A 288358-nucleotide genomic window follows, 5' to 3' on the forward strand; every position below is an offset into this window, starting at 1 on the left:
TCTATGATGTGCTTTTCTGGATCTGCTCAAAGTCATTATCATAAAAAGATACCAAGAATCCTAAGCAATCTCCCGAGATCGTTATCTCTGTAATGGCGTCTTCTAAGAAATAATGTAGCTCATTTTATTGCCTTTTGAATGTTATTGAGTTGACTCTGTTTACCATAAGTCCACTTTCGTCAGATAGTCTCGAGCAGTAATATCCGTTGTTCATGTACAACCCGTGCAGTTATATATTCGCATTGAAGTTATCATTATAACGGCATCCATGAATTGCCCAATTATGCTCTGAATTAAGGTACATCCTCTCTAGTAACTATCAATAGTTCATTTTCGACAATACCATTGGCGTAGGTCAAGAAATGTTCGATTCATTTATATTTGTTAAGGACCCTTATACTTAGAACAATCAGACCAGTATGAACCAATTACGATTCTTGTTAATTTTTCGTTTCCTGTTAACCATGTTAACCAAGGATATCGATCATGAATCCTCGATATAAGCAGTATTTTTAGATGCATTCAATAAATTAAGATGCATTCAGTATTTTGAGATGCATTTAACATTTTGGGAAGCTTTCAATACTTGGGAAGCATTCAATATATTGAGATGCATTCAATTTTTGGGGACGCACTCAATATGTTGAGATACTTTCAATATTTTGAGATGCTTTCAATATTTTGAGATGTTTTCAAAAGTCCGTAAACATACTCCTTCATCATCCTCCAGTTTAGTTAAGTCAATTGTGTTAGATAATATTCTATGAATGAACACTAGCATTATATTGCTTCCACAATCATCATTTTGCTTGTTTTGTTTCTGTCACTATACAGCCATTTTCCTTTCCATGCTTATTTAACGCACATGTTTTTATTCATTTTGATCGACAACATTTTGAACTGATAAACCTATTTTTGTATTAACAATATTAACTTAACATGACTATGATACCACTTAGAAAAGACAGAAACATTTCCATCATAGAGATTATCACAACTATTGGAGGCGTTATGGTGTAGTTGTTCTTACTTCTGAGTTGTTCTTACTACTTAATCAGAGGGTCATGGATTCGAATCCTTCTCTTTGCTGCATTCATAGTAGGAATATATTCCATGATACGCAGGAGCGCGTAACAGCTGATCTGCTAAAAGCGCTTGGACTTTTTATAAGCGAGATTTTTTCCTCTCGATATTGTATTTTGTAATGCCCTCAATATACGAGTACCTTTAATTTGTAATTGATATTTGGCTCATATTTTTTAAATTGAATAATGATGCATGTAATATTCATAAGAGAGTAGCGCCTTTGTTTTCAATTTCCTTTCGTCATTCTTGATCTATTAAAATCTAGAACCAGTGTGATACGTGCATGTGAATAAACTCTATACCTTCTGTCATGGGAAATTATGATTTTTCATATCGGGTAAATTAGTTGATGGGAGATTAAGCAGAAAAGTCAATCAGGGAACAAAGCGATTTAAAAATCACCGTAATTTTGGTAGGAAGGGCCCTGCTTGATCGCCTGTGGGCGACACTCGCTTGAGATGACGTGTAAACATTATCGAGGGAATTATTTTTTCATATTTTGAGGATTCGGGGCTATGATGAACTTTATACCAATACGCATCCCATGTGATGTGAGGGTGGAACGCAAAGGTTCCGCTCTGACAAAAAAATAATCTCAAGAGGCAACTTAATATTTAGTAATTATGCTTATTATTTCCATAAGATAGACCTTTTTATTGACTTCAACTTCAGAGAAGAGATTGTCAGACTTGTCTTTGACCGCAGGAGAACTTACGATTCCGTTCCCCGTTGATACATGGACACCAAAACACTTGTAATCAAAATAATTGAATAAGTTATAACTTTTATTTCATTTCCTGATCAAACGAATTATCATAAATGAGTTACTTGCAGCTATCTGTTGTTGTTTTTGTTTGGTCATAAATAGGATCAATGATTGTTGAATAAGTGAATATTTACCCAGTACTGATTCGATAGCTCTGCTGGGATATATTCACTCTGTTATACAACAACCGTCTCCCCGGTGACGCAATCTCCTTTTGACCAATCGGCTCAATGAAAGTCGTGCGAGGGTGATGAAATAAGCAAACCAGAGCAGCGAAAACAATTGATTTCCCATTGGATTCATATCTCAGGCTTCAGTGAATATGCCTACAGGCAATAACGATGGGCTATCCCGAGGGGAAACTTAAGACTTTGCTCATCGGTTTGGCTTGCAATACTCTGCCAGAGAATGTGGCGTACGTGTATAACACCACTAAAATAATTAGTGTCATTTTGGTATTAAAATATCAAGAGTAAGTATTTGAGGTAGGCGTATTTCTGATAACAGATTCTTCCATGTCATATAGAAAAAAAACTTTCGAATTGAATAAATGGGAAAAAAATGTTGGTTAATATATGCTATCTTCTATGAGATATCGATAGAAGAATATGGAATGTATTTCCCTCCAAAAATAATTAGGACAGGATCAAAGATATAATCATTAACATGATTATTGGATGGATGTATCTTTGCGATATCTTTGATAGCTCACGATGGCTAAGTCAGTTTGGCGAAAATATGTTGAAATGTCATTACGTACTAACTAGAAAAAAAAATGAAGATAAGAAATTGCTGGTTAATTACCTGTCTGGATAAACCAAAGCAGTCCAGATATTTTATAAAAAATATATTTCAAACGGATTCGACAGAATATCTCTTGAATTCAAGTCATTCAGGATTTAGTCGTATGAATCTTAGATACATTATCCCATCATAATAAGACATCTACCTGAGAAAAGGCCCATACAATAAAAGCATCTTTCAAATAATTATAGAATGCTAAACTTTGAAAAACAAGCCATAAAAATACCTTTGATTTTCTCTCATATGTTGTCCCGTGTGGGTATGTATATAGATAAGATATAATACAATGAAGACTTTTTTTAATCTCTGTCATTATACAATTAATGTCACGTCAATTGCACATTCCAGTAATTAATGTGATTGGTATACTCATCAATCTCGTCATGACGTGTGCAAGGTTTTCATCGGGTTTATAAACACTATCTATTTTGCATCAGAGATATAAGTCTAACCCATGTTGCCTCTTCAATGTGAACGATATAAATAGAAAATAACATTTCAGTGAGAAACGTGAGAAAACTCACGAACCCATCCCATTCAGAAACAGTATCCAAGTATACATGGACATAATATAAAGATAACCAAGTATTGATTTCATATGAGCCAACAAAATTCGAAATGACACAATTTATGAGAAAAATAACACACCAAAAAAGCCCACTTTAGTTTAGTTTAGTTTATAGTATCTGTCGATTAAGGAGTCAGTTTCATCATTATTTTCCCTCCAACTTGGACTAGAGATGTTTTTACATAGGTAACAAATCAAATCACATTCTTTTCAAACTGGATACACCGTAAGGCATCACTATTTTGATCAAGCTTTAAAACGCTCTTTAAATATAATTCATAAGCAATTCTAATTAGAATTTATCATTAATCGCCTGTGAGTGATATTTGAAATTTTCGTTTTATGTCTATGTAAACTTAAACATGTTTAGACTAACGCTCTCACGCTGAATATGAATATTTTGTGCAACTGACATCGAAACACACATCTCAACGAATCCCAAAATATGTTATGTCCAAGTCTTAATTGAGTGTTACAAAATGTTTATAAAGTCCTTCTTAAAGTACAGAATGGGTAATTTCAATCTGATTACAATATTAGCAGTATATATAAACATATTCAAAAACGGTTCCAGAATAATTTTAGGCATATCTAAAAAAAAAAAAGTGCATAACTTGTACATAATGTTTGTACTGTGCAATCTTAGGTGGGTCCGATGTCTTGATTTTAACCCGTTCAAGCTCGCTTGAGAAAGCAATAAGGAAGCCATCAAACTCGTGATTTTTTCTTGAATTTTTTTTACAAGTAATGTCTGTACAATTCAACAGAACCTTTCATCCAGCCTGAAAAGCATATTCTTTTTAAACGGTAAGAAAACATATTCTCCACCACCATCAATTTACAATTTTCATGGATATTATACCAATGATATTTTATTTATTGAGTTTAGTGGCACAAGTTATGAGGGACAGATTTCTCTTGGGATGGTGAAAATTTTATCAAGGAATTGATTAAATCTTTCCTTATTGGTCCATTGTAATGGATCAGATTCTTTTGTATTTATGTCAATTATATGAATCAAACAAAAAATTGTATACTCTTTCTCCATCGGGAATTCAGTGATAATGCAACTTCTCCTCAAAGGGAATACAGCTTTAGTCAGGGGCGCCGATCCTCGGGGCACATTGCCCCCCACTTTTTGTAGCACTGAAAAAATGCCCTTTTTTACGCCAGAAAAATGCTCCCTCATGAACGTGTACTGTGCCCCTTTCACCTGAGGAGGACCCGTTTTAGGTGTCACCAAGTGCCCTTTCTCGCATAAGTGTCATTTTTTAAAGCAAAAATGCTCCCTCTCGAACGTGTTATGTGCCCATTTCACCCGAGAAGGCCCCGAGTTATGTGTTAGAAAGAACCCCTTGCCTTCTTGTAAGTGCCCTATCTCGTATCAGTCATCATTTTTTACCCAAGAAAAGTGCCCCTTACGAACGTGTTCTGTGCCCCTTTCACCTGAGAAGAACCCATTTCACGTGTTAACGAGTGGCCCTTTGAAACAAGAAAACAATATTCCCATTTTTATATGTTACTACAAAACTTGTAAAGATAATCCTACCTGCCTTAAGCTTCATGAGTCATGTGAGTGGGGGTAGATAAGCAGTGGTGTGCAGATGGGGTCTCTTGCCCCTCCCCAATATTTCACGAGCAAGAAAAAAAAGAAAAGGAAAGAGAGAAGGTTGAAATATGATATCCTTTTTTATTTTAAAGTCAAAATCTATCACAAAATTGGATTTTCGTTATAAAAATGTCAAAATTTTTGGTCGCCCGCGAATCTTTTAAATTTATGTGACACGACATATTTAGCCCCATCAAGAGTTTTGCCCCATTACGCCACTGTAGATAAGTAATTTTCTTTGTTTTAAGATAGTGCCCTTTTTAAAAGAAAAGGTGCCATTTTTCCTCCCCCCCCCCACTTTCAACTTCGCTCCGCTGCCCCTGGCTTTAGTATTCAATGAATACGATTATGAATGTAGGCGAATTTAACAAAATGCTATCTAAAAAAATAGAATTAGTTAATTTAACTATCTACCTCTGGTGAATACTTAACCCAAGCCAGTGTCGGACAGTCAAAGTTTCAAATATCTCTGCTCAGTTACTGATATACTTCATTGCTCCGCCCTACCCACCAAAACGTTATAAATCTACGCACGCCAGACACATCCACTTTTCTCCAAGGGGTACGATCCATAAAAATCATAGCATCACTCCCCGCGGATGACTGACACAATTAATGGAGAGGGAGAGAGACAGAGGAAGGAAGAGAGACAGAGAAAGAGAGGTGGGCAATGAGGGAAGGGGTGGATATAATCTTGTCATATTGATACGTCAAAGGGGTGAGATGAAATACCGCTATCTATTCTAGTCCAAGTTGAAGTATACTCGTCTACGACTTCCTTCTCATTCGTCAAAAGAATCGAAAGGTTCATCATTCGTATCCATTCTCCATCTCACTATTATCTACAGACTCATCTCTGTCATCAGTTGGTTTTCTACTTTTTGGCTGATCAGTTGGATAATCGCATATCCCCATCATCGCTTCGCAACAAACATTACCTGTCTTTTTTATTATTTTCTGCATCATCAATTCTGGCTTTTACCTGCGATCCTGGAATCTCCGGAGAAGATTTCTTCCAGTAAGAGGTTAGTTCCAGGTTTCTTTATAGTTATTGTAACTGAATTTGGTTTTTCTTGTTTATTTGATTGAAACAGCTGACTTTAATCCTCATTTTATTTATTCATCTATTGTAATGAAAATAACATTAATTGACATGTCATGATAAACTTCATTTAAATAATAATCATTTTTACATTATCAGTATTCCGTTACTAATGATTCCTAAAGTTCTTGAGGATTTTTTTTATGATACGTGGACGATTATAGGTTAGAAGAAATATTGTTACCATGTCTACATAATCATGATTATTCAAAGATTTCCTTGCTTTACAAGGTCTATATACATTTTATGTTTAGCATTATTTTGTCCATTTAATGAAATAAAATTGCATTCGTTTGAACTTAAAATTAACCAAGATGTAATCTGTAGTAAGTTCCATATGATAACACCATTCGAGATTGGAAAAGATTGTATATGCAATTACTGAGCGCAGATATCATTTTTTGATACCAGAATATATTACCACCACCATATAGCAACGAAAACTGCCACCCATAACACTTTCAACAACAGCCAGGAAAACCACAATCTTTACCACCAACAATACCATCTCATCAACCACCGCCATCATCCTCACCAGCATCACCACCACCTCCACCACCTCAAAATTCATAATTTTTGCCCGTTCTCCGTTCATTTTTGCATGATTTTTTTTTTCCAAGTAATATCCCTATAAACATCTCATTCTATTTGACCTTCTTAATTTCAACACTGAAGATCTCTAAAAATTCATATGCATTGACAATTTCAATTGATATCTTCAGAAGTGTTATGATTTTATCCAATGAGGTAATTTGTGATTGATAAATCTGCCACATCTATATCAATATAAGTGTCGATGGAATGTATATAAGACCAAATAAGATAGGCAAGTAACGACTAAATTTCTTAAAACAGCAACGATTTTTTAAAGGAAATTAGGATTAAGGTTTATCATTTTCGTTATAAACATGAATCATCAGTGTAATAGTGTACACACCAACAACCATTTCGAGGAAGGATTCTAACCACCTTTGATAACCATTAATTTTGATCGCCTCGTATAGTGGGTTATGAGCGTCAGTTAAAACGAAATGGGAGGGGTTTAAAAATTTAAGTTTTATACCACTGATATAATTTTTTTCTATAAGTTTATGAATTATAACATTTTGAATGAGATAATAAAACCAAATGACCTGGATTGTAACCCTTCAGCAAATTAAAGGTTCCTACAAAATTGAAGGGCGAATCGTTTGCATGGGTGAAGATTTAAAAAATAATTAATATTCGGACTTCAGATTCGTTTTGGTTTCAAATTTCTACGTTTTATCACAATTTCGTTGAAATGTGTATATTAATAGTGAACTCGGGGTGGGTGAAAGAAAACTTGACTTCCTACCATGCCTTTATTGTTACTTCATGACATTTAAGAGTGAAATCAAAATATTTCAAAAGCATTTTAGATGATATAAATTTAGAACTTCAATTGTTTATTAATTTGCGACAAGTCGTTGGTAAATCAATACGTCGATCTGACCGGTTATTCATATTATGACCTATACATAAGAGGAGCCAATATGATACCAGTGGTGATTTCTTGAGTGCTAAATTTTCTTTGACTAAATTATTTTCCTCTTGGATCGTGTGACAACTGATACAATATCACGCTCCGAGGTATTACAATCCTACGCAGTTTAATTTTGTCCATCATGCGAAGAGTGTTTATTTTCCTCACTCGCATGTTGCTTTGTTTGTTTTAGAAAGGGCCATGATGTTTAGATTTTAAATATTCTAGAAATGACTAAAAAGAATTTTACTTGAAAACAGAAGTTCAGGCCAATACAGCTCACAGGAGATATATATATTAGACATTTTGCCAATCGTCAAGAATTAGGCGGAAACTCTTTCCTCGTTTTAAGGTGGACGTGTGTGGAGTATGTTGAGGTGGAATGTGTGCGTGTGTGCGCGCGCGAAGATGTGTGGTTGTGTGTTTGCGTCTAGTGCGCTTAACTGTACAATTAAGTGTATCTTTTACTTTTCCTTTTCGCATATTCACAACGGTACTTTATCACATTCGCCCTCTGTATGAGTCTTCAACTAACTTTTCCCTTTTCTCCTTTTTCTATTTAAAAAACACGTTTTTAAGTATTAAGTTTTATGCACTAATTGTGAATCTTTCAAAATTTTATTTTGTTCAATTTATGTCCATTATGATTATCATATTATTCTAACTATTTTTAACATTTAATTCATTTTACAATACCTGATCGCCATACGATTTGTTATATAAGATTATTAAATCAGGAAAAGCGAACATGACAATAAGAATGCATAATTTAATTAGGCTTAGTGGCTCATCCTTTTTTCTGACATCAATTATGCACAATAAATTTTCGATCGTGACATAATGTAGATTACCTTCCCATTTATTCATTATTTCTACCCCCTGACAATATTAAATTGTTAACTCTTTTCTATCAACCACAATCATGTGAATCGAGTTGAGAGAGAGAGAGAGTGGAAGAGAGTCTGTGAATGAGGGGGTGAGATAGCACTAATAATGCGTAAGGCGTAACGCTTGGGTGACGTTACACACGATATAAAGCAGCGTGACTTCTCTTCTCGCAGCAGGTACAAAATCAACCTTTCAAAACAAAAAGCGTCAAGCATAATGATTACCTTTCATAATTTATAATTACATGCATTTGAAAATGGAGATGACGGTGATGTTGATAAATATAGAAGTTTACTACTCCATCCCTAAGAAGGAATGTATGATAATTACTAAAGTGATGATGTTTATTCAAAATCACTTATTTTTCCTCATGTTGAAATTATATTTTCACATTATATTTGAATCAATTAGAGTGGTGTTTTTTTCATTTGGAAACGTTTCCTATTTCAATGATGCAGAATCGGTTTCAAGGAAATAGCAGATCAGATAGTCACATAATGATTAGTATTTTCTCATGAATATAGAGAGTTCTAGGCTATTTATGATAGCTATGGACGTGTAATTACCATCATGTATCTCCGATGGTGTTTAAATATGTTTGAATTTAGACAATTTTTTTAAATAGAAAAGTAGTAAAACCCATAGTAGTCGTGTCGTCGAATTTCAAACATTTTATTACAAATTCGCCGGCCGGATAATTTGGTCAGGGTAGTATGGCAAGGCCCCTCTTACCTGGTTACAACATTTTGTAATGGGTAATGTCTTTATCTTTCCACTCCACACACACACACACCGGCATGCTCACTCACACAAAATCCCACACACTCTTTACCCACACATTTCAGCTCCATCTTCTTAATTATCACGCCACCTATCGTGTGAAAACAGAATTAAGCGTATACACCGCCGCACAGGTTTATTTTAGAGCATAATTATCATAACTAGCCTTGACATTAAATGGAGTGTGATGATAAGCATAGCTTTTAGGATGATGATTAAGTCATAATTAAGCTTTCTCATGGTTCAGTGAATATTCAGCCATAAAAATAAGCAGACCTCATTTTCAATTGGGTTTAGATTGCCATTTCAGGTTGCAGGATCCATATTAATATCCAAAACAGTAATATACAAACTTGTATTGACTCACATCACAGCTGACTAGGAGATCTTTAAACAGGTTTTATGTCTTAATTTTCCGTTATGCTTAAAAATTGTGATTTAACAAAATATATCGCATTTTTCACAATGATCCAGATAGAGATTATGATAACGGATTTATTTAAACTTAAACTGTCGTGTGACACTCTATTTTTATGATTTGCCACAGGGCCACGCCACAAAATTTCCCGGGGGGGGGGCAAGAGTAATGGTGACTTCATCATTCTGAATGAAACTGAAAACTAAAGGATACTATGATTATATATTATGATTATTATTTAACTCTATATTTACAATTCGCTGCTTTGTTCTGTTTTAAATTTCCACTTAATATACCATTCTCTCTTCATTAGTGATATCACTTCAAAATGTTGGGCCTTCCATGTAGGCATGAAATAAGACAACATGAAATATTACATTACTACAAAGTAAATCGTTTGAAAGAAATTATAGGATTTTTAGAATTTCATTTCTTGCTTGACATTATAATGTATCTTTAGAAGGTATGAAAGTTGCATAATGGCAATTGCTTCAGAGAAACAGACAACTGAAGATATGTTTGTTCTTTTTTTTCATGCAGGTTTTGCCGTGGGTGGTTCCCGATGGAGAGTAAACTGTACCCGTCTTCATGCCCTTTATACCTTATGATTGTCGTCGTCGTCATCTCGATCGGTCCACACTGCGTCATCGCCGACTTCCAATGCATCCGATCACAGTGTTTTAATGGTGCACCTACCTTCGAAAATGCCTTACGACTCAAGATGGACACGGTTGAATCTGCGCTTCGTCAGTGCTTCCCATCGTTTAGCTTCACGCCAGGCGTAAGCGACGCTCAAATCGCCGACGCCATTGGTCACCTCAGGAAATGCAACCGGCATGCAGCAACCAACCTGTCTAGATTGGTACAGTCATATCACACGGACTTAGTCTCTGGCTGGCAGAGTTGCTGCAACACCCAATTTTTAGGGAGAAGACGGCGACGACGAAGCCAGGTTGTTGACGGCGACGCTGAAATTATTTTGCAGGAGGGTCGTGAAAAGAGGAGAGCGAGCCTTTTCAGACGGCTTGCAGACCTGGTGGCGAATCAGTCACGAAGATTGCTTGATGATTGAACAATATACGGATGGACTAGAACGATTAAACCTTGTCGTATTGTGATTGTGAATATTTTTTTGAAAAGAGAGGCTATACCATAGATACACTATATACATTTTGTGTTGAACTGTGATTGTTTACAAAGTCAATTTTCAGGTTTTTGTCGATATTTTTCCGTCATTGGTTTCAACATAAAACCTTGATGCTAATGTCAATGAGAAATAGTTCTACACGCTTTTCCTCGTGTCAGGCAGGCTGCCATTTTGGTCACAAAAAGCCACGATATCCATCACTGAGCATCTTTGTATATTTTGTTTCCTTGATAGTAAGACTTACCATTGAGGCTTAATGCATTACAGGCAAAGGTTTCTGCTCAGCGTAGCTTAATAATGATATTATGTCTAACTAAAAACAAGACAATGCGTCATTATTGTGATTTTGATTACTGATGGTTGGTTCATAGAAGGGATTTAACGTATTGTTCAAGCCTCTCCCCTTCCCTACAAAAAGGGAAATGATGATCATGTGCAATTCAGACTTGATAACGAGTCAAAACTGTTCCAAAGTATAAAGTCAGTGAAAACACTTTAGGATAGAAAATGACAATTCTTCTCTCTATTTCTCCACCCTGACACGTACGCTGCTCTTGCTCATGAAAGGATATTCAAGATAGTTTTCCATACCAATCACCAAATCTCCTTGTTTTTCCCCCTTCATTTTAATGACTGAATTATGATATGTGAAATATATATATATACAGCAATGAACAATGATATTCCTAATGGATGGATGTCAAAATATTCAAATACATCTTTGGTTCATATGAAAATAGGTGAAACCTCCGTTTTATATCACATGCTAATAGGAAATCGGTCACGAATTGCCACCAATAAAACCAGACATGACAAAGGTGTGACAGAAACGATTTGCAAACAAACCAAACTCGAATTAGAATCTGCACAGCTTATCAATGTCGCCGTCATCCCAACGAGACCCACTCCACATCAGCTAATGCCATATACAAGTGAAAATAATGTATTAGTTTTGTAATTAGTAATTAGTATAAATTCCGTTCAATTATGCGCAGAAGATATGGCTAATTTCAAAACATCTTTTATCTCATCCATTCAGGCCTGCACCTAGTGTTATGAAGGTTGATTATCTGTTGTGTCAAATTCCAAATAGTTTCACTCTTAAACATGTTAAATGCTGTACAAGCACATCGACGAAATCGACTCAAGATTGACCAATAGAATCACGTTATTTCCATTGACGTCATCTTGGTGTCCGTTTCGTTGGTGCGACTATAACATAAGTTAGAACATATCGTGTTGACATTTTAGTAGTTAGGTCTACTGCATCTTAGACATCATCACTGATTATAACCTTTGATAATAAACTGTGTCAACTTATTATTAAAATAAAATTTGAATCTGTCAACTATCGATGCTTTAAAAATATTAGATTTAACTCAACCTCCATAACGCGACATTTATATTAAGTTTTCTTGTGCATGGCGTCTCACAGACTACTGACACTTTGTCTTTGCCAGCTGTCTTCGGATATCGATTTCTTACACTAAATAAGTCTCATTCAAAAATGAAAAATCCATTCATATTGTTCTCCATTATGATTATATTAGCACACTATTTCGTAGAATATTTAGACGCTTTTATGCCCCAAGTTGTCTTGGAAAGCGTGAGAGTACATAACGATGTCGCATGTACGTAATGGGATATGCTATAAACCAAGGCGTGTTAGGCATCAAAAGCACACGATTTGTGTCAAGCAAACTGACAATCACAACAGAATGTTGATTCGGCTATCTTGTCTTGCTTCAATTACGGCGGAAAAATGGATTCATTTTCATCAGATTTAAATCGGGGAGGAATAAAATTGATGAATTTTCATGTGCATGCATGCTCGTGATATTTTCGGTTTAGACATTATGATATTCTGACATTTGAATAATTATGTCTGTTTCTGATGTCCCGCCACGCCCACCCCAATCATCTTCCCTGCTCATTTGTTATAGACATTCGTGTAATGTTCATGGAAATGAATTCATTGTAGTTTCTTTAAACGGTAGTGTTGTTAATTCAATAAAAAGGATTACTATAATTAAATAAAAAAAAGTGATATATTATATAAAATGTGCTATGTATATATCAGGGATATAATGTATAAAACATGAATATTAAAGTTAATATTGATATTCCTGTGTATTTTATATTCGTATCCATGTAGTTGATGCTTCTACAGAGCGCCTATCAGACTTTCGTCCTCAGTAGCAAAAAATAATGATGGTGCTCATCAGGGCTCCGTAACACAAATATTTTGAGACGGATTCCAAATATGGAACAATACCTCTGATTGGTTCCTGGTCAGTGTTTTGAACAAAATCGCATGTCAAAATAAACCTGATTGGCTATTTCTGTTTAGCGAGCGACTGCATACATTAGAACCCTGTGATGTGTGTGTTTCATGAAACTCTTTGTTCGTGGTTTTCATTGACAAATTTAAAGGACAAGTCCACCCCCCCAACCCAAAAAAAATGATTTGAATAAAACGAGAAAAATATCAACAAGCATAACACTGAAAATTTCATCAAAATCGGATGTAAAATAAGAAAGTTATGGCATTTTAAAGTTTCACTTCATTTCACAAAACAATTATATGCACATCTCGGTCGGTATGCAAATGAGGAACTGATGACATCACTCACTCACCATTTCTTTTATTATATGAAATATGACATATTGTTATTTTCTCGTCATTTTCATGTGAAATGAAGTTTCATTCCTCCCTGAACACGTGGAATTCCATTATTTTAACATTTTGCGCTTCAGGCAAGGAGGTCCTAATCGTCAAATTCGTAAAAATTGAAATATTGTATAATTCAAACAATAAAAAACAAAAGAAATAGTGAGTGAGTGACATCATCGACTCTCTCATTTGGATGTAACTGGTTCGTTCATATAACTATTTGTTAAAAATAAGCGAAACTTTGAAATGTCATAACTTTCTTATTTTACATCCGATTTTTATGAAATTTTCAGCATTGTGCTTGTCTGATTTTTCTCTTTTGATTCAAATCAACATTTTTCTGAGGTGGACTTGACCTTTAATGATATAATCGGCTGGAAATCATGTAAATCTGATTGACTGGGAGCAAATTAGTCAGTAAAGAGCTCACCAAACAAACTCATAATGAAACGCTAACCTGATGTCATGGGTATGTTTGTATGGTGTGTGTTTTCTGTTACATCTTCATTGGAATCTCACTTTTCTGACTTAAGTTTAAAAAAAATTGGGGCTGTAATTTCGTATCTTAAACTGAGGATATTCATATTTAAGAAAAATCAGAAGCATCCTTATAAAAATTCATCTTTTCCAGATCCACATTCACCAAATAGTTCATATTTTCAAAAGACCATATTCACGATGCCCTTGTTCGAAGCCCCCCCCCCCCTGTTTCACAAGTAGAATGTACCTCCCACTTTTAGGCCGACCCCATTTTACTCCACTTGGACATTCGTACATTATTCTCCATCTTTTGTCATCTTATGTGATTGATTAAGTATGCAGTCTATCTGTCCTTTATGTACAGCTTGAATGTGATAGTGCAAATACAATAAGAGTGTGGTATTTTCGAAGATAGAACTAGAAGAGAGGGAGCAAGAGGAAGAGAGAGAAGGGGAGGGGTGGAGTGAAAGGGCGAAGTATCAGAAATAGTTAAAATTTAGAAAAGATTTAGTATCGGACCCAACTCGCATACATGGCCATGGCACCCCTCCTCATAGTGGTGTACCGTGGGTAACGTCATTACGGGGGCACGATCAAAGAAGCGCGCTCAATATTTTTTTTCAGTATCCTTACAATAAAAAGGGAACATTTTAAGAAAAGTTAGTGGAAATTTTACAAAGAGCAATAGGGCCTACGTATTCAACTAATGAAATGAAGCGAGCGCGAAGCGCAAGCTGGAAATTTTTTCATTCAGATCTAAAAATACTTTATTCTCCGTACTATTTTATGTGATCATGTCACATATTTCACAAAATAAGCAATGCGAGCGTGAAGCGCGAGCAGATATATATATATATATATATATGAACTTGATACATATCTAAATGATTATAATATTGCGTGCAAGCTCCTTTTATCAGTTTGAGACCTGAAACAAAAATAATAAGCAATTCTTAGCATTGTAATAATGAACGAAAGAAGTATCTCACTAATCGAGTATTGCGAGCGCGAAGCGCGAGTTGGACTTTTTGCATTCATAATTGGTAATCATAAATAAAAAAGAGAGGTATCTAACTGATCATATATTGCGAGCGCGAAGCTCAAGCTGATTTTTCTTTAGTTTGAGACATTACAAAAGGAAAATTATAAGCACTGTAATCATTAACTGGAGAGGTATCTCACTAATCAAATATTTCCAGTTTCCAGTTTGTGCGCTCGCGAAGCACAAACTGGAATTTTTATTATTTTCAGAATTGAAAAAGGGACAAATTTATTGACTGTGTGTATGAATTCATGAGGTGTATTTTATATTACTAATCAAATAACTTTAGCGCGATTCTGAAAATTGACACTTTATGGATTATTTTTTTAGGAATTCATTAAGAGCATACGTAACTTATCATTGAACAAAAGCAGCAAAGCAACAAGAGCACAAAGTTTATATTGAGACATAAAATGGAGATTGTTTAAGCCCCTTTAGTAATCATGAAAAAATATGTATTTTCTTGAATTTGTTATACATTGAGTTGGAAAGGGAATGTTTGAACAGCTACCTAATCATCTTGGACGGTGATTATATGTCGCATTAAAAAGTCAATGCTTACACCGGGAATAGTGAACACATATACGCTCTAAGCCAATTATGTTTCATCAAATTTTGAAAATAAATATAGTATTCCCTTTTCCAACTACGATTCTCTTGCTTCACCCTCTTTCTCTCCCTTTCCCCTGTTTTTTTTTTGCCAACCAATGGGGGGGGGGTACGTGCCCCTCCCCCGAAGTTGTACCAATGGCTTATGACATGTCTTACGCACACGCAGCTTTCCCCCTATACCAAGAATCCTTCGGAAAATATTAATGATTTTTTTTGACAGACAAATCATATCGTCGGCTTCCCGCAGGGTGATATATTTATATGGGTCAATAATCAGAATTTAATGCAAATTGTGCTTTGTAACCTCCTCGAATATTATCATTTTCTTCATATTCTACCGCTTGATCACCGATCGACCTCTCGTTTCCTATTTATGAGCAATTACCGAGCATTTTAGCCTAATAAAGCATGCAAGGCTTGGAGACCAGGGTGCTCAAGAGCCCCCCCCCCCCCGATCACTTGCAAGCAAGTGATCGCTATAAAAGACAATCTAAATGGAATATTCCTTTGAAATGACCTTTAAATCCCCACCTCAAGCCTATCTCTGAAAGTGTTTGTTTCATCTCCAACTACAACATAATTCACAAAATAATGATCAATTTTGACCGGACGAAAGATAAGATGTCTCCAGTAAGCACATTTTATATAGATAAGTCTGCAAAACTTAAAAGCAGGAAAGCTTAAGTTGCAAAATTATTTTACAGAAATCGAGTTATCCACTTAAAATTATTTACTTTATTTTTATCCATACAGGATCAAAAATAGCTTCAAAGGACATAGATTGAAGCTCTTTGGCTCAAACAAAAAAGAACATCTGGTCAGGAACTTATTTTTTCCATTACACTTAAATTTTCAAAAGAAGTTGACAGATTATGATTGCTTGATGATGGTCTCATGATTACTGCTCTAAATGCTTTAGATTCAGTATTTACTTGAGATGCTAGAATGATAAAAACCCGTTTGATCCACACTTTGGTTCCTTTGAAAAGATAAATAGTCAGAATTTTTTTCTTATACACACAGTTTGTGTGCGGATTTAGAGTTTATTTCGTGAATTTATTATTTTTTAGAAGCACTACATTAGCACCCGTAATATCCTTTTTCTCTTTGACTTTTGTGATGAACTAATTCATTTTAATTTTCACTTCGTGTATTTCCATTTCAACCATTACAATGTCTTTTGGCTTCGTACATCTTCATAAAAGCAATGAACATACATCCGAAATTATACGTACAAAAGTATATCATGCAAACACGATGGTAATTAAGGCGACTGCAAGCAATAAAAGGCCGAGTTTGTAGAATTCAGCCTTAATAAATACATTCTCATAAATAGGGTATAAACCATGTACACATTAAACTGTAAAACGAAAAAATAGTGATTTCGGCGTAAAACCAGTTCAATGGACAGTGTAAAATAATATGAAATAGGAAAGAGGAAAAGAGAAAGAGATATATAAATCTCCAGGATCTTTCATAGGCACTTTCCCCCAAAAACATGAAAAAAATCACTGATAACGAATACATACTTCATTCTAAATTGTATGATTTAAGGATTTACCGTTATTACACCAACATACACCTCTCCAAAAACAACATACACCCCTCCAAAAACAACATACACCCCTCCAAAAACAACATACACCCCTCCAAAAACAACATACGCCCCTCCAAACACAACATACACCCCTCCAAAAACAACATACACCCCTCCAAAAACAACATACACCCCTCCAAAAACAACATACACCCTCCAAAAACAACATACACCACTCCAAAAACAACATACACCCCTCCAAAAACAACATACACCCCTCCGAAAACAACATACACCCCTAAAAAAAATCATTATGACTAATAGCTATCTTATCGTCAAGTTGAATGCACTTAAAGGTATTATCAATTTCATTCATTTATATTCAAATCATAGATTAAAAATACATTTACAAACATGTTGATATAAAGACACATTCAAACACACATATATATCATGAAGGAGGAGATAGCTTAAAATGCAGAAGAGCCTTATTGGTGCTGCCATAAAAAAGCAAATACAAATTATATGGAAAAAATTTTACAAAAGTATTTATATGCACCACCTAAAACCTAAAGAATGCAAGGTAAAAAGCCTGAAATGTAGGGGGAAAGGTATTGTGGCTATTAAGTAAAATTAGTTAATCTCCTTTTTTGAAAATGGAAAGGCCAGGGCTATCTTAGCAAGCCTACCGTTACAAACCATTAATGATTCAATAAGCCTCCCATTAAATATCAAATTATAGAAGATACATGTATTTGGAAAGCTTCGTATCAAACTATCAAACTATCCCAAAGTTTGTATGAAATACTTTACATTGGATTACAATTACAAACAAAAATGCTCGGTGGTACGTCCCCAGCACAGACATGCGAAGGAACCACTTTTTTGAAATAAAAGTAATTCGTTAGACTTCTCTCCATCTTTCTCCATACATAGACTGTGAACACTTTGCAGGGGGTGGTCCAGCTTTCACCGAAGGGGGATATTTTCGTCCAAATTTTCCCCGATCAGTCGCTGAAAGCAGATTGCTGTTGTATTTTTTTTTTTGAGGGGGGTAGTCATAAATAAACACCATCTTTGGTATTTCATGCATTTAGAACTAAAACCTGAACTTTCTGAGCATTATTTGTGTGTATTACTATGATACGTATCTAACCCCTAAAATAATGCAAGCGCGAAGCGCAAGATGAATAATATTCTGATTTGGAAAGAGACCCAATAAGAAAATAAGGATTCATATCTCACCATCAAATAATGCGATTGCAAAGCACTTGGTGGAATAGCTATCTTATCGTCAAGTTGAATGCACTTAAAGGTATTATCAATTTCATTCATTTATATTCAAATCATAGATTAAAAATACATTTACAAACATGTTGATATAAAGACACATTCAAACATACATATATATCATGAAGGAGGAGATAGCTAATGCAGAAGAGCCTTATTGGTGCTGCCATAAAAAAAGCAAATACAAATTATATGAAAAAAAATTACAAAAGTATTTATATGCACCACCTAAAACCTAAAGAATGCAAGGTAAAAAGCCTGAAATGTAGGGGGGGGGGAAGTATTGTGGCTATTAAGTAAAATAAGTTAATCTCCTTTTTTGAAAATGGAAAGGCCAGGGCTATCTTAGTAAGCCTACCGTTACAAACCATTAATGATTCAATAAGCCTCCCATTAAATATCAAATTATAGAAGATACATGTATTTGGAAAGCTTCGTATCAAACTATCAAACTATCCCAAAGTTTGTATGAAATACTTTACATTGGATTACAATTACAAACAAAAATGCTCGGTGGTACGTCCCCAGCACAGACATGCGAAGGAACCACTTTTTTTGAAATAAAAGTAATTCGTTAGACTTCTCTCCATCTTTCTCCATACATAGACTGTGAATACTTTGCAGGGGGTGGTCCAGCTTTCACCGAAGGGGGATATTTTCGTCCAAATTTTCCCCGATCAGTCGCTGAAAGCAGATTGCTGTTGTATTTTTTTTGAGGGGGGTAGTCATAAATAAACACCATCTTTGGTATTTCATGCATTTAGAACTAAAACCTGAACTTTCTGAGCATTATTTGTGTGTATTACTATGATACGTATCTAACCCCTAAAATAATGCAAGCGCGAAGCGCAAGATGAATAATATTCTGATTTGGAAAGAGACCCAATAAGAAAATAAGGATTCATATCTCACCATCAAATAATGCGATTGCAAAGCACTTGGTGGAAATGTTTGTTATTCCGATCTGTAGAAAACTATACAATTTAATCAGGTTTTGTGATCATGGACAGGATAGTTATCAAACTAAACAAGTGACGCCGGTGCGAAGCCCGAGCTGAACATTGTCTTCTGGTATCCAGATATGAACGTGAATAGTTAAAGTTATTAATTTCTTTTTAATAAAGAACAATGAAAACGAGCTCGAAGCGCGAGTTCAATTTAAAGACTTGGCTACGAATTAGACCTAAAAAAAATGGGACATTCTAAGCATTGTATCCATGAACAGGATGGATATAAACGCTACTTGGTGGTACCATTGATACACTTCTCAAAGGCGTGTGCTATTTGCAAGAGTCTAAGTTCGTCAAATTTCTTTCCAGTCAGCAGAAGCCCGACCGGTAGTCCCCCGACTGTCCCTGCGTTGATGGTGATAGACGGATGACCAGTCAAATTCCCAGATTTAAGGTTTCCTCCAATGTTGGAGCCAATTCTGACTATTTCTGTAGACATATCACAAAAGGTAACAGTATAGGTATTACTAGAACAACTCTGCAACCGTCACATCCTCACACGCAATGTTACGCATTTACACTGACAAGGTATATTACGTTAAAAGTCCGTGAAAATACATTGATTGGTTTGAAGTCTATTCAGTTGTTATGACTGTACTAGTAGTCTGGGGCGGATCGAAGATTTTCCAAAAGGAAACATTTACAAGCAAAGAGAGAGAGAGAGAGAGGGGGGGGGGGGTTACCAAAAATTAACGGTATTTCGTCCACTAAAAAAATGGAAAGCAAAAAAAAAGGTCTTTACTTTCAAGGGGGAGGGGGCACACTTGTTTTCGCGGCGTTTTTACATTACAAATTTTAATTGTGCCTTTCAAAAGGGGGGGAGGCACGGGTCAGCTTTGAACCCCCCCCCATCCCCTGGAACCGCCGGTGCCTTAACCTTACCAAAAAATGAGAACAGAGGGTGATCCGATTGTTGAGGGGTAAAAAATGGCGGAGGAATAAGAAATAATGGGACATTATGGGGGCACCAAAAAGTATCCATCAAGTTCATTCTGCGTGGGATAGGTTCGCCCCTTCCATGTTGGGGATGCCTTGCCCCTGTAGTGCCCTACCAGAAAATGATCGAACAAGCCCATTTTGGCTTCGAACTGTATTACCGTTTATTTTAATAGGCTGACTGAATATTCAATAAAGGGAAGAAGTCTACGGGAAAACACATCCTATTCAAATAATTTACTTTGTGAACTCTTTTTTAAAACAAGCGTACATGTATGATTTGTTCTCAGTATGTTTTATTTTGTTTTTACTTTCCAAACATTCCTCGTGAAGCTTATAGTCACGTTGTAAAGAGACTTACCCTTAGGATGGAATACCCCCACCCCCCCCCCGCACACACAAAGAAAGAACGAAAAATAATTTAAAATGTCTTTACGACTGATAAATATAATTACGAACATTATCATAATATGACGAACATCTTTATTTTTTGTTGCTGTTGTTGTAATGAAAAGTCTGATCTCACCTTTGATTGACGCATCACTTTTCACCATTGGTGGAGCTGTGAAGGGAACTGTTGGCATGGCAACCACGTCGTATTCTGCCAAGACATGGTCAAAATCCCATTCAAGCTGTCTCATCAGATTCTGAGCCTTGCCGTACATATAGCAGTATTTCTTTTTTAAAAATGCACCATGCAGCAGCTGTGCCTGTTTGATTTGTGAGAGAAGGAAAATCATAATTATTATCATAATTAGTACAGTAGTAGTGGTGGTGGTGGTGGTAGTAGTAGTAGTAGTAGTTGTAGTAGTAGTCGTAGTAGTAGCTGCGGCAACAGTAGCAGTAGCAGCAGTAATAGTAGTAGTAGTAGTAGTAGTAGTAGTAGTAGTAGTAGTAGTAGTAGTAGTAGTAGTAGTAGTAGTAGTAGTAGTAGTAGTAGTAGTAGAAGTAGTAGTAGTAGTAGTAGTAGTAGTAGTAGTAGTCGTCGTCGTCGTCGTCGTCGTCGTAGTAGTAGTTTGTTATCATGATCATCCTTAATATCATTCGCGTCTAATATTTTTATTGTGCCTAAATTATTCATGTTTGTAGTAATTCCATATGAGAAGATTGAGAGGGGGAGAGAGAGAGAGAAGGGGGGAAGGAGTGGAAACAAGATTTGCAAAAGGAATGGCCACAAAATGTTGTTTGTTTCCATAAAATGTTGTTCTTTTAATGCATTTCTTCATACCTTGTTATAAGGATGAAGGTCTTTTGCGTTCTTTTTGAGTCGGGCTCCAACATCCCTCATCATATTTGACGGATAGTATCCGGTGTGGCTTAGTCCAGAACCTGAAAACAGAAAATAACACTCAAATAATAATTGGGAACAAAGAAGCAATGTAATGACATTGTTGCTGCCCATACCATTTATTTGTCAAAAAAATCAACAACAAAAAAAAAAAAAAAAAACTACCTGAGTTAGCACAGTAGATGAGAAGTGATACCGAGGTTTGAAAGTATAAGGAAACCCGACTTGACTAGTAATGACACTTTTATGAATGTAGCCATATCAATTTATTTTGTTTAAAGAGCAATATCTATGTCATTCTATAACCAGACTTTAGTCAATGTCATTGTGTTCACTGTGATCCCATAGTCCATAGTTAGATTGCACGGCATGAAATGGTCATACAATATTGTAACCCCAAACGTGACCACATTGTCCAAACTTGTAAACAAATTTCTAATAAATCATGAATAGTGATTAGGTCCATTTTAACACCCCTGGTGGGTATTTCATAAAGCTGTTCGTATGTTAAGAGCGACTTTAAGAACGACTGGTGATCCCTTCTTGCGGTAAGTTGTATATTGAATTGGCGATGGTAGCGCGTAAGAAAGGTTCACCAGTCGTTCTCAAAGTCGCTCTTAACTTACGAACAGCTTTATGAAACGGTCCCCAGGTAATATTTTACTTCAACTTGACTCATATTTCCTTTACTCTTCTTCCAGAGAGAACCTGAATTGTTAGAGTGTCCATGACGTACCAGCAGTGTTTAAGACTGTGTCCACCTCACCAATGCGTCCAATCACACTGCCAAAGGACGTACCTGCAATACAAAGACATATCTCATTGAGTATATACGTACGACTAAAACTCTAAGGGACTTTTAAATACATTTATGCTTATTTACAGAATGGTAAATATATCAAGAAAAATGGAGTATTCAACAAATGGAAGCTATCTTAAAAGGCCCAGGATATTGAATGTAGGCAAACAGTTTTTTTTTCTTTCAATTAAGCAGCAAGAAAAATGCAGAGGTATCTACTTAAGATAAATGATGGTTATTTCTTGGGATTCTTACCTATAATCCAGCAGGTATGTAAATATATATAAATGCTTTATCATGCATAAGTTTTAAAATATGAAATACTATTTTTTTATTTCATTTCGTAACGATTTAGGTCTGGGTTTGATTTAAATATCTTTCCCAACAATCTTGAAATTTATTGGGGTATTTTGCAAACTTTCTTTTTAGACCAAATGCGATGAGGGATGTTATCCATATCATTATATTGAGTCCGGAGTTACCTTTTAAGTTACGATCAATACAACATTATTTCCAAATGTAAAAGCATAAATACATTTTCTAAAAAGATACAACAAACTGGAAGTAGCAACTCAGAAGAAAAGCTTGTGACGAGTGCACCGTGAAAAAAATAGATATATCTTCGATTTAAATTCATTGAGGATATGAGACAAACAGTGACAGATTGTATCACTTTCCTTCAATCAAGCAATGGTAATGAATAGAATATTACTTGATTTGTGCAAAGGAATCGAAACTTCTTGAACATGGGCTTCAGCTGATGATGCAAATCCACTGATGGTTTCATGAATTAGGTTGTCAACTTCCGGATCGGATACGGGATGATCAAAACCTTCTTTTAAGACGGCTATTCGGATCGATGCAAGATCTATATCCTCCAGCTGAACATGGAGATGTGGAAAAGTTACAACTTAATTGAGTATGGAATTGTATTTATTCTTTCATATCCGATATGTACACTAGTCAATTACATATCTAGCCATATCAGCCTTCTCATATGCACGGTAAATTATGACTTCATATTAATTGCATCCTACCACCGACTATTCCCGAACAAATAGTTATAAGATAACAGTTATAAAATAACAAATATCAGATTGCTAAACACAGGGGCAATTTTTTTTTCATTTCATGAGTAAAATACCCCCTTTAAGCTCATGTTGTTAAAGAAAATACTCCCATTATTCATGTTGCTTCCTCTCATTTCTTTATACTATTAAGAGTTGTCTGAAAATATAAAACAATTTGTGAATCAAAATATCATTTTTACCTTTAAAGAATAAGATTGTATCTTCAGATCACGTGGTTGTCTAGCATCGTTCCCATTATCATATCCAGATATTACCTGTGAGAGAAGTGAAGGTGATGATTACCGTTAGAATAAAATAAATAAATGTTTTTTTCTTTACCTCTATCACTTTCTATGCCCTCAAAACGATAGATAGACGTAGAGAGAAAGAGAGACCTTATTTGAACTATAAACATGATATTTTTGTGGCCGCCATCAATTTCCAGCTTAACTGCTCAAGAGCGATGACGGTCTCCTCCTCTCCTGCGTTCATTACTGTACATGTATAGTTAGATTTCAATGCTGACGACAACGTCGCCGCATTCGCTGGTCCATGTCTGATTTAAGGTTATGATAGCAACAAAAGCTAGAAATGTAATTTTGAATCTGAGATGAATTTACTGCTATTTTTTTTATGTAGGCCTATCAAATAAGGTATATGATATAATACACAGATAACAATGATTAAAAAAAACTGACTTCCTAAGATTTGAATTGCGCGTTTGCCTATACTTCCAAACGTTTTCAAGTAAACTTTAAAAATTGTCAACATCAGAACATAGATGACATATAAAACACAGTCAAAACGAAATCAAACATAATACATTTATAATACGTTGTAACAGAGAAAAAAAATCATTTTTTTTCATTACCTGAAAGCTTTAAATGGGATTAAAACATAAAGATTCGATATTCCAACAACGACATAAAAAATAACATGATGACGATGATGATCGTGGTACGGACCTCTCGATAGCCATCATGACAACTTGTCATCTGATCAACACGATGTGTCATTTTCTTTCTTGAACGACCTTTCAAGATCAGAACTAAACTAATTAATGAAATTAAGTAAAAAGGAAGTTCATATCAGAAGTTCATCTACTCATTAAACAAAAAGAGGGTCATTATTCGTAATACCAGAATGGTCCTTGTTCACAAGGACTGCTTTATATTAGGCTTAATCCGAAATCGGTATCGTTATTTAAATCAACCGAAGAAGCGTCGGTAAATACACTAAGCCTATTCATTCAGTGTCATTATTGATAATGCGAATGAATGAGGGATACTAGATATATCATAAGAGAAGAAGGTGAGCAGTAGTAATAAAGGGGAAATGGTCTCTGGTGTATTGTCATAATCGGAGTAAAGAGTTACTAATCATGACGTAATAAGGAGGTCATCTATATCTCATTTTGTATCATGAATAACGACCCTCCAATGGCCAGGCTTATTAATGTTGAACCTTATGAATAATGAATTTTTTTCTTATCATTATGACAAGTGGTCCTCTTGATCCGCAGGTATATCCCTACGATGGTATAGTTAAACGTACCTCCAAAAGAAGAGCACAGTCTTTCACCGTCTTAGCCATGGGTCCCAGGTGATCGAAGACAAACTCCCCGGATACTGCACCTGTGTAGGGTACTAAGCCATAAGTCGGTTTGAGACCGACCAATCCACACCAGCTACAAGGTATCCGAACCGATCCACCTTGGTCACCCCCGATCGCCATATCTACTTCATTAATTGCAACCTCCAAAGAGATAAGGGGAAAAAAAGGTATACTGTACATGCATGATAGGCCTAAACACAAATCATCTGATTGCAATTTGCATTATTAACCATGCGTAATTATGATAATATAATCAATATTAGTCGCTTACTCCCATACAGCCGCCTTTTGACATGTATTCTTATATTCTGATCGTTACAATCGTCATGTTTCTTTGTAATTTCAAGATTTGACCGAATTACGATTCACTAACTTTCAAATTAAAATATTGCTGATTTGAGGAAACCGAAAAGTTATGAAAATAGATATATGTATTTCTTTCATAACTAGTAACCACCACCCCTTCCCGCTTTTGATTTTCAAACGCAGCTTGTGTTTATATAATATGATCGACATCAGATGATAACGTGAGGGTAAAAACAAATTCCACAATCCTCCTCTTCCTTTTCCACCTTATTTTTATCCTCATACCAGGGGTATTCATTTTCGTATAAATTGTCAAATGCCGTGGCCAAATGGAGGAAGATGCATGGAGGAATGGAAAAGCGATGAAAGAAGAATAAGAAAGAAAAGGCGAAAGAAAAAAGGAAATGTTGTTTTTTTCCTCTTCTTCATTCTTTGCCTGTATGTATAGATGGCTGGTTGATAAAGAAGCAAACGATTAGCAAGGTAACAAAAGATGATATTTTAAAGGCCCATTGTGTATCTGGATAAGGAATTACATTTCTACCACAAAAAGCCTATTTTTCTTCGCGTGCTGCTCTTTCTTGCATAGATGGGCCTACAGGATGCTCATGGGATAAAATGACTTCTTTGTAATTTTTATTTGCTCGCTCCTATATAGGCATCTTGAACACCCTTACGACCAGCCCTCGTATAAAGATATGAGCCGTATAATGCTACTTACTAACACTGCCGATCCTGAGCTAGATCCACCGGCGCAATGACCTGGTTTAATAGGGTTGGTAACGAGGCCTGTTCCACTTGTATGGCTGTTCGCTGAACAGCATAATTCCTCACATGTTGATTTTCCAAGTATGGTCCCTCCTATTAAAACAAGGAAACAAACACCAAAGCATCCTAAATATAAATACTGTTATTTCTTATCTATATGACTAATGTGATAATACCACTCTATGATAGTTTACCATCTACCTAAGATCGGGAGGGGTCATTTATGCGATAACAGGTACTTGGCGCTCTGATTGTTTTTATTTTGACATCTTACTTTAACACCAATAGAGATAATATTTGTATGAACCTTAAACAAGGCTCCATATTGATGAATTCGGAACAAAGTTTTATTGTTTAAGGTAGATTACTCTGTTGCTTATCATCGTATTATTTCCTGTTTTGTTACTAAAGAGTACATTCTAGGTGCTAATTTTAATGAGAGTCCACTGAAGTTGGTAACCTAATGTAGAATGACTGCTTCTGATCAGTGGTACGTCAAAAAGAGATCTCGACGCCTCATCGAATCTTCTAAGTGGCCTCTTTAAATTCGAGTATTGTGGAAATTTAAAGCGGTGACCAAATCTATTGTGGTAAATCTTGGAAGTTTGAAAAATGTATTCATGTTAGCCATGACTTCATTAAACGGTGGGTAGCCTGGTTCAGATAAAAAATATGAATATACCGGAGCAATCCACATGGTATACAGATACAAGTAATCATTACTAACCAAACGTGAAAACTCGAACGGGGTAGACAAATAATAAGCGATTAAAAATAGGAAAATTCAAACGGGTTAGCCACACTAAGTGATGATCACGATGGGGAAACTCTAACGGGTTAGCCACATTAAGTGAACACGATGGGGATACTCTAACTGGTTAGCCACATTAAGTGATCACGATAGGGAAACTCTAACTAATCAAACATTAAGTGATCACTCAAAATAATCAAATATTAAGTGATCGCGATGGGGAAACTCCAACTGGTTAGCCACATTAAGTGATGACGATGGGGAAAGTCAAACTGGTTAGCCACATTAAGTGATCACGACGGGGGAAGTCTAACTGGTTAGCCACATTACGATGGGGAAACTCCAACTGGTTAGCCACATTAAGTGATCACGATGGGGAAACTCCAACTGGTTAGCCACATTAAGTGATCACGATAGGGAAACTCTAACTGGTTAGCCACATTAAGTGATCACGATGGGAAAACTCAGACTGGTTAGCCACATTAAGTGATCACGATGGGAAAACTCGAACTGGTTAGCCACATTAAGTGATCATGATGGGGAAAACTCAAACTGGTTAGCCACATTAAGTGATCACGATAGAGAAACTCCAACTGGTTAGCCACATTACGATGGGGAAACTCCAACTGGTTAGCCACATTAAGTGATCACGATAGGGAAACTCTAACTGGTTAGCCACATTAAGTGATCACGATGGGAAAACTCAGACTGGTTAGCCACATTAAGTGAACACGATGGGAATACTCAAACTGGTTAGCCACATTAAGTGATCACGATGGGGAAAACTCAAACTGGTTAGCCACATTAAGTGATCACGACGGGGAACTCAAACTGGTTAGCCACATTAAGTGATCACGATTGGGAAACTCAAACTGGTTAGCCACATTAAGTGATCACGATGGGGAAAATCAAACTGGTTAGCCACATTAAGTGATCACGATGGGGAAACACAAATTGGTTAGCCACATTAAGTGATCACGATGGGGAAACACAAATTGGTTAGCCACATTAAGTGATCACGATGGGGAAACTCAAACTGGTTATAGCCAGATCGTGGTAAAGCTTGAACCGGTTGGAAAAATCTAATAATGAAATTTGGAATTGCCTTGGTAGGCCTTATAAGCGGCTACGATGTAAACTCGAACTGGATGGCAAAATCGGGTAATGTTCATGCACTTTTAAAGCAAATCAGTCAAATTGACTAGATCGGTATATCAGCTGGATACTACTGATATGTCTATGACGTATATCAGTCAGAAATAATTCTGTTCTGGTAAAATACGACTAGAAAATAGTCAAATATGGCTAGAATAACCGTTGCGCCCAGCTGACTCGATTAACTGGTAATTTTGTCTGATATTTTTTGGCGATACTTCGACCAGGACATTACCTTCATCCAATACCCACGTGACTACGGTAGCGTCAAAATCTGGAACAAAACCCTCAAGACCATTGAATCCAACCGTCATGGGAATTCCTGCTATAGCAATAGAATCCTTGATCGCGATACGCTTTCCTGATAGCTTCCCTTCATCGGTTCCTTTGATATTGCACCTGTAACACCTTTTAAAGGAAGTAAATGGATGAAATATAAAAACGAATTAAACGAGAATAATAATAAGGAACGCACCGACGATGGTCCGTTGGAAGAAGTTGCGTTTAGAAGTAAAAAAAAAAACATATACAAGTACAAATATGCAGTTCTGAATGGTTTGAAAATAAAACGAATTGATTATTGTTGATATTGGGTTGTGTTTGACATATTTGATTGAAAATCTTTCGGCAAGAAACCCATCATGATGAATGCCACTAACAATGATAGTGGACACAATGCTAGTAAAAGAGGTCAACTTTCACCTGATTATGATAAAGAATCAATGCACACGTGTTTATTATATTTTGAGTGAGACTATGAGAAAGAATGGTAATTTAACTTCAAGTTGATTTTGATTTTCTGATTTTGAAAGTCTATCTACGAACATGGTATTCGCCTTTCAATGGCGGCACAAAGAGCGTGTGGACATGTATATATTCTTTTTAAATTAGAATAGGTTCCTGTACACCCTTGTTCCCAGCATTTCCTCCCCCTTTAAAAATCCTGGAACTGCCCTCATACCGTCTAATGACAGTGACTGGCCCCTCCTTATATCTTTATCAGTCCAAGATTTTGATCGTATTACCATGCATTATGTGGGTTATCTTCCTTCCTGGGTCGATATCCTTGAGTTCGCGGGTACTTCACCGGTAGACTGGGTTCGGCTAGGTCATTGAGTTGGTTCATCGACTTGACAGAGTCATTGAGGATGGACTGGTATTCTTCGAGTAAGGCATCGTCCGCTTCCAACCCGAGGTTGAGCTCGATTGAGATGTCCGCTAGCTCTTTCAATGTCGGTCCCACGGCCATCGGCGAAACGTACACTGACCCCCCTGAAATATAATTGAAAACACACATCCAGATCGACAGACCCATACCAGGTCAAATGCTAAAATTAAGGTCTTGTTGAAATAGGATAATGATGATAACAGATAAAAGTTATATCGAGCGAATAACAAAATGGAGTAGTTGTTTTTGTGCTTTGCAATATACAAGACAAAATATAAATACACTCTTAAAAAGTATTATTCAAAAAAAAATTGTAGGTGAATATGATTGCGTTCGACTAAGAACAATTTGGTCAATAACTCAATATCTCAAAATGTCGGTTAGAATCTACTTCAGTTCATTTTGACCAATATTTTCGGTCGGACACAGATTTGCCGCAGCCAATTCAACTTATCCCATTTGATAGTATTTCATCATAATGAAGCATAATTGATATGACAAGAAAGTAGTTATCACTAGGACTAGTATTACACAATAGGACAGAATTTCAGAATAAATATTTGAAAATGTGAATGTCTGAGAATAGCATTTTGAATTATCATCGTTTCCATAGGTTTTCATTAATTTCATAGGTTCATATATAGGTTAGAGAGGGTCCCTTCTGTAAAACAGAGTTGATATTGTCATCAACGCTGATTAAGACAATCCATCCGTCATTTTACTGATCAGTAAATTTCTTTGTTATTGTAAATACATAGTATATCGTTATTATTTTTAATTGACAGAAAATAAATACAACACAATTATGACATTTGCGAAAATTGTTCCGATGGAAATTCTGCGCATTAAGCCAATCACAAAGCCTTATCTCCCATACTTAATAAACCCGCAAAATCTAAACTTTCCATTATTCTGAACCAATAACTCTATTACAATCCTATAACTCTAACCATATTCCCTCTGAGATATTAAGACCGGAGTAATTGTCGCTGGAGTAAATGTCGTGTAACCTTTTCATAAGCTTAGATACAAAGTTGCATGCAGGAGGGGGGGGGGGGGGGGTTATAGAGGCTGAATGGTAGAGTTTACGTAAATGGGTACATACATTTTCTACAGTGGGTTTTATTGTTAGAATGTTACAGAAATTTCTCGTTAAATATAAAACAAGCATTGTAATATTAATACCTTTGAGCCTTGTACACTTGTTGTCTATAGCAAAAAGCATCATATGGGCACTTGCGCTGAATCGTATATCACTTCTAACATTCTACCATTTTAGTTCCTCACGATGTGTCCTTTTCCTTCCCGCGCGTTCTCTTTATCTTTTTTAAGTTGTACCCAGAACACCTAGCCCCGTAACTCTCAAACCCACCCACTGGCCTTGTATTCGCCAACATGGACATGGGACAAACATGATATAAATACAATCATGAATGATGGAGGCGTCCGTTTGTCGTTGCCAAAATACTATCCGGCTAGAAATTGTCATATTTTACTATGTTAACAACGGCAAATAAGTAGCACATGTTGATTTTAGTTACGTTTTCCTTTGACACAAATTAGATTTTACATCACAATGAATTCTCACATCCATGTACATGTAAATGGTATCACATTCTTTATCATATATTTATCATATTCATTTGGAGAAGTATACTCTCTCAGGGCCAGTGGTGTACCGTGGGTCACGGCATGGGGGGGGGGCACCAGCAAACGATTTGAGTCACTTAGTGGGCGCGTGAAGCGCGCTCAATTGCCAAGCCTATTAACCATTTTAAGGACTGTGCCATTTAACATGTTTAATGTGTATCTCACTGACAAAATGATGCGAGCGCAAGCTGAAAATTCTTGATACTCATACCTAAAAAAGGGACATTGAAAACAGAATTTTGTAATGGCATGATACATACCTGCCTCAATAAAAAAAACAGTGCGAGCACCAATGTTAAAAAACTTTCTCTTTCTTTCTTCCTCTTTTTCTCTTTCCCCTTTTTGCCCCCCCCCCGCAGTTAAGCCCCTGCTCAGAACAAAAAATTGATGTTCATGACATGTTTTTTCATTAAATTTGAATTTTTACGATGTTGAGGTTTCTCTCTCACTCGTTACACATCCCTATTCAAAACATATACAGCTACAGTACATGTACTACGGTACTTTATAGACCTACCTCTGTCACTTGCATTAGCCATCCCGAACGAGCTGTGCTTTGGACTTCAATCTGTTTGCTTAATGCAGCTTAATTCCAAAAGTGTGCAGCGATTGGAACAAAAAAAAATGCTGATCCTTTTTCGGTATGTCTATTGAAGAAACCCCGTATGTTCCTTTTAACAGGCAGAAGGACTCCAAATCACATTTTCGATATTATAAATTGCTTTTGAAAATGTTCAGTGATGTCAGACAATGCTGGTAGCTCCTTGGTTTAGACTGTGGGTTTGTTTCTCACTGCACAAAACGAACATTGTAATTCAACACGTTCTTGCCCTCCGTTATAAAAGATTTCCGTTTCATTTGACCTCGTTTTGTAAGACCACATGCAATCATACTAATTTGAGCCTCTCTCGGTCACTTGCTTGCACTTTAGACCAGAGAAATTTTTGTCAAAATCGACGCGAGAATGAATGGAAATCTCTTTTACTGTTTTTCACTACTTTTTAAAAGTGAAATTTGGTAGTTCCGTACAAATAGTACAGAAAAGTGCTTTTCAAACGTCGGACACGTTTAACGCATTACACAGGACTATCCTTCAAAGGAGAAGCTTCTTGTTATTATTTTTTTTATTATCATTAATACCATTGCTTTTTTTTCGCCCAGTTTCGTCAAAATATTACCCGATTTACAAATATATGCCATCAATTTGAAACGATTTTGAATGACCTATGACTGTGAGATCAACATTAAAGAGCCAAATAGTTCATTCAATTTGATTTAATTGGCATTTGATTTCATAATTTTCTGTAAAATTAGTAAAAAAATCAAATTAAACAAGAAGTGTTTTTGAATTCGCAACTGACATTCAAATTCAAGAATATGCAAACATTTACAGCATCTGGGCAGTGCTTTTTGTTGTTGCTTACTGTCGTCGTACTAAGTATGTTTTGAAATTTTAATATGCTAATTTGATTTACTTGGAAATAGGATCTTCACCACATAAATTATCATAATTTTTCATTCCTCTTACAAACCGTCACAAAGCAACAGCTCGTTTTTGATCCACTTTCATAACTGATGATTATACGCGACTATGGCTCTCAGACAGAGTAGATAAACATTTCAAATACGGGTAGAGCGTTTGATAACTATCAACTACTGAAAGAATGATGATCTAGAACCACATACTGTAGGTGACATTACAACAGTTATGGGACAAAATAAATCTAACCGAATCGACAAGAAAAAAGATGAAATAGAATTTTAAAAACATTGAAAATTGTATTAAGAAGTTGAACAACAGTTCCGGAGGCGCGAAATTAAAGAACAATTTGGGTGGTAAATTTGAACAAATTTATCTCAAAACTGAATTTCTAATACAATAGAGGAATGATATAAAACGAAATTAAAGTAAAAATAAACGAAACGGACAATGGGTGCCGAGAGTTGAATGAAAATGGTTTGAACACTAATTCATTGATATAAACAAAATGGACAGGAAATCCAATATTTTTATATATTTATCAATTCTTATGTATGTATTAATTGATTTTTCATTCCATTTTCATTTATATTTCCTTTTGTTTATTTCATTACTATTATTGATTTTTTTTCTTCAAATCTTAAATCTATTTTTCTTTTTACATACTTTTTTTTATGGGGGGGGGGGGCATGGGGTACCTTTCATCAACAAATTCACCATGTGTTTTGACGATTATAATCTCCCCTCTACCATGCCTAGGTTTACATCTTAAAAATATATTGTCCTGAACTAATCTGAAATGTGCCAAAATACCTTTGTCAACATATATGTATGTATCATATAAAAAATAATGTAAAACTGTGCAGTTTACATTATAGGGATCAGTGGATGAAAGTAAGGCCTATAAAGTCAATAGCTTTCTGATCAAGTTGACAATAAAACTAGTTTGTATTCAAATGCATAATTTTCAATTGATATATTGTTCCTTTTGATAATCAGGAAGTAATCTGTGATCAATCCAGCATAAAATGGTGCATGCCAAATCACAATGAGGTTTGTGAGATAAAATAATATACCATACCAAAAAGTGGCAACTGTCTATTGTTACAGCATAGCAATGATTTTAAAGATAAAATCCTTACACAAGGCGTGTATTAGTAGGTTATAACCCAGGGATTGTATTGTGAGAAACCATGGCAACTGGACACACTTGGGCTGTATGAAAACTCATACATTTAAAAGCATTTGCAATTGAGACAAGGTGATTCACGAACCATAAGTCTCGCCTGATATCGCAATATGCAATATGATATTTTGACCTTATCATCCTCATGAACACACGTGTGGTATTACCAATGGTTATTTGTACCAAGTGTGAACACTGTCGATAAAGAAATAAGAGCAATATACACAAAAACTGAACTTTTGACCCCTAGATGACCTTTGACCCCATCACCCTCATAAGCACACATGTTGCATTATCCAAGAACCATTTGTCCCAAGTGTCAACATTTCTGATGCAGAAATAAAGAAATGAGGGCAAGTTGAACAAAAACTGAAATATTTTTGTAACAAACATGACCTCATATTATTTGACCTTTTGACCACTATATGACCTATAGCCCCATCACCCTCATGGACACACATGTGATATTACATAAGGATCATATGTATTAACATAATTGATGCAGAAATAAAGAAATGAGAGCAAGTTGAACAAAGACAAACATTTTTGTAACAGACCAACAGAAAAAGTGATTACTAGGTCTCCTCCAAGCTTTGTTCAGGCGAGACAAAAAATGGCTGTAACATCATTTTCGTACGATTTCAGAACAACTTATGAAAAGAATCAATTGGATAAAAGCACTTTGTAAGTTTTGGATTAGATTTATCATGAATCATCACACATAACCAGGAGCCAAAATGGGCATACAGACTGCATTACATAAAAATACAATCAAATGGAGTACAGGAGTGTTCTTTTTTATATCCTTCATTTATTCACAAAAGCATGTACATGATATATCTTTTAAGGAATATCTCAACATCATTATCTGCCCCAATTCTATATGATATATTGTATTAAAGACAATGAACTGAACATTTTCAAATAGAATCTTGTTCATTTCACATACATTGCTCAATGTTCAATTCCGCATTCACAAGAATATACAAATCATATGGCATTTTCTTTTTATCCCTCTAAGATATAAAGTGTTTATCACATAGTATACTTTTCCATTCATAATATATCCCAATATGTATACATACTGCTTATCATCTTTTAAGTACATATTAAATCAAACCTTTCTATCAATGCTACATTATAGGACAAAAACTGTAAAACTAGGTATAATGTGAAGTATAAAATGAGCAGCATGATTTAGCTATTACTAGAAGACAATCTACCTTTAAAGAAAAATTCAGACAGGTTTAAATAGGAACACATAAATAATTGCTATTTATATTATGAGTTGTAAGCTTTATCCCACTCACCTTTACTTTTCAATATCAAGCAAACGTTATTGAGATGTAGTCCCACCAAGTGACTGAGTTGATATGACCCCAAAGTCTAAGGGAAATTGTATGATCTACACACAAATGCAGTGTTTGTGCTGTTTCATAGCAAACACAGGGAAAAACAATTGCATATAATTTTGATTTAAGAACATGAATATCTGTCAAAAGAAATGATAAAAACATGTAAACTTTAAAATAAAGCAAAATATAAATCATTGATGTTGAAAGATCTTGAACATACCATCACATGTGAAGTAGAGGGTGAAGAGTCACTGCAATAATAATAGCTAAGAAGAAGATACAGATAAGAGGAATAAATAAGTCATTTCTGTTACATGTTTTCATTTCTTTTCCTTTTTAATCTCTTCCCATTTGCATTTTGTATCGATAGTGATATGGGGGGGGGCATCTTTTACATCATAATATTTTCACACAGCTTGAAGGTAAATTGCTGTGAGCCCTTGTGTATTCTCTTCTGAAGCATGAGACAGATATAACAATCATAAAAGGAAGTCAATATTATTTTCTCTCAATCTAATTTTTCTGAAGTGTTTCAGGAAACTCAAAGAGACATAGACACTAGCAATCCATGCATTTCACTTTCCTTACTCAAAAGATATAACATTGATTTAAAGAAGGGAATATAATACCTTTCTACTTGGGCTAAGTAGAATATAGTATATTAATTACTAATAAGTAACTCTACAAAAATATCATTACGAATATTCTATAAAAAAAACATACAACTTTACATACATGTACTTAAATACAAACATACAAATAGTAATTTCATAAGAAAAATGACTTGACCAGCAATGTTATTCAAATATATTGTGAAATATAAAACATTGGAGCGGCACAGCCACCACAGATTTAGAATAATATAACAAACAAGTCACTAATACATATATATATACTCATATCATTATGACAGGAGTAGAATCAGGGAAAGAAAGATAGCACAAAAGTGATGTATGGGTAAATTCACCCAATATCAAATCACAGAAAATAACAATAATTTTACTCTAATTCTAATATACAAATTTGAAAGCACTTATATCAAAATGTCTTTAACAGATTTTATTGGATTCAGCACCATAAATAACATAGTCATAAGCATATGTATATGAGAATATAATAACTGAAAAAGTGAAATATAAAGGCATTTATCAATAATTTATGAAGATAATTGTGACAATATTGAAGTCAATTACTTGACTGCAAATCGGATCTAACCAAGGAGACAACAAATAATGATCCCATTTTTGGTTACTACATCAGATTAGTTCATAAGACATTTCACAAATTAAGACAATTTCTGTCAAATATTAAAACTTTGGCTCTGAAATTTGTTCATATACACAAAGTCATTTTCATGGAATTTATATTGGAACTTACAGCCTGATCATCAATTTTAAAGATCTACTTTTCTAAAAACAAATTTTACATCTATATCTGGTAATCTAACCGGGTTATTTGACAAAATAAATCATTCATTTCTTTTATGATTTCTGTCTTTTGTAATATGAAGAATTAATCAAGAGATTGAATAAAGGTCCCATTACATGCAATTTAATGGTTTTTACATTTAATTTGTAATGATGCAGTTGCTAGAAAGGTGGAGGCAGAAGTTTACCGAACATGAACAGTGGTTCTAAAGACAATCTTCATGGTGTCTTGTACATGTACTTTGCATTCAAGATGGAGATATATACACGTACTCATATTCAGTTTTGCCATATTTTTAATATCTGTACTTTTGCTGCCCTTAAAAGCGATCCTGATGCGAAAGGAGAAGAGAGTATACAGTATGCAAAAATATCTTGAGAAAAGTGAAATATTTCTAGAAAAATGAACAAAAAAATAAAAATATAAATGATTTAAGGAGAATATCAACATTTCTACAAAAAAGGAAGAAAATATGATTCAAGGTTTTTACATGATTTCATAGATTGGAAGATAACTTGTAATGAAGAAATTATATCCCTAGTAAGTATGACTTTTGTTTACATAGCCTGTAATACCTGTATAGAGTTACAGTATAAAACCACTTCAGCTGACAACACATTACAGATCTTAACAGGACCCTAAATCAAAGTATGTATTTTCCTGAAAATGATATAACAGCATTTTCAAGCTTTAATTTATAGTGAAAATTAAGATTAAACAAGTGGAATGCCTCTGGCCGTCTCACCTGCATCACGCGGTTCAATATAGCAGCAGTGCTGACTATGAATACTACTCTAACTCGCACAAGATGTTCAGTGATACATGGTTACTCCTATGTCCAAGTTTAATGAACTAGACCACTTTTTATGAACTAGACCAATAAACTTACAGAGATATGATGGTTATTCAACAAAAAACCCCAACATGGCCAAAGTTCATTGACCTTACATGACCTTTGACCTTGATCATGTGACCTGAAACTCGAACAGGATGTTCAGTGATACTTGATTACTCTTATGTACAAGTTTCATGAATCAGATCCATAAACATTCAAAGTTATGATGGTAATTCAACAGATACACCCAATTCGGCCAAAGTTCATTGACCTTTGACCTTGGTCATGTGACCTGAAATGAGCACAGGATGTTCAGTGATACTTGATTACTCTAATGTCCAAGTTCAATGAACTAGACCAATAAACTTTCAAAGTTATGATGGTAATTCAACAGATACCCCCGATTCGGCCAAAGTTCATTGACCCGAAATGACCTTTGACCTTAATCATGAGACCTGAAACTTGCACAAAATTTTCAGTGATGCTTGATTACTATTATGTCCAAGTTTCATGAATCAGATCCATAAACTTTCAAAGTTATGATGGGAATTCAACAGATATCCCCAATTCGGCCAAAGTTCATTGACCCTAAATGACCTTTGACCTTGGTCATGTGACCTGAAACTCATGCAGGATGTTCAGTGATACTTGATTAACCTTATGTCCAAGTTTCATGAACTAGGTCCATATATTTTCTAAGTTATGATGACATTTCAAAAACTTAACCTCAGGTTAAGATTTCGATGTTGATTCCTCCAACATGGTCTAAGTTCATTGACCCTAAATGACCTTTGACCTTGGTCATGTGACATGAAACTCTAATAGGATGTTCAGTAATACTTGATTAACCTTATAGCCAAGTTTTATTAACTAGGTCCATATACTTTCTAAGTTATGACATCATTTCAAAAACTTAACCTCAGGTTAAGATTTGATGTTGACGCCGCCGCCGTCGCCGTCGGAAAAGCGGCGCCTATACTATTATGTCCAAGTTTCATGAATCAGATCCATAAACTTTCAAAGTTATGATGGGAATTCAACAGATATCCCCAATTCGGCCAAAGTTCATTGACCCTAAATGACCTTTGACCTTGGTCATGTGACCTGAAACTCATGCAGGATGTTCAGTGATACTTGATTAACCTTATGTCCAAGTTTCATGAACTAGGTCCATATATTTTCTAAGTTATGATGACATTTCAAAAACTTAACCTCAGGTTAAGATTTCGATGTTGATTCCTCCAACATGGTCTAAGTTCATTGACCCTAAATGACCTTTGACCTTGGTCATGTGACATGAAACTCTAATAGGATGTTCAGTAATACTTGATTAACCTTATGGCCAAGTTTCATGAACTAGGTCCATATACTTTCTAAGTTATGATGTCATTTCAAAAACTTAACCTCAGGTTAAGATTTGATGTTGACGCCGCCGCCGCCGCCGCCGTCGGAAAAGCGGCGCCTATAGTCTCACTTTGCTTCGCAGGTGAGACAAAAATGAACATTGGCCTACCTGATTAATATGAAATGGCTTTGGTCATTGAAACCAGATCTTGCTTAAGCACAAAACATTTAAAAACTCTTCATCATGTTAAAGGTATTCCAACATTGCTAATGGACAGAAAAATGTGACATGAAAAAAAGAAAATCAGGAAAGCAACTGTTAAAATAAAATCAGACAAGGAATAAATAAAATCATGAATGACTGTTAAATGAATTCTTTATTTACTTTTTTCTTTCTTTCTCTATTCATTCATTTATTTATGACTTTATTTGTCATTAGCTTTTGTAGATTATCAGATGTGGTATACTGCTGAAATGTTTAAAACTAGTTTAGTTCTTGAATGACCAAGGTGACTTTTCCAAAACAATAGCACAGAAAAACCTCTTGACAAGTGCATCTTGAAGTAATATGTCAATGATATCCACTGACATCCCATCCTTGCATCTGATTGGTTGAAATCAAATTCATCGGTGAGAATCATCGAGGAGAGCCTTCATGAAACATTCTCCTGGATTTCACTATTATTACATCATTTTAATTCAACACATTAACTATTGTATTCTGTGATTCCATTAGACTTTGTACAGAGGGTGCCAAGTTCCAGTATAGTCCATGGTTAAACAGCAAACGATGGGATGAAGGAGCTCATAAACGAACCTGATGAGCACTTGTGATTCCCCAGCTGCTTGGTGGCGATCTTGGGCGCTTTGGGTTGCCTATTCTTTTGGGGAAACCTGATGGGGTGCAAAATGAGTAGATATAACATAGATGACGATTAAAACTACATACTTTGAGTAGTCAATTAATTAGCATTTCAGAGGTTAGGATCACGGATGTTAATCAAAACATAAGTTCAGATAGCTTACCAAAAAATACAAGAGCATATGGCACATCGGAGCATGAAAAGAAAAGTAATCTTCAGATCCACAGAGGTATGCAAAGATATTAACACATGAACACACATAGTACTGTATGCAAACTCATAAACTATGCAATGTAAGTACTTGAGCACAGCTCTCATCACTGGCGGATCTAGGGGGAGGGGTACAGCCAGCCTGTGCCCCCCCTTTTAAGAAGCAAAATTAAGATTTGTAATGTAACAAGTGGAATGCCTCTGGCCGTCTCACCTGCATCACGCGGTTCAATATAGCAGCAGTGCTGACTTTGAATACTACTCTAACTCGCACAAGATGTTCAGTGATACATGGTCACTCTTATGTCCACTTTTTATGAACTAGACCAATAAACTTACAGAGATATGATGGTTATTCAACAAAAAACCCCAACATGGCCAAAGTTCATTGACCTTACATGACCTTTAACCTTGATCATGTGACCTGAAACTCACACAGGATATTCAGTGATACTTGATTACTCTTAAGTACAAGTTTCATGAATCAGATCCATAAACTTTCAAAGTTTTGATGGTAATTCAACAGATACACCCAATTCGGCCAAAGTTCATTGACCTTTGACCTTGGTCATGTGACCTGAAACGCGCACAGGATGTTCAGTGATATTTGATTACTCATATGTCCAAGTTTAATGAACTAGACTAATAAACTTTCAAAGTTATGATGGTAATTCAACAGATACCCCGATTCTGCCAAAGTTCATTGACCCTAAATGACCTTTGACCTCAATCATGAGACCTGAAACTTGCACAAAATATTCAGTGATGCTTGATTACTATTATGTCCAAGTTTCATGAATCAGATCCATAAACTTTCAAAGTTATGATGGGAATTCAACAGATATCCCCAATTCGCCAAAGTTCATTGACCCTAAATGACCTTTGACCTTGGTCATGTGACGTGAAACTCATGCAGGATGTTCAGTGATACTTGATTAACCTTATGTCCAAGTTTCATGAACTAGGTACATATATTTTCTAAGTTATGATGACATTTCAAAAACTTAACCTCAGGTTAAGATTTCAATGTTGATTCCTCCAACATGGTCTAAGTTCATTGACCCTAAATGACCTTTGACCTTGGTCATGTGACATGAAACTTTAATAGGATGTTCAGTAATACTTGATTAACCTTATGGCCAAGTTTCATGAACTAGGTCCATATACTTTCTAAGTTATGATGTCATTTCAAAAACTTAACCTCAGGTTAAGATTTGATGTTGACGCCGCCGCCGCCGCCGTCGGAAAAGCGGCGCCTATAGTCTCACTCTGCTTCGCAGGCGAGACAAAAATGCAGTTGAAACAGAAGTGTGACCCCCCCCTTGAAAGTGAAGGCCTTTTTTTTTCTTTGCTTGTCAATTTTTTTCTGGAACAATATATCCTAAATTTTTGGATGATAACCTTTTATTTTCTTTTTTTTTAGCTTGTCAAAATTTTCCTCTGAGAAATGTGCCCCCCCTCCCCCTTTTGGAAAATCCTAGATCCGCCCCTGGCTCTCACAAAGTATTCTTGATATATTTACTCTGTTTCTTTCCCAATTTACTCAGTTAATTGACCACAATTCAATATCAATTTATTCAATTTTTGTATAATTGCTTGAAAAAAAGTGAAATACATGGTCTGAACATTAACATTAATAGCAGCACACTTTGAAACCTTTGGTTGGCTTGTTTGTGTGAATGCTTTGAAAGCATGCAAATACACATAGGGAACCAACAAGCTTATAAGTCCACCAGGGATCTATGTAATGGGTATTAATGAGTATCAATGTCTTAACAAAAGATTACTAATGAACTGACTTGATTATTGAACACAGAAAGCTCAAGATAAAGGTTTCTTTGGATAATTAACAGCTTAGTGAAAGATGAAAATGTGAAAAAAAAACATCCCACAGAGCTACCAAATCCAGCATTCTCAATCTATGTCACCAAAATTTATGCAGGTATTTAGAAGTACTGCCAATCATCCTTCTTTTAGTGAAACAGATTTCAAAACAGTCTAGGATCTTAAATGAAAATTGCAGCATCTAACCCACTTGCAGCACTTTTGAACCCTGCAAAAGTTTGTTAAAAGTTTTGGAACCAAATCCATTTTTTTAAACAGCATTCTCGATATAAACAAAAATGACTTAAAACAAAAAATCAGAGGTGGAGCAAGTATTTAATTAAAAATGAGGCATAAGAAATGTCTCTCATTTTCTCTCAAGCAATGCAAAAAAGTGGTTATGATATCATGAAATGGGTGAGGGTGCCCTTCTCAGCTTAGTAGAAGCACAATGAAATTTTGTTGGTGAAATGGTCCCACATCCTTCATCGGTTGCAATATACTTACCAATCTCTTGGTCTTTATAGCTTACAGGGCCTTCTTTATATGCAGGTTTGTAATCTAACAGTGTTTTCTCTGTGAAACAAAAATTTGTTTGTGAAAGAGCAAGAGAAAAAAAAATAATTGTGCAATTAAGCAAAATTGGAGCAAAATCATAAACTGCATTTCAAGAATCAGTCAATATGATTGTGAATGAAAGCAATGAGTTAAAGGTTCAACATGAGAAGTGCATTGTCACAGATTGCCCAATCACTAAATCTGACCAATATACACATTACATTACAGCATCATCTCAAACTTGGACGGGTAAAATCTCAAAACCTTGGCAGAGTCCATTTCGCTACACTTGCTGCATACCCACACACGCAAAATGGTGTGGTAAAGGCCAAGACTTGATGATCGCTGATAGAACCACGTACGACTGTCTTTTTTTGCTTTCATTCCAACCACACAAATGAAATGGATTTCATATTTTACATAATCTCTTGAGTTTAGAGCACCATTACTTATAGACAACGACAGGTAAGATTTTTAAAATTAAAGTCAGTTATAGCAACTGGATTGTAAAGTGATAAAGGTTTGCACAATCATGATATTGACAAAGCAAAAGAGAGACAAAAAAGTTGTTCCATACTCCAAATGTTATAAGCTGTTGGTTAAGGAGACAGATAAGAAGCAATCATTGTATCCTATAAATAAAAAAAAAAAAAAAAAAAAAAAAATATATATATATATATATAGGAAGAATGTCATTGAAAACTAGGCAACTGAACATTCTTTAAGCACCCTAACATTATATGACTGATAAACCATCCAGCTGTAATAGACCGCTCTGGCATTTGTATGTGGTCCCCATACCTAAGATTCTATTCGCAGTACAGGTGATCCTCTGTAGAATTGGGCCTATTTACCATTATTTCAGTGATTCCATTAGTTTACAGTAAATGTCAACCCAAAGGTGTATTGTGAACAATCTTTCCCAATCATGTTGTGTCAATATCTTCTTTAATTCACTCTCACAATCAGAATTTGATCTAAAAAGCTACTTTCATACAAATTATCATTTTCATGTCCATTTAGTATTGACTTATGTTCATATGAAAGCTTTACAGGTTTTGTTAAGCACGATAACAATCTGTGCCAGCCACACAGAAACGTTGTTAGCCTAACAGAGGGCTAACAGTAAGCCCAGTCATATCTTTGAAGTCAAAATATTTATTTCAATGTGTAAGTAATGTATTGTAAGATTTGGCATCACTGACACATTACCGGTTGTAACTGGGCCACTGTTAGCGCATTGTTAGTGAAAACGTTTCTGTGCAGTCAGTAAAGATGAATTTATTAACAAAGGTAAAAATATGTACATCAAGTAAAATTCCATTAATTAGATTCTTGGTGAACTGAATATAGCATAAATACTCATATAACAAAAGACAAAAAATAGATATATATCTTTTCATGAATTTGGTGAAATTATGAAGGTTAGAAATATGGAATAAGCTACTACCAACACAAAAACAAAAACAATAGGCCTACATGTGAAAACATTTTCATTCAAGTGTTCTTAATAAATGGTGTGAAGTGGTATGAAAATGGTGAAAATATATTTGAAAATAAGAAACACCTCACTTTCGAGCCTGCGGGTATTGGTAACATGACTTTTTATCGCACGACATATGGATATGACCTTCATTGTTCCTAAATGCTCTTTATATGACTTACTATGAATGGATGAGGGTTATTTCCTTCAATTATCCTATATTTTGAAGTATGACCTATAACAAGCATTTAGATGCAAAGAAGTCCACTATTCATACATCATATGATACGAGCGTTGTGTCATTCAGAAACGCTCAGACTCATCTGAGGAGGGAGAGTCCTTACCTAATAAATCATTGATATTTGATGGTTTTGCTGAATCTGTTTCAGGGGATGGAGCAGTATGGCTCAGCTCTGGCTTCAAAGCACCTCCAAGCTAAACAAAAATAATAAAGACCAAACAAAAATTAGATCAGGCTGCACAAGAAAAGCATTTCATAATGATAACAATTGGGTTAACCATCATTATCATTAAATTTCCCCGTCATTTTGCACACCATCACCACAAGTACTACCATCATCACAATCACCATGATCATGAGCACAGTCATTATTACTACAATTTTCAACACCGTCCGCATCAGCACTATTACCAATACCACCACCACCATCATCATCATCATCATCATCATCACCATCACCATCATCATCATCATCATCATCACCATCATCATCGCCATCACCATCATCATCATCATCATCACCACCACCACCACCACCACCACCATCACCACCACCATCATCATCATCATCATCATCCTCACCACCACCACCACCACCATCATCATTCCAACATAAATTATCATTAATCTTTCCAGAAACTATTTCATTCTCTATTTTTTTCCTGAAACATATCTTTCATTTAAAGAAATAACAAATAAATGATACGGAATGACATCTTAAATAATAACAATTAACTTACTCTTTTGAAGAGTCCTTTGGTATTGTTGACTATCTTGCCTTTGTTTTCCCCAATGATATCTCTTGAGTTTGCAAATCTGGCTTTCATTTTGTTCATTTTACTATTAGTGAATACAGAATGATACAACAAAGAAAAGTCACAGAACTGAAATCAAATCAAATAATGAGAGGTTTCGTTGACCCATGCTACACATATGACATAGTCAAAACAATAAAAAAGAAGAGATATTGCTATTTTTTGTCATTTTATAACATGGAGATTGAAGAACCCTGCCAGAGACAGTGGTGGTGCCAATTTATTTTTTATTTCATCCATTCATTCACTGGGGATGGAAATGACCCCACATACTATTGGTTTATACCTGAAAATTACATATAAACTACAAATGTCCCTCCTCCATCATTTCTACATTTTTGTTTATATATTTGTTTCTTGAATTCACTGCATGTGTATTTTGTACATGGTTAGCATTTTATCCAGTATCAAGTTTCAGAAGGTCAAAAATTGCATGATTGCTCTGACATCACTACGCTACAGAACCAATAAGGTCTTTCAAAAAAGCCAATGACACCTTAAAAAAATCATGAACTTTACTTTCTTTCTGCAACTTTTCAGAACCTAATAACCATGTCGTAGGGGTATCTGAATACCACTTGTAGATCTATTGAAAACAACAATTTAACAACTTGCTTGGCAAGAAGTAGGCCTTATAAACACAACACTCACCCCGAACCTCCTGAGGTCTTTTCTTCTTTTTCCTCCTCTGAAATTAAACCAAAATCGGAACAAGAAATTAGAACAAATGTAAGTATAATTTCAAAAGCATTTCTACAAAAAAATTGGGAGTAGTTCGTTAATCAGCAATATTCCAGACTTACATGCATACTATTTAATGCACTGTTCTCATAGCAACAAAAGACATCATATCTTGCACATCATCATTACATTCAAAACGTGTGTGCCAAATTTCATGGGCTTTTCAAAACAAAACAATATCAGTACTCTGGTTTAATAACAATATTCCCTGATTTTTTCAAATGCAAGACCGACAGCAGACTACAACTACCTCATCTTAGAGATCACTTTTTTTTCATCTGAAGAAGCATCCAATTGGACAGATAAGCATTCTAGATGATGGTGTTCCATAGTTAAGATGGAATAGATCAATCATAACTCTTTGTAGCATAGGCCCTAGTTTAACTTATGAGAGTGAGCAGTAACATTTTACAAGGAACTATTTCACATACCTTAATATCTCTTCTTTGTTATAGGTTAAGAAATTTTGTCACAATTATCAAACTTTAGTGAAATTAGATCTACTAGAGAGCATTGTTTCTTGGCTAGCATTATGAGCATCCAAGGGAACACTGTATGCTCCAATATCAAGGAGCTTTTCATGAGGCAAATTGAAAGTGACTTACACTCTCAGCTGTTAATAAGCTACGCAATCCTTGCATCTGATTGGCTTCAGCAAAAAATCACTGACAAGATGTTTCATGAAACAGGTTTCTTTAGGTAACTTTAATTCTGATAATTACTCCTCCACTCACCATCTACTAACTGATATGACTGTGCTGTCCTAGCTGGTACCACTGGAATGTCATCATCCATATCTATGCTTTCGCCTGATTCAAGATAGTAAAAACAAAATAAAATACAATTTCATGAAATAGGAAGAGGCTGCAGCACCCATATAGTTGTGCTTACAAGTATTCATAACCCTAGGGTGAATTGCAGTTTAGTGAGTTTTTCATTATAACAGACGAACTGGACTTACTTGCACATCATCTTTTTACATCAAGTTGTCTTCTACAAGTAATTACAGTCCATGGATTTAGCACATTTGCACAGCAAGAGAAAACAGGCAATACCGGCATCCAAATTTGGTGATGTTCAAAGAGTAGTCACAACCCTGGTCATTTATTGATTATGTCCGGACTTAATCAACTATTGTGAATGAGATATTTGTTATAAATGCTTCTTTATAAGTCACAAGACTTCTGGGGAGCATTTCATGAAGGGACTTGTCGGACGTTTTATCTGACAAGTCAAGTTTTATCCCAAAATTACCATAGAAACTGTGCTTCTCAGCCAATCAAAATTAGGGAAAGATGTTAGATCTGACAACTTGTTGGATGAAAATATCAATAAAACACTCTCCTGTAGAACATTGTTAAGATATTCAGCAAAGGTCAATTTTGAGTGTGTAAGAGACCAAATGGCCTCTCAATCAAATTGATGATGTTGCCCAGACAAGGTTTCATGTTCCAAACCGCAGTATCAACACTTTATTGGTATTTGAGCCAATGCAATGTCAAGATCAGTTTATGCACAAATCAAGAGGGGGGGGGGGTATTAACTTATTACACATTATGGAACTCCTGAGAATGTTCTGTAATCTAATTGGTCCAAATCGGATCACATGATATTCAGCGAATTGCACTATTGCATCCAAAATGCACTATTCTGCACTCTGATGTCATACCAAATGTACTATCCTGCACTCTGACGTCAGAGTGCAGGATAGTGCAAGGTCTGGAATTGTCTAAAATTATCTAGAATTTAGATCAAATATAGCATTCGGGGCAACTCAGTAACATGGGAGGGGGGTGTATAAAACAAACAATGCATGCATTCTTGTGCATAGAGGACCTAAATAATGAATTTTGTGCTCGACTCGCCAAATGGATATACCGCACTCGGTCCTGCGGACCTCAGTGCAGTATATCCATTGGCTCTTCTCGCACATCTATCATTATTTGGCCCTGCATGCATGCAGTTCCGTGCATTATTTGTATAATAAATAACCTGTTTACCTGTCGGTGAGTATAAGCTGTCAGAATCCATGAAGGAATCAAAGGTACTGTCATTACTGGGAATTCCTACAAGATCATAGGCTCCGTCGCCGTTGCCACCAGACACACTCTCCCCACGTTTGGGTTTCTCCGGAGGTATGATCTTACTGGTATCCACATAGCTATACTCTTTTGAAGAAGTGGACATTCTCTGACCAGGCTTGACAGGTGAGTTGGGTACTTCTGAGTATGCCTCTGCGTACATGCTCCCTGCTGGCTTTGGACTTGCTGCTGCTTCTTCGCTCTTTAAAAGCTTATCAATTATGCTCGTCGGTTGCTGCACATAAGCATACTCCTCGGAGTTCTTGCGAGAGGATCTGCTGTCAGATCCAATTGAACCACTTGAAAGCTTTCTAGAAGATGAATCTGTCTTTCTCCTTACGATGCCACTATCCTTTGCATCAAAAGAGTCCATCTGCTGCGTGGGCGAACCCCGGAGGTTCTTGCTGCTTGTTAACTCTGTAGTTTCCTTACCCTTATCTGCTGGAGGACTTATATGCACTTCTTCATAATCATGTCTACCCTTCCCACTCGGCTTATCTTCACCATTTGCTCTTTGTAAAGGTGGTTTTGAGCTTGCTGTAGGTGGTTTAGGAGGTGGTTGTGCTGGACGATCTCCTTTAGCCCCTTTCAAGAAAGGCTTCCCGAGGCCTTGTCTTACCCCTGGCGACCCCATTCCATCACCTTCTGATTTACTCTTTTCTAAAAGCCTTGCTGGCTTCACAGGTAGTTTCAGTGCGTCCCTCTTAGCTGCTGAATGAGAGGCATCCTTAACATGTGCTGGCTTTCCTACGGGATTGGAATTTTGCCTGGTGGCAACTGTTTTCACAAACTCGCCATTCCCTAGTTTCTCAGACCCTGGCTTTGTATTGACATCCACTGAGCTTGGTTTGACAGGTGGGCTAGGTTTGGTCTTGGGTTTCCCAGCTATCTGTGGCTTACCCTGAGCAGCAGGCTTGATTGCCTGTGTGGGTTTGGGTTTGCTTTGTGATGATGGGGGAGTCGGTGATGGTGGGGACGTCTGAGGTGGTCCAACGTCCAACTCAAAGTCCTTAAAGGCAGAGAGTGTTGCCTTGAAGTTGTTTTTGTAGCGATCATCGGGACTAGGTCGAGACTTTGGCTGTGATGTTTGTTTGCCGCTACTAGCTTGTGAAGCATCTTGTGTTTGCTTGCCCGAGTCTCCTGACCCAGCACGCACATCACAGTTGGCATAGATGGTACCATCTGGGCTGTCTGAGCCTTTAGAGGATTTGGTTGGTCCAGATGGTAATCTGGGCATTGGTATCTCTGGTGACTCTATTGCTGTAGAAAGAAGGATGCAAAAAAAGGATGAATCACCATATTGTCTCAACATTTTCACCCTTTACCAAAACTCAACATTGTTTTAATGACCACTGGTGAAGATTTTCAGACCAACTCTTCTATCCCACAAAACTCAATAATTAAACACAATTGGAAAAATTGTGGGAGTATGTGAAAATTAGATGCTAGAGTCCTAAAATGAGTTTGTCATGATTTCAATACTGTGTTTGAATTTCAGTCAAGCAATAATCAATGAACGAATTAGTTCCAATGATAATCACATCAATATTTATTCAATATGATTGTTCTCCCACTTGGAACACTAAATAATTCCTGTCAAGTAATGACGCAGGGATTTGCTTTGGCATTGATCACTTCCAGATCACTCTGTCTGGAAGGAGAGGGTATAACTAAATATTTTTTTATCAGCTGCATCCTCTCGATACTTGACAGCAGTTTGTCAATAGCCCCATATCTACAAAAGAATTAAATTCCTTGGATAATAATCTATAAATATTCAAACTAACATCATCACCTCCCGGGCAAGTCCATAAAATAATAAACTCTGTCATGTCCAACCCCATTTTCTACAGCATTAAATCAATTAATGAATTGTTCAAAATTCACGACATGACTATTTCAGAGCATTGTGAATTTCCATATGAACTGATAGATGGAGACAATCATTTTAGAAAGGTCCCAAACATAAGGGTCAGACCTAGATATTTGATGGAATTGGCCTCCTATGTTCATTTTCTACTTAGGTGATATCAAAGATAAATGGTTTTACCCCCTGTGGATGAGACATTAATGTTGACGTAATTATGGCTTGCTGAGTCTCTCTTCTCTGCTCCTCCGGTCTGTCCGGGTACCCTGGGTGGCATTCTTGGCTAAAGCAACAAGACAGAAGAAAGATTTAAAGTCTGTAAATTATCTTACTACAAGTCTTTAGTGTCTGATGCTTCTTAACTTTCTCCTTATTTATAAGAAAAAAAAGGGATTGGCAAAAAATATTGATTAATACCCTCCTCTAGAGTTTAGGACTTTAATAGGATTCAAAGCTTTTATCTTGTGATTGAAATCAAAATCTTGCATGTACAAATGGCAAGGTACACCAAAAAAGTATTATCTCTATGAATTCAATATATGGCTCTATTTTGTTTTCATCTTCATGTATTTAATTGATCATTGGTACTTTAAAGAAATGTAATGATTAACCAACAGTAAAAAATAAATTACAAATTTGACATGAAATTCATTTATTATTCATGATGTGATACGATGATCAATATTAATGATAAATTCATAGATAATATTCACATTAACTAATTTACTACTAAAGCTGTAAAACCACTAGGTGTTGTACAATGATCACTAGTAGCCAATGGGTTAACTAACCTGTTCGACATGGTCAAAACGTTCATGCTTGAGTTGAACATTTTCATAGTTGTGACCAAAATCCTCTGGTTTAATACCAAGATGCGACTGAAACATGTCAACCACTGCTCTGTGCACCAGCTCGTATTGATTCTACAATGAATGATTGCACAAAAAGCACATGTCAATATTTTGAAAAGAAATTATAAGTTAATATCACAATGACTCTTACATGGAGTGCCCCATAACAAATCAATAACAAATTTCAAATCATTCTGCCTGATTTATGCATGTCATAATACATGAGTGCCAGTTTCACTCTTTTTGTGTCGGCACACATTCATGTTAATTCTGACAGAGTGTCTGACAATTTGGTATTAAAACAGGTGCATTAATCACAGTTTATTAATAAAAGTGACTACAAACCTCATTAAAAACACTATTATTTTCCTGGGAAACCTCACATAAAATTTCTTGCAATCACTTGTAATATAATGAAATTATGACATTTTTTAAGTTTTGCTTATTTGCACAATATGGAAATTAGAGAACCGATTATTCACATACTATTCTATTTCGTGAATCATTTCAATTTTCCTTGAATAATGCAGAACTTAGTTAAATTCATCATAATGTAAACTCATCTTTATTACTAATCATTGTGCTTTGGTGGAGATCCTCAACAAATCTACAAACATCTATAACAATTGAAATTTTTAAATTCACAGAATAAAGTCCAATGTGTAGAACATCACAGGCTCCCCCATTTTCATACTGAACACTACTGCGTAATACTCATTAAATTTTATTTACGTCACATTTTGGCAAAGTTTTTACTGCTATGTTTGTCTGACAAGTTCTGTTTTTGTTCAAATCAACTAGTTGTTTGGGGAGAGATCAGCCTTTTAAGGTTAGATTACCCTTGTTTGGACGATGGCATGTCTTTGTTTCCTCATCTCCACAATGATGTCATAAAGGCTGAAATTCTGGTCTATTTTCTGCAAAAAAAAAGAAGGAAGTCTGAATCACTGATAAAGGAAGACATAAAATACTGTTAAATACACAATATCTACAATCAGAAATATATGAATTCACCTACTAAATTAATTGGCACAAGTTAAGTGGGTGTTGGTAAATACTCATTTAAAAAATACTCCAACAAAACATATTTTAAAAAATACTTCAACAAAATATACTCAGGCACAAGAAATAATGCAATTCATTGCTGTCAAGAGTTAAATTCATTGTATGAAGTAGTAATCGATCTTGAATTTCATTAATGAAAAGAATAAACAATCCAAGGTAAATATCACTATTCAACTCTATATATCTCTATATATCATTTCACGTAAAACTGAACAAATAGGGTCAATAAAATAAATCAATATGCATTCAGGTGCAACACCTTAATTCTTCCCATTAACAGTTCTAAGGAACATTTATGATCCTATATTTTTTTAGTAGGAAATAGCATTTGATGATAAAATCTGTGCAATAGTTATAAACCAGCTGTATCAAAACAAAATAAGGTGTTAAATGGGTACCCGGTAGGATGCAAAAGCCTATGTAGTATGCCTAGTAATTGAGTCTTGGAACTCTTGTTGGAATGCTCCCCAGGGAGTGGAGAAGGTGCATACATTGTATGCGGGCATGCAAGGATCCGATGACCGGGTAGTAATATATCTGTAAAGCGCTTAGAGACGTTCCGATGTGTTAAACGCTATATAAATGCGGAATATTATTATCATTGTGAGAATCAAGCGTGCGATCAATCGCTAACCTTTGTGTTATGGCCCCTGGTGTCAAGTTAGTGACTTTTTTTAAAAGGCCGCCAAAATATACAAATGTCATTGAAGGCTTGAGGGGAATCCAATAGCTCTCCAATATGTCATTTGATATGAATTCAATAAAATACAATTTTCTCAGAAGATTGAAAATGGCATTTTAGCTGGGCCATTATATCATTAAACACATTACCAGGTATTTCAAATATTTCTATGAGAGAAATATTTTCAATTACTAGTATCAAGAACTATAGAAAGTGGGATTCTGTAGCATGGTGGAGCTGCTCTGACATAATATCAAAAGATTAAAATTTGAAGAAAAAATCTTAACTATTTACATTTTTTAAAGGATATTCACCAACCTTTATTGATATATTTCTTTTAAGTTTCTGTTTTCATCAAAACATACCTGATTTCAGGATAGAGTTCCCCTTTTAAAGTATAGAGAAGAAGCATAAACAAAACTTCAAACTTCCATCTTGGGAGTTTTCAGAATTTAATCATGCTATTTTGGGAAAGATTCTCGCAAGTCTTGCTTAGAACAAATTTAAATAAATTTAAAATTTCTTGACTAATAGCACTGACATATTCATCATCCAGAAAAAATACTTGAACTGATACTTCTAAATTCTTTTTAGGCATTCTTAAAAAGTTGTTATAGAACCAAAATCATTATAAGTTCTTTCTTGGGATAGGACAAAATTATAAATTTCTTCCTCTTCATAAGTCTGATTATTACCACAATACACAGGCCACAGTGCACATGTAGGTGATTACTAGACATAATAAGGTTTTATGAATATGGGTCCAGGACCCCAGGTCTTTAATATTTCAATTACATTTGAAAACCTGAAACCAGAAATGTGATTCTCAGATGATCATGAGAGTTGATATTGACTCACTATAAACATATGGACTTTGGAATCAAATGTTTTCCTTGTGAATACCAGCATTAAATGCTGAGTATGAATGTGAAAGCAGTTGAAGAGTTTAAGGTTTCCACATTGCAATAGTGGACTGCTATAGTCAATGCACAGTGCATAAGTTATTTTAGAATACAGAAGTCCGTCTGCAGTCAGCCCCATCTTAAAAACTGCAGTCAAATCATATAAATCTTAACTATAGAAAGCCAGCAACACCACATTTCATAATCTAGAAACATGTCCAAGCATATTGATCTTTAGCCTCTTCTCAAGGCCCTGGCTTCTGCTTCCTGAGCGAACCGAGCCAGGTCCTCTTGACATCTGAGCCGAATTTCACAGACTTTCTTGTTTTTTTATTGTTTTTACCAATATTCCGACCAAAAATTGGTCAGTGAAAATCATCCAATGAGAGCGCGGTCTGCTATGACGTCATATTGAATATTCATGAGCTTATCTTGAATGGCAACCCATGATTTCTTGACGAAGAGTGACGACGAAATATCAGAGCATTGAATATGTCTCTAAAATGCTGAATAATGACCGATTTAAGGATTTGCAAGTTGATGCAATTGAATCTGCACTGAAAGGATGAGATGTGTTTTTAAATCTACCCACAGGATATGAAAAAGTGTTATCTTTCATGCAATTCCACCCCGGGATTCCACTTTGCATTGATTATCTCCGTGGTGAGAAAATGCTGGAGTCAAGATATTCAGTTGGTGCTTCCCCTTGTGGACCAGGCCGATCTCCCGGGAAGTCTCTGGGCAGTGCACCGGCCTGTTACAGCTAGTACTAGTAGTAGTAGTACCACTACTTGTAGCATTTTGCTGGTTATATCCCCTCGCTTTGCTCGGGAAGCAGCCGCCAGGGCCTCGACAAGAGGCTAATTGATCTTGAGACATGACGAACACTTATATGCATCATTATGTAAGCATTGCTCCTTTATGTTTACAGAGAGAAAGTATGTGCACATGTACAACTTCTAGATAACTTGCTATGATGTCGAAGGCTTTTTATAGTAGATAGTGATAGTTTAAAATTTGAATTAAAAGGGCACTCAACAGTCAAACATACACATCAATCAAAACAGAATGGTCGTGAGAGGTTGCATCACTCGCATAAGTTTTAGCTGAACATTAGTTCAACATTTCAGAAATCAAAAATTACTTTTTGCACTGAGGTCCACCTTTTAAATAAAGTTTGTTCTTACAGAAAAACAACAGAATTAGTCAGGAAAATATGAATTAAGTCTGATGTAACATTTATTTGTTTATTCATAATAAAAATATCCATAATAAATCATAAATGAATGCCCATAATGAGTGTCACATATTTAAAGAGTCAAATTATGCTTTCCATTACTGGAGGATTTAAAAAAATGACATTTGTGTTCTGAGGTCCTGGTGATATATGCTGCCCATCTTTATGCATATTAAATTTTTGTGTTATATAGCTATCATCAACATGCCGTAGCTTTAATTTACATGAAGTAAATTTTCTGAAGTGTTTTTGTTACTATGCTTGGATGATATTCTCCTTATCTATTTCAAATAACCTCATTGTTACGATGGACTTCGCCTTTAAACATCCTTTCTTGACGTAAACATACCTCTAATTGAAGAGCATTCCTGACGTAGTCTATGACGCATATTGTTCCTGTTCTTCCACAGCCAGCACTGTAAAAAAGGAAGAGAAGAGATAGTATCCAGATGAAATGCAAAGTTTTAAAATCATTAGAAATGAATAAACAGATAATATGGATAAAGTGGGAAAGGAAGAAGAAAAGAGAAGGATTTTTTTTCTATCAGCAGCAATCTTGCATTATACAGCATACACACCAATATAGGCTGAGGTGCCTCTGGTTAGATCATGATACTCAGACATAGTAATGAAATCTGATTGATAAGTCTCTAGTAAAATCAACTAAACTGTAAGGTAACAAAATAGTCAATTTCGTAATCAATTTGTTGAGAATATATTATTTGTTCCTATTCCTACAGGTTCCAAGATGGTGACTAAAAAAACATTTATAGATATGCCAATAAATATACAGGGAGAAAATTAGTACAATGTTGAGGCATTCAAACTTGCAAACCAAGTGAAACTAAATTTGATATTACGCAGAAGTCAATTTAAATGCAATTCGAGATTTCCCTGCCTATGATCAGTACTGTCTTTCCATGATACATGTGACTTCTGATCAGAGATTAATTAAGTTGTTTAATGAGGAAGTTGATGTTATATTCAGTTGTGTGATAATTAAGGTAATACAAAATACAACAGAAACTAAAATTAACAAAGAAAACTGTATATACTGAGAATGCTTGACTATTAACAATAAGCTATTTGTATCAATGAAGTATAATAATTTCAATTCAATTATACTCCATACTTCAAGTAATAAACTTATTGAAAATATACTACATAATACAAAAACAGTATGGAATTTCCTGACAAAGACAGCAGAATCTATTTCCATGTGTGGAAGATTCATCTTGAATCTTAGGAAAGGTGTTCACCTATATATACCAATTGGTAAACATTTTCAGATTATAGAACAGCTATTTTGAAATTATACTTGAAAATTGTATTATAATTTTATTTGCCGAGTAACAATTTTTGAAGTCTCATACTCTATTAACCATGGGAAAATTTTGTCTAAATGGTGGAAAATCTGAGCCAATATTTGAAAACAATATCATAATTCAATATCCAGTTCTTGCAAGTAGTTTTGATTTTCTTGTGATATTTTGAAACAGAATAAATCTTGTTACTCAAGAATGGTGCAAATTAAGGAGCTATACAATAACAAATACTGTCAAAACATGGTTCAAATTATGATATTATACTTACATGTATGCTCTAATTTTGTTAACTTTAATCTAGTTTAATGAAACTTTTGTTGTTTTATGTAAAATCTACCTTCCAACTAGATTCAGATCAATTTCAGGCTCATGTACCCACAAAGATTTAAAGGGATGATCCAGGCTGAAAATGTTTATATCTGAATAGAGTAAAATTCACAAAGCAAAGAGCTGAAAGTTTCATCAAAATCGGATTTTAAAAAATAACGAATTTTAATCTTAAAGTTTGTCAATATCAATATTTTGTGAAAACATTTATATACACATCGTCATGAATATTCATCAGGTAGGCTGATATGTCATATCCCACTTTCCTTTTTCTTATGTAATTACATGAATTCATAAATGGGTGATTTCAAGTCCAGTGTTGGCATTTTTTATGTTCAAATGATGTGTCACCATTATGATGAAATAAGTTGTGGCAATAAATAACTAATGCACTTAATCAGTTGTCAATCCAATCGTTGTAGTTCTTGGTAGAAATTTTTTGAATAAACCTAATTTCATATAATAATAAATACAAAAGAACAAGTGGGGATATGACATCATCAGCCCACCTAATGAATATCATGAAGACATGCCTAGAACTGTTTCACCGGAAAAAAGCAAATCTTTAAAATTCAATAACTTTGTTATCCAATTTTGATCCAATTTTCAGCATTTTGCTCTGTGAATTTTTACTCTGGAGGTATAAATATCTCCAGCCTGGACCATCCTCTTAAAACTGGAGGCCGTTTGAGAGTTCTTTTGTTTACTGTTAAGCACCCAACAGTATAACTTTTCAGAAAGCAAGGAAATAAAAAGTATCAAAGCATCTGAATATATTGAGGAGAAAATAGCCCCGTGTGAGAGATTCATGATTTGAGGGATGCAAAATGATGCAGGCTCAGGGGCACGGCGTTTCACATCATAATTGGCTTGATCTCAGGGATGGAGACGCATTGTCGAACACGCGCCAGATTAAGCACCAAACCGAGTGCAATTACCTCGGTGATGATGGCATGGTTGAGATGTATTAGTCATGGACGGCCCAAGGCAGACGATGGAGTGAGCAAGTGAGCTTTCACACAAGTGTTTAGAGTTCCATAAAATACAGTAATTGGTAATTTAGAGAGTACATGATAGAAAAGCTGAAAAGAATATTGCGTACTTTATTCAAACTTTTATGTACTTCATTTATATCATTTTTCCTTTATTCATTATACAATCATTATATGTACATTAATTCATTTATAATTTATTCATCTATCAATCTACATTATCACTCCCCTTATTTATTCACTCAATCTTTTAATCATGCATCATTAATTTGATTGAAAAATATTAAAAGAAAAACAAATTATAGAAACATGGTCTTTCTTAAAGGTATTGTTTAACTTTGTGAGCAGACAATTTAAAAAATTCTCAAACCAAGATGAAACATGTGTACAAGTGCAACATTAGAACTAATAAACCCTGAAAACAACCATTATTGAGAATGAAAAGCTAAAACTACAGGGTAAACCCCGATTTTGTAAATAGGCGTCTTATAGATGCCTAAATAGTACACATAAGCGTATGGGATGAAATTAAGATGGTGTTTCCGATCATTTTATATTTCAATTATTGAAGCACTAAATAATTATTTTCGAATGCAATTTTTTCTTGGCTTCATTTTTGTAACATATCACAGACACAGGTGACAAGAGTGACCTTCTAGCTCAGATTTTTTAAAAGTCAATCCAATGTTAACCAATCACTTTAGGCTAAGGAACCAATGAACAGAAATGTTAACATGAAAAAGGCAACATTTAGCTCTAACCCCTTCCCCGCAAATTAAGAAAAAAAAATCATTTTAACATAAACCCAAAATAGTAAAAAGACAATTAAACAATGGACCATTCACAACAACATTTTGAATAGCAAATCTTATTAGATTGTTATTTTATTGGATTGTCATGTTATACTGTCATTAAAAAACCCAAAACACCCGTCTGAAAAGACGCGGGCTGTAGCATCATGGTGAAGTGGCCTGAGGCTAACAGGACACTCAGTCAATGATCTCTCATTTTTTTGTTTCAATCGAAATTTACTTGTCATAGCACCATTATTTTGAATCATTAATATCAAAAGGAAAAACATTGAACCTTTTCCAGGAATCGATTCCAATTACAGACCTGTCGCCTGTAAATGAATGTCATATCAGGAATGCTATGTTTTATTGGATTTCAACATCCTTGTAGCATGTTCTTCTACTGAATGAAATGTCTCAGTCAAAAGGTATTCCATAAAACTGAATTACTAAATCTTGATTCTTCATATCAATATTAGGAAAGAACTGAATGCAAAAAAAATCCCATTAAACCCATTGATAACTACTAGCTTTGTTATTGGGGAAGTCCACACCCACACAATGAAAGCAAGACACAGAGAGAAAATTAAAGGAAAAGTCCACCATAACATTGGTTGGTTTTAATTAAAAGAGCATCAATATGTTTGAATAAATTTGCGCCAAACGTTCATTTAGACGTCTCTCTTTATATTTTCCTCTCTGTATAAGTGATCAAGATTGACTTCACTACTTAATTCTTATTAAGAGAGTGCCTTAAGCCATCTGTCCCTATACAAGTATTCATATTTTCTTAGAGGTTGGGTTTAACAAACAACCAAGCTTGTTCACTCACTAACTGTCCAGAATTTGTTCAAAAACTTGTAATTCATTTTCAGGTAAAACATATAATGTAATGTGTAACCCATCCCAAAAACCTTGATAATAAGAATCGGGAATTGGATACCAAAATCAACATTAGGCTTAGGTCACTTAAAATTCGGATGGCTTGGACTGAATCATTTTACCATATAAAAATAAATTCATACTTCCTTCTCTGTTAGACAAGGTATGCCTTACATGTACAAAGTCAGAAAATAAACAAATTCCTGTTATTCCAGTCTAGGAATGACAAATTGTTAAAGCTATCATATGACCATAGAGCTATTAACAGATATGACAGACAATTTACATTGAATGCTGTTCAACAAGGACTTGGGACCCAAATCTATGACACTGTTCTCATTAGCACATGAAGCATGTTGATGGTCAGACGGTGCTTTTAGGCCTACAGCCTATGCAGTTTGCATTCAGTTTCCTTGTGGTGGATTCCAATCACATACACAAAGGAAGAATAACCTGAACTAGAAGATATATTTAATTGTCCATCACTTGCACATTTATAAGAAGAAGTGGATGTGACAAAAAAAAGTGTTAGAAGATCATCATGCTTAGGAAACAAGATAGGTGCTAATGGCTGTCCTTTGGGTTCACCAGGGGTCATAGGACAACAGCAAGATCCTTGCAAATGAGAACAGGGCTCCGTAACACAAAGAATAATGATGAATTGCAAATATGAAAGAACCGTACTGATTGGTCCCTAATCAGTATTTTAAACTTAATGCGCGTGTAACATTAATATTGATTGCATGATTGCATATCATTAAGTTCATTTAGCGATTGATCGCTAATCTTTGTGTTACGGAGCCCTGGTCTGAGGTTGATTTGAAATCAAGTAATAATATCCTCAATGACATGACCACAAAGTCAAGAACTTGGAAATACACATATTCATAGGAGCTTGGAATGGTATACAGCATGGAGGGGTAGGAGTAGAATGACATTACCTACTTGAATGATAATGAGATAAATACATGTACATTCTTAATGGAAATAGTCCCCCCTTGAGAATTTCTACCTCTGGAATGGAGATGTTGATATTGTGGGAGATCGGACTCTGCTTAGACGATGAATAACAATTTTGTGTTTTGATAGCCTTGTGTGACACATTATTCCAGTGATCAAATGACATGAATTAACATTAAATGATATATGACATTGTATCCTCCTCTTTCGCCTAGCCTGGTATATTTTATAATAGCTATGATTTTATAGTTAGTGTAATTAGGTAATTAACACAATAATATTGATAAAATATTGATGCATGCAGTATGTCACATCAATCCTTAAGACAGAATTCACAAGGGGAGAAGCAAAGAAAATAGCAAAAGTAAAATATTCACAATTCATTTACAGTTGAGTGGGTCTTGTTTTAAATAAATTATAATTTTTTTTTCAATAAAATGCATTCTGATGTTTCTTCTTTAATGTGACAGTGAATGATGATGAATGCAAAACTTCTTGAATCAATCTTCAATAACATACTATGTACATCACTATACAGTGCGTATCAAAAAAAAAGTTTACACTTAGAAAAACCCCTGTAAAATTATACATTTGTAATGTTCTGAAGATTTTTCCACATTTTAACATTGGTACAGATCCATTTAAAGGACAAGTCCACCTCAACAAAAACTTGATTTGAATAAAAAGAGAAAAATTCAATAAGCATAACACTGAAAATTTCATCAAAATCGGATGTAAAATAAGAAAGTTATGGCATTTTAAAGTTTTGCTTATTTTCAACAAAATAGTTATATGAACGAGCCAGTTAACATCCAAATGAGAGAGTTGATGACATCACTCACTCACTATTTCTTTTGTATTTTATTGTATGAAATATGAAATATTTTTATTTTCTCGTCATTGTCATGTGATATGAAGTTTCATTCCTCCCTGAACACGTGGAATTCCATTATTTTAACATTTTGTGCTTCAGGCAAGGAGGTCCTAATTGTAAAATTCGTAAAAATTGAAATATTGTATAATTCAAACAATAAAAAACAAAAGAAATAGTGAGTGAGTGACATCATCGACTCTCTCATTTGGATGTAACTGGCTCGTTCATATAACTATTTCGTTGAAAATAAGCGAAACTTTGAAAGGTCATAACTTTCTTATTTTACATCCGATTTTGATGAAATTTTCAGCATTGTGCTTGTCTGATTTTTCTCTATTGATTCAAATCAACATTTTTCTGAGGTGGACTTGACCTTTAAGCAAATGATATAACTGTCAAAAAATATTTCCGCTTGAGTGAGCACCACTTACTTTTAAAAAGTTAGTGAAAATGATTTGCGCAGAACTTTGAAATCGTTATGTGAATAAAAGTAGACCTTAATCATGAAAGAACACATTAAATTTAGCTAGTAAAATTGATTTGAAGATATCTTTTACCTTTTTAACTTGTTTCCTTGCCCAAAACACTTTGAAGAGTGCATTGCACCCCATCCCACTCCCCCACACACCGAGGCCATCTTGACGATATTTGCTTTACACTGAGCTGTGATTTACATGAAATGGCTTAGGCTTGATTTTCATTTTGTTAACCATTGTCAAGCTTGGAAAAGGTGTGGAGAAACAAGTATTAAATAAAAAATGAAATGTCAACCCACTTTAAATGATAAAAAAATGCTGGCACAAAAAAGGTAAAGGTTGTGCTTACTAAGTGTTGAAATTTCAGTTTGGGTGGCAAAATTGTTACAAAATGCTTGAATGTATCTGTTTTATTTCAGTTGACTAAAAGTGCAAGGGAAATGTTTCAAAGGGTAAATTTGATTTCGCCCTTTCCCCTTGACACAGCGTGAAAACGAGCATTTCTGCGCAAACAGATTTCTGCGAGCTTTACAAAAATGGACAGTGCTCACTCAAGTGTAACATCCTGTAAAAACTTTAACTTTCATTGGATAGATGATACCCAAACCTAAGATTATATGTGAAAAAATTACCCACATGTTGTATATTTTTTAATTCCCAGGGCTTTTTCAAAGTGTAAACTTTTTTTTGATACGCACTGTATATACCAGAATACAACTTGAATATTTTTGTATGCTAGATGTATAGCTGTCAACCAAGGTCAATAAATGTCATCAATGATAACAATGAAATAATAAGAGATGAGGTGACTGCTATAACTGCTTTTTCAATAGAAATTTCCTTTCCATGGAATGAGTATCAAGACAGATAATCCAAAATAGATTTAAAATGAGCAACGTCTGTTAATACAGGAAAGAGCCACACTTGAGGGTCTTCTTTTAACAAGTTCTCATCCCCCAACAACACCTAACCTCCACAATATAACACCATGGAGATTACCAATGAAAGTAGATCACTGGATGATTCCTTCAATTGTATTAAATCAGAGACAGTCAGACATAATCTATCTATATCCCTCCAAAACAAAGCCCCCTTTTGCACAAACCATGAAGTCATTTTGGCATGACTCAGCTTATTGTCAGACGTCAGTCAACCCAACCGATTCAAGCTCCCCGACGACATGCCAGCTAAAATTAGCACCAAGGGATGACGGTTATAAATATAGATGTTATGTGACTTCGAACTTGCGCAGTTTGCAACAAAGTATGTTTAAAATTGAAATAATGAAAACAAAATACTGCAAATGATTCAGCGCATATCATCACACAAAATTAAATAAATTTGTTGTCAATTTTCTCAATACAGAGCTCCTATGGCATTTTAGTACGAATATTGGAAAACTAAGAATTACTAATACTAAACTTATTTTCTTTTTAATCTAAGAAAAATTTAGGATCATGTATTTGAGAGAAACATTCTAGAAATGGAAGGGAAAAAGGAAGGGAGGAAGAGGAACTAAAAAGGACGGTTTTGAGGAGGTGAAGAGAGAAAGGAGGGGGAACTGACAGAAGTGGTTGGCCGAGGTAAAGGGACAAGGGGGAACTGAAAGAGATGGTGGGCTGAGGTAAAGAAAGAACTGTTTGGAGGGGGAACTGTAAGGGATGGTGGGAGGAGGTAAAGGAGAAGGGGTGGAGAGTAGGCCAGGAGCTAGGGGGAACTGAAAGAGAAGTTTGGAGAAGGGAAAGGGTTGGTGGAAGGAAGTGAAGGGATAGTGGGCTGAGGTATAAAGGATAGGGTGGGAGGAGAAAGAACTGAAAAAGATGGTGGGAGGAGGGGAACTAAAAGAGATGGTGAAAGGAGGCCAAGATGGGGAACTAAAAGAGGTTGGAGAGGTGAAGGGTTGGGAGGAGACTAGGAGGGGAAACTGAAAGAAATGGTGGGAGGAGCTAAAGATAAAAGGGTGGGGCAAGGGTATATATCGAGGGAGATGAGGGAGAAGGGGAAAAGGATGGAATGGGAGAAGGAGTACCTGCATCAGGAGGTGATACCACATAAAAATTGAAGAAAAAAAATTGATACAAAAATAAAGTTTGATCAACAATGGTTAAAAATGGAAATCACAAGACAACATTTAATGTGTCACTTTAATCCATATACCTGTTGCAACTAATCACCTAGAGTTTAATTTCCACGACAGTATCTAAAAAAAAAGAACGAAAAAGCATTCAGAAATAAACAAATTCTTTAATGGAGGATTGTTCTAGCAACCTTGCTTCTTCTCTGAATAACTCATGAAAGAACTGAATTCATACATCAGTAATATGACAGCTTTCAAACTACTGCATAATCAAGAGTTTGGCAATACACTATTTGGTGTGCCCAAAAAGAAATGGCTGGCAGTGAACCAAGAACAAAGGATTGCAAGAAAATTTGTACAAATATGGATCGAGAGAGAGTGTTGGGGAAGGAGGCATTGTAGAGATGGGTTCAGTCCTAAAATTTACATAAACAACTGTATAGAAATTTTATCATCAATAGTAGGTGAATATTAATGACATCAAAAGCTTATACCCCTTTCATAAACCTATCCTCCAATTAGCAGCCTAATAGTAATGCGGATAGTTCAATAAAAATTGCGTTCACAAACTCCGAAAATAATCCGCATTTTTTTTGAGCGCCCGTCCTGAAAAGGAGGATAATCGTCATGACAACTGGACACGCCCCCTCCGATGCGGTTGTGTTGGAAAAGGGTGACCTTGTGACTGCACCATGGCAATTATCCGCATTATTTGGAAATGCATTCATAAACTCAAAATCTTGTCCCGATGCTGCTATTATGCGGATAATAGCAGCATCAAAATAATGCAGATAACTCTGGTCCTCCTCCAATTTTACGACCAAATTATGCTGCTATTAGCCGCATAATTGGGTTTATGAAAGGGGTATTATTTGAAGTTTTGGTAAACACCCTACAAGGCCAAAAGCAAGCGGATTATATAAAATGAAAATGATTTCCACTGGATAAATCTTTGAGTTTTTGCAGAATTTTATTTTTATTAGGTGCATGATATATGAAAGCACTTTTCAAGTTTTCAAGCATGGAATGGGTTGAAGTTTTCAGGATATACATGTAATCATGTCTGTGGCTTTAAGTAAATACTGGTATTTCTATTTTTATAAGAAGAAAATATTCCACAAGAATAATTAAGTGAGAGAGACAAAAATAGAGAGAGAATCGGTGCTATTGAACAACGTAGGCAGCTCAAGTATGAATAAAGAGAGAGGGGGGATGCAGGTAATTCAAAGCATTAGTTGGGGCGGACCTGTGGATCCGATCTGTCAAGATTGCAGTGTGGGTCAATGCTAACAGGTAGATTAGAGGGTAGTATAAAACCCCCTCTGAAAGTGTTATTAATAGCATCATAAGGGGTTAGAATTGGGGCATGATGAGCAGTGGCAGATGGTATTGATGTACCTTGAAGAGATAACTCCATTGTATTTGACATGCCTTGTCATACTTCATTATCAATCCATGCATCATGCTAGTAAGTACTGACGATCAGTGTATAAATATTGGTATGTACAGTCTTGATCTTTTGCTATGTATTCAAATTATGAACAAAAATGGTCATAAATTACATATATTTAAATGATCTGCACTAGTATCCTGTAATTCAACACTGTAGATGGGAGATGGAAGTTCAAAATAATTAACATTTCAACCTTTACCAAAGTTTATACAGGATTAAAAAAAAAAATAATGGTAATTAGTCTTTTCAATCCTTTTTTTCATTTTGGTATAGAAGTAAAACAAATTTCTCATCATGGGTTGGATTGTTGTTTAACTTTATCTGAACCACAGATTAACTTCTACACGGCCATGGAAGCATACCTATTTAGTAAGAGGAATTTTGAAAGGTCACATTTCACAAGAAATTAGTAGAAATCTGTGTAGGGATATTGGATATTTCCCCAAGAATGTCATTTTTTGTTTCACTCTTAAGGCCAAACTAGTTCAATCTAATAATGATACTGGAGATTCAAATTAAATGTTTAAAGGTAAAGTTCAGTGTTAGTAAAGGGGTTAAAGAAAAAGAAAAGAAAAGTTTCATAGGAAATTGTGGAAAAATTATATGCACTACATCCATAAAAGGGAACTCCTGTTGTGGAAAAGGCCAAACTAATAACTGTTACATTGACAGTAAAAAAATACTGTTGTAAATACTTATGCAATAATATTTACTACATATGAACTTAACAGTCATATAAACAAGGATTTGAAATAAACAACAATTAAAAAATAATATTTACATGTAATCTTCAATAAATTAAGCAGGATGTTTGTTCACACTACTGTGAAGTTCATATAACAGAATTGTATAAAATTTGAAAGTGTTTTTACTGTGTAGTTTTCAAGTACTTGCCATAGCATAGTCATATTGAGGGAGAGGATTATGGTAAGTGGAGCGCCTCTGGCAGCCTCACCTACATAACGCGATTCTAATGGCCAAAGTTCATTGAGCTTAAATGACCTTTGACTTTGATCATGTGACCTGAAACTTGCATGAGATGTTCAGTGATACTTGAAGTTTTATGAACTAGATCCATACCCTTTCAGAGTTATGATGGTTATTCAACAATTCCCCAACATGGCAAAAGTTCATTGACCTTAAATGACCTTTGACCTTGGTCATGTGACCTTATGTCCAAGTTTCATGAATTAGGTCCATATACTTTCTATTAATGCTGTCATTTAATAAACTGAACCTTCTGTTAAAAAAGATTTGATGTTGACGCTGCCGCAGTCTGAAAAGCAGCACCTACATGTATAGTCTCACTCTGCTATGCAGGTGAGACAAAAAGATATATTACAATGGACTGCTCTTTAGATTGCTTACAATGTACTTTAAAAATATGCTACGACACTTGTTTTTTCGTAGTCCCAAATGCTCATTTCTGTGTTCAGTGCATGTGACTCACAGCGAAATAGAGTAATAAAGGTCTTACCAAATTGCTGATACAATAATTTTACCTTCCACAATCCCAAGACTAGAAAATATATTTATCTTGAAGGAGAAACATGAGTTAATTACAAGAAATTTCAGAATTTTTTTTTCAGTCAGTGGAATATATTGACAAACTTGAAAATGCCCAGGGATAGCAGGAAAAAATTTAAATGCAAGTTCCAAAGTGTATGCTTCTCATTAATTGTGAATTCAGAGAAAATAATGATTCAAACATAATTCAAGTAATGGCATAGTTCATGTAAGAAAATGCTGTAAAATGATGGAATCTAGACAGAATTGCAGTACATGTATATACGGTTATTGTCAGGTAACAGTCCTGTCAACCCACCAGAATGGAAAGCTTGGAAAAGGGCACTCTAAGCTTTGCCTTGTTTTCTGTATTTTTCTAAAATATTAAAGTAGCTTCAATTTCCATACACATTACAGTAGTTTCTGGAGTATTACTTTGCATCCTTTAGGAATACAATCTAGTCATGATATTGGTTTGTGGTAGAAAATGTACATACAAAGATTGAGAAACTTTATTATGAGGAAATGGTGTATGAGATATTTAGTGTTCATTTCTCAATTTAAATGAAGATTATTTTCATCACAACAGGAGTTCCTCCTTTCTAATGGAAAATCTTATTTTCAAGATTTTATTTTCAATCCATACAATTTCATCATTGAATTTGTCTAGATTAATATGAACAGAATATTTGTCTCCCATGTTTCTGGCAACAGCCTTTCTGCTCAGGATTTCATCTCTGAATATTAAAGGAAAAATCACAAATAGAACAAATGTTTATCTATAACTCAATCATACACACTTTAGATTGCCACAGAAAACATAGAGCCTTATTCATTATTACATCATCTGTGCAGAAATAAAAACATTTAATAAAAACCACAATAAATTGAAGCTGGATTTTATTTGACGAAAATTAATCAACAAAAAGCATGTGAAAGGAGCCGGAGGTGGTGTAACTCAATTTTAACAATTTTTCTGATGATTTTAGAGTGTGTGCATACAATATCCAATCAGATGAGATCACCTGACCTAGATAGTCACACCTCCAATGCCCAAGGCACCAATCCTGTAACATGAATCATCCTCATTAAGTGTGTTCATACCAACCCAATCATATACTTGTATACATACCTCTAAATTACAAGAACACAAATTTCTTGAATTTTATAAAGTTCCTGAAGATACAAGTATGACCTAACAAGACTCCTTTATTCCTGCAAACAGGATGCATATTCTTTTTGTCTTACATCTAAAATCCTCATAGTTTTCTTTCACACTGAAAAGAAAATCCCAACAGAAGTTCAGAGAATTTTTAAATGTATAAACTAATGCATTTAACTGGTAACTTCTGGGTCTAGAATTTCAGGGATATTGCTTTACTTAATAAACACCGGCAAATAACCAATACTTCCCGATCTGGGTAGAATACCTGATGAAAACAATCCAGGTATTCTCTGTGATTGGTTGGTATGAATCTGTGTCTACTGGATTTCTTGATAGTCATCTACACTCGGTCCTCTCACAAAATTATTTTTTTCTTACAAAATTTCATTTCACACCATACAAGGGATTCTACATTACTTATTATTCTAATCAGTACACTTTGGAATGTACCAGCACAAAGATCACAAGCACATACATTATACACAATTTACGCATAATGATATGCATTGATTAGAAATAAGAGGTGGAAGAGGTGGATGTGGATTGGTTGTGTGTGAGTCTCTTTATATTGGGAAGGTGGGGGGGGGGCTGCTGTTGTTCATCAAAACCATTTATTGTAGTAATTATATGTTGATCAGATTATAATGACACAAAAAAAATTAACACAAAAATCTTGAAGGATAAAATTATATTATCATAAAATGTGTTGTTAAAGGGGAATACTAAATTATAAGGTAACTTTTTATTTGGCAATAAAAGAAGAATTCACATGAATATTTAATGATTACGGTTGCATCCCTTTGAATTAACATTAGGACATATTTCCATATGAGACAACTTAAGGTTATTAAAGCATTTAAAGGCATTCATTTGAAAAAGACATTAAATGATTGAATTTCTGAGTGCAAAGTGCAAAGCTGAAATCTTTAATATACTGACCAGAAAAGTAACTTGTTATAGGATACATACACATGTATATCACCAATCGAATAAATGCGACCACGAAGCGCGAGCTGAAAATTTCTGATATTCCAACCTGAAAACAGGGGTGGTATTCTGAGGTCATTTTATCTTTAAAATATTTTATTTTATCTCTTAAAACGGAATTGGTATTCTGAGATGACATTTTATCTCTCAGATAAAATTCAAAATTTTATCTTGCGTATAAATTTTATCTTGTGTATCTATGATGATACGCAACAGAACAGTGGCTGCATAGACTGGACATTGCAACGCGGGTGATGTGATTGCGCCCAAGTTACTTAGAAGAAAAAACAAATAAACTTAAAAGAGGGTAGGGGCTATTTTATCTCTGCGATGTTGATTTCGTCAATATTTCAAGGTGAATGAACTCCAAATGTTGACAAGAAAATGAAGAAAAACTATATATTCATTGAGAACAACACCTTAAAGTAATCCTTGTACAATCAGGAAGTATTTCATAATAATTTTCTTGACTAATATTGTCTATGAAATGATGCTTGAAAAGATGCAAAATAGACTTCGAAAAAAAGAAAAGATTATTGTCATTTTAGTTAAAAAGAAAACTCTGAAAGACGCGCAAGCGTATTTGGAGTCAATAAATTGACGCAATCTGACTTCTTTGCCACATCTCCTAGCGGAATGGATTTCCATTGGTTGAGTGATATGAGAGAGCTATAAAAGCACATTTCTAATTGGATATTGATTTAAAAATAGGTGGACCTTACAGAGATAAAATGAAGATAAAATTGTTCTCAGAATACCAATTCGGAGAGATTTTAAGGGTATTTTATCTCACTGATTTTAACGGAGATAAAATATTTTATTTTATCTGAGATAAAATGGATCTCAGAATACCACCCTTCGGGCCAGATGAGCTAAAAAATTTAACATTTCATGTATGCATTTTAATTTTACAAAGGATAGAAACTCTGTTCAATACCACCATGGTTTGAACTAATGAACTAAGTTTTGTTTCTAGGATTAAAGAAAAACTGTTGGTTGAACAGAGCCACAGAGAAAGCTCTGTGTGTTCAGAGATCACCAATTAGGTTCTGGTGACAGGCTTGCTCCATCAGGGCATATAATCACATGAGCAGGGAAACAGACATGCATGGTTAGTTTGTTTTTTAGGAGCCACCCAAATTCACCGACTTCACATCTCATGAAGCAAACAGCATGGTGGATACCCCATCTCAAACAGTGAATGACAGTCTGTGTTCCTTTAAAGGCAACTTAATCCAATTGAGGAACATATGGAGAGTTTGATTTTCCTGACTTTACAATGAGGAAGAAGAGATAGAGGTTGTCTTACTAGAAAAACAAAGAAGGAGATGTATTTTTCAAATCTACTCTCCAATCCATTATTCATTTGGGAAACAGATATGGGGTTTGATTTTTCAGTATTATTCTGAATGACGTAATATTTAAGGAAAAAACAATTGAGATAGATGTTGTTGTCTCACTCTTAACTCTTCATAGTCAGCAGTGGTAACAAAAGTAGAAATTGTGCAGATGAAGACATGGAGGACCAAAAGTATGCTCATAAGTTTGGGGAAGCATTCAACCAATGCTTTTCACTGCTTGAGTTCAAAGGGAAAGAAATGCTACAACAGTGCTATAAAGCAAGACACAGATAGTTCATCTCAAAGATTAAACAACAAAAGAGAATCTGTACTCTTTGATAAAAAAATCAAATCAGAAATCATACAAGCTTAGGAAAAAAAAATTACTACTTGCATATATAATCTTATGAAACAATGAAGCTGTAGAAACTGAAACAGACAGATACAGATGGAAAATCTAGATTCTAGAACAAGGGAAGAAAGCAGATTCCCGTCATTCAAAGGAAAAAAAATCCACCCTTATATCAATCACTGTGGAATGTCATACAGTTCGGACATGCAAAGCCATTTTGGAAGCACCTCTCCCAATTCACTAACTTCACATCTAATGAAGAAATGCAAAGAATGCCCCAGTAGAACAGCAAATTGAGGTTGGGAGTTCTTGAAAGGTATAATTATAAATGGATAGAGACATTATGAATAGATTCTCCCCTCCCTCTTGTTAATTCTGTTTTTACTTTATCAATATCCATTAAATAATGCCTAGGATTGGTCTTATATCTTTAAGTCATTGAGACATTAATCATATTAAAAGAACAAGAAAATTTGAATGACAATAAAACTGGTTTATTCACATTAACAGAAAAAAAGTGAAACCAAAAGTAGCCTGTTTCAGAAAACATGTATCTCAACGTATTTTCTCTTAACAGAAAAACAACTCTGTTAATAATATCAGCATGAAAAAAGAAACAGCCTAACCTGCCTAATACTAGCATTACTTAAATGACATCCAACTTCTGTCATCGTTACCTGTAATGATGACAGAAATTTCACAGAATATCATTTCGGAAATGATTAATGCTGAAATAAAGTCATTTGAATTTACATAATCATGTGATATTTCAGTATGGATGCATGTCATACTATACTGCTTTACATAAAAAAATCCTATGTAGACTATGGTTGATTAGTTTTACGGCATTAAGCCAAAACTATAAATAAAATACAAGCACTTTGGAGGAAGAATGATATTTAGGGATTAATGTTGCAATAACAAGGCAATTAATGGAAATGAGAGGGGTACACAGCCTTCAATACAGGGTATCTTAATCATTCTCTTTACCTAATACAACATTCAAAAGGAAAACAAAACTGATATCAAACCACAATACTTTGGAGTCAGTTGTTGTTTTTGTTGTTTAACCATTTTTCAGAATTAGCTCTAGGTAAAATAGATACATTTTTTTTAAAATGAACATTGGCAAAAGTGATTCAAGTGATCATGAATTGATGTAAAATTTGTAAATTATCCATAGAAAATGAATACAATTACCATTTTGTAGTATTCCAGAATGAATATATGACTAGAATTCATGGGTTCAACTTTCTGGTTTAAATTAATGGAAATGTATGCAGGTGCCCTGTACTTGGAACAGTGGGTGGAAGGTTGAATTGCTTTGGTCTCAGGATCACTCCCTTCCAAAGAGCAATTCCTGTCAGAACCACCAAGAGGATATTACTTCTTACCATGGGATTCATATTTTCTTGATAGACTAGAAACATTTGTTGGAGGCACCATCATGCCAGATGTCATTCCATAAGTCACATGGCAATAGTGCAAATTAATACCATAAAAAATATTGTTTTGTTTTATTGCATGTTGTTTTCAGTGTTTGGTATTACTTCACATTATTTAGTATGAAGAAAGATGCTCCAAAGATTTGGAGCCTACCCCAACTGAAAAGTCAGCAAAAGATCATATCAAATTGTCCTTTTACTTGCTGAAAGGTGATAATTTCACCTGATATACCTTGTGAGTCCAGAACTGAAGATCACAAAATAGGATATGCATAGTAGAAGATGGCAACATGTTCAACAATATTTTACTAGTTATAACCAAGCATTTTTTCTCATCAAAACTAATTCTCCCTTATTTCAAGCCAACCCACTGCGAGTTTGACCCAGGGAAGTATAGGTCAACTTAGATTTTATGCAATGCAAATCAGAAATGGGACAAAGCCACCAGTTATAGATTCAAGAACAAGATCTTTGTTGTTAGAGCTTGATCAACATATACATAGATATCCTTTGTCCTACATTATATGATTCTGATTCATTTTGGTTTATTAAAAAAAAACTTCCTTATCAAAACAGTAATTTTTCAGTGTTTTGTGTTTGCTATTTTGTAAGATTTTTATTTTCAGCCAAACAAAACTTAGCATCTTTGAAAAACATGTTTGTAGTAAAAAAAGTTGATTGAACACAACCCAAGAAGTCCACGCAAGAAGCCTGAAGATGAGAGAAATTTGTCTTCACTATCTCTCTAAATATAACTCATCCCTGCATTAGGTTTCACAGCATACTTCCTTCTAGAGGAAATCTTAACATAGGAGTCCACAATGTTCATGTAGAAGCAATATCCCCCTCCTGAGATCAACTAAGTGTTGATCATATAATCTTCAAGGGCTCTAAACGTTTCCTTAGTTGTCTCTTTTCTGTAAGAAAGCCAAGGAGGTGAAGACAGTATGATTCCAGTTTGAATTGGATAGAGCTAAGCTATGCTGAATCAGTGTCTTCTAAATATAACCTTATTGGATAATCTTGCAGGTGTGAGGACTTGAACAACAACAAGAAAAGAGTATTTAGTTCATAATGAACAGACTTCAATTGTTTTGTGATTTTTTTTATGAACATCATATCAAGGAAATAGTAAATGCAATAAACAGTCATCTGTGAGACAATTTTCTAATTACTCACAGAGAACTTAATTGTTTCTGTTGAATGACTGTGATGAAAATGATGATGAAGAGGAGGAAAAAATCTTTATTATGGAATTTATGTTTAATTGTATTGATGATGATTGTAATGGTAGTAATGATGATGGTAATGATGATTAACATGGTAATAATGATGAATGATGGATCACATAATGTAACTGCCTGTTTGGATCATCAATTTCTGGTGATCTTGTTATTCATACTAGAAGAGATACACATAACATCTTCTTTTACTTGAAAACATCCCATTTCAAATACCAAACCTTACAGGTTTGTTTGGAGTGTTTTATTTTTATTTTCAATATGATGTACCAGGGGAACATTCACAGGAACTTAATTGTTCTTAGAAAAATAAACTTTAATATAAATCTTTACAAATAATACTCTTTTATTGTAGTTCCCCAAAGCTGGATGAGTTTTAAAAAAAAAAAAGGTTATGACACAGCTACCCAAAAGGCAAGTGATCAATGAAAACTTTGAAATTTTTTCACCAATCGTATTGGCCGACTAACCTGCAATGGACAAGTATAGGAGGATCCTCTGCTTGCTGATACTCTCTGACTAGTTTGATCATATCTAAGATAGGTTTGACTGATGTAGGGACTCCGTGGTCCGGCCAGGCTGTGTAATGGAACTGGTTGAATATTTTCGATTCTTTGTCCTGTACAGGAAGAAAAAGTAGATGAATAAGCTATTATTTTGTAAGTTTGAATAGAACTTTATAATAACAATATAGGATTTGTATAGCGCACGTATCCACCTTGCTAGGTGCTCAAAGCGCTCCTATATTACCTCGGCTAAGCTAGTCTACAAATAGTAGACTAGTGTTTGTAGTATTAGTGCATTATGTAACAAAAACAAGGTTTCAGAATAGACAAAATATGTTGGTATCTTGTGTTTTATTCCCACTTACACCTGTCTTTTACATGTATCTCTCCTTCTCTTTCTTCGTATTATTTAATCTATCAACAACATCTTCATTAGACACATGGGTGTGTCATTCAAACATCACCTTCTCAGTGGACAATTGATATCATGTATAGGTAGCAGTACTTGCATCTTGAGCATGCATTTCAAAAATAATCTTTGATTACGATGGTTCATGTATTCATGGAGCTATCTGGGTTGTTTAGCTCCATGGTGTATTTCACCGACTAATAGTGATAAAATCATAACCTGCCAAAGTTTATGGAGTTAGTTTTGCAGTACATTTAATTAGTGCATAAATTTCATCAGTTAATACATGTTCATGCTTTTATTCATATAAACAATTAGACTGCATACAATAAATGTAAACCAGTTTACTGATGGTAAGTATTTTGAGAAACACGTATTTGTTTAACACATGCACCTTATGAATAAAAAAGTTTAAACCAAGAAACACTTTCATGTCCCTTGATATTCACGGATGCATGGTGGTAAAAAAAAATAACACACCAAATCATCTGGATGCAAGATGTGGAACATTATTCAGTCTTCATTTTTCTTTGTCATGCTCCAACATTTCCCACTAGGCTAGACGAGAAACTCAACTCACGGGGCATGCAACATTGAAATAAGTATTACCATGACATTCTTGTCCGATCCATGATCAATCCTTGTCCAATCTGTTTCCTGATAAAAATTGTTTGAATTTGGAATGTAAAAGATATAGCAGGAAACTAAAAACATTCTCATCCAAATAACCTTATTTCCCCAAAGCGGATATCAGTTTGGTATTTGTTGTCTAGATCAGGATATTTATTTCAAATTTTTTCTTGGTAATGGGTATAAAATCTTTATCAGAGATATAGACAATGGCGTACGGAAAGTACTTGAGCAATTTCCTCAATGTTTCAACTATGTTGATTTTCAAGTAATATCGAGTCTCAGGATGGCAAATGAAATTACAACTCTTGCATAAAAGATGAGCTTATGCACCGGAGTGAGTGCCTGGAAGCTCTGGTTTACTATATGCTCTCTGGTGAAATTTTAGCTTTATTTTGCAGAAGTTGAATGTTTAAGAAATATAACAGTTACATGTACCATTATTTTAACAAGAACATTACAGAAACCTTTTAAATGCATTTTTTACACCATACCCCCTAAAAGTAAAGGTGGGTTTGGGGCCATTTTGCAGGAGCCTTATGATGGAATCATGATGGTTTGTATCTCTGCAGTGTATAGCACCTACTCATTCCTGATATCTTACTGTAGTTTTTTCATATTCCTTCAAAATAAGATACATGAAACAAGCATACAGTATCACACACTATTTTTTTGGATGTCTGTTTTCTTTTTGTTATTTATTTCAAAGTGCTCTCTCTTTCTCGTTCTCTTTCTGTGTATCTGTCTCTTCTATTCACTAACTAATCTCTTGCTCTTTGTCCTTCTTTTTCTCTTAACATTTCTCCCATAATAAAAAAATTTCCACCTTTAAATCTTATTCATCTCTCTATCCAATCAAATCATACTTCTTCTGTTCATAAAGGATTTTACTGTTAAATTGTTTTCATCATAATTTCAGCCATTGCTTGTGTTGGTTTGGAATCAGATTATTGATTTTGAGATGTAGACATCGCCAACCTATGCAAAACTTGGTGAAAATATCTTAATCTAGGTGATCAGTTGAGCAGTTGGAACTTGGAATTGATTCCATGGAAATCTTGGGTTTGATTGACTGTACAGAGAGATGATACATTCATTCATGGTGGTAGTCACCCGTGCTGGTAGATACCGTGAGCGGGAGGGAGGTTTTATGCAATGGGGCCAAGATCACTGGGGTATAAAATCTTCTGAAGATATTAAAACAGCACAGTTTACAAGAAGTTTGGGACACTCAAAATGGAAAATAGTGTCAAATCATCATTAAGAAATATTATATGGATTGCTCTGCAAACAGTATACATGATTAAGAATAACCTAGAAGCACTGACATAATCAATATGCAGTGTGTACATACTTCCTGATTCCAATCCTAAGCACAATTCTTATTGACATGTACGCGAGATGATTTTTATACTTATACTTTATACAGTTGATTTCATTACACAACATATAAATGTATGTAAACGAACAAATAAAACTAATCTGAATCAGAATAAAACCATCAAGAATTGCATTGATGAATATATCAATTGTGATTTAAACTGACAATTGATTAACAAATTTCATGATCATCTGAAGTTAGGTTTTCCGTCACAGACATAACTGATGCATGGATCTAGGATACAGATGTGATGGTTGTCTGCCTGGTCAATGGGTCTGATTCATCAAGAGTTACAATTAATGAAAACTTTGTCATTATGGAAACTGCCATCCTAACAAGGCCCAGCAGCCAATCACAAACAAGGTTTCTACAATCGTCAGTTACAATAATGTCAAAGTTACCGTAGTTGTACGTCTTTACAAAACAGGCACCAAACTGAAACTCTTTTGTGAGACATGTACATGTAAATGCAAACAAAATTATATGCATGTATACCATATGGAAAGCCATGATGATGATGATGATGATGTTACTATAAATTATAATGATAAAAAATAATAATTAAACATTTAACTTTAATATGGCAATCATTGCTGAAAAGAGTAAGGTTGACATTGGTAGAAGCAAAGCATTTCATAGCCTATAGAATTCTGATCTAGTTTACAGGGTGAAAAACACCTTAGACTTATTTTCTTACTTGCAATTATTCAAAATTAAAGTGAAATGTAGCACAAACTTGACTGTCTACGAGCAATCAAGAGGAACAGGATACACCCCCACAATCATTAAAGGGGAATGAAACCTTTGGAACAAATAGGCTTGTGTAGAAACAGAAAAATCAAAGAATAAGAATAAAGAAAGTTTGAGAAAAATCGGACAAATAATGAGAAAGTTATGAGCATTTGAATATTGCAATCACTAATGCTATGGAGATCCTCCTATTGGCAATGCGACAAGGATGTGTGATGTCACTGATGAACAACTTTCCCTTTGGTGGACTATAAAATACCCTCAAAATGTCTCTTTTTGCTTTTTCTTATGATGATACAAACTCTTTATCCATGATGTATTCTTAAAAAACATGCCCTCATGTAGAAAGAACACATGATCCATGGATAGATGTGATAAAAGAGGCAATTCAAGTGAAATATATACTAAAGTAATGGGGAGAGTTGTTCACAAGTGACATCACACATCTTTGTCGCATTGCCAATTTGCTATCTCCATAGCATTAGTGATTGCAATATTCAGATGCTCATAACTTTCTCATTATTTGTCCGATTTTTCTTGAACTTTCGTTGATCTGTTTCTTTGATTTTTCTGTTTTCTCACAAGCTATCTTGTTCCAATGGTTTCATTCTCCTTTAATTGGTAGGCAAAGTCGGTATAGCTTCAAGTTGACCTGAAGAAACAGAGTAAATCAGCCAATTATAGCACTGAAAATTTCATCAATATAGGATATAAAATTATGGCAAATTCATTTCCTGGTCAGGTTGCAAATGAGAGAGCCAGGGATGTTACACACTCAATAATTCCCATGTATATAATCAAAATACAGAAAATGTCAATTGTTATAGATTTGAATATTATGGGGATCTCCATCACATCACAGATGATGATGATAACAAAATCTCTGTTTTACGTGATTATGTGAAAGAAACATAGTACATGCATGCTCATCATATAAAGTTTTATACCATGCTGATCACTGAAGCCTTACTTTTGTGATAATCCAGAGACGCCTCATAAAATAGAAAATTTAAATGTTCAGCTTTCATTTGAATAATCCTATTAAATTTTGCATCTTCCATGAGAAATTACATTTTTATTTCATTCGAGGAAGGAATTGAAAAATTTATATTTCATATCATAAAATACAAAAGAAACAGTGCACAACATCATCAATTCCTTAAATTGTCATCAATTCCTTCAATTGCAATGAGCATGGTACTTTACTGCTTAATATACACTTGAATTTTATTTTAATAACATTACTTTAGTGTACATTTGATTGTGATGGAATTTTCTTGTTATACCATGAGAGAACAATATCCTGGTCAGTGCTTTGAGCAAAATGCACATGAAACTATGACTCTGATTACTCTGTTGTCATTTAGCATATGACAGCAAATCTTACTATATTAAATATTTTGTGGTTATAATATGGTAATTGTGTCTAAATTCTGTTATTACTCCTCTATTAAAAAACTGTCACAGGGCTATGTATGTTAATATGTCTTATTATTATAAGGTTCAGGTATTGTAAATTTATTTTTAACAACCGGTATATTAAATAAATGCAGTACATGTAACTCCTGCAAAAAGAAACCAAACTTTGTGTTACATAACCCAAATAGCCCTGTCAAAGGATTTCACATACATGAAATGCCTCATGATATCTTTGTCAAAATATTGAAACCATGGAATTGCAATGAGTGATTATGAGTCATAAGTTATAGAGAAGTTGAAAAATCACAAACCAATTGGATTTGGGATCACTGAAAATATCTGTCATCAATTCTATTGTCACCACAACATTTTATTGGCCAGACACACATTGAAACAACATCAGTTGATCTCCCACTCAGCTATTGGAAAGAATCATATTAATGTTGGCTAGGCAGAGAACATGTTCTTGCCAAAAAGTAAGCAACAAAAAGAGAGAGAGAGAGAGGAAGGTTTAATACAATCTTAGTCTAAATGTGCATTTGATTACAAAATAAAAAATAATGTACAGTACATGCACATGTTCAATCATAATACCAATGATGAAGGCTACAAAGACAGAATGTGATAGTCTGTGGTTAATATTAATTTCCCTTTTAAGTTTTATATAAAATCTATAGTATATTCCGGGGTTTCAGTTTTTAGATGACAAGGGGCAACAGAGTTTGGCTAAATAAGGAAATATATCTACAAGTAAAGCTACATTAAGGAGATTATTAATAAAACAGTTTGAAACTAGGCCAACTTTTTTTTAATTCCCCCCACATTCTTTGACAACGGCCTTGAATACATGTACATGCAACAAATGCATTCAAACTGAACATGCTGAATGCATAGAATTGCCATGCAATTTATATTTTAATTATACAACGTACATGAAGGTTGATTTATTGTTTCATTATGATTAATTAACAATATATCTTATGACTTTAATATAGCATCAAATGGTATATAAATCAAGATAATTTCATTACAGAATTTTTGGGAATGATCAATGGGCAGATTTTCAAAAAGAAAAGCTTAGTATTCAATATGTCATGATGAGTAATGTTCATTAATTAATATGTGGTAGAATCTATTCAGCACTCGTGACAAATCAAAACCAGGGAGCCTAGCAATGATATTATCCGACACAAAGGAAATGAACTTAGGGATCTTTCGACTCCATTCTCCTTTTATCTTAAAAAGCCAATTCTTTTTGTCCAGTTTCGGTGTTGTTATGTAAAATTTTTTGTTTTGCAATTGTGATGTTTTGCCTTTTATTAGTTTTTATCAATTGTTTGTAAATACGCTGCTTTGTTTGTAAGACTGTCTGGAATAAAGGATCCAGAAAGAATCTACTAAAATAATCAATAAAATGCTTTCCAACCTCTTCCCTTTCATACAGCCCCTTCAAAATTCGCTATAAAAAATCCATGGTGATGTTCACACCCTTTAATATTTTTTTTTATTCAGGAAACATGCAAAGACCTTCTTTTTGGTAAGGTACATAGTGTGTACAGTTCTTTGACAGGACATGAAGAAAGGAAGGAAATGGGTGACCCTGCAAAGAAGGTTAGATTGTTCAGTCATTCTACAGTACAATATTACAAATTAACATTCAACACATATCCTCAAATTCAATGTTTTCAATTCTCTTTAGAATTTGTATTGTTCACTGTTCTAAACTTATAATTACCTTTTAGTAGTTAAATGACAGAAATGACAAAACATATGACAGGATAATTTTATGTACAACATCTGTTTTAAAAGCATGAATTAACCTTATTTCAATGAGGAAAGACTGTACATACACAATAATTCTTGTTTAATGAACACTATGAATGAACTATGAATTAAACACTGCAAACAATATCAATTAAAATAGATGCACGTTTCCTCTATATGCTACATCCTAAATCATATGCCCTTAGTGGCATTTCCTAATATTCATTATTGAAAAGTTTTCCTGCTAAGTAATCTTCAGTGCTTTTGAAAACAACAGACTTATTCCTTCAAACAACTTCAAATCAGGGAGCTCACCATACAGTTTTTAATATTGTATTTTATCAGATTGAGTTTTACGGAACTTTACTTTTCTACTCAAAAAAATCAATACATGGTTTCTTTTCAGGTCATTGATAGGGTCGAATACAAAAAACAGACTGTTTTCAATTTAATTTTAGAAAACAAAAAGGTATTTAATGATTCAAGTCAGCTGCACTTTTATGAATGGTAGAGGATGGGAATAGTATACCCTACTTTTGTTCAGAAAAGGGCATGCTACACTTCCCACATTTAGGGATTATTTTGGTGCACAGAATTTCATTTAATTTTGTTGCACTTTTGGACCATTTTACACTTTAAAATCACATATTTAACCTTGCATATTATACAAATATACCAGGCTTTGAGGAAGTATAGCTGGGAATTAACTTTCCAAGGTTGGAATGGAGGATTACCATTTTTCCCCCCTAGGGGCAAATCCCTGAGGAAAAAATAGTAGTTTCCAGAACAACTGAGGATGAACAATTTCCTCTATTCAAAATAAAGCCCTGGTATATTTCTTTTATATCCTACTTTAAATAATTCAGAACAATAGATCTTGATTGTCAAGTTGTTCGAGTTCATCTCTAATCTGAACCAAATAGATAGATAACGCGATGCGCTTGCAGAGTCCGGTTGCATTGCTTGCGCTGACAGATCTACTCTTCTTGAAGCCACCAAGCTCAGCGGAACCTGATTAGTGCATGCACCGTCCCTTCCCAGGAATTGCCTTGTATAAAGACATCATGATGACCAGCAGCGTGTCACAGAGATTGCATGATCTGTGACATCAATAATTGAATAGTGCACTAAATTGCAGAGGCTGGGGGTATTTTGCTCCCTAAATGCTCAAAAGAGCCCTGAAAACTAAAACCTGGAAATCTTCATTCACTGCAATGTTAAAGATTATTCAATATTGCAGATTTAAAAAGGAAATTGTGAAAAGTGGTTCCTGGAAATATTTATTTTTTGTGCACTATGCCATCATTGACATCAGGGAATGGCAAATTTTCTTCATTGGGCATTTGATTTAAACAGCATAGATAGAATATATTTGGACAAATGATTTTATCTGAACCAATCACTGTTCAAGATTTGTTTTAAGTTGGATAAAAAAACATGTTCATAAAGGACCCCTAAACCTGACATTTTTCTTACTATTGTTTATCACTTGGGCATTAATGGGGGTAAATCACCCTTTAGCGGGGTTTCACATGCTCTTATTTCGTAATGCTGAATTGTAATTACATTATATTTGTCTTCCATTCACGTGGCTGAGGAGGCTTCGCGAATTCTGCGGTTTTACGTTTCGCACCGATAAGAAGAGGTGTGGCTTCTTTTGGGTACCCCATCAATCATTCTTGCATAGCCAAAATTGGCAAATAGAGCAAAAATAGCACGTTTTAATGCAGAAGTGTTTGAAAGGTTTATGTTTTGGAGGTCAAAGCGTTCACACGTCTGTTTTGCTCCGTCATTCTCGAATATCGTCTCTAGAAAATACCTTGACACTATTCATTGAATTGCGATTTCAAATTATGCTATTTTGCATTTATGCGCTCAAACTGCGTCATTCGAATTATCATTCAAGTGACGCGTCACCCAAATGGTCACTTGAATGACGTAAAATGCGAGCATGTAAAACCCCTCTACATGTAAGTCTCTTAATTTTTCTATTCCTTTATCGTGTATATCCCTAAAAATACAAATACTCATAAGTTGATGATCATCAGTATGGGAAAGAAATATGTTCAAATTTTCTGTCAATCTCAAGCTAAATGTATTAAATGTCTATTATATGAATAGTCTTGAGAAAATGAACCCATTTCATGCTCTATCATCACAACTTTTCCATTTTGAAATACATTTTATTTTTAAGAATATAACCAATGAAAAATCAAATGAACACAACAGTGGTGTCAACAAAACATGTGAGATAAAACTTGTTTCTATGGTAATAAGTGTCGACTGAACACACCCACAGTTCATCAACTTAAGCCACTTGTCGCTGGAAGCTTTCCCTATCTTATACATGTAGGTCAAATGCTACAGGATTAGAAATTATCAAATTAGCTCTAATATATTGGAAGTACTATATATAGTCTATCAACTAATATCTTAATTAATCCTTCACTCGCCTTGCTATGGGGGGCTTTGAAGGTCAATGTACTGTCTACTAAGGTATATATGTCTATAAAGCTAAGGTTTATCAAGCAACCATTTCATATGAAACACTGACAATTCACCAAAATCAGATAGATAATTATGCCAGATTCCAATGTGTATTTGAAATCTCATCAATATATCACAGGATTGATAGTTAAGCTCCCAACTGAATCCCAATAAGCTTCAATAATAATAATAATATTGTATATTCCATGATGTGCCAAACCTTGTACATGCGGTAATTCGACCCCCCCCCCCTAAATAATACAGGTAGCTGTGTGACATCATTTGCTATCTAATGTGATACCAACAAAACTCATATCACTATTTCTGAAATCAACTATTCAAACTTTGAGGGGAAGTTATGGCATTTTAATAACCTTAAATGAAATGATTATGAAAATGAAACTTATCAAAATTCCATAATTTCCATTTTTATCAAATATTGATGATAATTGATATTGTCAAATTTCAGGGTTATGCCTGTTTGGTTTTGTTCTTTTCATTCAAATCAGCTTAATTTTGAAGTGGACTTGACCATTTAATTTCATGTCAACCACTGATAATGTGAAACACAGCTTTTTAAACATTGCTCTGAAAACGACAAATACTATGTACGTGTAGGCCTGGATAATATATTTTGTAATCTTGAAAACAAATAATTTTCTAATGTTTGAAAAGTTCAAGTCTAAAGATGTCTTGTTTATGCCTTTTATTTCATTCAGGTGCAGAACTCATACTTGTACACATTTAGTTCATACACAGCTTAAACAACAATTCACCATGAACAAAATTGTGCATTCACCCAAATATAGCAAAGATTCAGCAGCAGTTTTTTTCCCCAATGTGGCAAGGGTTTTCCAGCTAGACGAGACCTTTGTGTACCCCTCCCCGCCCTGGGGAAAAAGATTACACCATGACCTAATGAATGCTTTCATACATGAACAACATTTGCCATCAACAAAGCTATGCATTCAAGGAGCATCAAGTCAATGAATCAAAATGCCTCAAAAACAGGGTGGCTACCCTCCAAAAATGGAGAATTTGTTGCAACCTCCTCTTACACCATTTAGCTTATATAAATCTAGATGCAGGCTGCAGCTTTACATAACGTTGCCATGCCAATATACAAGGCTCCAATCCAATTTCGTATTTTTGGTGGCCCGAAAAGCAAATTTGGTGGCCTAAAACAATAGAAAAGATTAGTTTATCAAAACTTTGTAGCCCAACCTGGCCACCAAATGTGGTCATTCACAGAAATTTCATGGCCCGACTCTCATTTTTGGTTGCCCCGAGCTACTGCTAATGTCGAGCCCTGGCCTGCTATAGGGGCCTACACTCCAATCTTGCTTTAGTTCACGTTTTTCTTTTCTATCAACCAGGATTCAGAGCAGGGTTTTTTTTACATCACTGTGAGTCAAACGAACTACTACAGTGCATGTGTGAACGCACCTAGTACTGTCTCACTAGGTGGTTTCAAACTGCCTCGATCACAAGAATCCCCGTTAAATTACGAGAACTTTTTTGGCAAAAAAATACCCATTAATTATTCCTGCATTCACACCGCCCCGAAACATACCCTTCGGATATGTTTCGAGGATAAGTTCCCGAAGTTACGAGCATGCGCAGTATGGTCTGATAAGCAGGCAAGGTGCGAGATTCAAATTCACTAGCCCAGCAGCCACCCAAGCCGCGCCCAACTACATGCTGGGCTAAAAGTTCCCGTAATTTGCTTTCACATCGCCAAAATACCTGCGACCTTGGAAAAATCCCAGCCAAAGTTCTCGCAATTTCGCCAAGTACCTACTATTTAGCGGGTATTTTCTTTCAGGGAAATTACGCGTAGTTTGCTTTCACATTACCAAAATACCTGGTATTTTCTGATCGGGGTAAATTTCCCGATCAGAGAATACCTGGAACTGACGAACTTCGAGGCGGTCTGAAACCACCTACTGGATCACTTCACCTCGTCAAGAGGGGTCTGTCTCCACGGACTAAATACTACGTCTGTCTCCCTCAACATAGCTGACCTTGGCATGACCTTGATCTCATTTACCAATATAGCATGGAGGAGATTCGGTTAAGAGCCTGGTGGCTACATGGAAGGATGGTGGATGTTACACGTTTCAATGGCACTAGCAGCCGACTTCATACACCCTGCTCTGTCCACACTGTCAAGTAATCTCCACTGAATGCAAAGTCAACCTCAGCATCAGCTGCTGCTTGCCTGTGATCTCCCTATATTGATGACCTACTTACATGTATCTCCCAAACCACAACTTGCGTCAACATCAACAAGGAAGCTCTAACACAAAAAAATATTGGTATTGTTATGGTTTTCCACAAAAAAATGCATATTGTGCTCACTTTACAAGCTACATAATAGAGTAGACAACTATTGTCATGTCTCTTCTCTCATTGCATACTGTACCTTCCGAGATCCTCTTTTGAGAAATTATAGTTGCTTGCATTCAATACTATTTGGGAAAAACTTCAACATTTGCCAAAAAACACAACCTAAAATCCCTCTAATTATCCGAACTTGGAAATGTCATGATCAACACTCATAATTGAGTCTTCAACATCTGAAGCTGTTCAACATGTATACTTGTATAGTATAATATTTCAGGAATACAGGATATGCAACAATGTACAATTCGAGGTCATAGATATCATTTGCATGAACATGTACATAGGGTATGATGATTCACGAAATCATCATTCAGTAGAATTACAGTGACATGGAATGCATGGAGACAGACTTCTTCTCCACAGATACATAAATCAGGAGATGAACACGCTAAACATGCCTTTCGTCATTTTGGAGCCGGCACATCAATTTATTCCGTATCTGGACTTTGGTCTGCATGCCTTCATGCATCATACTCTTGGTGATTCATAAGATGTATTAATCAATGAAAGATCATGTTCCCGTGAAACCAAACCTACAAGTACACCATTTTTCTATATTTCAAGGACTTTGATCAAATCCTGTTTCATATCACCTAATAATCTCGCTTTATGGAATACCATAGGCCTTCATTCCATACAACCAACATCATTATCAGACAGACTCAAGCATTTGTTTTCCTTGTTTCATTATCTTCATGTACATGTACAAATGTATGTGTAGCTATATTCTTTGTGTGTCACTCATCTTCAAACTCAACCTTGCTGGGTTTAATGTATATCCTTTTTTTTTCTTAACTTGACACATGAAAAAATAGACATTTTCATTTCCTACATAATCTCAATCTTTTTTGTTATTTGATGGACTTCATGACATACTTGATATGTCATACTACCAGCATTGTCACAACGACAGATGTGACAATATAGATGTGATACGCTCTGGCCCTAGCCTTCCTCCATTCAAAAGATACAATCAATATTTATGATAAAATGTAATCTCTTCTTTTTTCTTATTTACTTTACATCCAAGAAACATGTGTCATTGCTTGCATACTTATGTTACAGGGCCCTGAGGCAAAGTCCCATTTTAGGCTAAATCAGTCAGTAGTTATCATCAGATTACATAATACCTTGTCAAGATACAAACTTATTCAAGTACTACTTCCGTGTTGATATGAATACCTATTGAACTTCCAGGTTGCACGATGCATCAATGCCTAATAAATGGAGGTGACAGTCTGCCATGCTAAGCTACATGTATAGGCAACCTCTAAACCAGTGGCGTATGCAGAGGGTGGTTACACCCCCCCCCCTAAAAAAAATGTTGAAGACCTTTTTTGGGGGGGATTGTCAATTTTTTGGTATAGTAAACCACCTCAAATTGGTGGTGAAGACCTTTTTGGGGGGAGGAGGGTTGTTAACATTTCATTCAGCTTGAACCCCCCCCCACTAAAAATCCTGCATACGCTACTGATCTAAACTGATGTTTATCACTGGTATTTTGTGATAATCATCAACTTCTACTCATGCTCAATACTACAGGTGTAGCATAGCATGCCAATTTCAGAACTGAAACAATACTCTTTTTTTTTAGAAGCACCAGGAAAGAGAGTAGTCCATTTGCTTTATAATAATGAATGCATTCGTGTCTGTTTCAGCATGAAAATGGCTGTTAAAAGGCTAAAGCTAAATGTATATTGACATCCATGTATTCATTCATGTCAATGTATATGTATAAAGTCTCTACTTGCTTATAGTAGTAATGCAAAACACCAGCTGTTTCATGAAGCTGATACCCGCGAATTCATGTTTATGGGAGTGAACTCTTTCTAATTAATATCAAATCTTGACAAAAATGTATCTCGGTATTAAAATGCTTTTTAAACAGTGAATATGAATAATAGAAATATTGCAGGAGAATGTAACAGAAACGTAAAATTCCATTCTGGTTCATTGGGTAGGCACTATGAGGCAGACAATGGAGTATAGGCCTATTATAGTCCTACTATAAAATGAGGATGTTTTCATATATGCCAGAGAACTTGGCATGGATATGTCTACTTACCCTAGTGGCTTTCAAGGTTCTGATCATAAAGTCTTTGGTAACCCTCCTTTGTGTTATCTAGACATAAACAAAACAAGAAAATCACACAGGTAAGAATGTTTAAATATGATGAGGAAATAATTATTTTGACAAAAACTTGTATGATGGTGGGCCCCAAGTCTGCGCACCTAACAATTTGAGTTAAGATTTAACATGAATTTCTTCTTATTTCACAAAATCTTTCAGTTGATAATGTTCCTTACATCATAATGAGTTAGTGTGCCAAATATCTCATAAAATTTGAAAGAAATATATAAATTTTCTTGGAAAAAATCTCGGGCAGTCATTTTCAGATTGAAAAAAAAATGGTACCCCATGTCTGCGCACTCATTCACTTTGCACACGATTCGAGGATTTTGATGACAAAAGCTGTATTTTGAGGCTGTCACATGAAATGCCCTGAATTCATTATTTTTCCACCATTTTGAGTCGGATTTTTTTATGAATACCCGTCTATGTAGTGCATGTGTAAAGTTCGTGCTCGTTGCGTATCTTCTGTAACTAAAATCGCGCAGATACGCGGGTGCGCAGACTTGGGAGACCGCGCAGACATGGGGGAACTGACCATATGTTCAAAATTGTTTTTTTTATGCAGGTGAATAAAAAAACCAAAACCAACTTTGTCATCCTTCAAAATAAAAAATGATTTTCTATCTCAATTATTCCAAGATTCAATTTAAATATGGCATCTTGGAATACACCTTGGAACAGCATAGATAATTGGGCATGAATGTATACATTGTAGGCCTAGGCCTGACAAACATCATACTTTTTTTTCATAGCTTGCAGAAGGTGATATCACATTCTAAATATAAAGGTTATCCTTAAAGGGATAATCCAACTTGATATTAATTGCAATTTTCAATTAATTCAATGGGAAATTTCTATGCAAATAAATGAAAATGAAATATTGCATATTATAGTGAATTACAAAATATATAGTTGGGCTCATGAAATCATTGTTTCACCCATTTGCATTTGAACATGCATTTTTCTGTTTCACAACATCATGCAAAATGTACAAATTCCAGATTTGGAACATTTCATTGAATTTTAATGAACTTTCCTCATTTGTATCATTCTATTAGCAGCAGGGTGAAGCACCCTGTATTATTTTCAACATATGGCTGTAATGACAAAGTTGAATACATACATCACAGAATGATAGTGATATCTGAACTTACTTGTGTGACAACTATATCTCCAAACGAATGTTCCTCTCCATCGTCTACCCAGTACCTTTCACATTTGTGCTGTCAGAAAATTAAGGAGAGAAACACATTTTCAAATTCAATATTCAATTTACTCACAAATCATTAATGAGAATTAGGCCCTGTAACAGAAGGATTTAATAGTGATAAAACAATGTTTGCAACAATTCATGGGTGTTTCCTGGGTGTTTCACCGACTAAAATTCAAGCATCTCGAAAGAGCTAAAATGGAAATTATAATTAATGCACAATATTACTGATTAATATGCAGAACACTTATGCCATGAGCTTGATCTGGCCAATGTATTGATTTGTTTTTTTACAAGAAACACGGGATTTCAAGTGCAACATGTACATTTCGTCAAAGTTGAATATAAATAAATACTTGTCTATTGGGGAAATATTCATGCAACAATTTTGCAATTGCAAAAAGTTGTGATCCTTGTATCCAAAATTTGGGGAAGCTCATTTTTTCAAATTAAAATAAACCATTTCTTCACATTTATTTACTTGTAGGCCTAAAATCTTGGAATAAAGGGCTCTCTACACAAGTGACATTATTTTCTGTCTTGCTTTCTCTCTTATTCTAGAGGGAAATATTTCATATCAATCATCAATCAGCTCTTTATGTAAGTATTTGCAACACAGGCCTACATGTATGAAGTACATTTTCAAACACTCATGGGCAAACTTGAATGTAGGCTGATTAGCCTACATGTTGCAACATATTTTCGCTCAGTGCATTATGCTGAAGTGATATGTATTAGGTGCACTCCACACTTACAACCCATTCCATCTAATTTAAAAAAAATTGGAGACTTTATTTCAAGAACTCAAAAAGGAATATAGCAGCCAATATGCAGACCTACATTGAGGATTACTTTTCATCAATCTTGCAAGACTTCAAAGTTAATTTGAGATGAAGGATTTTTCCTTCAAATTAATTTTCTCTCCCTCTCTCCCTCTTTACATAAATCATCAAGTTTACGGGGTATGGACTTCAATCTTTCACTGCTGCACGGTTTTTAAGCTAATGTCTGCACCATAGCGTGAACCGTGTTACATTTCTTCCATATAAGTGCATGCAGGAGAACTTTGCATGAAGCGTAGCGATTCATTCTTAGCCTTCCTGGAAACGAGTTTTCCAGGGCTATTTCTAGATCAGAGTGCTCCTCTAGCTAATCTCCTGTGTGATGTAGGAATGTCGAAAAGGTAAACAAATGCCCTGGATGGTGAAAGCGATCTGCCACAAGATTCTATTTCCAGCTTCCAGATTCATGTGACACGGGCAACACCTGCTGGCCATGCAGGTGTACTGAGGATTTCCATCAAATTAATAGTGGGGAAAATTCTACAAAGACCTGTCTAGATCAGCCCAAGCCTTCAAATTGCTACACATCTCTGATATGGCATATCGTCCAAATGAGAATAACTTCATAATTATTTGTGACAATGCCAGTTGTAAGCTATTTTATGGGGTCCTGCTTCAGATTACAAGCATCATTTAATTTTCTTATGATTTTCATTATTGTCATCAGCAGCACCACATCTGATCACGGTGGATCATGGAAAATTTCCTGATCAGAGTATACCTGGTATTCTCAAATTTCAAGACGGTCTGAATATGCCTAGAGACGCTTAAAAAATAGAGGCTCCTTTAGACTTTCTGACATTTTGGTAAATCTCACAAAAGACTATTCCCTATTCCGATTCAAGACTGGATTATATGAATGTGCATACCAATAATGTAAAGGATGAAATAAAAGTTGTTTTATTTGATAAATTTACCAATTTTACTTCAAAATTTACCAGGTGCCTCATCAAAATAACACATCGGGGGGGGGGGGGTTCTTTTCTCTTGCTTTCTCAAGCAAAGGATGGGCTGAAAATTTTGGGATATAATCTATGTCTGTCATAACTGAATTTGTATTACAAAAAGAGCAGAAAAGGCTTTTTTCAAATACAAATAAAAACATCAATGGGAGAGGCAGCACGATACCAAATTTAAATTCTTACAGCCGGAAAAAAGCTGAATTCAAAATCTCAAGATAAAAAAGACAGGCCTTAATTAAACACTCAAAATCTGATATAACTCATATCAGGCCAAAGAAATTGCTTCTCTATTGGATTAATGTGTATTAGAAGGTGTATACATGTAGGCAAAGTTAAAATGAAAGTAACTTACCCTCCCTTGTTCAAATTCATTGCATGCCATGACAATGATTTGTGTGTTACTTTCCCAGAGCATCCTCCAGAAATCATTGACTGTATGAGGGAGAGGGCCCTGTGCTGCTAAGTATGAATGGTCATTACTCACACCCTGAAGAAAAAAATAAATAAATGAAAGAAAAAATCAAAATCCCATCTGAAAAGTTGTAGATAAAGACCACTCTAATATAATAACATCATATGTATTGTCAAGTGATTTTTAGCAATTGTGGTTATGTAGAATCACAATGAAAACCCCATCTATTTAGTTTGAAAGAAATTTATATATAGTTGCTGAAAATTTGTTTAAACACATCCAAAATTTAAATTACACATCACTGAAATCATAGTTTTAGTATGGAACATAGTAATTAAATGTAGAATGAAATGTCAATGTATAAAAATGCTGCAGTTTTTCAATCTAGGCAATTTACAGACATACACTGTAAAAGAGTATATGAGTAAATTCACCTTTCAAGTGACACTGATTTCATGATTAAAAAGAATAATAATGAAAATCAGATACTTTGTCATCATAGCATTATCATGATTATGCTTGCCTTCATTTTCACAAAATACAAGTTGAAGTCAATAGGTGGTTTCAGACCGCCTTGAAGTTCGTCAGTTCCAGGTATTCTCTGATCTGGAAATTTACCCCGATCAGAAAATACCAGGTATTTTGGTAATGTGAAAGCAAACTACGCGTAATTTCCCCGAAGGAAAATACCCGCTAAATAGTAGGTACTTGGCGAAATTACGAGAACTTTCGCGGGGATTTTTCCAAGGTCGCAGGTATTTTGGTGATGTGAAAGCAAATTACGGGAACTTTTAGCCCAGCATGTCGTTGGGCGTCGTTGGGCGCGGGAGCTGTGGGTGGCTGCTGGGCTAGTGATTTTGAATTTCGCGCCTTGCCTGTTAATCAGACCATACTGCGCATGCTCGTAACTTCAGGAACTTATACCGAAGGATATGGTTCAGGGCGGTGTGAATGCAGGAATAAATTAATGGGTATTTTTAGCCTACAAAAGTTCTCGTAATTTAACGGGGATTCTTGTGATCGAGGCGGTTTGAAACCACCTATAGTATATCTACACTGTATGTGCTTTGTTCAATACAAGAAAAACTCAATTGCAATTGGTTTTCACCAACAGCTCCTGGCATATTAAACAAAAATTCCAGAAAATTTTCTTGTTTCTTGGACAATAAATGTTGGAAATTTGGCACCACCGCAAGAATATACATTTACATTTTTTCATCCTTCCATTTTAATCTTGTACCTACAAATTCATATTTTTGGCTGTCTAGATATTTATGGCTAATCTCTGATACTAAATATAGTATAAATGGGTTAAAATCTAGCTTAGAAGGCAGGATGTAAATGAGAGGGATCCAATTGACGTCAGATTCTAGAGGACTATCTCAAAAAATTTCTACTGCATTGAATTACATGTACATCAATAATGTAAAATTTATAAATTCAAACTTTAAAATACAAAATAAATCATTAAAACTTGGTTCATTAATTTACTTCCACTACACAGGCAGGCCTACATGTAACATGTAGAGAGTTTAATTAACCCATGTAAAATCATAATATCTACATGTCTCTTCACATTACTATTTTTATGATGATTTTGAAAAACTGACAGGTTAATTGTTTACAAAAAAAGTTCAGGGTTTTCTTCATTTCAGATCCAAATTCAATACTATAATGTGTTTTGAAAGACGTGTAGCTTGATGATTATTTTTAATTAAGAAGTTTTGTTTCCCTTTTTGCATTCCATTACACTTTGTATGTAATCAATTTCAACATAAGCTTCATTTCCTGGTTTATATAAACATCATTACATATTCTCTGATTAAACAAAAATTTCAGAACATGAAATATTAAAGGAAAAAGACCATCCCTCATATTAAGTGTTAATTTGAATAGTCAAATAGCATAAAATCAAAGCAGAATTTTTAAATGTCATAAACTTTGTTGCTGTTTTTTCATCTGATTTCAATGTAATTTTCAGCATTATGCTTGTTTGATTTTATATTTTTATTCATATCAACAATTTTTTGGAGTAATAATAATAATAATAATCCGCTTTTATATAGCGCTTAATCCATCGGAACGACGTTTCTAAGCGCTTTACAGATATATTATTACCCCGGTCATCGGATTCAATCAGTCATTCCCGCACACAATGTGTGCACATCCTCCACTCCCTGGGGAGTATTTCAGTCAGTCGCCTGTGAGGCGCACACAATACTGGACAAGCTACAATGACTTTCACATCCTACCGGGTACCCATTTAGCACCTGGGTCGAGAGTGGCAAAGTGTGGATTAACGCCTTGCCAAAGGACGCCAGACCTGTAGACTTCCCCTTTAATTTAGTGTATGAAAGTCATTTTCTATGTAAATGTACATATATAGGTTTAAATTGAAGAGAAATACATGTACCATCACAGTTATCATGTACCTCCATGAAATTATACAGTACAGGAATATGTTTACACAAACCTTTACCATGATACATGTTTATTTTACGAACATGCAATAAAATATGATTTCATTGATCAACAAACACATTTTCAGACTTGTATTGGCCTACTGTACATGTAGAAACAAAATGTCAATAGTTAAAAAGACTACACCATTACATGGACAATAATTTGGCAGCAGTTAACTAAATTGGCCAACCATGACATGCTCAAGGCCTCAATTTCTAAATTTTAGTACAATACATGTACATATCAAACATATAAATCAGCAAGTTTGAGTAAACAATTGAGTTAAAAGAGGAATAGAATTTTTAATGAATAACGGTAGTCTCAGATAAGTCATACTCCCTGCTGAAATTAGTGTGTTTGGATTTGAAATTGGTGTGTTTGTATCACACATAATTTTGGAAGTAATAATAATAGATGTTTCGTTTGTGGGGCCATAACAGCCCCTTTATCACACAGAAACAAATCTGCCTATAGCATACAATGTACCTTTAATGTGCAACTGACATTTGACCTCCAGTTTTGGAATTTAAACTTGAACTGCATTTTAACAATTGCATATTAAAGGGGGGGCGGGGGGGGGGGGGAGGTATAGGGATTTAGGGGGCTTGGAGCCTTGGACCCAAATGAAAAAAAAATGATAGACAAATCATAGGGAGGAAGGTGATGTGGAAATTACTGTGGAATGTACCCCATTTTTGCAACAAAGATTATACCAGACCAATTGTTTGCTTTTGACATGATTACAATATTGATATTTGTATAGGTGAGCATAGCAAACAGGTAAAAGTATGATCTCTTCTTCATGGTATTCATGAATATTCAGTTATTTCATTCATTTGCTTTTAGATATCATCATCTTTACCTATTTATGATCTGTCAATATTTGAAACATGTTCACTCGCGATAGTTTACTCCATCGAAATGTTTGAATATGATCGGGGGACTAAGGCAAACCCCGAAGGCTCCCCCCCCCACCCTGTAAGAAATACACCTGGTATCCAGTATACATATTTGTATGCCTATACCACAAAAATTATTTTTAAAATCCTTCTACCATATTCTTGTTTCAAGTCATGGCATGGAAACTCCACTTGCGGGGCAGACGGACTGATGAACAAGTGCAATGATCTATCCCCCTTTAACTTTGTCTGGGGGCATAAAAAGATCAAGGTTATAATTTAAAGTACATGTATGTATGTTTGACAATTTTGATAAAAGTAATAAAAGATATGATAGTATGAAATTGAAAACTTACCTTGAGATAGTTTGCATTGATGTAATCTGAACCTTCTACATTCTCAATCTGACTCAACAGAAATCTTGAATGATCAACTGCAAAATTTAAAACAATATGAAACACAAAGACTTTTTAATTTTTTGTTGCAATAAAAAATATACATTTTTCGATGAACAAGGAAACTTATGTGTACTAGCATAGAGTAAACCATAAAAAGTTCATTAAACTTTTAATCCTCTCAACTCTCAAGTACCAAATTTCTATTATTCTATTCAATTTACCATTACATGTAACAAATTACAAACAAAGCACATGGAGGTCTACATGTTTGTCAAAGTCAAATACATTTGGAATACATCATGTTTACGAAACTCATAACGAAAAGTACCAGTACTGGGAAAATGTGAAGCAATCTGCAAAACAAACAAAAACCTAATCACACATGTACATGTATGTAGATGTTCGGCACATGCTAAATCATAAAAAATACAGCTATTTTCAAGATGATGAAGAAACATCCACAAAATAAGTAAGAATAAGAACTTTTTCTAGAATTTCTTACAAAGGTCACAGGGGTCATGGGAAATCATATGAACTTTTAATCTGAGGTGAGAAGAAAGAAGAATCCACATTCTTAAATACAGAAATGTGAGTGTCTGGTGGTAGGCTAACTATAGAATTCAATTTGGTTCAAGTGGGTGTGAATGTACAAAATAAATAATAAGTTATTTTGAGGCCTCGTATATTTGATTTCTTTTTGTGATTGTGCAGGTGTGAATACCCTTAAGTACTCAACATGCTGTTCCTGTGCTCAAAGAACAGCACAAGGATGTAATGACGTATCAATTCATATAGGCATTGCATGGTAAAAGCATCCAGTCGGATAACAATTAATTTTTGTCAATAAAATACTTTTCTTTATATTCAACTTCAATGCATTGATGAAAACAAATTTTCATGAATAATCATTTTAGAAATCAATACCCCTTTCATAAACCCAATTACTATGAATTAGGCGGCTAATAGCAGCATAATTTGGTCGTAAAATTGGAGGACAAGAGTTACATGTATCCGCATTACTCTGATGCTGCTATTATCCGCATAATAGCGGCATCGGGATAAGATTTTGAGTTTATGAATGCATTTCCAAATAATGCGGATAATTGCCATGGTGCGGTCACAAGGTCACCCTTTTCCAACACAACCACATCGGAGGGGGCGTGTCCAGTTGTCATGGCGATTATCCGCCTTTTTCAGGACGGGCGCTCGTAAAAATAATGCGGCTTATTTTCGGAGTTTATGAACGCAATTTTCATTGAATTATCCGCATTACTCTTAGGCGGCTAATTGGAGGATAGGCTTATGAAAAGGGTATAAGTTTAAATAGGAAAATGCTATTTCCTCTTCAATCTTCTACCTATGTACATGAATTACACATTGTTAAAGCCCTAATATTACCATCTTCTTGTTAAACATTCATGTAATTCCACATAAAGCAGGAAATATACAGGCTAAAAGTCATATCATTCACTACTGACAACAAAACAATTTCTCCTTGACTGAGGACTTTTTCCCCACATTGCATTCCCTTGAGGTTTTTTTAAAGAGAATTCAGTGATACACTGGTGAAATATTCATAATTAAATATACATTCATTACACTGTACATCCAATGGGTGCATGGCAAAGTTACCATAATTGTAACTTTGATGCAACGGGGCTCAGAACTTTCCAGTGATTTAATTTCCACTACTGCATGTAATTTGTGAAGTTTACAGCTATAAAATATTATCTAAAGCACTGTTAGAGAAGTCATTTGAATGAAAGGTGGAAATACAGTGCAGAACATATACAGGAAGAAATATTGATGACATTCTGTAATATCAAAGTCACAAGTACATGTGTACATGTAGTCCACTGACATTTGCATCCCTCCTGAAACCCGGTACACACTAAACACCTGGGTGGACAGTGGCAAAAATTGATTTAGTGAGAGACATTTCTCATGGAAGGACATCAGTAGCAGTTGGAATTTGAACCCCAAATCCTTGGACTGAAAAAATCAATTGACTGAACCACTGCGCCATGATACCTCTATTCACCTATACATACGTACATGTATGCTCAGAATATTGTACACAATTGAATTGACAGTGACAGTGCACTTTTCTATGATCTACAGTGTATACCATTACAATTATTAATTTGAATTCATTCATACATAAGACCATGTGAAATGTGAAAGTTCTCTGCTTATTTTAAGCTTCAACATTATTGTGGCTAAATTAAAACGTTGCAGTGTAATCTCTTTGGTCAGCAATATACCCAGTGGGAGGAAGAAGCAGACGTTTCGCTGTCATCAATGATAAATCAAAACACAGCTGCCATGAAATGTTTCAGATTCCTATCATACAGATTGATGAACCAACTTCTTTCATCTTTTCAAACGATTCCTTTCGCTTGATGCAGTCAATTGGAGTCAACAACAGGAGCTCTTTTCCCACATTTCATATTAGGTGCAACATCGATCTCGCTGCAAACTATTGCAAGTAAAGTTTGGGTCCCCAAATCAATCATACATCTAGGACTTGAAAATACATGTAATTGCAAATTGCTGCTTTTTGAAACAAGAAATGATTTTTCTATACATGCGCCTACATACATGTATACATGCACAGCACAAGCGTGCGCTGTATAGGCCCTTGTGGTCAGTTCCTTAGACCCCCATTTCAGGATTTTGTGAGGCACACCCCCATCAAAATATACTTTGAGTGCCCCCCCCCCCTCTGGGGCATACATGTTTCATATAGGGTGTCAAAAATTAGAAGGGGTGTTGACATGTATATAACAAGAAAAGAGCATTTTTCTGTATGTTGTATTCATTATCTCACAACTTTAGTTTCCAGTACCAGACAGGAAGGCCATTTCGGGAGACAATTCATGGCATCTGTATCATGTGTTCAACAGTGACACTACAATATCTACGATGGACAGCTTTTCAAAAGACCCAATTTTTTACTAACTTAATACATTCATTCCATTTTTGTTATGAATCGTAACAAAATGGCCGATCGAGACTGGGGTAGAAGGAGAGAACTTTTCAGTTTTTTGAGGTTCCAGTTTGTGCCCAGATGTCAGGAAACTGCCACTCGTTAGACCTTCATCCATATAATCGTGATAAGTGCTTGATTTCTGTTTTAACTATTTATTCGGAGAATTATTTTGACCATACTTCACGCTTGTCAGGCGAGTATGCCTTACACGTAAGGTCCTGGGCTCCCGCATAGCGGGCGGGAGATCCCTGGGTTATATGTACATGTACATGCAATCTCCATGTTCATGTATGTTACATAAATTTTCATGATTTCTAATTTGAGGCTCGGCAATAGTTCGGTCATTGAACCAGCATGTTTTTTTTTATGTTTTTCTTAATAAGGAAAAATATAAAATGAACTTACAAGGTAAAATATCTTTGTATCTGTTTTTCCTCATGTTAACATCACTTTCTCCTGCAGATGTTGGATAGACCTTCTCAGTTCTATACCTCTGTGAGATCTGTTTCAGATGCTGTTAGTGAAAAGGGAAAAATAATAAAATGGTGAGACACTCAAAGGCCCCTTAAAATAGAAATAATTGTACAATTACAAATATCACTTCCTTAAAATATATCAATGTAATTGTCATATAAGCATTTACAAAAATAACATTCCTCATTTATAAACTACATTGTACATCAATGCGCTGTAAGAAAGAGTAATAAATGAATATGGATCAGTATAAAATAATGGGAAAAAGGCATGCTCAAAGTTAACAAATGTTTTTGAAGAGGAGTATTACAAATGCATCATAAAGAATTTCCACTAAATCGCTATTCTTCATATTTTTATGAAAATTCATGCAACCTACACATAGAAAGAAGGAGACCAATGAAGTTTGGCATTTTACTTCGCAATTGTGAAAAAGCCTTTTGGGAAGATCTGAGATTTTATTTGGTACATATACCAGTGTTGTAGTGCCTTGATGCTCGGCCTTGGCCTTAAGGCGCCTTAAGGCCTATTTTTTCAAAGCCTTGGCCTTGAGAGGGCCTTGGCCTTGAGGATTTTGAGCCTTGAAATTTCAAGGCATTTTCAAGGCTTTTTCAAGGCATTTTGTATTTTGTACTTTCATTTGTTTTATAAAAGTAATTATAAATGTTTCAATTGTTCTGTACATCTAATGACACTAAATACTACCAGTCAGCAGCAGCAGAAGCAGTAAGTGTACTTAGCAGTGCCATCAATTGCAATTATCATCACATAATTATGTAACAAAGAGAAGTGATGAAAATTAATATTATTTATTGGTAATATGATGTAATCATGACTAATAAGGATAATGACAATATCAATAATAATGATAATAATTATGATTAGGATTATAGTCAGTGGCGTAACTAGAGGGGGGGGGGGCATGGGGGCACGTGCCCCCCCCCATCGGCTGACTAAAAAAGGAGGAAAAGAGGGAGAAAGGAAGAGAAACGTAGTTGGAAAGAAGACATTAATGTTCATTTCGTTATAATTATGCTATGTTACACTCCATAAGAAACATTTTTTTCATATAAATGAAACATAATTGGCTCAGGGCATATATGTCTTCATTGTTCCTGGTGCTCCCATTGTCTGTTTACCGAGATATATAATCCTATTATACTATAAAAACCTCCCGTTTTCAAGTCAATATACACCAAACTACCAAATATATTTCCTCGCACTTTGAGTTATTCTTTTACATATACAATAGTATGCTTCTTTTTCATTAATACTTTAAGTGATTGTCCCATTTTAAGGTCTTAATATAAAACATTTCCTGTCCGTGCTTACGTTCGCAGTAGTGGATTGGCTCTCCATCAATTCCTAGAATGAGTCCTTAAAATGTCCCTTTTTTCTGTTTTCTGATCTGAATATCAAAAATTTTCAGCTCGCGCTTCGCGCTCGCATCATTTGGTTAGTGAACTACGTACATGTAAGGTCTTCTTGAATCCCTACAAACAAGCCTTAAAATGCCCCTCTTCAGGTCTGAATTTCCTGAATGTTCAGCTCGCGCTTCGGGCTCGCAAGATTTGATTGAGATGGGTATGTTAATCATGATTACAAGTGCTTTATGTGCATGTTTAGATGTAATTCTAACAAAATCAGCAAGTGCTTATTGGCACTCCCATTAAATGACTATGGTGAGATGTGTATAATCTTAATAGATAAAAGATTCCTAAAATATAGTCCTTAAAATCTTCCTGTTTGGGGTCAATATTTAAAAAAATTTCAGTTCACGCTTCGCGCTTGCATTATTTAGCGAGACAGGTACGTATCATGATTACAAAAGATTGATTGTAATGTCCCTTTTTAGGTTTGAATATCAAAAATTTTAAGCTCGCGCTTTGTGCTCGCATTATTTGACTAGTGAGATACATGTCCGTTTATTGGCACTGTCCTTATAAAAATATCTCTATTAGGTCAGTATACCTGGCAACTGGGCACACTTCGCGAGCTCACTAGGCAGTTCCAAGTTTTTGCTGGTGCCCCCCAATGCCGTGACCCATGGTACGCCACTGATTATAGTGATTTTATGACAGGAATAATTCTGACAGATCTGACTGCAATTTTGACAACAATGTTCATACTTTAAAAATAGCTTACTCTAAAGAATGATAACAAGGTTGATTTCTATTCCATTAGGTTTTCCTTGTATTATTTTCTTTGACCAACAAGAATGTTTTAAGTCTTAATGATATTCTGAAAAGATTCGGTAAACTTGAACACAAACTTCAATTTCGTCATTTCCAAATGGGCTATGGCATCAATGGCATGAGCCAAAAATTTTGAGGGGCCAAGCATGGCATACAGAGCAAAATTTTAGGTTTCAAAATCAACAAATTTTGGATTGTGCTTGCATAAATTATTGTTAAGTAAGGTTCGCATTCAATTTACAAAAAAAAAATGCTTAGAATGTCTAGTTTTTAGGTCGGAATATTACAAATTTTTGAGCTCGCGCTTTGCGCTCGCATTATTTGATTGGTGAGTTATGTATCCTATTTATGAGTCACTAAATGCAGTCCAGAACAGTTTTCTTTTCTGGTCAGTAAAAATTTCAGCTTGTGTTTTGTTAATTTGTTTAGTAAGATGAACACCTTTTTCATGATTACAAAAACAGCTTGAAATATTTAAATTTCATTTCTTATTACATCTTATTGCAACATCTTGCAAGGATGCCCTTTTAACAGTGATTAGCACCATAATTGACCCAAAATCAAGTTTTACAACTTCAATTTTTTTTTTCAAAACCACTTGCTCGCTATGCTTTCTATAGCGGGAAATTAAAGCCTAAATCAAAATATCTGTCTTATCAATTAGAATTCACTTAAAAAAGCTTTGCTGAACTGCACCAAAATTCTCATTTTGACTTATACAGTGCGTATCAAAAAAAAGTTTACACTTTGAAAAAGCCCTGGGAATTAAAAAATATACAACATGTGGATATTTTTTCCACATACAATCTTGGGTTTGGGTCTCATCTATCCAATGAAAGTAAACTTTTTGACAGAATGTTACACTTGAGTGAGCACTGTCCATTTTTGTAAAGCTCACAGAAATATGTTTGCGCAGAAATGCTCGTTTTCATGCTGTGTCAAGGGGAAAGGGCGAAATCAAACTTACCCTGTGATGCATTTCTCATACATTTCCCTTGCACTTTTAGTCAATTGTAATAAAACGGATACATTCAAGCATTTTGTAACAATTTTGCCACCGAAATTGAAATTTCAACACTTAGTAAGCACAACCTTTACCCTTTCTGTGCCAGCTGGATCTGAGGACATAACTGAATCTGAACAAAACTTTATATCAGACATCTCCAGAAATTTTTATCATTTTATCAGTGGATTTATCCAATCCAATCCAATCCAAATGTCATTTGATATAGCGCCTTTTCCTTTCGGTTACAAAGCGCTGCACACACACTATTCCATTTCATTTTTCATTTAATACTTGTTTCTCCACACTTTTCACAAGCTTAACAATGATAAACAAAACGAAAATCAAGCCTAAGCCATTTCATGTAAATCACAGCTCAGTGTAAAGAAAATATCGTCACGATGGCCTCGGTGTGTGGGGGAGTGGGGTGGGGCTCAATGCACTCTTCGAAGTGTTTTTGGCAAGGAAACAAGTTTAAAAAGGTAAAAGATATCTTCAAGTCAATTTTACTAGCTAAATTCCATGTGTTCTTCATGATTTAGGTCTACTTTTATTCGCATAACTTTTTCAAAGTTCTGCGCAAATCATTTTTCACCAACTTTTCAAAAGTAAGTGGTGCTCACTCAAGCGGAAATATTTTTTCGACAGTTACATCGTCATTTGCTTAAATGGACCTGTACCAATGTTAAAATGTGGAAAAATCTTCAGGATATTACAAATGCATAATTTTACAGGACTTTTTCTAAGTGTAAACTTTTTTTTGATACGCACTGTATTGTAAGTGCATTTTTGGCTTTGACCTCCCCCCCCCAAAAAATACATTCTGCCTCCCCTGTACCAGGTAGAGGAGAAAGACATATGTTGAGAATGGGCATGCCAGGATCAGATCACCTTGGTAATAATAATTATTGCAATGTGAATCGCCTAGAACAATAATTAAATGTTTTTATGTCTAAATCTACATGATCTATCATGAAATTATTTTCGTTTTAAATGTACAAGGGTAAAAAATTTTGCTCGCTCACACCTTTTATACATTTGGTCCTGTGTGTCATGTATGCCGCCTAAGCATTGTTGTCTAATTTTTTTTCCATATATTGTACAATTGAAATGCCTTGGCCTTGAGGTTTTCAGGCCTTGGCCTTGGCCTTGGGTTTCCATGCCTTGGCCTCAGCCTTGGTTATTGAAGCCTTGGCCTTGGGTATTAAAGCCTTGGCCTTGGAGGTTTGAGCCTTGACTACAACACTGACATGTACATGTATGGGGTAATTAATATCAATGTGAGTCTTGTTTGATAAAAAGGGATTACTTTTTAAAGGGACCTGTATCTGTAATGTAAATGTCATTTTTTCATTTGAAAGAAAAAATATCTTAAATTTTCAGGCTTATGTTGTGCCCTAATTTTGGAGAATCCTGATAAAAGTGCACCTATTAATCCTGCCATTTCAAGGCTTCATTCAAAGCCTACTTGTATGTTCTACAGAATAAGCTACATTTATTTATCAATGGACACGTTTTGATGGGGGAGGGGGTCAATGAGACAACTGACAAAATTTCCCCTGATCACTTTGAATAGATCCATCAAGTTATTCCCACTTCCCACTGAAGGGTTCCTATTCTTCACTGAAAACAAGGACATTTCCCCTGTGTGAAGATCCAGGGAAATTCCCCAATTTGGGCACATCCTTTCACAAGTGCTCTATTTACACAGAGTACATTTCCTGGAATTTGCAAATATCTGCCTATCTAGTACACTGTAGACTAGACCTCTGACAAAAGACTTTGTCAATTTCAGTCTTGTGAAAAAAACTCAAGAATATATGATAAATCTTGAGAAGCCCACATACATGTACATGTAAACATACACATACATGTAGCTCTAACAATTTATTCAAAATCAGACGTAAAAATTTGAAAGTGGATTTCATGTACAGTATAATAATAAGTCGTTTTTGTTTATATATAGCGCTTTTCCCATAATGGCTCAAAGTGCATTACATGATTACATGTACTACCCCGGTCATTGGATTCATTTCAATCTCACACGAAAAGTGCACAATTTACACTCCATGGGGAGCATTCCTTGCATTCTTGTCAGCCTCATAATGGTGCTGGCAAATTCAAACATTCTGTAACTTTTGCATCCTACCGGGTACCCCTTTAGCACCTGGGTCGAGAGTGGCAAAGTATATGGATAAACGCCTTGCCAAAGCACACTAGACCGCGGTGGGATTCGAACACATCACCCTCTGTTTACAAGGTGAGAGTCAGAACCACTACATCTTGCAATGAAATTAAACACAATTTTTAATTCCAGCCCAGTTGACACTATAGTGAATAATATTGGTAACATAAATTGAGGAAACAGAATTGAAATTAATGAAGTGACAGAGAAGAAGCATTTTTGTGATTTATGAATAAATTTTGTATAAATTACCATAAATAATTTTCTCGTCAAAATTTCTAAATTCTATGTACAGTAGAACTTTGTTGAACCTTATGTAGCTCTCAGAAAAAAAATATGCATAAATTAGCATATTTAATTAGTTTCAAAATTCTGTGTAGAAATTTTGCATCCCAACCTAGAGCTATTGTATAAAGCAAACAAAATTGAAATTGATCAACAAATGAAGGAGAAAAAGCATTTTTTGTGATTAATGAATAAATTTTGCATAAATAAGCATTTAATTAATTTTCTAATTGGTGACCCTCATGTAGCTTTACCAGATGGATGAATAAAAACAATCAAAATTAGTCAAAAAATAAAGAAGAAGCATTTTTTTGTGAGTAGTGAATAAATTTTGCATTAATTAGCATAAATAATTTTCAACTCAACATTTCAAAATTCTGTGTAGAAGTTTAGTGAAACTCATGAAGCTCTACCAGGTGAAAAAAAAATCAAAATTGGTCAACAATTAAAGACAATTTTATGTGAAATTTTAAAAATAAACAAAAATTTCGTATAAATTAGCATAAAAAAATTTTTCTAGTCAAAATTTCCAAATTCTGTGTAGAAGTTTGGTGAATCTCATGAAGCTCTACCAGAAGGGAGCAAAAAAATCAAAATCGGTCAAGAAATAAAGCAAAAGAAGCATTTTTTTTGTGAATTTTGAAAATGCTCACAAATTAGCATATTTAGTGAGTTTCAAAATTCTGTGTAGAAGTTTTGAATCCCCCACCTAGCGCTATCATGTAAAATTAAAACAGAATTGAAATCGGACTTGAAATGACGAAAGAGAAGCATTTTGAAATTCGGTCAACAAATAAAGAGGCATTTTTTGAAATCTATGAATTTTGCATAAATTAGCATAAATAATTTTCTACTCAAAATTTCAAAATTTTGAGTAAAAGTTTAGTGAACCTCATGAAGCTCTACCAGGTAGAAAAAAAATCAAAATCAGTCAACAAGAAGAAGCATTTTACATATGTGAAATTTTTAAAATATGCATAATTCAATTTCGTATAAATTACCATAAATTTTTTTTTTGTCTAAATTTCCAAATTCTGTGTAAAAGTTTGATGAATGTCATGAAGCTCTACCAGATAAGGGCAACAAGTGGAATGCCTCTGGCAGTCTCACCTGCATCACGCAATTCAATATAGCAGCAGTGCTGACTTTGAAAACTACTATAACTCGCACAAGATGTTCAGTGATACTTGGTTACTCTTATGTCCATGTTTTATGAACTAGACCAATACACTTACAGAGATATGATGGTAATTCAACAAACACCCCCTACGTGGCCAAAGTTCATTGACCTTACATGACCTTTGACCTTGATCATGTGACCTGATACTTACACAGGATGTTCAGTGATACTTGATTACTATTATGTCCAAGTTTCATGAATCAGATCCACAAACTTTCAAAGTTATGATGGTAATTCACAGATACCCCCAATTCGGCCAAAGTTCATTGAACCTAAAAGACCTTTGACCTCAGTCATGCGACGTGAAACTCATGCAGGATGTTCAGTGATACTTGATTAACCTTTCATCCAAGTTTCATGAACTAGCTCCATATACTTTCTAAGTTATGATGACATTTCACAACAAATTTAACCTTAGGTTAAGATTTTGATGTTCATTCCCCCAACATAGTCTAAGTTCACTGACCCTAAATGACCTTTGACCTTGGTCATGTGACATGAAACTCAGGCAGAATGTTCAGTAATACTTGATTAACCTCCTGGCCAAGTTTCATGAACTAGGTCCATATACTTTCTAAGTTATGCTGTCATTTCAAAAACTTAACCGTAGGTTAAGATATGTTGACACCGCCGCCGTCGGAAAAAGCGGCGCCTACATGTATATATAGTCGCACTCTGCTATGCAGGTGAGACAAAAAAAATCAAAATTGGTCAACAAATAAAGTTTTTTTTGTGAATTCTGAAAAATGTGCATAAATTAGCATATTTAATGAATTTCAAAATTCTATGTAGAAATTTTAAATCCCCCACCTAGTGCTATCATATAAAGTAAACAGAATTGAAATCGGACTTGAAATGACCAAGAAGCATTTTGGTATTGTGGATGGACGATGTCACGATGGACAACGGACGACAGACAACGTTGCCACGGCAAAAAGCTCATCCGGCATGAGAGCTTATGCCTTGAGTGAATGATAATTCACTGATCAGACTGATGATGTGCTATCTATCTGAATGGTGATAAAGTAATACATGTATAAACTATAAACAAATGTTACTTGAAAATAAAGGTAAATACGATTAATACACAACTCATGGGGCCAAAGTAGTCCAAACTTCAAGATTTTCCTGCATTTTGACCACTTCTGGATATTCTCTTTTAAATATTAACAAGAGAGGAAAAATAGAATCTTAAACACTCCCTCTGGACAGTCAATCAAAGACAAGACAAAGTGCTACTAAGGAGGACAAGGCCACTTAAAGGGTTGCAAACTGTTCATACCCACTGATCATGAAAAAATAGATGCTGTTTGAACAGGAATTCTACCCCACTTTAACGTACAAACTTTGCCTGTGCAAAACATGTGAAAAAGGAAGTATTCTATTTTTCCTTTAATTTATGCATGCATGTTCAGATCTTCCTTGGGATTTTTGCAGTGTGAAAGCAAATTATGAGTCCTTTTTGTGCGAGACAAGAAGAATGCACATCTTAACGAATACAAGAGTCTTGTAGCTGGCTTCAAGCTATACTATGATCTGGTTTAAGAGGGTGTAATACATACAGGTACTGTAATACCAAGGAGCTTCCAACACACATGTAAATTAATTGGTATTATTTTGAGGCCTGAAGCATTTCTCACATTTAACCTGTATTTTTTTTTACTCAGGCAGGTATGAGAGCACCTTAAGAAATAGAAGAAAAAGGAAACAGGCCAGCTCTACAAGAGAAATGAAGATTAATTGATAAAACTTAAAAAGTATCTGCTACCTACGTCATAGGGACCCTTATCTAAATTTGGTAAGTCCCTTTCTTCCTCCTCCCATGAAGTTTTTTCCATATTCCCTGGAGTTAACAACAAGAGACCACAACATTGTAACAAAAATACACAATCCAGGTCCCATTTCAAGGATTTTCAGGTCAGTTCATGTTTGCAAAATACAGATAAATGTTCTGCCTGTTTTTTAAATCAGATTATTACATGTATATATTGATTACACAATATTTTTTTTTTTCAAGGTGTAGGCCTACTCAATGTACATGTATCGATCAGTGAATTTCCTGCATGGGCATGACCAAATTCCTTTTTAATTTCTAAAATTTCATTTCACAAAAGAATATTCCAAAATCTGAAGAAAAGTGCAATTGGTCAATTGAAGTATCAATGGAAAATTATATAGGGCTTGATTAAAAAAACAAGTGGAATGCCTCTGGCCGTCTCACTTGCATCACGCAGTTCAATATAGTAGCAGTGCTGACTTTGCATACTACTCTAACTCGCACAAGATGTTCAGTGATACATGGTTACTCTTATGTCCTCTTTTTATGAACTAGACCAATAAACTTACAGAGATATGATGGTTATTCAACAAAAAACCCCAACATGGCCAAAGTTCATTGACCTTACATGACCTTTGACCTTGATCATGTGACCTGAAACTGGAACAGGATGTTCAGTGATACTTGATTACTCTTATGTACAAGTTTCATGAATCAGATCCATAAACTTTCAAAGTTATGATGGTAATTCAACAGATACACCCAATTCGGCTAAAGTTCATTGACCTTTGACCTTGGACATGTGACCTGAAACAAGCACAGGATGTTCAGTGATACTTGGTTACTCTAATGTCCAAGTTTAACGAACTAGACCAATAAACTTTCAAAGTTATGATGGTAATTCAACAGATACCCGATTCGGCCAAAGTTCATTGACCCTAAATGACCTTTGACCTTAATCATGAGACCTGAAACTTGCACAAAATGTTCAGTGATGCTTGATTACTATTATGTCCAAGTTTCATGAATAAGATCCATAAACTTTCAAAGTTATGATGGGAATTCAACAGATATCCCCAATTCGGCCAAAGTTCATTGACCCTAAATGACCTTTGACCTTGATCATGTGACCTGAAACTTGCACAAAATGTTCAGTGATGCTTGATTACTATTATGTCCAAGTTTCATGAATCAGATCCATAAACTTTCAAAGTTATGATGGGAATTCAACAGATATCCCCAATTCGTCCAAAGTTCATTGACCCTAAATGACCTTTGACCTTGGTCATGTGACGTGAAACTCATGCAGGATGTTCATTGATACTTGATTAACCTTATGTCCAAGTTTCATGAACTAGGTCCATATATTTTCTAAGTTATGATGACATTCCAAAAACTTAACCTCAGGTTAAGATTTCGATGTTGATTCCTCCAACATGGTCTAAGTTCATTGACCCTAAATGACCTTTGACCTTGGTCATGTGACATGAAACTCTAATAGGATGTTCAGTAATACTTGATTAACCTTATGGCCAAGTTTTATTAACTAGGTCCATATACTTTCTAAGTTATGATGTCATTTCAAAAACTTAACCTCAGGTTAAGATTTGATGTTGACGCCGCCGCCGCCGCCGCCGTCGCCAAAGCGGCGCCTATAGTCTCACTTTGCTTCGCAGGTGAGACAAAAACTGTCACAGATGATATATGTACTGTACCTACAGTATAATTCAAAATGCATTTTCTTTTTCATTTGATTTCATCTCATCATTTTTTACACTTACATCTTGTATCTCCCCGATAAACCTTTGACCATTTCTACCAAAGTACACCACATACATGTACAATTTATGCATACCCTTTACCAAAACTTAAAGATAAATTACCAGTTATGGTAATGATCTCAAAATGAAATTGAACAGAATCCAATGAAATACCAAAGTATTTGTATGTATGAATAAAAATATGTGCCTATTGGCTCTGGAAGAAAATGTGTAATTGATAAGAAATGAGCAAAATAAGCAGGAAATTCCATCAAATTTGGAGATTTTTGAAGCACACTGTCCCACATATGCTTTTCTGTGTTTTACTATTAATAGTGATCATCAAAATTGTAGATTTTGAGCTAAAATTTCATGATTTTACAAAGATAGGTTTACATTAGCGTACCAGATCTACTCTAGATTTATGATAATATTTTGATAATCAACCTTGATTTAAAAGACTTTCTCATTTCTCATGAAAAAATTGTGTCTTGCAACTTAAACCATTAAGCCAGTAATACAATGTACATGTGAATTCATGCTTTCTTTGAAAAAAAAATTAGCATACAAAAGTACAAAACTACTTCTCTCTCTATGATATTTGTTACCAAATAGAGCCTACTTCCTTGTATTACTTCTACAAAACTGTACACATATCATTGTACATGTACATGTTTGAAATAGATAATTTAATTATTGACTTTGCTCAGGACTGTCAATGACAATATTATGCATAATAAGAAAGGCTTGCCAAAGGAAAACCAAACCCTAATTTCATGGTCATCATGTACACAAATATTTCACTAATATCTGACACACAATCCTCAGAACTTTATAAAGGGGCCATTTTAGGTCACGTGTGACCGAAATTACCCCAAATCTTGACTTAAATTAGTTATGAATAAATTTCAAAGGGATTTATACACTGTAACTAATAATGATTTTGAAAGTTTAATCTCTTTATGAAATTCACAGGAATTCACTGGAAATTCAAAATGAAATAAAAAACTTTCAAAATCATGTTCCTGTTATGAAGTCACATGCGTGACCCATGTCTTTTGACCTCTGACCTTGAACCTGCAAAAAATATTTCCAAATGATAGCTGACTACACATGTTAATTTTTAACCTTTGAATTGCTACTGTAGGTCTCAAAAAAAGTCTACATTTATGGTATTAATTGAAGTCAAGATTTGTCATAATTTGTCAAGATTCGTCAAAGCACTGAAAGCAGGGTGCTACATGTACGTAAAAACTACATACTTACCAAAACTACGTACTTGCCCAAATTGGGCAAGCAGAATTCTCACAGTAGAATGACCAAATTAGGGTCGATATGATATTGACCCTAATTTTGGTCATGGCAGGCATTATAAAATCACTTTGGAAAAAGAAATGCAATAACATGGTACATGTAGATCAATTCATGTCATAAGGGAAAAAAAGGTCAAAGGTTTATAAAACCGCAAAAAAAATATTTAGAAGAGGTAAAAAAATGTTCAAGGATTTTTTCATGCAAGTGAAATAGATTTTTGAGCAAGTATATTCCAACTATTTAAAATTTACTTGACTAACTGGGCAAGCGCTTCTAAAAAGTTACATGTATGTAGCACCCTGCACAGAGAATGTCTAGGTTCGGTTCATAATGATAGTGATTTACTTCAGAAGATATTATGTAAGTTGGCTAAGATAGCTGGTAAGATGCAGCCACAAATTACACTGGGATTACTAAATGTACTACATGTACTACTTCACACAAAGCCTGGTGTCAGAGCAATGGAAATCCAAAGTTAAAGCTTTGCATATTTTTCGTTACGCTGTTTTTGGGTGAAAAACAGCCCAGACTGCTATACGACCATCGCCGCCAGGCTAGCTGCATGCACGTATGCCCATTCCAAAGGGATGCATATGCACTCTCAAGCAGGTGAACCGCCCCACGTACCCCGTTTTCACAAACATTTTTAGTTCCGATAAGCCTGTTCCAAAGCCCGTTTTTGTCTCGCCCTTGGCACATACCTACCACTTTTGTGGTCGAGTGCCCCCCCCGGATTGTATGCTAGTCAATGAGCACATGCTGTGCTAAAAAAAACAAGAATGAAAAAGTATGACCTCATTTCGCAAGAGAGTTTGGAATGTTTCAAAGAAAAGACAGACAACAAAGGTAAAGATATCATATCAGATGGAAATTAAATGCTATAAAATCAGTTATTGTCACATTTAAAAGACATCTGCTTGCAAAATGTTGATTTCCTGAATCCTGATGCTTGTTGTGTACAGTAGTTTAGATTCTCTCTGAATGGCTGCAAATGGTCACAAAATTTCCACCATAGGCTAATGTTAGGTTGCCTTTTTTGTTGGTGTCTATAAAAGTTTCAAAGATATTATTTTTTTAGATTCAAATGTGTGCAAAATATGGTCACATCCAAAGTTTGGACACATCACCAATTTCGCCATACATGTACTTTTCACTATAAATTCCAATGAGAGATTGTTTGACATCATGGAGTAATACATGTAATAATTCACTAAAACACATGTTTAATTGTTCAGAGTTTGTGTTACGGATGGTGCTGGTAAGGCCTTTTTGTGGTTCACTACTTTTGTCTACTTCTTGTCCAGAAAAAAACAACATTGCCGGTTATATTTATTTGGTGCATTTTTGTGTTACTCGTACATGTACATGTAACAGCACTAACAATTGTGAGGCAAATCTAGCATCACCGCATGTTCTGTACATCTTTATGTACATTCATATCCAATTATTTACATGTTTTAAGTACTACTGTAGTGCAATGCAAAACAATATATATGGTAGACGGGAAGGGATAAATGCATAGGCCTAGAAAAATGCATAGAAAAATGGAGAAAAAAAATTGTGACAAAGATGCAGATCATTATCCACGTTCCCTTCTCTACAATCAAGTCCAGGGCTCCGTAACACAAAGGCTTGCAATGAATTGCAAATACGAAAGAACCGCACTGATCGGTCCCTGGTCAGTATTTTAAACCTAATGCGCATGTAACATTGATGTAGTTATTGGTCAATTCATTTAGCGATTGATTGCTTTGTGTTACATAGCCCTGGTTTATCCTTATGGCAGGTAATATTTTCTCAGCATTTAACTGTATAAATACAGGCTTTTAACGTTTTAGTATTGTGTAAGCAGCTACCCAATGTATACAAATTCTATTACTGCCTACTTTTTGATGGTTCCAGATCGAAAACATTTTCTCAACGACATGCGTCTTATGATACATTTACATGTACATCTACATGTACATGTAAGCTATATTGAATGCACAGGTAAAATCATTTTAATTTTTCTGAGAAAAATGTTGGAAGAACTGCAAGTACTCTAAGTGATGTTATATCACAATTGAAACTTGTTCCAAGCATCCATACAAGAACTTAATTTATTCTGAGACAGATTTTTGTTGAACCTTCTTTATCACATTTCTCAAATTTCAAGCTTTCATTTAAATGCAGCTTTATATTTGGATGAACTTCCCATTTCACACTAAATATACCACACACAAAAAAAGAATCATTTCTACCTACATTCATGAAAGTGCAATGTATACATGTAGATCTTACAGTATATCATAACCTTGTTCATAGAATGAGTGGAACTTGACAAAATGTAGTCTGTAGAACAATTGATAGACATAGTAACATAATGCAAAATATTAAGAGATTACATGTACATGTAGGCCTACCAAGCCTTGAGGATTCTGTCATATTTTTGAAATATTTTAAATATTTTTGCATATACTTTTACATCATGGATGTAAAAATATTTATAAAATATCATCAAGTCCTCAAGGCTAAGGCCTACCATGCCAATGTAAAGAAAACTACGGTAACTTACAAGAAACTCAAGTTCAAATGAATCAGATCCATCCAACGATGATGACAGATCCGTCATGTTATCATAGTGCTCAAGAAAATTCTCTAAATTCTCCTTCAACGACATTGTGGGTCACTTGCTGCAACTATTAAAAGGCAACAGACAGAAACTGAGAAAGAATGAAATAATCTACCGGTAGTCCAAGTCCAATCGCTATTTATAACCTCGTTCGTATCGTAGGATGAGCGAGTCCAATGTTTGATCACTCATCAATCACATCTATGTGGAAATCCAACACTTTCTGACTTATGAACCATACAAAAATGACCAATATATCCAAAAAAGGTATGCAGAATAGTGTTGCCACACTAAACTTTAAAGTCAACCTGGCCACTTCAATTAACTTGGTGAATGTCAGTCAGAATGAGGATTTTTTTTTTCCATCCCAGGGCCAGGCACAGTGCAGTTTTTTGCAGATCTAACAAGGTTTTACCCTTTTTTTTCCAGATGTCACATGCCAAGAGTGTAATGTACATACATAGAGACAATTCAACATTATTTACGTACAAAATACGGGTAAAATCACAATCATGACTGGATGACAGCTGAGTCTGAGAGCAGATAGTGGGCTCGCCCACAGAAGAGAGAGAGATCGGGGATTCAAAAGATCCGCCCCCTGGATTTCGGGCCAAATGTGTCTCTGACGATCGTTGCTTTGGTTTTCAGCTGGAACAGAACAAGGAAGTGCCGTTTCGATAACTGAATCTTCCCATGGCGATGAAATAAACTGCTTGTTATTCACATTTCATCACACTACAAACATGACAATTAAATGGCATGGTAAATCTTGTAAAAGCGCAAAAGCTTAAGTTAATGATCCATTCACTTCCTTCGGAGAATAACGTGAGGCAAGTTATGATCAGTCCCAGATCGATGGAACGACCGAAAATATGACGTGTGGAAAAAATAATAAACTTTTTCTTGCATGCGATATATATCTAGATCCTTTTATAATTGAATTATTAACCAGCGCCATCTCTTGTTTAGATCATTATATTTCATTTAATTTCATCTCGCCATATGATTTTGAAAACCAAATAGAATTTTTCGTTATCATGCATCCAAAGCATTTAAAATAACATGAATTAATAGGGAATTTTGTGCAGATAAAGTGCGCTCATAGCACCCCTGATCTACGTATGCAATAAGATATATTTAGATACTGATAATCTTTGATTGAATTGAAGTGATCCAGATTGATCCCCTTCACTGGCTGCCCCTGATGAGGGAACGCATTGTCTTCAAAATATTTATTTTGGTCTTCCAGAAGAAGAAGAAGAAGAGGGAGGAGAGGGGAGAGTTGCAAGCCTTTTTCTAAAGTCCGATACTCAACAATTTAAGTAAGTTTCTGTATCATGAAAACAGCAAAGTTTCTCTAGTCGGTCGCCAAGTCCCTCGTAGATCATATATAAGCAACTAAAATTCATTTTCATGATGGGGAGGGGGGGGGGGGAGAGGTCGAGGCTTGCACTAATCAATGCAATACCCGAATAACCAATTTTATACCAATTCAATTCGGTTTTTATTCCCTCAATTTAAAAATTACAATTTTTCTCGTGCGGTCTTACAACTCCCTCGCTATCTCCACATCCCCAGTAGAGGAGCCAACTTTTGGCACCGGGGGGGGGGGGGCACTTCCATTCACGAGTGGATACCATGCGCGACCATGGGGTCTCGACCCGGGGGGCCACTTCCATTCACAAGTGGATACCATGCGCGACCATGGGGTCTCGAAAAGCACCCTAAACACGTAATTTCCATATTCTGAAAATGCACCCCTTAACAAGTATTGGCGTGTGAAACCCTACCCTTAACAAGTATTGGAAACAAAACGATACTCTTGGCAAACATTCCCTGAAATGAACCCCTAAACAACTTAAAGAATGTTTTATTGTTACGGGTCCTTCGGTCGTCGGCTTTACCTTATTTGGTTTAGTACGACCCCATCTTCTACACCTCGCGCAAATCGGACTCTAAACACGAAGTGTTGGGGCAAAAAGGACATCCTTTATAAAACATTTTAATTTTGTTTTATCATCCCCGCAAATTCGACCCTAAACACGTACTTTTCCTGGCGAAATAGATACCCTTTTGTGTTTTTTACACCCTTATCACGTTACGTACGTAACGTGCACTATCGTGAAAAAGACATCCTTTTACGTGTTTTTGGTCGTGCATGGTATCCACTCGTCAATGTAAGTGCCCCCCCCCCCGGGTTTGGGCAGCACCAGGAGTCAGGAGTAGCACGCTATATTGATTCGGGCCTAAAATAAATAACTAACTAAATAATAAGTACATGTAAATGAATAAATTATAAACAAAGAGGGAGGGGGTTGTGAAGAAAATTACGCAGAACAAAAGAAAGAAAATAGGATTAAAATATAAATTATTGTCTTCTAACACGGATATAAACTTTTAACAAAAAAATAAGAAAGTATACTTTCCATTTCTTCACCCTCTTCGCTCACTTGTGACTTTTTAGAAACTTTCCCAATGTCATTTTGTGCCCCATTAAAATATTTTAGTCAATACAACAATGCCAGCACAAACAGTGGAAGAGGGAGCTGAGTAAGTCCCCCGATGTCCAGATAGAACCTAATTGGTCTGCATTTCCAATTGGCTTTAAGTTATGGTGACATGCCTGACTCGACTCCGAGAAGCATATATCCCATTTTTTTTTTGTGTGTGTGTGTGAGCATCCCACGAGATGCCAGGCTTGCCAGCTGAAAGATTTAAACAGATAATTAAAAATTCAGACAAACAAAACGCAGAAAATTTGATCAATATCGGACATATCAAGGAAAGTTATATTCATCACTCATTTTGTATTTCATGACATGAAATTATATATTTAAAGGGAGGATTGGATGATCATCAGGGGGAGGGACTGGGGTAGCAGCACACGGACCGGGATAATTGAGCTTTGAGCTCATTATTAGCTGCGCTGAGCATGCAAGCGCTCGACCTGGCTGCGCTGAGAGAATCAGATGGCAGAAGAGCGGCCCGCTTTGAAGCTACCGTAGTTAAACCATCATCTGGTACAGCCACTGGTCAATATTTATCTTAAATCCAACAACGTCTGAGCAGTTTCAGGCTCCGGGTACACTAGCCTACATAGCCCAGGTCCTGCTAGTATAGAACCACTGCCCTGGATTATTGGATGTGATTTGGAGTGGTGGTAAGCATTTAAGAAGTCTAACGATTCATTCACTCAGTTTAATAGTCCCATTCATTCAATTTCATGCTGGTTATAAATATCGGCACTGGCACTGCTGATTGCATATATGCATAACCCAGGCCAGGGAGCTCCCGCCCGCGCAGCGGGCGGAAGCCCAGGGGCTTACCGTGCATTTGACCATACTCACGGGACTAGCATGATTTATGGTCTAAATATTTCTCCAAATGAATTGTGAAAATAGAAATTATGCACTAACCATGATTATATGGATAAGCACTCCTAGTACCAATGAGGTCCAAACATTACATGTATGGACCTCATAGGCGACATTACCCAAATTATGGGTTAGACAATTCAGTTCTGATTTCAAACCCAAGACTTTGGTAAATGTACGCCTTAATACGAATTGGAGTTATGCGATATGACTTTCATTTGGTGGGAAGACATTTGTTTCTTAAAAAAATGAGTTGAAATTAAAATGAATTACTATTAAACTTACATTTCAGGCCCTTTTTGTTGATTTTCGGTGAGCGTTCCACACAGCTGCGACGAGTGATCAACTCCGAAGTGATACGCGAACTGGTCAGCTGATCGGTCAGGTGATCGGTAGATTATCTTTTTGTCAGACGTTCATAATTTATGTAAAGCGTATCACTCTTCAGTATCTTGATTTCAAAGTATCAGTATTGCAGATAAATGTCATTATTGATTGGAATCAGTGGCGGATGGGGGGGGGGTGGGGTGAGCATTTCTGCCCGATCCCCCTATTGAGATTTATAGTAAATATTTTGGAATTAAATACGTTGTTCATACTAGTTATGTGACCCCTCCCTTATGATGATCACAGCATTATTTGTAATGGGGATATTTCATTCATATTCTTGTCTCTTCTTTCTCTTTTTAGCCTTTTTTTGCTTGTTAAAACCTTTTTTTTTGGGGGGGGGGGCTCGCCAAATTTTACGTGGGTCAAAATTATCTTCATTTTTTTAGTGACAATCTTTTTTTTCATTTGTCCAGTTCTACGCGAGACAAAATAACCTTCGATCATTATTATAGTTAAAAACTTTTTTTTATTTTTTATTTATTTTTTTTTTTGGGGGGGGGGTTGCCAAATATCACGTGGACAAAAAGACTTTCCCTTTTCTAGTTATTTTTTGGTGGGGGAGGGGGCTTGCCGAATATCACGCGAACGTTTTTCAGCTTTTACTGTTTTATTCGACTTATAATCAAATATTAAATGGGGCTTACCACAGTTTTTTTAAAGTCAATTCATAAAAATATTCCTCCTCGGGATTTGAGCTTTCTTTCATAAAATATCAATCTTTTTCATGATTACCAAAAATACTTAAAATGTCCAATTTTTTATCGGTGTAGGCCTATAAAGCTTTAGCTCATGCGTTGCGCCTGCCATATTTTAATGTTCATCAACTTTATGCTTTTAATGAATTCCTAAAAACACTAAATTCTCAGATCATCAATTTTGTCGCAATCGAATAATTCGATTGCATCTCTCTATCAGTTTTGAATATTTATAAAAAATATCAGCTCGTGCTTTTTGCTCGTAATATTTTGATTAGTAAATTCTTCTCTTATATAATCGAGTCGGATAGATAGATAACTAGAGAGAGAGAGTTGGGGGGCCGGGGGGTCCCTCAGCTACTTGTCCTCGCTTATTCCCAATTTGTTATTATGCTCATGTTGTGAGAGCTTTGTGTTTTCATATTTTTTCTTTTTCAACCTTTTTATTGTCTCGGAGCTTCCCTCTATTTCTTTACACTATGATGTAGTCCTTTTTACCTCATTGTTTCAATCATTGGCGGCGGAAGCCCCAAATTTTAGAAGGGGACAACCCAAAAAATTTTGACAAGCAAAAAAAAAAAAAATGTCATCAACAACAAATTTAGGGGGGGGACCGTAGGGGGGATCCCGTCCCCCCCCCCCCCGCTTCCGCCGCCTATGGTTTCAATTCTTTTTTTGTTCTCATTTCAATGAAAACATCATTATTAAACTGACGTAGAAGACTTTATTACGAAATTTTGACATTGTTTTGTCTCATTGTTTGGCTTTCTTTTTTTCTTCTTACTTTTTCCCTTTCCTTATTTTCTCTTTTATTTCATTTTATGAGGTATCCGCCAATTTATACAACACCAAGCATATAGAGGCGGATAATCAGTGAGGGAGCGTGACGGTGTGCCGCTCTAAAAAAAAGGAGGAATATTGGAAGAAAAAAAAGAAGAAGGGATGGGGAAAAAATAAAGGAAAAAAAAAGAAAGATGATGATGGCAATGATGATGATGAAAATTATCTTGGTGATGATGATGGTTGTGGTGACGGTTGTGGTGATGATGGTGATGATAATGATAGTGGTGATGATGATGATGACGAGATGTAATTTTGTTATTTTGTCTTTGAAAAAATTAAGTAGTGCAAAGTTGAATTCATTTAAAGTTTATTATGAAAATAGCAGAAAAAAATAAAAAATTGGTATGCGTTCGAGGAAAATCCATCCCCCACCAATTTTTTTTAAAGGTAAGATTTTTTTTTGTAACGGCGTAGGCCTTTGCAAGCAGCTATTATTATGGTAAAAAAGTAAATGAAATGTCAAGAAATACATGATAATGATTTTTATGGTACATTTAGTATATCAATAGATAACTTCATACTTGTTATCAAAAAGAAAAAAAGTGGGTCGTTACGGACCATTAAAAATGGGAAATTTGGGCATTTTATATTTAGGATAGAGCAACTGCTCGTTATAGACGTCACAATAAATCAAGCATTCTAAATTCTATCAACTCCATTTTTTGTCAAATAACACCTTCATCGATATTTTGAAATGATTTTTCTCATATTTTCATCATCTTTTTATCAGGGTGAAATTCCCCTTTAATTTACAAAACAGATTCGCAAACAATATCAAGAGTAGTGGGAGGCAAGGGCGGAAATCTAAGGTAGGGGACCAGGGGCTGGAAAACAGGCAAAAAAACAACAAAAGCAAACTAACAAAAAAAAGAAGGTCGTCTCGTCCAAAATACATGTTTTACTTCGATTTAAATGATGTAGGCCTATTTCTTTCCATCATATATAAAAGAACAAAAATAGTAGGGGGACATTTGATAATGTGCCCCCTACTATTTTGGGTTAGGGGGAAGTGTCCCCCTGGGATTTGCGCCCATGTGGGTGGGGGGTGTTGCACCTCCTTTCGGAATCATTATGGAACAGTGTGAATAGTCGCTGTGATTTCGATCTCATACCTATAAAAAAAAATAGAACAGAAGAACGCCTTGACCACAGGCCAAAATGCCTAACAATTTTTCCGCGGCATTAGCGACTCTCGTAAGGGGCGCTCCATTTATAAATAAAGTTGCATGTGTAGCTGTCTATGGCGACAGAATTTATCGCAGAATTGCAGCCAGAATCGTGGGAAATTTCCAGAAAATTCAAGAAAAGAACCGGTGAGTACCGATTTAACAGTACTAATGTAATTAGTAACATTTATTGAATTATAAGAATATTCAATTTTTCGTGAAACAAAGCTTAGTTCTAAGCTAGGGCGGCCCAAATGCGCTTGAGTGGAGTCCCAGTTTCTTAACACGGGTAAGTATTGCGGTGTCGCCTAGAGTGATGGATAAGGTCTAAAAAAAGTAACGAGTGGTAGTTTCCTGACATCTGGGCACAAACTCGAACCTCAAAAATGAAAAGTTCTCTCCTTCTACCTAGCCTGCAAACTTATTCACTGCCACTCATGGTTTCAAATCGTCTCATGTGTGAAGGATTCATATGCACCTGGTGCACGCGAATCTTTCACACCATTTTTACTAAAATAACTATGACTTTACATCATAGCTATGAATTATAATTTTTCTATAACACTTACCGAACCATATGGATCGTTTGTTGAATTCTCTTTGTTGTTTGTTTTAATAAAATAAGAGCATTTTTCGTGATCTTCACGTAGATGCCTCTTGATCAGCGTTGATATCAACTTTTGCCTAAAGAGGGCGCGCGATATTATTCACCAAGCCGGTAGGCACTTAAGAACCAAGTTTGAAAGGATACTCGTAAAATTATGTCACTCTCGCCGATGAATATTCATTAGATCGTGGTCGTGCGTGTTCAATACACACCGAGTGCATGCATGCAGAGAGTTTGTATTGAACACGCACGACCAGGATCTAATGAATATTCATCGCGAGAGTGACATAATTTTACGAGTGTCCTTTCAAACTTGGTTCTTAAGTGCCTACCGTACCTTTGTTTACGGTGTTGCAAGCTAGCTGCATTCTAGGCGATCAGCATTATTTTCTTGCTCGTTCAATCCACTTTCATCATCATCTTGTCAAAAGATGGCGTACTTTACCGATAAGTATATACATGAGATGCAACCTGTTGATTTTTGGTACAATTTCCTATTACGCGCTGACGACTTGAATTGAGAATGTTCGATACGAAAAATTGCTTTTCGATTGTTGTTTGCGTACTTTCCACCGCAGTATTAAGGACGGATTGAACGGAGTATCCTGGTTGAGACTTGGAGGTAAGCGATAAAAACAGTTTTATAAATAATTTCCAATTCATTTTTTTTTAAAAAACTAAAACTATTAAAAAGAAATCATTAGTGGAGAAATACTGAAACGTTTGGCGTTTTTTATTCCCTCACATTCGTGTGATGAATGAAAACGTCAAAGTCCACTATGAAACCACATGCGTTGTGCGAGGTTAGTATTACTAACCTCGCATGTTGTGTGAGTGATTCACTGCTACCATCCTGCCTGTGGTGAATCTACAGGTAGGACTATGGTATGCCAATGTTGTACAGAGCACACACTTCAAAAAATCATTAAAATATCACTTTTGTGACCAAAATTACTAATTTTCATACAGTTGCAATTTATTTTTCATTAGTAACTTGGGAATAATTTTTGTATTCACCAGAGCGCTCAAAAACTTGAATTTTGGGCATATTTTTGTGTACGCCCTCTATTGGTGGAAAGTAATATGGCAAGAAAATTTTCATTTTTTTATCTCTATTTTTAATTAAGAAAAAAATGATTTAAAGAATCAAATTGAAATAAGAGCCAAGTAGTATGAATAATAGGTGTAGTGAAAACTGTCAGTGTAAAAAAAATCAAGCATTTGCCCCAAAGAAAAAGAGAAAATAAGCCAAACATTGCCACCCTTATTTTGCCACACATAGAGATATAACCTTGTTCATTGAATGAGTGCTAGCCTGGGGCGTTTTGGAAAGTCATATACTGTATGATGGGGCGTCCAAACTTCGCGCACTTTTTAAAATTATTCATTGGGCTCAATTTTTTTCAAAAATAATCACAATTTATACAAAACCAATTAAAAAAATAGTTACCACATTGACGGCAAGATCGTACACTATAAAATCATAGACAAAATGTAAAGTAGGTCAAGGGGTTTCGCCGTTATCGCGATCTAAAAATTCTATTCTGATCGGCGAATGCGGGCTGTGCTGGAAAACCGTTTGGAAAGAGTGTGACCTAACTTCGCGCACCAAAGCTTTTGTGGAGATATGAACAAAAATTCAAGCTCAAAAGGTGAAATATTTATATCAGATTGATGGCAAAATGCTATAAAATCGATTAGTACCAAATTTAACACACATTTTTGATGATTTCTGCTTGCAAAATGGTGATATCGTGATGCTTGTTGATTTCTTCAGAAGAGGCGCTAGCGGTGACAAATCTTTTGCCAATATTTTCATGAATACTGAACTCGTCCTAAAGAAACTTTTACCTAAGGGTAATTTTAGGTCGCTTTTCACGTTGGTGATGTCAGATTTTAAGGATATTAGCTATTTTTTTAGATAATGACCGTCCGCCAAGTATGAACACACGCGAAGTTTGGACTCACTGCCATATGTATGGTCACTCCCCACTAACGCCTGGGACCCCCACCTATATTTCCCCACATACGGGTACAAAACCAGAAACTTTCGCTCCAGAGAATTCTACTTTCCCTCTAAAAGATCTAGCCCTAAAACATGTACATGGGGTCCAACTTCATTTCCAACATTTCTGCGATATTGATTTCATTTTTAAAGCAGAATTCATTAAAAAAACAAGAGATTTGTTATGAAAAGATGGGAAGAGCTTACGGCCGTGTTTACGTTGCCATCTTGATTTCTTTGTCTTCCGCTTGGCGACAGCACGCAAATTGTGCGATTTGTCATAGTCATAGTCCTGTAGTTTCCCCACAGGCAAGATGCTTGTAGTGAACCAGTGCCCGCAGCCAACATTTTCCTAACTTCCAGTAAACGCCCGCCATATTGCTCCAGAGTTTAACATCTTTTTTCTTAATTATGGGTGGCAGAGATAGTTGTGCTGTCTATAACTTCAAGAATTACCACAGATTTTATGAAGATGTGCAATTTTGTTTCATTTTTGTGCACTGTCTGCATATTCTGAGCTGAGCAGCTGTGACTGCTAAGTGCGCTCTTGTATGCACGGACTGCGGGCACTCTCGGCCCAGGGACAGTGTATATGTCAGCAAGGCAGTGGAGGAAACTGGTCCCGGCATTCCAAGGATAATGATGATCAATAAAACAAACTCTGCAGTAGATTTGATTTCTTTATTCTAGTTGTATATTTTAGTAACATATCAATTGATTATCAAGAATACATGTTTCATAAATAATCATATCATGATTTTATTCAGATATTTACGGAACTATGTTTTCTTTTTCTCTCCACGGATACATAATTATGTTATTCAGGATCATTGTCGGACATTCTGAAGCTGTATTAATGGCCTTGTCCCAAGATTTTATAATAATGAATTTTTAAAAAAATATGAGAATAGATGAAAGTAAAATTAGAGAAAAATAAGTAAAAAAAATGAAATGAGGAAGGTGATATGTGAGAGAGTACTGAATGTGATGAAATTAATTGATGCAAATTTTGAAATAACATTTGTTTTATTAAAACAATAGAATATGCATCATTAAGATGAATCAAATATCCGTCAGCTCCTTAATTTTCAGACAAAATAAAATTACAGAGAGGTTAGAGGGAGACCATGAAGAATATACATACATGTACACGGCGTCATAAAATGTTTTAAATTCAGTGATTTATTAAATCTTTATTCTGCGTGTCATATACCTATTTCTATGTATTTCTTAATATGAATATATATAGCTTATATTTATACTTTATATTTGGTCTCTCCGGCCGCTCAATCCTCGAGTCTCACACCCCCCCACCCCCCTCAATATTTTGTTTGATCAAACTCAAAAGCCCAATTTGCAAAGGACTATATTTCCCCCAAAATAAGAAATAGCTAAATTTACTAATTATGGAGATAAAATATATATTAATGTCTACATTATGATTCTCATCAATATTCTTTAATGGAAAAATAGCCTCAGACTTTCTTCGGATCGCGACGTGTTCTTTCCCAAGTCGATCGGCGGCATTGACCCGCAATCACCATGCTCAACATTTCTCACAAAATCTTCCCAAATTCAGCCCCAGAAAACTTGGAAAATACGTTGAGCATTGAGTTCATACTTTCACTGTGCAATCATGGTACAAAGATTGTTCTATAAATCCACATTCAAGTATCCAAAATAATTTCAATACGAAGAAATCAGACCTTTAAAAAAGCCTGGATTTTTTGAGTGACACTACACAAAACATATGCCGTTGTATGGCTTCCCGAAAGCCAATTCTGCGTTTGCTCCCTTTTCATTTCTGTGATCCTTTACGGTGACATACGCCCTCACGTGACAAATGCTATTTGTGATAAGGTCTATGAATGGGACACAATCCGTTGGCTCTGTTGAGAGTAACTCAGCACATGTTAGTAAATGATTTAGGAGCCTCCTGGCATGGCTACTCATTGGTACTAGGAGTAACATTTTGGTGCGCTTTTGCCTTGCACCCTCCTCCATTAGATCTAACGTTAGATCAAGAAATCTACTCCTAAATTTTGCCTTTCGGCTGGGGAAAAAGGAAGAAATAATAAAGATGAATTTATATCAAATACAATCAGCTTACCACCTTTATGAAAGATATTTCAGAAAATAGCAAGTTTTGATGACAAACAGATCGGGATCAGCCAGGTTCTTCGATCGCCCTCAGCTACAGCTGAGCGAACAGTCGTCAGCAAATTGGCTGGCATGTTCGTATGCTCAGCTGTAGCTGCGCTGACGGCAATCGAAGAAGACGGGGAAAAAACTTGCTGATGTTTATGTCACCATCTTGTTTTCTTTGTTCTTTGCCAAGCTGCAAGAGGATACATGTATGTGTCTCGTAGCTTGGAGAAGAACAAAGAGAACAAGCTTGCAACGTAAACATCAGCAAAATATTCTTGAAATATTTTTCTTGTTTTTTGTTTACAAATGAAATCAACATTGTATAAATGAATGAAATGAAGTTGAATCCCATTTACATGATTCTGGGCTAGATCTTTAAGAAGGAAAGTAGAAATCTTGGGGGCGAAAATTTCTGGGTTTTTTTTTGTGGTACACGCACGTGAATGGGATGCAATCCCTGGCTCTGGAGAGTAAGCACACATGTGTGAAGAGTTTTTTTAAATGGGTATAAAACTGCAGTAGGTGGATGAGAAGTGGCAGTCTCTCAAATGAGGGTTCGACGTACTGTAATGATGTGCAGGCTCACCATACAACATGCAGTGCTCATGAGGTTTTGGGAGGGGGAGGGAATGGGAATTTCACAGGAAACACATTTTCAAAATCAAATTTGTAACTAACAACTTTCTGCAAGCTGCCTAATTTTACACGTAAAGAGGTCTCATTCTAATCTAGAATCTATTTAGTCTATTTTTTTTATTTCCCTTGTGCTCTATTGTCTGCAGATATATACCAAAATGTCTTTGAGCAAGGTGTGTGAAGAGTTGGATGAGCTTGCTGTAAGCTACTTTCAGATCTTAGAAGAACTCCAAGAGCAAAGAAGAAGATTTGAAAAGTTTATTAAAGAGGTAGGTTTCATATGAGGTCCAATGTCTTTCATTGTGATTGATTGATTGATTTGTTAATTTAGGTAGAAAATCAGTGACACCATCATGAAGAATGCATATACATGTACATGTACAATGTATGTTCATTCATATCAAACTTTCAGTCTTTTTTCTGGCGCAAATTACTTCTGAGCAAACATTTTATTCCATTTTTGTTACATGTAAAGTATAAGGATGATTTGACTAATCTGCACTCTCCCATTTTATACAAAAGGTGAGTACAAAATTACAAATATTCATTTGAGATGTAGAATTTGACATAATTTTTCTTCTGTACATTGCCCACCATAGGCAGTAGCCACAGGCATTGTATATTGTGTTTTTGGAATGTATGTCCATCCAATCTGTTTACTCTCCTCATAAAATTGTTTTAATGATATATAGGAATGACAATCTGATTAGTTATTTGGACAACAAGTTTAGAGGTCACATACATTAATGATCAAAAAACCTTTTCAGGAATCATATTCAAATATGGCCCATGTATGCAATAGAAAACATACTTTTTTGAAAATTCAATATTAGGGCAATGGGGTTAAGTTCAAAGTTCACAGAGTTTGGATGCGTAAAACTTGCATTCTTGTGATAAATCAAGAAAAAAAATCAATATATGAGACTTACCATATTTCAAGTAAGACTTTAAATGTGATGTGGAGCGTTGTGGCCCAGTGGATTAGTCTTCGGACTTTGAAACAGAAGGTCGTGGGTTCGAATCCCAGCCATGGCGTAATTTCCTTCAGCAAGAAACTGATCCACAATGTGCTGCACTCAACCCAGGTGAGGTAAATGGGTACCGGTAGGAAGTAATTCCTTAAAAAGCTGTGTGCGCTATGAACGCCTAGCTTAGCCGGGTAATATAGGAGCGCCTTGAGCACCTAACAAGGTGGATATGTGCGCAATAGAAATACCCTATATTATTATTATTATTAAATAGTCATAAACCACTGCTCTCTGGGTCAATGCATAAACTATACATTTCAAAAAGTTGAAAATTACTGTGGAGTGTGGATACATGTAAACCCGAATCAAAATCTTGCATTGGACCTGCATTTGATTTTCAGACGGCTGTGTGGTGGTGGCAATATCATCAACATAATATCTTAAAGGGTTTTTTCAATGTTATCATAACATAAGTATATGGACCTATTCCATGAAAATTCCACGTTATGACGACTGTTGCTGATCATGCAGCATGAGTATCAGAACTTCTCCTGATCAACGTCACAAAGGTCTGGGTTATTACGGTCAATGATCTTTGACCATGTTGCATCAATTTAAAAAAAATTAACCAAGGGTAAATTTTTAATTCAAGATAATTTGAAAAGTTTATGTCCCTAAAATTGCATAAAACTTTCATATAAGTGTCACCAATTACCAGGGGTGTTCCACATGTTTTGAGTAGCCTTTAATTGTACTTACGTTTGCAAAGGTCTTATGAAATAGTCAAAAAGTCTGATTTTATGAAATGCTTTTGTATCATAAGTTTTGTTATTCCTAAACTGATTTTCCTTAACTCCTGATTTTCCTTCAGGGCTTCCTGAATTTATCCAAGGCTCGATTTTCCATGGGAAACAGGGCTGTAAGTTCTCTTCAATATGATTCCACATCAATGTGTGCTCTTGCACATGTTGTTACCAGGTAATTATTTTTTGTATTATCTACATTTTTAAGAAAACTGGAAGAAATATTGGGGGTTATTTTTTATTTAGATTACTTTCTGTTTTTGAGTTGTTGATCTCAGATGAAACAATTTTTTTTCATGCTGGGTTGTACTTGACCGCAATGATCATGGATTCGATAAAAAAAAATTGTTTGTAGATTTTCATATTAAGCATAACATCCCAATACCCTTTGCCTCAAAATGTATGTTCTTGATATTTTTTATGTATTTTAGAATTCAAATGATATATTTAAAATTGATTTATTTGTTTTATTCAAACATCATTTTTTTTAAGCATATATGTGAGAATAGTTATTGGATCTTGAGATCATAAGGTCAAAGGCTGCAGAAATAATTGTATTCATTGAAATGTCTTGTTCTCACAATTGCATAAACAGTTAAGGGATCAACTTCAAACTTGGGTAATGTACGCATATGGGTGTGCTGATGAGCTTGTTTAATTTTGAGATCATAAGGTCAAAGGTCGCAGATGTCATTATTTTAAAGGATTGGAAGTTGAGTATTAATGATTTGGCGATGACGTGGGCGTATGTCAAGATATCCGTTACACACGACATCATTCAAATTGTTTAAAGACTCCCCTTTTTATTTCTTGGTTAAAGACTATGATCAGAGGGAAAATAGTTATCTTGAGTGAATTGTTTGCTTAAATGTTATTAACCATTTCAAGATTATTTTTCAAACTAATGAATGTTCCTTTTGGTTTACATATGAATGATATTTCAAGTAAACAAGGAGCATACATGTATGCAGCATATTCAAAGATTAAAAAAAAGAGTAATTTTGTAATGTCATTTCTGTCATTTGATTTGAATGTGTTTTGATAGAGACGAGGGTGACTGTCATTCATTTGAGGTTTGTAGAACCAAAGCAATGAAGAGGTCGGAGAGGAAGTCACTGGAAGGAAATGACTCAGGAGTAAACCAGTCTAATGAGGATAATACAGGTATATCAATGTTTCCATATTGCACAAATTAAGTATAGCATTTCATATGATATTTGCAAGGTCCTGGATCTGGAATAGGCAAACTTCAATCACTTAGACTTATCAAATTTATTCCCATTATGATATTTATTTGTTTTTAGCAGAGACAGACATGTCAGTAGTTTGTCTATCCTGTTGAAAACCACTCCTTGTCAGAATAACAAAACAAAAACTACTTCACAGATCAACTTCAAATTAGTTTATGTTTCCATATATGAAAGTGACAGTGCTCTCTCTGGGTAGATTTTAAGTTTACAAGGTCAGAGTTGAAAGGTCATAAAAGTCTTGAGATATCTTGTTTGCGCAATTATTTAAGTAAAAATTCCTGATCAACTTTATTCTGGAATTTATATGTCTATGGAAGCCACAATGTAATTATATTGGTGACACTACTCACTACGTCAGAACTGGAAGGGTAAGAAGTTACTTGAAATGAAGTATTTTCTAATCAACATAAAACTTATTGACAGATCACATTTTAATTTGGTTGATTTCTGGATTGGAAATGGCTTTTATTGTATCTGATTGATCTCAGTGATCACTTTGTTAAGGTCAAAGATCATTTTGATTATTAAATAAAAATTGCTTATCACTTCCACCAATCACAATGATGATATGTCTGTATAGTGCTAGTGACATCGTCTCATAATATAAAGCAGCATCTTAAGTGCTATATAAAGTTATATGTATTATCATTAATGATTTTGGATTGTTTTGTTTGTCATCATTCAAAAGCTATCAGAAGAAGAAGACCCTTATCATCTAGTCCCTCAGATGGGGTGGAAACCCTTACAGCTGGAATGGATCAATTGTCAACGTCGGTTGAAGAGCCACCTACTGGGCCCACCACCACCATGCAGAGAACACCTACCGATCCCCTTCTCTGGTTTGGTGTCCTAGTTCCTCAACCCCTTAGACATGGGCAGCAGAACTTTGTAGAGGGTAAGTAAGGAAACAGATTTTATGACGTAAGTTATGACTTGAATGAATGAAATTATTTTATCCAATGTGATAATAACCATTTTTCAGTTTACAGCCAATCAGTTACAAATACAAAGAAAAGCAAGGATAATAGGAACTAGAAAATAGCATGAATGCTAATCAAGTCTCGCTCCCTGTAGTTTAGGCAGATTATGTTTCTTAACTTATTAGTTAAGAATGAACAATCGTGAATCTATTAAGTATACTCTGTGATGTATAAACAATGCCTATATAACAATTTAACAAGAAAAGAGTATTTACATATGAAAGATATATATATATGAATAACAAAATTCCAATGTAGATGATAACAAAATTCTCCAAATAGGTTATCTTTACAGTTGGAAAATATCAAGTATCTTAAAGATCCCTGAATAATGGTGCTGATCTTGTCTTGTACGTACTGAATGTTATTGCACGCATAATTGCCATATTTTAATTAATAGTAGAGAATACCAATTTTTTCATATAATCTTTGAGAATAGGTAAATACTGAAATAAGACAGTGTTCAGATGACTACCCCTGGGTAAGAGGATAGGTAGGGAATCAGATTCAGATAGCATTCATTCTAGCTGTTATCAATACCATTGATGTTATCACCTGGTTTAATTGCAGATTTGGTCTTATTCTGCATATTTTCAAGGAGCGATTTTCATTATTAAGAAAATTGTCATACAATCTGTATGAATTCCATCAATAAATCTTTGTTCTGTATTGCCCTTTAGCCGTGGAAGCCTGTGCTGTCATGGCCTCACTCCAGACCAAACTAGACATTGCCTACACCCAGTACCGAAATCAGCTCAAACTGAAATACGACATCGTCAAGAAGATGAAGAGCGATGGCAGCAGCTTCAGCAATGGTGCATTATCAGCAGAGTTACAAGAGAATGGTCATTGATGTAGGCTAAGGAACAGGGCCCTGTTTCATGAAAAATGTTATCATTGTAAAAAAGTGATAGAAGCTCATGATGTATCTGCTCTCAGCCAATTATACTGCATGATTTTAGGAGCTTATAACAGTCACTACTGACTTGCCAGCGATAACTTATTTGGTGAAACAGAGCCCAGAAGATATTTAGATTTATTTTTGTACGGACATAATGTATGGCTATATTTGTATTATCCTGTTTGTTGAAATAGACTTCAGAATTTTTGTGGACAATTTTTAGAGAACCCATCTTCTTAATGGCATGTATGTAAAAGTGCATTTGTAATTTCAGTGATATCTTTGTAACATTTACAGATAAGGGTGAATTCATCAACAATGACTCATAGTGGCGGCACCAAGATTTTTTAAAATAGGGGTGGAAGGGGGATGTCACAAATTTTGTCCTATCCATTCTCGCAAGCAGTTTGTGAATTCCATATTTATGACAGGGTTGAGCAGTCATTATTTTTGTCTTTGCACAACTTAATATTGCCAGTATCATGGCAGCTATAGTTTTTGCCTTCTTCTTTGTTATCAACTGTGAATATCTTCCATACAGGCCTACATGGTTTCTTTTGTTCCTTTTGACCAGATCACCTTTTTGCTGTTTAAGGCCACCTATGGCCGACTTTTCTGCCTTTGCTTCCACACTGCGTTTCTAATCTTAAAATTTATGTTGCAAATGTCCTAATCCTCCTTTAAAATTGTATTTTAAGTTCCATTCCAGACACTCTTTCTACATCATCAATTGTATTACACAGTTTGTCTAAGTTTGCAGACAAAGCCTGAAAAAATATTCTTTATTTGTTCTCACTTGGCTTTTGTATCAAGCTACCGGGAACGGGGTTTGCAGCCATTTTAACTTTGTCTTAATCTACGAGACCTTGACAGTCCAATATATGAAGCCTGATTGTTAGCAGTTTGCATGTTTTGATATCCATCATTTCAGCATATGCTCGGAGTTCATCAGTTTTAGCCTTGAAACTTGAAAATTTGAGAAACTCCATCAAATACAGAGGAGTTAGCAGATGTGTAATAAATGTGAACTATTATCTCATGAATATAAAGAATGTAACATGTATTTATTTCCTTTGTTAGAATAATGACTTCTGTCTTCCTCTGATGATGTGAAAAGAGATAGTGTACTCCATGTATATGTACATAATTTTCTTAAATGTCTATCAAAATAACACACTTGGCATTTGTTTTAAACCAATGAATCCATGCCTTCTGATTGAATGATTATATAGAAATAGAATTTGTGCACTTCATAATAAATGCACCAACATCGCTCTTTGTCATGAGGAGTATTGGGGTCACCAAACTTTTCCCTTGGACATACAGGAAAGCATGGGCTGGGAGTAAGAGTTGAAAAATTAAAGAACTGATCAATTGGAAGATGAAGTAAAAGCACAGGGAAGAATAAGGATTAATCAGTAGAACTGTCTGTGTGATCCTAAGACAACTGTAGCGTTTGATAATCACTTTGAAAGAGAAACTGTGATAAGCATAATGTGTTGATCACTCTCGTCTTCAAATCTCTCTCTAAAGTGACGTCAAAAGTGCAACTCGCACACATGTATTTATCATGAAACACACAAATTTCACAATGTTTTAGAAACCGGGTTCTGAATATAGTGTCCATATCTGGGTTTATAAAGGGGTGCAGCAATGCAGTACAGATGCAATGGGCACTTCAGCACCTCAATTTTGACAAAGTAAATAAGGGATGCTACTTTTCATACAAAAAATCCTGCTTTTGCCTCATATTTTTGCCCCCAATTTTCCCTTTTCCATTTTTGCTGAGTGCCAATCATGCGTGCCGTTAATACAGGGTGTATTATTTTGTTGTATAATAATTTTCAGTTGTGTCTAAGTGAGGTACTGAAGACACTCTATACATTGATTTGTTATTACATTCAATACAATTGTAATTTAGAATAAACATACACAGATATGTTTCCCAGATGGGATATGCAATATTTTGTTTAAATGAGATGAGTACAAAATAATGTACTATGTGTAAACATGTATACATTCCATTGTAGTAAATAAATCATGTTATATAATATTTTCAAGGAAACATTCTGTTTCAGTGCATTTTGTTCAATGTTTACTGATTATTAATTACAAATGCATTTTTGATTATATTAATACCATGACAAAATAGTACCAGGATGATTAACCTAATGCATTAAGGAGGGGCGTTTGCCTGAGATAATTTAATGACCATGTGATGTGTGCGCAACAAGAACAAAATATTTGTATGACCACAAAGAAAGTATTATGCAACACCCAAGAATGTTCTGTAATCTGATTGGTCCAAATCGGATCACATGATATTCTGCGAATTGCACTTTTACATCCAAAATGCACTATCCTGCACTCTGACGTCATACCAAAAGTACTATCCTGCACTCTGACAGAGTGCCAGATAGTGCGAGGGTCTTGAATTATCTAGAATTACAATGTATCTAGAATTTAGATCAAATACAGCAATCGGGGCAACTCAGTAACATGGGGGCGGAGGGGGTTGTATAAAACAAAACAATGCACACATTCTTGTGCATAGAGGATCTAAATACTGAACTCTGTGCTCGACTCGCCAAATGGATATACCGCACTCGGTCCTGCTGACCTCGGTGCGGTATATCCATTGGCTCTTCTCACACATCGTTCATTATTTGGCCCTGTATTATTTGTATACTGTTTGAGTACTTCCAAAACTAAGAAATATTCATATAATTCCGTACAATGTATAATTGATGTATATATACATTGATATATAATTGATGGAAATTCCAGTTCTGGAATACTATTTTGACCAATTTTTATTTGGTGCTTATTCACCTGTGTGTCTGCATTCAGTTTGTAATTGCAGTTTTGCCTGACATGATAACCATAGCCAAATAAAACATAAAATATGGTCTAGGTTTAATTTCTATCTATTTACGCTTATTTTCGATTCTCTCTGTGCAAATGATATTTCAAAATTTGTTATCTGGAAAACGAAATCAATCCATTCTTTTTTTCATACAAACTTGTGTAATCACAGCCCTGTACACACAAGATATGCCATTATTAGATATAGCTGGGTTATATTGTTATTAAGTCCATTTTCCACTTGGTCTTCTACCAATTAGGTCTAATTATTGTTTGGTTCAAGCATTACATGGTCAATTGTATATCTCTCCAATGCCCAGATGATCTTATTGGCATTAGACCAAGTGTGTTCTAAGAGAAGAAATGGTGATAGCCTTACTGGAAATTAGACAAAATGGTGATTGGACTAAGTGGCTATTAGACCCAATAGAAGATGATTGTACATAAAGTAGGAGGTGGTTGGAACCAAGGTTCCTAAAGTGACTCTGGAATATGACTATTTTCGTGAGGGGCGCAGCCCTGAAGTAAAACGGTCTCGTTCGCGTCACTGAGGGGACCATAGTTTCACAAAACCTCTGATCGAAGGCCATATATATTAGATTCATATCTGTCATTGGTATAAACATTAAAGACAACGGATTCACAAAAATAAGAAATCTCTGTTTTTGAGTGGAAAATTATTAATAAAATTTGATAAAGGTGATTGATATTGCATGTGCATGCACTGTTAAAAATTCCATCAGAGTGATTAAAACCATAAATAGCTTTTGAACTATTTACAGCTCGGGGCACTATTCTCAGCTTTTGACGTCAGAATTCGGGATTCCTGGCATTTTTTCCAATTTCGTGACAGTGAATACAACTATCTTTGGTCACTTGATGGGGTTTAGACCAATCACTTTTTCAGATTATTATTATGATGGATATCTTTCTTGTTGCCCTTCTGTACCCATCTTTGCAAGACTTTTTACGCTCTTTAAATCAAGAATATGTTTATATTTGAGTTCTTATAGCAATTGTTGCATTTCAGTTAGTTAGAGGGGTGGCTTTATAGTAGAATAGGGATGATTACGTGAACTAAGGGTAACCCTACGGATATTCAATATTGGTTTCAAAATTTAAACGGCAACATGAAACGTGATTGAAGACATGATTACAAAACGTGGATATGAGAAACAAAGGATGTGTTCAATGTCCTCATATTCCTGGCGTAAAAGTAAACGTCTTTCAAACCATGATTCCGAGGAAAATCTAAAGACGCGATTGTAAGCACGATCAGCTCAAATTTTACAACTTTGAGCATCGCAAATGCGACATTGAACACAATTGAGTTTTGAAACATCTTTAAATTTGCTCTCGCAGTGGAAGCCTACACAAACAGGTGCCAGAACTGATCTTTCTTGTGATGGGTCAAACTGCGCACTAAAGCTGCAAATTTAAAGATGCTCTACATGTACACGGCTTTACATTTTCGATACTGAATGGTGCACCGCTGATCATGTTTGCATTCAGTATTTTGTAATTGAGTTTTCAATCACGATTCATGTTGCTGTTTTAATTTGAAAATTGACATTAAACACATCCTAATATGGATAAATTAGAAAAGTGAAAGCTGGTCTACGTTTTAGATTCACTTGCTCCTTCCTACTAGCAGATCTCGAATATATGTAATCCTATGAGAAATTGAAGGTGTAGAATTTGTTAACTGGATATTAATGCATCCAACAATTAAAATCAAGTGTCTCTTTATTAATAATCATAATGTAGATTGCATATCAGCTTCTGCTTAGCAGGGCAAGCCATGTTTGACATTCCTTTTTATGAATTATGTTATAGCACTTTGGTATAACAAACCTGTATCTGATAAAATAGCATGTTGAACACCAATGAATCAATGGAGACAAGCTAAGTGCAGTTATGTACAATAAGCACAAATAAATTTTATTGAAAATTGCAATTTGAAATTTATATGATTTGAATTGGATAATTGTATTAAATTCATGAAGTTGCACAATATCCCCTAAATCTATTATCAACTAGTCACACAAATAAATCAAGGCATAAATGAGAATTATATTATTTATTCCCATGGAAGTTTTAAAGAGAAATATCTTAGGTTAAGAATATTAGATTGAAAGCAGCGATAATTGTCATGACATGAAATGATATATATACTTAATCCTTATTGTTACCAGTATGCATTTAGTATGGCATATAGAATATGATAATAAAAACATTTACGATAAAATATATTAATGTTACAAAAAGGTTGAATTAGGAATACAACAATGAACATTATCATCTCCACAGTTTGTTAAATCTTACTGTAAGTGGAATAATCACTGTGACACCCTTTTTTGAACAGAAAAAATAAAAACATTTTAATGATTGGGATTTGGTGGCATTCATTAACGGATAACAGATTTATGCATTTTTACTTCAATTTCTTTGATGTCACATGCAAGCTGCCCCCTATATGCTGCGAGTCATGAATTCCATCTACTGACATTTTCACAGATCTAGATGAATGAATATATAGAAGACTGCATATAATAATTTGTCTTTAATTTTAGAATGGCAGTTCCAAGAATAGTGCACATTATACAAATGAGAGCAGCCCATGTGTGAAGTCACAAAATTAAAAACTCTAAAAATTCATATCCGTCATTCTTCCATGATCTTATATTAAATTTGAATTATTTACCAGCTCTCAGGCATAAAGTATTCTATCCAAGTTTCAAGTATACAAATACCTTTGGTTAAAAAAAAAATGGACTATCCTTATTTTTCATTTCATAATATCATCAAATAATTTCAAGTTGCACTATCAACTAGACTACATGAAATTCATTCAGTATGAAGCGCAAAGCAAACTTCATTCAAACAGTACCACTTTGAATTTTAGACTCAAATCTTAATAAATAAGCCAGTTTATAGATACATACAATACAGCCATTTGTACTGAAATCTTAAAATGCACTGATAAGAACTTGTAAATGACCACCCAACATTATAAAACTAAAATCAGGCAAGCTGGTATTTCCAAACATCGAGCATTATGGAATAGAATAGCTTGTACATACATGTAGGTGCAAGCAACAGCAGCTTTTCATTATGAATCCTCACTGTCATCATAGACAAATAATGGGGAATGCGGGCAAGCTGTAAGGAATAGACGCATAGTGCCCATATAGCAAGAATCGTGCTAAAAGACTCAGCACAGATTTTTACAAGTTGCCTAAATTGGAATGCCCTGCAGGAGCTGTTCACTCATGGTGCATTCCATATCTAAATGCATGAGCTACATTTACCACTTTGTGAGTACCTGATCCCCCAAAGCTCTTCTCCATATTTTGAAATATCCATGGATATTTGAGGTCATTCAGGACAAGGGCTTACTACAATCTAGTCATTTAACAGGCAAAAGAATCATTCTATATTGGCGCTACGTGTATTTTAAAATTTTCCAAAATTTTTTAGGCTTTATTAAAAAATCTACTTATTGTCAGGGTGATCTTCCCCTTACAACACTTACGATACACCACTGATATACTTTTCTTCAAAAATCCAAGAATGACATTGCAATCATGAAGACAATGAAGCATGTATTCAAGGTTTGTGCGTCAACCATCCAAGACATTTGGTGAATGCTTAACACAGTTGCTCTTCAATAAATATGGGAAATTAAATCAGTGCTTGATGGTCTTCAATAAACTAGTAATATGAAGTACTGATATTAAGTTAAATGACATAAAAGTACTGTCAATCTTATCAATCAAAATCTACATAATTATAAACTGACAAAAAATCTTGGATCTTGATACACAAAATCAATCTTTTTTTACCATTTTAACAATTGCTTTGCAAAAAATATGCAAAATTTAAAAATGACATAACTTTCTTATTTTAAATCCAATTTTGATGAAATTTTTAGTGTTATGTTTGTTTGATTTTTGTCTGTTGAGTTAAATCACGTTTTTCTTGGGTGGACATGACCTTTAAGGACCCACTTGATTGATCCATAAAATGTTAAAACATGGTAATACCATATGTTTAGGGAGGAATGCAACTTTGTTTCTCAGGAAAATGAGGAAAATATTTGAATATTTCAGATTTCATATAATAAAATACAAAAGAAATAGTGAGTGAGTGATATCATCAGTCTCATTTGCAAACCAACCAGGATGAACATATAACTGTTTTGTGAAATCAAGCGAAACTTACAAATGTCATAACTTTCATATTTCATATCCAATTTTGATGAAATTTTCAGTGTTATGATTGTTGGATTTTCTCTTTCTATTCAAATCATCAAATTATTGTTGGGATGGACTTAAATCTGCAAATGTTTTTCGTGAATAAATTTGTACATATTAGTTCGAGATAAAAAAAAAGACTTGCTTAAACTTTGTTGAAATGGATGTGTGTGCCAAATTTTGGTGCGGCGGGCACTGAGATCAGAAGGGGGGGGGGGGGGTAATCATGCACCACCCCACCCCGGTCCTCAATACATCTCAAATAGCCAGGTCCTTTTAGGGTTAATGGCAGGATCCCTTCAAAAATCAGATATTGGAAGATTTTAGTATATTCATTATCAGACCTTTGTCCCATAAATCATCACAAGCATTACAATATATCTAATGAAATAACATCATAGTAGAAGTATTTCGCTTGCACTATGAGAATATACCATAAATTATTTGTCAGTTCAAAAGGTGAGGTGCTAATGATGAGAAAAATGAAAATTGTTATATCCTTTGTTGCTGATATTTTCACACATCGGACCAGAGTCCTTAATCTGCACATGACGTTTTAATCCGACATATATTTACATTTGTAAATGAATATTTGAATGAAGCTTTAAAAAATCAAGATGGTTGATAATGGGAAGGTCCAACCATACAGTCTGATAAAAAAAAATGGCGCAGGCTCTCCTATGGAGGAAGCAAGTCAATATCTTGGGAATCATGGAAGTATATACAGGTGCCAGATATGTGTACCTGCAGGCTTTTCTACTCATCATTCAAGGCTCTTCATCAGATGAGAAGAAAGCTGGACCTTTTCTTGATTTGGCTGGGCTCTTGTTTCTCCTGTTCCTAGAATCATCCAATGATGAGGTCGACTTTCTCTGAATGACATAGTGCCTGCTGGCCAAGCTTTCCACATGTTTGGCAAACATAAGGGTCGTTTCAAGGTCCACGACAGGGTTTGGCGACTGATGCAGACCCCGCTGACGGAGATTGTATGGAGACTGAAAATTTGAATTCTACGTAGGAAAGAAAAGAGAAACATTTTTGAAATAGATTATGTGAAATATAGTCTTAAAAAAAGAAAAAAATAATTAACCTTTAGGATACAGTCAGCAAATTCCTGTTGAATATCTGAATAGATATTTTTTGCAAGGCTCATTCTTCAGTATATTTGAAGGCAAAGTCAATCTCAAAATATCTGTGCTGATTAACAGAATGAAATGGAATTATACAAATTTCATTAAGATTACAAAAAATATAAGCAAATTGAATATTACATTGTTTTATTTGGAAGTATTTTCTGAGTAATGGTTGACAAGTTCAAATAAAGATTGATCGTCCTCAATCCCCTCATTGTTTTATAATTTCAAGAATATTTGTAAATAATTTAATTGTAATTATGTTTGATAGCTGAGGTAACAATATTGTAATTAATATTCCAACATGACGGACATGAACTATAGATGAGTAACATGAACTATAAAGAAGTAACCCTGTTTTTTTGTAAAAGGGAAAGTTGGCATTTATTGTTCACTTTCAAAGTGTAAGAAACTATAAAAGAGTGAAACATACATGCACGGGTGTTCCTTCTCTTGATGTCTTGCTTCTACTTCCCTTTGGTCGACCTCGTTTCCGTTTAGCTGATGATCCTGGGTCATCTGCTTGGGATCCTTGTGAGGTTGACGGTAAGTGAGCTGTACCAATGAAAAACAGAAGATTACAGCTAAGTTTGAGCTCTGCTACAGAAATCTAATTTTGATAGGAAATAGTTGGAAGCAAGTTTTTATCATATGCCTGAATGCTTATTTAGAACAACAAGGTTTGCTTGAAATTACATTCAGTTCATTTAACTTCATTACCACATTCCTTTCCTGGTGTAGCTAACAAATAATAATGATTATAATATAGGGTATTTATATTGCGCACATATCCACCTTGTTAGGTGCTTCTTAAGGAAACAAAGGGAACAACTGGAACACTTTTCAGTTGTGTTCCAGATCTTCATTTGCTCATTACTCTGCAGTTAAACATTTTCCTGAGAAATCGTTAGACAGATATTTATTTTTTTCATAATTTTGTGTAAATTTTGTACAATTCCCAATCCATGATCTAATTAACTTAATCTCAATGACATTTGACCTTGTGGTTCTAAGATCAGATCAGATCACTGTAACTGCCACAAGTATACATGAGAATAGGCCATTAAAATGAATTATGTGACCATTGGCGAAGAGCTATTGTCCAATCAGATTATCAAAATATTGCAGACACAATGCATTTTTACGCATCATATCCCATTTCCTTAGAGAAAATAATTAACATAAAGGTAATTGAGATAAAGGAACTTTTGCTGAGATTTGTCTCACCATGTCTGAACAAGGCTAAATGTGTACTGGGTGCCGTCTTACAAAGAGTTACGATTGATCCAATTGATCGTAACTCTATGGAAATCCATCAGTGTCATAATTTTTTTTTAGACATGAAATTTGCAAAATGTTTGTTGTAAACCAAGGCGAACACACAAAATTGTCAAGAAAACAATTATTTAATGTAATATTCATCATATCTGGAAAATATTTAAAATAAACACATTTTAGATATGGGAGTTGCTGGCTTTCCATAGTTAAAGGTTGATCAGATCAATCGCAGCTCTTTGTAAGACAGGGCCCTGGAATCACCCCCCCCCCCCCCTTATGGTAAAGAAAATGGAGGTTGCATGAAAATCAAGACCAATAAGGATGAAAATACATTGTGAAGCTAATTTGACAACTCAGAGGCATACCCATTTGGAGGTATCTACCAATTTAAAAAACCCTCTTTTGTTCTATCCCCATATGTGTGAAAGTCCCCCTCTATGCAACATAGTCAACTTCCAGACTTACCGCGTAAAGGTGTTTTGGAGACTTGATGATCCATCATACTTGCATTCTTACTGCCTGTTTCTGCAGTCATAAAACTTTGATCTGAACTGGAGTAATGTGATTCTGAAGAAGCCAAATTTTCAGGATTAAAGGTTACATCAGCATCGCTATCACTGCTAAACCCTGTGATGTCATGTCTTGAGTTGCTACCCAATCCTAATACAACACAAAATAAAATATAAACCAAATGACAATTATGGGGAGTTAAAGGTTAAATGGAAAGTTGTGTTCACAGAAAGAAAATAAGAGAAACATTTAGGTGAAAGTTTGAGCAAAAGCTGACAGATTATTATAATTATGTAATAGTAAACAGCTCTTACCCCTGTACAAAATCAGTCATATAGGCAGTGTCATTACCATGTATGGAAAAAGCTACTTCTGTACTGCTTAAATACACAAAATGAATAAAATCTATGAAATAATTTGGTTGACACTTAAAGGAGAAGTTCATAGCCGATCCCAAAATAGCAAATATGGTTTGGGGGAAAGCACGTAGGGCATCCAAATGCCCCCCCCCCAAGGTTTTGAAATGTCAGTCATCACCCTTAGTACTCCACAGATATTCAAAATGTATTATCAATGACAGTTTGATTTTGTGTTGAAATGTTTTCAGTGATTGAAACAAGCAAATACATTATTAGGGACAGTGATTTTCCGTTTCTAAAAATTGCCTTTTCCGTTTCAGGAAATCTCAAATTCCGTTTCAGCATGTCTGAAAATGGAAATTCCGTTTCCCCATAGACTTTGTGTACAAGAAAATTGACAATTCCGTTTACATAGAAAACCAATACGCAACGAGTAGCGATGTCAAAATGCTAGCGCTGCTCAAAATTTGCATCTCCCAATGTACTAACATCCCTTTAAAATCCATATTAATCGAAGAGATCCGAGCTCATAAAATACTTAGGGAAACATAATCAACATGAATATATTCTCACCTTTCATATTATTAGCATTATTTTATTGTTAAATGGGATTTTATTGCTGATTTGGGGACTTTTCGGACATCGTTTTGATCAGTCGACGACTTCCGAATATCCGCCATTTTGGATTTGATGAATCACCGTGATCATTATATTATGACCGAACGTAGAGGGCAGCAACACACCGCCGGATTCTGCCTTCTATGCGGACTTAAGTGTAAACTAGTTTGGATACGATCGAGTGATGGAGAGGCTCGAGTGTAGTTACGATGTGTTGATTGTCATGATTGTTGTTGCAAAGTGAGATCGTGTTTTTTCAGTTGATATTTGTATTTTGTTGAGGATTTGGGATTAATTTCTGTTGCTTTTTTGTGCACTTTGAGAAAAAACATGTTTTCCGTTTGAAAAGCCACTTTCTGTTTCAAACAGCCGATTCTGAATTCCGTCCGTTTCCCGCGATCGCGGAAAATCACTGTCCCTACATTATCCTTATCCCTTGATTACCAAACAGTCATGAACATGCTATCATCAATACTACATTTTATCACACAAAATCAGAAGATCTAATATGTATTAGTATCTTCTACTGTTTTCAAAATAGATAGGGGAAGAAGAATGTGGGAGAGAGGTTTGAAGAAGTTGGCAGATAGCGGAAACAGAAAAAAGGGAGGCAACAGGAAGGGAAGCCCAAGGTATCAGGTAAGATATAGCAACATGCTCGCTCCAGGCTCTTTATTATTTCACCAATAGATTCATCCATATTGTGTTGCACTCAACCCATGCGAGGTACTGGAAATTGGGCCTGGCAGGAATGCAAAGCGCAAACTGGCTGCTTAGCTAAAGGGTAATCAGGCTGCTTTTATAGTAGTGCGCTTAGAGACTTCTGATAAAGCTGGTATTAAGTGCAATATAAGCAAGTACGGTAAATATCAATATCATTACTTGAGGTTTGGCCTCTTCTGTCTTGAATGGCAGGCACTTGTGTTGGTGAGGCAATAGACATGGCTGCTGCACTGCTACTCTGGACTACACCTTGGATCAACCCTTTGGCCACCGTAAGGGAATTACTGGAAGCACTGAGACGCTGCTGCTGGATGTGAGTTTGGATCTGTAGCAGGATGGCATGGTTGATCTTATTGTAGTCCTTGTACTGGGAGGCTTTGTAGATGAGGAGTAGGAGACCAAGGGAGCAGAAGATCTTGCGACACCACCAGCTGTTGGCGTGAAACACGGTCTGGAAGTTAAATATAAAAAAGGAACGGGTATTTCACAATTACTAAGTGCTGAGCTGTGATATGTACCATGTATTCTGCACTTGTTATTTCAATTATTGCACATTTCATGGTACCTGTATCCAAAAGGGTGTTCTATTTAACACCTCTTCATGTAGAAGTTGCAAGAGAGATTATTAATCAAGTATCACAATGGTGGAACCTGACTTTCCTTCTCCTCATTATTCAAATTAGATATAAAATTCTTTTGCAAATTAAACAGAACCTGGAATGAAATCCTGCAATAGAGAAATCAAAGTCCTAAAGATAAACTCTTAATCATTCCTAAATAGTTTTTCATACACTTTTAATACACTTCAAAATGTCCTGGAAACCCACCTGATCACTCGTATCCATGATGCGGAACATGATCCACTCAACAACCCAATTAACAAGAAGCAGCAGGAAGAGTGAGAACCTTGCCGATGCCGTCTGAGACGTGGATGTGACCATGTAAACTAGTAGGACGCCGACCACATAGTATATCACAGAGTTGAACCATGTGAACTCTCCTAGCATTAGTCTCTGGACCTGGGCGACTCGGTCAAAGGTTTCTGCAAACAGAGCTTTCTGCTCTAGAGTGCTACTCTTCATCTCTGCAAACACCTGAGATTAACGAAAAAGGAAGGGAGAGCATAATAACAATGTGCACTAATGAATAACTAAATACAACTTCAAGCTTGTCAAATACATCGGCCTGAATGCATTTAAAGATCACCTCACTTTGCATAGCTTTGCAAAGGAAGATATGGAGTTTATGTAACACATCAATTATAATACATAAACTTACAATACAGGTATATTGCATGGCCCATTTAAGCTAATCTATTACCATACAGCCCTTGACATGGTTTTGTTAAAGGACAAAAGAGACATCATGAAATAAAAGTTAAAGCTGACATTTTAAGTACCATCCTTGGTTTTGATTTCCTTCAGAATCAATGGTCTGTGACTATTTCTGTGTGACTGTTTCTATGGTAAAATCAGTGGCTGACAACCAGCCAGTGATGACAACTTTCACAAAACAATACACAGAAATTCAGTACCTCTTGTATACTATTGGTTGAGCTCTTTAATGCTTCATTGAGCTTTGCTTCCTGGGCAAGGATTTCTTTCTGGTTCTTCAGGCTCTCATTCTGCTGTTTGATCATATTTTCCTGTAACTTTCCTGTTACCTCCAGCTGAATAGCCACGTCCTCCGAGCTCTGGGTAAGCTTCTCAACAGTTTCCTCAGTCTGCTCATGCCAAACCTGCACACCATAAAATGTATTATCGTAAAAAAGAAAGAATAATAACTGTGTCTTGTATTAATTTAATTTTCCATTCAGTAGGGTTGTATTACTAAATCAGAATAAAACAAACATTTAACAATTGTACAACATAACATATTATAACTATAATCTCCTAATTTCATTTATGAAAGTTTATACAGTGATGAATCATCAACTGAAAACAATAAATATGAAATAAGCTTTATCATGATTAATTGATAGTGGGTATGTTGAATGAAATATGGAGAGATCAATAGTCGTGACAGGCCATTGCCAATTTGCGATTGATTGCATGTTTTTGGTAAATGGCACCGATGCTCACCCATGCACTTAACACAAAAATTAATCACCAACACCATCGCCATCACCAACATCAACACTAACATCAACAACTCCAACACCAAACTCAAAACCACCCTCTAACCAAGTACATGTACCTGACTCTGAAGAAAGAAGCAGATATCTTGTGTGTGGGTGAAGAACTCAGTGTAGGCATTGAATGAAATGCTGTCTCCTTTCATCGGGTTTAGGCAGTCTTTGATGTCCATTGTCTCATCACAATTATATGTATCAAAGCCAGCCTTGGCTAAGTGACAGTTAGCCAGAGTCAAGGCCATACGACTCTGCTCGTCATCTGTTAGCCTTTTACAACCTAAAATAAATGCAGAAAGAGTCGTTCGGTGGCAAATTATAAAGCTTGGAAACAGACATCAGCAAACATTGTACTGCATAAGGTCAATGGATATGATGTTTGTAACAAACCACAAAAATGATTAAGGATTGGGGGCCAATCAAAATTCATGTAAATTGTATCTAAACACAGAGGGGTCCATCTATGATGATTCTGTAGCTTCGCAAACTTTGGTGTATATAAATTTGGTGTAAGAAGTGTCATATCAATGTCTGATTGACTGAAAACATCTAATGCCAGCGCAATGTAAGCAGAGGAGACAGGTGTCCAGCAATGACAACATACAAATACCAGTTATGGTGATCGAGCCTTCTCTGTTTTTGCTCCAATCCAGTGGAATAAATTACCATCTATATCCATAATGCCAACTCCCTTGATCAAAATAAGACCTTGCTGAAGACCCACCTTTTTAAGGTCTGGATATCAGTTGTGGGTTGGTCTTTATGCACATCTTAGTTGTATTTAATTTTGTTTCTTTAAATTTTGTTTTGAATTCATCAAGACTACTTTTTATTTTCCCCGGTAATTTAATTGATAGGCAGAACACTGAGCACTGAGAAACATCTGCATTCAGTGCCCTACAAATGTTATAATTATCATTATTACATCATCAGAAATCAATATTTTTGCAGTCAATCACTTGGGGACCCTGGTTCAAAGCGTTTTGAGAGCAATGAGAGGCATCTCTAACACTAATAATGACTTGGTTTCAATTATTCAACACAATGATTAAGGGATACTACTCTGTTCGGCATTCCTTCTGCTTTAAATTTGTAGTTTGCCATGTTATGGGATTGGCAATGAACTTCTATTTTAACAAAAACACTTTTTAGTGCAGACATTATTTTCAAATGTCATGGTAACAAAACAATGATCTTAAAATTCATCAAAATAATAATTGAATAGTACACCCCAAATAATCATTCATTTAACTGGCTCTTACCAGCTGCAACAGTCTGCAAAGCATTGACCCAGCATTTTCCATACTTGGGGTGATGGCTGTCTCGTTGGATATTCATAACCTGTGTCTGACCTGCTTCGTAGTTCCCCATAACAGCTCCCTCCTTCAGGTTAAGATGTCCCCCTCCTCCAGGGTTGCCATGGTGACTAATGTCATCTGAGTCATGCTCAGCATTGCTGAACTGGGAGTGTGAGATTAGGCTTAGCACCAACAGTACATAGAAGAAGCCCTTGACAAGGATTGTATGGTGTCTTTTAGGAATCATTTTATGGACAATCATTGCAATAAAAAAAGCCTGAAAAGGAATAAAGAAAACATTTGTGATCAAGGAATATCATTAAATAAATATAGTATAATTAATGACAGCAACCAATATCAAAACAATCTTTATGTCTATTTTCTCAACAGAGCACCGTTAAACTTCAGGCCTCTGTCATCTCCATATCTGGCATATTCAACTTCTTGAATATAATACTTTCACTCAAAAAGATAATCATCACACTAGTCACATTTGTGCAAATTAATATGAACCCTGTCTGTCATAGGCCATATGTCAGAGGATAAGAAAGACAGATCTCCCTAAATCAATTTATTTTTGCAATATTCAAACAATATTTATCTAATATCTAGCTCTTCAAACCCTTCTGCTCCACATTAAGTTTCTAAAAGTAATCCATTCAGGCCATCAAAATCCTATTTCATATTTTGATGGCCTCTTAAAAATAAAGCAGTTTAGAAATAGTCCAATAATACATTAACCTCAATAGGGTTAGGTACTGTGTTCATCTTGTCATATCTTAAAACCAAGTTTGGGATATATTTTTCATCATACTCCTCTGAGATATGGGAGATATGAAAAAAAATTATGACATAAAAAGAAATGGAATGTGATATCATTACTTTGGTACCCGAACTTCGAGACCGTTAACTCGATCTGATATTCCGAGTGACAAATATGGGATTTTAGGGGGGAAAATATAAAATTCATGCAAAATCACGATCTTTCAAAACAATTAAAACTAATATTCTTACTTTACACAAAGTTTCACTTCTTTTCCATGCTTCTATTCTATTAGTCTCAAAATTGGTGATTTAGAGCCAACATGAAGTCCCTCACACATATAAATAATTCACTGCCGCTTTCAAAACATTGCATGCGGATGCGATAGGTACCGGGTCCGGTCCGAGCTTAGCCTCTTGTTTAGGCCCTGTCAGCTGCTTTCCGAGCGAACATGACGAAGCAAGGGAGAGAGCGAGGCAGAGCACCGCGAGACAGGCCTAATTCGCGAATTAGGAAATCCCTCGCTTCGCTCGGGAAGCAGCTGCCAGGGCCTCGACAAGAGGCTAGTCCGAGCTCGGACCCTCGCGCATGCGATGTTTTGAAATCGGCAGCGAATTATGGAAGCATGGAAAAGAAGTGAAACTTCTTATATTAGTTTTCATTGTTTTGAAAGATCGTGATGTTGCATGAATTTTATATTTCCCCCTCATAATCATATATTAAAATCCCACCTTTGTCACTCGGAAAATCAGATCGAGTTCATGGTCTCAGAGTTCGGGAAGGAGTGTACTGTAGCGGTAGAGAAGTGGAGCTTGCACAAATTCGCTCGAGGTAATAGGGGACACTCGAGGTCACCCAAGGGTTCATTACCATCCTGCCTGTGGGCAATCTACAGTAAGCCATTAATGTAGCCTGTACACGTACACAGCACACAATTTAAAAAATCATTTAAATATCACTTTGTGACCAAAAATACTAATTTCCATACAGTTGCAATTCATTTTTCATTAGTAACTTGGAGGTAATTTTTGTATCCACCTGAGCATTCGAAAACTTGAATTTTGGGCATATTTTTGTGTACGCCCTCTATTGTTGGAAAGCAATATGGCAAGACAATTGTAATTTTTCAATCTCTATTTTTAATTAAGAAAAAAATAATTTAAAGAATCAGATTTACTTAAGAGCCAAGTTAGAATCTATATGGTGAATAGCTGTAATGGAACTAGACAGCTGGCAGCCGTCTGTTTCGAGGAGTTTTTTAAACATTTTTAAAAAAAATTTCTCCTCGTACACAGACGGCTCGCTATCGTGCAGCCACCATTAGGGGACTTGCAATGCAAAACCCCCCCGTCGGGGCTCTTCAAATTTTGTCTTTAATGAATATTAACGTGACCAAAATGCAAATTTATAATATCTCTTGACAATTGCCAAAAAACAGAAAAAAATGAAGTTAAAAGGAACAAAAACAGTGACTTACCGCGCAAATTCACTTCCCCGTTTTATCCAATCTTAAGTACATAAACATATGGCCATCGAGTCCCCTGTACAGATCCCGCTAGAACTTCGGTCTCTGTATTTGGTGAGTGAAGGAGTTCAGCTGAACAACCAACAAAACAGAGACCGAAGCTTTTGGCAAATTTTGGTCTATAATGGAACCTTGCTTACAGTGTAAAAAAATCAATCATTTTTCCCCAAGCCAAGGCCAAAGAAAAAGAGAAAATAAACCAAACATTGCCAGCCTTATTTCACCACACAGGGAGGAGTATCACTATTCCCAGCAGGGTTGGCGATTTTTTTTATTTTTTTTTTAAAATCAAAAAAATCGGATTTGATTTAAATCAGATTTTTTTATTTTTTAAAAGTTCCTTCGAAAAAAAGGGTAATTATCCCCCCCCCCCCCTTACTCTTACAATGACATCAATATTGATGTTATACATTTCACCCCTAATATTGTTCTTAACCACATATTTTGTAATTAAAATCCAGTAAAAATGGACAATTAAAAATAAATTTCAGGAATCATGTATCTGAACTTAATTCTATCATACATAGGCCTATGAAGGAATATTCCATAGGGAATTCCCAGTGAGTAGAAAAAATTCCCCTCTGGGATTTTTCATTCAAATATTTAAAAAATCCAAGAGAAAAAAATCCCTTATCAAAACTGCCAACAAACCCTTTGCCAATTACTAGTATTCATGTATATTGTAAGAGAAATAATTCAAATCAATGATTTTTTTCAATTAGTCACAGCTTTACAATAGTCAAAGAGAGACTACAACTGTATATGTTTAGGATCTTTTTGATAAAAAGCTATTCTCTTGCTACAGATATAGATGCAAAACTCTCAGTTTGGAGAACAATATACATGTAGGAGATAGCTTAGTCAAAGGGTGACTATACTACATTCTGTTACTGTGATTTTTTTACATTAATCTACAATTTTTATTCCCATGTTCTCTACAAAAAAATCTGTTTGATCCATGAAGTATGAAAAAAAATCTACTTACTTTTAACTTAAAGGATAAAAACTGCAAAACTGCTTAAATTACAACATATGTATTACAAAAAGAAGTATTTTATTTCAAATGAGACACAGCTTACAACTGCCAATGATTGTAACTGAAGTACCTGCATCTTAACATTAAAATGCAGTGTTAAATGTTTATTCTGAGTTTTGCAAATTGTTGTTATAGAGCTCTTTCCATTATTACATGCAGATACAAAACTTCCATTATTTGTAGCACTGAACATAAAATGGGCTGCAGTGACTTAAAAAGAGAAAGCTTTTCTCAACAGTCAAATTATGACTGTACTACATTATGTTAATGTGATTTTTATAATTATGTTATTTAAAACATCAAATGTATGATAAATGTAACAATACGAAATAAGAGGCATGTTAAATATGTTGATTACATGCAGGTATCATTTTTTTTATTTTACATGACAGAAGTAGTTATGTGTAGGCGAAGGATCAAAACTGGAAAACTGCCAACAAACCTTTTCTCATTGACTTTTATATATATTATATTTATTTATTTTTATTTATTTATTGATATATTCATATTCCACAATCATCAAAGTACATTTCGTAATCATGTTTACAATGAAAAAAAATGCATAACATATGCAGGATTGAAACGTAGCAATGAAATGAAAAAAGTGGAGGGGCCTACTAAAAAGCAGAGCTTGTAAAATGTAGACCCCCTATCAAAACTTTATACAAGGGTAATATGATACAAATAGAGTAAAATAATCAGCAAAATTCTATAAAATTATATAGATATAAACACTGTAACACAAATGTATTAACAGTTACACTATATACAAAATTAAATATTGACTTAAAAAAATATTCAATACTACCGTGGATAAGTATGAAGTTCACAAATATTAGATTGAATCAATAAGAATTCAGGAGAAATTTTTTGATGAGTAATTTAAATCGTATAAGATTAGCTGCCTCTTTCATTTCTCTGTCCAGAGAATTCCAGAGTTTTGGTCCTGTGAAAAATACAGTTTTGCTAGAAAATACTGTTTTACTTTTAGGTAAGTGATAGTCATTTGATTGTCTCGTATTATATGAATGTAAAGTATTGTTTCTCATAAATTTCTTTTGTAGGACATTAGGCAAACTATTTCTATCTAGCTGATACATAAATTGGAATAGTTGCAAGCGGTACAGGTCATTGATTTTAAGGATATACGTTTCTGACGAAACAATTCATCCGTATGAGCTCTAAAGGACATATTGCATATTATTCTCAGTACTTTTTTCTGAAGTAGCAAGACTTTATTTAGTCTCGTTTGAGAGGCATTACCCCATGCCAGAATTCCATAATTAAGATATGGTAGAATTAATGCACAATACAACATGGATAGCGCCTGTGCTGGTAGAACGTATTTAAGCTTATTGATGACTCCAATATTTCTTGACACAGTTTTGCAAGTATTGTTGATATGAGCATTCCACGTAAGCTTGTTATCAATAGTAAGACCTAAAAATTTTGTTGTTTGCACTTCTTTGATTTCAGTATTATCTAACAATATTTGATGCAGTAGATGTTTCAATGAATGACTAAAAAGCATATAATTAGTTTTTTGCAGATTCAGTGACAATTTGTTGGCTTTAATCCAGTTTGTTACTTTTTTAAATTCTGTATTCATAGTGCTCACAAGTACATGTGGATCATGGTGTGTATAGAAAATATTGGAATCATCAGCAAAGAGAATAAATGAGAGAACATGAGATGAATTTTTCATATCATTAACATAAAGTATAAATAACAAGGGGCCAAGAATACTACCTTGTGGAATTCCACAGGAAACTGGCCTTGTTGGAGATTCTGATTCATTTACTGTAACAAACTGAATTCTATCAGTAAGATAACTCCTAAACCATTGTAAAGCTGTCCCTCTGATACCGTAATTTGATAGCTTACATAACAGTATTTCATGATCTATTGTGTCAAATGCTTTTGAGAAGTCAAGGAATAATCCTACAGTATGATCAGAATTATCAAAAGAAGTAGATATTTTATTTATTAATGTCAATATAGCATGAGTTGTATTATGTTTTTCTCTAAAACCAAATTGATTATCACATATAATACTATATTTCTTAAGGAAAGCAACTGTCCTTTTATAAATGATCCTTTCAAGAATTTTTGAGAACGAAGTTAACAAAAATATTGGGCGATAATTACTAGTAATTAATTGGTCCCCCTTCTTGAAAATGGGTATAACTTTGGCTATTTTCATCTTCTTTGGGATCTGGCCAAGCTGCAATGATAAATTAAATATATGAAGCAGGGGATCAGCAAGAGAATGTATAATGTTTTTCAATACTTTATTTGTAATGCCATCATATCCGGGTGTCTTTCCTGCTTTCAAATTAAATACAATCTCAAGTAATTCTTTTCTATGAACTGGAGTAAGAAATATTGAATTATCATTTTGTTTGTCCAAAAAGTCCTTAAACGAATTTTCTACAGGGATAATATTTCCAGCTAACTTTGGTCCAATTTGAGAGAAATATGAATTAAATTTATTTGCTATAGAATGAGTATCTTCAACCATATTTCCATCTACACATAATTTATTAACAGCACTAGATTTGTTAATTTTGTTTAGAGCCCCATTTATTGTTTTCCATGTATTTTTAAGGTCGTTTTTATATGATTGTAATTTTTCTGAATAAAACCTCTTTTTTGCTATTCGGAGAGTAGTTGTTAAGGTATTTTTATAAGACGTGTATCTATTCCGTGAAACATCATTTGGATTTGATATATAAGAAACATACAGATTATTTTTCCGATTGATAGACCTTAATATCATTTTTGAAACCCATGGTAGCTTTGGAACACGTTTATAGTCGTAATTTCGATATTTCTTTAAAGGAACACAAGAATCTAAGCAATCATTGAAACATTTCAAAAATATGTCAAATGAGTCATCGACATTCTCTTTCGAGTTATAAACGTCAGACCAATCAACAGAGCTTAAATCTTCTTGGAGGCGTTCAATATTTTTGTCACTAAAGTTGCGGCAGATCCTATATTTCTTTTCCATTTTTGCGAGTGATTGCATTGTTTGGATATGGGTAAAAATAAGAAAATGATCGGATATGTCTGTCGTTACAATGCCAGCTTTCGGAAGAGGGTGAGAGTTACAGAATATATTATCTATAAGCGTAGCAGAATGATCAGTAATACGGGTTGGTCTAGAAATAATCGGCAAAAAAGTAGAAGTTAACATTAATTCAAGGAAATCGTTTGTTGCAGAGTGATTACTGGTCAAGAGATTAATATTGAAATCACCAGTGATGATACAATTGTTATTTATCAATTCTCCGTTTTGCAAAAGTTCATTAGTAGCAAGTAAAAAATCTTCTATACAAGAAGTTTGAGGAGGTCTGTAGATGACACCTATTAGAGTTTTCTTATATTTTTGAAGTTTTACTTCTACAAATAAGGATTCGATGATATCATTCATATATTCAAATTCATGTCTAATTGCATAATCAAATGAAGACGGAATATATAATGCTAGTCCACCTCCAATTTTATTTTTCCTATTGTTTATAACAATATCATAATTCGGGATGGTGCATAAGGAATTAGGTGTTTCCGTGAACCAAGTTTCAGTAAGAGCAATGATTGGGGGATTGGCAAATTGTGTATTTTCTAATAATAATCGTAATTTCTCGAAGTTTTGGTTAGCGCTTCTTATATTCAAATGCAAAATAAAAACATCATCTTCTCCAATCAATTTAGCATAGTCTTTGAATGAATTTTCTGTATAATATGGAGAGGAAAGATTGTATGCTTTATCATGAATATCGAATTCAACTTGAAGTTCATCAAAATTATTTGTAAGAATATCAGTAGAAAATCTATCAAATGGAGTATGATGATTTGAGATAATATTGCTTTTATCCTGACTTGGATGATTTAGTAATAAGAAATCATCATTATTCAGATGATAAAATGGGAAATCACGCATATTATCCACCATTATGAAATAGAATATATTGCCATTTTAAATCAAAATCTTTTTATATATTTTTTTTACAAACTGCTCTCTGAAAAGTCTTTGGATTATGTGAAAACTTTATGTTAAGAAAGAAATTGACTAATAATAACTGACAAAGAATGTAAAATTTCAGAAGAAAAACTCGACATAATTTACAAAAAATGAGTACCTATTGACAACAAACATCTGTAGTTTTTAAGAAATTACCTGATTTTATTAATTTGATTTTAATTTGTTTTAAGTAGATATGAAGACTTTGATGATCTTTAATTGATATAAAGTTAATTCAAAGTTTTTCAGTTGACTTGAAGAATTAAAACTGCATTGAACAAATACTTTGTCCATGATTTGTACATTTTTCAATGGAAGTGATTTAAATCAATGAATGATTTTTTAAAAAAAATCATGGTGATTTAATTAAATCGCGATTTAAATCACGATTTAAATCAACGTGATTTAAATCCGCCAACCCTGATTCCCAGACTTAGAGAACAAGGTTATCAAATATCATTCAATCATTTACAAGTGCTTTATGTTTAGATGCAATTCTAACAAAATCAGCAAGCGCTTATTGGCACTCACATTAGATTGTGGCTCGAGGCAATATTAATAAGGCACACGCACAGGTACAGTCACAACCCAGGGAGCTCCCGCGGCCGCCCGCGCGGGCGGGAGTTCCCTGCCTGGGTTAAGTCAAAGCCAAAGCCAAAGGCAGCTCAGCTGCCATGCATTCTCAGTCTCTCTCAAGTCTCAACTCACTCACTTAAAGTTAAAAACAAGTTTGAATTTGATCCCGGTCAACACTCATAAATTTGATAAACTTGAAATGGGTACTTTCAGTTCAAACCATGAAGGTTATATAATGAAAACTTACTGAAATACTCTAGGCCCTATTTTCTTTGCCGCTAGTTGTTCAAAATATAACATGTTGTTGGTTGGTTGGTTGAGTTTAGTGTAGAGGTGGCGCTATCCATCGATATCCGATGATTTCCGCCAGGCTAAACGAGAGGGATTTCACCCTCCCCTGTACAGCTCTCGACATTCGATTTTGTTATATTGCACTGTTTGTGAGATATAGATTCACCGAGGAAAGGCGTTGTGTAGTATTCAAATCTTATGAGTATTTTGTTTAAACATCGTTTGTTAGATTTAACAGTTAGTACTCGTGCTTATGTTTTCCTTTCATGGATGTGGGTGTTAGTTTATTGGTTTTAATAAAGTGTCTTTCGAAAGCATATAAGCGCTGTACTGCCGTACCTTTGTTTTATTAAAAATCCGAGAGAAACAGAAGAAAGAAAATGGTATCTATATGGAATTCCCAATATAATATCCAGATATATTATGTTTTGTTGTCTTTTTTTAATTCTCTTTTTTTTTTTTTCACCTCCTCTCTATTTACATATATACATTTATACATTATTATGCGACATACTACTTTAAAGTCAGCCTAAAAAATAAGCCTGAATATATACACACAACAAAATAAAAAACAGCCTCATATATAGGTATTCACATGTATTAGGACATGTACATATATGTATGTTTATATATTCTCTAGAGTTGGTTGTGCTAGTTTTCAGTGAACTAGTGCTAGTTTTCAGTGAACTTATATCTACGGTACCGGTCGTCGTGTACGTACGGTACGCCTAGCCTAATTCTAACGAGAGAAAATGTGCTAAAAAATAATGCTAAATTGCTCGGCTTCTGCTTGGCTCAGCTGCTGCTCGTCATGATAAACTTAATTATTTCATTCTTCTTCTTCTTCCTCTTCTTCTTCTTCTTATTTCTTCTTCTTCTTCTTCCTCGATCTTCTTCCTCTTTTTCTTCTTCTCCTATATTGTCAAGTGAAACAAGGATTATATTCCTCCCTGAACATGTGGAATTAGCTATACTATATCAAGTTGGTCCTTATTGTCAAATCTGTAAAAAAAAATAATAATAATTCAAACAATAAAAAAAAAGTAGTGAGTGAGGGACATCATTGACTGTCTCATATTGTCACTGAGTTGTGCTTACAACCGTTTGTGAAAAATAGGTGAAATTTTGAAATGTCATAACTTTACAACCGATTTTGATGAAAATTTTCAGCATTTTGCTTGTTTGATTTTTCTCTATTTATTCAAGTCCACATTTCTTTTGGGTGGACTTGAACTTTATTCCTTTATCATCCTCTGCATTTAATACGTTATTTAAAAAAAACTTTTTCATAAGGCTCGCTAACGCTCACCGCAGCAATTTCTCCCTTAATTACACTCCCTTGAAAACGATTTGATAATCATTCTGTTTCTGTTTCTTCCAACTATGGAAAATTTAGAAGGATCAACTAGAAATATACAAAAAGAGTAGGCCTAAATAGGAATTATAAGTAATAAATAATTCAAATATATTTCGTACGAAATCCCCGCTTCAAAATACCAGCTGACCCTAGCTCCCATCAGTATTTCACGAAAGTGCAGGATGTTTTAATTCGTTATGAGTAAAAGTTATCCCAGGACAAATTTCCAATTGAATTGAATATCCAAATTGAAAACAAATTGAATACAATTTTGGCATTTGGTTTCAATTCGGAGTACATGGAAAGTGCCATGGGTACCGGTTGAAACCAACTGGTCCCACTTATTGAAACCAATTGACTATTCTAAAGTCAATGCAGTGCCATTAAACGGATATATATATCTCATTGATCAAAATGCGAGTGCACTGTTTTTAAATTCATGATACATACCTGTCTCGCTAATTAAGCAAACAATGCGAGCGCGAAGCGCGAGCTGAAATTTTTGTATTGGCCCCAAACAGGGCCATTTTAAGGAATCCATTATTAAGAGTATTGTCTCACCATTATAGTCATCTAATGCGATCGATCAAGTGCCAAGCGCTTTCGATTCTAAGAATTACATCTAAACACATCAAGTGTTTGTATTATGCATGATTACGCCTCTCACTATCACATATTGCGAGTGCGAAGTACAATGCAAAAAACAAAAATTGTATTTATGCGATTATGCATTATAAATATGCAAATAAGCTGATCACAGTCATGATCACAATTAAATACAATAGAAACCATTTAGTTAATTGTCCCATCTTTAAACTGGGCGTTGTGGCGTGCGCCTGTAATCCAAGCTGTGGGGAAGTTACAAATTGATGCAGAGGTTCGAGCCCTGGTCACGTCTTTCGGATGGTGACGTTAAAGGTCGGTCCCAGACGTAAATAATCATATCTGATTGATACACGTCTGACAAAACTCAAATACACACACACAATTGGTTATTTGTCCCAGTTGAACCCAATTGGCTAAAATTGGTCTCAACTATAACCGATTCGGGGACCAAGTGGCCCAATTACTAAAACCAAGTCGGGGACGAAGTGGCCCAGTGGGTCCAATTAAAACGAGTCATCAGAAACCAATTATTTGGCATTTGCTTGCAGGGTCCCATTGTAATTCCATTGGAGAACAATTTATTGAAGACACATTGGGACCAATTGGCACCATTAGACATCATTAGACACATTGGGACCAATTGGCACCATTAGACATCAGTTAGGGGCTTGCCTCCTGTACAAGCTTTGCTTTTTTCGGCAAGTCCCTCCGTTTTACTTTCAAATACAAATGTCATTTCAGATAAATTTATTTACTCAATTGTGTTCTTTAAATTTATGATTACATGTATTTATGTATACATATTATATTTCGTAGTATTTTCGACCTTGTTTTGTTATGTTTATTATATTATTGTTATGTTCATTATACTATTGTGAAACGGAAATAAATAAATCAAATCAAATCAGTTGGCCTTCAATAATGGTCCCCCTTCGATCAGTAGCGTACCTATATAGGATTTTCCACAGGGGGGGGCAAAATCGTCCGCCACAAAAATTTTACAAGCAAAAAAAAGGTCTTCAACTACAAGCCTTTAAAGGAGGCTCGTCAGGGATCAGTTGTGACTCGTCAGGGGGGGGGCGCAGTCCCCCCCCCCAAAAAAAGGTACGCTAGTGTCCCCCATTGAATTCTAATTTGGACCAGTTGGACCTATTGAAACCCATTGATGCCAATTGAATCCAAATTGAAACCAATTGAAAATTCAATGGGTGTTCAATTAGTCTCAATTCGAATTTTGTCCTATATAGGAACCATAAACTCACATGTATGATTTAGTGGATATAGTTTGCAATAAGCTAAACGTATAGGGAATTGTCACGGCAAAGCACTTGTAAGATTACGTATCTTTAGAATGTAAAAATTAGGCCAATTTAAGCATGGAATCCACACATTTACAGCAGTATTAACTATTTTGATGATTAATAAGAATATTTTTTTCTGAAGGGGGGTGATATTATACATGCCATCCCCCTCTCCAAAAAGTTAGGGGGATGTCCCCCGGGATTTACGCCCGTGCCATTTTAAGCACTTTTGGTAAACATAAACAAGATGGGAATCTACTAACGAATTGATGCGAGCGCGAAGCGCGAGCTGAATCTTTTTAATATTCTGACTTTAAATTTGGAATCCTATATAGTTCTAATCCCTATAAGTGGACATTAAGCACTTTGTGTAACCATGATGCGGGTGCGAGCTGAAATTTCTTGAGATTCGATCTGACCTAAAATTTTTAAATTCTATATATTGGAAATCATGAACAGGATAGGTAACTACTCTCAACATTTTATGCGAGTGTGATTGAAGCGCAAGCTGAAAATTTTTGATATTCCTACCCAAAACTGGACATTCTAAGCACTTTTTGTAACATGTATGAACAGGATAGGTATTGATGCGAGCGCAAAGTGCGAGCTGAAAGATTTTGATATTCTGACTCAGGGTGCTCATAAGCACTTGCCCGATGCCCGCGGGGCAAGTATAAAAGTTATAGTCGGGCAAGTGTTTTTAAGCAAAGATCAAAACTACTTGCATGAATTGGGCAAGCCAAATTCTCACAGTAGAATGACCAAGATTAGGGTCGATACGATCGATATTGACCCTAATTTTGGTAATTGTAGGCCCCGGGGGCCACTTCCATTCACGAGTGGATACCATACGCGACCATGGGGTCTCGAAAAGCCCGGCGAAAAGCACCCTAAACAGCTAAACACGTAATTTCCATATTCTGATAATGCACCCCTTAACAAGTATTAGCGTGTGAAACCCTACCCTTAACAAGTATTGGAAACAAAACGATACTCTTGGCAAATATTAATTCCCTGAAATGAACCCCTAAACAAGTACAGGAATGTTTTATTCCCGGTTTTATTGTTACGGGTCCTTCGGTCGTCTGCTTTACGGTTTAGTACGACCGGCTATACACCTCGCGCAAATCGGACTCTATATAAACACGAAGTGTTGGGGCAAAAAGGACATCCTTTATAAAACGTCTTAAATTTGTTTTATCATCCCTGCAAATTCGACCCTAAACACGTAATTTTCCTAGCGAAATAGATACCCTTTTTTCATTATTTTTGTGTGTTTTGACACCCTTTTCACGTTACGTACGTAACGTTCCCTATCGTGAAAAAGACATCCCTTTTACGTGTTTTTTTGGTCGCGCATGGTATCCAAGTGGCCCCCCCCCCGGGTTGTAGGCAAGATAAAATCACCTTGGAAAAAGAAATGCAAAAGGCAAGGTAAATCAGTTCATGTCAAAAGCAAGGGCGGAAATCTGTTTCCAAAGGTAGGGGACAAGGGGCTGGAAAATTTGACAAACAAAAAAAAAAGAAAAAAAAAGGTTGTTATCTCTAGTGTAAGATTATTTCGACCAAAATAAATTTGACAAGCAAAAAAAAAAAGTTTTAACCCAATAAGTATAGGTTCATCTCGTCCAAAATACATGTTTTATTTCAATTTCTTTCTTTAATTCCATCATAGACCGAAAATATATAGTAGGGGGCATTTGACTTTGTGTTCCCCCTACTATTTTGCGTAGGGGGGACACGTCCCATGTCCCCCTGGGATTTCCGCCCCATGGTCTAAAGAGAGAAAAAGTTCAATGGTTTAAATAACCGCAAAACTTTCCTTAATTTGAATAGGTATTTTGGGCAAGTGAAATAGATTTTTGGGCAAGTATGGCAACAACTTAAAAATTTACTTGCCCGACGCGGGCAAAAAAATATGTTGGTGATAAAGCGGATGGTCATCTAACTAAGCAGAGGCGAGCACTGAAAATTTTTGATATTCTGCATGACCTATAAACTTTGAACCTTCTACCGACAAGCGCATTGTTATGCACAGATCTAGTAGGCCTATGTAACAAAACATTTCATGCGAGCACGAAGCACGAGCTGAAAATCTTTAATATTGAATTCAACCTAAAATAGACATTTTAAGCACTTCTATCTACACTCTTAAAAAAAACCCGACCACAACGTGGTCATTTTTAACCACGTCACCGGGGCCAACTATGCATGCATAGTTGGCCCCGGTGACGTGATCGAACATGTAAATTTGGCGCCCCTATGTGAAACATGAATTTCAAGCTGGCAACCCCAATTATCAATTTGGCACCGCGTAGGCCTACCCCCTCCCAAGAGATTAGCTAGGGTCAATTTGGTGCCCCTTCATTTTAGGTCAAACATCAATTTGGCCCTCGATCCCTCCTCAGGTCAAACATATGATAAAATTATCGCTCCAAATAAGGTGTAATTGATTGGCCTGTACGTACGTCGAACACCGGAGTCAACAATACGTCAGCGCACCCCCGCTCTTTTATTACTTTTTCTGGCCTCTCTTCCTCTCTTCAATTCAATTCAAAATTCAATTCATTTCTCTTCTCAGCTTCTCTCGCCTTCCCTCTTTCTCATCATGCCCTATATACCCTAGATCCGTTCTCTTTCTCTTGTTTTCCTTGTTTCCCTTCTTTTTTTCTTTTTCTTTCTTCCTCTGATCCCTCTTTCTTTTTATTTATTCTGATCTCTTTCCCCATTTTCTCTTTAGGTTTCCCTCCTTTTTTCCGGCCTCGAATCTCCCTTTTCTTTATAATATTCCCTTTCCCCTTGTACGCCTCGCCCCGAGGGCCCAGCTCCCCTCAAATACGCGCATTGATATAAAAGCGACTGCGACCCCCTTGGCCTTAATTGGCGACACATGAAGAGCGAAAAAGAAAAACATTGCTGTATTCATGTACCTGTTCGGCTCGCAAATTTGAACTCGCATTTAATATGTACATGATCATTAAATGCTTAATATAATAATGTTATAATTTAATTACGACTCAATCAGCTCACATTCACACTCCAGTACGTTCGCAGATCGTTGAGGCACCATATTAATGGGGTTATGCATGGGGTTATACCGTTATAATGATAATAATAAATCTTTCAACAGTGGAGTTCATCAAGGACATCGCAATCAACAAATATTTTTGATGGGAAAATATTGTTCATACACCATTGTCATTGTCAGTTTCAGTTTTCAGTTTGGTTTATTCCATTTCAACTCAAATCAATTTTAACAGCAAAAGAAATCATTACAAAGATATAAATGAATATGGAAGTATATACAGTATGACAATGTGGCATATATAAGTAAATATATACAATAGACACGAAACAATATAATCATTGTATAATCTTTACTATTTAAATAAATGTTGAGGAAATGGAGGGATCCACTAAAAAGCAGGGCTTGTTGAGTGTGGATTCCTCAAAGAATAAGTTAAAAGACAGGTTTGTAGGTATAAGTATAAATGCAAGAACGAGAAAAAAAAATCGTAAGAAAGCTATTGTGATGGATGGAGTACGGAAATGATGGATGAAAGTGAAAAGATAGATAACCGAGAAGAAAGACTGGTGCACCTGTGTGGATGAAAGAGAATGAAGGGGGAAATAAGGGTGATGGCAGATGGAAGGGAAGGACATAGAGGAAAGAAGAGAGAGAGAAAGAGAGAAGTTGGGTCCCGAGCGCTCAATTTGGACTTACTCTATAAGATTCGAGAATGTGCTTTTTTAGCTTGATTTTAAAACAGTTCAGACCGACGGAGTTAATGATGTCGTGACTGAGTGTATTCCAGTATTTAGGACCGTAAAAGGAAATTGTTTTTTGTGCGAGTTGAGTGCGGGTACGGGGAAGGTGAAAACGGAGTGATTGTCTTGTTGGGTAATTGTGAATGGCGTTATTTTTTGTAAACATGTTAATTAATATGTTTGGGAGTTGGTTTGAATTCAATTTGTACATAAATTGCCCTGTTTGAAAAAGAAATAGATCTGGAAGTTTTAAAATATTGGACTTGTAAAATAAATTGTTAGTATGAGAACGAGGAGGAGCATTATGTATAATTCTTATAATGTTCTTTTGTAAGATGAGAATTTTGTCTGTAAGATATTTGTTGGCGTTACCCCATGTCATTATTCCATAATTCAGATAGGGAAGTATTAAGGAGGAATATAGTGTAAAAAGTGTTGATTTTGGAAAAAAGTGTCTTATTTTATTCATTATACCAATGTTCCTTGATATAGTTTTGGATATATTTTGAATATGAATGTTCCATTTCAATTTATCGTCAATCATGAGACCTAAAAATTTAGTTGAAGAGACCCTATTTAGAGCAGTATCGTCCAAAAGGATGTCTCCAAGTAGATTTTGCAAAGTGTTACTAAATAACATAAAGTTTGTCTTCAGGATGTTAAGGGATAATTTGTTTGCTTTAACCCATTCAACTACATGTCTCAGTTCACGATTTATAGTAGACAATAGTGTATTTTGGTTCGCATGGGAATAAAATAAGGTCGAATCGTCTGCAAATAAAATGAAAGATAGAACATCTGAAGATTTATAAAAGTCATTTATGTATATTATAAATAACAAGGGACCTAGTATACTACCCTGTGGAACTCCACAATTTATTGGTCGCAATGCAGAACTGTGATTATCTATTTGTACAAATTGTTTTCTATTCGATAAATAATTCCTGAACCATTCCAAGGCTTTCCCTCTAACACCATAGTGTGACAACTTTACTAATAGGATATCATGGTTAATTGTATCGAAAGCCTTGGAAAAGTCCAGGAATATTGCAATTGTATGTAAATGTTGATCAACGGCATGTGATAATGTATCGATGCATTTCAATACCGCTTGAGTTGTATTGTGATTTGCTCGAAAGCCAAACTGTGATTCGCAAAAAATATTATGTTTGTTTAAGAAGTCTGTTACTCTAATAAATACGATCCTTTCCAAAACTTTGGATAAGGATGGTAACAGTGATATTGGTCTGTAGTTTTTTGTTTCAGATGTGTCTCCTTTTTTGAATATCGGGATTACTTTCGCAATTTTAATGTTATTTGGTACAATGCCACTAGTGAGTGATAGGTTAAAAATGTGGGCCAGCGGAGTCGCTATTGTTAAGATTATGGATTTGAGGAGACAGTTATCAATTTCGTCGTGTCCTGAGCTTTTCTTTCCTTCTAACCTATTCACTATACCGATAATTTCCTCACGGTCAGTAGGGACAAAAAACAAAGAAGATTGGTTATTATTCCCCAGATAATTATCAAATTTACTGCCAGTTGTCGGAATATTTTCAGCAAGTTTTTCTCCAATTTGAGAGAAGTACGAGTTAAAAATCTCAGCTATCGCTTGAGGTTCTTCAATAAGATCGTTAGTCTCTGATTTAATTTTGATAATATTTTGCGTTTTACTGTTTCTGTTTAATGTTCTGTTAATTATTTTCCATGTGTTTCTCATGTTATTTTTATTAAGCTCAAATTGCATTGCATAATAATGTTTTTTCGCTTGTCGTAGTAAATTGGTCAAAATATTTTTATATCGAGTGTATTTTTCACGAGTCTTATTATTTGGATTAGTTTTGTATTTATAAAACAGATTATTTTTCCGGTTTATCGATCTTAAGATAGATTTAGTCACCCATGGAGATCTAGGGTATTTTTTATAGTTATTCACTCGTTCTCTAAATGGTATACAAATATCAAATTTATCCTTTAAAATATCAATAAAATTATTGTAAGCCTCATTCACGTCTTCAGAATCATAAATTTGTTGCCAGTTAACTGTACTTAAATTTTCATTCAGGCGCTCTAAATTTCTGGCATTTAAACATCGAGTTTTTATTTTAGAATTACGACTTTCATCTCGTGTGTTTAAAAGAGTTGTTCTACAGAAAATAGGGTAATGGTCAGATATATCAGAAATAACGATTCCTGATTCTAAAGGCATATCTTGCATATTAGTAAAAATGTTATCAATTAATGTGGAAGATCGATCTGTTACTCTCGTAGGTTTAGTTATGGTAGGTAAAAAAGAAGCCGAAAGAATCATTTCAAGAAAATCGTGAGGAAATCCTTGAGCATTGGACTGCAACAAATTGGCATTGAAGTCACCCATTAAGAAACAGTGTTTATTTTGAATAATTGGACTTTGTAAAATGTTTTGGATGGGGTCCACCCGCCAGTCATAAGGACCACTGGTCATAATACCCGCTAGTTATAAGGACCGCTAGTCATAATAGTCATAAGGGTCGCTATTCATAAGGGGCTTTGTTCATAGAGGTCGCTAGTCATAATCAACGATGGGGGTCGCCATTCATAATCAAACATGAGGGTCGCTAGTCATAATAAAGGAAGAGGGTCGCCAGTCATAAGGAGGAAAAAGGTTCGTTGATCATAAGGGTCGCCATTCATAATAGTGGATGAGGGTCGCCAGTCATAATAGTAGAAGGGGTTCGCCAGTCATAATAATGGATGAGGGTCGCTATTCATAGTAATGGATGAGGGTCGCCAGTCATAATAGTAGAAGGGGTTCGCCAGTCATAATAATGGATGAGGGTCGCAAGTCATAATAGTAGACGGGGTTCGCCAGTCATAATAATGGATGAGGGTCGCTATTCATAATAATGGATGGGGATCGCCAGTCATAATAGTGGATGAGGGTCGCCAGTCATAATAGTAGAAGGGGTTCGCCAGTCATAATAATGGATGAGGGTCGCCAGTCATAATAGTAGAAGGGGTTCGCCAGTCATAATAATGGATGAGGGTCGCTATTCATAGTAATGGATGAGGGTCGCCAGTCATAATAGTAGAAGGGGTTCGCCAGTCATAATAATGGATGAGGGTCGCAAGTCATAATAGTAGACGGGGTTCGCCAGTCATAATAATGGATGAGGGTCGCTATTCATAATAATGGATGGGGATCGCCAGTCATAATAGTGGATGAGGGTCGCCAGTCATAATAGTAGAAGGGGTTCGCCAGTCATAATAATGGATGAGGGTCGCCAGTCATAATAATGGATGAGGGTCGCCAGTCATAATAGTAGAAGGGGTTCGCCAGTCATAATAATGGATGAGGGTCGCCAGTCATAATAATGGATGAGGGTCGCTATTCATAATAATGGATGAGGGTCGCCAGTCATAATAATGGATGAGGGTCGCTATTCATAATAATGGATGGGGATCGCCAGTCATAATAGTGGATGAGTGTCGCTATTCATAATAATGGATGGGGATCGCCAGTCATAATAGTGGATGAGGGTCGCCAGTCATAATAGTAGAAGGGGTTCGCCAGTCATAATAATGGATGAGGGTCGCCAGTCATAATAGTAGAAGGGGTTCGCCAGTCATAATAATGGATGAGGGTCGCTATTCATAGTAATGGATGAGGGTCGCCAGTCATAATAGTAGAAGGGGTTCGCCAGTCATAATAATGGATGAGGGTCGCTATTCATAATAATGGATGGGGATCGCCAGTCATAATAATGGATGAGGGTCGCCAGTCATAATAGTAGAAGGGGATCGCCAGTCATAATAGTGGATGAGGGTCGCCAGTCATAATAGTAGAAGGGGTTCGCCAGTCATAATAATAGATGGGGATCGCCAGTCATAATAGTAGAAGGGGTTCGCCAGTCATAATAATGGATGAGGACAATGGTTTGATAACTTTCACAGTGGCGTACCGTGGGTCACGGCATGGGGGGGGGGCGCCAGCAAAATATTTGAATCACTGAGTGATTGCCAGTTATCATGGTTATACTGACCACAATTAGACCACAAACAGCGAGATTTTAAGAAATATATTTTAGGAATCCACTTAGAGTATGCATATCTCACCATAGTCATCTTATGCAAGTGCTAAGCGCTTGCTGATTTATTAGAATTACATCTGAACACATGAAACGCTTTTTGCAGTCAATGCAATTTTGATTATCAAACGCATCTGACAAATATTGCGAGCGCGAAGCGCGAGCTGAAAATTTAAATAATATAGACCTATAGTGGGGCATTCTAAGGTTTCTTTGTAGGAATTAACTAGGACCATATACGTATTTCATTAACCAAATCATGCGAGCGAGAGCTGAATTTTTTGTTATTCAGATTAGGAGAAGGGATATTTTAAAGACAGATTTTAGAAATTCATGAAGAGCTGTCATATCTCACCAATCCACTAAAGCGAACGTAATAATGGAAGGAAATGTTTCATAGATACGAAGACCTTAACATGGGGCAATCACTTTTTGAGTCATGAAAAAGAAGCTATGTCACTAAATAAAACAGTGATAACTCAAGTGCTAGGAAACATATTTGGTTTATATTGACTTGAAAACGGGATGTTTTAGTACAACAGGATTATATATCTCGTGAAACAGACAATGCGAGCACCAGGAACAATGAAGACGTAGGCCCTGGGCAAATTATGTTTCATAAAGGTATGATTAAAATGTTTCTTATGTAATGTAACAATTATCATATAATATAACATTATAATGAATAATATTTTCCTCTTCACCGCTACGTTTCTCTTCCATTCTCCCTCTTTTCTCATTTTCCCCGTTTGTTTTTTTGTTCAGCTGATTGGAGGGGGGGGGGCCTGCCCCCCATGCCCCCCTTAGTTACGCCACTGTGTGTCCATACGGCAACCCCCTCCAATATTATCTTTTTTTATCCATCATGATGATGGTTTAATGGATTTATTATATGTTTCAATTTTTTTGACATTCCATCTTAATCCCTTCCCAAAGACCCAACATTGATGAATTTGAAGAAACCGGGGTTTCTCTTCAATGACATAAGTATTTCGTTTGGAAGTGGTGAACTGGCTCTTTATTTGCATTTTATGATTAAATAATATTGTTTTATTTGTTTAGCGGTATTTTAGGAAGAATTTTCACCAATAGAACAATTATCTCTTGTGATATTTTTTTCATTTCTTTCGTAGAAAGTGTGTGTATGTGTGTGTGTGTGGGGGGTGTTTGTTCGGGCCATCTTCCCCTCCTTGAAGGGGGGGGGGGTATATCCCCATCCCCGGGATTTACGCCAGTGCTGCTGCATGTTTGTAATATTTTTGCTGATTATGTAATTGTGTACATTTCCGATTCTCTATCTGGATGAGCGTGGGTCTAGTATTCTTCTGTATTCTATTCTTCAATAATCAAGCAGTCTTATTTATATCATTAGTTTTGGGGTGTAACAATTCAAGGTGGGGGATGTTAACTTGTTCTGATTGGTCTATAGGTAACTGTCTATCAAACTTTCTCTGGTATAAGGGGTGTGGTGATGCTCTGTGCAAGTGACTCGGGCTGGAAGTGTGAGTCCTACTTCTTCCTTGAAGTTAGCTGACATCACTGGAGGTTGGTCATTAATGGTCAAGGTTTAGGATTTAAATGGCATTGGGGTTTTTGGATTCTTAGATGACATTGGGGGAGTTTGTAAACAAGTGAATGTGAATGACTGAAAGGATAACAGGAACTTAAATACATACTACATAAAATACTACATAACAATTCAATGCGATTTACAGGTATGTTTACATGAAATTGATAAGTGGTATATAAACAATTGTTTAAAGATCAATGTTACTAGAATAAGTATTATGCTTATTTCAACTCGTTATTAAAAAAACAAAGGAAAATTTTATATAAAGCTTAATGGCAACTCAAACAAGTTAATTCTGTAAGATATTTAGGTGTTGAAGTTAATAATAATCTCATATGAAATGTTCATGTCAAACATCTATGTAGATCAATAAGTTAAATGCTTTACGACATTTAAGTAAAACTCTTAAACCAGACTTACATAATACTTTATTGAAAAAAATAATCAGTCATGTATAGATCATGCTCGTTCCGTTTGGGGTAATTGTTCATTGAAAAACAGGGAACTTAATAGACTGCAAAGGCGAGCGGCACGTATTGTAATGAAAGAATATGATTTTCTATTAGTTGTACAGATTTAACTGAAATTGTGACAATCTTTTGATACAAGGAGGGATTTTTTTATGTATTTTAGCTTCTACCAATGTATATATGGACTTGCCCCTATTAGACTCTGTAATGATATTGAACTATTTACTGATAGACATGGATACACGTAATGCTGATTCACTGAATGCTGTATTACCTATAAGCCAAATATTGAAAGTTTCAAGCAATCCTTTAAATTTAGTGCAATAAAGACATGGAACTCCTTGTCAAATGAACTCCAGAATATTTCTAACCTCCTACATTTCAAGAGGTCGTACAAAAACAAGTATTTTTAAATTAACAGTAGACTGACCTTTTATCCATATTTTATTGTATACTTAACTGTCTAGTTAATTCTGTATTATGCTGTTGTACTCCTTTCTTTCCCCTCTCTCTCTCTCTTTCTCTCTCTCTCTCTCTACTTCTGCCATATACTAAACCACACTATTTCTCTTCCTGCTCTCTCTATTTTTTGCAACTTTTATTTTAAATTAAGCATATTCAGTATTTTAACTTAATTAAGTTTGTATGCATTTTTATTGTTATTTCATATTCTTGATGTAACAGGACCGTGTTGAAAAACAGTGTTTTATTTGAACATTTTATCCTGTATAAAGATGTTTTAATAAATGATTAAATAAATAAATCTATAAGAAATTTTTAACGTTAAGTCAACATTTTTCTTGCGACTTGACCTTCAATATCTTGAAATGTAATATTACTTTTCCTTGATATTCTGACTGACCCAGGAAACCGGGACCATGAGAGGCTCAATCCCTCCCCTTGCCGTCCTTTTCAATAAACCAGTACAATGTTAACCCCCCCCCACAAACACACACAAACATTTCGAACTTACCTAACCCGAGTCCCCCCTCCCAATTCGAAACCATACCGCAGTCAATTTCAAAACAGCAAGTCGCCAAAGGAGAATGCATAATCATTATGGCTGGATAGGCCTATCTCATCTTATCCCAAATAATTTGATATCATAATTAATTGAGATATATATATGTTAACGTTTGGATTTGAATAATCTGCAGGGAGTCTTTTCCTTGCAGTGATACATTTTGAGATTGCGCCAAAGTTATTAAGAAATGTTTCCAATAAATAAATCCTATTATATCTGGCGACCCTCATCCATTATTATGACTTGCGACCCTCATCTATTATTATGACTGGCGAACCCTTTCTACTATTATGAATAGCGACCCTTATCTACCATTATGACTGGCGAACCCCTTCTACTATTATGACTGGCGACCCTCATCCATTATTATGACTGGCGAACCCTTTGTTCTATTATGAATAGCGACCTTCATCCACTATTATGACTGGCGAACCCCTTCTACCATTATGACTGGCGACCCTCATCCATTGTTATGACTGGCGACCCTCATCCATTATTATGACTGACGACCCTCATCCATTATTATGACTGGCGAACCCCTTCTACTATTATGACTGGCGACCCTCTTCCACTATTATGACTGGCGAACCCCATCTACTATTATGACTGGCGACCCTCATCCATTATTATGACTGGCGAACCCCTTCTACTATTATGACTGGCGACCCTCATCTATCATTATGACTGGCGAACCCTTTCTACTATTATGAATAGGGACCCTCATCTACCATTATGACTGGCGAACCCCTTCTACTATTATGACTGGCGACCCTCATCTATCATTATGACTGGCGAACCCTTTCTACTATTATGAATAGGGACCCTCATCAGTACCATTATGACTGGCGAACCCCTTCTACTATTATGACTGGCGATCCCCATCCATTATTATGAATAGCGACCCTCATCCATTATTATTACTGGCGACCCTCATCCATTATTATGAATAGCGACCCTCATCCATTATTATGAATAGCGACCCTCATCCATTATTATGACTGGCGAACCCTTTCTACTATTATGACTGGCGACCCTCATCCACTATTATGACTGGTGACCCTCATCCATTATTATGACTGGCGAACCCCTTCTACTTTTATGACTGGCGACCCTCATCCATTATTATGACTGGCGAACCCCTTCTACTATTATGACTGGCGACCCTCATCCATTATTATGACTGGCGAACCCCTTCTTCTATTATGACTGGCGACCCTCATCCATTATTATGACTGGCGAACCCCTTCTACTATTATGACTGGCGACCCTCATCCATTATTATGACTGGCGAACCCCTTCTACTATTATGACTGGCGACCCTCATCCATTATTATGACTGGCGAACCCCTTCTACTATTATGACTGGCGACCCTCATCCACTATTATGACTGGCGATCCCCATCCATTATTATGAATAGCGACCCTCATCCATTATTATGACTGGCGACCCTCATCCATTATTATGAATAGCGACCCTCATCCACTATTATGACTGGCGACCCTCATCTATCATTATGACTGGCGAACCCTTACTACTATTATGAATAGCGACCCTCATCTACCATTATGACTGGCGAACCCCTTCTGCTATTATGACTGGCGACCCTCATCTATCATTATGACTGGCGAACCCTTTCTACTATTATGAATAGCGACCCTTATCTACCATTATGACTGGTGAACCCCTTCTACTATTATGACTAGCGACCCTCATCTATTATTATGACTAGCGACCCTCATCCATTATTATGACTGGCGAACCCCTTCTACTATTATGAATAGCGACCCTCATCCACTATTATGACTGGCGACCCTCATCTATCATTATGACTGGCGAACCCCTTCTACTATTATGAATAGCGACCCTCATCCACTATTATGACTGGCGACCCTCATCTATCATTATGACTGGCGAACCCTTTCTACTATTATGAATAGCGACCCTCATCTACCATTATGACTGGCGAACCCCTTCTGCTATTATGACTGGCGACCCTCATCTATCATTATGACTGGCGAACCCTTTCTACTATTATGAATAGCGACCCTTATCTACCATTATGACTGGCGAACCCCTTCTACTATTATGACTGGCGACCCTCATCCATTATTATGACTGGCGAACCCTTTGTTCTATTATGAATAGCGACCTTCATCCACTATTATGACTGGCGAACCCCTTCTACCATTATGACTGGCGACCCTCATCCATTGTTATGACTGGCGACCCTCATCCATTATTATGACTGACGACCCTCATCCATTATTATGACTGGCGAACCCCTTCTACTATTATGACTGGCGACCCTCTTCCACTATTATGACTGGCGACCCTCATCCATTATTATGAATAGCGACCCTCACCCATTATTATGACTGGCGAACCCCTTCTACTATTATGACTGGCGACCCTCATCCAGTATTATGACTGGCGAACCCCATCTACTATTATGACTGGCGACCCTCATCCATTATTATGACTGGCGAACCCCTTCTACTATTATGACTGGCGACCCTCATCTATCATTATGACTGGCGAACCCTTTCTACTATTATGAATAGGGACCCTCATCTACCATTATGACTGGCGAACCCCTTCTACTATTATGACTGGCGACCCTCATCTATCATTATGACTGGCGAACCCCTGCTACTATTATGAATAGCGACCCTCATCCACTATTATGACTGGCGAACCTCATCTATTATTATGACTAGCGACCCTCATCCATTATTATGACTGGCGAACCCCTTCTACTATTATGAATAGCGACCCTCATCCACTATTATGACTGGCGACCCTCATCTATCATTATGACTGGCGAACCCTTTCTACTATTATGAATAGCGACCCTTATCTACCATTATGACTAGCGAACCCCTTCTACTATTATGACTGGCGACCCTCATCTATCATTATGACTGGCGAACCCCTTCTCCTATTATGACTGGCGACCCTCATCCATTATTATGACTGGCGACCCTCATCCATTATTATGACTGGCGAACCCCTTCTACCATTATGACTGGCGACCCTCATCCCCTATTATGACTGGCGACCCTTATGATCAATGTAGCCTCTTCCTTTTTATGACTAGCGACCCTCATCTAGTATTATGAATTCCGACCCTCATTGTTGATTATGACTGGCGATCCTTATGATCAATTACCCTTATGGTCCATTATGAATAGCAACCCTTATCTTGCATTATGAAAATCGGACCTTATGACCCATGGTCCTTATGACCTTATGACTAGCGACCCCTTTTGCCTATTATGACTAGCGAGCTTTTGGGTATAGGATTTTACACGTTATGACTAGCGGTCCTTATGACCAGTTAGTATTATGACTTATGGTCCTTATGACTGACGGGCTTATCCCATCATTTGGATATCTCTTAAGAAATCATCATGGGGACATTGAGGAGGACGATAAATCACCCCTATTATTACATTCCTACTGTGTTTATTTTTAACCTCTATAAAAAGTGATTCAAGACTGTCATTCATGTGGGTAAGATTTTTTAAACAAGAGTAATCTAGTCGGTTCGGTATATACATACCAACACCGCCTCCTGGTCTATTATGTCTGTTGTTTGTGAGTAAATAATAATCATCAATATTCAAAAGAGAGTTACTAGAGTGTTGGAGCCACGTTTCAGTCAGACCAATAATAGGGCTATTATGTGAATTAAAATGTTCTAGAAGTAGATCAAGCTGATCAAAATTCTTGTTCAGGCTCCTTATATTTAAATGTAAAAGAAACGTGTTTTCATTTACATTGTTCAAACTATTTGATTTGTATTCATTTACCGTATAGTATTTAGATGAAGCAAACTGTTGTACTGGGTCATTGTCATCAAAGTTAAGGGACAACTCTTCTGAGTTTGTGTTTAAATCATAAGAGATGCTGTTGTCGTATTCGGGATTATGTATAGCTCTAGTGATTTTCCTATCTGCATGAAGCTGGAGCAAAAACTCGTCGTCGTCAATAGAATTGAAAGGAAATTCTGTTGCTAACGCAAGAGAGACTGAGGAACGAATCCCAATACTACATAAATATTTCTAGTTATAAATACTTTCAAATTCAAATTGAGCAAGCCAGATAATGATCCCAACATTTGGAAATAGGGACTAGATAGTACAATGCATGTGTGTAGTGAGATATAACTAAGTGATGAGAAGGAGACAATGATATGGGAAAAAGAAATAAAAGAAAACATGACATGAAATGAAAACATAACATTTAAGTAGAGCATGTTTGAGATAAGCGAAATTGTGAAACGGCGGTGGTAACCCCTGCTTGTATAGACTAAGCTATTTTAGAAGTTCCCTTTGGTATTATTCTGCATAATTAGTAGGAACCTGCTTGAACAAAATTGTAAACAAAGAGCCAGAAATAGAAATTAGATGAGTATGATGTCACGAGAAATGCTATTCAAAAAAATGTAATGGCCTACTCAGTATCTATGCAAGCAAATAAAATCAAGTTTGGGGAAGCGTGATTAGAGTCATAATGAACATACACATTTATTTGTGTTTGGAAGGGGGGTGGGTATTTACAGGAGTCTCTGTAATTAACTGTTCAAAAAATTCAGATGATCGTACATATTTGATTCTAATTAGACATTTGGTCACTCAATGAGACGGAATATATTAATAATAATTAGAGCTGTAAAAGTAGAGCAAAGAATTTATTTTAGATTCCTGAATACGTCACGCATTGTGTTCACAAGCATGACAAGTGAATTCGTGAATAGATTTAAGCATGAGTAAAACATGATAATGCTGACAAGCAAATGCAGTATTTTCTATGGCATCTATGACATGTCACCAGTGAGGACTCTTTTTAAGGAAAAATATACCCCCCTCCTTTCGAAAATCACGCCCGGATCCGCCCCTGCAATGCAAGAGGGAAGACCCATAGAGATGTATACTAATTAAGTACCGGTTTGGTATATATCTCTATGGGAAGACCTCGACTCGATTTTTTTTTGTCAGTAATTTTCGCTTCTGAACTGTTTCCACAATACCATATATTTGTTTTTGATGCGACTTTATCCTACCTTTTCCGTGTATTGGGATCGGGACAAAGATGACGAAAATATGGTGTTGAGAGCAATTTTAAAGTGAGTGATTAAGATATCATTTGTTACTTTGTTTTAATAATGAAGCCGACATTTGCATGAGTTATTTGGTGCTATTTTAGTGGCCTACTACTAGTGAATAATCTAACGTTAGGGCCTAGGCCTAGTAAGCGCCAGCCGCCAGCCCTGGGGCTAGAGCCTAGGCCCCACTCGGCTCACAACCCAGGGAGCTCGGGCCGCGCGCGCGCTCCGGAGCCCGGCCCAGCTCAGGACTCGTTCACGTTCGAGTGGTGGATCGTACTATTGCCGAACGCTTTTCATGAATTCAATCATATCAAACACATTATTCTCATAGAATTCATCCTACTTTCACCATAAATACACAATTACCTACAAAATGTAAATATGTAAAAATTTTGCCGAAATCTATTTTCTTTTTAACGATATTTGCTTCCAATCGGACCCCTCTTCGCATGTGAAATAATTTTGGTCACTTGATTTGAATAAGGGATCGTATTACTGAACGTGTGTTTTCTATGGGAAAAATTGAGAAAACAACAAAATCACTGATGAGCTATTTTGACAAATATGTTATTATTCGAAGAATATTAAGTTTGAAAATGTGTTTTTGACCATTTTTCATCGTCTTTCTATTCAAGTTCCCTTCGGAAGGATGTTGCAAAGTTTTGAGCGTATGAAATTATTTTCTGACGCGTACGATGCGCCTATTTGGTAATACGAGGCCGGTCGGGAATACAATCACTCACTATACTACGCAAACATGTATACTCTCCAAAATGGGGTAGAATGTAGTCTTGAGGAAGCAATGATGATGTTTTTTGATATACTTCTTCATCATTGACGTCTTGACATCTTAAGCGAAGGACCATAACAAAGATGGATTCCCCTTGGAAATCCATTTTTTAAATTGAAAATCACGTAATTGGTCGTGATTTTATTTAACTCTACACCTAATGCGTAGGATGGTTTAAAAAAACGGCAAAAAAAGGTGAAAAGAAAGGATTCTTACCAGACCGATGTCGCGTAGACCCCTCGATCCACATGTAATACTGATGTAAACAATGCAAATACAATGGCGTTGACCCTTGAACCGCTTATGTATTACGTACTTCCGATACGCAATGCCTTTTTGGAGAACAATTTATAGATAAAGATATTTCACAAATATTAGAATTTCTTACATAATTATAAATAATTGATATAATACTATTAATTATTTATAATCACGTAATATATTTTATTATTTGTAAAATAATAATTTTTATCTATAAATTAATCTTCAGAACGAACGGCATCACTAACCGGAAGTACATAATGCATAAGCGGTTCAAGGGTCGACGCCATTGTATTCCCATTGTTTACATCGGTATTACATGTGGATCGAGGGGTCTACGCGACATCGGTCTGGTAAGAATCCTTTATTTTTCACTTTTTTTTTCATTTTTTTTCAACCTTCCTACGCATTAGGTGTAGAGTTAAATAAAATCACGACCAATTACGTGATTTTAATAAAAAAGATGGATTTCCAAGGGGAATCCATCTTTGTTATGGTCCTTCGCTTAAGACACTATTACAACAGTGTCAAGACGTCAATGATGAAGAAGTATATGTCATTATATCAAGAAACATCATCATTGCCTCCTCAAGACTAGGTAGAATAGCAATGGGGTCGCAATAGCACTCGAAATAAAAGGGGAAAATATAATTATGCACTTACCTTGATTATATGGATGAAGGTCTATCATGAGACACAGAATCCTGACATTTAGGCACAATTTTTTAATAGTCAATAAACTGAACAAACTGCAAACTGGTAGGTACGGTATGTTACAAAAAAAATGAGAAATGAGGGGTTTGCATCATATCATTTACTAAAGCTCATTAGGACCTTTCATTTAATACCTCATTCATTTCAATAGCCCCAGTAACAAGAAAAGTTAAGGTAGTTTTAAGTTTGTATTCCTTTGATTTTTAAAACAAAAGTTGTGACCGGCTTAATTGGGACCAGGGGCCCGTTTCTCAACACCGTCATAAGTCTAACTTTTTGACTAAATCGGAGATAGTGAGCTACTTGTCCGCAAACGTTTCACGAAGCCCTCTTTGCCAAGATCAGTTACAACAACCTCACTAATTATTTATGACACCTCCGAACCTGTCATAACTTCTTTCTTAATGACGTAGTGGCATCACGTGGGTAGACTATGCCATGCAAAAGTGCCTCGAAGTTTGAAAATTATAATATTTCATAATAAATCCTAGAAGTTGAAATCACATCGCAAAACAAATGGGATAGGTCATTCGATGATAATTGAAGTACAAATAAACTGTAAAAACTGTTGTTAAAATGCCACATTTCCATCCATTTTGAAATAGTAAAATAATTGAATCAATAAAGATTCCATCACGTCAGGCCATCCATAACTGGACTCGTATTTGATGTTTTCAGACCCCTATTAACATTTGGATACACTATATCTCTAATTTATGCATATAATTTGTCAAATCGTATATTTCGGTATCTAAAGATTTAAACAACTTATGTTAAACTATATTTTGATGATGTTTGGAATAAAAAAAAATGTATAAATGTATAATCATCATCATTATACAAAGAAAACCATTATGGTTTTACTTCCGTAAACTATCAAAATTTGATATCCTGGGGGTACCCATCTCCATGTCCGCATGTGATTTTTTTACTCATGAAATGAATTAATCATAATTTCATTTTCTCAGTAATTGAATGTTCCAATCTTCATGGTTTAAGTATGTATGATGTATAATTTACCTCTGCTATTATTTTGAAAAGAGATATTTCTCAATTGATCAAAATATTTGAAATTTTGTCATAATTTTTATTTTTGAAAAATGTTATTTTGTGATTAATGCTATGTCTCGTGTGCAACGGTACGAATGTCTCGTGTGCAACGGTACGAATGTCTCGTCTGCTCTTTTTTACCGATGCTATTAATATCAAGGTATTCTAGATAGGAAGCCTTTCGTGAAACAGGTTTAGTCAGATTGGAACTAACTCTGTGGTTGGTGGATAAAGATATGACTAACTTGTCCAGGTGTTAAGAAATGGGCCCCAAGGTGCACTAATAGAAAACAACAATTCGCATACATTGGCATATGGAAGTGCCCTACAGCACTCCCCAAAATTACAGATGCCGCAGCAACAACCAACAGGGACATAAAAACACAATTAGCTTCAGTAGATTTCTTTCAAATTTCACCACAATGTAGTTGAAATGTTGTTCTATCAGAATGAATGACTTTTAGAGTGGGATGATACCTGTAAATATGAATAGTAAGAGGTTGAAAGTAAGGCCAAAGTTCCAGTAGCACACAGAGTCGCAAGATCACCGAGTGAGACTTTTTTCAAGTCTAGACAGCTGCCATAAACATTCAACTATGTAAAAACAATGATGTCATGGGGAATAATCATTCCTTGCACATGCAAACACAATACAAAGTAATGCCTTCACAGTCACCCTGCAATTATAGGCAATACACTCAATGCCTCAGAAAGAACCTAGAGGCACCACTGCACCCTGACCATTCGCCATACAGGGAAAGGTACTGGGTAGCCTTGAGGACTCCGGATCATGTTTTTAGCTCATCCGGCCCGAAGGGCAAGATAGCTTGTGCCGTGGCGTCCGTCGTCTGTCATCCGTCGTCTGTCGTCCGTCCACAATTTCAAAATGCTACTACTTCACCAATTCAAGTCCAATTTCAATTCTGTTTGCTTTATATGATAGCACTAGGTGGGGCATTCAAAACTTCTACACAGAATTTTGAAATTCATTAAATATGCTAATTTATGCGCATTTTTCAAAATTCACAAAAAATGCTACTTCATCTTTATTTGTTGACCGATTTTGATTTTTTTGCTTCCATCTGGTAGAGCTTCATGAGGTTCACCAAACTTCTACACAGAATTTTGAAATTGTGACCAGAACAATTTTTATGCTAATTTATGCATATTTTTAAAAATTCACATAAAATGCTTCTTCTTTATTTGTTGACCGCTTTTGATTTTTTTCTTCCATCTGGTAGAGCTTCATGAGGTACACCAAACTTCTACACAGAATTTTGAAATTTTGACTAGAATAATTTTTATGCTAATTTATGCACATTTTTCAAAATTCACAAAAATGCTTCTTCTTCTTTATTTGTTGACCGATTTTGAATTTTTTGCTTCCATCTGGTAGAGCTTCATGAGTTTCACCAATCTTGTACACAGAATTTTGAAATTTTGACTAGAATAATTTTTATGCTAATTTATTCATATTTTTAAAATTTCACATAAAATGCTTTTTCTTCTTTAATTGTTGACCGATTTTTACTTTTTTCTTCTTCCATCTTGTAGAACTTTATGAGGTTCACCAAACTTCTACACAGATTTTTGAAATTTTCAGTAGAAAATTACTTATGCTAATTTATGCGAAATTTATTCAGAAATCACAGAAAATTCCTCTTCTTTATTTGTTGACAGATTTTGATATTTTTTCTTCCATCCAGTAGAACTTCATGAGGCCCACCAAACTTCTACACAGAAGTTTGAAAATTTTCAGTAGAAAATTATGTATGCTAATTTATGCAAAATGTATTCATAAATCACAGAAAATTCATCTTCTTTATTTGTTGACAGATTTTGATTTTTTTTTCTTCCATCTGGTAGAGCTGAATGAGGTTCACCAAACTTGTTCACAAAATTTTGAAATTTTGTTTAAAAAGTTATTTATTCTAATTTATGCTATATTTATTCATAAATCACAAAAAATGTTTTTTCTTCTTCATTTGTTGATCAATTTCAGTTTTGTTTGCTTTATATGATAGCTCGAGGTGGTGATCCAAAATTTAAACATAGAATTTTGAAACTCATTGAATCTGCTATTTATTCATATATTTTCAAAACTCACAAAAATTGCTTACTTATTTGTTGATTGATTTTTGTTATTTTTGTTCCATCTGAGAGCTACATTAGGTTCACCAAGGTTCTACCCAGAGTTAAAAAACTTTGACTAGATAATAATTAATACTTAATTGAGTTAATTCATATGAAATTTATTCATAGATCACAAAAAATGCTATGTCATTTATTCATCAATTTCAATTCTATATTCTCAATTTATGTCACCAATATAATTCACTACAGTGTCAACTGGGCTGAAATTAAAATTGTGTTAAATTGTGATGCGAGATGCCGGATGAGCTCCACATCATTGATGTGCTAGTTTAGCTCATCCGGCCCGAATGGCAAGATGAGCTCATGCCGTGGCGTGGCGTCCGTCATCTGTCGTCCGTCCACAATTTCAAAATGCTACTTCTTCGCCGATTTCAATTCTGTTTGCTTTATATGATAGCACTAGGTGGGGGATTCAAAACTACACAAAATTTTGAAATTTATTAAATATGCTAATTTATAAGCATTTTTCAAAATTCACAAAAAATGCTACTTCTTTATTTGTTGACTGATTTTGAATTTTTTGCTTCCGTCTGGTAGAGCTTCATGAGGTTCACCAAAACTCTGCACAGAATCTTGAAATTTTGACCAGAACAATTTTTATGCTAATTTATGCATATTTTTAAAAATTCACATAAAATGCTTCTTCTTTATTTGTTGACCAATTTTGATTTTTTTCTTCCGTCTGGTAGAGTTTCATGAGGTTCACCAATCTTGTACACAGAATTTTGAAATTTTGACTAGAACAAGTTTTATGCTAATTTATGCGAAATTAATTTATGCATATTTTAAAAATTCACATAAAATGCTTCTTTATTTGTTGACCAATTTTTAATTTTTTTGCTTCCATCTGGTAGAGCTTCATGAGGTTCACCAATCTTGTACACAGAATTTTGACCAGAACACGTTTTATGCTAATTTATGCGAAATTGATTTGTGCATATTTTTAAAAATTCACATAAAATGCTTCTTCTTCTTTATTTGTTGACCGATTTTGATTTTTTTTCTTCCATCTGGTAGAGCTTCATGAGGTTCACCAATCTTGTACACAGAATTTTGAAATTTTGACTAGAACACTTTTAATGCTAATTTATGCGAAATTAATTTATGCATATTTTTAAAAATTCACATAAAATGCTTCTTCTTTGTTGACCGATTTTGATTTTTTTTCTTCCATCTGTAGAGCTTCATGAGGTTCACCATCTTCTTCACAGAATTTTGACTAGAACAATTTTTATGCTAATTTATGCAAAATTAATTTATTCATATTTTTTAAAATTCGCATAAAATGCTTTTTCTTCTTTAATTGTTGACTTCTTTTTTCTTCTTTGACAATTTTCTCGATATATCTGCCACGCAAATTTTTTTGACCTCGCCGCACACTGAATTTTTACTTTTAAGTCTCGTTCAAATTTTGAGACCAAATTTGTGACGCTGGGGTACGTGGTTACAACATTACGCAACATTATGTAAGTGCATGTCAGACCCAACATTGCTCAAAAACGTGATTTCATGTACAAATCCAATGCAAATTGTGTATTTAGCCAATATTCATAAATGTATCATTATTTCTACTTTTACTGATCAAACTTAATTTATTTTGCCTTGTTCATGATCAAAATTAAGTCTGGAACGATTTCCATTGAAAAAACAATAAAAAACAAAAAGTAAAACAAAGAAATACATAAGAAATTTGAAAAACAATAAAATACATAAGAAATTGGTCTTGGTACCAGAATTTTATTCATTCACAGTTGTTAGGAATGCTAGTACATGTATAAAGATTATTTTCACTAAAAAATCGCATTCTAGGAGCTTTATTTAGTCAATCAGAGCAAAAAGTATGATTTCATGAATAAATTTGCATAATTAGTTCATATAAATAAAAATATATGAATCCAGTGAAATTTACCAATGCAACTGCGTAGATTATGTCATTCTCTACCATCATGCAAATTTTTGTTGTGATCGCGCAATCTGCGGCTGAGATCTTAAGGGGGGCCATAATGCCCCCCCCCCCCCCCCCCCCCCCGGTAATGACAAGAATCAAAATACCCCGGGAGATATATAAATTTCTATCATTATATTTAACCATACACCTTCATACGCCTAATATGTATAAAGGTGCAAAAAGTATGTTAATAAAAAGGTTAAAAATTAGAGGTTTCTTACCAGACCGATCTCGTGTAGATCCCTCGATCCATTCTTTTTCACCGCACATACAATAGGCTTGACCCTTGAACCGCTTTGTTATGACATACATGTATGTTGTTCTGATAAGCAATGTTACAAAATTCCGTTTTGAAGAACAATTTATAGATAAAAATTATCTAACAAATAATAAAATGTAAAACTTGATTATAAATGTTATAATTATTATTACAATTACCCCTTACCCCTTCGCTCTTCAATCCGCCTTCTTTTATTAATCAATTATTTCTTTTTAAATGGATAACACAATAAGAGAAACTAATTCCAATATTTGGATTTATATGTATATGCAATCTGATTTCTTTTAAAAATTTAATCTCAAATTTTATTTTTAAAAAACCCACAAAATTCCTGAAAACAAAGGCGTGAACTATAATGACTTATTATAGGCCTACAGGTTCGTCAAGATCATCTCATCAATATTAATACACAAATGACCGGTAATGTTTGGTTAATTCTATGGAACTATGCTTATGGTCAGTTCAGTTGATGTGCATGATGTAGACCTATGTCCAGACAGTAATCAAGATTATTTGGAATTGAGATTATTTTGTTGTTTATATCTTTGTCACCATATATTTATAAGAAGGCTGTGAAATATATATATATATATATATGCATAATTTTTGTCCTGTAGGTCACAAGCCTCTCCCACTACATGTAATGGAGGTTCAAGAACCTGGTTCTTGTTTCCAAATCCGATGTCTGAAATGACATAAACATTGTTTTCTAAAAAAAAAAAATAGGACTCCTGTCACTAAAAGACAAACTTGGCCCTGGGTAAAAGATATACAGCGCATGTTTAACTCTGCTAAGTCTCTCTAGACTAGCTAGAGACATAATTTGTTGATTTGACTCGAGAAGACATAGCACCAATATGGGTGCACTTAACAATGGATTGGTATGAATTATGTTTGACTCCTGAGGAATATACAAGTTTCTCCCATTTTTTTTTTGTATTAGCGAGAGCCCTGCTACTGCTAGTAGTAAAGTCTGAAATTGTACATATATTGTAAGTCAGTAATTATGAGTATAAACTGTCTCATTCATTGCCCTTTCTTTTAATTTGATGTGTAGGTACTTGGCCAATCACCCTCAATTAGTAGATTCGGTAAGTAAATCATAATTTCATCTTCTTCTATGCACTTTTTTATACTTGTCAATTTCTTTTTAAAGAATTATATTAAACTAAACTTTAAAAATTCAAATATCCTACAATGATATTCAATGACATTCAAACGACTTTCAGCCAGCATGATCGTAGTAATTTTTGTGCTTGGTACTGGTAGTAAACACCAATGAGTTATGAAATATATCAAATTATAATTTGCTATGTAAGAGCATTCTAACATTCACTAATTGTATTTATTTCCATTATTCAAAGCTTGCAGAATCTAGATTTATGAGAAGACTGGCACAGATGACTGCATATGGAATTAATAAAGCTAATGAAATTGGTAAGTAGAAGTGACTTGGAAATCTATATGAAATAGTCTTCTCATGGGCGATGTAGCTATACATTTGAATCAGGTAACATAATCAACACTTTTGACACCAGGATGTTTTCACTGCACTTGACTTTCTTGAAATTCTGTTGTTTTATCTAGATAGTGGAAGATTGAAAGAGAAACAACACTGCAGAGAATTCCAGCTAAAAGCTCAAATTTTACAGTTGTCTAAATCTCAAATAGCATGGAAGGGAAAAGGGCTCGGTGTAAAAATGGCAAAGGTAAAGATGGCAGAGGTAAAAATGGCAGAGGTAAAAATGGCAAAGGTAAAAATGGCAGAGGTAAAAATGGCAGAGGTAAAAAATGGCAGAGGTAAAATAGCAGAGGTAAAAATGGCAGAGGTAAATATGGCAAACTTAAGGTAAAAATGGCAGAGGTAAAAATGGCAGAGGTATAAATGGCAGAGGTATAAATGGCAGAGCTAATGGCAGAGGGAAGATCGACAAACGTATACATGGCCAGTCTTAAACCCCCATGCCATAAAATCCAAAAGCCCTACCATGTACAGTAGATCAAATACGAAAGGTTTTGAGAAGAAAATAAGAATTATAAATAAGAATGTTGGACTAAAGGGTAACATTTTAAATCATATTTTAGATCTTCTGCACCGAATTGATAACACTTGAGTTGGTTTTTTTTTCTGGACTTACATGCGCGGCCTTCTCATGGCAAATCGTTCCTCTAATATTCAAAATTGAAGGAGACTTTGGATCCCAAATATTGTACTTAATTCATTAAAGGGGAAATTAAAACTGACATAGCAACAAATAATTAAAATTATATTGGTTTTAGGGAATCCACCAAAGATTCAAAAAGCTTATTGAATTTTAATGGTGACGTCATTTGCGAGAAGTTTTTTTCCCAGATATGGTGTCATAAAGAATATCAATGAAATGTCATTTTCTTTAAAAAAAAAATAACGGTTTTTATTGTACCTTAAGTATATCAATATACAAATCATTTCTGATCCGCTCCTGAAAGATTTTTTTTTAGCAATCACGAACCATTGATTAAAAAAATGAAAAGTATACATTTTGGTGCATAAAATACGGGGTAGCTGCTGCTGCTCATATATGACGTAACAGATCAAAGACTCAAACTTCAAATAATTTTCTTAATCTTTGATGAGGTTTCTGCAAACTTTCACTTCATTTTTTGTTGCTTTTTTTACGTAAATCATTTGTCAGGGTGAACTTCCCCTTCGAAAAACATCGATAGAATAGTACCTGAGAAACGCCTATAAATTCAAATCCCCGATTCGCTACACATTTCCAAATTCATCCTGTAACCGTTACCATAAAAACTAGTTAAGGAACCTGACATTCACTTGGACTAGCTGCAATGAGGATATTGCTCTGAAAAAAATTATCACTAATAGCTATCATTGTACATTCACCGTAAACTATATACGTATAATATCAACATCTATTCGGATCCATTATGATGTTGAAATAGGAAAAATTACTTTTATTATAGAACGTTTTGTTATTTTTCTGTTATCCAAGTTATGCAAGTGGTTCGAAGAAATCCCGAACTTGTCAATTTCAGTGTGTTAATGGTAGCGCATGCACATTGTTGTTTACATTAAAATCCGTTTGGTATGTGATGAAGTGCTGTTCTATCTTACGAACTGGCCAAGATAAATCCTTTCGTCACTCACTTATTGAAATCATTTTGGGATGAAAATGATTTAGTTTAATCGTATCAACGATAAAGTATAGACCTAAAATGATGAGAAAAATCCAAATCATATCTAATCTTTTCATAATACTCATTTCGTCGATAGGAGTCCATCTGCCTTTTCCTTGTTGATGTATAGCATGTCATGATCTTTACCTCTGTCATCTTTACCTCTGCCAGTTTTAACTCCGTCATTTTACCTCTATCATTATTACCTCGGGGGGGGGGGGGGGGGAAGGGTAATATTTATTGCTGTACACATGCGTGACCAAATTATTTCCAGACACCCCCAACACGATGTTTTTCTCTGTGTGCCAGATAACCCCCTAAACAAGTTTTCGCCAGAATATGACCCCTAAAAAAATTGAACCCGTGATTGACCAGTCTTTCTAAACCGCCCTTTTGTTTAAAATCGGTGTTTTTGATATCCCTAACGAGAGCTCGCGCGGCCGGCCTGCGTCTAGAATTGAAAAAAAAAAAACACCATTTTAAACATATTTTTTGGTCACGCATGACTGGCCACCCCCTGGATTACCTCTGCCATTATTACCTCTGCCATTATTACCTCTGCCATTTTTACCTCTGCCATTTTTACCTCTGCCATTATAACCTCTGCCATTATTACCTCTGCCATTATTATCCAATCCAATCCAAAAGTCATTTGATATAGCGCCTTTTCCTTTCGGTTACAAAGCGCTGCACACACACTACTCCATATTTGTTTTGGCCACTAAAACAACTGTTCTACACCTCGGAATGATCGGTCTAGTCCATGCAATTGATTGTCCACTTAGCAGAATAGATGGGATTTAATGGCCTTCTTGAATTGTTCAACAGAGGAGGCCATCTTCACTGCAGCTGGTAGGCGATTCCATAGTTTTGCAGCAATCACAGGAAAGGACGTTTCACCCGCACGTCTCTTGGAAAGGCGTTGAGTGAGCCAGATTGACGAAGATATACCTCTGCCATTTTTACCTCTGCCATTTTACCTCTGCCATTTTTACCTCTGCCATTTTTACCTCTGCCATTATTACCTCTGCCATTTTTACCTCTGCCATTTTTACCTCTGCCATTTTTACCTCTGCCATTATTACCTCTGCCATTTTTACCTCTGCCATTTTTACCTCTGCCATTTTTACCTCTGCCATTTTTACCTCTGCCATTATTACCTCTGCCATTTTTACCTGGCACCGGGAAAAGTACAATGTCTTTAGGATTGGTCAATATGAAGGTTGTTGATTTGAGAAATTCTGCACCTGGGTTTAATGCTAATTTAAGCATGGAATTAAATTTGTAAATAGTCCATCAGTTGCTTATGTTTAGTTCTTATTTATTTTTAATTTTTGTTTTTTTATGGGGGATATATATTCAAAAATGGCATCAAAATGTTTTCTTGTGTAATTTATTGTTTTTAAATGTTTGTGTTTTTTATTAGTATTATTATTATTATTGTTTTTTTTTTTTTTTTTGGGGGGGGGGTAGAAATTGTCAGCAGCTATACATTCCCATCATAGATAATTATCTCATATCATTTGGTAAAAGTGAAAGTTATACAGTTTTAAATTCAGGATTTGTATATGTTTAAGAGCAATTTTGATTTCAAGTTATTGTGCTAGATGTTTGATAAAAAGCAATATAAGTCCTTTATGACATTGCCAATTTATTGTGAAAAATGCTGGGGGTCATAACCACCCCCCCCCCCCCCGACACTGGGAAATGTATGGTTAAAATGAATGGAACTGAATTATTTGCCACCAATTCAGGCTAGATTGGTTTACTACCAAAAATTTTAAGTAAATGTAAGGTAAGTACCAGGTTAAAATCTAGTTGTTGTGGGGCCGCCTATCTAATTCATAATTCCAGAAAATGTTGTTGCCAGAGGTGGCAGCAGTATCTATTCCTGGAGTTTGTAGGTTTACAGAGTTTGTTTGGGGACGCTTGGGAAGCCTGATAAAAAAGCTGACAATTTGATGGCATGGTTCTAGGATGTAATTTACTGATTAGAGCAATAGAAATGCCTTTCCCATTTTGGACACTTCATGAGATTTAAAATTTAATCATTATTTGTTATACTTGTAGGTCATGAAGCATTAGACAAAGCTGCCGAGTCTGAAACGCTGAAGAAGATGGCAGATGAACCCCATGAGCCTCAAGGTGACCTGTCATCATTTGGGAAAACCTTTGCTAAGGAGCTGAAGCAAGAAATGGACAAGGCGAGGGAAGATGCAAAAAAGATTAAATGACCATGGTGGACAGACAGCTAGAGGTATAGGAAAGGACCCAGAAGCTTGATATTGTGACGATATTGGTCATTAAGATTAGAGAGAACTGTAAGGTGTCAGATGTGACAGAAATTTCAGGAGTCACATTTTGTTCATCAGAGTTCCCACATAGGAGGTTGACCAAACACTTGTGCTTATAATAATTTTTTTTTAAATGCCCCATGAGTGAAGGAAGCAGAATGGTGTTTATTCACCTCTGACGAAATGAATCGTGCTATTAGGACCCGACTTCTATATCAAAATGGAATACTTTTGCAAAATTGTTAGGAAATTTTAAGATGTAGAAGTATATAACTCCAGATTGAAGAGGAGGGGTGGGGGGGGGGGGGGGCTCTGGATGAATAGTTTTCTTGCTGACATTATGGGGGGTGAGTGTGATTTAGCCTTAGAAATGTGGCATTATCGTGATATTGGGAACCACCGTTCACTTCATTATTTCATACAGCAGTTTTATACAGCAGTTTTATTCAGTCACGCATGGTTCCCCATTTCCACCTCCATTCACTTCGTACACAAGTGCACGTACACAAATCTACGAGTGGTTCCCCAAAACACGATTTGGCCAGAAATGTTCTAGATAGTTAAATATTTTAAGTTTCAAGATGGTCTGTGTGAGTTACCCAATTCAGTGGGCTGTTTGAAATAAACAGCTGCTAGGAACCCCCCCCCCCCCCCCGGATCTGGACATATAAAAAATGTTTATTCTTCTTGTTTTTGTAATTGAAAACTTCAGTTTCTTTGGATACATTTTGTATTGATACTTGGGTGGTCATTTTATTGGATTCTATTCGAACTCATATTGAGATAATAACCAAAGCTCGAATTCATGTCTGAAATGAGAATGAAACCCACAGAACAAGTTAGCTTGTATGAAAATAGAAAAAATAAAAATTGTTACGGGTCCTTTGGTCGTAGGCTTTACCTTATTTGGTTTAGTACGACCCCAGCTTCTACACCTCGCGCAGATCGGACTCTAAACACGAAGTGTTGGGGCAAAAAGGACATCCTTTATAAAACATTTCAATTTTGTTTTTATCATCATCCCGCAAATTTGACCCTAAACGTAATTTCCTAGCGAAATGGATACCCTGTTTTCATTATTTTTGTGTTTTTGACACCCTTATCACGTTTTACATGGTTTTTTGGTCACGCATGGTATCCACTCATCATTGTAAGTGCCCCCCCCCCCCCCCCCCGGGCATTTCTTTGATTTTGTCTGTTTTCACAGAAGCTAACTTGTTCCAAGGTGGTCATTTCAAAAAATATCAGAGGCCCTATTAATCAAATGCACTGTTGAGAACCATCTCAGTTGATTATCAACTTATTCAGTGGCAACTCTTCAGAAGACAAAATATTGATAAGTAACATATTTTGGATATATATCATAATCACAGTAATATTTCTAGGGCACTGATTCATTTAGCAGTTTGTGAAGCCCACATGTCTGTTCTAATGACTGGAACATGTTTTGGGTTCAAGATCAAAGTAAGTAGTAACATTCATATCAGCTGAATCATCAGTGAGAGTTCAAATATGATTTCTGTAGATATAATTCCTGACAGCAAAATAATTACACAGGGGATTGAGGCGAGTTTGCCCACAAGATAAAAGATCCCTTGAAACTTAAAAAAAAAAGGAGCCCTGAAAAATGCCCTTTAGTTACATTGCTAAAGCTTATCGAATGTTCCAGATTCAGGTTACTGGTAGAAAGAGGTGTAAAGTAGCCCATGAAAATTAAAAATGTATTTTTTTTGGCCTGCTACATGTATGTGTGTGTGTGATAAGGTTGGAATGTGAGCTCTTCTTGATTTAGTGTAAGCATTTTCCATTTGTTCATAACTTTATACGAAGAGCTTTAGCAATGAAACAACCCCCTAGTGATTTCTGTTGTACAGTAGAAGCTCATTATTACAAATGCCTTTCATATTGGCCCATGATATAACCCATTTTATCATTGTGATCAAAATAATTTCTTAAGTTATAAACTTTGTAAGATTTCTGAATACGTGGTCAAGGGTCTAGACCATGAAAGTCAACAAAATATTGAGATATCATCCAAGTGCATTGCTATCCTGAGAAAGTTTGCCTGAATTCGTCCAGGGTTTTTTCATAAATTTTGTAATGGATTTGTGACGATTTTTTTTATCAGCCAATGAAATGCCAAGATTTCAGGAGGTTTTGATCATGCTTTTATTGCAACTGTAAAGAATACTGAGCTTCAATGTAAGCTTGTGCAGCTTTTTCTTTACCACTCTGTAGTCCGTTTCGCAATGACAGTTTTTTCCCCCAGGCGCTTTGCTTCCTGGTTGGGAAATGTATAGATGAAGGATCATCTGCATGAATTTCATTGACCAAGGACGTTATTCAATTGCAATAATGTGTACATTACTGTTATATTATGCATGTATTTAATAAAACAAAAATGTTATTTTATCAAAGAAACAAGTTGCAAGGGTTTTCATTGATTAATATATTAAATTACTTGCACATTTACTGTTATGCAAATGAATTGAAACCAGAAATAGCATTATATAACTATTAAAACGCATTCAATAAATGCACACCCAACTCCAATTCAACTCCATGTCATTTTTTTAATGCAATAAATGCAACTTTCCAAGGGCTGTGAAAAATTATGTTTCTATTAAACTGTATACATATATGTACTGTATTCAATTTGAATTGGATCTTGCTTTCTTCACATGTAAGCCCATTAAACAAAATAAAACTGCATCCAAACTTGGGAGTAGATGGAATCTTGTAAGAATTTAAAGACTTCAAACTATTAAAATAAGATATGCAAAATAGAGGAATAGTGACATCACTTTGCTTTTAAACTTGAAGACTACGTTTTCTTTCTTTTGTTTGCTGTGTATTTCCGAACAATTGATTGACCTTTGGTCGAAAATTATGGTAAATTGCCAACTTGTCCACTCACAACATGGTCTACCTTCATTTAATCTAATACCATTCCGTCCATCAAGATTTCATCTAGCAACAATTTGTTCCAATCATCAATGATCACTTCGTCTAATCTCCAGTTTGTCTATGACCATTTCGTCTTATAACCAGTTGGTCTAATTTCCATTTTATTTTCATTCATTTCGCCCAATCAACACTTAGTCCAAATAAACCAAATGGGATATGGTCCAAATGGCTATAGGACCAACTGGTTATCAGACGACATGATGTATAGAAAAAATGTCATTCGGACCATGTGGATAGTGGATGAACTGATGGTAGACCGAATGATAGTAGACGAGTTAGTAATTAGACGAATTGGCATTAGACCAATTGAACCTTGGTCATCACCTGTATGTATGGTAACTAATGTCACAAAGTTTGCATCCTATTTCTAACTTGCCAAGTTTATCTTGAGATTGGCAACCTTTTCTGATATTATTCTAGCACACTTCATGACTATCCTTACTGTTCTGGTCTGATGCTCCAGTGGTCTTAAAAAAAAAAACTTTCTCATCCTCTCATTATTTCAGGACATGAATAAAAAAAAATGCTGGTAATTCTACTATTTGATTTTTCAAATACATGTATTTTTTATTCCGCCCCCAGAGTTGACAACTTACTTCCATCCCCCCCCCCCAAAAAAAAAAAAAATGAAATATAGCTCAAAACCATCACAAGGCTTATGCAAATGAGACCTGATGATGTCACACATGCACTATTGGTTTATTAGATTCTGTAAATAATGAAAAAAACTATCAATAATGTAGAATTTGGTTTAATGGAAATCTAAAATCATTGCTAAGATTTATCAGCATTTGATGAAGATCCTCTGTATCATTAAATATTATGACAAAGTATAGCCTACAAATAGAAAGTGTGTCACAATTAGCTCCCTCATTTACATAAATGGGGAAAACTGTTTGTGAATATAACCAAAACATTGAAACGTCAGAACATTCCTTTTTCAATTTTCAGTGCTGCTTGTTTGAATTTTTCTATCCAAGACAAATTAGTTGAAATCAAGTTGTTTGGATGGATTTGACCATAAAGCCTAAATCCCCCAAAGTGCGTGTCATTATTTAAATTAATTGCTAGATTGCCTGTGCACTAGAGAGTTACAATGTGAAGGATATAGAATAAATGTTTCATTTTGATAAAATTTACCAACTTTAAATCAAAATTTATTTCGATCAGGTGCCCAATCAAATTAAAATATTTTCATATTATGATCTCTCTTCTTCTAAAGCATGGATTAGGCTGAAAATTTCAGGATGTTTGTCAGAAATTTTTCAATATCCAAATAGTAAATGTATAAGGCTCACATTTGCCATTTTAAATAAAAATCAATGAGAGGGTGCTAGATGCCAAATTTAAATTCCAACGGCTGAAAACACATTCAATGACTACCATAACGAACTGTAGTATTGGAATGTAAGATGATGCTTTTACATTACCAACCCTTTCCCAACGTTTAAGACATGCTTTAAAGGTTCAGTCAGGGGCGTCGATCCATTTTTCAGATTGGGGGGCAAAATCATTAACGTTCCACAGGCGCTGGATCGTACAAGACACTCACACATACACACACACACATAAACACACACATATATATATAATAATATATATGTACACACACGCACACCCACACACACACACACACAAATATATATATATATATATGACTTATGAGACACAGTCACGTACCTCACCAATAAATTAATGCGAGCGCGAAGCGCGAGCTGATTTTTTTTACTATACTTGCAGGAAAAGCGTGCCTGTTTAGAACTGTTAGTAGTAACTCATGATGAGGATACATCACTACACAGATAGTACGAGTGCCGAGAGTGAGCTAAAAAAAAATTATATTCTGACCTGAAAGCTTGATATTCTAAGCATTTTTGGTACCAATGATTAAAATTGGTATCTAAAAGAAGAATAGATGCGAGCGCGCAGCGCGAGCTGAAAATTTTTATTTTTCGATCTGAAAAAAAATGACAGTTTACTGGACGTTTTTGATAAAGAACAAGATATATATCCAAGAAAAGATGATTGAAAATCGAAGCAGGAGGTCTTTTGAGGCTTTAAAGTGAAAACAGGACATTTGCATTCACCTATTTTATCATGAAAAGTATAGGTTTTTGTTACATAAATGATGCGAGCGCGAAGCGCGAGCTGAAAATTTTTATATTTCAATCAGAAAAGCGGGAATTTTGAGCACGATTTTAAATAAAGAACGAGTTGTTTATCTCATTCTCGCTTGCTGAACATTACAATCTTGTTTTTTTTGCCATATCCGGAATTATTGGGGGGCAAAATGATATGTTTGCCCCCCCAATATTTTCATTGGTGGGGCGATCGCCCCCCCTGCCCCCCCAGGATCGACGCCTCTGGGTTCAGTATAAGGTCAACAATGTCCATTGTAATTGAGTATCATGTAATCAATTTCATGTAAATTCATTGAATTATCACTTCATCCTGTAAAACACATTTTCATCACATATCCTCTACCTCTGAACGGTTTTAGGTTGTATGTACACATTCATATATCATAAAATTGAATGGGAATGGTAATTTGTGTACGGTATGTGCATTATTTACCAAGGCTAAAGCAGGGCGCGACAAACCCGCTTGCCCGGGGCAAGTGAAAATGACGTGCGGGCAAGCACTTCTCAAAGTCAATTGCCCGATCGGGCAAGTGGTTGTTGCGTCTTTTTTTCTGTACTGTACATGTACCTCGTTTTTCCATAAATCATCCAAAATCCACACTCAAAATCATGTATAGCGAATAGCGCAGTTTCAAATTCCGAAATTGCGTTATTTTTTCTGTACCACGTATTTCCATACACATGGTACCAGGTATGAAAAAAATCAACGCAATGGCCGGGAAACAGTTGAATGTAGTAAAGGGGTCCATTGACTGACTACCACCATGTGCAATTTTTAATGCACATTTTCCCCCTTCCGATATCACGATTCTGTGATAAAAGAATTAGAATTACACAGGAAATAAATCACAGAGTCGAGTAACCTCGCGTTGGTGAGTTGTCATTCGGTTTTGCTTTTCAAAACGGCCTATTATTAATATCCAAAATAACTTGCCATATTTGTTAATTATAACTTAAAATTCATTTGTTTCCCTTTTTGAGGGGATTAGGTAAAAATCAGACAATAAATCATCAAACAAAGCTCCATCTATTTTACAAGGCCGGCGGGAGGCTCACGCACGTGCGCATACTAGCTAGCCAGTCTGAGCTCTGTCTCTCTGCCAGAGCTCTGGGGGACAATTCGCTCAGTAAAGGCCTCAAATATGGTGATTTTCTGTTTCAGACAGAGTTTACATTTCGGGTATATTATTCAAAACTTCCAATAAAGTTTGATGATTTCTTCATTGTCATGTATATTTAAGTTATTAATGAATACATTCTCACCGAATTTAGACTCCCCCATAGAGAAATGCAATTTTCGTACAAGTCTGCGTTTTCAAAGAACTTCAGGAAAAGTTAGGGTATGTGGGCCTTTATTACATGGTCAAGTACAGGTTATTGTACTGGAATAGGCGAAGTAGAAATTAGATATTGAATTCATTTATATCAAAGTTCAACTCACAGTCACACCCACACAAACACACGCACACACCCACACACACAATCACACCCACACACACACACACACCCAAGATTCTAAGCATATAGTGAAAAAAAATTACTTAAAAATCATACAATAATAAACAATGTTAGTAATAATTCATTAATAAGTGAACAGGTATTCCTCAAAATAGAAAAAAAGTAGCATGTGAAAACATGTAGATAAAAATTATTGACCGAGTGCAACATCATAAAATGATGAAGTAAAGACTTGATGGTTTCCAACTAATTAAGAGCTGAACAATAAAGAGCTGAACAATTTTCACTGGCTTTCTTTATAGTTTCCAACTACGGTAAATGAAAGCAATTCTAAGGAAATATGGTAAGCAGGTAGCCATTTCGTGGATTTAAAGATGCAAAATATGAAATATTAGCAACTTTTGTTGAAGGGTTTTTTAAAACCTTAAATGCCCATAAAATATCGATTTTTTTTCTCCAAAATAAACGTTAAGACTCAGGCCTACGTTGCTGAAAATATCCTTTTCAATGTGTGTTCTTTTATACTGAACATGATTCTCAATTGTTATTTTGTATACCTTAATAAAAATAAGAGTAGTGCCGTCATAATGAAAAAATTATTTAAAAAATTGGGCAAGCAGTTTTTTCTATCGGGCAAGCAAATTTTTTCATCACTTGCCCAACAGGGCAAGTGACAAAATTTTTTTTTGTAGAGGCCTGCTAAAGACAGGCTTTATAACCACAAAGCTAGCAAGTATGGGCCAATTTGTGATCCACTCTCTTTCTCCCTCACACATCCATACCATACTCCATGTAAAAACACAAGGGGTGACTATTTTCAAAGTGCCATTTCATCAAGTTTGTCAGCCCAACAGTCAAAAGAGCAACATTCATAGATCAATGTGTCCCAGCTGATCAAAACTAAGAATTTCATTGAAATATTCAGGGCTCAAAATGATTTAAGAGATGCTCTGGGCTGAAAATATTGATGTCTAATTAAATTCACAAAGCAAAATGCTGAAAATTTCATCAAAATCTGATAAATAGCGAAGCTGATCTATATATACGTCGTCATGAATATTCACAAGATGGGCTGATGATGTCACATCCCCACTATCCTTAAGTTTTTACATGAAATCACCATTGTAACAATTTTTCTAAAAGGTCTGCAATATGTATCCCTTGTAACGAAATAAGTTGCAGCAATGAATACATAATGCATTTTATCAGTTATTCAAATATTTTTGGTTCTAGAAGGAAAAAAAATTGAATGAATGAAATTTCTTATAATAGAATGCAAAAGAACAAGTGATGATATATATAGTTCGCTCACTGAATATTCATGAAGACTGCCTAGAACTGTTTCACCGGAATAATTCAGATCTTTAAAATGCCATAACTTTGTTATTCCTTATCTGATTATGATCAAATTTTCAGTGTTTTGTTTGTCTGATTTTTATTAATGTGTTCAAATCAAATTATTTTCAGCATGTTTTATATTATAAGGCAAACAAACAACAATTCATACAGAAGATATTTCTGCTGTTCGGCTGCAAAATTTACAAGAGTTCAAATTAGCTGTATTCAAATGAGTCAAAATATGTATCAAGTTTGTGAAACTTTAAGGCAGATTTCTTTTGAGTTGCACAAATCATGCATGTTTGTTGACTTGAGAGTAGCGATATTTTTAATCATGTTACTGAGCTGTAATACATGTCTGAAAAAAGCCCTCATTCAACACCAGCAGACATACCATATACATTTCTTGAAGTTTGAAATCAAGAAGAACGTGAGAGACTGGGCCTAGAGTTCTTAGAAAGAAGTCAAAGGCATTAATCCTTTTCTGTACTCACAAACCAAAGTTTTAAAGGATGAAAAGCAAAAATGTTAAAATTATCAGGAAGAATTTTCTTCATTGGTGTTCTATTGTGAACTCTAATTACTTTCAGGAGTTTAGGGAGAATCATGAAAAGTGACATATCTGTACTTGGCATTCTCAACATCAATTCTCAATCTACAAACTGCACCCATTTCCTATGCCATGATTCTTATCAACACCCCAACACAGATACTCTCTTTCTCACATGATAAAAAGATGCTGAGGAACCTTTGTTTTAAAATGAGTTGATTTCTTGTTTACAAAGAAATCACCCTTGCAAATAATGCCCTTAATTTTCCAGGTACTATATACTATCTTTTTTGTTGCATATATTACCACAAAGCAGGAAAACTGAACAGGGTGCAAATCATATTTTTACTTGTTGTTTGTAGATCTGAATATGGCAAAGATGGTTTTCAACAATCCTGAATTCAAGCTCTCAACTAAAATGTGGCACTTCGACACTTTAAAAAAAGGTTCCGATGTATTGATGTAGTGAAATTACAATACAAAACTCACAAAGAACAGAATTGAAAGCAGCAAGAAGTTTGTTGTGAGGTTGTCATTTATTACTTTGTACAAGTCATTAGTTCAGTCAGAAGAGAGGACTATCAAATGGGATGAGTTTTTCATTGCAGTTATATGTGGATTCTTGATGAGGCTGATGGTTGGTCAAGTGGATGTTGGGTGTGCTCCTCATGCAATGGAACTGGCATTGCTGGCAATACGTGGCCATAAGTCTGCACATTCTTTGGCAACGGGACCGGTGATGGCTGAACCTGTCGGGAGCAAGAGCAGGTGAGAAACAGAAAGAAAGAGAGAGGGAGTACTTAGATTCATTTCATATCAAAATTAAGTATTTTGAGGTGGTCTTCAATTTTTCAAAGAAAAACATCCAAAGAAACTCAAGTGCTTCCAAAGCTCTACTTTAGCTGGCATAAAATTACAGAGTAGTCTGCACCAGTCATATCTCTTACAAGGCAGATAGATCCACTTGTTCACATATCAATCAAATCATGTTTTTGTGGTGATGATTAAAAACAGTAATATTCACTATACAATACAGAAACAAAAGAATCAGTGATTGTGATAGAATAAGAATATAAATGGTTTCCTCGTTTGCATTCTATGGGTTGCGCATTAACTTTTTTGGGTGAAATTTCAATAGACTTAATTTGAAAGGTCATAACATTAATGCTCTAATTCAGACTTAATTTTTTCAGTGTTATACTTGTTTGATTTATCTCTCTCTTAATCAATCCACATATTTTGTGGTTTGACAAGACATTTACATCTCCATTCATGGATTGACAATTCATTTCACCTGTATCACATCCTGTAGACTAATTTTGCAATATTGGTCACGTGACCTGAAATACACACAGGATATTCAGGGATACATATTTGCTCTTCAGTTCAAGTTTCATGAACTTGATCCATAAAATTTCACAAATACCCCCAACATGGCCAAAGTTCATTGGCCCTAAGTGACCTCTGATCTTGGTCATGTGGCCTGAAACTCAGGCAGGATGCTCAGTAATACTTGATTACCGTATATTCCTGTGTATAAACCGCACCTTTTTTCCTACTTTGTAATCTTAAAATGTTGGGTGCAGTTTATACATAGAAACAACAATATTTGGTCAGTAAACTGAAAATGTTCTGTCAGTAACATGAATTGTCGACCAACCAAGAATTATATAGAATATTTAATGTATAATTATTTCTTGGTTACTAAAAATAGAGAATATATTTCGTGAAGTTTTCGTTGAAAAATCTTCTTTGTAAAGGTTGTTTTATATTATTTATTTAATTACTATCAATTTAATGTTTTCCTAAAATAAAAACCCTGTTTTTTGTGATGAAAACTTTTTTAAAACTAAAATTGCATGGGAAATGCTTTTCAATAGGCATGTAATCATATTCGGTTATTAAAAAAGGCAATAAATAATGTCTTTTATTCTTTATTTCTCTCCTTTTTCTCTCGATATTTAAAAAAAAATTCCCTTTTTATACAATAATTTTGATATCAAAAAATGCCATTTTATGGTCACCTTTTTCTTAAAAAACTCCTTGGTTTTTTGTAATGAAAACAAATTTTTCTTACACCTAAAAAATGCATTGAAAATGCTTTACAATTTAGGCATATAATCGTAATCGATTGTAATTGTAGTCGTTTAGAAAACAGGCAATAAATAATGTCCTCTATTCTTCATTTTTTTCTCAGTTTTTCTCAACATTTTTGTTTTCTTTTTCCATCTTTAGACTATAAGTTTGATGTACAATACTGCCATTTCATGGTCTTTTTTTCTCTTTATTCTACAAAGAAATAATTTATATTCTTTGAAAAATAAAGTTAAAGAATGAAGTAACCATTTTTTAAAATACAAAAATTTGTAATATATCTTTTGGTCTTTCAACTGGGCGTTGTGGTGTGCGCCTGTAATCCAAGCTGTGGGAAGTTACAAATTGATGCAGAGGTTCGAGCCCTGGTCACGTCTTTCGGATGGTGACGTTAAAGGTCGGTCCCAGACGTAAATAATCATATCTGATTGATACACGTCTGACAAAACTCAAATACACACACACGGTTGTCAGTGAAATTTGTTAAGTCAAATTGCTATCACACTCGGTTTGCCATTTTTTTTTAGCCCCCCGATTTTGGGGGTGTGGTTAAGACAAGACCGCGGTTTATATTCCAAAAAATGTGGTACCCTTATGTCAAAGTTTCATGACCTAGTTCCATATACATTTTAAGTTATGATGACATTTCAAAAATTTAACCTTGGTTAAGACTTCAATGTTGATGACGCCATCGGAAAAGCGGCACCTGCACTCTCTATGCAGGCGAGACAAAAATGGTAAAAATTCAATTTTCAACTACATCTAGTGCATTTCATGTTATACTTGGAAAAATACCTTGGAAAAATCAGAAATCAATCACAAGTTACACGATTATGTGACCTAAAGCAAACTTACAAATGAATGAAGTTTTCTTTGCATGCCTATAGAATAAATGTATTTCTCAAATTTCCACTCTGTCTCGGGGTATGGGGGTCACAAGACATGAGGTATAGTGTACTTTTGATATAAAACCTGCCACACACAAGGTCATTTTGAATTACAGGCAAAGCAAGTATGTGTAATATCAAATATGTCCCTACCTTTCATTTCTCCTTTGTTGTTCACTATGACTCCTGCATTGTCTTCAAAGTACAGTACTGTGCCATCTCTTCTTCTGATGGGCTTCCGTTGTCGAATTACTACAGCAGGCATGACTGGAGAAAAGAAAATGGTTTGATTACAATGCTCCTGACTATTAACTGAGACCAGTTCCAATTGATTATGGGCAACGTACCACTTATTGAATGGTACTATTTCATTGGTTAAGAATAGGCAAGTATTTTTCATAAAAACAAGAAGATAACCTAGGCCTATATGAAATAGAAGAGGGTCCTATTGCATGAAAATGCAATTATGGTCACTTTCCCAAGAAACAAAACTACCAAGTATCATCCATGACAACTATGTTCATTAGCCAATCAAAACCCAGGATCTTAAAGCTTGTGTATAGTTTTGGTAAATACACCAAAATGCACCTATCACTATTCCAATTCATTGCTAGCTAATATGAATGGATATGCCCTATAACAGTTATGATGTGGAGGATATGAAATGAAAATGTGTTTTACAGAATAAATTTTGCGATTTTACATGGAAATTTAACTTGATCGGGTCACCCGATCAAATTAAAATATCTGTGTGTTTTTGTCTTTCAATTAAATCCTATTCCAAATCATGGAATGGGCTGAAACTTTCAAGATATGTTCTTTGTCTGTAACTTTTGGATATCTAATCACTAAATTTATAAGTGCTTGAATGCCCATTTTTTAAATTTAAAACAAGCATCGCCGAGAGAGGGCGCTATATATCCAAGATTTGAATATTTGAAATTTTCTCAGAGAAGTGCAGTTGGAAAAATATCTAACGGTCTCTACGCTTCAGTAAGACTGTCATATTAGATTATTCGATTATCAATCACATTATTGACCCTTTACCAAAGCTATACACAGGCTTTAAATGAAATGGGCCAAGACAGTGAATGGCATTATCAGAGCGTTGAAGTCCTGCTGTATTATCTCTTATCTTTCGTTATCTCTTTTCACTTTTATTTTCATATCCTTTGTGTGTGCTTCAATTGTTTGATCGTTTCTTGTTCTTTGTTCTGCTGTTCTCTGTTTTGTAAACTTGTCTGTCTTCGTAGGCAATTCTAAAATAATTATTTAGAGGGGTCCACACAATACAAGCACTGCTTTTTAGTGGATCCCTCCATTTTCACAGAATTTTTATTTTAAAATGTATGATATTTGCTTATATATATTCTGTTTTGCTTTACTTCGTTTTATAAATATCAAATACTGTACATGCCTGAATTTATTTTATCTGTATAAGTTCATTGTAACTATTTTTGATCACATTACTTTGTTCTTCTGTTGAAAATGAAAAATAATAAATTGAAAAATTGAAAAGCATGTCAATTTTATGAATTCAAAGAAATGCAAAGTAGGGCTGTTATCGTTGAGAAAATTCTTTGTCGACATCGCGCTAAAAATATCTTGTCCATATCTACTGACAAACAAACATAATCAATACGCATTTTCTATGCATTTTAGCGATGTCACACTTGCGTTGGTCAAAATTTGTATCTGCCACTGAACCAAGAACGCTTTAAAATCCGCGTTCATCGGATATAAATGAAACATATCTAGCATAAATACATCCTCACCTTTGATGTTATTAGTATTATTTTAGAGTTGGATGAAGTTTTATAGATAATTTTGGGGCTCTTTGGACATCGTTCTGAGCTGTCAACGTCTTTCGCCTATCCGCCATTTCGATATCGTGCGGTAAATCTTTGAACGTAGAGGGCAGCAACACACAGCCAAGCCTTGAAATAAGCGGGCGCCGAGCGCAAATTCGCGCTCATAACGCCATCAATTGCGCCCATGAAGCCCCAAAATTATCAAAATTTTGACGACCGGGCGCAAATATTTTCCAGGTAATTGTGCCTGCCGTGAGTGAGCAGTGAAGCCATATCATACATTTAATTTAAATATCTGTAAAGCCAAAATCAAATAACTTTCAATTTACCAGTTATAAACACAGTTTAAAATTGCCAAGTGCGTTTTTTTTCTGTACCATAAAAAGTGAGCTACGTCCGTCTTTTTTTCCCCTGTAATACATGTGCGCGCGTTCTTCCGGTAGCGGTTTTTCCATACTTCACCATGTGCAATTTCTAATGCACACATTTCCAGTTGGGATATCACAATTCTGTGATATTGTAATTCGAATTGCACAGGAGATAAATCCCTGTTCACAGCACATACGATGTGCAAGTCTTTTATCCTCACAGTCGCCGACCTTGCTTGTCAAAACGGAGCCTTAATAATCCAAAATAAATTAGCTTATAGTTGTGAATTGTAGCTTTTTAATTTCTTTTTTCCTGGAGAGGGGTAAATATCAGACAATAAATAATCAAACAAGGCTCCATCTAAAAAAAAAATAGGAGGACGCCGCGTGCACTTGAGTGTGGTGTTAGCAAGCCAGTTTTGAGCTCATGTCTGCCAGAGCTCTGGGTGAGAATTCTATCAGTAATGGCCTAAGTGATGGTGATTTTCCGTTTGAGATAGAGTTTAGATTTCATGTTAATTTTTGAAAACTGTCAAAAAACTTTATTATTTCTTCATTGTGATGAATATTTAAGTTATTAATGAATACATTTTCACCGAATTCAGACTCTCCCAGAATGAAAGGCATTTTCTGTGGAGATCTGCGTTTTCAAATAACTTGTGAAAAACTTAAGGTACGTGAACCTACAATACATGTACATAGCCTGTGGCTATGTGCTGGAATTTGAATAGACTGAGTTATTTATTGATTTTGTTTCTTAATTTCTTTAACATAATTTATATGCAATCCAAGTGCACCTCACAGCCACAATCACACACAAACACTCACCCACTCCCGTGATTCAAACCATAAAAAAAATCTTAAAAATTATTTTTTTTTTCTAAATTTGTTATTTGATCTGAATTCTCTCTTTCTCCATCTCTCTCTCTTTCTTTTTATTTTATTCATTTATTTAGATTTTTTTTTTGGGGGGGGTTCATTGATCATGGTTTATTAAAGACGAAAAATAAATAAGCCCATGTGTGTATGGTAATTGTAAGGGGATGTGGAGTGAGGGTGTCAAAACACTTAAACATTTAAATCTGATTTCTTAAATGTTTGAATAAGCCCAATACTTAGCATATGCTATTCATTTACTAATTAAAAAATTGCAGGAGCTGCGCTTACTATAAACAAATTTGCGGTGTGGTTCACCGTTATATATATATTTTTTAAATTGCCCCTGGTTCCAGAAAATTGCCCCCGGTTCCTGTAAAAAGCCCGTGAGCCGGGGGCAATTTCAAAAAAAATTGCCCCCGGCTCACAGGTGCTTATTTCAAGGCTTGCACACAGCCGTGTGCTGCATTTCTTCTACGCTTACATTAGTTGGTACTTTAACTTTGCTAAAATTGAGCTTGCGCTTGCTTGTGATGTTTTCGATTTGATCAAAATGGAGTGGATTGCAGCCATGATGTTTAAATTGTCATGATTATAGCGAAGTGGGGTTGAGATCGTGTTTTGTGGCTAGTAAGTATTCATATTTTTTGGAGTAATTTCTGTTGCTGCTCTGTGCTCTTTGAGGAAAAATATGTTTTCTATGATTTTCCGTTTGAAAAGCCATTTTCAAAAGGCTGTTTCCGTGAAATCGCGGAAAATCACTGTGTCCCAACATTATAGCGGGTATTATCGACAATGAGAGAAACGTTATCGACATCGCTAAGTGGCAAAAAAGCGATTATCGACAAGACTGTCAATAACAGCCCTACTGCAAAGTGAATTCAAAACCAAGAACACTGCTTCTGTTCAGACTACCAGAGTTTACATACTTGTAGGTTTTTTTTTTAATAAAGATGACTTACCCTTTTTCCTGAGTTCTGGCTTGCCCTTCTTGACAGTAGAAACGATCATGTCACCAAGACCAGCAGTAGGCAGTCTGTTCAGCCTACCCTTGATTCCACTTACAGCAATGATGTACAGGTTCTTACCACCTTTTATCAAATAAAATAATTTAAAAACATGATGAATAAGAGAAAATAATCTGATATGCTATAAGAAAGAAATTAATTTGATATGCATGTCAAAAAAACAATATTCTTTCTTGTTTAGAGAAAAAACATCCAATACTTCTTGCTTGAAAAGATAGGGGAGGCGGTACATGAAGTTGCAATATTCAGGGGGAAAATTCAGCTCCCAGTATAGAGTACCATAGTGGTGAGGTCAGTTGCCACGGTGTCATGACGGCCTGGTTCTAAACAAATGAAAGTGTGTGTTTCCTCATAGGAGAAAATGGCTGCTATTGGAATTTGATCGCTTGCAACCTGTTTATCAGACGACTGTCAGCTGCGACTCTGTTTAAAACCAGACCGCCATGACACCATGGCAACTGGTGTTACACTTCTGTACTCTATTAAGCATTTCAGAATTCAATTGCAAGGTGCTTGGATATGGACATAGATATAGAGTTTATCCCTTTAATCTGTTGGAACAACCTTCTTTCCAAGAAGGAAGAAGAGCTTCTTGTCTTCTTTTCATTAATCTAAAAAAAAATAAGCAAATGAAATTTACCTGTATTGTCTGCGCAGTTGATAACCGCTCCCACTGGCAAACCCAGTGAGATACGGAATTTGGATCCAGACGAACCTCCACGTCCTTAAAAGGTTGAAAAAGAAATTAAAAAATTATTAGAAAATCTTATTCTAACACCATCCAAAACCTACATTTTTTAAAAACAAAATTATGAAGTTTGTCACTTAGTTGGTATTAATACTAATACACATATCAGTTGAAGTCTTAGAGAAAACATTGCAATTAATTTGAATAGACATTTGAAACAAAATAGCAATCCGATATTGGATAACTTGGCACCTAATTTTTAATGGGGGGGGGGGGCCAATTTTTACGAGTACCAAGTTAGCTGGCACCCATTTATTTAAACTTCAAGGATATTCTCAATTGTCTGGCATCAACCATTGCGATCAACAGACCACAGGTGTCATTACATAATGTGGCTTTCCAAAATATGAAATACGTGTATGATCCAATCAATATTTACTTCAAGTTTAGGCCCAGAATTTAGGGTAGAATCTCAAAGTTAAATTCTGTAAATTGTATCAAATTTTGACATTTTTTTTTTTGGGGGGGTGTTATTCTACATCTAATATAACTCGTAATATGCTGATAGCTCATCAAATAATTTTGTAAAAAAAATATGGAATGCTCATCATGGTCTTATCAACATCAACCAGCAGAAAAATGATTTTCCAATTCCAGATTTAATGTATGGCAAAATTGGCAAGGTGCCCCAAGCCAATCTGTGCATATATGAGCACTTATCAAAAACTTTACTTTTACTACAGATATCAAAGGGGAAGACTGAACAGTTGCATAATTAAATGCTCTGGAATAGAGCCCTACAGCGTTGAGTAAGTAGACAGTTGCGAATCGCCATTTTGGGTTGTGTACAAAACATAGGGGAAATGGCCGTGACGGAATACATTAACAAAAATCAATTGTTTTCCCCTAAAATATGAGATAAATATATCTTACAGCCTACAGGTTTCTGGAAAGAAAAGGTGGAATTATCCACATGCACCGCCTTTGTGCCCTCTCCTAATTCCTACACAGCTGCTTGCTGAAGGGTGAAGGTTTACTCACACAGCAGTTGGGCGCCCTTCCCCAGGAGCAGCCCTAACTTTAGAGTCTTTACATAATACGTCGTAAGGTGGGGAAATTTGCTTGTTGAGTGAAACTGCAAAATAGCACCAGAAATTCATGTTGAAAACTTAAGTCATAAAAAAAAATTCTCTGGATGTGCAGACATGACTCCTTCATAAGAAAACCGGCAATCCTGTATTTTAGGGGTCTAAATTATTTTAGGTTGCTAACTTCAGTTCAGGCAACAGCTCCACGACCGCTGTTAACGGTAGTTCAGTAGTGCGTACGTACGTGCCGGGTATGGCAGGCCGTTTATTTCTTCATTCTATACCCCCCCCCCGCCCGCCATGACTGTAACGCTGATCATGCTGATTACCGTTGGTTTGATATAGGGCCTACCATTATACTCTTCATCCTTCACCCATAAGTGCTGAGATATACCCCCTATTATGCCCCAAATAATAAACCCCTAAAACCAAGGCGTGCTGCATTATATATCTTCATTGATTGCATACCCCCCCCCTGGCCCGGCCATGACTAGTCACAGGTCACGTGACACCCCGACAGATTTAGGTATACCGTTATTCTATACCACCCCCCCTGGCCCCTATATATCGCATGATACCCCATTGGTAAATACAACTTTACATCTACTACATAGCCATAGGTGTGTAGCTGTATACTAGTCCTATAATGGCATTAATGGCCCGCCATACCCGGCACGTACGTACGCACTACTGAACTACTGTTAACAACGGTCTTGCTGGAGTGGAGCTGTTGCCCGGCCCAGTAGAGGTGCACGGCCAATATAGGAGACTCTCTCCAATAGGGGAGACAATCTCCCACATTGGAGACTTGCTTTGCTGCTTTGCAAAAGGATAAAAACAACACAACAAAAGCATGATTTTTTCCACCCAAAATTTTGTCTCACTGAGGTCAGAAGCCCATTTGTTTTGTGTGTGATTGACAACAAAAATCCTTATCAAAACAAAAGTAGACTGTGAATTTTCAAAGTAGACGGTGAAAAGGGGTAATTTGTCATGAGGAATCTGCTTATCACATTTTTATTTGCCGCCAAGGTAATCCTTTTGCCGCAAAAGTAAACAAAGGAAATTAGTATCCAAAACTGGAGACTGTCTCTAAAATTGGATACCCAAATTCTTTACAAAAGTCTCTGATATTGGAAATAATTTCCCACATTGGAGACAGTCTCCAATATTGGCCGTGCGCCTTTACTGTTGCCTGAAGTTAGCAACCTAAATTGATTCAGACCCCTAAAATACAGGAATGCCAAAAAACCCTCTTGAATAGGATTTCTTATGAAGGGAATCTCTTCTTTCTCTGTGCCTGGCAGCTGAGCAGAGTCTCCTGACCCGAGACCATGATGGCATGCCGCCGCTCTCCAGCGGACAGACACAGCCAGCTAGCGGGGAAATGCCCCCGCCCCGCAGCCACTGTCCTACGACTACGAGTATGACAGTAAGCCTAGCACGAATGAAATTTTGAACTTTTTTACTAGACTCCCGTCTAAAATACAATACATAAGTTAGATCTATATCTTCAGGCGGATATTACTGTGACACAAACAAATGGATGGTTTCAATTTTTAGACATTCGATCATGAGGAATCTAGAATAGAGTCGCCCGTCTCGCAATCATGTCCGTTTCCCACGGACGAAATACTCGGGCTGAGAAATATCAATAGTCGTAGTTTTTCATGCAGGAACTCAATATTACACCAAATATATTTGAAATGCCTTCACTACAGAGTTTAAATATACATCGATTGTTCTCATATGATATCATTTTAAATATATTCTTTAATGATTGCATGGATTTAGACAGATTTGTGCGTTAATATTTTTATTGTCGCATACCTCGCTTCGACATTTTGGAAGGAAAGAGATTGATAAATAGCACAAATTTGCCAATAGAGGGCTTTATGATCGACATGAACCATGCACTCATCCACTAACAAAAAAACAACAACACTCTTTTTCACTTTTTGTATTCATGAAAAGAATTGGGTATATGTATGATATTCATAAATAGATGATGCGAACGAGAAGCGCAAAATAATGAAAAGATAAATTTGATATAGGCCTGCTGACCGGAAAAAAGAGACGTTTCAGGTTTTGGCAGGGAAATTCAAGCGAAGAGCTACCAACACCAAGGCCGGCCAAGGACAAATTATTTCCAATTGAATACTAATTGACTACAGGAAAAATTTCAATTGGCAATTGGTTTCAATTTGGATTACATGGAAAGTGAAACAATGGGTACCCATTGCGAGACCCATTGAAACCAATTGTCTATTGGTCCCAATTATTGGAACCAATAAACTGGAAATAAAGCCAATTGGTCCCCAATTTGGACACTAATTGAAACCAATTGACTTCACAAACTGGTTTTAATTGATGTCCAAAGTGAGGACCAACTGGGAAAGCAATTGGAACTTATTGTATGGCACAAGTAAAATTAGAACAATATTATCTCTTTAGGAAATCGAGGAAATTCCACCAATATCTGCTCATGCTATACTGTAGATCAGGAAAGGTATCTATCTCGTGCTGCCATGCAAGGGAAGTTCATTGAAAAAATAGCGGAAAAAATAGTAAAGAATATTGCCGAAACGGATTGAGAAAATTCATCAAAGAATAAAAAAAAGTTACTAGAATTTTAATCATTTGATTTATTGACGTCATATACGCGAGCAACTTTCTTGTATATCGTATGGTATATAAAGAAATCAATGGAATATCATTTTCTCAGAAAATTGAAAATGGTTTTACTTTACCTTCAGTACATCGATAGACAACAGAAATAAGCCATCACGAACCACTGAATAATTGAAATTATTTCATGCATTTTATCTTACAGGACATTATGGGACAGCTGCTTGTTTATGATGTCATAAACACCAAACTTGAAATTCTAATAACTTTCTGAATCTTTAATGGATTTCCTTCAAATGTTGTATTTTCTTCTGTTTTTACAACAAACTTTTCTTTAGGCTGAACTTCTTTTTTTGAGCGCTATTTATGCTGTTGAAAGTCTGTGTCTATAGTGCGAAGCGCGAGCGAATCACCATCTAATATTATGTCGACCATTTTTTTTTCCCCAAACCCCGCGGCCCTTTCACCCTCCTTAAATTTCCTCATCCGCTTCCACTTTTCAAGCTCATTCTTCTAACTGTATCCTTTCCTTTGATTGCGCCGCCAATGGGGTGAGGCGGCAGCCTCGGCAGAACCCCCTCCCCTCCTATAGCAGTGGCTTACTGTGGGTCATGACATGGGGCACCAGCAGAAATTTTGAGTCACTTAGGTGAAGAGCGCTCAATTGCTAGGTATACTGACCTTAAATAAAGATATTTTAAGGACTGTGCTATTAAACGGATATCTCAATGATCAAATAATGCGAGCGCGAAACGCGAGCTGAATTTTTGGTCATTCAGACCTAAAAAGGGACGTTATAAGAAAATTTTTGCACTCGTGATACATACCGTATGTCTTGCTAAACAAACAATGCGAGTGCGAAGCGCGAGCGAAAAATGTTGCATTTATTGACCCCAAACAGGGACAGTATAAGGACTATTTTTTAGGAAACAAATAAGAGTATACATATCTCACCATAGTCATCTAATTTGAGTGCCAAGCGCTTGCTGATTATGTTAGAATTACATCTTAACACATGAAACACTTTTTGTAGTCATTGTAATCATGATAAACATACCGTCTCATCAATCAAATATTGCGAGCGCGAGCTTAAAATCTAGACCTGAAGATGGCCATTCTAAGGCTTGTTTTTTAGGAATTCACTAAGACCATACTTCACTAACAAAATGTACGAGCGCGAAGCGCGACCTGAAATGTTTGTGTATATTGAACCCACTAACAGGAATATTTTAGGAATATATTTTAAGAAATCCATTAAGAGTATACACAGTGGCGTACCGTGGGTCATGGCATGGGGGGGGGGCACCAGCAAAAATTTCGGGTCACTTAGGGAGCGCGCGAAGCGCGCTCAGTTGTCAGGTATACTGACCTAATAGAGATATCTTTAAGACATGCAGTGCCATTAAACATTAAATGTATCTCACTGATTAAATAATGCGAGCGCGAAGCGCGAGCTGAAAATGTTTAATATTGAGAGCTAAAAATTGACATTATAAGCAAACTTTTTTGTAATCATGATACTTAACTGTCTCGCTAAACAAACAATGCGAGCGCGAAGCGCGAGCTAATTTTTTTTGTATATACTGACCCTAAACAAGGAGATTTTAAGGATTATATTTTAGAATCCATTAACAGTATAAATATCTCACCATAGTCATCTAATTCTAGTGCCATCCTTTGCTGATTTTGTTAGAATTACATCTAAACACAGTCATGAAGCACCTTTTGTAGTCATTGTAATCATGATTATCATACGCATCTTACTTATCAAATACTGCAAGCGCAAAAGCGCGAGCTGAAAATTTAGGAAATATAGACCTGAAGAGGGTCATTCTAAGGCTTGTTTGTAGGAATTCACTAAGATTCCACGCATTTCACTAACCAAATGATGCAAGCGCGAGCAAAAATTTTTTGATATTCAGATCAGAAAAAAGTTAAGGACTGATTTTAGGAGTTCATGAAGAGCAGAAATCTCAACAATCCACTGATGCGAACGTTAGCACGGACAGGAAATGTTTTATATTAAGACCTTAAAATAGGGCAATAACTTTCAGTAGTCATGAAAAGGAAGAATATATCACTACTTAAAACAACAATAACTCTAATTGCGAGGAAATATATTATTTTGCTGTATATCGATTTGAAAACGAGAGGCTTTAGTACAACAGGTTTATATATCTCGTTTAACAGTCTATGCGAGCACCAGGAACAATGACGACACAATTAAGCAAATAATGTTTCATTAAGTTATGAAAAAAATGCTTCTTGTGTTATATAACATAATATAATATAACACTATAATGAACAACAATTTCTTTTTTATCCCATTACGTTTCTCTTCCTTTTCCCCTCTTTTTCTCCTTTTCCCCGTTTTTTTTTGCCAGCCGATTGGGGGGGGGGGGGGCACGTGCCCCCCCATGCCCCCCCCGTAGTTACGCCACTGAGTATACATAATATCTCACCATAGTCATCTACTGCGAGTGCCAAGCGCTTGCTGATTTTGTTTAAATTACTTAGTAATTTTACGGGAAGATCAGAAAGAGATTATAATTATCACCGAATTAGCAATCCCATTTGAAACCAACATTAATGATGCACACCAAAGGAAAGTCACAAAGTATGAGTCGATCGTCAGGGATATCAAGGAAAAGGGGTACTTTGGTGTAATTCTAGGCTGTAGAAGTAGGGGGAAATGGCCCTATAGTAGAACGGAATAATAAACACCGTCTTAAAAAACTCCTCAGAACAACAAGCTCAAAATTCCGACCAACCGAATTTTTCCATATCCTTTCTAAACTCGCCATACTCTCCTCTTTTTCGATATTCTACGCAAGAAAAGAGCGAACCTGGTGGGGGGGGGGGTACGTCACTTGGACCCGTAACCATCCCCAAGGGTCCAAGATAATTTGCTTAACTATGTTTTTTTGCGTAAGGCAAATGTAATTTATTGATATTACGCACATAACTCTGTGATGTCAATAGCTAATTAAGTTGATCTGAATACACAAAATGATATAGGCCTAATAATCACATCCGTATATAATAATTAAGACGATACCGTAGTGGAAATTGGGTAAGCAACACCCCTCATAATATTGTCTATATGCAATAATTAATTAATTCCATTTACACATCCAACTCTAATTTAGAAAATTTATTAAGTGTCTGTTTTTTTTTTCAACGTGATATCAACGAGAGCTTTAACTAATTATTTTCCTGCATTTATGTTACTCTAGATAATTTTCTATATTGGTATACGTATTACTTGTCTTGTAATCCATGTACTGACCTGCCATTTGTTTGAAATGGAAACGATGGACCTGGTCTCTTTATGTATATATAGTATATCAGTGTCTTGAACTTGAATAAAGTCATGGTGAAACAAAAACACATTAGGCACTTTTTGTAGTCATTGCAATCATGATTATCATACGCATCTCACCAATCAAATATTGCAAGCGCGAAGCGCGAGCTGAAAATTTAGGAAATTCAGACCTGAAGAGGGCCATTTTAAGGCTTGTTTGTAGGAATTCACTAAGACCATACGTATTTCACTAATTAAATGATACGAGCGCGAAGCGCGAGCTGAATGTTTTTATATTCAAATCAGAAAAAGAGACATTTTAAGGACTCATTTTAGGAATTCACAAAGAGCAGACATATCTCACCAATCCACTAATGCGGACGTAAGCAAGAAAAGGAACTGTTCTATATGAAGACCTTAAAATGGGGCAATTGATCACTTTAAGTTGTCATGAAAAAGAATCATAATTGTGTCACTTTATAAAACAATTATAACTCGAAATGCTAGGAAATATATTTGGTGTATTGACTTGAAAACAGGATGTTTTAGTACAACAGGATTGTAATAATAATAAAAATAATGATAATAATAATAATAGTAATAATAATAATAATGATACTATTACTACCACTACTACTACTACTCCTACTAATAATAATGATAGTAATAATAATAACAATAATAATAATAACAACGCAGTTCTTGTATAGCGCATAATTATCACATTATGTCGTAACATACGTCCCTTTGCGTTTCCAAAGAACTTGGATATTATTACCCTGGCTTTAGCCCTGCAGCCTTTTTACAGCGCGGTGACATTTCAAGGAATAAGTTTCTGCCAGATTCCCATTCATCTCACCTGGGTTGGGTGCAGCACAATGTGGATGGATTTCTTGCTGAAGGAAATTACGCCATGACTGGGATATATCTCGTTAAACAGACAATGCGAGCAGAAATGATGAACACATAGGCATATATAGGCCCTGAACAAATTATGTTTCATAAAGTTGTGAAAAAAATATTTCTTGTGTTTTAATATATGTAATATACTTTTATAATGTACAATAATTTATTATTTTCAACTACGTTTCTCTTCAAAACTGATTTCTCCCTCTTTTTCTCCGTTTACACCAGCACTGCCTCCATCCCAGCCCCCATTCCTCCTGCCGCCACGCCCGTGGGTATAGATCTGAAAACACGAGCTGAAGGGATAATTCCGATCTGAGAAGGGAACTTATAAGCGCACTTAAAACGGGGGATTTAAAAGGTGTTTGGTACCCCTTATTGCAAGCTCTCTCTTTCACCAACCCCCCCCCCCTATCCGTCTCATTATTCTTTTAATATTTGCACAATCACTGCTATTCTGATATTGATTTTCGTTCATTCTGTCTTCTAATCGACTCTCTCTCCTCTCCAGGCTTGGTAACGGACAATCAATAGATCTTTGTATCACAAAACACACCGCGGTGAGAAGTTAGCAAACAATAGGGGCAAACCATGGCACGCGTACATGTTTTAATCGGCTACTCAGTATCCCGGGCCTACCGAAATTTCTTATCAATTTTTTTTGCAGATGATTTAGATTAAATATCCGTTTGTATCAGTATCTTCTGTTTTCAATTTGTTTGGCTCGTGTGACGTATCATGGATATATCAATGTTGATGGGTAAGTAAATCATTTATTTAAATGCATGCCTTCTTCGATTTTCCTCCAATTAAAAAAAATGTGAATTTGTTAATATTGTGGTCCATACACTGCAAAAACTCTGGTGTTGATTTAACACCAGCCCGTAATTATGTCCACACCAGAGAAGTGTTAAACAACATCAGTTTCGTTTTCAAGTTGGTCTAACACCAGATAGTTGTTTATACAACACCAATAATTTATTATAAAAAAACAGCATCGGTTTGATTCCAAACTGGTGTTGTTTCAGTACTTCTCTGGTGTGGACATAATTATAGATTCCAGTGTTAAATCAACACTGGAGTTTTTGCAGTGTGCCGCCCTTTATGAAACACACTTTGTTAAACTTCAGTGTTTCTTCATCATTGTTTTTTTTTTTCTGTGTGTGTTGTATGATTGGTTTCGCGGTTGGTGTAGCTTTGAACCCGTCTGTCAAAATGTTCTCATTCCTAATAATATTTCAAATATCCTTCCTTGAAATTAATGTAATTATGGTTAGGGATTAATATAAAATTCCATATCTTCCACAGGAATCAGGGTATTTCAATGGACTTTGGACCGAGGAGGGGGAGGGGGTATATAGTCTGCTGGGCAAATAACCTTCACTCGAGACAAGGGCAGTGGCGTAGCTACGGGGGGGGGGGGGCCTGGGGGGCACGTGTGTTAAGGTCCTAAACCGCAAATTGCACCTAAACCGCAAATCGCCGCCTAAGCTTGTAGAAAAAAAATTATTATTTTGAAACGAAGGACCTTGGATGAGTGGTTTCACTCCCCTGGTAACATTTAGTATTAAAGTTTGAAATTTTTTGAAAATAAGCTACTATTACTACTACTACTACCACCACTACTACTACTACTACTCCTATACTACTACTACTACTACTACTACTACTACTACTACTATACTCCTACTCCTACTACTACTCCTACTACAACTACTACTAAAACTACTACTACTCTTACTGCTACTACTACTACTCTTACTGCTACTACTACTTCTACTACTGTTACTACTACTCCTACTACTACTCCTACTCCTACTACTACTCCTACTACTACTACTACTACTACTACTACTACTAAAACTACTACTACTACTACTACTCTTACTGCTACTACTACTTCTACTACTGCTACTCCTACTACTACTACTACTACTACTCCTACTACTACTCCTACTACTACTACTACTACTAAAACTACTACTCTTACTGCTACTACTACTACTCTTACTGCTACTACTACTACTAAAACTACTACTACTACTACTCTTACTGCTACTACTACTTCTACTATACTGCTACTCCTACTACTACTACTACTACTACTACTACTACTACTACTACTACTACTACTACTACTACTACTACTACTACTACTACTACTACTACTACAGACGACTGTTAAGGCCCTAAACCGCAAATTGCACCTAAACCGCGAATTGCCGCCTATATAAGCATGTAGAATATTAACAAGGACCGTGTGCGCGTAAGAGGCGTGAACACAGATGGCGGCAAACATAAATCGCAGAAGGATAGAGGTCGAAGAGTGAGGAATTAGAACAGGGCGCTGATCTCATTTTTATGAGAAATGTTGTTGTTGATCCCTTTGTTGATACACGTATTTATTTATTTGTTTATTTATTTAAATATTTTACCAGGGTGCTCATTCAACATAAAGTTGGTCTCCCATGGGGCCCTAAAAGGCTATCATTATTGTTCTTCTTGTTTGTTGGTTTTGGACTCTTAGTTATGGTGGGAGTTGGGCAACTTGGGCTGTACATAGTGCCGTGGTTTTTTTTTTTGGTTTTTTTGGTGTTTTTGTTTGTGTATCCCTAATTCTCCCCTAGTATAATCTAACGCCTGTAGGTTTAAGCAAAGGAAAAGGAAAAGGGAAGAAATGAAAGGCGGAAAATAAAGAAAGAATCGCTATAAATAATTTTTTAAATATTTATTATAATCTTTTTAAAACTTTAATACAAAATATTGCGTGGGTAATGAAGCCATGTACTCATATTGTTATAGTGATAATCAGTACGAAATAGTAGTAGTAGTAGTAGTAGGAGTAGCAGTAGTAGAAGTAGTAGTAGCAGTAAGAGTAGTAGTAGTAGTAGTAGTTTTAGTAGTAGTAGTAGTAGTAGTAGGAGTAGTAGTAGGAGTAGGAGTAGTAGTAGTAGTAGTAGTAGTAGTAGTAGTAGTAGGAGTAGTAGTAGGAGTAGGAGTAGTAGTAGTAGTAGTAGTAGTAGTAGTAGTAGTTTTAGTAGTAGTATAGTAGGAGTAGTAGTAGGAGTAGGAGTAGTAGTAGTAGTAGTAGTAGTAGGAGTAGCAGTATAGTAGAAGTAGTAGTAGTAGTAGTAGTAGTAGTAGTAGTAGTAGTAGGAGTAGTAGTAGGAGTAGGAGTAGTAGTAGTAGTAGGAGTAGCAGTATAGTAGAAGTAGTAGTAGCAGTAAGAGTAGTAGTAGTAGTAGTAGTAGTAGTAGTAGTAGTAGTAGTTTTAGTAGTAGTAGTAGTAGTAGTAGTAGTAGTAGTAGTAGCAGTAAGAGTAGTAGTAGTAGTTTTAGTAGTAGTAGTAGGAGTAGTAGTAGTAGGAGTAGGAGTAGTAGTAGTAGTAGTAGTAGTAGTAGTAGTAGTAGTAGTAGTAGTAGTAGTAGTAGGAGTAGTAGGAGTAGGAGTTTTAGTAGTAGTAGTAGTAGTAGGAGGAGTAGTAGTAGGAGTAGGAGTAGTAGTAGTAGCAGTAAGAGTAGTAGTAGTAGTAGTAGTAGTTTTAGTAGTAGTAGTAGTAGTAGTAGGAGTAGGAGTAGTAGTAGGAGTAGGAGTAGTAGTAGTAGTAGTAGTAGTAGTAGTAGTAGTAGTAGTAGTAGTAGTAGTAGTAGTAGGAGGAGGAGTAGCAGTAGTAGAAGTAGTAGTAGCAGTAAGAGTAGTAGTAGTAGCAGTAAGAGTAGTAGTAGTTTTAGTAGTAGTAGTTTTAGTAGTAGTAGGAGTAGGAGTAGTAGTAGTAGTAGTAGTAGTATAGGAGTAGTAGTAGTAGTAGTGGTAGTAGTAGTAGTAATAGTAGCTTATTTTCAAAAATTTTCAAACTTTAATACTAAATGTTACCAGGGGAGTGAAACCACTCATCCAAGGTCCTTCGTTTCAAAAATACTTTTTTTCTACAAACTTAGGCGGCGATTTGCGGTTTAGGTGCAATTTGCGGTTTAGGGCCTTAACACACGTGCCCCCCAGGTGCCCCCCAGAAACAATTGGCAGAGCAAAAAAAATGAAAAAAAAAGGGAGAAAGAAGAAAGAAAAAGGAAAAGAAGGAGAAAGAGGAGAAAGACAGAAGAAAAAAGAAGAGGAAAATAAGTGGAGGAAGACGAGTGAATGAAATAATGTGAGGGGAAGACTTGCAATTAAAAAAAAAATCTTTTCATGTTACTATATAAAATGTTTGCAGGCGCTTCGCGCCATAATTGCCTGTTCGATGGGATTCATATCTTGCTCAATACGCAAGTTTTGAAGTCAATATGCAAAACATATTTTAGCTCAGACATCGAGCTTTCATTTTTTTTTTTCATTTACAAATTTAAGTGCTCTGTAAAATGTCCGTTTTATGGTCTACATATCAGCATTTTAAGCTCACGCTGCGTGGTCACATTGTTTGATTTGCCAAGTTCATATTGTCTATGTGTATTCCATAATGTTCCATTAAACAAATGTATTCAGAATGCCCAGATTTTAGGTCTAAATATAAAACATGCGCGATAGCGTGCATGTTGTTTATTTAAAATGTACTTAAATTATCCAGTATTACATCAGAATATCAATAATTGTCTGCTCACGCTTCACGATCGCATTATTAATGATACCCAATTGACTATATCATATTTATGACTTACAAAATATGAATAGAGTGTCCCGCTTTTAGGTCTAAAATCTCAATTTTCTTCCTCTCGCGCTTCGCGCTCGCATCAATTGTTTAGTTACATACCTATCCCATTAATTATTACAAAAAGTGCTTAGAATGACCATTTTTTCGGTCGGAATGTCACAAAATTTGCTCGCGCTTCGCGCTCGCATTATTGAAATATATACCGTCTCCGTGGGTAACTGTAACCAGTCCTTAACAGGTCCCTTTTCGATAATGATAGAACAGTTGATAAACATTTCTGTTCGCGCTTGGGGGTACATACGAATCTTGTTCGGGATCACACATAACATTGCCCAGAAAATTTATTTTCAGGAAAAAATACAGTAAAGTAAAAAAAAAAAATCGCTCGCGCTTCGCGCTCGCACTTTTTATAAGGCTTATGAGATTATTTTATGTTTATGTTGTTTTATAAGAATAAAACTAACAAGTGACTGATATAGGTGAAGATAATTTCAGGCCCCGTCCCCTATTGGCGAAAGTCGGATCCGCCCTTGTGGACACATACACACACACCGGAAAAATGGCCGGTGCCCCCCTGAAAAAGCAAGGACCCCCCCAGTGCCCCCCGGGAAAAAAATCCTAGCTACGCCACTGGACAAGGGTCTGAATGTGCAGCCTACTAATGCTTGTGTATATTAGGAGTGAACAGCAAGTTTTGTATGTGCTAGTGGAGACCCACTTGTTGATCAAAGTTTGAAGGGTAGACTGGGCATGCCTGCATGCAGACTGGGGAGAGGGGGGGGGGGGATTGAGACGATCTCGAATTTCGAAAATCGAGGGGCCGGTACACGTTCCCCGCCCCGATCGGGCCGGTCACCTCCAAAAAGTGAGTGTACCGGATATAATGTGCCATCATTGTCTCTCTATTTTCCTTATAATATCATCGATGCTGTTTTGAAACTGCAATGCATGTATACATTCAACATTCGATTCTGATGACGGGATTAGTGGCTATTTTTTTTTTACATTGTATAAGCCATTTTACGGTATGATTTCATATACCAGCAGGTCATTTTTAAAAGAAAAAAATGCGAGCAGTTATAGCGATTGAAGAGAGGGAGGAACAGAGAACTGGCTGCCAGAGAGGGGTAGGTATTCAGGGGCGGATCCAGCTTCCGCCAATGGGGGGGGGGGGGGCAAACAATTTTACACCTATATTTTCCCCAATCGGCCGCTCAAAGTTGATTTTTGTTGTTTCTTTGTCCCAGTGGCCTATGAGCCAAAAAAATTGAGGGAGCTTGATGCGGCGTATTATGCAATATTAATCAGAAATTGCGAGCGAGCGAAGCAAGTGAGCAAAAACTTTGACATTTTTATTACAAAAAGCAAAGTATGTGATAGATTTTTAAATAACACTTGGAAAAAATATATGTGTATATTTCACCCTTATCCCTTTCCTTTTCTCATTAAAAAATATTTTGGCAGTTTCATGTATTTTGCCCTGAAAGTTGAACATTCTGGGCAATGTTTGTAAACCTGAACAAGATGCGTATGTAACTCCCGGTGGGGTCACTCAGCCGCAGAGGGGGACACGTATGACCGTTACCACATCAAGTGACCCCCTATTGCAGTCAATTTCAAGGACATTTTGTGAAAATTACCCGCCTATTTTCACGCAAAACAAGGACAAACTTGCGGTAAAATGGTACCTTGAAACACCCCTAATTATAAGATTGTAAGGACACTTTTGCCCATTTCGCAAATTTACCCCTATTTACCGTATTTCAAGGAAAGGGCATTTAACACCCTTTCCTCATTAGAGGAAATTGCAACACAGGCGTCAGAGTGCTCAGTCCTTAAAGATGACCAAGAGCCAAGTCATACTGATACAATAATCCAAAAGAACTTTATTTTTCTTGAAAAATAAGAAAAGTAGAATTCTTTGTAAAAATAAATGTAGAGATGTCCATATAAAGATACAGAGCATGATGCGCGCGCCCTCTGCGGCTGGTGACTCGGCGACGGATTTTACTTCCCGTAATCGTTCTCCCCTTTTTCCTGACCCCTATTTCCATCAGATCGAGGACGGTGAGCACCCCTATTTTCACTACTTCGAGGAGTGTTCTGTCCGCGGACGTTCCGTGAAATTGACCCCTTTTCCCGCGATTTTGGTAACGGTCATGCGGTCCCCAAGTCATGAGCACGAAGCGCGAACAGAAATTTTTAATATGGGTTTTGGCTTGAACTGTTAAGGATGTTTTGCAGTTAGCCATTAAGACGATGCATATTTTAACTATTAAATAATGCAAGCGCGAAGCGCGAGTTGAAAAATGTTGACATTCCGACCTGAAAAATTAACATTCTAAGCATTAAAAAAAACTATTAACGGTATAGGTAAATAACCAAAATTGATGTGAGCGCTGAGAGCGAGCGGGGAAAAAAGAGATTTTAGACCTAAAAATGGGACACCCTATTCATGTTTTGTAAAACTGAAAAAGGATGGGAAAGTCATTATTAATTCATCTTACATTAATAATAGTCTACAAAATAATGTAGACCCACATCTGGAGTGTGTGTATCACAGCTGATTCAACGTGTCTGCATAGCAGACTAGGTCTACTGAGGCTGCTCGCCCTATCAGGCTGGTTTGCTTCGCAAAGCAGCAGACCCCACCTCACGAGCCATTCAGAGTCTGCATAGCAGACTACATTATAATGTAGTCTCATAGCGTGAGCAGAAAATTTTGGATGTTCTGATAGGAAAAATGGATAATTTGAGCTCGTTTTGAATTAAGATCAAGCTGCGTATTTCGATAAACATGTGTGCGCGTGTTTTAGAGTTAGCCAGAATCTGGGCATTCTGAATACATTTCATTTTTATCATGAAAATCAATAATGCGTGCGCGAAGCGCGAGTGGAAAATATTTGATCCGATATTAAAATGGTGAATTTAACAGACTATCTTCAGCACTGTGTAGGGGAATCTTAAAGTGGATGTGGAAAGCACTTAATAAATAATTATTATGTGAGTGTGAAGCGCGAGGTGATATTTTTATTATTATTTTGACCTAGGATCTGGACATTCTAGGCCTCCGGACATTTTGTCATCATATGAAAATGTCATCTGTCTTCCTATTCCTCTTTCTAAGCGCGATATAAAACTAGTCAATATTCCTTTCCGAAAAAATTGACAATTTAGTTATTAGGAATTCATGAAAATTTTATTATCATATTTATTAATATAGTAAGCCTAACGAGCGAGTGAAATTTGTTGACATTGAGGCCTGAAAACTGGATATTATAAGTACTTTTGTTATCATGAATAGGGTCCATGAGTTGATATCTGAGCGCTAATCGCGAGACGAAATTTCTGATAAACTGTCATAAAATGGGGATTTTAAATAGTTTGTTATATAATTGATATAAAAAGAATCTTATGGTATAAACTAAGACAATATTGAGGCCTACTTGGCAAATCAAATAATGCGAGCGCACAGCGCAAAAAGCTGCAAATGATATTCACAACATAAAACGGACATTTTACAAAGCACTTAAAAATAAATTTGTAAATCAAACAAAATATTGAAACTCGATGTCTGAACTGAAATATGCTTTGTATATTGACTTCAGAACTTGATACTTTAGGCTACATAATTATAAGCTTACTGAGCAAGGTGTTATCTCATCGAACAGGCAATGCGAGCGCGGAGCGCTAGCGAAAATTTAATCATTTTTCAAGACTCTCCCTGACCTTATTTTATTCACTTGTCTACCCCTCTTATTTTCTTCCTCCTTTCTTTCCTCTTCTTTTTCTTTTTTACTTTCCTTTTTTATACATTTTTTTGCTCCGCCCATGGGGGGGGGGGGGGCTCGAACCCTGGATCTGTCTATGGGTATTGTTGGAATAATTAAGGAGAAATTTCCTATCACATTTTAGCTTTCACGATGTGACTGGGGCTTTAACGAATAAAGGGTGGTGTACTAAAACATGCAAATGGTGGATATTAGCGATATAGTATTCGATCAACATTGTTGGATAAGAATGAAAGAAAGGGGGGTCACGCAAGAAAAAAAAGGTTCCATTTGAAAATGAATTTAGACCGGGCTTCGGGTGAGTGCCACTGACAGGATGTATATTATTTGAATTGGTGGTATATAGAAAGTGTTTGCTTCTATGAACGAAAACTTTTAAATGAAAAGAAAAGATTGAAAAGGGGTATATTTTGAAAGACCTATAAAACGATATTCAGAGCTTATGCAAAATGCAGAGGCTACTAAGCTTATAAGCAGAAGTGGTTTACTCCCGGGTTTACTGAACATGCCTAAAATGATCACAATACGATAACAATTTACCAAAATGTCTGTTTCCATCCATTGTGTCTGTATTTACGTCGCATATCATATATTTTGCACTTTTATTACCCCTCGTTGGATAATGAACGAGTCTAATTGATTGGTTTCGTCATGGCAACGAAAGACGGCTTCTTACCACTATTCGAGTTATATTACCCATCATTCTCCGTACTACATTGTCCTAGTGTTAGCATGTAAAATTCTTGGTATACGATTAAGGTAACTTACTTCTCGCGTAGTTAAAACGAACAGGTTGTTCTCCATGCATGGGGTCGGATCGAATGCTATATGGCCAAGGTTCAGGATTAGCTTCATTCATAACACGATCAGAAATGTTAATTATCGATTTTATGTGATTGTGGTTACTGCATAATCATCTATCAGTGGATGGCTGAGATGAAGATCAAGAATGAAGTACCACTAAATTATTCGATGGCTTGATCTTGATCTGCACCACTGACTCGATATCTCATTTTCGTGGCTTTTCCTTCTGTTCTGGCTCTGTTGAGCCAGTGTGGCCTGAGCTGAGGTAGTGACTAGTGCCTAGGATAGGGGAGCCGAGCCGATCTGCCGAGCCAAGCAAGGGGCATCGGGGGTCTACGGTGTTGAGCCGTGCAGTGCAGTGGAATTCCATTCTATCCACCCAAGGCCAAGACTCAAAGACACGTCTCATTTGGAGTTGGATGTCTGTAGTTCTTCATGATAAACAGTTGTAGGGGAGCACAGAGTTGGGGCAGTTCGGATCCCGTTAGATCTTCATATTCTGAATTTCAAGGTGATTGAAATGGATCTAGAAATAGAATCAATGTTACTTGTTAGATCTAACGTTAATGTTGGTCATGTTGGTAGGCGTACACTACAACTAATTTTAAAGTAATGTTTGTAGGTGTAACTTGGGCGAACATTTTTTTGTGAGTCTGGCTCAACTGGTGTGGTGTGAACAATGACAAATCTTGATTTAATTTCACGAGAGTTCTAAATTTGTCACAGTCTATTCACTATTCATCATTTATCACACTGTTGACGTTTATGACCCTATACTAGACTTGAGTAAAGCTTAATACCATATTGTGAAAAAAAAATAAAAATGAATAATAAATCATAACCAAAAGTCCAAACTTAACTTTAGCCAGGCATCATGAAATCCAAGAGACCAAGGCCAAGCGGATATTGAACTACATGTAAGTTAATAATTGTCGGTGATATCACATCAGTGAAATAAAGTATAAGTTCAGTGTATTATGAAGAACTTTTTTTGATATTTTTGTAGATAGATAAATATTTTGAAATCAACCTTTTAAAAAAAATGTATACACACAGACACATATAGCAATCATTAATAATGATTGTAAGCTGCTTAATTGTAACTTTCGTTTGATAACCCCACCCTATAGCTCAACACACAAAAAAAAGTTGAAAGAAAAGAGAGAGAAAAATTACTTCAAGCAGCTGATCTAGACTGGCCTAGAATTGTAAGTCATGGGTGGGTGGCACCATATCTTGAGGGGGGGGGGGGGCCTGAATGTGATCTGATTTAAAAAAAATTGAATTAGAGGGTAATGGCCCAGCTAGATAGACTTCCCATTTTGTTCTCTGCCCACATATGGGGCCACCCCGTAACAAGTGATTCTTAGAACCCTGTATCAAAAGTTATTTCCCCACTCTGAGGTCACCTTGTCCTGCACGAGTCAAGAGATGGAATACGCGACCAGAATGATGAGATCGATCATTTTAAAACTGTCTTGCAGATTGATCATGATTTAGACCTAGATTTGCAGTCACAGATTAACTGTCCTTGGCCACCATGCATCCTGGAAGATTACCACCTCTTAAACAGCACCACCACCACAACCACCATCAGGATCCAATACTAGCACCATCTGTAAATCTAGGTTAGAATATGTACTTAATTTTATAAATTTAATATTCATAATAAATATAAGCACTTCTTCGTTGCTCAACCAAGTTTCATGTAAATTACTTTTAAAATTGTTTTGTTTTCCATATAGTTGCTAGTTTCTGCCCTTGTTTGAGTCACATTTCCTTTTTATTTTTTTCTTTATCATTTTTGATAATTTGACAACTTTTTTTCATTCCAAGCTCTATCCAGTGCATGCAATTCAAAATTTTACTGTTTGTTGATCAAAACAATTTTTGTGCTTTTATGTTTAGATCATATTGAAAAAGATATAACATTACTCATACATTCATTTAGAAGGCAGCCTCTCTCCTTGATGTTTTATGCATGCTTGCTCACTGAATCTGATCCATATCATAAAAAAATAATCTAAACCAGTGCACATGTGGGAGGTGGTAACCCCCTAGGGATTACCGGGTACTGTTGTGTTTGTACACAAAATGAAGTAGAAGTATTTAGAAGTGCATGGCTAGAGTATCAACAAGTTTGCATGGGTAGAACCTAAATTAGTCCATTATGTTTTTTTATAAATGTGATAAAGTAGCCTGATGAATTATACCGGTAGTTGGTAAAAACTAACAAATCTTAAGACCTACCAACTAATGACTTTCCTTTTCATATGTTTTCTCATTCCATATTCCTAGAAACATAAGTTCTATCTTTATTGAAAAATCTAAAAATGACTAAGAATAAGCCAGTTTGTAATGTAGAATCAGGATATGTACAGGTGAAGGTAATTGATTTAATAATCTAAAACTGAATTGCCTGACATAGCATTCTCAGTTTATGTGGAGCGTTGTGGCCCAGTGGATTAGTCTCCGGACTTTGAAATAGAGGGTCGTGGGTTCAAATCCCAGCCATGGCGTAAATTCCTTTGGCAAGAAATTTATCCCCATTGTGCTCCACTCGACCCAGGTGAGGTGAATGGGTACCAGTAAGATTTAGCGCCTATATATGGCAACTCAATTACAGCCGGGGTAATAATATGATAGTAGCACAGTTGAGTATATGCACATAGTATCTACATGTATATAAATTGACATATTATTATCATTATTATGATTTATGTCAACTGGATTCCGAACATCAAGTTTTATTTACATGAAAACAGGTGAATGGGATATATCTTTAAAATCAATAATCTATGTTCATAGCTGAAATGTATGCACATACATGTATGCATGAATAACTGGGAATACTCAAGGTAACAGGGCCAGGATTAATTTCAGTCAGCAAAATGAACTGAAAATTCTGCTCAGGTAAAATACTTACATCAAATTTTGGCATCCATTTATTGGAAAAAATTAACCTATTGTGGGCACCTCACTTTTTAAAAAATAAAGTCTACACCAACAAAAAGGTTTTTTGAATAATTGGGAGAAAATAAGACAATCACAATGCTAAAATTTAACCAAAGTCAGATGCAGAATAAGAAAGGTATAACATTTTAAATTTGCGCTTAATTACCAAACCGTTATTATTCTGGTCTGTATGCAAAGGAGAAAAACGGTGACATAAACCTTTTCTGACTATATTATTTAACACAAGATTTAAATTGCCATTTGTAGCGCAACCAATTGATGAAGAGCTTAATATTTGCAAAAGTTGGAAAAAAGAAAAAGTGTGTTTCATCATTGGCTCTCTAATTTGTATCAACTTTGTTTTGCATTTAAACTGTTTTGTGAAAAGAAGCAAAACTTATGTAACTCTTAAATATATTACCTCTGATTTTGATTATTTCAGCACTGTTTGTTGCTTGTTTTCATTTTCTATATTTATTTGCTGATTTGGACTTGATCTTTAAAGCACATTCTGTGGAGTTTTGCTTTCTGTACAATATTATAGTACACTTTACATACTAATAGTTTATATCATTGCATGCTGCACCAGTACATTGTGTGTGTTGTTAGTTACATGTATGTGCTGCTGTGGTCCCTTGTCACCTGCTAATTTGTTCCTTTTTTGCATGATGTTTGGTTGATAAGGTAAGTATAATGAAAAGATTTTATTTAAATTGTAAGCAACATTGAAAGGGTGTAAACTGAAATACAAATGGAAAATAATATTTGTACATTTCATAAACATTCAAATCATGTTATTTTTCTGATATGTTAGATTTTTGCTGATTTCAAACTTGAAATAAAAAAATTTTGACAACGTATAACTTGACCTTTCATAACTTGTGATTTTTTTTAAATCTACAGTACAATGAACTGTATCTTAGCATCACATTTTGCACTGGTATTACATAAATTGCAAATTTAGCTACTTACATGTACCAAGAGTGAGCGATCTCATTTTGTGACATTCTTTAACAAAAAGAATGATAACATCATGAAATCAAGAAAACATGCCCTTTTGAATCTAGCAACTAACTTATAAAATGTTCTTGCAGAATATGCCGCCTATAATTTGAAACTCATATTTTCCACTCAGAGTTTCAATTGAAACTTGAATTCGTGCTCTGGATGAAGATTTTTTTTTCTTCTGATTTTTAAAGCTTTGTAAATTACATTCTGTGTCCATCAACAGATGATCTGCACAAAGAAGACAATATGGAATCTGAAGATGAAATGCCCTCTTTAGGGGCTAACCACCATAAAATGTCTTCCTTCCATGCCAAAGGAATCAACCAAAGTGATATGAAGATGGGATCACAATATCCTCCGTCTCGTGCTGTGAGCACGTTGACGATGATCCAGCCAAACAGGGTCGGTGCGGCTGGTACGCAGGTGGTGGTGAAGAAAGAACATGCAATCGTCCTACGGAAGTACAAGAAAAGAAGAGGGTCTAATGCAAGTTCTCTCAACATGTTACAAGGAGGAGATGTAAGTAAAGATTTACAAAAGCATGTTTTGTCTCATCATGTGTACCCTCACTCACTACAAAGTTTCATTGAGACATCTTTTAATAGGAACCTCATGAAGGATCTTTCACTGTTGCTTTCTTCTCCATTGTGATTTGTTAGAGGAGAGCATGAGGGAGAGATAGAGAGTGAGAGTAAAAGGGGAACATGTTGGAATAAAGAACGATAGTGAAGAAGAGGGACAAAGAAAGAAGATTGTTTAAAGTTATTAGGAGAAGGAGATGAAGGAGATAAAGATAGAAAGGGAGAAAGTTTTGAAAGAGTAGAGTTTAATTGAATAAAGATGTATGCTATATAGTACTTCATGAGAAGAAGAAGCAATATTTGTTTGCTTGGCATTGAAATCAAAATGTCGCCCTCTATTGGCATAGTTGACAAGTTCTTCTGAGATGCCATGAATGTCAATCATGCCTTCTGTCAAATCAAGTACATGTTTCTGTCCATTCATTAAAATATGCTTAATCATCATTTTGTTTGTCATACAGGTTTTACAAAATTTTGAGAAAATTGTGAAAGATCAGCGTAACTTGTAAGATGTAGGCCAACATATATGATGAATACCATGTCATATGGAATTGAAAACAGAACATTGCCCTCTGTTGACAAAGTAGATATATCAATTCTTTTCGGGTGCCATGAATATATATTCCATGTGTGTACTAAAAAGGTATTTGTCCATTCAGTAAATAAATATTTGTTAACCATATCTACATGCGCAAGCAATATTTTCATGGTTGCTCCCAAAATGGAAAATGTTAATCTTTTTTTGTACTATATTTTTACATACATGTACCAACCTGATAAAAGTTAAGTTTAAAGGGATATACCATGGTTACCACCCTGATATCATTAATGTGGTTTTAGCAGCAAAATATATGTATATGGAAAACATACTTTGAATTAATGAAGGTTTTAAGAAAGTCCATTGAAACACTTTGCCCAATAAAATCCATAAATTTCCCTTTTATTGCTTCATAACTGAATATACTTTTCTCATAGAAACATAATGTAATAGAGATGTGTTGATGAAGTCCATGCACAGGTGAAATAATTGTTGATTTTCCTCGAAAAAAAAGGCATTTTAAAGAATTTTATGAACGATTTGGCAACTGCTTGCATACATATGACCTTATGAAATACAAACTTTCAAAAGCCATAACTCTTGTCTTTATTGACTGATTTTTGTATCTATAAAAATTAACTTACTTCCCCTTTGCATTAATACATGTAACTCAATTTTACCAAAAATGGAAGTAGGTCCTTATAGAGCCAAGCTCTTCAAATCACAGGATGTCCTGCTACATGTATTGTCATTGCATCTTACCTCATATCCTGGCTGGTAAATATGGGTAGAATTTTGCTTTCAATATGCTCTTTCATTGGTATGCATACACTGTGTTAAGCTCTCATTTATAATGGACATGATTTATCATGTTTACACAAGAAGTATGCAGTTGCATGCAGAAAGCACTTAGTAATATGTGAATAAATTATTATTTGACAATTTAACAAAATGATGTGTTAAAACTTAGTGGTCAAGCATGCGTATGGCGACTGTGTACAGTACTTATACGGGCACTGTAAGGTCTTGTTTATACTTCCCCAGAAACCCTGATTCTGGAGAAATGAAGGTTGTGACAGTGAAACGCACCTTAAATTTACGATTGGCAATGTGAAAAGTTTGAATGAAAATAAGCATGGACACCACCGTGTTTCAAATTAATTTCAAATGAGAACGCTGACTCTGGCCTGAAAAGTTTGAAGCATAAACTCACCCTTATGGATTCTTATGCTCTCTCAGAAAAAAAAATAATCTGAATTATTTGAAATGTGCTTTGAAAATATTCAAAATACTTTGTTCAGACACATCATCATAGACTTATTCAAAACGACAATTTTGTGGGTCCTTATGGAAGAGAGAGCTTGAATGACTATATGTTTTTAAATGAATTTAAACCATTTATATAATATTGCTCTCAGTTTTCTGTTTTTAAGTAGTACTGTAATCATTAAGAACAAGCTTGATTTACCCTTTGAATATGAATTTATAATATTTACACTGCATTATTAGCAAACAGTGGTTTGAGTCATGGTTGGTTGGTCATTGTGCAGTTGTGCACTCATAAAAACACTGAAAATGTGAGGTTTCGTGTACTACATGTTACTTTGTTGCTTGAAATAGAATTGAACGACTTATATGAGATCATTCATTTGAAAAGAACAATCCAACTATTTTTTGTCAAAAGCCTAATACTGTACTTAATATTTTAGTTATGAAAAGATAACTTAATGTATGAAACTTAGGATATGTTATTTGAAAACTAAATGATTAGATTTGATTATTCATTTGAGAGACTCAGTGTGAGCTTTGGGATTCTAAAGTATATTTGACAAAAATTACCTAAAGACTATAGCATGTACACACAACTGACTAACTGGCTGATTTCTGCTCACAACTGTGGTCAGTCAGGTTGAGCCCCATTTTGAAAATGTCACTTCTTCTTGAAGTGTGTCGAACTCCTTGGAGAAAAGGTAAATTTGACACATCACAACCTTCCTTTAATTGTAAGATTTATATCAAACTATTTGATATTTTTTAAATTGTTTTAGTGCTACAGATATAGGACAAATATATTATTTTCTAATACATTTCAAATATGTACATGTATGTAATTTTATAATTAATGTTTTTATCTAAATATAGAATTGAATAAAGTTGAATGCTATCTTTATTGATAGAATTTTGCTAATTTTGATGTTGATCTAAACAATTTATTTAACTTTTTGCTATTTTGAAATGGATGATCCATAGTAATATTTTGCCTTCATTGTCCCTCAATTGCTTCAATGCATCATTAGTTTGGCTTTACCCATCATAATCAATAGACTTGACCAAACTTGCTAATAAGTTTATGAAGGTCCATACACATAGTTCCCATCAGTACCAGGATATTGTTTAGGGCTGTTCCATAATGCAGTTGAGGGGTTGATTGGAAATCAACCGAAGGAAATTAGGTGGAAGGTAGAAGAGAGAGAGGGAGAGAGAGAGAGAGGGGGGGGGGGGGGCTATAATGTAAAGCTACATGTATGTTGATCTTGCTTGAAACTCATTCTGCCAGACCATATCGGGCTAGTCTGCTGTTCAATAAGTTTGTGGAGTGGCACTTCTCCTCAAACAGAACACAGCTCAGTTTTCAATTGGATAGGAATTATATCCATCCAGTTTATCATTAATTAAGATTATTGAATTGCTCTTGAGATGTTCTTTGGAGTAGAAATCCATCAGTTACGGAATCTATCTCAAGTTTGGAAGGAAACTTGTGGAATTCAGGAGGGCGTACGTTCATAGCATAGCGTTTTGACCCCCTGTGTGATTCATTGCATGTATCTTATTGTCATATCGTCTGACTTGTGCATGACTTTTTGTCTTTGTAATTTTCCTTGAATTAATTTTGCCGTGAAGAAACCCTAATCCATCACTCGCTTAAAGTTGAATCACTGACGTTGACATTGACTGTAGGTTCTTTTGCGGTGACTTGCTCTTTCTCTACCCCATATTTCCTTCTATAACGGAAGCAACGGTGGGCAACGCTAAACCTCCATCAGAATGTGCTGAAGAAAGTTCTTTTTTACTTGTTGCATGTTAGTGAATCATTTTATTAGTTCAAAATGAGCGACCGGAAAAGAAACTCCTTGACAAGGCAGGCAACATTAAATGGAAGTCGCAGTGGAACTCTTTTGAGAGCAAGTAGCCTCATCGAACGCAAGCTAAGTGATCGAAGTGATGATATGTTCAATGTGGAAAACACACTTTATGGTCTTTTAGAGGAAGAGGAGAATCAGGTTGTACGTATGAAAAAAAACCCTTCTATTTTATCATAATCCTGATATAGAAAAAGAGATACTATTTAAACAAATTTCATTTAAAGTTCATATTTTTTCAGCAAAAATATAGAGAAAAGGAGAAGGTAATTTCAGTAAAATCTACAGCACTTTAATACTGAAAAGTCTCTGATAAATATAAACCCCTATTATTTATTCAGATTGGCGATTCGGGAATATATTTCAAATAGAAATATGACAAATGTTTGGAACTTGATTCTTTTCAAGTGAATACAGTATGTAGCACACAATCATTCCATTGCTACACAAAGTATCTTTATCATTTAATAGTAATACATGACATCTAAAATCTATGTTATTTCATTATTTAGAAGGCATATTTGAGTAAGATACAAAACTTCCATTAGGGCCTTGCTAGACCCTCCTTGTGTTCCATTTTATATTCTTTCAAACCCAACGAAAATGAATTCTATTCTGCTGAAGTATGAACCATGCAAGGTGTATCCTTTTTTAGGTATAGTGCATGGATATTTAGGTGAGAAGTTTCTGTTGTGCAAAAGAGAAGTATAATTTGTTCAAAATAAACAGAGAGGTGCAGGATGGCTAAAGACCTTGGAAGGTGGTTCCTTTCCATTCGTCACTAAATTTTGAAAAGTGTTAAATGTGGATCTCAGATCGATATACTCGTACACAATTTTCTATTATGCAATTTAGCATGCATAGACGTGGAGATGTACAATACTAGTCTAGTATGAATGGATAATTTGTAATTGTCAAAGGACAAGTCCACCACAACAAACACATGAAGTTGATATGAATAAATAGAGAAAAATCCAACAAGCAAAATACTGAAAATTTCATCAAAATCGGATGTAAAATAATAAAATAAAAGTTATGAACTTTTAGGTTACGCTTAATGTCACAAAATAGTTAAATGCACATCCCAGTCGGTAAACAAATGAGACAACTGATGACATCACTCACTATTTCTTATGCATTTTATTATATGACATATAAAATAATCTAGTTTTCTCCTCATTGTCCTATGAAATAAAGTTTCATTTCTCCTGGAACATGTGGAACTAAGTTTAACATTTTATGGTTAAGTCAAGTTGATCCTTATTGTCAGATCTGTAAAAATGGAAATATTGTGTAATTCAAACAATAAAAAACAAAAGAAATAGTGAGTGAGGGACATCATTGATTCTCTCATTTGGATGTGTGCATATAATTATTTTGTGAAAAATAAGCGAAATATTAAAATATAACTTTTTCATTTTACATCTGACTTTGATGAAATTTTCAGCATAATGCTTTTCTGATTTTTCTCTATTGATTCAAAGCAACATTTTTCTGAGATGGCCTTGACCTTTAATTGAAACAAAGTTAAAATTGGAAGGCAAGGGGTGAACAGATGTTTTATGGAACTTTTCAAACTTTAAAAAGCCCAATCTGTGTTTGAGTATAATTATTTGTAATTGTTTTAAAGCATTTATTTGTATTACCAATCAATTAATCAATTGATAAATTAATATTAAGTAATAAATCTATTGATTAATTTGTTAATTAAATAATAAGTTATTCATTTTTTATGCATTTATTAATTTTCAATGAATTGTTTTACAATTCATTTATTGTTTTATTGTTCTTTGTTGCTTTGTGTGGAGGGGGTGTCTTAAGGATGGTTTTAATAATGAAGGGCAATCTTATTTGTTTATTTGACATTCAGAAAAAGCTTGCATGCCTTTATGCTTGTGCTCATACCAGTGGGCAATAAAATATTTTTCTGTTTAAATTTGCACATTACATGTACAGCGTTTTTCCATGGGTTAATTGCACGTTGTCTGCTTGCAGTGGATAAGGATCGTTGTCTGATGCCTTTTTTTAGCCTCAGAAAAATCCTAGTCATAACAATTACTCATTCCACAAAGTCTTGTCGTGTGATATTGCTCATCATTCACTGACAGGCCAAGAACAAGAACATGGTGAAGGGTCATGTGTGTGTGTGTGGGGGGGGGGGATAGTCCAGTGCCCCTACCTGAGCTACATGTAGCTGGATCATTTGCCAAAAAAAAAAATGTGTGCTATTTGTAAAAAATCCTAGCTGAGCTGGCTTTTAGGATTAGATTAACTTTAGATGATTTCTGTATGTAACAGCCTACTAATTATGTCTGAACTACAAATTATTTCAAAGAGAATTCTTATTGGGATAGTCTGCCTTATCAGAAATCGCAGCGTACATGTGTTTTGAAAATTCAGGCTGCTGGAGATGGGCCTATGTTCATGCTGTTATTTTCTAAGCGCATGGCGAGTTCATACTGTCACTTTAATGAGCAGGCCTTTTAGTTCTGTGTTCGTCTGTATGTCCAAGCCCCTGGACTGTTGTAGTTCCCTGTTCTTGTCAGTCTTGATAATTACAGACAAGCGATGGGTCTTGCATAGCTTAAATAATTTTAGCAATGAGATGTGCCACTATAGATACAAACACAGCCAGGCTCATGATAACCATGCATCTGGTACCTGTGACACAAAAGATGCAATCAATTTCTATAAATTGCTTGTATCTGCCAGTCTATGGAAAATCGTGTACAGTATAAGAAATTTCAATTGATTTGTAATTGAATGTGTCTCTTAATAACCAAGCCGTGGTTTAAAAACTCCTGCAGGTTATAGGAAGATGGAGAGAGCGAGGAAAGAGAGTGAGTGAGAGAGAGATATGCAGGGGGGGGGGGTAATTATGGTATTTACATCAGACTGAGTGTGCTAATTGCATCTGTGTATCAGGTCTATAGCTATTAACACCCCATCATATATGATTTGTTTGAAATACTTGTTGTTCTTCTATAATGGCAATGTAATGTCATCCCTTCAGTGTGTTAGCATGAAATTGAACTTTATTTTAGGATACTATTATAAGCCTGTTTCTATAATACATAGGTATGTTTACAGTTTTGTAGGGCTAGTAATCTACCATTTTTGCATTGAACGATAACACTTTATTCTCAAATGAATGTTTGATTCATCATTACAAATGCCATTTCAATCAACTCAATCTTGTTAAAGGGGAAGTTCACCCTGACAAAAAGTTAATTGTAAAAATAGCAGAAAAAATAAAAACAAATATTGGTGAAGGTTTGAGGAAAATTTATTAAAGATTATTAAAGAAAGTTATTAGAATTTTAAGTTTGTGATTTGGGACGTCATGGACAAGCAGCTTCCCCATGTGTTATGTAATTTAAAATGCATAAATTTTTTCCATTTTTTTAATGGTTCATGATGACCCCAAATTTTCTTTTCTAAGGAACGAGTGTGAAATAATATGTCTGTTGGTATACTGAAAGTATAACAAAACCTATTTTCATTTTTAAAAATAGAAAATGATGTTTTATTGATTTTTAAAATTCTAGATACGTGTGAAGCTGCTCACATGTGAGGTTGCAAATCAAAAATTTTAATTTTGAATTACTTTTTAAGTCTTTGATGGATTTTCCTAAAACCCTCACCAATGTTTTTTAATTATCTTTTCTGCTATTTTGACAATAAACTTTGTCAGGTTAAACTTCCCCTTTAGGGATCTTTTATCTGTTTTTTGTTATGGTGCCTTTTCTATGTACAGGCTTCTTCATTTTTACTATTAAAAAGAAAAAAAAAGAATAATTATTCTATTTTTAAAATTTCCAAATATCAAAATAGGAAATTATCAAAACATACATGTATGTACATGTACTTGTGGTATACAATATCACATTTGATATTAGAAACTAAGTTCTGTACATTTTTATGATATGATTTCATCACCTTTAATACTGAATGATTTTTTTTTTTTTTTTTAATGTTATTTTGATGTATGTTTTTTTTATACAAATCTTTTGAGCTGTGATTGATTTTTATTCAAATGAACCAATTTATACATGTATGTTTATATTGATAGACTGATCAACCATGGATTCGAGAGAATATTCTGATGAGAGAGTGTACCCGCTTCACACCGGCTCCTCCTGATCCAAAAGACAGAAAGTAAGTAAAGTTTCACAAATTTTCTTTTTCTTTCTTGTTTTAGCAAATACGAAAACTAATTTATCTTTTCAGTATCTTGTATGGCAACATTGATTTGATTGGTAACTGACCTTACCTAGTTATTCAGCCAGGAATGGTCAGAGGAGAAACAGTGAGGGAAGAAATTGGGAGAAGGGGTGGAGGGTGAGCTCATACATTGTAAATTCAAGCAGGGAAGCACATAGAGATTGAGCTGAATAAAAAAAATGAAAGAGTTGAAATAGAGAAATCATTGGTAAAAAGGGGAGAAGGAAAATGGTAGAATAGCATTGACAGTGTGTGTATATAAAGGATAGTCATTTGATAAAGAAATTCAGGAGAAAACTATGCAGGAGGATGAAATTACCCAAAGAAAAAAGGGGTTGTTTTGGTGGTTCAGAGAGGAATGGTGTGATGCAGTGTTAGTGAATGTTAAAAAGAAGAGTTAAGAAGGTGGCAGGTGTAAAGTGCTAGTGTGATTGGGTGAAGAGAGGTTAAAACAAATAGAAGGATAATTGGAAACACAATTTAGGTAAAGAAGACCTCCCCCATAAAATGATTTTAGTAGTATGATAACAATTTCATATTACATTCCAGTGAATTCAAGCAAATAGACGTGACTGATTTTAAATGTTTTTTTTTTTTTTTTTAGGAGAGACGAAGATCCCAAGTGTCAGTGTAAAAAGAGGAGGAAGAAACACGAAGAGAGATTTTTACAGAACCCAGACCCAACGGCCAAATGGAAAGTAGAAACCCATACCCATACTCTTGCCACAAATGCCTACGGGGAGATAGAGTTCATTGGGGCTGTTGGAGGGGCTGTGGGCCAGAAAGCAAGGAAGGTAGGCCCTCTTTTCTTTTTATTATATGATGCTGTTTTTAATATTATTTGCAAAAATGATAACCCCAACGTTGCAACCAGATAATGTATGCAAAGATGTTAAACCTAGTTCTTTTATTATGAAGAGTTGAAGGAACAAAAACTCAGGAGAAATGAAGGAAAGAGAGGGTAAAGAGAAACAGTTCAAAAGAGTTTTCATTAAAAGATCTAAGTTTAATATAAAATATTTATTATTGACTTCTGAGGCTATTATGAAATTGGCAATGCATCAAAATGGTTTTATTTACGATCCTTAATACTTCTAATACAGGACAATATCATTTTATTTTGTATTTTTCATGCTCTTCCTTTCTTAATATTTCTTCCCCTTTATACTTGTATTTTTTATTTTCTCTTCCCCTTGACAGTTCATAAGAGTGGATTATGATACTGCTCCTTCTAAGCTTCTCTCCCTCTTTCAAGATGTTTGGAAGCTTCCCAAACCTAAACTTCTCATCTCGGTTACTGGAGGAGCACAAAACTTTCCCCTCAATCACAGACTCAAAGATGTCTTCCGCAAAGGCCTCATCAAAGCTGCTACCAGCACAAGTAAGTTTCCAGTTGAATTTCAATGTTTTTGTTTCTCTCTTGTTGCTGTAAGTTAATGACTATTTTTCAGAGAGAAAAAAAAGAAGAAAATATATTTGTGTTATTTATTCTGCAAGTGATATCATTTTAAAATGCAATTATGCTATTCTTTCTTTCTTTCTTTCTTTCTTTCTTTCTTTCTTTCTTTCTTTCTTTCTTTCTTTCTTTCTTTCTTTCTTTCTTTCTTTCTTTCTTTCTTTCTTTCTTTCTTTCTTTCTTTCTTTCTTTCTTTCTTTCTTTCTTTCTTTCTTTCTTTCTTTCTTTCTTTCTTTCTTTCTTTCTTTCTTTCTTTCTTTCTTTCTTTCTTTCTTTCTTTCTTCCTTTCTTCCTTCCTTCTTCCTTCCTTCCTTCCTTCCTTCCTTCCTTCCTTCCTTCCTTCCTTTCTTTCTTTCTTTCTTCATTCGTTCATCCATTCACTTTCTTAATCTCTGTTTCTTTGTTACTTTTTTTTATTCTGTGATAGATTTATTCATTTCCATTTGTTAGATCCCTATGATTGAATTTATTCATTTGTATATTAATTTACTGTTTGTTTATTTTTACTTTGTATATTTCTCATATGCAATAATAAAATGAAGTGTTGATTCATGCTACCTTTTATTAAGGAATTGTTGGGATCTATAGGATAATAATAACAATAATAGGCATTTATATCGTGCCATCTATCTAGAAATATGCTATTCCGAGGTGCACAAGAAAAAGGAAGAATGAGACAGTTTGGATGAGTGTCCATAACTAATACTGTTAGAAAAGATAAGACTTCGGTTAAGATTTGAAGGTCTGAAGTGATGATATAATTCTTAAATTCAATGGCAAATTATTCCAAAGAGAAGGTGCTGTAGTCGAGAAGTTCATGCAGCATTATGGCTATACATGTTTTGGGAGTCTTAAGAAGATGCTGGTGTGATGATCTCAGGCTACGAGATGGTGTATAAGGCATGACATGGTCTTGTAAATATTTTAGTGGCATACCATTTTAAAACTTTCCAAGTGAGAGGAAGTATTTTAAATTCTATAAGCTGCCAGATTGGCAACCAATGTAACTTTTGGAGACTTGGAGAAATGTGTTGATATTTTGACATACCAGTTAAAAAAAGAAGGATGAAACCTGTCTGGAACCAGTGAAACCCATAGGCTTGCTGAAGGTGTTAATTTGCCATGGCCGTTTCAGCTGTCCATAGCTGTACAAATTAGTGAGGTTAACACTGTCAGATTGAGGGTCAAAAATGTCATGTTATGGGCTAATCAAGTTTGACATGTAAACTGTTTTCAATTAGTTTGTGAAGGACTTAGATACACTTAAGCTCATAGCTGATAGGACAGTTGAAGATAAAAGAGAGAGAAAAAAAATAGGAAGAAGGTGACTGGTGAAGATGATGGAGGGTGAATTGGTGAAGGGGGGGGGGGGGGACAAATGGGGTGCAAGAGGCATTCATGAATTTCTGAAAACTAAAAAGTATTACATTTTGCTTGAAATATCTATTCTATATGAACTACGGGCAACCATCTTCCATATCATGTCCCGATTATGTTTCCAGTGTTGTAATGTAGGCCTGTATTGTATTTTTAAATGAATGACATTAGTTTTTAGGAAGGAATATGAAATGAAATCAGTTTTTTTTTATCATCATTCAGGTGCTTGGATCATTACGGGAGGAACCCATGCTGGTGTGATGAAGTATGTAGGGGATGCTGTCAGGGACCACACCCTTGCTAATGGGCGGAGCAACGTGGTTGCTATCGGGATAGCGTCATGGGGGGTGATTAGAAACAGAGAAAAGCTCATAGATGATAACGTAAGTACCCGTCATTCAATACATGTATTCCACATTCCAATGAAATATTGGGGTGGTTTCCCCAAATCTGTTAGTCAGGTAACGCACAAGTTTATTAACAAATGGACCACAGCAAGATAAATCACCCATAGCCACTATTGAAATATGGAGAACTTAGATCATCAAATTGACAACATTGAACTCTTCAAATCACCTCTCAAAACTCACTTACTTCAGCAGCACCTATGTATGTTTTTAACAAAAATATAAATACAGAAATATAAATGCTGTGGATCATCATCATTGTTTTTTAAAGTGATTTCTACAAAACAAAGCTATAAGAGGCAGTAATGTGCATTGTTTTAAAGGCAATATTTATTTCAACTTTTGGTAAATGCTTCATGGCTTTCAGAATCTGTAGATGCAACTGATTATTTGGTTTCAATATCGTAGAATTGTCAAAATTTATTTCATGCCCAGCTTGTCAGGGACTGCAATGTCATATTTGTTGTGTATTATCATTTTGCTTTATCTTGGGTGTATGAGAAAAAAGAAGAAAAATACCATCTCTTTTTCGTAGAAAATATAAATTCAGTAACAATAAAAACCATCTCATTAGCATTTACATAGTACCTTGATGATGTTTCTAGGATCATTGAACACCCTTGTGCTGAAAATGTTCAAAATAGCACAGCTTCACTGCATACTTAATATGGAAAATGAAAAGAATGAGAATATGAATTTTTTTTTTACACTCATAGTCTGTTTACATTTGATTTAACATTCTACCTTGAAATTTTGAACATAGTGAGTACATTTGAATTTCAAATATTGAAATAACCCGTAAGAAGTTAATGTTGATATAAATTTATTGAATTGCTTTTCAACACGCACCCACACTCACACTTGAATAAATATTAAACTTCCAGTTCGCACTTCCTTTTTAGAACAATTGTGTTTAGTGATGCATTGGCTTAAAAACTCAATGCAGGTATCTTTGTTAATCATGCAATGTTTGTCATATATTTTAGTTTCATATTGTATGTCATATATTTTAGTTTCATGATTATGAAAGCAGGTTTACTTGTGATACTAAGAGAAATAATTATTAATGAATGAGTTACCAGCTCTCTGTTTTGATGTGGTTACTTCTCTTTATTGACCCACTTAACAAATATTGATTTCAATATCAACTATCTTACTCATTTCCATAGAACCTTACCAAAGTTGTCTTGAATATATTGGGTTCAATGAGTTAAATATATGGTTTATTAGGATGACCCATTATAATCTGTCAATAAGGAAGAGGCCAAATTGGTATCAGTATCAGTATTGATTTCGGTCATAGCTTTGAATGGTGTTTTTTTTATCTTTAGTTTGAAATCATGATCAAAGAAAGAAATATTTTCCTGAAAACATTTGTCAATATGATATTGACATATTTTGTATATTTTTGCCTGTATTCAAAATATTTCGTATTGCTGCCAAATGCTCCAAAAAATTTTGTAATGCAGGCTTGATTATTTGGTTATTTATTGTTTTATTGAGATGGTTTTATTGTGTTTCATTTATTATTATTATTATTGTTATTATGATCATAATCATTATTATTGTTAGTGTTATTATTTCTGTTTTTAATTAATTGATTAATTCATTCATTGTTCTTTACTATTATTATCATCATTTTTTTTTTTGGGGGGGGAACAATATTTTCATGATTATTCATCTTTCTTTTGATAGGCAAGAGATCATATCATTGCTTTGACACTACATTATCAATTAAAAGATGCACTTTTGGACAGGAAATGTCACCTTTGTCACTTATTTCCTTCTGTCAAATATGGGTAGTTTTGGTCATTAATAGACAGTATCAGTGCAGTCTCTTGTATACCAGTGCAATGAAAGAGCATATCATTTTCAACACACTTCAAGTACAGTATACGTATTGAAACGAGGTCCAACATTGGTCCAAGATACTTCCTCATACCTACTTAAAAGCCATTCATGATTATAGCAACAGGAAATACTTGATCAAGCGGTTCTTTTACACATTAATTGTCTGAACAACAGGAGACCAGGGGAGTGTTTCATAAAGAGTTTTATGATGGATTTTCACTGACTAATTTGCTCTCAGCCGATCAGAGGCAAGGGTTTCCATTAGCTTTTAACATTTGTCAATGAAAAACATTGACAAAATTGACAAAAATGTTTATGAAATACTCCTCTATAGCTCGCAATTTATGGTTTCTACTATTAATTATTCAAGGTTGGAATATTTTTCATCATTGATAAATCCGCAAACAAGGAAGGAAATTAGACAGATACCAATTTACAATCTCTGATGAGCAGTATTAAGTACAACGAAAGTAGGGTCCATAATATTGGATCACACTATCCCTACAGTCACGCATTAAGTACCTTTATGGAAACAAGGTCCATCAATAAATATTTCCTTAATGATTGCCAACAGGAAATACTTGATCAAGAGTTTTTTACTTTGAAATATTTTTTATTAATTTAGACCTCTGAAGCATGTATAGTATACATGTACAGTTTCTCCTCATATGAAATTAACCCTCATAATTGTAATCATGAAAAGTGGGGAAAATGTGGGGAAAAATTCATGACTAAGGAAGTGAAATTAAAAGTGGTTGACTGAAAGAGAAAACTCTTAAAATGATTGGTTGCCATTTATAGTTTAAGACACTATCGTACGCAATAATTTTTAAAGAAAGGGGGTTTCGTTCTGACTAATATGTTGACAACCCCCCTCCCAAAAAAAAAATGTCTTGACCACAAATGTTAAGACATTTCATACGTCAGAAAAGATTGACAAGCAAAAAAAAAATCCTAAAAAATTTAGGGGGGGGGGGGTTAGGGGGTAACAGAAAAAATGTAAGGGGGGAGTTTGAATCCCTGGACCCCCCCTGTGTACACCTCTGGGTTAAGAAGTAAATTGGTAAAGGTGTGTTTTAGTTGAAAATAAATAATCCCCAACATCTCATGTGGTAATACCAAACAAGAAGTATTTTGTACCTTGAAAAATCTGAATCAATATTCAAAAGCAATATCATTTTATTCTAAATTCTAGTTCTGATAAGTTTTGCTCAGTTTCCTGGATTATTATTCTTTAAACTGATAATAGTGATACAAACATTGTTAAAAAGACTAGACTGGATGCATCAAATTGAAATATCCAGTGTGAGTGCATGTGTATTTAACCCACTTGAAATTATGTATAGTGCAATCAGTAAAATTGTATATTTATCTACATTTAATTTCTTGCCAATTTTTGAGTGAAAATTCATTTGACACAAGTCTTCCAAAATGGTTCCATGCAGAAATAGTTTCAATTTTTGATGACAATAGCATTTTTAGTTCAAAATAGACCAAACTTATTTGTTTATATTCCTATTCAATGCACGAGTTAACGAGCTCAGCCACCCATACCAAAATTGTAATTGTCCTTTACTTTTCCCTTCCTGCGTGGGAAACCCAAGTTTCATCAATTCTCTGTGCTTACTGGGGCTTATATCTAGTCTAAACTAGATATAATTGTTCTGTTAATAACCATGAGCTTTTTTATAAAAAAAACCTTAAGCTTTTATATATGATCTAGATCTGCAAGTAATATATAATTGAGCACTTAGCTTTGTTAGTGCTGTTGCACAACTCAGCAATATGAAAATAAGAGTTGATGATGTCACTCACTATTTCTTTTGTTTTTGATTGTTAAAATTTATATTGCAATTTTTACAAATTTGGCAATAAGGGCCCTCTTGTTTGAACCACAAAATGTGAAAACGATGGTAATTACACAGGTTCAGGGAGGGAAAAAAAATTCACATGACAACAAGGAGAAATGAGATCATGTAATACAAAAGAAATAGTGAATGATGTCATCGGTCACCTCATTTGCATACCAATCAGGATGTGAATATAAATGTTTTATGAAATTAAGTGAAATTTAAAATGTCATGAATTTTTTATTTTGCATCTGATTGTTTTAAATTTTACAGTGCTTGTTTGATTGTTCTCTTTTTATTTAAACCAACATTTTGTAGGGGTTGACTTGTCCTTTAATAAAAAAATTGTCTGACTTACATTATTGTGTTTGAGAGCGAGGTCATATTTACATGTAGTCAAAGAATATATTAAGCTGTATTTGAAGAGTCATTAGTATGTAGCTATGAGTAATACTTGGACGTGACCTTCATACTACCATATTTTAAAGCTCACACAATTCAAGAAATTTATCTTAAAAACACAGTACTCATTCAAGTTCACAATGATGCAGCAAATTTTTGAGCTAAAGTGTGAGGATATGATTTCATTTAGATCACATCTTTTACTTGGAATGGATGAAGGTCATTCAGTGTCTTCATGCCACACCTCCATGCCCGTAAAGAACCATTCATTTCTTGAAAAAATGTAGAAAGAATTTTTTGCTTTTTTTAGACAAATATTTGACAAATAAAGTCTGAGGCCCTGCAATGTTCTCTCATGACAGACATGCCAAGTCTCACGCATTAAAGGCATGAGGCTGTGGCCTCATCCCCTCAAATCTCTCTCATCACAGCCTATCCCCATACAATGCCTGGTGATATCATGCTGAGTCAAGTTTCCTTGCCTAAAATCTCATGCATGGCTGGTCTTTGAACTTGGCATTTCTGTCAAGATATAATGCTGAATATGGAAAAATGGGCCTGCATTTTATTCAATAATAGAGATAAGAACTTAAAATTCCAGCTTCTCTTAAGTTTTAAACTTTAATTGTTCTTTCGCTCTCAAAGATGTTTTCAAACTGTATCGCATATCATTTGCAGAGAACAAAAGTATGATATCTGTTCTTGCCATATCTATTCCACCTGTGGTTTAAAAAACACCTTTAGTACAGTATTTTATTCCAAGTTCCTGTTTTCTTTTATTGGGGGTGGGTCTCTTGAAACATTTTACTGTTTGGCAGTGAATTGTCCAGTGTATGGGTATTTCCCCTTGATATTTTTCATATCTTTCCTTCTCTTTTTATGAACAGGGCAAGTTTCCAGCTTCCTACAACATGGATGCCAAAAAGGGTAATACAATGAATGTTCCTATAGATCCAAACCACACCCACTTCATTCTCGTAGACAACGGGACAATAGACACGTTTGGAGTGGAAATAACGCTCAGGGGGAAGTTAGAGAAGGCAATCTCAGAGGAACAAATACAAAAATCGTCGGGGAATGATACAGGTGAATAGTTGAATTGTTTTTTTTTTTACTGGTGTCAGAGAAGATACTTTGGCATATTTCGTGAAAGATATCATTCCACTGACAGTAAATGCTCATTTTTTGAACTGCATCTCATTCTTGGGGGCTGCTCAGAAAGCCATCCATAAATTTATATGCATGATGATATGTATGATTGATATATGAAGTGCCAAAATATGAGTGCATATTGTTTTTTAAATTTCCTCCACCATTCACACTGATCCTAATCCTAATATGCTTTACTGTTTTAGCATTTCATTATATTAATTTGAAAATGCTCAGAAAACCATCCATAAATTTATGCAAAATGATATAGTATGATTGACATACCAAGTGCCAAAATATGAGTCCATATTGTGTTTGAAAATTGCCTTCACCATTCAAACTAATGCTAATCCTAATATACTTAAAGCCTGTGTATAGCTTTGGTAAAGGGTCAATAATGTGATTGATAATCGAATATCATCTAATATGACAGTCTTACTGAAGCGCAGAGACCGTTAGATATTTTCCAACTGCACTTCTCTGAGAAAATTTCAAATATTCAAATCTTGGATATATAGCGCCCTCTCTCGGCGATGCTTGTTTTAAATTAAAAAATGGGCATTCAAGCACTTATCTTATAAATTTAGTGATTAGATATCCAAAAGTTACAGACAAAGAACATATCTTGAAAGTTTCAGCCCATTCCATGATTTGGAATTGGATTTAATTGAAAGACAAAAACACACAGATATTTTAATTTGATCGGGTGACCCGATCAAGTTAAATTTCCATGTAAAATCGCAAAATTTATCCTGTAAAACACATTTTCATTTCATATCCTCCACATCATAACTGTTATAGGGCATATCCATTCATATTAGCTAGTAATGGATTGGAATAGTGATAGGTGCATTTTGGTGGATTTACCAAAACTATACACAAGCTTTAACCATTATGGCATTTCATTATTTTAATTTGAAAATACTCATAAACATGTGAATATAAGTTTAAAGGGATGGTCCAGGCTGAAAGTATGTATAGCTTAATAAATAAAGTAGTATTCGCTGAGCAAAATGCCGAAAATTTCATCAAAATCAGATAACAAATAACAAAGTTATTGAATTTTAAAGTTTAGCAATATTTTGTGAAATAGGTGGGCTGATGATGTCATATCCCCACTTGTTCTTTTGTATTTTGTTATATGAAATTATTATTATTTTTTCCTCAAAGAACTAGAAAAATTGGATTGACAACTGATTTAGTGCAAGGGATATCTATTGCTGCAACTTATTTCATTATAAGGGAGACATTATTCACACAAGTATGAAATAATGAAAAAAATATGATTTTATGTAATAACATAATGAATTTTCATGATGACTGTTTTCACAAAATATTGCTGAACTTTAAACTTCAATAACTTGATTATTTGTTATCCGATTTTGATGAAATTTTCGGCATTTTGCTCAGTGAATTCTACTCTATGTATTAAGATATAAATATTTTCAGCCCATACCATCCCTTTGATATTCAGGTTGTCACCCCCCCCCTTTGTGTTGATGCTGGCTTGGTCATTTCTGATTTGAACCAATTCATGTCACACGTCTCATCCTCTTGCATATACATAAATGAACTTGTGCCTGTACCCTCTACTGTTGACTAATACATTTTATCATTCATATTCATGACTTATTCTCTTGAAGTTGTTTATGATTCTGAGAGCCATGTTAATGGCCAACCTGCGAACTGGATACACTTCATGTTTTGGTCAGACTGCCAGTACCTTGCGTGTCTACTTGCTGAAACTTGACACCTTGAAAAGAAAAGCTTTTGCATGTACCATTTCAAGGCTGGTGCTCTATATTGCTATCAATAAATTACTGTACTCTGATACCAGGATGTGTTCAAGGAGAGCTTGTATTTCAAAGTTTTGATGTAGCTTTATATTATGAAGCACAATTCATCAATGTGGAGTTTATTATTGTCAGATGGTTTAAAATGCTGCAGGTACATGTATAGTATTCATAGATTGTCACAAATGATGAAAAGGAGTCCAAGAAAGAGTCATGAAAGAGTCACGTTTATCAATAATAGGTCAATATATTACTGTTACATTATGTGTATTATTATTCTACGGCACATAATACTTGGTACGGTGATATTATCAGGGCTGTATCTGTGCTGTCTTGGGTCCTGGAAGACTTCAAGTAATAAATTCTGCTGGGTAGTAGATACCCATTCACCTCACCCGGGTCAAGTGCAGCACAAAGTCGATAATTCCTTGTTGAATGAAATAAATGCTTGGAGTATGATTGAAATGCGAAAGTTAGAACCACTACTCCATGACACTTCCATATTATTGGATTCATTTGAATGGTAGAATGTAAAGAATGTAAGGTGAATGATAGAAAGTAATGAAACTTACAGTACTGTTAATATGCAATTTCTTTGGTCTAGGTTCAGTAATACTCCCAGGAAGTGTTCATCCTCTGGTTATTATTTGGGGGTTTAATGGAAACTACATACGTATACAGGGCTTCAGTCATGAGTATCAAATTATATTTCAGTTTTTAAATAAACATGTAGGGATAAAAAAAGACTGGGAGCAAATGTGAAAAAGAGTAAAAATTACAGAATGCAAAGAAGAAACCCTGGCTATTACATGAAAGTTTCGCCAATTCTGTTATTTTCAGCTGTGTCGATCCCGATCGTATGTGTGGTCGTGCAAGGTGGACCCAACACAATCCAGACAGCTTATGAAGCCATCAGGAATGGAACTCCTGTTGTCATCGTTGCAGGATCAGGGAGAGCTGCAGATATCATGTCCTATGCATTCCAACATACCAAAGAATACAAAACTACGGAAGGAAAGAAAGAAATGTAAGTTCTTGGAGGGGTGGGGGGCGGTAATTTACTTGATATTTATTTACATGGAAATACATTTAATACACTGTGGCCCGTATTCTGAAGTCGGTTTAACTTAAACTCAGGTTTAAAGTTGTGGTTTAAGTATGGACAGCCAATTGTTACATAATCACTAACGGTAGAGATATCATGCTTCAGCTCATTCGGCTCTCAAAATCATTTATAATTGTGTAGGAAGTATAAATAGATGATTGTCTTCACCATTGTTGAATCTGGAAAGAGCATAGTTAACATATAAAACATTCAACTTAATACAGATTTTTGATACTTTTGGCTTCCCATACTTAAACCACAACATCAAACCAGAGTTTAAGTTAAACCTGACTTCAGAATACGGGCCTGTGTCTTTACAATGTTTTGCTTGTACATTTCTGCATGTGCTAATGTCTTACATTTGTGCAGGTGGTGATCTGTTACTTTGATTTTTGGCTCTGCTTTCAACATGACATGGCATTTCCATCATTAGTCACTTCCAGATCAGATATTGCTGATGTACACCCCCTTTTTACATCAATTCATGTTTGTTCCTGCATTTCCAAGTGAATTATTTTTAAAAAAAATGACAAATGGGTATTACTGAATATTTATCCGGGTAAGGGAAATCTGGAAAATTCCAGATAAGTCTGGAAAATAATTTGTTTTAGGTACTTAACTCGTTGATGTAATTAACAGTCATACTTTTAGTGAAGTGAAGGAAAGCTTTTCCAGCATCGGGCTTTCCCATGAAGTCCAGACTTTGCCACTGTACATGTATGTATGCTTTATCATCAGGGCCATACCGCACCTTACTGTTTGTTGGTAGCTCGTTGGTAAAGCAAAAGGATATCCTGTTTGGAGTCAAATTTGTCATGGATAATTCCGGTTGAAAGATTAACGCAGATAGAGAGGTAGATCAAGTGACTTGGTAGCAATGCTATGATTGAAGCAAAGACAGGAATATGAGATAGAGAGTGACAGAGAAAGAACGGGGGGGGGGGGGGGGGGGGGGGGCATGGTAGATGAGATGGAGAGGAGCTTGAAGAAGAAAAGAGATTTGTATAGTGCATATAGAGAGCAAAAAGGGGAGAGAGAGTGAGGAAGAGAATGTATAAGGAATAAACAAAGAACACATGGAATTTAGCTAGTAAAATTGATTTGAAGATACCTTTTACCTTTTTTAATTTGTTTCCTTGCCCAAAACACTCCGAAGAGTGCCACTGCGCTCCATTTCACTTCCCCCACACACCGAGGCCATCATGACGATATTTGCTTTACACTGAGCTGCGATTTACATGAAATGGCTTAGGTTTGATTTTCATTTTGTTGATCATTGTCAAGCTTTGGAAAAGTGTGGAGAAACAAGTATTAAATGAAAAATGAAATGTAAACCCACTTTAAATGATAAAAAACTTAGTGAAAAAATGCTGGAGATATCCATTATAAACTTTTGTTCAGATTCAGTTATGTCCTCAGATCCACCTGGCACAAAAAGGGTAAAGGTTATGCTTACTAAGTGCTAAAATTTTAATTTGGGTGGCAAAATTGTTACAAAATGCTTGAATGTATCTGTTTGATTTCAATTAACATAAAGTACAATGGAAGTGTATGAGAAATGTTTCGCAGGGTAAGTTTGATTTCGCCTTTTCCCCTCGACACAGCGTGTAAACAAGCATTTCTGCGCAAACATATTTCAGCCAGCTTTACAAAAATGGACAGTGCTCACTCAAGTCTAGCATTATGTCAAAACTTTTACTTTCATTGGAAAGATGAGACCCAAACCCAAGATTGTATGTGACAAAATTACCTACATGTTATATATTTTTTGATACCCAGGGCTTTTTCAAAGTGTTAACTTTTTTTGATACGCACTGTATAGTGTTTCTTGTTGAATATCATGTGAAATAACTTTATATCAATGTTTTTTCCTCGGATAGGAAGCCATATAAATTCGGGATCCTGTTTGTTTATCGTTAAATGGAGAAGGAATGTGAGACAGAGATATGCATGATGAAGAGACGGCCAGAGAGGGAGATGAGAGATAGTGAATGAGAAGAAAAAAAGTGACAATATAGAAAAATGAACCGGATATGAGGGGGTAGATAGGGAGAAAAAAATAGAGGAGAGGAAAGTAGATTTAAAGCAATTAATGCTTTTCATTGTGTTTTAATTAAAAAGAATTTTTAAGAACTGTTGTGATTTAACAGAAAAAATGAAAGAATACAAAGCTTTGTATGAACTATTTTCCCTTCTTATGTACATTAATGTTTTTATTCCTTTTGAAGGAGGGACCCCCTCCCAAAGTTTAGATGTATATTCTGATTTGCAACAGTGCATTAGCAAGTTGGTTTTCTCTAGGAATTATTGATTCTTATACCAATCAATGAACTTTCCAAGATGATTGAAATGTGTCTAACCTCCATAGACCTTTTTTTTTTCAGAAAAGGAATACTTAATTTAGTTTGATATCGTAAAGTGAAGCTACATTAACAATGTTTTTTAATCTTCAGAGTGAGGAATGTAATGTCAGAGACGGTCAAAGTTGAAGTTGCCAATATGATCCAGAAGGAGTTTGGTGAGAAGCAATTGGACCTTCACCTCACTCGTATTGAGGCCTGCATCCAGCATAAGCATCTGATCACTGTCTATGAGCTGGGGGCTAGTGCCACCATGGATATTGACGGTGCTATTCTTCATGCTCTTCTTAAAGGTATATTCATTCTTTATATTTGAAAGTATTCCCCCAGTTGCTAATTTGTTATAAAAAGTATCACCAACTTGATTTTTTTTATCCTACCAATCATACCCCTGCCAAACAAGTTTGAAATAGTTGTATTGGATTTGATGTACAGTTGGGCAGTCAATTGTTCCATTTCAAACCTTGCGTATCAAACTAATTTTTTCAAATGCTCATGTCACTTGTCGCACACGTTGGTCTTTTGCTATTACTTGCTTGTGTTTACTAACATCCTACCAACAGTGGACCTCATCAATACACCTAAATTCATTGTCAGAATTAGACTTAGAAATTTATCAATTTGAACTAGCATATTGTGTACATGATTACATTAAATATATTTTGACCTTATATTTCACAGCTAACAAGGGAAGGATCCAAGACCAGCTGAGGCTAGCTCTGATCTGGAACCGTGTGGACGTTGCCAAACGAGAGATCTTCACTGATGATCGGGAGTGGGGGGTAAGACCAATCCCTGGATCTATGTTCTGGTCTTGGTCCTGTTTAGCCAGACTTTTCATCAGAAACAATGCTCTTGTCAACAACAAAAAACAGTCATCATGAAATTTTCCATTTACAAAAATTGATGAAATAGTACAGTGAAATTCATGACAGACATTCAGCATTTTTTCAGTCATGAATATTGAGATTTCATTATTTATAGAAATCTCATTGAATCTTGCATACCATACAATAATCTAATGCTTAGTGGAAAAAAATACACTTCTCTCATAGTCTGATTTTGATTAGACACGTATTGCAAGACAGACTTTATTCTATTATTATTGGTAATTCCATTTCATAGAACTTTTGGACAATTCTATAAAATATGTAATCCGACCACAGTATCTGAAACTTAATGAAATGATTTGCCTGTGTTTTCTTCTTCATATGAAAATTTGCAATGTTTAGAAATTATCATTGCTTGAGCAGTTCTACAAAGGGAAATGAGAAAAAAAAATGAGAGACAGACATACAGAAAGGTTCTCTTGGTTATTTTATGGAATTGCATTGGTATCACATGCTATTTTTATTCTGCCTACAGAAAGGACAACTGAATGAATCCTTGCGCTATGCCTTGGTGAATAATCAGGTCAATTTCATTGAACTCTTCTTAGAGCAAGGGGTCAATCTGAAGGAATACTTGACCATCAAGGAAATGACCATTCTTTACAATGAGGTAACTCGAATTGATGAGTTTTAATTTGTATGATTTTTTTCATAGTTTGGCTATGAAACTTTAAATCTTAATCCTAGGTCTAAATAATTCTATTGGATCATGAAATTAACAAAAGAAATCAGGTTCAATTTTCTAAAATATACTATTCATAAGATATATAAACAAAAATATACATGTTCTAATTATAAATATTCTGCATATAATAATTATTTTGTATGATAAGATATTGTAAATTTGTGTGTAAAGTACCTTTGTTGCAGTTGACTTGCATAAAGTGGGCATTTGGAGGAAACATAGGATCAATTTGCAAGTCAATTTTAGATCTTAATATCAGTCTTTTTCATTTAAAATTGGCAAATGATCTGATTTACTTTTTGCAACAGTTGTATTTGATCTATTTTTTTAGAGCTATTGACAAAATTAAGAGATCTTTGTTTATTATAGATTAAGAATTAGACAATGCAATTCTTGTTCAAATGATGAAATGAAACAGCTTATTAGTTTTGACAATTTTTCACTTAAAATTGATTAAGTGCTGGAAGTTTCAAGAAAGAAAGGCCTAACAAAATGATCACAGATATGAATCATGTTAAAACTAAAAACATGCTGTGCAGTTGAATGGTATATGAAGTATCATCTAGAAGAATTTGTATGTTAGTTCTCTTGCAAATTGGATACATTACCAGCTAGGAATTTGGCTTTGATAATCAATTTTTAATCATATTGCTATATTAGGAATACTGAAGCTGAATCTGAAGTATAAATGAATTTATTTAATTCTCTATCTTGTGTTTTACAGATTCGGTCAAATTCACTTCTTTACGAACAGTTGGAGAAATACAGAGGAAAGGTATGGAGTTATTGCTTTTCTCTTTGTTTAAATCTCACCACTTGGTTTACGATTTCTCAATTTTGGTTTTTACACATCTGACAAATGGTAATAATTGGTATTGACATTGGTTTTTACCTTGAAAAACGGATATAGTGCAATTTCCTTCTGCCATCTAAAAGGCTCAAAGGATCCTACAAATGAAAACAGAAGCATATATGCTATTGTGATGATAGTGTCCTGTGAAGTACGTATGTTTGTAGCAAATTGGGTTATGAGGTTGAAAAGGTAGCTTCTCAAAGTAATAAATATATTTTCCTGGTATCTCGGTATTGCTTATATGCAGCAATACAATATCAGATAACAAGTTTTAGCAAATTGGCTATGTCATGCATGATCTCAATTTGTCTTTCCTTGAAAGCATAACTGAGACATACTGTAGGCCTACATATATGTACTTTTCTGAATGCGACGTTTTGAAATTTTCATTGTGATTTTTTTTTAAATAGGTTCAAAGTGTATTGACCCAATTTATGAGTATCAGCAATCATGGGTAGTATTTTAGGTCACTGGGTCAAGGTCAATTAAGTGATGAAAATTTGTATTCCATAAAAATTATCTTTTATAAAACCCATTCATGCTCATATATTTTTGAGCTTGTAAATATTGAACAGACTTATATATTACATACATGTATATATATATCATCACTGTTTTCATGAAGTACAGTATTCCTATTGCATATTGGAATGAAGATGATTTGATTTGGGGGTCACAAATTCAATATCAAATGTCACATGGGTCATTATGTGAAAATTGAAGAAGTGTATAATAATCTAGTCGTGGTGCAGGTATAACTGTCAATTGCTTTGAGGCGAGAATCCATCAGTTCAAAATGTTATTCTCTTTGGTACCTGTCTTTTTTACATTTAGTACTCCAATATCAAGTTCAATCTTGAGCACGTTGGCAAGGTTATCCGAGATCTGATGTTTGACACTTACCAGCCGCTCTACCTGCGGGATCCAGGGGTATACGTCCTATCGGAAGATGACATCAGGCAAGACAAGTCCAAACGAAATGAAGCATTTGATGACACCAGTGATGACGAGTCATCAACCGATGAGGAAGATGATGAGAACGAAACCGGTGCCACACCCAGGGTCGATCCATTCTCTGTGGAAGAAGGGCTAGCCAGTTTTGGAAATGCCATGATGCCAGCAAGTGAGTTCAGTTCCTGTTCAGTTTGATACTCCTTGTCATGCTTACAGCACTATTTCAGTGAATGAAACTATAAATAGATTACTTTTGTGTCAATTACATGTTATTTAGTCGTTTTATATCTATATCAATGCATCCTTTTAATCCAGCTTTTGTTGTTAATACTTGGTGAAAATCCCCAATTTATTGATTCTGGGGTGACAGACCTTGTAGCGCAAAAGAGTTGAATGATTGGAAGGGGGAAAGAAAACATTGTTCCATAACACTGTATCCAATGGGATTTCTGTAGTATCTAGTGGCTTCATCATTTAAATGAAAAGATGGTCTACAGATAGGACATCACTTGACGAAGTCATATACTATATATATTCATTTAAAAATAATATGTATTTGCCCCAGATTGGAAACATTAACACAAGGTCTGGTACCCCAGGGATGATATGCCTTCATGGTTCTTTATCTTTCACAATTCAGTATTTCTTTAATGAAAACTTTATGCCTGTTTGTATTTAGATGGCAGTTTAATAGAGATTCCCTTGTGCATGAAGTGTGAAACCATTTGTGTCTAAAACTGTTTTTTACGTGTTTGCTGTTCTTAATCCTGCTTTATTCTACCTGCAAGTGCCTTTGGCCACAATCCAAGAACACATAGAGATGAAATTCCTTCCCGAAGATGAACCTATAGATATTGATACAGGTTTCCGTGTAGATGGTAATATCTTGTAGATGGTAATATCTCTGATAACTTGGGGTTCATACATTCATTCTAGCCTTCTCGTGGTTATCAAGGTTTGAGTCATTTATTCAGTTGGATGATACAGGTTTTTCATTGCTTGGATATTGGTTTATTTGGTTTGTATCAAAGGCAGTGGTCTACAGTAGATATGAAAGAAAGCAGCTATTTAGGGCTTTGTTTTAGTGACCAAGGTTGCAATTTGTTTTTGAAAAAGGAGCAAATAAAAGCACCCCAAGTGACAAGGCTTGAAATGATATACATGTAGATATATCATTTTATATTTAGGTTTATCTTTTGTTTATGAAATAACTATTTTGGGATGTTAAAAGAAAAAAAAAGATAATGGTTGATATTGTTACGGTTTTACATTCCTTTTGCGTACATTATGTTTGCCCATTTCATTGTTTTGTCATAAGTGACCGTCAACCTCACAATCCACAAGAAGTTATCCAAAATGAATTTAGATAATGGTTGATCTTGTTACGGTTTTACATTTCTTTTGTGTACATTATGTTTGCCCATTTCATTGTTTGGTCATAAGTGACCGTCCACTTCACAATCCACAATAAGTTATCCAGAATGAATTTTAGGATTTGTTTAACTCTACAGCTTATAAGCTACATTTCTGAATTTGGGGTTCATTTTAAGCACAAAGTACTATTTTTGTGTGGGACATGCATGTACTATGTAAAAATTGGAAGACAGGGACCATAAATTGTTTTACTTGAGATTCATGCTTATAAATTAGATTGAAATTTCCTCATGATGACATCCAATTTCCTGGAATATTTAATTTTTCAGTACCATGTATTATTAGAGGTACATGTAAATCCAGAGGTAATGTTGTCATCCATAATGAATATAACTCACATGTGTAGTTAGTTCATCAGGGGTGTATGTAATCCATCAAAACACATTTACCAAATGTAAATTTAGCTAAAGAATTTATAGTTCACAGGTTCAAAAGTGGCGACTATGAAATATTGATAAGTTTGTGTATATCTTTGCATAGAATAGTAATGGGCCATGCATGTATTTTCATAATGCACTTGAATTTTCGAAAATGTAATATTGCATATACTTAGTTGGGATGATTAGCAGGCCACAAAGAAAGGGTGAATTACATGTAGTTCTTTTACGGGATAAAACAAGTCTGTATCTCACCAATAACAGTTTATGATATTAGTCTCATTTCTGAGCTTACACTGTAGGTTTCACTTTATAAGCCATGGTTTACCTTTAAATCTGGTTAAGTGTGGGTAGCCTAAGTGTAAAAACTTTGGTTTGCTGATATTTTTCTGATGTTTAATTGTCTTTGAAAAAGCCTTATTCATGATTCCTAGCCTGTAAGAGCTGAATGCCAGATCTGATGAGAGCATAATTTATGTTTGGCTATCCAAAAGTTCACTTTGCTATTTTTCTCAATAGCTTATATTGTCTTTTAGAGAAACAATTGGCTAATTTCTTAAAACAATATCAAATGTTTTCATTAAAAATTACTTGTGTCATATTTTCTCAAGGTTTAGCCGGGTGCCGACGCTCAGTCCTTGCGCGTGTTGGAAATGTGACAAACCCTTTAAAAGGTTGAATGATTGGCATGAGTATTTTTTTCCAGTATCAATGAAAGGAATGCTACTGCAACTGCATCATGTTTTTAAGCATCTTTTGTTTTAGTTTACATTTTGAAATCTAAATAATACATCATTATAATTATAATGTTGGCTGTCCTCATAAGTATATCACATGCTCAGGACCATCTTGTCATAAGTATCATTTATGATTTTATTGTTTAATTTGGAAACTTTTCTCTTATTTTAGTTTACAACCAGCTTATATTTTATGCATCATAATAAAAGCATTTAAAATGCCACCTTTGAGGAAAAGAAGATTGATATAAGAATATGCTTTATTTATTTTTCTGTTGTCATCATTATTGTTTATATGTACTAACAACTTTTTATTACTAATTAATGATCATAAAAGCACTTTGCCACATTGGATGGATTTGTTCTTATTTGCATGCTACGATCACTATTACCCTATTACTTTCACATGTAGAGTCATTAAATTTGAATGTGTTACATATTAGTTGTCCTGCATTCTATAATTTGCTTTGAGAGTAATATCTACATTCAAATCCAGTCGGATCATTTTTTGATGGTGCAAAAAAAAATGCATTTTTAATATCTATATAATTTGTTTCAATGAAGTTTAGCTGCAGTTAATTGAAAAGAATAAAGTCATGATTATTAGTAAGGAAAAATACTTGAATCAAGTGCACGTATGCAAACATTGTCTATATTATTCAATTAGTTGTCACGAGGATAGTAACATATTCAATTACCTTTCAACATGAATATTTTCACACTGCATGAACTGTATGCCATTTTCATAGTTTAGTAACATATTGAAATGTCTTTACCACATTCATTATGATTTTTAAACATTGTTTTTAGTACTCAGAATGTTGCAATTTTCTTTATTTTTTTTGCTTTCTCATTCTACATGTATATCAGAATAAGAGTTTCTTTATTATTTTGAATTTTAATAGAAACTTACTAATATATGTAAAGATATAAAAGTTATTTTTCTTATTGTGTTATGAAAATGTAGTCTCGAACAGCATTATAAAGAAAGGCCACTCCAAATTATGTATTTTTTCCATCATTTATATTATCTGCTTTGAGCTGTTTCTATTTCTATATGTATGAAAATAAAATGAAAATAAGGGCTCTATAATGAAAGAAACAAAGAATGCAAACCCTGTGCATAGAATTCAGTGAGTTTTATAATAATTATAATAATCAGTTTTATCTGGATTAATGTCATCAATCACTATATTAATCTAAGCTCTATCTGTTTTGCTTTCAGACATGAATAGGAATGTGCAGACCAACCAGTTTGAGTATCCTCTCCGTGAACTCTTCATCTATGCCATCCTGCAGAATTGGCATGATATGGCCAAGCTGTTCTGGGAGGAAGGCAGGGAATCCATAGCATCCGCACTAGCAGCAAGCAAGATGCTCAAGGGAATGGCCGACAAGGAAGACGACTCGGACCAGATCGATAACATGATAGCACACGCAGAGTAAGTGGAGTTGCAGTGACTTGTAATTTAGTGATAGTGATGATGAGGATGATAATGTTGTTGGTGATGATGATAATGATGATTGAATTGAATGTATTTATTGTGCTGAGTAGGAAATTCCTTTCACATCGGGTTTACAAAATTACAAATACATATGCACATACACAGAATGAATAGACTTACAATACCGTGAGATTACATACACATACAAAATGCTGTATATGGAAATTTCAAATATGATAGAATAAGTACAATTGCAAATATATTAATTGGTTTGTGATTCCATCTCAAGCCCGAATACGGAGGGGAGGGGGGGGGTGTTATGAGTATTGCAAGAAGGTAAATTAAAGGTTAAGGAGTATTAAAAGGGGTGGGGTTCATAGTAAGCTAAGTGCAATTCCCCATTCTATCTGATAACTGTACTATTAAACACATCTTGAGAATTGGGGACGAATGACTGCCTAAAATGTACTCTGTTGGTACGGGAGACACAGAGGCAAACACCGGACCTATTGATGGTGCTGGTATGATGATGGTGAGGGTGATGGTTGTGGTGGTGGTGTTGGTGGTTTGATGATGTTTATGCATGATAGTGATGAAAAATGTAAAGAAAAAATAAAAAACAGTGATGATAATCATAATAAATTTGTGTAGATCCATTTGAATACAAATGCTCAAGGAGTAGTATGGGGATGAGTAACAATATTATATTAAAAGTGATATGAAGCAATGAAAAATTGTTGTTATGCTGAATTTAAACAGAATTGCTGCTTATGAATTTATGAAAAAAAGTATTCACTGTTATTTGAATTCTATGTAGCGAGTCTAGAAATACTTCATTGCCATTCTGATATCAACCTGCATTCATCTTGTATTCCTCTTAGAACCTATGAAGAGTTAGCCATAGGCGTTCTGAATGAGTGCTATGTGGAGGATGAAGAACGTTCAGCCTTGCTTCTGGTCTGTGAGCTTCCATTCTGGGGTAATTCTACCTGCCTTAACATGGCTGTGGAGGCATTGGACAAGAACTTCATTGCACACTCGGGAGTACAGAATCTTCTCACTCAAATCTGGATGGGTAAAATATCGGATGAGACCAGTCCATTTCAGGTAATTTCCATGATATATTCTTATTTTTATTTCTTGGGACCAGAGAAAGCTGTCCGACTCAAGATAAATTTGATTTATGATGCGTATATGACACATGTTTTGCATAATCTGTTCTTACAGATTATTTCGATTTAAGTTTAATATCAGACCTATGAAAGTTTGACAAATCGATGGTTGTTCAAGGCAAGCACTGAAATATATTGTGTATGAGTGAGCTAAGGTTAAAACGTAATCATGTCTTCGTTTTGATCATCTTGTCAAGCAAATAAATTTTTTATTTGACCTATTTTGTCAAAATTGTAAATGTCTGATAAATATTGTTGGCCAGGCTTTGGTATATATGCTGTTTTGGTTTTTCTCACTATATTAGAGAATAATAATCATATATACTCCACTGATTTGTTTGTATTTCCTTAGTGTAGCTGTAGATGTGTATATCATTCCAGCCATTGATATATTTTGTTTTGTTTCTATCTCATTGGTGTAGCTATGGATGTGTACCTTGTTCCCGCCATTGATATATTTTTTGGTGAAATTCCGTGAAGATGAGGGTGATGAAGAACAAGCAGAGCTTGAGAAGAGACTAAGCAGCAAGAAGGAGAAGCTGGCTGCTAAATCAGTTGTAAGTAGAATAAACATTGTCCATTTTTGTATTTTCATTAGAATAAAATCTGTCCCTTTGTGTAGTATGTAGTTTTTTACACATGTATAAAGCTCTTGTGCTACTCTTAGAGTAATTGTTTCAATTCTTTATGTAGCATATAGATCTTCATTATCATTTATGTCAACTAGCATTTATTTTTCATATCTGAATGATAATTAAAAATTCATGTTTACTTCAAAAGGTAAATTGTGGATTTATTTCCACAAATTAAGTCTTAACACGAACAATGCAATAATTTGAACTATGATTACAATTTCAATCATAGCTTCACATTTATTGCATTGTGAATGTTTATGCATATAAAAAAAGTTCAGTTTTGATATAGTAAGCTGAATTTCCCTATTTTGCCAAAGAAGGATTTGATTGAATTAAAATGTATGTTTTACAACTGAGAGAAAACAGTTCTGAGAACCAAGGACAAAATAAATAAGTTTTGCAAAAGAAAAAATGTTGGTACTTAGAGATATTTTCTTACAGATATAGAGATATTTTCTTTTCTTTTGTTATTGCGAGAGGTAACCTTGTTGTGAATACACACCATACCTTACAACCAAAAAGAAGATTGCTTTTTCCCCCTTGAAATAAAAAACATGGATATAATTTAAACAATCATATTTGTTCATTACCCCATTTCCATCATTCAACCACCAATCAGGTAACCCAATATTTCATTTTCTGAGAGTAATGTCTGCATATTTCAGTTCACTCTTCTCATTCATTTTGTTTGCCTTGTTCAGGATGATGTCTTTGTACCTGAAGGTGATCCAAGGAATAAGAGTATTGAGATGGGAGTTGTTGTCCAACCTCCTTCTGAGAGCGGTGACAGTGGAATGGCAAGCCAGACCAGGTCAGTATCATACCATGTTACCAGATCAGTGATGGAATATTCTGGAAACTGATTCAAAGTGTATCTGAGTTTGTCAAAGTGAATTCCTTTTCTTCTGCTCCCAATTGTACTTTTTTCATGTTTGTAAAAAAAAAAAATCGCTATCACCATCGTCATCATAACAGTATCCTTGTGTCAATCATTAATAAACAATTCATTATTACTATTACCATGGCCATCAGCAGCATCAAACTCGTCTTCTTCCTCCTCCTCCTCATCATCATTGCTGTCCTCATCATCATTGCCTAATCCAATACCATCATCAAACTCCTCCTCATCTTCATCATCATCATCAATTATCATCATCGCCATAGTCATAAATCATTATCATCATCTTCGTCATTTTCATCGCCATCGTTGTCATCATAGTTATCGTCGTTGTCATCATTATCATCATCAAAATCATCATCTTCATTATCCCCCTGCACTACTACCATCATTATCATCACCTTCATATTAATATTCACCAACACCTTCATTATTATCATTTTTGTTACCATTATCGTTGTCATTGTAAGTCTTTCATAATGTCTTTTTATTCAGGCTACTTGAGAACAAGAATGGCCACGCTGCTAAGCCAAAGTCAGAGGAGGAAAAAGATGAAGATACATTCAGCCTTATGAATGCTCGTCTTGACATCAGAGACAGTGGCAAAGAACTCTCGTGGTGGCAAAGATTCAAGTTCTTCTATGATGCACCCATGATCACTTTCAGACATAATGTGGTATGTATTCAGGCATTGGTTGTACTGTAATCTATGACATTACAAGTATGTGGGAGGTCAGTTTTTTCTTACTCAACATGAAACACCTGCGAATTGGATTAATTGATATGTATTATATGAAAGATGAGTATTACTCTTATTTCTCAGTATTCTATTTCTGGTTTTACCAATGTTTAAATGTGTATTTTAATGAAAGTATTCATTGTGACAGTCTCTTGTAACTTCAAATGTAATTTATTTTGCTTTTTTCCTTTCCCCTTTCTTTTGGTCTCCTTTCTCCCTCTCATTCCACTCAATGTTTCCTCCAATACTTTTTCCATTACAGTTGTCCTACATTGTCTTCTTGGTGCTGTACAGCTATGTCATCCTTGGCAAATTTGAGAAGGAAATCTTTGAGTACGTCCTTATCGTCTGGGTTATATCTTTATTCACTGAGGAGTTTAGACAGGTAAAAGCAACTTGAAAGTAATAAAAAAAAGAAATAAATTGAGCTATATATCTGTAAGTCGGATGCATTTAAGTCTGCTAACATTTCTTATTCGCAATGTCCTAATCGGTTTGCTTGTAGCTTCTTGCTCTTTTGACTAATAACATGCTTTTGTTTTATTTTTTTTTAAAATACAAATTGTACCTTTAGTGTTAATGACATCATACTGATATCATATTTTCATATTTAAGTGGATATAATGAATGAGATGCATTATGAAATCATTAAGATCTGACAGATTTCCAAAGGCTTTCATCATTCCATCAAAGAAAAAACAGAAAAACCAACAGGAAAAAAAATGAACTTCGAAAAGAATATTTAACGTTTTTATTTTATTTTGCTATTGGTACACTTGAGTGTAGGTCAAAGTAGCAATGGTGTCATTCTTCTGACGGCAAATAATCTTTTTTTCTTTCACACAGATTGCTCAAGGTGAAAGCAGCACTTGGAAGAGCCGTCTCATTGCATGGATCACTGACTACTGGAACTTACTTGATCTTGCGACCCTGACATCCTTTGCAGTTGGGGAGATCTTACGGTTTAGTGGCTTCTCTGAAGCAGGTCACGTTGTTCTTTCGTTGAACCTCATCCTCTTCTGTATTCGACTGCTTCACATCTTTTCCATCAGCAAGCAACTGGGACCAAAACTCATCATGATCCAAAGGATGGTTAGTTAAACATAGAGATGCTCTTCAGACATGCTGTGGCAATGCCCACCAACAAAACTTTGCAACAAATCTAGCAACAAAGCATGGCAACATTTTGTGGACAAAGTTAATGGGATATGGGATGTGACAAACTATATTGTAAGAGACACAAGAAATATGCTATGTAGCCTGGCTACAAATAGCTGTTTTCCATGGAAGTGAATTATGTTTAAAGTGATTATATTTCAGTACAATACACACCCCAAATTGAGTTATCTTGGGGTTAGGGTTCAGTGGAAAACAAAGTTGACACAAATTTGGGTAGAAAAAGTCAGAACATCATATGAAAAAAAATAGGGCATCATCCTAATTTCATTTGTCTGTGAATTGCTATTTTGTTAGAACCTAAATTCAATTATGATGTCATGAGTTTGTAAAACTTTTGACATGCTGTGTTTACCATGAAATGCAGAGCTTTATGATTAACAAAGTAAATGTTGCTCAACTTTGTCACATCAAGTTTGGACAAGGTTGTACCACATTCATTTATTGAATACAGGAATGTTGTGATCTGTGTTTTTAAAACCTTGTAAAAATTAGAGAATTTATTAGTCAAAGACTTTTAGGAAACATGTAACTACCGGGATTGTTGTTTCATAATTCAATTGTTCTGAATTGAGAATGGAGTCATTGCTAATATTCATGCCATTTTCAGTTCAGTTTATTTTATTCCACATCTCTTTAGAAATATAAAAAAACCGATGTGAAAAACATAGCTAGTAGCTGTCTTTTGGTTGATGTGTCAAGGTTGGTTCTCTTAATGTATTAGAGAAACAAGATACAGCAAATAAAACATTTTTGTTTGTCTACCTACAGTTATGAAAACAGACGATGAATCTGCAATCAAACTCGCTAAATCCGCTGCCTTATACTAATTTCTTAAAGTGGCTTACATAAATTATTTAGCGTTTTAGTACTATTTGATGACAGATGTATTTATTTTTTTAGCCTCCCACTCTAGTATCTAAATCTGATTTTACTTTTGCCCTTTTAGATGGTTGATTTGATCTTCTTCATCGCCATCTTAGCTGTGTTTCTCATCGGTTACGGGATCGCATCCCAGGCCATTCTCTTCCCTGATGAGACCAATATCAGTGTTATCATGAGAGGAATCCTCATGAGGTCATACTTTCAGATCTTTGGAGAACTCTTCCTGGAGGTCATTGAAGGTAAGCTGATACCGATATTCAATTCAATTCAAATAGGTTTTAGTAAAATGCATGTATGAAGATACATATTGCACATTTACGTTGGGAATGGTATACAATTGAAAATGAATAATTTTTGACAAATCACATTTGTTATCTTTTTTAGGTTTGATAACTATGATATGCTGATACATTGTGTTCTCTTGAATTTATAGAGAATAATTATACTGCCCTCTTTTCTTACAGTTGTTTCGATGTGATTACATGTATTTGCTTTCTTAATGCAGTTAAAAGAAGGAAGGGGTGGAGTATGAAGACTGATTATCTGTTAAAAGTTTAGTGTTTTTAGAAAGGAACTGAACTAAGTTAATGAATACAGTGGAACTCCTTAGATTATTTTGTTTTATACAGGTATTTTTATTCTTGATTTTTTCCTAAGAAATGTAATTTCACCTAGTAAGAAGGCACTGAGTTAATGATGAAAAATAAAACATTTGAATTACACTGTCATTTCAAAATGTCAGTCTGGTAGAATTAATGTATAATGACCTCACCTGTTTTTGATTTGTTTTTCTCTATAGGCTCTGACTGCACAGACAATGCAACCTTGGTTGATGGTGTGGACTTCAATCCATGTCCCCAACATTCTTGGATTGGTATCATTCTGTTAGCTGGTTATATGATGATCAGTAATGTCCTACTCCTTAATCTACTCATTGCCATGTTCAGGTCAGTATCGTCTAGAAAGAAAACAGTTTTTTTTTTGGAGATACAAGATTTTGACAGCTCAGCAATGATATGTGAAGAGGTTAAGACGTAATGATGAGAAAGAGCTTTTGTGGGGATGAGCATGATACCGTACTTTGGGAGTCTCACACATAATATGTGTGACTTGACCAGTCTGGCAAATACACACCTCTTCAATATGCATGTTACCTTCATCTCTTTTCCATTTCATTTTCACTCTTTCCAAAATCATATCAACAAAATCAATATTCTCCCATTTTCTTGTGCAGTTATACTTTCTCGGCCATCCAAGACAACACCGACACCTTCTGGAAGTTTCAGCGCTACGATCTTATCAAGGAATACTTCAACCGTCCACCTCTCATACCGCCGTTCATCATCATCTCTCATTTCTTCTATACGATACGCTTTATCCTCCGATGCTGCTGCCATACATGTACCAGTTGGCAGATACCTGAGCTCAGTAAGCTTGTTTATTGAACTTTACTTGAGATTGATTGTAGTATATTGGTATGAAACGTTCAGTTGCAATACATCCTAACTGGATGAGAATTGAGTGATCCATATCGGACTGTCTTTCATTGTTGGAGCTGTCTTAGAACAAAGTGTACTTTCCAGTTTTTGGTGGCACCCTTGTGAAAATGCACGTTCTTTTATGTGTAAATATGCCTTTACAAATATGTAAAGGAATGTGGTTTTTATGCAAATAAATGATGAATTTATCTTCACATTAATATTTAAAGACTTGTTAAGAAGCATATTAAATTGTAAAACAATGCCATTTTGAGGGTACTACAAACAATGAGTGACTGAATCTAAGGAAATTAGGAATTATTGGAATTGAAAGATACTATTTTTAGTGAGAAAATAAATTAAACAACAATAATCTTGCAAATGGTAAGCTTTTGAGTTTGTAATTATTATTAGAATCAACAACATAATTATCATCATCACAACATGCCATCTGTTCCCGTATACAGTATTTATTTTGTTTTATCATGGAAATACTCCTTGGTTTATGAAAATACCTTTCAAAATGTAATACACATATTATTGCATAAAAGTTGAAAATAGTGCATTTTCACCAACAATGCCATATTATCCCTCAAATACTGCATCTTTTAAAAATAAAAGATTGGTTTCCCTCCCATCAGAATCATCTTTAGCTTGATCATCATCATTACCATCATCATTATCATCATCGTCATCGTCATTATCATCATCATCACTAATTCTTTTCACATGTAACAGAGTGAGACCGTCAATATACCTCCTTTCACATTTGATTTTCCCTCATTAACCCCTCTTTCTAGAGCAATCATTGACGGATCAAGAAAAGAAGACTCTTGTTCTGTGGGAAGGCATCAATTCAGATAACTACACAGCTAAGCAAAGAGTATTGGTTCAACAGGATCTCAATGAAAGGGTCAAAGTAGCTGGTGATAGGTTAGTTATACACTCCCCTTATACATGCCCTTTTATGACAAAAAAATTATATATAGCTTTTTTAGATCAGCCTTGTTATTGTAATTATGTTATTACCGAATTTATCATTTTATAAGTCCCAACTATATACACTTTCTCTGTTTTCCCTCTCTCTCTTTACTTTTTTTTTGCTTTACAGTGTTAGATCATATTAAAGGACATGTATGTATTTGAAAAAGGGCTATTAAATTGTTTAGAAGATAAAATTTACCCATATGACTAAAAAATAAGATATTTTAAACTGTTCATTGCATTGGCAATTTGAGGAATTTAGTGATAATTTCTGTGTAAAAAGGCAATAAACCTTCAAACAAAGGATAATGATGCGATTTAAATGAGAAAAATATATGTACAAGTATTTTGCCCTTTCTGTTATAATGCTAACATACCTGTTTGTGGTAGGATTATTACGGCTATAGCAATAATGATATACAGTAGTCTGTCCTAAAGAGCCATGAAATAGCAATTACGAGCTTTTACTAAATATATTTATAGTATTGCAATGACATTTCTGTTCAGTGTTTGATATTTACAGTGTGTTTTGTTTATCATTTTCGGGTGTCATGTTTTTCAATGTGTTTGTTTTCACAGAGTTGAAGGCAATGGCATTTCTGTTCAGTGTTTGATATTTACAGTGTGTTTTGTTTCTCATTTTTCGGGTGTTTTTTTTTTTTCGATGTTTTTGTTTTTCACAGAGTTGAAGACATGACAATGAAACTAGACCAGGTGTTTGATGATGCTGAGACTCAAAAGGGTAAATCAGGACATCTTGGAGGAAAAGCCTTTGAAGATAGACTAACCAGACTTGAAGACAGGGTAAATAATTTGTATACCTTTATATTGAAAGATTTGTCATTTATTAAAGGGAAATCCAGCCTTTGTCATAAAATGTTGTGTTGGAAAGGAGAAAAATAAGTAAAAGAGCTCTGCAGTCCAATGATTTTTCCAATCAGCTGTCAAAAGCTACTGAAAAAAAAAAAAAATTTAATTCTCTTTCAAGAATGATGCCTTGTGGCATAGGATCCTTTACGTTAACACTATAACTTTTTATATAAGAACCACTCAGTGTGACAAGTGGTCTTTGTGAGCAGGTTGTCTTCATGTTGTCATCTGAATGTGGTCACTGAATCAGGTTTCACAGAAGTATATTCAGCAGAGTATTTCTGCATCATCAACTATGTATTTATTTTTGTGGTTTTCCCAGTAACTACTACTACTGCTGCCCTTTCCTTATTTTTCCATTTTAGATGGAACGTACCAATGATGCCCTTGATTGGATCATCAGTGCTCTTTCACGTGGTGGTAACGTGGAGGGCAAATTGACACCACCAAAACTCAAAGAGATTAAAAGCAGAGAAGGTAAACACAAAGATTTTAAGACATCCTTATTCAAGGCATGCATATCCAAGAAACTGTTGAACAATTCATCAAGTTCTAAGGACATTGTTTTTGTGAGAGCACTTCATGTTGAGAAAATTGTGTAATATTCACTCTTTTTTTAAAGTTCCTAATAGGACTTTTCTAGGTAAAAATGCACCCAAGTGTTTAAATCCATTCCACTCCAGCCGCTTAGTTCATCCTCTCTTTTCGTGTTTGCAGAATCCCTAGACATTGCTGAGGAAGAACGTAGATTTGAAGTGCCCGTCTCCATCGAAGCTCTGGGAATCATGATCCATAAAAAGTCTCGAGCCAGTCCGTACCCTGGGACCGCTCTTCGAAGATTTCCTGTCCCAGATAACAAAGTTCCTTGGGAAGTAAGTCTTTTAGTAGTATCAATTTGCATGTAAACGTAGGTCACTAAAATCCTTGCAATCAGTTGCAAATTTGAAATTGGTCACTGGTCTTGTTGCTATAGTTTATTAATTGCTAATTTGCTGTTTAACATTGTGATTTATTACATAGCTTAACAACACAGTGTTACAAGAAACTCAAAATCAATATCCAATCAATTTTAGCAATATCTTGGTCAGTCAAATGATCAAAGCCCCCTAAAATTGTGAAAATAGTTAACAAATAACATCCATGTTTATAATTGGAGGTATTAAAGATGCTTCTACATTTTCCTCCACTCACCAGACGGATTTTCCACTCTACACACCTGTAATATACACTCATAAGAGTGTGAAGGAAGGACCACACTGGGCAGACATTGACCTGATGAGTATGGTCAAGAACGCACGTCCACCACTTCTATACAATCAGATGGATGAGAAATGTAAATACAACCGCAGGAGTCACATGAAGGCTTACCAAATCAAAGATGGGCTTCCACTGTAAGTTGGATATCTTTTCATTGAAAAAAGTGCAAACTTATGCTTTTGATGTACATATGATGGAATATGACGTATATATATGAACAAAAAACAGTGTAACAAATGGGAAGTACATTGGGTGGGGAAAAAGTGTCAAGTGCTAATTGGCTTGTAGGATACCATGAATGGAAAAATATTATTTCATTATGACAAATCATACCTACCTGGACAATTTCATACTTATTTCCTGCATAAACAGTACTTGAATGTCAAAACAATGCTAAATGATGTTATTCAAGATGTCATTTTCCGTAATTGTTGAACTGTTCTGAATTCCTTTCGTTGCACTGACTTAGAAAAATGTATCCCAATGTAATTTGTTTCTTCCTTAGTTTTACATTTGTTGCATTATAATTACTATTTCCGATAATTTTTTCCCATCTTTATTAATTACCCAATCTCTTTAACTTTGTTCCTGTCTCCCTCTCTTCCTCTTATTTAATTTTGTCTTGCATTCAAACATGTTCTCACTAAATGTACTTTATTCTACCTCTGAGGCTTTCTTATCATTCTGGGTATTTCAATTACTTTCATATCTATGTATAATTATTTTGTAGAATAATTTCATTTTGATATGTGCCTATTTTATTCCAAGTTGTATATCTTTTCTGTCTGTATATACCATTTGTAAACTGAATGTAATTCAGCCTTTGGCTGCTATTTTCAGTGAATATTTGAAGTAAATAAACCATTCAATCAATTAATAGTCACCTGTCTGATTCATCAATCTTCTTTGAAAAAAAGAACAAACAAACATTTTGTATCATTCAATCCAATATGTTGTTGAATTCTGTTGTATTGATTATATTCATGATGCAGAAATCCCAAAGGACGTACAGGACTCTCTGGTAGGGGTCTACTAGGAAGATGGGGTCCTAACCATGCAGCTGACCCAATAGCAACAAGGTAAATACATTAACAAACTACAAATAGCTGTTGAAAAGCTTGGTAACAAGAAGAACTGATATCAACATAACAACTTTGCCTGATTTCAAATTTAGCACCGAATTACATGTTCTTATCATTTGCAAAGTCATGTGCAACTTATGAACAGATTTTTTGGAAACATCGCAAGGATTTCCCCCTGCTACAATTAGGAAAGTATACCTGTACGTACTACCCTCAATTGATTGGACTATTGTTAAGCTTTTATTAAACAACCTTCCAGATATTTTTTTTCAAGACTAAGTTCCAATATCATAATTCGTAATTGCTAATTTCTATCATGTTTGAAAGGCTCCTAAAATCTAAGTTTTATGTCTTGTTAAGACTCTTAATTGAAATCATTCTTGTAAATATCACTCCGGTAGGTTATACTATTTTGGACATGTATGACAATGACCTTTGAGAATCACCATTATTTAATTATTTCCCATCTTTTCCTATTTCCAATGAAGCAATTTGTTTCAATGTAAATGCAAAGAAAGTGATCCATACTTGTGTGTAAATTCATATGTTAAAGAATGAGGGATTTTTTTCAGTCTAATATCATCTAATTATATGATATTGGAATCTTTACTGATTGAGATGAAAATTGTATATTTGTTTTTAGATGGAAGAGGAAGTCAGATGGAACCATCTTGATGGATGAAGAGAAACCAGTCTTAGAATTCATTGCAATACAGAGAGTAGATAACCAACAATGGGCAATACCAGGGGTAAGTAGACATTTTTATTGATTCACAAATATTTTATTAAGATCTGGGGAATGTTTCGCAAAGATTGAAGTATGACTTAAAGTCGCACTTAAATGCCTACAGTGTAGTTGCGTGCGGTATAAAAGGCATGACTTCATTGGTCAGATCATGCCAAGTGGATGTGCTCTACTGCGTATTGATCAGGCTACCATCTTACATTCATATTGCCAAGTCTGTGAATCAGTTCAAAACCCTACTCAAAACCTACTTGTTTAATAGATGATTCAAAGCACAGTTGTGGGTTGGTCAGTTGGAGGTTTACACCAGTTTTGATTATTAGTATTAGTTGCATTAGCTGTGTCATTTCCCCTTCCACATTTTTTTTCTTATTTTATCTTTTAATCCCAAGTATAAACCATAGAAACACCCGTAGTAAGCACCATGTAAATGTTGTGTATATGATGAACATTGGAAATGATATTCTAGTGGGAAATGATATGTATATGGAGAATCTTATGCATGAATGGGATATACAAATAAGAGAAACAATGCACATTTGGTTGGAAATATTTTATGCATTTGCAAGTTCATCAGGCATTTGTGAAATCATGTGCATAGCTATCAATGCCTTTATTACAAATCTTACATTAGTCCTTCATATTCATGTAAGTGTTAACTTCAAAGTATTGTGAATGAATTCTCTGCCTCATTTTATCAATGATGGGCCTTAGGCCACAAGTCATTTATATAGTTACTAAAAAAATTGATTCTCTTCATATTTTCAGCCAAAATAATCTTATTTGTTGTCCTGAACACTCAATTTTGTTGATTACACATTGCTTTAATACAAACAGGAATTGTGCCATGGTTGATGTTATGGGTGTAAGCATGTTTGATTTAATTTAATTTTGTGAAAATGGTTTCAGTTTTCTGGTAATTTTATTGAGCATATCAGATAGTGATATAACATTTTGAGGACTCAAACAAGTTTTGGTTACAAAATGCACACATTTTTGGTAGTACTCAATGATTAAAATGAAAGCAAGTTGTAAAGCCAGCAAAAGTCTTAATTGTCTATGTGGATTTGCCCATTTAATATTACTCCAGGGTATGGTAGAGCCTGGTGCTCTGGTCAGTGAGACGCTGAGGAGAGAGTTTGGAGAAGAAGCTTTGGGTGCTCTCAACAAGACAGAAGAAGAGGCTGCTGACATCAGAGAACATGTTGAGAAACTCTTCTTAAATGGGGTTGAGGTAAGACAAGCCTTCCAGTAGAAGTGACTGAGATACATTCAGATTGTATTTAATTACTTATCAAGCGAAAGAAAAAAAGCAAAACAAAATATAAACAAATATTCTGCCAATCTCTTGTGTCTATAATTATCAAGGGGACTTCCCTAAAAGGGAGTTATGTTTTAACATTAAAAAATTCTGGTCTTCAGTAGACCCTGATACAATCTTGACTGGAATATGTGTAATTGAGAAAGAGTTCCCATATTGCTCACTTTAATAATTCTCCTTCAAAGGTGAATATATAGATTAGAAACTCTAATTTCACTACTTTTTTTATTATATAGGTATACAAGGGTTATGTGGATGATCCAAGGAACACAGATAATGCTTGGATGGAAACTGTTGCTATGAACTTCCATGATGAAGACGGCTCTGCCTTTGGGTCTTTCAATCTTGAGGTGAGATACCATTGTGTATGAAATCAAAGATGTCTTTATACGGAGTACTATATCATGCAGTATTTGTTGTTTGATGCTGTTAGGTGCCAATCTAAGCGAAATCTGTCAATAATTTGGATTGGTTTCAGGAAGCCGCAGACTTGCGCAACAAAATTATTTCATTGTACTGACAGAGATTATAATCGTATGGTTCTATTTAATGATTTACCAACGCTTCTTATTACACTGGTTCCAATATTTGGCATATCCATGAGTTTTTGTCTTGTACGCTTTGGCTGTCATCAATGGCCACTCATCAAGGATGACCCAACGTGTTCTGTAAAAATGCTCCTGGTTTATAAGGCAGTCACGTTAAGTGTGTAGATATTTCATGAGAGCAGTTGTCACTAATTTCTTTTTATCCAAACAAGAGATAACCATTCCATTTACTATGACCCCTATATGTGGGACCTTCCTGAAACAATTCATTCATTCATTTTCTGTTTGGTTTGATTTGTTTATGTTAATTCAAATTAATAGTGAGAATGCTCTCATGTTATAGCTCTAGAAGTTCATGTGAAGTAAAATTGATAAAATAAATGAATGAATAAAAGAATATGATTATTTTATTGGATTTCTCATAAGATTTAAAGTGAGGAGAGTTCCTTCTCTGATACTTCTACCAGAGGTTCCTCCTTTAAGTAATGTCTAATTTTGTTTTGATCGACAGGCCAGTGATGATGCTCAGAGTGTAAGGTGGCAACGAGTTAGCTCTAAGATCCCTCTCTTCGCCAGTCACACAGCCATGTTAAGGAAGGTTGCGGAATTACATAATGCTGCATTCTAAACGACAAAAATATCGGGTAACGTCTTTCAGCAAGGTGCCTTTTAAGTTTGTTCGTGATCCAATCTTTTTGTCTGAATAAAATTTGAATTTGGATCGACTGGATGTTGGAATGAAACCTATGAATTGTGACCACTTGAGGGAGAATTATATGACTTCATAGGCAATTGTTTTTTTTTTTACACTTCCTATTGATCTCACAGTACATTGACCTGGAAATGTGGTCATCAGTTCAAAATCACCAGGGTGTTTTTCATGCCAATTGGCAAATTTCTCATTTCTAGACACATTTTCATTGATATCCTTATGTTCCTGATACCTAACTTTCAATTCAACATTTATTTCCAAGGTAAACACATAAGTACATTTCTAAAGCTTGTGACTAGTGCACTGTGACATATAGACAATAAAGACATAATGCATGAAAAAAAACCTTATCAATACAAAGTACAAAATGCAGCAGTGAATGATAAAGCTGATGGAAAAAATTCAAATAATTTACATAATGAGAAAACATTCAAGGGAAATGATATGTGTCATTTATAGATGGATGATCTACATAGATAAGTGGTCTATTAACACTTTGCTAGCTCCTGATGCCCATTGGTACAATGTGGTTTGAATGCCTTGTCAACATGTTACAGGTTATGAAGTGTAGAATGTGAAATACCAATTGTAGAACTATATATGTATATTTTTGTAGGACACGATTGCTCAGTAGATATAGTAGAAATAATAAGTTGGGAGAGATGTGCAATTTCTTTCATAGACTGACTAAATCATAGTACTTGCCTTAGCTAGTACCAAATCAAGATTTTTTATGTTGTGTATAGATCTACAATGTGTTTTAAAATGATTTTCTTTGATAATCAAATGTTATTTTAAACAGAAAGTGCACATGTCACCATGTTGGCCTTTTTAAGCAGGAAAAATGATAGAAAGGTATTAAAGGTCAAAACCATCCTAACTCAAAGAAATAAAAAAAAATCAAACAAGCATATGCAGAAAATTTCATTCAAATTTGACATGAGAAAGTAATGAGCGAAAATGTAATGTTTTGCTTATTTTTCATAAAACAGTTTAATATAAGTACATTACAGAGATATTCAAATAAGGCACTCACTATTTCTTTTGTATTTTTATTATATGAATTATACAATATTTCAGTGTTTGCAAGTTTGACAATAAGGGGACTCTTCATCAGATCACGATACCAAAATATTCAGGTTCTTTGATGGATTTTCGCTAAATCATTAATATCTTTTTGTCATTTTTCTGATTTTATCGAACCAATTTAAGGGTGGACTTATTCTTCAATCAAAATTATATGACTGGATATTTATCATACACTAATGCTTTGACATATAGAAGAATATTCACCTTTTGTGTTTTTTTTTAATATAAATCAATATCTGTCTGAATATGGTGTGATATTCATTATGCTGTATTGATATTCATTATATTATATATTGATTTGAATGATAATATTTAATCTAACATGAAGATTTATTTTGTAAAACCTTTTAGGGCCTTTGAAATATCACAGCAGTGCCCAAATGTGCCATACACTGCATGCTTACAATAAGCATTTATTTTGTGTGTTTTTTAATGTAGACTTTTTAAGAGGACTATGACTCATAGATTATTGCTTTGATTGTATTGTCCTAGGCAGGAAACAGGAACAGCCAATAATGAGTATAGTATGGGTAGCTGATACAAGTTAATTGTGATCAGTGCAGTCAGTTTTTCCTGGTACCATTATACTTGACACCTCGGGATGTATCTATTATCCCCCATCCTCAACGCTGAACAACAAAAATACCACACACAAATTTTTTACAAATGGGTAAAGTAAAAATGATATGTTCACATTTGTTTGGCACAGTATGAAGGTGCAGATTAACAGCACATTATTTGATTATAAACACTAGTATTTATTTCATTAATTAGACAGACAAAGTCATCAGTAGGACAGGATTAATGTAGATTCAACAAGATCAGACCAGACAGGGAGATACTATTCATTCATTCTTTAGATATTCACAACCAAAATTGACATAACAAAAGATATGCAATTTGTGTTACATTTTACTTAATCCTCACATACCTCATATGAAATTTGTTTTTACATGTATATATTGCCGAGATACTCCTTTCTTTTGTAAGAAAATTTACCTGTGTTTTTATGTTTTTCTCTCCGTTTAGTAATAATGCACTAGTTAATGGATGCACTCAGTGGGTAATTGTGACACATTATTATTATTTGACAAGACATATCAAAATCAATCACAAACATGTTCATCAAGATCACTGAGCTTTACAATAAAATATTTATAAAACTTGTAATGTAATATGTGTAGAGCTAACAGGTGGTGAGCTGCATAATATATATTTTTTTCAAATTTATCATGAATTATTATGTCATTGTTAATATCGATCATGTAGATACTTTCCGTTGACCGTATGTAGAGGCTGAATTATGAATTATTATTGTGTATAACCTATTGTTTGAGATTAAATTGACACCTAAAGAAACACATTTTATACTAATTTTGAATGTATATGTGAATCTGGAACAGAATATCTACACCATAAATGAACAGTTTCTGAGAATTTGCTTGATGAATTATTGTATAAATTAGCAAATCTTTTAAGGAATGAACTGTAGAATTTGTGGGATATGCTATGAAATGTTTTCTGATTTTCCATTTGGAAATGTGATTGCTCAATCCTCATTTAGAATGCTTCAATTTTAGAAAGTGATTCAATATGAAGATGATGTGCAATTCTCGGGTGAAATTGATGCACCAATTGTGGCTTTGAATTTGAGTGGTACCTTTATACTGCATCTACTGGAAAATACAGTTGTTTCTGCAGTCAAGTTTCCAGGGGCCTGAAAGGACTTGCAACTGTTGTAACTTTGCCATAATGGCAACTAACATGGTAACAGGGCTCAGCAGCCAATCAGAATCAAGGTTTCCGTGGTAGTTGCCATTATGGCAAAGTTACAACAGTTGTAAATGCTTTATGAAACGGGCCCCATGTCTATCTTGTACTATGCAAGTGATAACGTATAAGCTTGAATTGTGAAAATCAGCCTTTAAGCAGACTTTATTCTACATCAATATCTTTGCCTTTTCACTATCATTATAAAATAAAGTTATGTTAGCTTATAGTGTGCTTTATAGATGTACATGTATGTTAATATTTATCTTTATTGTACTTCTATGTATTACTATGTTTGGATAGTAAAATGACTGTATAGATCATGGTCTGCCTTCGGTTTGGCATTTCCTTAGAACAACACTTCAATTTTATTAAGTAGCTTTAAACATTTCCCTTAAAATCATTTTAAGTTTATGAAATGAGATTCTACAACTCCAATTTATTTTTATGCAAATATTAATGTTTTACCAGATTGATTCAATTTTTTTGTGTCTTTTGTTCTGAAATATGTGATTTAATTTGAAGATATCATATATTTATTTTAACACAGGTTTATGTAAATACAAATATGGTGTAAGTTTGTTTGGTCGTGTTTTGTTGGATTTCATGCAAGAAATAGAATTTAAATGTTCATGTCAATGTACTGTATGAAAGAATATTGCAAGAGATATTGAAAAACTGATGATAGTGCTACTCGGTAATTTTTCAAAGATTCAGAAAGAGTTATGAGATTATGATCCCTCTGATTTCTTACAATGATAAATCTAATGAATATGAATCTTTAACTTATGAGACTGATAAATGTAGATTCTGTATTTTATTACAAATGTGGAACTATCACTAATCATGCAAGTTTAAATGAAATATGTTTCATTTAAAGAAGAATTTATAAAACAGAAAGTTAATTGAACTATTATGAATATCAAAAATTATTTGTGTTTATGTCATCATAAGGCTGGTATACATTTTTATTACTGATATTACTGTCAAGAAGATATCAGTTGATAATGTGAAGTTACTTTGATGGCCATGTTGTTGTTCATACAGGGAAATGAGAGAAAATTAGAAAATTTTCTTTTCTGATTACCAATGATGCATCAAAAGAATATTACAGTATCTTTGTAATCATGATTATTCTAAAAAGAAATCTGTTGTGATGATGTTTTATTTGATTGGAAATACCAATTAGAATCATGATATTATCATAGAAGAATAGCATGTAAGGTTGAAATAGAATATTTGAATGAAAAACAATGTGTTAACAAAAGCAGAAAATAAAAATGGGTCAGTGAATTGAAAAAAAAATATTGAAATTCAAACCTCCAAATTGATATGAGTCATTTATGAAAAACCAATATTCTGAAGGCTCTTGCTATGATCAAGATGCTATAATGCAGCAGTTGCCCGATGTTCTTTATGTCTCTTGGGGAAAATACGACATCTGTATTGCAAGTCAACTAATTTTGCTGAATTTATTACACATATTATATTGCAAGCAGGATGGGGATCTTCAAGATGTGTGAAAAACAAATGTGTCCATATGTCCATGTGTTATATTTTCCCAAAGTGAAATATTTTACATACATGATTTTTGTTTTTGACATGACATTTTTTAAAGATAATTTTTTGTCCAAGTATTTCTAACTTTCCATGTTTACTGATATCTGCTTCTTTGGAATTGCATCCGATTTAGGGTTTAATTTATTCTTCAATAGAAAACCATGCAGATATTCTAGGAGTATCCTATATTTACAGTACTCAATGGACCTACAAGTGATTGGAAATGATGAAGAATATTTGTTTCTTGTTATAGACAAAAAAGAGACATCAAATTTGTATATTGTAAGCAATTTGTAATAGAAATGAGTAAAGATAAGGTATTTTTATATATATATTGTACATGTACAAGTTATACTTATCAATGTTATATAGAGATATTAGCAAACAGTTTTTTTTTAGAGTGTGGTATTATCAATTTCTTTATGGAAAGTCTTTCAAAAGCAAACCCCTATGGATTGACAAAGTGCATTAGAAAATGTAAATACCTTAAATCAGTACAATCATGGTTTGATTTTCAGATTGAATTTTATTAAAGAAGGAATTGTTTTTTGTATACTGAGATTATGGTTAATCCATCCAATTTATAGAAGATTTAGCCTTAGCATCAAGTGCATTAATTGAGTCTTTCGCTAAGCAATCAAATCTTGATGTGCAAAGTAGACTGCTGTTTCCATTCAGTGCTTATTTGATTTACACTATATATCATGTTTTTGAGATTTTTTCTTAATAATTATAAATAGAATCATAGACAACCTGGTATTTCATTTGCCAATTTTGTTCCACTAACGTAATTCTAATTGCCTTATGAGAGATATGTATATGTATTAATTGTACTATTTTATTCATTCCTGCATGTAAGAGAACAATATTTTCAATAGAAAATGTTCATGGTAGGATTTTATGTTTGTTTTTCACCCTTAAAAACCTGCTGAAAATTGTAACAAACAGTCATGTTTATACCTGTAATATCATTATTTTCTAATGAATTACAGGGAATTTTGTATACAAGTGTGTATGTAATGTAAATTAAAATGATTAAAACAAAGGTTTTGCTATGTTTGAATATCCTTTGTCTTGTTTCTATATTTTACATGAAATTTTAAGGTCGTATAGAATATATCCCTTTGTTGTACATTTTAATGTCTCTTGGACTCTAATAGACAGGTTGTTGATGAAATAAGTGCCAGTCATGTTGATTTTGGTGCTAACATAGTATTTCCAAATTTTCTCGATATACTATTATTTGTGGTTGCGGAATGGATGAAAGGGAAAATTCACCCTAGCTTGAAATTTGGTTTTTATAAAAATAAACGAGTTTGTGAAGATTAACCAGTTTGAATTGTCACATGAGAGCAGCTTTCCCATCGGTCCTGTGATAAAAATTTCCTAAAATGAAAATTTTCTCAAAAAAATTGAAACTAATTTATATTATATTCATTATACATGTATATTATACCCACTTTGGTAAGAATTTTTTTGTTATGAACCATTACAAACTGGGAACTAGAACTGCAATCGTTTCAGAACGATGTGCATGCATTGACGCCTCTGATTTAATAGAGGGCAAGAAACAGGAGGAGATCAAGAGAAAACTCTAGATGATATACATTCTCAAAATATTACAGGGCGCTATTTCTTAAAGGAATGATCACTGATGCGTAAAACACAGTTGGAGTATGTGAAATGATACAATTGGCAAACCCTGAAAACATGAGACAAAAAATAAATTCAAACAAGGAAGTTATGGCAATTTAACTATTTCAAGACTTTGCAATAGAAGGCGCTATTTCTAAAGGTTATGGTCCCTAATTATGGATAGTATGTCTACCAAATCAGAATGAATTTGGATGAGAAACGGAGGTAGGAGAGGACTAACAAAAATTACATGTTAATCAAATTGGATTTTGGCAGATTTTGCTTTTCATAGGAAATTACATTCTCGAGTCAAACAAATTTCGCCCATTTTTAGACCATGTGGCCGCTGAAGAAAGAGAGAGAGAGAAAGACGCAGAGAGAGTAATGGAAATAAGCATACAAATTCGCTGACAATTCATCAACGTAACCCAGTGTTAAGTACATATCAGAACGATGTGCATGCATAAACTAAGTGTATCGCCTTATTGGACAAATGGCGTGCCATAGTACGTTCAGTTCGTTTTTGCACGAAACCGATGCAATAGACACTGTACAATTCTGTTGTTGATAATGTGTACATAGTGAGCAGTATACCATGTGTTCAGATTGACTTATCTTGAAATTTTCTGTTGTAACCTATGTCGTATTTGGTATCAATGGCACGGTATTCCAATGCGGTGACATTGATACCACTTTTATTTGTGCGCAGGCAATAGACCGGAAGTAAATGCCATATAAAGAAAGACATTAAAAATGAAGGTTTTGCACAATAATTTGAAGCTGACGTCAGATTTTTGTCAGTTTCTGTTACAAAAGGTTGACGAACGGTTGAAGTATATATCAATACTCATATCAGCCAAGTTAGAAAGAATAAGCTTCAATAATAAGGAAATAAGAGCAAGTTGAAGTTGTGCTGGCAGTAAAGTGCATTTTTGGGTATTTTGCTGATTTTCGGGAGCATTTTTGAGATATTTCGTCAGTTGTAAGGTATATATTTTTTTAAATGGCATGAAAGATCATATCTTGAAGACCCTAAATTCAAAAAGGGTACGGGTTTGGCCACGCATGACGCAATGAGGAGCATTCAAAGGTAAGCGTTTTTGAAACTTTAGAGGGCGCTATTTCGATGACGGAAGGTCAATGATGCGTGAAAATTCAGTAACTTGTATTTTATGATACCGTTATCAATTCCTGAAAGAATGAGCTCAAAATGAATAAAAACAAGAAAGTTATGGCCATTTTACGATTTTTTTTACTTTACATTTCAATAAATATGACGTTTTTGAAGGAAGGCTATTTCGGATTTGAATTTAGGACATAAAGATGGCATTTTGAAGGTCAGGTTATACGTCGCAGATGATGGAGCAACTCTTTGACTATCTATAGCAATTTGTTAGAAGTCTGTAGCATGCAGGATAATTGAGATATGAAAGAATGAAGAATGGTATGCAAATGGACTTGAAATGGACAAAATGGCGCCTGGATGGTCATGCATGAGTGATTTTGGAAAATGGAAGACGAGAGGCACAACTAGGGATGCTGGACAACATGTCTACCAAATTTGGATGAATTTGGATGAGGGACGGAGTCAGGGTAGAGCTAACAAAACCATGTGTTAAACAAATGGGATTTTGGTGGAAGAAGAAGATTACGGAATAGGAATATGGAACAAGAACAATGCATTGTCGCCCACTTCATAGCATAGCATAGCTTGCAAATGACATCACATTTCATATTACATTCTAATTTATATCTTCATCAAATTTTCAGTTTTTTTTATGGTGAACTCTCCCTTCAAAGAAACAACAAGATGACATATCGATAGAAAGCAAGGATTCCACCCTGAAAATACTCCTTGTATTATGTAAGTGCCCTCAACACTATTTTACAAATAGGATTCTTTTCCCCCCTGCTCATCTCTGGACTCGATACTTGTCATCTTCATTTCATCTTTAATTTCTTCAATACCTTCCCTCTCTCGTTTTCTTAAACTTTATAATCATCTTTATCTCTCAATCATTTTCTTTAATCCCCTCCATTTATTTTCTTTATCGTATTCATTTCAAAATTCAACCTCATCGTCAACACCACCATCAACATCATCATCAGCACCACTATCATCAACCTCATCATCATCAGCACCATCAACACCACTACCATCCTATCATCTTCAGTAGCTTGGTATTTCTATTTTCTAATATTGCCAATGGTTCGCATTTGGAAGAAAGCACATGGTTGCAGGTTACTTTCAAGAGTATATGAAAATACTGAGCAGTGATGTCACAAAATATATGTATACAAAGAGCATCTCTGAAAAAAACTGAAAATAATTTTGGATGCTCTATCATAACATTATCACAAACATAATAGAAAAAAAGGATATTGTTGGGCAGCTTAGAACTAAAGTTCCTTTATCTGCTGTAAAAATGTCAATACTTCATGCACGAATGGGTAAAACTTCGAAGGAAATTGCAATAAAATTTTAAGCATAATTTACTATAGAATTTTTTGGAACAATTTCCTTTTTGAAATTAAGATATTGACTGCCAAATTACTTTTAGGGATCCTGTTTTTTTTTCCAAACAGTTTCACTCGCTTGAGCACGTCATACAAGTTTATCAAATGAATTGAGACTTGAGCTTGAAAAGGCTCATTTTTTTGGTGAGGGGGGGCTGTATACACAGATATGATTCAAACAAAATAAAATGAAGTCCTGTTTGGTTACAGACATGGATCATAACAGACATTTAATGTAGCCAAGTATGATATCAAGTGTAGATTCTGCTGGTATTTTGGTAACATATTTATGTAGATCTTACTTGTGAAACAGATACATGGATGTATTCCATTTTGATAACTTTATTTATTCACGAGAAACAGTAAGGAATGACACAATCAGTCATCATAAATATTCAGAAAAGGGCAAATAATACCTTGAAACCACAGGAAAAATAATGAAGTCAGGATTGTCTTACATTAATGATTGTACAGAACATACTTGATACACACATTTAAAACAAAATAAATACCGACAAGAAATTGATACATACATGTAACTTACAGCTTTTGAAATAGGCAACATGATTTGTGTAGACAAGGCATTGTATACCAAAGAACCATATTACATCACACACTTTGATAGGAATGGGCAAAAAACCCTTATAAATAAGCAGTAATACCATTCAATGTTTCCTAGATAGAAAGTCATATTGTATATCAATGTACACAAAAAATAAATCACACATTCTAATATTGGAATGAGGCGAATCTGAAGACTTCCATTAGAGGCATTTCTCCAAAATATTTTGTAAATACATGCACAGGCAGTTATTTGCATAAATATCTTAATGTATACAAACATTTGACCTCACTTTTTGCTCCTGTTAGGAATAATCACGGTAGACAAAATAGAATAAACATACCCTGAGAAAAAAGCACAACCATCTCCAACACTCTTTTTTAAATGAAAGAGTCCCATATAAACACGAGGTATTCAGCTGTCATACAAAACAATATCTGAGAAGTTTTTATGGATCATGGTGCTGTTTCGAAATAGAAAAGATTTTGTGATTCTTGAAATCTTTCACCCCCAAAATCTTCTCTTTTTTAATGTTAAGTACTTGGGAGTATTTGATATTAATAATCTAATTGATAAAAGCAATGAAAGACAGTACACACAATGACACTTCTCTTGTAATGAATCCCACTGTTTGATAGTTGAGCTAACTTTTATGAATTTGGATCATCCCACTGTTTACTGAACAAACTTAGATGTATTTGGATCATTTTTGAAAACTCACAAGGTGATAGAACTAGGGAATGAAATCTGAATTGTGCTTCCACTGTTCACTAATACCAAAAGCCTTAAAATAATTAGTCTTTGATTTCATATATTAGTAATTTGTCCTTGATTTCATGTATTACTAGTAATTGAACTTGTGTCCATCAGGTGATTAGACATATTCATCGAACACCAATAAAGCACAATACAAATGTGAATATATTTTGCCATTTTATGATGGGAAAGTCGCATGCCTGTTCTGTTTTTCTGGCCGTGTATTTAATCAACCTCCTCAATGGTGGGGCCACCACCGGTACCACTGTCTCCACCGGGCATACCACCAGGCATACCGCCGGGCATACCGCCAGGCATACCACCAGGCATGCCACCTGGCATACCACCAGGAGCACCGCCTGCAGCTTGGTACATCTTGGTGATAATTGGTGTACAGACACCTTCTAGTTCCTTTTGTTGGTGCTCAAACTCATCCTTCTCGGCAGTCTGTGATTAAAAAATAAAATAAGAGATGGTTGGTGTACTGCTTTTTTTCTAAGACCACTGCATAACTTTTGTTATTCTAGGACCACTATTTCTAGAATGACTCCTACAACTTAAACACCATTCTCACTACCTTCCTAAAACTTGTTTACTGGAAACTAGTTTAATGTGTAATGAGAACGGTCAAAGCAATCCTCCAAACCTGTTCAGAACAGCACCTTGCGGTGTAGTTTCCAAGATAGCTTTGCCTCGTTAAACTGGTTTTAGCGTGAGGAGGCAACTGTTCTTTGGGAAGCAATCTTCGCATATTTTTAGCACACTATCCCACAGTGTGTGTCGGATGCCTACACTGCGATTTCAAATTTCACGCAAAACGTGTCGCCCTGCTGAGAGCATTCCCAGAGCAGCAAGATCGCTTTACATTAAGTGATTTTGAAAACCACTTTCGTGTGATCAAGTGGGAATGCTAGCGAAGCAATCTTCCAGACTGGTTTCCTGAACTGGTTTCCAGTAAACTAGTTTTAGAAAGCGTAATGAGAATGGTCGCTAGGCATACAAGAACCAAGTTTGAAGTTGATCCGTCAAAAAATTGTGACACTAGAAAGAGCCATTTCATGAATTTGTATATAACATCTATACCTCCCCAAATCTACTAAATCTCGAACTACGCATGTATGAACCACATTTCAGGTTGATCTGTCACTAAGAGTTATTACATGACCTTGTCACCCATGCATCTACTCAGCTCATCATTGCTTCCCTATGCATACATGGACCAAATGTGAAGGTGATCCTTCCAACAGTCTTTGAATTATAACAAGAACTTATCCTTTCATTTTTGTTCTCGATACCCTTAAAAAAATATAATTCCTCCCGCTTGCATAAATGAGCCAAGTATGAAGTTGATCCTTTAACAGTTCTTGGAATATTGTGAAAACAAAAACAAATGGATTACCTCAATACATAAAGGGTGTAGTAATACAACAACACACTAACCTGGTTGGAGTCCAGCCAATCCAATACTTCCTTGCACTTGTCAAGGATCTTAGTCTTGTCTTCTTCTGGAACCTTGTCCTTGATCTTCTCATCTTCCATGGTGCTCTTCATGTTGTAAGCATAGCTCTCAAGGGCATTCTTTGCTGCAATCTTTTCTTTCACCTTCTCGTCATCTTCCTTGTACTTCTCAGCCTCTGCAACCATCCTCTCAACCTCTTCTTTCGAAAGACGATCTAAAGAATGAATAGGAAGAGATGTATAAGATACCTGAGATGTGGCAGAATTACCTTTCGAGCCCATTTCAAGGTTAGGCACTTTTTTCTCTTTTTCCCCCATTCTTTGGTCCGCTGCACTATCCGGAGTAACTAGATGAAATGTTTTGGTATGCACATAACAGACCCTTGCAGGGTCCACCTCCCATAGTATAACACAAGTCCAACTCAAAAGTGTCTAAGCACAATAGCACAAGATGATTCCAAACTGGAAATAGCTTATCTCAACCTGGGAAACATGCCATTCTTCTCATCTCTGCCATACCTTAACTAATCTAGATATTGACCAAATAAACAGTAATTCTTAGATCATGGGCAGTGGAAAGAAACCATAAGACTTAAAAAAATAAGATTAATTCTTAAAAATCATTCTGCATGACATTCAAAAGTTTTATTTCACAATATGTGGTGTACGTTCACACATGTCACATCTACATGCCCAATTTCTGAGAAACAGATTATAGTCTGCATCTCTGCGAACATGAAGCCTTAAGATATTTATAATTTCAGCCTCTGGGATTGACTTGCAAATAAAATTTGTAACCTTAACTTTATTCTTAAAAATATTCAATTAAGCTTGAAATGTCTCTGCGGATGTGACGTGTATAGATGTGAACGGAGACAATTTGATTTCAATCTACCCCCCCAAAAAAAAAAAATCTTAGCATAACAACCAATTTATAATGACATGAATAGTACAATTGCTTAGACTAGTATAAAACAGAAACCGAACAGACTATTACATTCAAACCTTATTCTTGTGGTGAAGGGGAAAAGGGTTGAAATACGATCTGCACATTTGGGTCTCTTACTCAATATGAATTCGCAAAGCGTAATATACAGTTCAGTTCTTTTTACTGGTTTTAATCACAGGGATTGACATGAAAAAATATTCATTTTTTCCCTTAAAATTAATGCATTAGAATAGAAAGATTTTGGATGATAGTTGCATTATCAAAATTACAGGTATTCATCTCCAGGGGAGTTCATCAGGGGGCACTCTCTTTTCATCCGAACATGTGATCTTCTTTAATGAGGGCAAACATAAGTGTTGTTATATTGACCCAATACCAACTTAAGAGGGGGGGGGAGGTAATTCAACCCTTTCTCTGAATGTGATTTGTGATTGCCTGACAATCTATATCACCCAGTATCACAATATGACAAAGGAATTTTCTCAGTATCTTCAAGTGACAACTTCTGTAATCTTCTTAATCCTTGGGACGGCATGTCAGAAGATCGTAATAATGTACATACCTCTATCATTGGTGATGGTGATTTTGTTCTCTTTGCCAGTACTCTTATCCACTGCAGATACATTCAGGATACCATTGGCATCAATGTCAAAGGATACATCGATCTGGGGGACTCCCCTAGGTGCTGGTGGGATTCCAGCCAGCTCAAACTTCCCAAGTATATTCTGACAGGAGAAAAAGTCAAGACATAATGCATTAATTCTTGTGTTATCATGGGAGACCTCTGGCCCCATAATACCAGTGAGGTCTCAAAAGGGCCTTGTATCCCATCATGTTCCAGTCAACCACCAGAAGTTGATTGCCATACTTATGACTATTTCTCGCTTGTGGTGAGTCTCACTGGACCAATGCGAAATGAATTGTTACTTAAACTATAACTTCTTAAACCCTGGCGCCAACCCGAAAATTAGCAATGAAACCTTGGCACAGAAATACCAGAAATCCAAGAGGCTTAGAGGACAAAGAAATGACAAAAAAAGTGCAACCAGAATCTTGGTATGGTTGGCCAAGCCATTAAAAGTACTAAATTTGCAACTGTATAACAATTTTCATTCAAGTAGGATAAACTTACATTGTCTTTGGTCATTACACGCTCGCCTTCGTAGACTTGGATGAGCACACCTGGCTGGTTATCAGCATAGGTTGTGAATGTTTGTGTCTGCTTCGTTGGGATGGTTGAATTCCTCTTGATCAGAGAGGTCATGACCCCACCAGCTGTCTCGATACCCATGGATAGTGGGGCAACATCAAGAAGTAGAAGACCTGAAACTTCTTCAGACTTGTCACCAGAGAGGATAGCAGCTTGGACAGCTGTAATCAATGTGAAATAAGATTTGAATAATGAAACTAAAAGGATTATCACTCTTCACAATCAAAATTCCTGCCTCCAAGGGTGTATGGTTAAAAGATTTTATTAAATGAATTATTAAAATTTCACAATGAAGTTTAAGGACCGAGCAATCGCCAACTTTTAGTTTCAAGTCTAGCTAAATTTTTTAGACTAAATTTGTGACACTAGAGTATGCAGTTACAAAGAAATGCATTATGAAAATTCATGTCAGATAAAAAATTGCTGAAAAATGTGACTTCTTATACAAAGTCAATAGAAAACCGTTTTCAGCTAAAATGTATAAATGAGCAATCATTTTTACAATTACAGACGAAAGTCATCTAAATAATTGCTATTCATGGCTGAAATAATATCGCCAATGAGTGTTGTTGAAAAAAAAAAGATTAAAAAGTTGATAAAAAAACAAAGAACCAAAAATATACATAAGAAACTGAAGTAAAGAAATCAGAAGTGGTTTATCCCGGTGTTGTAGTGGTGTGCCCTCACACTAAAGGCATGGTATATGCTACATCATTATGTACAGAAACACACCTGCACCATAGGCTACAGCCTCGTCTGGGTTGATGCTCTTGTTGAGTTCCTTTCCATTGAAGAAATCTTGCAAGAGCTTCTGGATTTTGGGGATCCTGGTTGAGCCACCAACAAGAACAATGTCATGAATTTGATTTTTGTCAAACTTTGAGTCACGGAGAGCTTTCTCGACGGGTTCCAGAGTTCCGCGGAAGAGGTCACCGTTCATCTCCTCAAATCTTGCACGTGTGATGGAGGTATAGAAGTCTATGCCTTCAAAAAGCGAGTCAATCTCGATGCTTCAGAGAAAAGGAAACAAACATGGCATTAATTTACTATCAGCAATCTCATAGTAACAGTAGCAAAGGTGATGCCCAACTCCATTTAATTAGTAGGAAATTAACCGTAACACTATGATGATTGAAAATCCATCAAGATTATATATGCAGACACTTATGTCATGTGAAATTATCCACAAATTACCATTGTTCGAATGGTTGCTGGCAATTGAATAAATTTTTTTTTGATACACACATTTAGGCACAGGTGAATGTAATGTAAAATTTTCTGGGAAAACATGGAAATCGTGAGACAAGAAATATGAGAAAGCATCATTATCACCATCATGTGACATAAGATGGGTTCAAGTAATAATTTTTAGAACGAAGCACCTACTTAGCTTGTGTAGTAGATGAGAGTGTTCTCTTGGCCCTTTCACAAGCCGTTCTCAGTCTCCTAACAGCCCTCTTGTTTGAAGTGATATCTTTCTTCTGCTTCCTCTTGAACTCTTCAATGAAAAACTTGACCATGCGGTTATCAAAATCCTCTCCTCCTAAGTGAGTGTCTCCAGATGTTGCCTTGACTTCAAAGATGCCCTCATCTATCGACAGCACAGAGACATCAAAGGTGCCACCTCCCAGGTCAAAAATCAAGACATTACGCTCCGGCTCTTCAGCAGTCTAGAAACAAAACAAATGGACATGAAATGACCTTGCTCAGATGTTTACAGTGCTTATTTTAACTGGATATAGCTATAACATCCACAAACATGAGCATGCATTGTATGATCGCATTAGCATTGCATAAATTTGCACAATGTTATAGTAGATTTTTGTTGGAAATGTAAAAATCTATATTTTCAAAATTTAGCACTCTACTAGCTATATAAAGTGAGGTAACTCAAAGGCAAAAATTATCCAGTAATTGCAGTCTCTTTAAAGTATAACTATGAATAAAATATAACAATATCTTCATGAATAAGATGACAAACTTCATTTGCATCGACTCTCTACAAACACTTACAAAAGGTGGTAGTGGAAAATGTGGGGGAGGGGGGTTGCATCAAATCAAACACCCCCCGCCCCCTCATAGAAAATGGGTCTCTTATCCAAAAAGGTTACAATTTTGTATGTTGATGTTACTGCAATCAAAAGAAAAGATTAGACTTTGCCATGCAGAAGACACAAAAATAGGTTATTCCAAGTCTGGTGATTACCTTCTTGTCCAGTCCATAAGCAATAGCAGCAGCAGTAGGTTCATTGATGATACGTAAGACGTTAAGACCAGCAATCACACCAGCATCCTTGGTTGCGTGTCTCTGAGAATCATTGAAGTATGCTGGTACTGTGACAACAGCATCTGTTACTTTCTATAAAGAAAAAAAAAAATATTTTGGAATTTGATCAGATTTACAACAATGAAAATAAATGATGAATCATACAAATCAGGGAGTTATTTTCCAGCAATTTGCTCCACTTTTTGAAGACTGTTACACAAACAGATATTTACATAGGACTTTAATACTTGAAAGCTTTTTTCTTATGACCAAAAATCTTTTAAATTTGGTGGGCAAAATTATTCACCGTTTTTCAAGAACAAATGCATGGAAAACTTTAATCAATGTGGTAATTTCAAGAAATTCTAATTTTTCAATCACTTATTCAAGAAAACAATCATACAGATCAAGCTTTGCTCAGGTTTCGAATCTTTCTTTTGAATGCTTTAATATTGAGCATGCGTACCTTTCCTAGGTATGCTTCTGCAGTCTCTTTCATCTTTACGAGGACCATGGAACTGATCTCCTCAGCATTGAAGGTCTTGGTCTCTGCTTTAAACTCCACTTGAATCTTCGGTCTTTTGCCATCCTTAACAACTGTGAAAGGCCAATGTTTCATATCTAGTTGGACATTGGTATCTGTGAAGTCCCGACCAATGAGACGCTTTGCATCTGTTGAGGTATGCAGGGGGAAAAACCATTCATTTACATGTACACCAACATTTAGGCTTAAAAAATATGCTTTCTATCAGGCCCTTCCAACAGTTTTCATGATCAGGGCCCTGTTGAATATCATGGTTAATTTTGCCATGCAATGCTTGATTTTGATAGGCTGTTGAATTTTGGTCAGTATTACCAATCGTAGTTATCATAATAGTAACTCTTTATGCAATGGGGCCTAGAAGTCAATTTGGACATTACAATTTTACATAGAGTCTTAAGAAAATTTTCAATTCATGTTATTCGAACATGTCTTGTGAATTCAAAATTGAATTAAGGTATGATGAAAAATGTTAGCAAAGATATGATTTTGTCATTTTACTTGTCACATTAAAAATTAAAATTCAAGCTCCATACTGGAATCAATTAAAGAATTCCAGCAAAGTTTTAGTACCTCCAATCTCCATGTAAATGTTGTACAAATTCCTGGTCGACATTCAATTGATCTGGTTTACTTCATAAGAATGTCAAAATCTAATACCACATGGGCTAAACCCATTGCCAATTGGTCAACACAACAGTTAGTCTCATACATGTCCAGTTGGTATAATTTCCCACTTCTACTCATTACCTTTAGTTTTGTCTCCTGATCTTGTTTCAAATCTAACTATGTAAACCAAGTGGTGTTAGAAATAGTGGAAATGGGTAATAGCCCAAATGAAAATTAGATAAAATGGCAAATGGGCTTAATGGCAATTAAACCAAATGGATAGTAGTCTTGGTATACAAACTGGTTAAAGACAAACTAGCATTAGATCATGTGAGATGAGGGAAAACAGAAAGTACAGTGGCAGTCAGCATTCTTTGAGTGTACTTAACACTCAAATTTACACTCGGGTCCAGAACAATAGAGTGACCAAGCCAGAACAATAGATTCACTAGACCATTTCCTTTGTTCTTGCTCGAGTGTAACATCTGAGTGTAAACTATGCTCAAAGATTGCTGACTGGGTCTGTAGATGAATTGGGTGTAGACTAATCAGCAGATTACCAAAATCAGCAGATTTTGCCACTCTATCACGTATGTTCACGGCCTCAAATCAGTGGAGCGCGCCATTGAAAGGTCTTCTCGCTTAGCCGTATTGTTAGAGACGTTCGTGAGCATCCCTTTTTTCACTCTCTAAAATGTCTGCGACATTAAAATCATAAAAACAGTGGAATCGTTAAATTTTAGTGAGGCTATGAATGTTTATCATTTACGTTAACTATCAGTTTACCAACATATACCAAATTTACAAGCACTGTGTGGGTAGACTTCGAATTATCAGTCATTTCGATGCAATCCCAAAATTGATGAAAATATAACAGAAATTTGATATAACATTGAAAAATCCTTATTTTCGAATCCCCTTAAATTTTCATTTTCTTTAAAAGCATCTTAGTACATTTTTTAGAATTTTTCATAAATGATAACGGCAGTGGATTTTGTGCTCCAGTTTTTTTAAGGAAAAGACAGGCATTTGAAATCAGGTAATTTTTTTTATATTTTCAAAAGAAAATAGTTAGATTCGAACAACTTACTAATAGTTCTCCAAAAGAAGGGTTATATTCTATTTTTTGTGTGTAAATGATACATGACGCTAAATTTTACGAGTATATCAATGCATGGGGGATAACCTTTTCCACAATGAGTTTCGTAATTGAGAGAAAAATCCAGTTATTTCCTAGCACGCGAGCCGCAGAATGATAAATTTTAGCGTGCGCACACTGGCTGATCGCCGTGTCTGCGGGGACGGATATCTAGTCCCATACTGGTGTAAGGTCATATTTTCTACGTACCTTTTCCCTTGTAATGATCACTTTGCACTTTAATGCTTAATTTTGTCACTTAATCTGTGAAAATTGATGGCTAAACGATTTTCGAAAATGCTCGGAATAAACCTGACACATGAATGATTTCATTTTCGAGAATTATTATTTCTTTCCTGAATTACTAAAAGGCAAATTTATGTCAAGATTGCATTATGTAACATACTCACATTGGACTGTATACATAGCGCATATGTGTGCGTGGGGTGTCTATAATCATCTAAATTGTGATGTAAATATAATCATATTGTAAGCAAAAATCATGATGGGTGTCATAGCAGGGGTGGATCCAGCTTTTTATAAAGGGTGGTTGGGGTGGTATGCGAGGGAGCGAAGCGACCGAGTCCAAGCGAGCGGACCGAGCGAGGGGAGAGGGTGTGGGAGGGGTGTCCCCCCCCCCTCCCACAGGAGAGAAATTTTTTGAAAATCTGTGTGTGAATATGGCGTTTTCTTGCATCTAAAACTCCACTAATTTTTGGTATAGAGGTTAAATGAATACATAGAAATAGAATAAAATTAAATTAAAAAATGGTCCGCGGATTTTTTTTTTTTTTTTTTGGGGGGGGGTTGCAACCCCCCCTCTAGATCCGCTTCTGCATAGTCTGAGTTTTCTTTGTGTAAAAGAAACAAAATACTGCATGTATGTCATTGTATGCAATGCATGGCAATTTCAATCAGTTTATATTTTTCTTTTGTTTAGTCAGCGTTTAGTCTTCAATGTACATAATTGGTTTTTTCAAGCGGTGTTAATACCAAAGAGCTCGATTCCGGCACTTCGACTAAAATTGGATATGATACAAACTATTTATTTACTGCAGCCAACGAGTTCCTGACACAATTTACTTCTTTGAATATAAATTACATTATGAATATCACCGGAACGGTTTTAAGATAAAAAAGAATTACCTTTTTTTCGCAAATGAATATACTTTACTACAGTTGTAGCTGTAAAATTACTTTGTCGTAATCCCTTCCTCTTATATATTAAGTCGCGCATCATAATTGCAAAAGTGTTTTTAATGTCCAGTTTTCAAGCCATAATACTAAAAGATTTTCACGGGCTCATTAGGCTTATTACATTAATAGATAAGATGTCAATTTAATAATTACTATGTCATTTTTAAAAATGGAATATTGACAAGTTCTATTTCGCGCTTTGGAAGAGAAATATGAACATAGTCATCATTTTCATTTGATGGCATAATGTTCTAAGGATGTCCGGGTGCTATATGTCAAAGCTCAAAGGAATATATTGAAACATATCAGCTTATTTCAAACTGTGATCCATATCCACCTATAACAATTTTCCCACAAAGTGCTTGAAATACAGAGCCTAAATTGTCCCTTTTACAGATCGGAATATCAAATATTTTAATCCCTTTTTGATAAGATAAATTGTCTGTTCGCGCTTCGCGCTGGCGGTAATTATTTAGTTGGTGGATACACATTGAGGATCACAAACATTGCCCAGAATATTTAAATTTTAGGACAAATACTTGGAAAAAAAAGCTCGCTCTTTGGTGGTACCCTTAAATATTTTTGTTGAATTTTTAACTCAATATATTGCTTTGACCGCCACCCCCTTCACACACGATTTATATATCCCCGTCTACTAACAGCTCTTTATGGAGGGGGGGGACATTTTTTTTTAATTGCAGCTCGATACTTTTATATTGCTCTCACCCCCCCCCCCCCCCGATCAGATGATAACGCCACTTGACATACGTGATTTCAATTGCCATATGCCCCAAGATCCACTGACTATTCATCTAGCTTACACATTAAAAAAAACCGGAGAGTTGTCAAACTCAACAGAAATATACAAAGAAATAACAACAAAATGACATACTATAGAAAGAAAGAATAAAAAAAATTGAGAACTTGGTAGAATAGAATGTTGAAATTTTTTACCCCCACCCCCACACCCGATCTATTACGTATTAGACAATGATATGAAATTAGGCTGATCTGCCTTTATTTGTGCACGATATTCTGAACTAAAGTCTTGATATGACCATTGACATATGGGTTATAAATTTTCATAGTTTGATCACACCATATCCATTTTAAATTCCTGGAAATTCCAGCAACAATACATGTTGTCATGGGTACGACACACATTTTCTTTATTAAAAAGTATCACGACACCAACGTTGAAACTGTGCAAAGGCCTTTAATGGCGAACTCCACTGGGTTGATACATAACCTATGGGTGATGAACATACGTGCTATGGGCTGAACAGAATGATTCATAAACAAGGATATCGTAATGCTATTTTCAATATAAATGTACATACCAAAGATTGTGTTAGTGGGATTCATGGCTGTCTGGTTCTTTGCTGCATCTCCAATCAGACGCTCAGTATCTGTGAAGGCTACATAGCTTGGAGTTGTTCTGTTTCCTTGGTCATTGGCAATGATTTCTACTTTTCCATGCTGGAATACTCCAACACATGAGTATGTTGTTCCAAGATCAATACCAACTGCTGGTCCCTTAGACATGTTTGGTTTTATTTATCTGTAATGACACGAACAATGAACATATAGGTCTACATAATACAGTGGATTGCCTCGGCAGTCTCGACTGAATTATGTGATTCAATATAGCAATGGTGCTCACTTTGAAATATAGGGGAAGGCAGGGTAAATTGAGCATAGGAGAAAGTTGAGCAACCACCCCTACGCCAAAAATGAATGAGTCAGACATTGTGGTGGTGTCATGTATTGATGACCCATTACATAACCCTTTACCCCACACATTATTTTCAACTTTGAAATAAAAAGTACTATTTTAGTGGGAAAAATAAAGATTTCAGCCATAAAAGTAAAAAAGGGTGTAAAATGGATCAGTGCTTTTAACCCACACACGTCTTTAAAAATAAATTCCAGTTTTGGTAACTATCTCAAAATGACTTTTTACAGAATCTAATATGACCACCCAAGTGTCTGTTTGTATGAATAAAAAATATGTGCCAAAGGATTCTGGGAGAAACTGTAATTGCTGAGAAGCAAAATAAGCGCAGATTCGGTCACGTCCGTCGGGTCTTTATTCCAGCAATAATAATACACTGTCCGACATGTGACTATCTGTGTTGGTGAGCTTCAGTGTGAACGTTTTTCAGCGTAGATTTCAAGATTTCACAAAGTTCAGTTTATGTAACTGTACCAGATCTAGATCCTCGATATTCTGACAATTGAGCCTGGTTTTACAGACTTTCTCATTAAATCAGTGTTTACTGCAACTACTGGCATTTCTCTTTAAATATAATAAAGAAATAAGAACAATATTGTTAGTCCAGGTATGGATCTTCATTCTTGTCATAGTCTTTCACATGATGGATGCATAAGAAATGTGTGGATGTGAAAATATCACATTAAGATCGGACTGGGGTACTTTGAGCCAGCCAACATGGGGCAAGTTGAGCCATGGCAATTTGTAAAGTATAATAAAAAAAAAAGAAACAAACCTTGAAAAGCAATTGATATGCAGGCAGAAAGGTGCAAAGTCACATGACAGTTCTTTTACTTTTAGAGGATGTTAGTATTTATAGAGAATTAGCAAGTGAAAAAGACTTGAAATAAAAAAATTGACATGCTGGTTCTTCCCGCATACAGTTGTCCTCAAAATTATTCATACCCTTGTTAATTTTTATGATTTTTTATTTTTGTGATGAAATGAATGCATTTTGTCAAGTGTGTATATCAGTTATATGTGACCAACATGTGAAAGAATAACAATACACAATTCAAGAAATTCATCATTTCAGGGTATTTTATTCATGGATTTTCAAAAAATGCCATGTTCAAAATTATTCATACCCTAGGTTTACTGAGTCCAATGTCTTTCTTTAATAGTCAATAGCATAGCCTTTGTTTCTTATGACTGCTTCTAGACGGTTCTTGTACGTGTCCACAAGCTTCCTGCATGTCTTCTGGGGGATGTTGGCCCACTCTTCCTTGGCAAAAGCCTCAAGCTGGGACAGGTTGGTCGGTTTCCTAGCCAACACTCTGGTCTTCAAGTCTCGCCACAAGTTCTCAATTGGATTCAGGTCAGGACTCTGACTTGGCCATTCGAGGACGTTGACATCATTGTCCTTGAACCATTTCTTCACTACCTTGGCGGTATGTTTTGGATCATTGTCCTGCTGGTACTTCCAATTAGGGCCAAGCTGGAGTTTCTCAGCGGATTCCTTCACGTTTTCATCAAGGATCGTGATGTAATCCTCCTTTCTCATGATTCCTTGGACCTTGACGAGGTTGCCTGTGCCACTGGAAGAGAAGCATCCCCATAGCATTATGTTTCCACCACCATGCTTGACGGTGGGCACAGTGTTCTTTGGAGTGTATGCTTCTCCTTTTTTCCTCCAGACGTATTCAACATCCATATGGCCAAATAACTCCAACTTTGTCTCATCAGACCACAGGATGGTTGACCAAAAGCTGGAATCTTGCTTTAGATGACCTTTAGCAAAGGTAGGGACAGTGATTTTCCGTTTAAAAAAATGGCCTTTTCCGTTTCAGAAAATCACAAATTCCGTTTCAGCACGTCAGAAAACGGAAATTCCGTTTCCCCATAGACGTTGTACACACGGAAAAGTGACAATTCCGTTTACACATTGAATAGCAAAATCAAAGCGCATACACTCGCACTGGCCAAAATTTGTATCTGCTACTGTACCAACAACACAATAGAATCCGTTCTAATCGGATCTATGCTGGTGTATTTAATGATTTTTCAAACTGATTTAGCATGCATACATCCTCACCTTTCACATAATTAGCATTATTTTACGGTGAAATTGAATTTCATCGATAATTTTGGGGTTTTTTGGACATCGTTATCATCAGTCAACGACTTTCGCCAATCCGCCATCTTGGATTTTAAGACCACGATATCGTGCTGTTACATCTTCAAACGTAGAGGGCAGCAACACACGACCGTGCAGTTGAGCGATCTGAAGCGATGTGAAGCTCAACCCGGCTGGCTGGCCGGGTACGATCGCGGGGTACTATCGAGTGGTACTATCGAGTGTGCTGATGTCGAGAGCAATCACGATGTGTGAATTGTCATGATTGTAGCGAAGTGAGATCGTGTTTTCTGGGGTTTTGTGGCCATTTAATATTCTCATTTTGTTGTTATTTTGGAGTAATTTCTGTTGCTATTCTGTGTATTTTGAGGGAAAATACGTTTTCCGTGATTTTCCGTTTGAAATGCCACTTTCCGTTTCAAAAGGCATTTTCCGTGAATTCCGTCCGTTTTCCGCGATCGCGGAAAATCACTGTCCCTACAAAGGCTAGGCGAGCCTCCAGATGCTTCTTCCTGAGCAGCGGGGTCTTCCGAGGCCTACGTCCATGGAGACCTCCTCTGTGCAAGACTCGCTCAATAGTGGACCGTGACACCTTCGTCCCTGCCTGGTCAAGCGTTCGAAGTAGGGCCTTGGTTGTGGTCCGGGGGTTGTTGTTGACCTCTCGGCAGATTTTCCTGGCAAGTTTGGGGGACACCTTTCTCTTCCTGCCACGCCCACAGAGGTTTTTAACAGTATTGAACTTCTTGTGCTTGTTGATAATGCTCTGCACGGTTGCCACAGGGACATCATATTGCTTC

General features: G+C 35.2%; 9 protein-coding genes and 1 long non-coding RNA gene across 13 annotated transcripts in view; 4 read left to right on the plus strand and 6 right to left on the minus strand.

Annotated features, from left to right (window-relative positions):
* The first annotated feature begins 2565 nt into the window (after window positions 1-2565).
* LOC121412032 lies at window positions 2566-12991 on the plus strand. The gene is made up of 3 exons (XM_041604944.1): window positions 2566-2573; window positions 5682-5858; window positions 10066-12991. Exons 1-3 carry the CDS (start codon window positions 2566-2568, stop codon window positions 10595-10597), a joined length of 717 nt encoding a protein of 238 aa, XP_041460878.1. The 3' UTR covers window positions 10598-12991.
* A 4370-nt stretch (window positions 12992-17361) lies between these two features.
* LOC121411114 (amidase-like) lies at window positions 17362-31680 on the minus strand. The gene is made up of 11 exons (XM_041603639.1): window positions 31340-31680; window positions 29030-29276; window positions 28240-28412; window positions 26052-26191; window positions 24965-25165; window positions 23611-23685; window positions 23053-23221; window positions 22278-22340; window positions 21482-21582; window positions 20780-20963; window positions 17362-19746 (listed from the first exon to the last, which is right to left on the minus strand). Exons 1-11 carry the CDS (start codon window positions 31359-31361, stop codon window positions 19547-19549), a joined length of 1575 nt encoding a protein of 524 aa, XP_041459573.1. The 5' UTR covers window positions 31362-31680; the 3' UTR covers window positions 17362-19546.
* Window positions 31681-34279: 2599 nt separating this feature from the next.
* LOC121411115 lies at window positions 34280-36995 on the minus strand. Its single transcript, XR_005969425.1, has 2 exons — window positions 35064-36995; window positions 34280-34917 (listed from the first exon to the last, which is right to left on the minus strand). It is a non-coding gene; the product is annotated as an uncharacterized LOC121411115 (long non-coding RNA).
* A 1826-nt stretch (window positions 36996-38821) lies between these two features.
* Window positions 38822-111800, minus strand: LOC121411117 (nucleolar protein dao-5-like). Of its 2 annotated transcripts, XM_041603640.1 has the most exons (20): window positions 111401-111800; window positions 110855-110978; window positions 96533-96641; window positions 93094-93170; window positions 89316-89450; window positions 87104-87172; window positions 85881-85937; window positions 73588-73635; window positions 72534-72682; window positions 54220-54286; window positions 50824-50901; window positions 49925-50056; window positions 49317-49416; window positions 47186-48526; window positions 45920-45994; window positions 45096-45132; window positions 44370-44469; window positions 43733-43823; window positions 41855-41923; window positions 38822-39344 (listed from the first exon to the last, which is right to left on the minus strand). In XM_041603640.1, exons 2-20 carry the CDS (start codon window positions 110957-110959, stop codon window positions 39256-39258), a joined length of 2928 nt encoding a protein of 975 aa, XP_041459574.1. In that variant the 5' UTR covers window positions 110960-110978; window positions 111401-111800; the 3' UTR covers window positions 38822-39255. The 2 variants fall into 2 exon arrangements, with proteins under 2 accessions (XP_041459574.1, XP_041459575.1); XM_041603641.1 differs by lacking the exon at window positions 73588-73635.
* Window positions 111801-113909: 2109 nt separating this feature from the next.
* Window positions 113910-129394, plus strand: LOC121411118 (coiled-coil domain-containing protein 115-like). 2 transcript variants are annotated; one of them, XM_041603643.1, is made up of 6 exons: window positions 113910-114065; window positions 122922-123044; window positions 124615-124721; window positions 125592-125710; window positions 126485-126691; window positions 127457-129394. In XM_041603643.1, exons 2-6 carry the CDS (start codon window positions 122934-122936, stop codon window positions 127627-127629), a joined length of 717 nt encoding a protein of 238 aa, XP_041459577.1. In that variant the 5' UTR covers window positions 113910-114065; window positions 122922-122933; the 3' UTR covers window positions 127630-129394. The 2 variants fall into 2 exon arrangements, with proteins under 2 accessions (XP_041459577.1, XP_041459576.1); XM_041603642.1 differs by having other exon boundaries at window positions 113911-114071.
* Window positions 129395-134805: 5411 nt separating this feature from the next.
* LOC121411119 lies at window positions 134806-151077 on the minus strand. Its single transcript, XM_041603645.1, has 9 exons — window positions 151023-151077; window positions 142813-143125; window positions 141616-141830; window positions 140954-141157; window positions 140247-140513; window positions 139579-139870; window positions 137675-137869; window positions 136365-136486; window positions 134806-135808 (listed from the first exon to the last, which is right to left on the minus strand). The coding sequence occupies exons 2-9, from the start codon at window positions 143108-143110 to the stop codon at window positions 135566-135568; spliced, it is 1836 nt and encodes a 611-aa protein (XP_041459579.1). The 5' UTR covers window positions 143111-143125; window positions 151023-151077; the 3' UTR covers window positions 134806-135565.
* Window positions 151078-170249: 19172 nt separating this feature from the next.
* On the plus strand, window positions 170250-183663 carry LOC121411120. The gene is made up of 4 exons (XM_041603646.1): window positions 170250-170358; window positions 178595-178628; window positions 178902-178974; window positions 182785-183663. Exons 1-4 carry the CDS (start codon window positions 170279-170281, stop codon window positions 182946-182948), a joined length of 351 nt encoding a protein of 116 aa, XP_041459580.1. The 5' UTR covers window positions 170250-170278; the 3' UTR covers window positions 182949-183663.
* An 8328-nt stretch (window positions 183664-191991) lies between these two features.
* LOC121411121 (60S ribosomal protein L23) lies at window positions 191992-202174 on the minus strand. The gene is made up of 5 exons (XM_041603647.1): window positions 202133-202174; window positions 199167-199250; window positions 198461-198589; window positions 194597-194710; window positions 191992-192211 (listed from the first exon to the last, which is right to left on the minus strand). The coding sequence occupies exons 1-5, from the start codon at window positions 202143-202145 to the stop codon at window positions 192129-192131; spliced, it is 423 nt and encodes a 140-aa protein (XP_041459581.1). The 5' UTR covers window positions 202146-202174; the 3' UTR covers window positions 191992-192128.
* Window positions 202175-216293: 14119 nt separating this feature from the next.
* Window positions 216294-269905, plus strand: LOC121412033 (transient receptor potential cation channel subfamily M member-like 2). The gene is made up of 35 exons (XM_041604945.1): window positions 216294-216891; window positions 217865-218008; window positions 220567-220862; window positions 228675-228760; window positions 229431-229620; window positions 230027-230207; window positions 231882-232042; window positions 237057-237255; window positions 239952-240138; window positions 242670-242869; window positions 243258-243358; window positions 243942-244076; window positions 244876-244926; window positions 245839-246127; window positions 246747-246836; window positions 249732-249948; window positions 250833-251058; window positions 251546-251680; window positions 252460-252569; window positions 253152-253332; window positions 253658-253780; window positions 254242-254487; window positions 255521-255695; window positions 256256-256403; window positions 256691-256884; window positions 257735-257867; window positions 258602-258722; window positions 259154-259265; window positions 259506-259660; window positions 259983-260179; window positions 261038-261124; window positions 261771-261876; window positions 262963-263106; window positions 263430-263543; window positions 264253-269905. The coding sequence occupies exons 2-35, from the start codon at window positions 217921-217923 to the stop codon at window positions 264367-264369; spliced, it is 5295 nt and encodes a 1764-aa protein (XP_041460879.1). The 5' UTR covers window positions 216294-216891; window positions 217865-217920; the 3' UTR covers window positions 264370-269905.
* A 3328-nt stretch (window positions 269906-273233) lies between these two features.
* The window catches only part of LOC121411122 (heat shock cognate 71 kDa protein-like), a 17978-nt gene continuing 2853 nt past the window's right edge, over window positions 273234-288358 (minus strand). Inside the window, exons 2-11 of one of the 2 annotated variants that reach the window (XR_005969426.1) lie at window positions 285051-285271; window positions 280692-280897; window positions 280166-280318; window positions 279346-279629; window positions 278692-278969; window positions 277882-278120; window positions 277312-277474; window positions 275783-276015; window positions 274264-274789; window positions 273234-274219 (exon numbers count right to left, since the gene is read on the minus strand). Coding sequence is in view for 1 of the 2 variants with exons in the window: in XM_041603648.1 (XP_041459582.1) it covers window positions 274568-274789; window positions 275783-276015; window positions 277312-277474; window positions 277882-278120; window positions 278692-278969; window positions 279346-279629; window positions 280166-280318; window positions 280692-280897; window positions 285051-285255 (1983 nt within the window). In the remaining variant the exon portion in view is untranslated. Of the gene's footprint in view, window positions 274790-275782; window positions 276016-277311; window positions 277475-277881; window positions 278121-278691; window positions 278970-279345; window positions 279630-280165; window positions 280319-280691; window positions 280898-285050; window positions 285272-288358 lie in introns of both variants that reach the window. The other variant, XM_041603648.1, reaches the window with a different exon arrangement.

This window comes from Lytechinus variegatus, chromosome 3 (assembly GCF_018143015.1).
Source record: "Lytechinus variegatus isolate NC3 chromosome 3, Lvar_3.0, whole genome shotgun sequence".
Classification (NCBI taxonomy): Eukaryota; Metazoa; Echinodermata; class Echinoidea; order Temnopleuroida; family Toxopneustidae; genus Lytechinus; species Lytechinus variegatus.

Bases quoted from the DNA above. Each gene is read 5' to 3' on its own strand.
- LOC121412032 (XM_041604944.1), top strand. The intron at 5,859-10,065 runs GTTAGTTCCAGG...TTTTTCATGCAG, and splicing joins AAGATTTCTTCCAGTAAGAG to GTTTTGCCGTGGGTGGTTCC.
- LOC121411114 (XM_041603639.1), bottom strand. From the start codon at position 31,361: ATGGCTAATGCAAGTGACAGAG. The intron at 28,413-29,029 runs GTAATACGATCA...TTCCTTTAAAAG, and splicing joins GATAACCCACATAATGCATG to GTGTTACAGGTGCAATATCA. The intron at 23,686-24,964 runs GTACGTTTAACT...CTTCTCTCACAG, and splicing joins ACTGTGCTCTTCTTTTGGAG to GTAATATCTGGATATGATAA.
- LOC121411117 (XM_041603640.1), bottom strand. From the start codon at position 110,959: ATGTCGTTGAAGGAGAATTTAGAGAATTTTCTTGAGCACTATGATAAC. The intron at 50,902-54,219 runs GTATGTTTACGT...TTTTTTTTGCAG, and splicing joins GGAATGCTCTTCAATTAGAG to AAAATAGACCAGAATTTCAG. The intron at 49,417-49,924 runs GTTAGTTAACCC...TTGTTGCTTTAG, and splicing joins GTTTTGACCATGTCGAACAG to CCAAGAATGCCACCCAGGGT.
- LOC121411118 (XM_041603643.1), top strand. From the start codon at position 122,934: ATGTCTTTGAGCAAGGTGTGTGAAGAGTTGGATGAGCTTGCTGTAAGC. The intron at 124,722-125,591 runs GTAATTATTTTT...GTGTTTTGATAG, and splicing joins CTTGCACATGTTGTTACCAG to AGACGAGGGTGACTGTCATT. The intron at 126,692-127,456 runs GTAAGTAAGGAA...ATTGCCCTTTAG, and splicing joins GCAGCAGAACTTTGTAGAGG to CCGTGGAAGCCTGTGCTGTC.
- LOC121411119 (XM_041603645.1), bottom strand. From the start codon at position 143,110: ATGATTGTCCATAAAATGATTCCTAAAAGACACCATACAATCCTTGTC. The intron at 141,831-142,812 runs GTAAGAGCCAGT...CATTTATTTTAG, and splicing joins TTTGCAGACTGTTGCAGCTG to GTTGTAAAAGGCTAACAGAT. The intron at 137,870-139,578 runs GTAATGATATTG...GTGTTGTATTAG, and splicing joins CAGAAGAGGCCAAACCTCAA to GATTGGGTAGCAACTCAAGA.
- LOC121411120 (XM_041603646.1), top strand. From the start codon at position 170,279: ATGCGACTTTATCCTACCTTTTCCGTGTATTGGGATCGGGACAAAGAT. The intron at 170,359-178,594 runs GTGAGTGATTAA...TTTGATGTGTAG, and splicing joins GTGTTGAGAGCAATTTTAAA to GTACTTGGCCAATCACCCTC. The intron at 178,629-178,901 runs GTAAGTAAATCA...CATTATTCAAAG, and splicing joins ACCCTCAATTAGTAGATTCG to CTTGCAGAATCTAGATTTAT.
- LOC121411121 (XM_041603647.1), bottom strand. The intron at 194,711-198,460 runs GTAAGTCATCTT...TCTTTTCTCCAG, and splicing joins GCCAGAACTCAGGAAAAAGG to TCATGCCTGCTGTAGTAATT. The intron at 192,212-194,596 runs GTAGGGACATAT...TGCTCCCGACAG, and splicing joins CAACAAAGGAGAAATGAAAG to GTTCAGCCATCACCGGTCCC.
- LOC121412033 (XM_041604945.1), top strand. From the start codon at position 217,921: ATGCATCCTGGAAGATTACCACCTCTTAAACAGCACCACCACCACAAC. The intron at 230,208-231,881 runs GTAAGTTTCCAG...ATCATCATTCAG, and splicing joins CAAAGCTGCTACCAGCACAA to GTGCTTGGATCATTACGGGA. The intron at 244,927-245,838 runs GTATGGAGTTAT...TTTTACATTTAG, and splicing joins TGGAGAAATACAGAGGAAAG to TACTCCAATATCAAGTTCAA.